Genomic DNA, 288,358 nt, shown 5'->3' with positions numbered 1-288,358 from the left:
ACAAGTTCAGACACAAGCACGCACACACCTTCTTGTTCTTGCTTGCTAGCGTTCTTGTTTTTCACGATTGCAGAATTTAACAGAACAATGTTGGAGCACAGGCCCTCATTGTTTCTGCAGGGAGGGCCTGGTCGAGGTGGATAAGGCAAAATAACAGATCAGGAACATTTTGGACAGAAGACAGATGGAAGGAAGAAAGAACAGAGATAATGAGCTAGATAGAGGAGAGAGAGCAAAAGCAGAGAGAAAGCTCTTCAGCCTTTGCTGGATGTAACTGGAAATGAAGAGCAGGACGGGAAGCATCAAGTGTTTATCAGCGCTCGGCATTGTTTGTTTGTCTCCAAATACCCACCTGAACTTGGTTAAGGGCTTGAAAGCACACAGGATTGTTTGAAAGTGGGTTTTTTTGTGTTTGTGTCATACCTGAAATAAATACCACAGAAACCCTTCAAGATTCATTGTTTATAGAAACTCTAATAAAGCAGAAAAATACTTTAGTACAAACTTTTCCAACAATATACATCAACCATTCAAACTTTATACATCCATCTGAGTCTGAAATATTTACACACGCTTACACGGCTATGCAAAGGAAAGCTAATGCTGTGTCACAGGCGCTGTTTAAATTGACATCTTATAACACATTTTTTCCTTTGACATCAAACATGATTCTACAGTAAACATAGCTTTTCTTGTTCAAACTGTTACATGAAATATATAATTTAATAAGTGCTCTGTATAACAATAGAACATTTTTCATCTCCAAAATGAAACCAGGGTACACGATGCGACTAAAATGTTGCTGCACGGCGCCGGTGGGTCTAGCCAGCGGTGTCAGAGCGACTGCTGCGTGTCACAGCCCAGCACCTCCAGACGCAGGGCGATGTCATTGATCCAACCCAGCGGGTGGATGCGGAGGTAGCGGCCGAACAGAGGGGGATCAAAAACGGTGAGAGCCTCTTCATCTGAATCATCGTTTCCCGTGAAGATCTGAGGAAGGAAGAACGTGGAGTGCAGGTAATGAATATGCAGAGCTATCAACGGTTGAGGTTTTCAGGGTTTTTCTTATGAGTCATACGAACATTCAGTCCGCTGCGTGTCACTAAAACGTGAAAGCACACTTTCATAGGATTCTTGTGGTGTGTCGTAAGCTCCATGTTAGACAGTGACTCATCCACCTGTGTAACAGGGAAACTGTGAGATAGATTAGGACTCCCGCATGAATGATTAAATGAAGGAATAAGTGAAATGAGTAAAGAATGGTAGTCATTGCACTTTTATAGACTCCTTTTATGAAGCTGTATTCAGGCAGAAGTCTGGATCATATTTGCAGCAACTCGGAAACTGCCCTGGTTTTACTGGAAAAGCGGTGAAACCCTCACTGCGTACGACCAACTTGTTCTTACTTCCAGATCGCCAAATACCGACAACGCTTTGTCTCATCCATCAGCTTCTCATCAAGATGCACAAGGTATCCTTTAGTGTTTGGTTAGGTTTAGGCACCAAAGCTGCTTGGTTAGGCTCAGGGCTAGGGGGCAGGTTCAGGGTTAGGGTTAGATTTAGGGTACAGCCACTAAAGCGTACCTTCACTGAGGGGCCTGACTAAACGCTGGTATGTGATGACCTGGGAATGGGAACGGTCTGGCACTGCAGCAAGCGTACCTTTTCTCTTTGGGAGTTCTCCTCTAACACGCTGCTCCAGGACTGTTCATCATGGCTGATGGTGACCGAGAACTCTGTCACCATCATCTGGGTCAACAGTGATCGTGCTCCTTGGGTCACGACGCCTGTGATGCGCTTTACTTTTCCCAAGTCAACCTGCAGCCACTCATGGGGGTTATTGTTCTGGGGTGAAAAGGGCAGAGGAAACATTTTTAGAGCTCAGAAGAGAGAGAAAATATTAATATAAAAGAACCAACACACAGTCACAACCTAATGTATCAGATACAATGAGGGGAGGTTTATGAAACTGCTTCTGAATGAAATAGAAGTCACCAGAGCAAAGGAAAAGAACACAAAACAGATTTAAGGAAGGCCAAACTGAACAACAAACCGCTTACTCTGCCACATTGGACCACTAGGAAAGTTATAAACAGGCAAAATGTTTCTGGCAGAGCCTCTTTTTTTCCACTGGCATGATGTGGCTGAACACAGCAAAGCCAGATGAGCTGCAAACGAGGGGATTTTCTACATTTTATTTCTTTATCTAGCATTCATGAAAAACTTGAGGTTTTAACTGATTAGCAAAGGGTTGCTCCGCTACCGGAACAGCCCCAACAAACAAAAATGACTCAAAGCTGAAATTCTGGGTGAGGAGAGTCAAACATTTTCTTATTTTAAAGAAAATCGAGGTCATCACATTTTGTTCTGTATCCTGGACTGCAAGAAGTAAGTTTTCCTGTTTAGACTAATGTTGAGAACAATGAGAAACTGTATGCTGGCTGCAGCTACTGTGACAGGATACGCGCTTCTAAGCCTCAAAGGGAATGCAGAAACAGAGAAATCTCTGTTCCAGAAAATAACCGGTCCACAGCGGCTGACCTCTGTCCACAGATCACAAGTGCTACTCTTTGGCGTGTGACCTGTAATAACAGCTCAACAGTTTGACAGAAGGACAAATCACACCTCTGCAGTTTAGAGTTGCAAAGTGTGAAAATGATAAGCCGAGGAGGAGGAGGAGGAGGAGGAGGAGGAGGAGGGACGACAGAGAAATCTTATCGGATGGGAATAAAGGCAGACAGGATTGAGGGAAGAGACTGTCGCTGCCCAAGTGAAAATGAATCTGCTTTACAAGAATACAGGTAGCATATTTGTATCTGTGTACTTGGATTCACCTTTGGCCTCCAGGCGTTGGCCCTGCCCTCCTGATGGAGGCGGGCGAGGTTGGGGGTCCAGCTACGCAGCAGGGAGGAATAAAATGAGGAGGCACTAAAGCTGCTGTCAGGAATCAAAGGAATCAGCCCCTTCTGGAGCCCAAGCCCAAGAGGGAGCGAGCAGCCTGGTCACACACACACACACACACACACACACACACACACACACACACACACACACACACACACACACACACACACACACACACACACACACACACACACACACACACCAGAGTCATTCTCAGCACTTTCATGCAGTAAAATGAACATAGATTGTGCTGCTGTGGGTGAAACTCACTGTTCAGATCGCAGCCCAGCAGCTCCAGGCGGAGAGCAGGCTTCAGCTTAAAGTCCACTGGATGAATCCTGACGTAGCGAGCCACAAATGGTGGAGCAAAGCGGTTGTCTTTCACCTTGGAGCTGTCCATGTTGCCATAAAATACCTTAAACAGAGCCACACAAACAGTTCAGCTGCCAAATCTTTCTCCATATCATACCAAAACACATGCCTGTAGGCTGATTTCCAGCATCGCAGGAAGCAACTGGTTTCCTTCTTTGTTAACATGCAGAAACTTGAAACTTGCATGAAATAGGAAACCAGGAGAGCGAGGAAAACAGGAAAGCACACAATCAAGAACCACTTACAAACTTTTCCTTACCTGCTCACAACTGGTACAAACGGTAACCATAATTCGAACTGCAACAGATGTATGTGAATGTGTGCACTACAGTGGAGGACATACTTTGGCCTTGCTGGTGCTGTTTCCCCTGTAAGTGGTCCAGGTCTCCTGGTCCAGGCTGTAGGAGATGGTGAAGAATCTGATGTAGTTGTCCCTCAGCTTTGCTCTGACTCCCTGCGTCTGCACACCATGCAGCAGGGTGGGCCTCTGAAGGTCAACCTAATACCACATGTGAACGTTAACTACAAAGAATCCTTCATTCAGATCTTGCATTAGGCATACTGGACACTGCGTAATGTAGCATGTACGCTGTGCTGTAAATGCTGTACACAGGAGAAAGGATGGACGTCTAACCTGTATCCATGACATCTTGTTTCTGCCCATCCAGGCATTGATATAACCGGACTGATCCAGCCTCGCCAGCTGCGGCTGCCAGTTGTCTGGACACACGAGTGTAGACGCAGTTAGAACTCAATGGAGGTCATGGCATATGCAGTAAGCAACTTGATTTGTTTGTTCACCTTGTTAAAGCTAAAACACGTCCTTACCTATGTGATCTGATGCTGTGATCTGGGAATCCTCAATCCTTCCTGATTTCATCCCCAGAGGCGAGATACATCCTGCATGTCCATACGAGGAAATTCCAGCTCAATAACATGTTAAATTTCCAGGTGTGCATAATCACCAGTTCAAAAATTCCTCAACTCAATTTACATGTGCTTAATACATCTGGACAGTGCAGACAGTTTTGAGATTTCTGGATATGATGATACGTGAGACTGTACAGGTTTGCCTAAAATATTTGGCCTTGCATTATAGGAAGTCCTCATCAATTCAAAAGCCCCATATATTACAAAATAACAAAATACTTTACAGTAGAGGAAATGTGGGAAAAGCCTCTGACATACTTCACACAATGTGAGGAAATGAAACTGATGATGAAACTTCAAAATGCAGCGACAAAAAGAGTTTAATACAACCGTAAGTGCTCGAGCTCCTGGTGTTGCAAAATCCCTTTCATTTCCTGAATAAGCCAGTGCTCACGGCTATCTACTTGTCCCTTCCTGTCTTGTGTCCTCTCCTTGTGTTTATCCCTGTTTGTTTGTGTGTGTGTGTGTGTGTGTGTGTGTGTGTGTGTGTGTGTGTGTGTGTGTGTGTGTCTGGACCGGGCAGTTCTTCCTCACTCATGGCTCACCTACACCTGATCCTCGTGCCAATCAGCCGCCACAGCTGCAAATACCTGGTTCTCCTCACTAGCTAGGTAACAAGTCTCAGCCGGTTCGCTGTTCTAGCGGCTTGTTCTTTGCTCTAGCTTTTGCTTTTGCACAGATCGTCTCCCAGTGATCATTATTATAATGATTTGTTATTCAAACCATCTGAATCTGAGTCTTGCATTTTGGAGACCAGCCATTGACTCAGTCTTAACACAAACTATGATTACAACTGATCTTTTTACATCACTGTTGCTTGGCCAGAGACATTTGTTTAGCATGGTAACACGCTTTAACCTATTAATATGCTAAAGTTTAGGAAGTTAGCATGCTAATTGCAGAACCTCAGAATACACCTGAGGCTGAGAGCAATTAAGTTTTAGAGGTATCTTTTCATGACTGGCAGTGTTGGGAAAGTGGAGCCACAAAATCCAGCCACCAAAATCCACTATTACAGCTCTGTCTGTCTATTAGATTATATAGCATATTACTGTAAATATTAGTAATATATACATATTTTTGACACAGCGTGTACTTACGTGGATTATATACCAGCAGTTTAGCCCTCATGCCGGCCAGCTGGTAGTCTCCTATAGTGCACTCCACCAGCCATGTGCCGACTGTGGGGGGTCCCATCTCCACCGTGCCAAACACTCCTGGGTGACAGAGAACAAATGCAAAACATGAAATCACAGTCAAGAATAAGGTTCTCAGAGTGCAAAAACAGAGATAAGTAAAACACTGCCAAGGTTCATAATATCCACCCAGGAAACTGCTCTTACAGCTGGTCTATTTCAGCTGTATGATGTAACTCAGCCACAAAAACCTTCAGTCTCATTTGTATTAAATGAGGAGTGTGGTTCACTGAAATGTGCTGTTATAAATGGAACTGTATGGATTCAATGAAACTCAAAAGGTTTGTGCAAACACAGGGCTAAACATTACAAGAGTGAGTGATAGAGGCTGCGTGAATGAAAACATGAATGTATGAATGTGTGTTTACCAGGGAAGAGGTTGTAGACCCCCATACGGTGCTCCTCTTTGGTGTGAACCGTGAAAGGCAGACCGTGGAAGTGCACAGCGTGGTACTCTCCGTCACTTCCTACATTCAGCAGGTGCCACCTGACTTGCTGGTACTGGCCCACCAACAGACCAGGAAGCGTCTCCGCCACATAACCATTTATTGCTAAGGAAGAACGTGGGTATTATTTCAGAGAAATTACAAAAAATTATTTCAAGATGACACAAACAATCCATCTTCTTGTCTCCACCTGCAAACTTATTGCTGATGTGGTACCAGGGGTCCTCAGTGTTGGCCTGACAGGGTGGAGTACAGTGCTGACGCAGGTTCTCCTCCAGGTACCAGCTTTTTGTTTCATCAAAGGTGTGGAAGAGGAGGGAGAAGTCCTGGACGCCTGGCTGTGTGTACTGACGAGTCTGCAGGGTGCCGGACTTACAGATCACCAGTGGACCAATCAGACCTGAATGAAGGTCCCTCTCCTGGAACACATATTTAAAAAGTTACAAACAACTAATGAACAGTGCTAAAATTACAAACATAACTAAGTGAAAACAAAATAAACTCTAATAATTTTCATACACAGAGGGGCAAAACAGAAAGATAACAGAGGTTCATTCACTGCAAACACACAAACTGGACAGACATTACAGAGTACAGTGCAAGCTGTGCATCCATGAGAGGTAAAGACAGACCTTGTCCACAGTGGAGTAGTAAGCCCCAGTCTTGCAGTCAAATTCTGTGTCGGTTGGTCCTTGTTTCCTGGTTATTCTCCAGTTGTACGTCCGCGCCTCCCCAGGAGGCACAGGCTCTCCTGGGACCCCAGGTGGAGCAGAGGAGGTGTGGGTTTGGGCAAAGCCAGCTCCCTGGCTGCGGTCGTAGACTCCCTGAAGGTGAAAGGAGTATGGCCTGGATGCCTTGTTCTTAAAGATCACCTTGAATAAGACGGAGAGGGAAAAGATGGGTCAACAAACACATCAAAATCATCTGCTTATGTTTCATCATTCAGTTGTTTCATGACTTCATGTGTTTCCATGTTTTATGAAATGGTGACGTTTGGCAAAGTGGAAGCTACAGAATACAGAAAAACATTATTTATTATTTTATTTAGTTACAGGATGACTCACAGTGAGGAGATCATTAATCTCTGTTCTGATGAAAGGTCCCATGATTCCCAGGTGTTCCTGCAGCTCTCCTTTGCCTACAGGATCTAGAAAGTCTTTATCCCTGTAGGCTCGAAACACCACCTTCTTGTACTCTGGCAGGAACTTCCTCATGCCTCGACGCATCTCTCTAAAGAGAGGAGTTGAGTCAATACTGCTGCTTTAGGTGTTGAGCGTTGGGTTTTAAAATGCATATCGGTGTTAGTAGGCAGACTTTTGAACACTGCAGCCAGGCTAGCCTCTACCTGCTTCCAGTATTTGTGCTGATACTCATCCCCAAACTGTCTCTCCACACTTAACGCACATACAGTATATGAGAATTGTTCAGCTTTTCACCTCTGTTTGCAAAGAAACCTGGATGAGCTATTATTCCTACCTGGGTTTGATGAGCTGATATGGTTTTCTGATGCCATAGTCCCAGGTGATCTCCTCTGCAGCAATGTAGTAGTGGCGATATCTGACCTCTCCAGAGCGCAGGTCCATATAATCTGTGCCAAATATATCTGATGTGCTGTTCACCTGTGACAAAACGAACAAAGTGCTTTGATTTGTGGCACTTACTGCCCAACATATGGATTTAAATGCACTTAATAAATGTAGATAACACACACACACACACACACACACACACACACACACACACACACACACACACACACACACACACACACACACACACAGAGGAAATAGTACCTCTTGGCTGTAGTCATCATACTCAAAGGACAGGTCGATCCCTGCTGTATAGTTGCTGTCAGCAGTGTAGTTGTATTCCTGATCCAGCAGATCTGCTTTAAGTCGCTCTGGTTCAGCCTGAATGTAGTTTTGATGCATCGCCTCTGAGCTGGTTAGATCTACATTTGAGGGCTTCTTGTTCAGCAGTGGTTTGCTGTTCAGTAAGATCTCGTTGCTCTCTTCAGGCTTTCCCTTTGTCCCATTATTCACAGTTGACTTTTCACTCCTTTCCTCAGCTTTCACGTTGGCAACACTGTCGGTCCGATTTTCCATAGCCTGATCTACAATCTCTGTCCCAGTTCCTCCATCTTCTGAGGCTCCAGAAGTGATGTCATCATCCGTCCCATTGCCTTCTGCTTGTCTTCTCTGTCTGATAACTCCCTCTCCTCCAGGTTCAGACCCATTCTGAGACACCCTCCCCTCCCCATCTATCTCTATTTCCTCCAAAATATTCTCTGGGATTTCTTCCTCCATCACCGTTGCTTCTTGTCCTTCCAGAGATGTCACTGCCACTTTCTCCAGCCGACATCCTGACTGTCCATGAGCTCCACTCCCCTCACTTTTATCATCAGTGACATTTTGACTAGATGTGTTTGCTAACTGGGTGCTGTTGTTCTTGCACACTCGAACCAACATTGTGTGATTTTGAACTCTTCTGGTCCTCGGCTGGAAATCTATCTGGTCCATATAGTCAGAGATATCGTCTTCATCCCTATTGCGATCGACCAGTGGGAGTTCTCCGTTGTCGCAAGGACGAACAGTGTAATAGATGCTCATCCCTCGGCTCTTCAGGCTGCCGTCGAAGGCACTGATCTCCCACTCACCTGAGAGATGACTTAGGATTAATATGACTCAACACACACTGGAGGCGCACGGCATGTCGAAACACCTGCAGCCAAGCCCACAAATCAGCTGCTTCTTAGGGAAATAGGACAAAATGTGCAGCATTGTGATGTGCCGATGTTTGTCAGTAAATAAGGACGCATGTCTCAGCTGCTGCACCCTGGCTATTTCCTTCTAGACTGTAATATATAACAAACTTCACATCAATTCCATGAACCCATGTGCACATTGATTATTTCATTAAAGCAGAAATCATTATGATTATGCTTTTTGTTTTTGTAGTTTGTTGTACATGACCGGACCAAGATGTACCCCGCCACTCACCCGTTGACGGCTGGGATAGGCTCCGGCACCCCCCGCAACCCCGAAAGGGATAGGTGGTATAGAAAATGGATGGATGGATGGGTTTGTTGTACAAAAATAAGACAAATGGAAGTTTGAAGCCACCTTATTTTTGTAATACTACCACTGGAGGGCACCAAAGCAAGAAATCCACACACAGTGCCTTTAAGTAGTGCCATAATGTTACTGGATTGATGAAGCTGAAACTGCGTTAGTGGTACTTTTTGAGGTGGTTTGTTTCATGCAATCATTTGCTCAAGTAGGATGAGCGCTGTGGGCCTGCTGTCTGTCAAGGTGCTGAATCCCTAATCCTACCTGGTTTCCAAATACTTTAAAAGATGGGTTATGGTTAGCACCTGCAGACTAGCCATGCAAACATATCTACAGCAGATTAATGTACCTACAATATAGTTATCGTGGCACAACTAGCCAAACCTCTAGCTAAAGGTTACTTGGGTAATTTAGTCTGCGAGAAAAGTTTAAATGACTCAGACTTCAGGCTCACCCATCAGTTCGGGTTCCATGGGCACGGTCACACCAGTCATGGGGAACAGGGTGAGGACGGACTGGTGGAGGCCTTGGTACTGAAAGAGGTTTCCCGTGAAGTAAACAGACAGGAAGTCACTCTGAGTGCCCACATTGGCCACATGCCAGAAGGTGACGTCAGTTTCACATATCACAAACTGACGCCCGCTGAACATGATGCCATTTACACCTGCAGGTAGAGGGAAATACACAGCTTTTAAAGTTGACGATTTGCTGGCTCAATATACAATGGGAAGAAATACAATAATAGCTGTTAGGGAAAGCAGCTAATAATCAATATTTTTATTGTAATAGAAATTTTTTATTGTATTGTAGAGTGAATAATGGACTAACTGGTGATCAGAAACACAACTCCAAATGAATGCTAATGCTGCTTCGTAACTGCTAGCAAGTGTTTGCTAAAAAGTTCATCATATGAACTTTAAAAGTGAGGTAAAAAAAAACAACATATTGCAGATTTAAATGAAACAAACTGAAGCTCAGAGCATGTCTCTTGTTTTATTTCACATTATTAATCATGTACATATTTTACCCTATTGAAAAGTGACTATTATTCTTCTTATATTGCTTAAGAAGAAGTAAACATACAAATGTAGCTCTGAGGTGAACTTACTGTAAATGACATTGGAGTTGTAGAATTCAGGGTCGGTGGCATTTGAGGAGCTTTGGCTCGACTTCTGCATGTTTTCGTTGAAGTACCAACTTCTGTTTTCATCAAACACCGCAAATATCACGCTCCACTCTTTATCTGGGCCAAACTGCATGCAACAATGGATTCATTATTATGTTCAATGCTATATTACATTCATGCAGGTGAGAGACAACATTGCGGTTTGGATCTTAAAAGGATTTTTTCAAACGACCCCTGTTGGGTGATTAGTCTGTAGTCTCTCATATTCATTATCAAATAACTGTTCTCACCAGGCGTCCTCTGGTGTCAATGGCATCATTCTTGCAGATCAGTAGGGTGCCCACCAACCCAGAGGCCAAGTCCCTCTCTGGGGAGACGGTGCTCTGGTACAGCTGGGTCAGACACTGGGGGTCTCCGTTCAAGGGCCCATCATCTGGTGTCAGCCTCCAAACGTAGGTAAACGTCCCGTTTGGGGGCACTCCCATGGAGCGCAAGTCCTTCTCTGCAGCTGTTTAATTAGATGAGATTACATGAAACTCTGATGTTTCTAAGATATGGGAATTACAGAAAATAAGCTCTAAAGACAACACACCACGAGCAAATGTCATACCCTGAAAACATTGTACATTCATTTTCTTTTTTGGCAGAATTATAGGCTTAGAGTATATCTGACATTACAAAGACAAGTGACGACAGTGTCACATTATCAAACCATATTCAGCTGTTATCAATATCATGAGCTGGAGGTGTGTGTTTGGACACCAGTAGACAGAAATAATTTATTAATTAATCCCTCATCCTTTGCTGATCTAACACGGGGAGGTGTGTTTGACGCACATGAATCCTCCTGTGATGCTGTGGCTCTCCCTTTTCTAGTGAAAGGATATCATCTTCTGAGAAAAGCAAGCAAATTAGAAAGACGTGTGTTTGGTCTGTGGCTTACCATTTGTGGATCTCTGCAGTGGATAGATTTTGGTGAGGCCATTAGGGTAGATATTGAAAGGGCGACTGGCCAGGTTTCTCAGAGTGATCTGAGGACACAGTTCAAACCAATGGGTGATCAGCAAGAAGCCATACAAAGAGCTGTTTACTTAATTTGTTGTTTTAGCTCAAATTCGACTATGAACAGAAGGACATTTTGCATGTGTTCTGTCCTCAAACCCACCTGGATTTGATCATTGACTTTTCCTTTCAGAAGTGGACCTAGCAGCGACTTTACAGGGTTCTTCCTCTCAGTGAAAGTACCGTCTGTGTATTCCACATACGCAACCTTCTTATACCTGTAGCCAAGGTGATGGGGAGCTGCAGGCAAATATTCAGACTGGAACTCGCTGAGATGTCAAGGAAAAAAGAAACAACCAATTTGAACCAATTCAATGATTTTCTGTTATTCTCCTCTTCCTCCTGCCTTCTTACCTGTCTGTGAGCTTGAGGTGAGGAGCGTAGTCCCAGGTGACCTCTTCAACAGCGATGTAATACTCCCAGGTTTTGACCTGCTCGCCCCTGCTGGCTCTGACTTGCATCTGTGGTTTCCTGGGCTCAAAGCTTATGGTGTTGAACAAATCCTCATCGTCTTCGTCACTGTCCTCTTCGCTGTAGTCGTCATTATCTGTGTGTTTAACGTTATGCAGGTCGGGCCCCGGCAGATTGACCTTGTCGGGGCATTTCTCCACCATGAACAAAGCGTTCATACCATCTGGGTAGAGATGTAGTGCACAATAACAACCTCAGTTACCATTTAAGTAGAGGGGATGAAAAATGTAGCTGGGGAAACAGATTGTGATAGGAAAAGACTTATTGGGCCTTTCTTACCATGGCGGTGAGCATGTATCTGACAGCTGATAAGGAAGCGGCCTAAAGTGGCGGGTCTCATTTCTGCAGCGATGAATGTCATAGGTGTCACCTCCATAGTGACTTTACGATGGGTCAACACCTTAAAAAAAGCATGTGTGCTAGATTAGAAGGCAGACAATGCTAAACAGGGCTGTGACATGGACAGTCAAATTTGGGGAAATACTTTTATTTGCTTTGTTGTTAGATGAGAAGATCGATACATGTGGGTGCTGGAGCCAAAGGGCAGTTAGCTTAGGTTAGCAAAGACTGGAAGCAGGAGGAAACAGTTTGTCATGTTTACATCACTGTCTGTGAATGGTTTACATACAAGCTTTAATAAGTGACCTTAAAGAAATGCTGGAAGGTTTATATTGGAACTTTGGACAGATAAAGGCAAGCTGTTTCCCCCTACTTCCAGTCTTTATGCTAAGCTAGGCTAATCATCTGCTGGTCCCTGCTCCATTCTTTATGTACATATGTGAGACAGGAATCAATCTTCTCATCGGGCCAATCGATGAGAGGACATAAAAATGCCGGGCTAGTCCTTTAAACAAGTGGCAGCTCTTTCAAAAAAATTGAAAGCAAAGTGTAAGAACTGCAGATAACAAATACAGTTTAATGCAGCTTGTATGTTTAAGCATTTCAACTGCTGCACTGAAATTCAACTGAATTCAATGAGGCACAGTGCCTCCGGGATATACAAATCATCTTTAGGTAGTATTTATTAATTTTCTCTTTTAAAAGAAAAAGACAGGTGAGACAATACACCCAGAGTCTATTTCATTTTTCAAATTTGCATTTATTAGCCAGTAAAGTGATCAATTTAGGAGTTTAATCTCTTTTTAATCTTTAAATCTGTTCTTTAAATTCATCTTTTTTGTGAAAACTTACCTGCAGAGAGTGATCCTGAAACTGAATGGAGTGGATTTCTGGAGCTGTGCCGACGCCAATCAGATGCCAAAACACATGATTACGGCCCTGACACATTTTCAAACCTGCACACACACACACACACACACACACACACACACACACACACACACACACACACACACACACACACACACATGCAGAGAAAATGAGGACAAATTCCAGTGTGGACCCCATACAGCGCAGCCACTGATACACTGAGCACAACGTCAGCAACACTTAACATTTCAACATCTCAGCACGACTTCATGGAACAGACTCTCTAGGACTGTCTGCAGCCAGCCTGGATCATTACCGGGTAACGTGGAGTTGACATATCCATTGATGGTGTGGTATTCCTTCCTGCTGTTGCTCCTCTTAAACTTTTCTCTGCTCTTCCTCTCTCCTACCTCTCCGTACCAGCTCTTGGTTTCATCAAACACAGCAAACAGCAGGACGAACGCAGGATTCCTCCTCTGGCCGTCATCTGTGAAGGCACCTGGGAAACCACACACACACACACACACACACACACACACACACACACACACACACACACACACACACACACACACACACACACACACACACAATACATAATACATATGATGCAGGATATGAGAATATGCTTGCAATGCTATTGTGCAATCTGATATTACAGGAGCATCAAGAACACCTGCAGCTTTCTCTCGTACATATTTCATTTCCTATAAAAGTTCCCTTTTTTTACAGAGTGGGATAAATCCCTGTTCATTCAATAGCATAGCTTTAGGTTGGTTGGTTGGTCTGTCGCTTTTCTTCAGAATGAAATATTTCAACAGCTACTGGATGGATTGTGATTGACTTGTGCAAATGTTTCTGTCCACCTCATAATGAATTTTAATCACTTTGGTAATTCCCTGATTTCTAATCATGACACCATCATCTGGTGAAAATTAATTATTAATGACAAAATATCGGCAAAAGCTGTACATTGTGTCATCATGTCATGCTAACATGCTAAACTGAGATGGTAAACTTTAAACCTATTTAACATGAGCATGTTAGCATTGTCATTGTCAGCATGCCAGCTTATAGCATCTAAGTATAGCCTCAAACAGCTGCTAGCATGGCTGTAACTGTAAGACAAGCATTTCAATACATTTGTTAAAGTCAGAACTGTTTAATGTTGGTAATTTAGCTGATTGTCAAGCTTGAATTAATTAATTTCTGTGGCAGCCATGATGTTGGACAGCACTACCTTGGAAATTCAACACTATAGCAATGAGGCAATATGGCTAGTTTGAGGTTGGAGGAACTGCTAGGCTAACAAGCTATTTTACAGCCTGGCCTTTGTTTTATTTACCACCTCATCTTTTTGTCGTTGCCTCCTTCACTGTACAATATTTCAGCCTAGTGTCAAAAAAACAAACACAACTTCCATTTTGTGTTCCTGCATGCGTACATGTAATAAGTGAGTGAGACAAGGTGTCAGTTATTCATTAATAAAGGTGGCAGGTGAGAGCTTTAAAGGGCCAGAAATGGCATAAAGACAAGATATTGGCTCAACATAGTGCATGTCTGTATATTCAATTAGTGGCTGTGGCTGCGAGAGGTAATAACAGATCATAGCGGCCCTTTGCCTGACCACACACTGACTTGTTTTGCAGATGAGCAGAGCACCGATGAGTCCTGAGTTTACGTCTCGGACCGTGTCCACCTGGGATGAGTAGGAGTAGGTGAGGCACTCGGGGTCGCTGGTGGTGGGACCGTCTTTAGGGCTGATGTCCCACACGTACTCGTAGTAACCTCCAGGAAAGACGGCATCATCCTCCTTCTCCTGGCCCGCCGTGGAGTCATCATACCCGGCTCCTGGAAAGAAAAGGCACAGCATGACTCCTCTGTTTTCATTCAGCAGTGGAGGTGAGTCAAAGCTGGAAATGTGCTGTCATAAGAACGTGTGTAAGCTGGTCTAATCTTAGAAAAGGCATTTACAATTTGAAAGGCATGCTGAAAATTTTTACAATGAACCATCCTGCCACGAATAAAGGTGAAAATAAGACCACAATGCAACACACAACACATCCAGAGGAAGCTCTTGATGATGTGCAATAATGACTTATATCAGTGGACACGCACACCCACAGGCAGCAACCTTTTTGTTCACCGTTAATACTCCATGTTTATGTGATTAGATCTGCTTCATGACAGCTCATTCCTGGACGTGACAGGTTCGGCTTTTCAGATTATGATGAACTCCTTTAAAGGAATCCACCCCGTGGTAAGAAGACATGAGCCGTTTACAGGAACTGGCTACTTCGGATCTACAGCAGCAGCATTAGGACATATGCCAGTGCCTTCTGCGAAGGGTATTAACCTCCAAAAGCTTCTCAAATCAGGGATATTCAATTAATGCCTTTGCAGTCGGGTCTTCTAATTCAAAGGATTTCTGCATTATGTGAAGTATTTGTGCTGTAGGGCTGACCGTTTGGCTCTAATATGCTGCACAAAATCTGCACACACAAGATAGCGATAACCGTTACTCGCTGCTTCTAAAGAATGAGGCGGCAACTTTTTTCTTGATGATTCCAATACAATTTACACTTTTCAAAAAAACATCATGAAAGCATGATTGTTACTACAGCGTTACGACATGAGTCTGCTCAGTAGTAGTTTGACATTTCCAGCCTTTTCCATGACCGCCTTCTCTGCTCTCTTTTCTGGCAAATTTATTCCAGACTTCAGCAAAAAGCATGTGAGTAAAACGATCAGATTTGGATTCATCCTTAATGCTGTTATACTAGGAATTTTTATGTTTTTGCCACTGACTCATCTAAGCTGCATCATGGACTTGAAAGAGTCAAACGCTGAGTCAAAAAATGAACAGGACGCTGCTGTCTAATGTGTTTGTGATGGAGCGCTTGAGAGACAGCAGGAAAAGGTTCTCTACCTTCAGACTGTTTCCAGTAGGTGATCCCCACAGGGCTGATACTGTAGGGCTGAGAGGCCAGGTTTTTGAAGTGGACCACTACCCTGTCTCCAGCCTGGGCCACAATCACTGGACCCTGAATACCTGCAAACAGAGGACACAATGTTCAGAGAGGAGTCACGAATAGGACCACCTCATTTAGAACTAATCTGCAGATGCGTGCTCTGAAACAGAACTGACGACTGTCAAGAAAACACAACTTCATCTTTACAGAGCAGCTTCTGGTTATTCTGATTTAAAAAAAACAAAAACAAAACAACAACAAAAAAAACAGTTATTAACATTGATAGCAATGTGAGATGATTACACGTACCTCATGAACTACTTGTGAAAACTCAGAGTATTAAAAGAGGAGACCTACCTGTCCACGGGGGCCTTGGCTTGGGGACAGTGTATGTGGAGTCTGTGTACTCCCTGTAAACTGCCTTGATGTATTTTTGAGGAATATCTTTGTATCTCCTAAAACAACAAAATGCAGGCCATCAGCGAAACTAATGCAATTAAATAATAAGTACACTGCCAAGGAAACACTTAACAAGACCCCTTAATCAATCCCACCCATCTTAAGATCATGTTTTGGGGTGGAATTTATTAGAAATAACAGCAAATGTACATTTAATTTCTCTGATTTTGGACTTTCAGCTTTTACATTAACATCCTAAAGCTATCAAATACATTACCAGAAAGATATTTCAACAGGTCACAGACAACGGACTACAACATGTTTCTTACTTAAATATAACGTCAAATTTTGATTGTAAATTGTCATTATTTAAACCAGTTTCTAATATCCCATAAACAAACAAACACACAAAAAACATCAACTTATCCTGGGAGCAAAACAAGCCGAATTGTGCTCAATACCAGATTATTTGAAGCGACTGAACCAAACATCCTCTGGAAACCGGCAGTGAGATCTAGCAGTCCTATCAAAATGGGTCGCTTAGATTAAACAAATCCATACAAACCTTTGGTCGGACGCTGGGTCAACATCATCCAGGTAGACGTAGTCCCAGCCTATTTCCACCGCTGCTATATAATACTCTCTTACAGTAGCGGCAGGCCGCTGCGCCTGTCCGCCGGAGGAGCGGAGCAGCAGCAGCAGCGGCAGCAGCAGCAGCGGGAGTGTCGCTGTCATAGCGGAGTGCGCACCTGTGTGTCCGGTCAAAAGCTGGCCGGCTCTGCTGCTCCTCCAGCGGGCTGGAGCATTTAAAGTACCCGGTGGGTGGAGGGAGGACAGGAACTGCGAAGCTTCACGTGGCGGTTAGAGTTTATGAGTGGGTGTGACCGCGCGCGCAGCTGTGATAACCCCAGATGAGACTTAATTTGGGGAGAAATTTGCCTCGGACGCACTGTGCGGCTGCGCCATAAAATACACGAAACACACAAGACAAGCAGAAATACCTGCGATGATGTCACAATATACATACAAATAAAACAGAAGCCTAATCTTTAGCACTTTTTAATAAGGCGTTGTTTGTTGTAACAATGGCTGACTAATAACAACAGATTTTCGGTCGCCAGGTTGTGAATAATTCCTCTCTCTGACGCTGGATCATCCGGACCCACATCCATTTAACTACGTCACTTTTATTTATTTATTTATTTATTTATTTAAAATTAAAGCATAAAACAGAGCAAACACTGTTGTTATTAAGGGGTTATGTCTGAATTTTTAAACAGCTGTTTAAAATTAAACAGATTGAATGTGACATTGGTTGACTGCGTGATGTGCTCTTAATGTTATAAAACATAAGTGAATACAATGACAAACCACATCACATTAAACAAAAAATTGAATTTCAATTGAATTTCAAGCCCTTCACTTGATTTAGGATTCAATTAAGTGATGGGTGATTGTTGCTTGAGTGAAAGAGGACAGAGAAACATGTTTTTCATCACAAGGCTTCACGGCCATCTTGTGGCAAATAAGTGGTACTGCACGATGTGTGAATTTTTGAGTTCGGCACAGTGATAATCAACCTTTCTAAATTAAGAGGCAGCATACAATGAACGGTTTCAGTGTTTTAATGCGAACATAAAAAGGCTTGTTTGTAAAGGACATGTGAGCAAATCTAGAAACAAGATTTCCTCCATGACTCTAATGCCACATGTGTATAAAACAAACTTAAATAGTCAATAAAAACAGAAGCAATACATCATACATTTCTTTAAAATGAAGAGATCATGTCAGATTAAATTGCTCATATTTGTACAGCAGTTGAGCAGGCAGACAACAAAGTTTGTTCAAATAGACGAGCACCAGACAGATTGCATTCAAAGTGACAAAAAACTGCCACCAAATAGTAATATGTGTGTGCAACCAATGGAAACTTCATAATTGAATTCTGAACACTAAGATGTTAAATTCCTCCAATTTTCAGAGCGTTGCCTTTTCCAACAAACTGAAGCAATACTGTTCTTTTCTTTGTTCAATGCAAAAAAAACAATGTTATTTATATCTTGGTTGCAAACTGATAAACGTGTGCAGATAAAAAAATAATACATTATAGAGTTCATCCACGAGCACCACCAGTAATAGAGGAATAATGTGAGAATGATATATATGTCATAAAGTTTGCATAAGAATATAGGAAAAAGACATCAATCTGTAACCGATCATAGTTTCAGTGAATTGACCTCGATGATCTGCTGCAGGATGTTGTCTACGTCGGTGGTCTCCATGCTGATGCCGGTCAGGTCCAGTTGGGGAAGGAGGGCCGTGAGAAGCACCACCACGTTGCTGCGGATGCCATGCAGACTCTCCTGTGACAGTCTGATTGGAGAACAGCTTGTTACTAAAGTGATTAAACATTTTAGTCACACAGCTGAAACTCTGTCTCGCGGAAATCCCGGGTAATCTCACATCAACAAAAATGGGAACGTCTAAATAAGTACAAAAAGGGCATGTTTTTTAGAGGGAGAGCAGAAGAAAGCAGGAGAATATTGGTATAGATAATGTTCACACTGAGATGGTTTGGAAGACTTTCCACTGTAGGTACAGAGACAGATGTTGATATCTGAACGGCAGCTGCTTGTCATGTGTCACGTCTGTCTGGAATACACACCTGCTGTTTTCACAGGCCTCGCTGTCACTGGCTCTCATCCCGCCCTGAGTTTCGGTCTTCTCCTTCCTGGGTCTGTTCTGCTCAGGCTGCTCCTTTGGCCCACATACAGCCTTCTGACCCTGGAGCACCACCGCCTGAAGCCCTGGAGCCTTGGCCAGGCTGCTGGATGAAGTAGAGCTCTGATGCAGACGAAGGGCAGAAAAGGTTTGCTGTTAGAAGTCTGAGCAAAATAAAGCATTTTATGTCACTTCTTCATCAAATCACACGTCGTACAAGTTCTGTCAGGACACTGACCCTTACACAGCTCATAATGGAGATAATCAAGTATCTAAAACTGAGTTAAGCACTGATTTCATCTCTCCAAACAGAACATGCTGACCTCTGTTAGAGTCAGCTTTTCCACATTTACATTTATACAAACATACAGCAGCATGACACCACTGATTTTTCACTGAATCTGTATTACTTGGGCTGTATTTTAACAGCTAAATTCAGTCTAATTTTCCTTAAAGTGAAGTGATGCGAGCATGATGATGCCATTTCCAGTTTTTATGCAAATTTTATGTAAAATATTAATTTCCTTCAGGGTTAGTAACAATTTGAATGAAAACTGACTCACACAATATCATGTCCTTGACATTATTACAATGCATCAACTAAAAGATAGAACAGGGAGTACAAAGCAACATATGTGTGACTAAACTGCCTCAAAGACAATAAATGAGATTTCCTTTACGATTTCCACGCAGCTTTCTATTTTGTCACTATCATAATGAACCTAAAATATTGTGTATAAACTCTGCTGACCTCAGCCACGTCCGTCTGACTTCCCACCTCTCTGCTGGTTGCGGATGCTGCTGGCGTCACCGGCTCTCCTTCTGGCTTTTTAGCGCTGGTGTCAGCAGTCGTCATCGTGCCTTGAGTTGTCTTCGTGACTTCCAGACCTAGAAGCTTCCGTAGCCTCTGGGCCTCTTTCTCCAATGCCGCCAGCTTCTGCACATTAGCTTCCCGGTCACCCCCGTCTGGAGAGAGCTGTCTGCTCCGGAGTGGAGCTGTTCGACTCAGCGGAGGCACCATCACAGTCTGGGTGGAGGGGAGTGAGTGTGTAAAGGTGAGGTTGGTGAGGATCCGCTGTGCCGTGTCACCTAGTTTCTCTACTGGACTCCCGCTGTCCTTCTCTGACAACAGTGTCTCGGATGTGTTTGTCTGCTTCTCAAGATTTGTCTCTTCTGCCATATTTTCTGGCTGTTGTTCTTTCCGAAGACACGCCTTCTTGCTCTCAGAGTAAATTAAAGATTCTGATTTCCTTTTGTGGCTGCGGAGAACAAAAGGCTCAATCAGTTTGTTTGAAGACCAGAAATGTGTGAAAAAAATGGAATCAGTAACTGTATAGTTGGAAAAACAACATTTTTTTTCTGTACTGTGTTTACAAGAATTAACAGCATGTTCATCATAGAGCTCTAATCAGCCAGCCTATCACCTGCCACACTGTCTCCATACTGGACCACCCTGTGGTTATTTGTAACATACTCCACCTTAATGCATCTGTGCTCTCCTCCTCTCCTCCCAACGACTCCACGTCTGTGTCTTTCTTTTCGTCTTTCTCGTCATCTTCGAGCTTGTGATCATTTGTGTCATCTTCCACATGCGCTTGTGTCTCGTCTCCTCCAGCAAGCTTCTGTTGTGTGTGAGTGGCTTCAGCTGTGATCGTAGTTTGTGTCTTTGCATCGTCGGTTGTTTGTGTGTCTGTGTGACAATTTGCCAGGTTGTCTGTGCTTGTCTCATCTGGTTTTAGTGTGTTTTCTTCTGCTGTTCTCATGTGATGAGTCGTGTGTGTGGACTGGAAGGTTTGCTGGACCGGCTCTGACAAACAACGCGAGATGATTTGATGTTTAGGCACTTTGTCCTGGAATGGATACACCTGCAACACACACGAGCACACTCACAATATTCATGGTGTATCAAGACGTGGTGCAGCAAAACTGTACTTTTATCAAAAGGAAAATTGCCTTAAGTGTCAAACTTTCACAAACCTCCAATGATTTTTCCCGTTTTCTGATTTTGGGTTGTTCTCTGCAGGAAAAAAACAAACAAAACAGATTTAAGAGGTGAGAGGGGCAGATACTCCAAGAGGTTTATCTCTGAGTAAGAAAATGTTTCGGCAGCTTGCCTTGAGAAACGTCAACGTTCATCTCTTTGATTATTCTGAGGCAAAAGAACATCATTTATTTTTAAGATTTTACTACAAAGTGTTGGCTGAAGTGATTGTGAAATGAAGAATGGGAGATTAAAGGACCACTGTGTAGGATCTAGTGGCATCTAGTGGTGAGGCTGCAGACTACAACCAACTGAATATCCCTCACCTCACGTGTTCTGCTAGCCAATCAAACTTTGTACGGAGTTATATTATATAGTGCCTCTTGAACGTGCAATGGGACATCTGGGGCACAGAAAATATATATTTTTCACAAGCAAATAAATATAGAAGTCATTATCATGCAAATGATGAATTACTGTAGTTTGAGCAAACAAAAATCTATTCTGAGTAAAAATAGTAGGTAGGCACACTGCAGCCACACATACTGTATGTAGTTCATACAATTCTAGTTACATTTGAATATTTCAAAAATAACACGCAGCTTGTTAGTTACTATGTACTTTATTAACTTGCAGCCTGACTAACTTCCAACTCATAAGCAGCAGCTATATAAGCTGTTAGCTATTTGCTAATTTTATTTTAGATGTTTTAAAATGTTTTTGGTTTAAGTGACAAACAAAAAGTAAATATTTAAATCCCTTTGCATTTATGAATATCATGTCACCATGTTTTGAACATTGGACTGACATGTAATTTCAGTTCCTCTGTGTCGATCATTATCAGGCAGCATACAGCAAAACTAGGCTTTTCTCTACCTTAACACAGTCACGTGGACAACCACCGGAAATAAGAGCATGAAACTGACAGATGGAAACCACAGAACGTCATGTGAGCCCACAGACACACACACAGGCATGCAGGAAGAGTAGTGTGAAAAGAGTAGTGTGAAACCTATATCCAATTACAAGTTCACACACACACACACACACACACACACACACACACACACACACACACACACACACACACACACACACACACACACACACACACACAACACAGATAGAGTTTGAGAGGTCAAGAAAAATGGGAATTTACTGCTTCTTGTGGTTCTTCTGGTAGCTCGCTGTTAATAGCTCCTCACTGTCTTCCGCTTCCTCTGGGGAGGAGCAGCTTCTGAAAGACAAAGATCTGGTGGCTTAGCTACTCAAGTACTGCTAAAGTTAGGCCCAGGGCCACACACACACACACACACACACACACACACACACACACACACACACACACACACACACACACACACACAGTAACCTCTGTTGGTTAAAGCACAGATGTCTTCAGTCTTATGTGACAGATTCAAGCAGTCCAATTTTGCACCTTGCAAATGAATCAGACCTATAAGCATGCCATCATTTTAGCATTTAAAGCTCATTATATCCCCAGCTGAACTCAACTGGAGTTACCCCTAAGTCTTGGGGGTAACCAAACATGTGACAACTAAAAATGTCACTCCAGGGGGACAAATTAAAAAAAGGAATGGCTAAAAATTGATGCGACAGAAGCTGAGATATTCAGACTTTTAGGTCGTTTTCACACCTGACCAAGCGGACTCGGTTCAATTGGGGAGCTGAAAGTCGCAACACTGTTGCATTTATCACTTGTTTTGCTTCTGCTTTCACACTGTGATTTCTAAAGCACATCGAACTTTCTGAGCAGCATCACGTGGTTGAAAGGGGCGCTAGTCTATTGACAAAGTAGGAGGGGAAATCCCTCCCTCCCGGCCCGGAAAAACAACAGTGAATGCAACCGTTCCTATAATGCTATCGTAGCTTGTCAGGGATTGATTCCGTTATTTTTCTAACTTTGACGATCTAACGTGACAACGTATGAGCTCAGAGTTTAAGGACTGTGACTGTTGGCAGTTGTGATTTGATTTTGTTTAAATATGGCAAATTGTAAATTTATGGGTTATTGTTGTTCAGGTGATTGAGCTAAGCTAGCTAGCAACTGCTAATGTCAGCGGTCACTTGTTGCCATAGCAACAGTGAACATTCACGTAGGGACTAATGAGCTGTAAATAGAGATACAGAATCAAGCTATATTATAAATACAGATGAGATACGTTGTATTTTAGCACAGAATACATGATTTTAGTAAACCTATAACTGTGTATGCACTGCGTACAGCGTCACTATATACATTTGGTCCTGTGTTTGGTCCAGTGAGCTTTCACACTGTATACGAATTGAACCAGGTTTCACTTGCAAGCAAACCAAGACCCATGTTTTCAGGCAGACCAGAGTTCGCTTGTTTGGTCTGCACAAGCTTTCACACCTGCCCAAACGAAGCGGACTATCCGAGGAAACGAACTCTGGTCCGTTTAAAGCAGACCAAACAGCTCTGGTGTGAAAGCGACCTTAGTTTCTGGGTTAAGATCCAAACATACTCCATTTTCCATAAGCAGTCATTAGAAAGACACACCTGTATCGTGGATTGGGGTTCTGGCTGCAGTTCCAGCTTTCAGGAATCGTGCTGTAATGATTGGCAGGGATACTTCGCCACTTCAGGCACTCCTCACACTGTAACCACACGGGAGCTCTGTAGATACAGACAGATGTGAGAGCGTCACTGAGCAGGAGGCCATTCACCAAAAAGGACTAATGTTAGATATATATTTTCAAATGATCTCAGTGGGTTTACGTTTGAGTACAAAACTACATACAGATAAAAATATTTTCTGTATATTCTCTAGTTCAGTACACCATTTAAATGAAGCTCTCTGCTGCCTCGACATGTTTACTCATCTTTGTAAGGGTCAAGAGCCGCTCTAGAAGCAGCGTCCCAATTCTCTGGTTTCAAGCTTTGGGAAAAAAATGCCTATTTTCACTTTCAGTTGGATTGACAAGTTCCTGCATGAGGGGGCTATCAGCTGACCTGCATCTTCCTGAATATTCACAGTCATTATTCAGAAAAGGCCTAGAGAACATGGACTTGTTAATCGCTAATAATAATAAATTAAAATTTAAGCAATGTTCACGTATTTTGGATCCATGTTATGAAGACACACTCACTTATCATCTTCATGCTCGTATTCATTTTCACCTCTGTCTAGAGCCTGAAACTCTCGCTCTCTGGCCCTCTTCGCTGTCACCTCTTTCCAGTAGTCGTTGAGTTTTAGGCCCAGAGCACCAAGGGTGAGTCTTGGGGGAAGAAAGAGGAGAAAGAGAGTGAATTTCTTTCACTGTTTTTCCAAACATCATCAACACAACAGGACAGGGAAGAGTATGTTGGATGAGACATGTATGGAAAGATAAAAGTAAATCCTGTATAACCTGTATTCTTTGGTGTATTCAAAGTCTTGCTTGTTGTGAGCAGGTTTGAGAAAGTTACACTCGATGATGCCGATGACCCCGACTCCTGCCCTTTGACCTGAAGTCTGTCGAACATTAGTAAGCAAGATTTAATCAGTGACAGATATCCATTACTTTTATATTTGGAGGAGAGCACTGCGCTTCTCATGCATTAAGCCACACAGTAAAAAAAATGCTTTTCCTCTACCTTCAGCTGGCAGCCCACTTTTTCATAGGCTTTAATGAGCCGGTTCTTGTGGTACATCATGATGCCATAGTGGTCTTTGTTTTTCGGGTCCAGCCCAAAGGTCACCTTCACCTTCTCTTTCTGACAGACACCAGTTAAGGTTACCAGCACTGGACATTAGTACATCGATGCAAGTAAATGATAAAATAAATTTCACTTCACTGTAAGTTTTTCACTGTAACCGCATGAAATTGAACCATATGGGAAATGTTTGAGACTGCAAATTCTTACAAGAATTAGCTTCATGCAGGCAAGCAACAGCTGACAAGCAATGGAGACACTAAGTGAAGAACTGGATCAGCCCTGATGCTGTTAATAAAATGTCTGTGTGTTGTTGAAAAGTCTTCAACACGAGCGCCGATACGTCAGTTTGTCATGACAATACCTTTTTTTGTTGATGTGAATGAAGTTCCCAAATATCATGGATATAAAATACAGCATCATTCTGCATTTGGATGCCTTTCATCTTGCCTCAGGTTTATTTTAGTGGATTTGGTATTAATACTTTTGATGGATGCTGTTTTGTTTTGTGGTGCGTTTACATGGTGTACAAAAGAGTCATGTAAATGCCTCACTTAGGCTCAATCAATAAAGGTTAGTCACATTCAAAAGGCTCACATATTCACCATTAACTAGTTCCTTTTTAGCATGCATATTAATAGCTTATTGGCAGTTTATTAGTTGTTATAAAGCACTAGGTTTAGGGTTAATTTATTAATAATGTAATTAACGTACAACAACTTTTTCTTTCTATCAAAAAGCAGTAATTAGGAGGTTATTGAGGGAAAACTTTTGCAGAATATGGTCATGCAGAATAAGGCATTAATAAGTGATTTATAATGACTCATAAAGCGCCAACATGCTACTAATATGCATTTTATCAGGCACCTAGTTAATGGTGAATATTTGCACCCTCATATAACGTATTCCTAAAACTTTCAGTCTTGTATTGTGTAACATGTTTGGTCATGTCAAACCAAAGCTGTGAAAACAAGCTGCTTGCTTCCCTTCTCAAATGTCTGTTCGTTACTGTATTTTTTCTTTCTCAGATCCCAAAAAGTCACTCAAGTTCCACTTCCTGTCTGCATCTGAGCACGTGCACAAGAACAGACGATGACCATTCACACAAATGAGCAAACATACATATAGTGTAAGGATACACTGAAGTGGGGTTTGTACACGTCATGCTCAATGTGTGTCAGCCTCTTCGACATCAGTTTCGCTATGTTCTTCTTCCCCCGCAGAATAATCTGTGTCCTGGGCTTCAGGTACAAGATACTGAGGTAGGCCTGAGGCGAACAGAGGAACAAAGAGTGTAAAAAGTGAGAGATGGGATTTAAAAAAGCACAGAAAATATTTGAACCTGGCTTTTAAATGAAACTGGGGCAGTATTACCGTAAAACCACAAGCTGCATGTCGGGTGGGACTCTGGTTTGCAGTGCTGGGCAAGTTACTTGGAAAGTGTGGTGAGCTAAGCTACCTGTTACTTAAATTAAATGAAGCTTCACCACACCGAATTCAGCAAGCCGAGCAACAGCAACATGGCAAAACTAGTAAACTACATTGAAGATATTTTTTTTCTTTACATTGACCCAACTTCACTCCGAGTCAGTGCTTCCTCAGCGATCAACCAAACTGTCAGTGAAACGGGTACAAAAAAACATGTGCTCCACATTATAACAAAAAGCAGCTGTCACGAATGTATGTGCATCTATGTTTGTACGTGTGTGTGCATGTGCACCTGTGCTTGCATGGGTATGTTCAGTTTAGACTCAGTTGCACTTGCAGCAGAGAGCTACATTTGAGATTCAGAAATGTTTGGGAAACTATGTGGATGCTACTTTAGCTAAGAGCTAAGCTACTGAAAAACTGTTTGATTCAGAAAATGGCAACGCTACAAGAACGATACTTAGAAATGGAGTTAAACTTGTAATGCCGGTCCTTGTAGTGCCGTTACTGGCCAGCATTTCTGGTTTATGCTTGAAACTGGCACACACACAGCTACACTCAGCCGCACACACACATTGGGACTTACATTTGCTATGTACTGTTGGGGCGTCACCAAACCTTAACCACAACCACGACATCTATTCACCCTGAATTCTATTTTAACCTTCATCCCAACCATTAACCAGAAAAACATGCAGAACGGTGTTCAAGTGTCCAAACAAGCCCAAATTTCAATGAAAAGCATAAAAATCTCGAATTTCTTGAACACTTGTGAAAACACGGCGACACAACGGCATTTTGGACACATAAGGCAGCAAAAATGTGTTTCTGATGAACATTTTCAGCTGCATTTTATGTAAATAAAAATGCTATATTACGTTAACAATGCAAAATGCAAGCTATGAAGAAGTGAGACAACCTCCTGTTGAACAATTTCTACATCTCCATCAGCTGAGGAAGATCATGTGATACAACTGAAAGCTCAAGAAAAGCTACTAAACGGACTTTGTGGTACACGCAGTATTGCTTTGATAACTGCGGTTTTCAAAGAAGGGCTCAGAAAAATGGAAATATAAACATCTATCGCTCCATGACAATAGGACACACTCCATCTGCTGATAAAGGTCCTGTGACATGACTGAAAGCTACTGATACACTGCTGGTGTGATTTGGCTTCACAGCATTGGACGACAGAAATATTCTTTGAGAGCGCAGTAGCATGATAATACCAAAACAGCCCCACAATCATTTACTATAATCACATCCTGCTGTACTAGTGCTGCCGACAGTATCAAAGGTCGGCCTTTCCATTGGACAGATGTGATTTACTGGGTGGAAGTAACAGGGAGGAGGTGCTGTTTTGTCAGTAGACCCAGAGCTAAAGATGTCGATGAGTGTTTTGTAATAGCAGGTTGAGCAGCACCATGAAGAATAAAGAGGGAAATGAATGTTTGCACAGGAGGAATGTCAGGGGAGAAGGAACACACAGCGGCATCCTCTCTGAGTGATTGGAATTTCAGAAACTCCATCACTATTAAAAAGGCTCCATTGTTTGATCTGTTTATAGGGACATACTTTTTCTCCACTCACCCTGAGACTGTAGTGCATGTCTGGGATGTTCTCCTCAGCTCTCAGAGCGCCACTGCTCTTCAGACCCTTCTTCAGCTCCTCAATCTGAATCGAGGGCAAGCGGAAGTCATACACATCGGTCTCAAAGTCGATCTCCGGCTTGCCATCTTTGGTCCTAAAGGATAGTGTCAAAGGAGCCATTGTATCACTGAGGGACAGGAATGGCAGATTTCTTTCAGTTTTAAAGCTGTGCAAATGGGTTTTGAATAGGTTTTGCCGTACTTAGTATAGGACGATAATGATCGTAGTGATGCCAGCATGGAAGTGAAACCGAAGGAAGTGTGAGAAACACCTGAACTGTTTCTCTTAGCAGAAATTAGACTCTAGAGATCGTTGCTTGAGAAAACCAGGAGGAAAAGAGACGTCACATCTTTCAATCTAAACGTTCTCTGCTCTTCATTCGATGATGATACGAGGGCATGTTTTTGAATGTGCATTGTTTTGCATGGATTTGTCTAAAAGCATGCTTAAACAAACATGCTACGTGTGTGCTCATCTTCATTTGCCTCTCTGTTTGAGTCAGTGTTTGCATACTCACCAGTCTCCCATTAGACCAACCCTCAATACATGTAGCTACAAACTGACACCTAAAATGTTTCTATGAACTCAAGTTCAATGAATAGTTATTTAGGGAAATTTAGGGAAATATGCAGATAAAGCATAAAACACCTATAAAGCTCACTAAATTACGTACTTTATTTTGGTTGTTTCCTCCAACAAAAAGTGTAAAAATGCTCATTTGTGAGATAAAACATGTTCGCAAATGAGCTTTAAAAGTCCTGGGAGCTTTTTTTAACCTGTGGACAGAGCCAGGCCAGCTTCTTTCAGTCTTTATGTCAAGCTAACAGTCTCTTGGTGGTAATTCATCTTTAATGGACATATATGACAGACGTATTAGTCTTAACATCTAGCAAGAAAGCTGATGGCTGATGGCTGATGGATTTTTTACAGAATTTAGAATTACTAAACTAAATTCAGCATTACAAAATCTATGATTCTGACCTGCGGATGTTCCAGATCACTATCTTGGTGCCTTTTTTGGAGAGAATGGAGTCAAAGTGTGCATGAATCTGCTCCAGAGAGGAGATGAGGGAGTTCTGGAGGATGGCTGCCAGGCTGGCCTCCGAGTCCTCAGTCATCACCAGAGACTGTACTGCTGAGTTAAGGTCAGGACGTTACGGAGCTTGCAAGGTGACAAACATAACAGTTTTATGGCTTTATACTCATTTACTGTTTCAATGCTCTTCAGTTCAATCTATTCGTATTTAAGTCAGTCACAAACATCTTGTGAGCAATTATGCTGATGCTGAACAGCAAACACACACCACATACACGCACATCTCTAGATTTTTTCCTTCCCACACCCTGTTGTTCATGAAGGATATTAGTTTGTTGGTTGAAGGGGACAATGGGGACAATGACAGCCTGGGCCTTGATGTTTTCCAGGTAGGTCTGAGAGAGCATTCCCACAGTCTGGCAGCCGCCGTTCTTGGTGAAGATGAGCGCATCACGGCCCAGACGCATGGAGCCAGACTTGAAACCGTTCCCGTACACGCCGATGGCGTTCTGGCTGGCCTTTCCTGAACCCTTCTCTGTAAAACCAAAGCTGGACATAACGGTAAAGGGGAGAGTGAGTAAATAAGGATGTGTATTTGTGTGCATGTTAGAAATATAGCTAATAATCATTTCATTCTAGCATAATAGCACTACAGCATCGTTTAGACTATCAAATGTCAGAGAAAGTGAAATTTTCCAGAGCCAAAGAGGCCTTCATATTGCTGCTGGGCTACTCTTTGCATAGGATATGCATATGTGTGTCCTACCTGAGCATCTTGTGCAGTTTGTTGGGGGTCATGCCGTTGCCATTGTCAGTGAAAGTTAGACAGAGGTGACCAGCTTCTTCAACTACATCTATCCAGAACTGTTTAGCGGAGACACCAGGATCTGATGCATTGTCTAGGACACAAGGCAAAGAAATCATTTGACAGGGAAAGGCCTGATGATTCATATTGATTCAGTGTTTCTGCAGGTCCACAAGAGGAGGACATGCATCGAGGCATTCAAGCAGGAATCAGCATTTTGAAAACTGTGATGACAGTTATTCTCAGATGTAAGATAAACTTACAGTAGAAGTCTTTCCAAGAAAAACATATGGTTTGCAAACTGAACTTGTAGAGTGTGTTTGACTATGATTTTATCACCTCAAAGTAACTACTGAGATCTGTAAATGATTAGCTGAGTGTTGAGCCAAACCATCAAAACACATGAGGCAATCCCTCATTACACAGCAACAATTAGTTTAGTAGACAAAGTTCAGCTATAGAAAGACATTTCTGACTACACAAAGGTCTAATTAGCATGAATTAGATTTAAAAGTTGAGTAAAACCTATCATGTATGAAGGTTTGAATGGAGTTTCTGGCTGAGTGTATGACTGAGCAGATAAAAGCTGAAAGAGTATGAATAGTTGGAAAAGTGGGAGAGGGATGAGGGACGTAAAGTGTAAGCTGGGAGCTAAGCGGCATTGCTGGCTTTAATTTGTATGAAGGAACAGCTGAAGGAGTAGAGTTAGAAAATGGGAAAGGAGTATAATCACCATGAATGGCACTGAAAAGTTGAATAAATCTCCTAAGGTATGAAAGATGTAGAATTATCATTATCACACACATTACCAGGTGTGAATTGAGTTTTTAGCTCAGGTGCACCTCTCATACTCCTGCTTCTACCTCAGTATCTTCCTCAGTACACTACAAATGCTTATTCCTGCAGGGATAGTAAAAGAATGAAGAGTGCTGCTCTTTTTTGTCCAATGCTGTATGTGCAAGGACAAAATATTCAAAACATCTGATAAACACAGCCGCTACGACATGAAAAGCTACAGTGTTTACATGTATATAGTGTGTAGAGTAACTCTATTACTGCTTCAACATCTCATTTTGTTTTGCCGCCGCTGTAACCTTTACTTCCCCTACTTGACACCAATATGGTTCACCTTATTGCTTATCTCATACCTTACAACTCTCCCACACTTTCAACAAACCACAGCAAACACCAGCAGGTAAAGCAGTGACATGACACACAAGACCACATCAGCATTTCTGCAGTACACTCCCACTGCTTCACCTGCTGAAGCTCAGCAGCCAACAGACTGTGGGCACGTCTGCACCAATGAGAGCGCACACAGTGGAGGAATGGCAGTGTTGACAGCCCACAAACGGGCGCTTTGTATCACGTGGACGAACAAAACATGGAATAATTCGTGTTATTCTGGTCCCGACTATATGTCCTTATATGACAAAGAGCTATTGTTATTTTAAACTGATTACAGTGTCAAAGTGTTTACAAGCTCTTTTAGGGTTATCTTTACCATTTGTACGCGATAGCTGACAACGTAAAGTGCAATAAACTCGCTTATCTTTGCTGTTTAACAACATTTTTTACTGCCTTTGCACCCTCAAATACAGTCAATGCGCATTATGTGAAGCGCGCAGCAGTAATGAAATAGCCGAGAGTGAGAAAGAGGTCGGTCCATTTTAGCGCCGACACAAACGCCTGCTGAACACGCAGTCCACTTCGAGCGCGACAGCGGAAGAGCGCATGAAACGACACCATGAAAAGTGGCGAGAAGTGGCGCAGGTGAACCGCGGCGGCAGGTGCGCCGCGCCCCGCCGAGCTTCAGCGCGAACCTGCGTCCTACCTATCAACTCAGCCACCGCGCTGAAGGGCCAGGTGTGACTTGTAGAGTTGCTGTTCAGGAAGGAAGGACTCATCTTGAAGAGAGAGAAAAAGAGAAGCATCAGTTGTTATTAAGTTGCAGCGACAATCATGTTGCAAGTCAGTGTAACACAGAACGAACACCCTGCTGAGATGCGACAAAGCGTGAGATACGTACGGAACTCAGACGAATCCCGTGTTCGCTTAACCTCGCCATGTTCCGCGACTGCTTATTTTGCCTGCTGTGGTGTCTGTCCTCAGCGCAAAGGCACGCAACGAGACATAAGCACTGGGCGTAGCGTCCTCTGAGCGAAAGGAAGTCAAGTGAGAGATGAAAGAAGAATTCACAGCTCACTGGAACGCAGTAAAAAAGACGATTCAAGCCCCCCCACCCCCCCCAGCTTTTTATATTTCAATCTGAGGAAGTCGTTTCTCTTAATAACCTATCATGACATTGCCCGTGATTGATATAGTTTTCAAACACTCTTACTTTTCATATAGTCTTATCAGTATTCATCTGGAAGCCCTGCATGATAAGACAGGTGCCTTTATTCTGTTGTCAGTCTATCTGCCTGGAAAACCTTGATAAGGTGTGAAACTGATGAGAAGATGAATTTAAAGCAGTGGCTTTTTTCATTGTGGTGGCCCATGTTGGACACTGTCTTATGCAGGGGTGGCATGACGTATGTGCATTTCTCATATCGACTTTGGTTACTAACATTACAGCAGCTTACTGTTTCTTACATTCTTTTTTCCCCCACATTACACTCATCTGGCTGATGCTTAAATCCAACAAGTGCATTCAAAAGATTTAAAAGATACATAGTCCACTAGTCCAGCATACAAACATGAAATAAAGCTTCTACACTTTATTCTTTGAGTCCTCAAAAAGAAACTACCTCCAAAAGTGGGCTACATGCAAAAGAAACCAATGCATGTTCAAAAATACTTGCAGGCACTTGGTTGGATCTAAGGTCCCACCTCTCACTGGACAGATATCCAATCATACTTTTGATAATAAGGTGGCCAATGAGATTTCAGGTGTGGCCAGCACAACCCCGCAAAGAAAGAGTAGTTGTGGGAAAAAGAGTAAATGGAGGCACAAATTAACACAATCTGCTGTCAAAAGAAACAGTCACCACCACTGAGCATGCCTCAAGCTGAAAACCAGACTTTCAGCTGAGCTGTGACATAGTTCCCATCCATGAGGAGGTTATTATGTAAGCAAGTACACTAAGATACTTCAGAGAGTTTCCACCATGCAGTCATCAGAAACCTCTGGTGGATTAACAGTTAGACTACATGCAGTGGTGGAATATAATTAAATACATTTACTCAAGTTTTCACTTCTATCTTGGAAGCAAATATTGTACTCCACTACATTTATTTGCTAACTTTGTTTAGTAGTTACTTTGCAGATTCAGATGAATGATACAGAATAAGTATCAGCTAAGAAATTGATGTATTAGCACTGATTAAGCGCCCACCTGTATCTGAAGTCATTAAAATGAGCACCACCTTTACCAGCTGCAACATTAATATGAAGAACACATTAATGCATCAGTCATTATAATCCAGCATTGTTGTATACATTATTCTGAAATGAGATATTCTGCACTTTTACTTTTGCCACTTTACATTTTGATGGTAATACTTTTGTACTTTTACTTTATTAAGATATTAACAGTATTCTTACACTGTGGTACTGCTACTTTTCCTCTACCGATACTATCATATGTCTGAATCATTACTGGAAAGCTGCACAGACAGGAATCTCTGGGTAATTACGTTCAACGACTTACCTGCATTTTATACTGTGACAGTGTGACAAAAAAATGACCCGCTTGGTAAGTAGTATCAAATTTCAGAATATATTATAAGTCTTCTCATGTTTCAATAACTGTTTCCCCTGAGGGAGGAGCTGCTAATCGTGCTGAGGGCTTTCACACAGCGGGTCGCCTGAGGGCATCTGTACATACGCCAAGTATGAAAGTAAAGAAAAAGGTACAAGAGAAACCAGCAGAGCCAACTGTTTAAACCAGTTTAACTCCTGTCTGCTAACTTTTGATGTTGTTTTGTTTCCCTTGGTGCCCCCCTAGCTTCTGTTTCCTGAACCTCACCGCTGGGACGCACTGATTGGAGGCTCCTTTCAGACCCAAAGGCATCCCCCGCAATGCATCTCAAATACAGCAGATAATCTACATGCATTATATGATGCTTACATTATATTGTACTATAAAATGTGGCACATTATAGCTTTAAATCACATTTTATGTGTTAGTTGTTTTCCTAAAGCCTTATCATTGGAAAGCTCATGTCATAGCTTGGTGGCCCTGCGTTTCAAACGCCTGTCTGTTATAATAAACTGTGTAACTTTAACAGCAGCTGCTCTCACAAGTGGCAATTACAGTACGATGGTAAATGTTAAGCGTAGCAGTGGCACGAGAGGAAACGAGTCAGGTAATGACTGGGTAATGTCATTTATACAGGCATATCTCTCAAAAGTTTGCCAACATTAGCTGACCTTAGCCACCATCAGCAACTGGTCACACTACACCAAGTGTCATGGTACTTCTAAGTGCATCACAGAGGCAACCTCAGCGAGTCCTTTGTAAAGCACTTAGAACATACCTGACCGAGTAAGACTTGCAGTTTTTGAAATAGTTTGAAGAAGAATGTCTGAATTATGGGTTACAGAGGAGATTTATGCAGACAGGCAGACACATTTCATAAGTATATGTGGTTTGTACTCACTGGCATTACGAGTCTGACAAGATTTGAACCTTATGAGTCTGCTGGCAGACGACTGCAGGCTATGGGAATATTACTGCTGGCTAATTCTTATTCTGTTCTTTGTCTCTCCAAATAAACAAAGTTGTGACACCTCTCATCCTCATACATAAATAGGCAATAACAAATTTGATTTTCTGCAGTTACAGTACAGATTATATGTATGTATGTATTGTATATGTGTTTTCTAACTGCTCACTTGACACATGGACATTCCTTCACTTGTAATAAAATGCCGCTGTAACTTGTAGGTTTAACAAACTGCATGTTGCAAGTAAGGAAAGAAGCATCATTTTTTTATTGTTATTATCTTCGTCATTCTTGGTACAATCACTCAGTTCCTTGTTGCATAAAAGAGTCCCCATCGTTGGTCCCCGCTGTTGGATCGTCCCAGTTTTTCTCTCCATCCATTCACTATTGCAAAGTAATCCTCTTCAGAGAATTCCTGCAGGGGTCAGAGGCAGGTATGATGAGCAGTGACCCCCCAGAATAGGAAGGAATTTAGACTTCAGTTGTTTTTGACATCATTGCAATTTTGACTTAATTTTAGCGAGTGTGCATGCTAACCTCAATAAATTCATCCTTGATGGCCTCTGCTCTCTGCAGCTCTGTCTCAATCACCTGGATGAACTGTGCTGTCCGGTCTTCTGCCCGAACATTGCAGAAACCAGCTTCTTCGAGGAACTACAGGAGAGGAGACAGAGGAGGTGAAGCAGAGTGGGAACTGCACCACCAGCTGATGGCCAGTAATGATACATGAGCAACACGTCTGCAAAGAGCACAGTGACACCATCTGTGCATTTATACTTTCTGTACCAGAGACGACTCTGACTCTTTATGTGTTACCCAATATGCATATCTGTTTGCTTCACAAAATCTCCACTCCACCTTTGGCCACTACAAAACAGCAAACTATTAAAATACCTGTCTGGTGTAATTTCACTTGAAAATGAAGCATTTGTACAGCTTTGAGGATAATGGTAAGTTAATTTCAATGACACCCATCTAATGTAGTGTAATTTTTCCCACGCAGACATGTGATGACAGATGTAGAATTTTTTTCTTGACAGATATGTGACGACTTGAGAAGAAAACACTGTAACCAATAGTGGCGGATAGTAGATGATTAGTGACACTGTAGTAGAAATGGAGAAATCATGAAATCATAGAGCACTCTTATCAGCTGCTTTCTGGGACTTCCCCATGACCTTGCAGGTGTCTTGGGAGCTGCTTCTTCTTTGTGTAGTGAACAGTATATAAGACAGAACACAGACCACTGTAGGTCAGAATCCTTCAGACTTGCAGGCTGTACATTTCTGAACAAATCACCCTTTATTGTCGACAGTAAAGTATTTTGCTCCTCGGACTTCTGACTCCTGCAGATCTTTACTGAGTACCTTCAAGAGGATTTTTCCTGAACAATTGGACAGCTGAATTTTTTGGCCCTTTGTGGTTTGTAAATTCGGTTTCAACATTCCACAACACCAAACATATATATTTTTGGTATATCTCGACGTACGGTTCTTGTAACTTATCAGCCACCATACTGACATATCTGTGTTGAGCTAATTCCAGTGGTTATTGTGGCTTGGTTGATATCTTGCCACAGAATTAAAAGCAATTATAATCAGAAGGGTTACCTTTTTATTTTGGCTATAAAATGCATGGACATCAGTTAGTTTACATTTTGGTTGGTTAAGAGGGAGACCAGGCACTGCAGCGTACCAGAGACTCAGCAATAAACTGTGTGCCAGTCCTTTTGTCACACATTGGGAAGGAGGATCAAGCGGCTCCCCATAGTCTTTTCACAAACTGTTCCATACTCTACTGTACGTTTACCTTGCCATACTGTGAGGGTGTATAAAGGATGTAGCCTCTCTGTTTGACGTAGGCTTCAAACACTGGTGTCCAGGGCTTCTCCCCACAGCAGTAGTCACTGATAAGCAACTGGCCACCTGGCTTTAACCATGACTAGACACAAAGATGAAGAAGGAGAATGAATAAAAGCAGAAGTCAGTTAAGTTAGACTGGATAAAATCACATAAGAGAAACTAATTCCCCAGAGAAATAAGTATATGACGCAAAAAATAGTTCCTTGATTTTGTATGTGTTTTGTATTGCAACCTACAAATTCAAAGAGAGATTTAAATCAATGAAATGAAAATTGCAGACTTAATGCTATGTGCTAATGCTAAGTATGAGAAAATGCTCACATGGAAGCGCTTGAAGAGGGCCAATTTGTCATCTATGTGCAGGATTGTGTCTCTGCTGTAGATCACATCGAAGGAAGCTTCAGGGAATATCCTCTTGGTGGCATCAGCCACCTCAAACTGGACCTGAGGTAGAGCACATGTCATGACTGATGTTTTTAAGCCAGTATCTGTGGTGTGAGATTCAATACGAAGAGGGGACATTTAGACATACCGATTGCACCTTCTCAGTGAGCGCTCTCTCCATGGCGATGTCCACCATGTTGTCTGACAGGTCCAGGCCAAGCACATCCACTCCAAAGGTCTGAAATGTTGCAGAATCACCTGCATCATTAGAGTCCTTTAAATCATTAGAAATCCCTCTGTCATCATTATGCTAACTATGCCGAATGGCTCTTACCTTTGCCATGTAGAAGTCTCCTCCACCAATGCCACAGCCAACATCCAGCACCTTCTGTCCTGGCTTCAGGTTCAGCAGGTCCACAAACTCCTGTCACCACAAAAAAGGTTCATTTGTTAATTTCATTAAAATCATAAACTGAAATACTGGACAAGCTGACATCTGTGTGATGTGACGTGATTACAATTCTTGTCGTACCCTTTCCATGAAGCACCTATTGATTGCTTCCAGCCAATTTCTTCTTTATTCTTACCTTGGTGGTGCTGGGCCCGCCTGTGCTGACGTAGCCAGCCCCGAACATCTTCTCGTAGCGCAGGATACCACGGCTGGTGTACTGCTGGTTGTCCAGGAACTGCTGGAAGGTGTCGAAACCGTTCTGGGAGTTGGAGGAGCGAGGAACCTTCTCCAGCATCCAGCAGATCTGATTTGGGTTGTTTTTCATCTAGAAAAGGAGGAGGAAGAGGACATGACAGACAGGATGGAGATGGGTGCGTGGAGCAGAGAGTGTTAACCACACATGCTCTTATCTCCAGAAGCACAGTTATGTCCTTCTGTTTTATACTCAAAGAAGACATAAATGACTCTACCTCAATATAGGCCTGAACTTTCCTTTTCAACACAATGTCAAAACCGAACGTTTGGCCCCCCTGTGACCCCGCCGCTTGTACTGATGACACCATGTGGCTGTATTGTTTGTCGGTGCGGTAGCAGGTGGGGTTGAAGTCCCTCTTGGAGTCACCTTGGCAGAAAGTTACAAGTTAAAACGAATCCTTCTCCGTATCATATTTGTTAAGAGAAAGATATTGGCTGCCGTTGCTGAGCATGTTAAGAGCAGAAACTGAATCTTAACTACAAAACTGCTCTTATTTCAATTCAACGTTTAAATCATTATTAGAATAAAAAAGAGATGTGAAAGTGTCATTGTTGGCGCTGTACCTGACCGGTGGTTGCAGGACTCTCTGAAGAAAAGGAAGCCACCGGGCCGCAGCCAGCCCAGCATCTTCTCTAGGAAGGACTGCAGCTCCTCGTCACTCAGGTACATCAGCAGCCAGTTGGAGAAGATGAAGTCAATGCTGAGGACAACATTGAATGGATACTTTAAAATACAATGTATACTTTTATAGTTTTTTCTTGCACCAGGAACATTAACAGTATTTATTTTACTGTCATCTATCTGTGTTTTTAAGTCACATTATTCAGTATTTTGACCTGATTATGGCACGATATTAGAACTTAAGGGATCACCAAAATATCTGTAACAAATTTCAAATCCAACATCCAACAATTGTTGAGACATTTAAGTAAAAACAGCACTAAAGGAAAAGTGATGGGATCACCAAAATTAGGCTTCATCATCTGCAGACCATCGATGTCTGTATCAAACTGCAGTACGTCCAGTGATGTTTCACTCTGGCTGAAAATTCAAAATACAAAGTGTAAGTAAGCCACAGATATCTTAACACACACCTGTTTTCGGGGACATCCAGCTTTGTGACGTCAGCTTGGATGAAGGTAGCGTTGTTATGATGACCATTGTCCCTCCTGTTCCTCTCCACAAAGCTTTCCATGAAGTCCACCGCCGTCACATGGCTGGCCTTGGTCAGCAAGTGGCTCGTGTAACGACTGTAGAGAGGGAATAATATGTCTTCATTTGGTCAAAAAAACAAAAAAAAACCTGGTGTTAAGTGCAGGCAGAACCTAATTTAAAGTTCTTTTTTTAATGTCCGAACACAATCATGTGATCACCTGACTTTGAAAACTGCCACGCTTCATCAAGCGTAATCCTGAACAACTCTTTCAAAGCACTGCCCGATAAACCAGCCTGGATTCTTTTGTAGAAATGAGGGCTTATTTTCCAGGATTCTCAGATATAGTCTGCTAGAAACAGACTTCGCCTCAGTACTAGACTGTTATGATACAATCCTTTGTGAAACCTCTACATGCCGTCTTTCAGTCTGCTTTACCGTCATAACTGGTGACTACTGCTGTAACAAAACTTTGGCTGGATTTCTGTATTTGTGTTGTTTACAAAGTTTTTCTTAAGAACCTTTCACTTCTTGCATAGAAATCTGGAGCTTATCAGGCTCATGAGTTCTGCTGCAGGCCCCTAAATGTAACAGAGACCTTACAAACCCTGCTCTCACACCCACTACAGACAACCTAAGGCAGCAGTATGCTCACCCGATGCCAGCTCCCAGCTCCAGCACTCTGTATCCAGTCAGGCAGGGCAGCATGGAGAGGATCTCAGGCAGCTCCTGCTGGGTCAGCTCCTTGGCACGAGAGTCCAGCATCATCTCCTCCACTGTGGCGGCCTTGGAGTGCTCCTTCCAAAACTCTGTCATGTTGCTACGAGCTGTGAGGAAAGCAGGTGCCCAGATTAGGTTGGCAAAAAGGCATTGGACTTCTTACTTTCTTGTATGTAATCTTCTTACAGCTTGGTCAAAAAAAAGGGAACGAGCCCACATAGTAACACAATAATAACGATGTATACACAGGAAATACATGAAAGTAATCCTGTTGTGAGCTGAACTGCTGAAGCACAAATGTATTGTCGGCTGATATCTGAAATCACACTAAAATCACATGAAGCTCTATATATCGCAGTGGGATCATGTATATTCTTATGATGAATTATTCAGAGTTGTGTCTTAAATGCAGGCATGGAAGTAGTTTTCTAAATCATATTTCCTCTGGAATATGTGGCAAAGTTCAAGGACCAGCGCCTGTGGGTCCTTGACCCATCTATCAACTAGTACAGAAAATAAAAATCAAATCTGACCTAAAATGTGCAAAACAGACATGTTTTTTTTTTTTTTTAAGAAGTTTGTCTTAAGCTCACTTAGTTTAAAAGTGACATTTTACAGAAATGTATGTCAATGCACAACTTCTTTAAACAAATATTTGGCACACAGATTAACCATTAGTCAAACTGGATTACAGCAAGTAATCTTAAAACAATACATGTGGCACATCCACTGTGTGGATTTCACCCAGAATTCAACAGTTTCACATTACACTTGTTGTCTATCACAGTTTGGGGTATTTTGTATGCTTTCATCAGAAGCGAAGGCAGTATTTCATACTTCAGTGACACAGCAGGTTTTACTTGCTTTGTCAAAAAGCAAACTAGTGCAAAACATGGTAAACCTGAAACCATCAATGACAAATTCTCCGACAATGAAGATTCCAGTCATTTATCAACTTCGCAGAAAAACAAGAAAGCCATTGCTCCGTAATGTGTACAAGCAGATAATGCAATAAGCTTCAGGACATGATGCAATGATGTGCCGGTTAATAATAAAAAAAAGGTGGTGTCTTCTATGACTATAATAAATCCTACAGCAACATTCGATCAAGGACACACACACACACACACACACACACACACACACACACACACACACACACACACACACACACACACATATATATATAAAAAACATTTTTGGCCTCTTAAATTTCCCAAATCTGCTGTCGCCTTACATCCTCACATACTCCATGAATCAGGCTTTGTTAAGCTGCCAGAAGCACAGCAAAGTGGGCACTAACCTCTGATCTCCCAGTAAAAAGATGATATCTGAGGTAAATGAATCCCTTCATAGTCCTCTACCTGACTACACACGCAGCACTGGAATAACTGCAGACTAACATTCACGCAGACTCAGCTCCAGGATCATCTGACAGCTCAGTCAAATCACTGACACATTCCAGCAGAGTTCACAATAGGATTATTTCCACCAGCTGAGTGAACATTTACCACAAAACAACGTGGCAGCTCCCACAGAGCGGAGTCCACGCATCGGTAGACTTTTTTCCACGTGTCAAGAAAGCAAGCAGTAAAACAACTCTGCTCATACCTTTTTTCATGGTGATCTTTGGTTGATTTGAACTAATAGAAAAATCTACAATGCCCTTGCAGTGTGGCAATTAAGGTCTTAATTATAGGAAGGTCACTACGAGCAGCCCCTCTCTGACAGAGTGCGGGTGTCACCCTGCGTGGAAGCTCTTTAAATAACAGCACGACCATGCAGGAGATGGTCGCCAGGTAAAAACTGGCCATTAGGACGCGTCCAATATGAGAGAAGGGGAGGGGAGGGGGCACATGAATAATAATATGGGGACAAGGGTCCGCGGACGAGCAGCGACGCGCTTGTGGACGGGGTTCCCCTGACAGCTTGCGCACATGATAGACCTCCCCACAAGACGTCAGAGCGCTGCCAACCACAGATAAGACAGTGTGTCGGTGAAGTTCACTCACATCTCTGAGGACAATGCTGAGTGGATGTTGAATGGTGAAGCGGCGTGTGTCCCAGCGGCAGACTCCCTCACCGGCTCCCGGTTCACCTCGCCTCGGTTGTGCTGACGAGCAGGAAATGTCCCATTGCATGCGCTCATTACGCAACATTGCCTCATAGTGCAGCTGAAACCTGTGTTAAGGCGGAGAGCAGTGACTGCTGAACACCCTCTCCCCCGGACCCGAAAGACTGATGTTAAACTACCCAACTTCTCCTTTTTTTTTTTTTTTTTGACATTGTGCAGCTGTCAGGAGCAGCGACGCAAAACGACTGATTTCATTCAATGAAAATGTTATTTTTTGAGAATGAAACGATTCTCGCTTTTTATCCACTCTGTTTAACCTGTTGCCTGCAACATGCCTGCTTGCCATTGCATAGCGTTTCAGGAGGGGAAAAGCAAGTGGGGGAGAAAACACAGCAAAGGCAAAGACTACTTAGGTGCCACTGACTCTCTCATAAAGCACACTGTAAAAGCTGTAATATTATTAATAGTTAATACTTAACTTAGTTATTCTTTTTAGATCAGTTATATAACGTGAATAAGACCAACCTTTGGTTTGCCAGATTGTGAAAACTCTCTAATGCTGATGAGTCACTAATTGCCAGTAAATACCAATAAATCCATATACACCAGGCCAGTAAATATTAGCCTAAAACACCCGTCCAAGGCAAAGCCAACAGAAATTGCTAGCTGTTCATGAACTGTTTGGAGTACATGTATGGTTTTGGTCGCTTTTGGTCACAGTGATATAGTATTTTTTTTTTTTTTTCTGCTTGAATATTTTTTCACCAAGTAGATGTTTGCAAATGACTGGAATCTGGGACTTATTAGCTCGAAAACACAATGGGACCACACTATGAAACCTCACTCTGTCCAAGTTCAATCACAACTGATAAGAATACCACAGAAAGTGAATATTATCATATGTTTTCTCTAATGGTATATCTAGATGTTATCCAAAAAGGTATTTTATTATATTTATCTACATAAATATCTAGATTCAAGTGTCAAGTCAATCTATATTCAAAAATTTGCCAATCTATATTCATATTTAATCTATCCATTCTTATATTTTTGCTATCTGTCTTGATATTGAGGCCAGATTGTAGGTGATTTTTGTTGTAAATTAACCACTGAAGTTTCATATCTACAAATTCATTCAGAAATTCAGAATTTAACTGGCTGCGAGATGGGTTGCGATTGGCTGGATCTCCACAAAGAACCAGGCCCTTTTACTCAACTCCGACTGTTATTGGCTCTGGTTGCTAGGCTTCGTATAGCTGATCATGATTGGTCAAGTAAGGTGTCACTCAAATCTGAGGCCACAGAGTCACTCGAGACGAGTTCCGGAAGTTGTGACCGGTGAAATTGCGCCAGAACATCATGCTAATTTAAAAGGATAAGACATCTTTTTTCATGTTTTGGACTCGATATTTATACTGCCGTGGATCGTCTGGACCTTTGTTGATGTTACCAGACCGTTTTTGTGGGAGTATAAGCGATCTTTGGATCAGGGAGAGACTTAAGCGGTGAGTCGCTATAGTGTTGCCCTTTTTAAAAATGTTTGTTTGACTGCTGTCGGCGTTTATTGTACCTCCTTTTGTGATTGTATGGTTAGTTTGCATCAGTTGATTCACGATAATCGTTAGCTTGCTAACAACATATCTCAAAAGTGTAAAAGCAAACTTAACGTTAGCGTTTTTGTCAGTTTACTGGAAGCGCAATAAACACTACAAAGCCCACGCGTGGGCTGTTTGAATGGCTGCGCGTTTTTAATCAGCCTTAAAAGTATTATTGTGTAATGAATTAAAGTTATTAGACCATCAGCTGTATAGTCGCAAGCGTTAATAACGTGAACGTGAAAAAACGCCACACGTTTCTCATATTCTAGTAATAAACTATGAAGAAAAGCAGCAGCATACTAAAGAGGAACTCTGGATGGAGATGGAGTCTGAAGGCTCCTTGTGGTACACGTGTAACTCCTCTTATTTCCTTAGTCAGTGTTTATCCTCGCTTCTGCAGGCCTCTACCTTAACCCAGTGCTGCTGAACTTTGATTAGTTCTGGTTGCACCTCAGCCGGGTTTTGATGACACATAGATGCCTCAAAAACACTGCAGAGGCCTCCTGAAAAGGAGTGTTGCTCCGCTTCCAAGTAACCTTTGATTTTTGGTGAGCCAACCACAACATTTCTGTGAGAGTACATGTGGTGCAAGAAGGCATCATGTTTTTCTTTGGTAAACTACAGATGTGAAAATGACCTGAAGGTATAATGAGGAGAGTTTTTTTTTTTTTTCTTCTCCTATGAGCTTTGCTTGTACGAGTGATTCACGTCAGAGTCACCAAACTCAACTGTCTGGATGACTAAATATGAAAGTGACACACTGAAAAAATTAAAATAGACAAACTGCACTGTATAATAATTAGCGTTGTGGCAAAAAGTTAAATCCACACTGTATATATGTATTAATGTGTGCCTGATGAGTTCCACCTGTTCATGAGGAGGTTAGATTTCATCATTGCCATTGAAGGCCACCTATAGTAATACGCCAGTAGCATAAGATCTAAAATAAATTCCTCTCAGTACATTGACGAGCCATGGCGATGACGCATCGTGCAGAATAGGAGTTTTGCATTTTGTTCTCAATCCATTTTGATTAAGGTGGTATGATTTCAGCTAGGATGAGGGCTTTTTTTCTTGTGGAGAAAGAGTGACTTTCTGTGCACGACTTGTGCATCATGTCTGGCCTGCTCGTGAATTTCTTTCACGCCTGAGAGGAAGTTGTAAGAAAACTGATGAATGCCACAAATTGTCTTCAGTCACTTGTATGTGCCACATAAGAAGGAAGCTGTTTGTGTGACTGGTTCTTGCATGAAGCCCAGTGCGTTTTGGCTACCTTCAGGAAATGCAGCCTGATCTAAAGATGCAGTTACTGAAGTCAGTTGAGGTCGCACACTGAGGTGCAAAGGTGACACAGGTTTTTTCCACCATCTGGATTAACTCAGTGTCCCATGAACAGAGTGCAGTGAGAGATCACATCCCTCTCACAGCACCAGCAAATCCTTCTGGTTGGTCTTTGCCTCGGTCTGTATACAAGCACAAACCCCAAACCCAAAATGAGAATAGAAAATAGAATATTGGCTTTTGGCTCCAGTATGGATTTTTTTTAGGTCACTCCTGGATTCACCTCCTCTTTCAGTTATATAACAAGGTTATTGTAGTGAGGGATTTGTTGATGTAAGATCATGTGCATGAATGTGTTCTTCTGAACACACTGTGTGAAATATAAACCGCATGCTTAAAATGCTCAAATTTTTAACCCTCACCCACAGGGTTGGCTTGACTGTGCAGTAGCCATATCCCGGTGCTGTTATATTGGCATATTCTCTGAAGGAGAAACAAGGTGGATTTTTAGTTTGTGTACTTTTTGTACCAATGCAGTTTAATGGAGATGGGAAATAACACCTTGGTCAAACTGTAGCTGTCTGTCTGTGCGTGTCTTGTGTTGGATCACGCATTAATTTCTCTTTGGACCTTAGAGCAATGAACGAGATGAATGAGAGAGAGATGCTAAATCTGTGTGACGCTTGTGCATATCTGTGCTTGTGGGTGTGCGCTTGTGTGTGATTTATTGTGGGTGCTTGACTTTTTGCACAGTTCCAACGTAACCACTTCCAAAGTTCATTGTAACCAGACTGAGCTGGATGAGGTCAGCAGATGGCAGTGCTTTTCCGAGACTTTTAGCTGGAGATAGTAGCTCAGAAAGTCCCAGTATGCGGCCATAGGTAGTAAACATCAAGGAAAAGTATGAGTTTAAGGCATGTTAATGTGAGCGCTGATAAACATATTGACCAAAATGACAGGTCATGGATGTGTAACTCACATATGAAACTGAAACTGAATGGATTTTAAACGTCATGTGTTTTTATATGTATTTGCTGTCCTTTTAGTTTCCGGTGGCTGTTTTCTCAGTTGTGTTTTCCCTGTATGGAAGTGAATCAGAGCTCAGGCTGTCAATCAGTACTCTATATAAATGAATTCATTGGCAAATTGTAAAAAAATCCATACATTTGATTGTGAAAATTGATATTTAATATTGGTGAAAAAAAGCACTGACAACAGACAGGAGTTCCATAACCTGAGTTTGTTGCGCAGTCATTGCTGTTTTTTGTTTGCTGCTTCCACTGCTGCATCTCTGATGTCCGCCCTCTCTCCTTCTCCTGTCACAATTGAATTAAGAGTTTATTTCAGCCAAACCACAGTCAGTGATGATTGTTGGACCAGTGGAGACATGAACCAGAAAGGTTTTGGTGACAGTCTGGTAGCTTTGGCGAGAGTGATGTAACAGCGGGTCTCACTCTTAAACATGAAGGTGTCTTTGTCGGGATCCTTTCCATAATGTTGTCAGACACTTATTATAACAATCTGAGCCTGTCAGTGGCAAAAACAAGCACTTTTCATGGAAGCTGAACAATGTCTAACTGAGACAAGTTGTTTGTTTGAATAAAGTGAGTTGGAGGAGGAGGAAGATCATGAATCTGCGACTGCAGTGAAGAGGCTGTAAATGATTACTCGCAGTGATAATATTGACATAGGTGTTGTGAATATGTCTGCAACTTTATTGGCGACATGTTCTGGAAGCAGCAGCGACGTTCAGAGTGACTGCTTGCTGTCACAGTGCTGCTGTGTTTGCAGCTGTGCGGGCGAGAGGCTCACTTCCTTTTGGCATCCCCACTTCTCTTTATTCTACCTTTATTTTCTTGTATCCACTTTGACGCATCTCTTGGTCTCAAGGAGAGAGAAGATTGGACATTTTGGAGGCCTTCATGCAGAAAAGAACCAGACGTCATTGGTTTGAAAAGAGAAGTGTTTTTTGTAAAATGAATGGATGACTCAGAAAATTCCAGAAATGACTCAGTGTTAATGCTGTACTGCTTCAAAATGTAAGAATATTTAAAAAGTCTTTTCATGCATTTCATTTGTAAAATACGTTCATAGAAGACGCTGTGGTTAAAAATGATGAATGTAACCTTCGTCCCGTCAATGACATACGGTTTCTTAGTGTTTTTAAACACTCTGTATGTATTAATGCAAACTTTAAAAGGTCAATATATTATATGTCTTTGAATGATTGTCCTGTGCAGCTACGAGAACTGGCAGTTAGTCAATTGTCACTCTGGTGATGCTTACTGAGGTGAAATACTCTGAAATACTGTCCAAAATCACCTGTCCAGACTTACAGAAGCGTTATGAAAAGGAATGTGAAACCTTCATCCGTTGTAAACATCAGAGGTGTCTGGAATCATTTGGTTCCCTCACGAAGAGCTGGAGCTGTGGTCGGCCTGTAGTCGGTCACTTACAACACATTCTGATGGTTCTTTGGTGACGTGTTAGGTCCAGCTGGAGATCTTTGCATAATATGGCACATACTGTCAATGCATATGGACAGTAGAAGACTGGGTAGTGCCACAGGAGTAGTTTGATGTTTCATGAATGAAACCTTTTGTTACTCCTCCTTTTCACAAAGAGCACAAAAGAATATTAAAAAACATCAACAACCATACATGACAGCACATAAAATAGCCTTTGATCAGAGCTTGTTCAGCAGCTAAATGCTGCATGGGACAAAGGATGTGATGCCCCTTCTAGTCTGCATCCTTGGGATGCTATATAGAGGTGCACATTCAGACCGTGGCTGCAGTGGGTCTGCTCTGGTCTTGTGAGCTAAATTCATGCTGTACTGGTTTGTCATTTAAGTAATACTGTGCATTGGTTTGCTGTTGTTTTATAAAGACATGGCTTTTCAAGGCCAGGATGAGCTTTTGATACACGGTTTCAGGAGTAGAGCATATTTATTGCAAGACAAGATTGAGTTTCAACTCTCCAAAGCAAAAAACACACTCACTCTTGTCCACTAGATGTCAGCAAAGGCCCTCAAAAGACTTCAGCGGTACATTCAATGGCTGTGGGTTGTGAAGAGGGAATGGGAAGTTCATGGACTGGAGAAGTCCCACAGCAAAGTGAATGAGTGACTGATGGAGCAAGTCCAGACGCAGCTATTCATTTCTTTCACTATCTTTTATAACACATCACAATTTCATAACAAAAGAGAATAGAAGTGACAGTCAAGGCAGATTTTGAACATCTAAAGTTTGGCAAGCAGCAAAGCAGGATGCTCATTACATCATAATGTTCAAGTTAGCGGAACAAAGCTTCATCAAAGCTTACATAATCCTCAAGAAACAGTGTCTGTGTACCCAGCTTAGTATTCAATACAGAAGAGGCAATAATGGACGTGGACTATATATACTGTATTCCTATAGATGCAGCTGATCCAATCACCATGTTTTATATGTATATATTTAACAACGGCTTCTACCATTTGATAGAGTTTGATATGTTGTGATCACATTAAGCTCTCTGCTTTGAGGGCATTTCTCAAAATCCTCACTCAGACGCGTCAGAAATGATGATGAAACATGCTGCAAAACAGCCGGCATCTGAACAACTGTTATATATAAAGAAAAGAACCATTATCATGCTTATTTACCTAAAAAAAAAAACATGAAATCACCCATCAATGAAGAGCTTTGAGACGTCTGTTCATTTGGAGCTCTGCATGTGTGCAGGCTTTACATTTCCTGCATGAAGAGAGGTGTAATGATAATAATAGTCCACTGTGATCAGCGCTTGTAAATATTCATGAGGCCTTTCATGTGGAGACGGTTTTGTTTTGTTTTCTGTTCTACGCTCCAAAATTAGCAGCTTCCCCTGAGACTGGAGAGTATCTCTGTCCATTTTACAAACAGGTTCTCCTAACAGAGCGAAGCATCTCCCACTGCATAAGTGCTGCTGCTGCTGCTGCTATTGTACAGCAGGTGGAGGAAAAAACAAATGTGTTTGTGTCAGTATGATAAGGGGGATGAACAACGACGTGCTGGATGTGCTTGGTCCCAGGGAGAAAATAAAGTAATTGCGCTTCACTTGAACTTGAGTGAAGCGCAGATGAGTCGTCGCTGGAGGGAAAAAAAAAAAACGTCTTAGCACATGAAAGATTCATTGGAAATCTCACAGACCACATCTTCCAGGTTTTCCTCTTTCCATGAGAGAAGGTGGAAGGTGGAGTGAAGCATCAGGAGAGAGAGAGAGAGAGAGAGAGAGAGAGAGAGAGAGAGAGAGAGAGAGAGAGAGAGAAGAATGATGCATGTCAAATGTATTTATTTATTGATTTTACTACACGGCTGCATTTCTGAATTATCGAACATATAGACGCAGCACTGCTCTTACTCTGTACGCTGTGCTCGCCTGTCCTCGTCCGTCCTCCCGTCCGTCCAGCCATCCCTTCCATTTTCTATATGCATCTCCCTCAGGGAGAAGTTCCCTGTGATATCGACCAATCTCTGTGTGAACCCTCTGTGCCGTCCATCCTTCTTTAAACCCCCCGTTTCTCTCATCTGTCAAGGACAAATGGAGACAGAAGGAAGTTGTCAATATCCTCTTGTGCTTCCAGGAGAATGCCTCCTCAGTCGAAGGCACGGATGAATCATGAAAGTCTACTTGAAAGCAGAAGTGACGGAACTGATTTTTAGCTTATTTTTCTTTCTCTGCGTTGATCATGGAGACTAATGAGGCCTAACAAAGTAGACAGGGACACTGGATCTGTGCCTCCATCCACATGGGAGTTGATGGCAGCAGGCAGGACATGGCAAAGACTCCTGGCTCAGGGCAAACATGTTAGAAGTGCAGTTGTGTCATTGGACTCTACTTTGAATCATGCTTTTTATCGTAGGATAAAGAGGTTTTCATGGTACATCTGCTGCTGTTGGAGTGAGGTGATCCACAGCCAGTATGTGAGAAGAGAGTGTGACGCTGACCCCTTTCACTTAGATTTGCGAAACAGTGATTGCGAAGTCAAGAAGTTTCAGAAGCACGTGTCGGATCATAAACCCTGACTGTCAATCACTTGTACTTTATTCATGATGTCTCACACCCTCATCAGGTTAAATTTAAACAAGGAAACATGATCAGTTATGTAAACACAACCCAGAGAGAACCCACCAATCAGAGGGCGCCAAAGGCACCTCCACGTAAATCAAGGTCAGTAAGCTCTTCCAATTGAAAACAGAATCGTACTAAGCTCTTCCAGCTGTAAGCAAGGATAATATGTTTACAGATGTGAGAAGATAAACCACATGGAGGATATTTTACAAGGCTGAAATAAAATCCAGTTTCAGAGGAAGAATCACACGAGTGTATATACTATAAGGAATTTAAATGGCTTACGTAGATTCAGTTCAATTCATTTTTATTTATATAGTGCAAAATCCCAACAGGACGCCTTCCATATAGAGCTGGTACAGACCTGTATGAAGTGAAATGTTAGTCAGAATGTCAAGTGAAGCTAAAGCTGGTTAGTTAATTCTTTTGATACACAGATAAATAAACAGCTCTGTTAAAGGCCACAATCATACAAACACATGCAATGATTGGATGGCCTTATTACAGGCTGACAGACTGTTTTTTTTTTTTTTTTTTTCAATCAGAGTTTTGATTTGTTAATTGCTGTTGGGATCTAAAGAAAATTCAACAAATATAACATAAATGCCTCTAAAATCCACTAGCTCCCCGAGCTTTAAGATATAAACCAAGCAAGTCCTGGAGTTCTGTATGTCTGTGCAGTAATTTAGACTCATTAAGGGACGAGCTCAGATTTTCACATGCTCCCATTACTGTCCCTGTGCTGCAGCTCTGCATGGAAACTGTGTCTGCTGAAAGGCAGTGAGTGAATGTTGCATTTAAAAGACAGTAACTTTGCAAGATTCTCCCTTAATTGGCTGTCTCAGACTGCTAAAGTCTTGTATTGGCTTGGGTTGATGTGTTTGTAAGTACTGTGTTAGGATAGACTTAAATCGTAACCTCTGTAAATGTTTCCTTGCAAATGTGTGTGTGAGTTTGTGGATGCTGAGAGGTCTCGTCATAGGGTGATCACCACAAGGCACACAGTGTCAGGTGTTTCCCTGCTGAATAAACGGTCAGGACTGTGGAACCTCCCCCAGAGGGCTGCTGTGCTCTCTGATGTGATGTGATGCATGGAATAAGTCTACCTGTTGAGGCAAATCCTCACCTGACTAATCCTTCGCTGGGGGACTTAAACCATAGCCAGTGAGGGGCTGTGACTGGAAAATTGTTGGGAAAGTGATGAAGAACAGTGGAGGGGAACAATGAATAGGTAATACTTACTCATTCCTCAATAACAACTGTCAAGGTCCCCTTGAAAAAAAAGTTTACCACAAAGGAGCCTTGTTGAGTTTTTCACTTAGACTTAGCTCCCAGGTGTAAAACTGTAGCTTTGCATTGACAGGGAAAGGCTAAAGATCCCCTCCAGTTTCCCCTTTTATGAATTATTTAAAGGGTCTCAAAATGACGGTACTCCTCCCCCTTTAATTGACGAATGGAGAATCTATGAATATGCATGCAAATATACTGGACACAACATCCACATTCTGGATCCGGATCACAAAATCCTGCTTGTACGTCCACGTCTTTAACTCCGATTTGAGGCGAGCCCACAGAGGAGCTTTAAACTCGGCACATAGTTCGTGTGAAGTAACGATAAGCACACGTGTTTTTGAGTGGCAGGGGGCTTTAGAGTAACAGAGGCAAGGAGGTGCGCATGGAAGAGTGGAGATTTGAGGGAGCAGTGTGATGAAATCTCCATCTTTTATTTTACTTCCCAATGCACAAGGAGAAAAAATTAAAAATATAATAACTCATGAAAACCCAACATTATCACTGTGAGGCTCCGTGTTATTTCATTTGCTCCCTGCACAGCGGCTTCACAGTATCAAAATAGCACAGACTTCACGAGAAAACACTGCAAACCGCCCATTTTGGATGGATTTTTACTGATGCATTTTCAACGTACGTTCATTCAGCGATCATAATTTCGCAGATTAAAGGGGGTGGCTGTGGCTCAGGAGGTGGAGCGGGTCGTTCTCTGATCACAGGGTGAGCAGTTCGCTGCATTCCTGATTGCCAGTCCAAAGCTCGGATAAACGGTGGGGGGGTGGGGGTGGGGGGTTGCGTCAGGCAGCCTGTGCCAAATCAAATATGTGGATCGTGAAAAAAGAAAAGAAAGATCAGATCTTCATGCTGGGTGAGGCGGAGCCCTGGAAACCGATGATAATCTCATGAAATATGATTTCATCATGTTAGTGTGGATTACCCAAACAGGAAGTGGCTTCAGCAGCACCCTTTGAATGGACTTTTCTCTCTGTTGAATAGTTCTACTGTCAAAGTTAAGCAGCATGAAAACACGCACATTAGGTGGCAGTATTCACCTTGATGTTCACATCTGTGTGCAAGGAGCATGGAGGGCAGAGTAAGTGCTGCTTTATTACGTCTGTTCACTAATTGACTTACTGCTTCTGATAAATCAATTTGCAACTGTGCATCCTGTTTGGTACTGTCAACTTTAAAGATGTCTCCCTTTTTCTCTTTCTCACTTTCTCATTTCTCTTCTCAAACATGATCATGCCACCAACGCCTCCGGCTTACTCTAACGAGACTGCACCATCTCACGCTTCTGAAACGAGGTTCATCTTTGCTTCCACTCCAGAGTTTCTCGCTGAACTGATGCTGAAAGCAGACTTCAGATTATTGACAGGGAGCTAATTTCATTTTGTACAAGTGAGTCATTATCATCATTAGGAGGGCCAGTATGAGGACTGAACTCGCATTAAAAGTGCAAGATGGAAATAAGCTGCGTCTGAGGAATGATGAGGCAGATGCATAAATCAACAAATTATAAATATAAGATTGAGGATAGAGTTTTTCCTCAGTTGTTCACCTTTAATGGTGCCACGGCTCCGACTCAGCTCACCTGAGATGCTTAACTATGTTTGCCAGAGGAGCGCTCTGTAACTACAGTTAAACACTAATTAAAAAGTGGCTGAACTGTTGCGTAAAGAGTCCCATTTTCCCTCAATTAAACACAAAAAAACGACATAATGACTCCTTTATTAAGATTCCTTTTGCTCTCCTTCTATTTAGCAGGTGAGAACAAAATATGATATTTTTGTCCTGCGGTGCCTGAAGGCAGCATGCGCCTGAAGCTACAGCGAATGAGCAAATTAAAAACGAGTGTGTTATTTAAGCGTGTCAGGAAGAATTTAGACCAGCAGGCCCCGTAGTGTCCAACACCTCCCTGTCGGTCCTTTTATAGGCCGACTTCACCACCTTGTCAGGGCTCTGCTGTTTATATTCTTGAGCAGGGCATGATGTTTAACATGAATTCAAAGCTTCAGGGAGCAAAAGTCCTGAGAGAAAAAAAGATGACCTTTGGCTGCCGGCTTTCAATAGAAGAAATGAGGCAGAGCGCAGGAGGGGTCACAGTGTGTGTGTGTGTGTGTGTGTGTGTGTGTGTGTGTGTGTGTGTGTGTGTGTGTGTGTGTGTGTGTGTGTGTGTGTGTGTGTGTGTGTGTGTGTGTGTGTGTGTGTGTGTGTGTGTGTGTGTGTGTGTGTGTGTGTGCGCAGGCTACACTCAGAGCCAGACTTTCATCATCGCCTCTGCAGTCTTACATGCAATCTTTAACCCTGTCACACCTGTTGTATTTTGTTACCCCGAGGCAGAATTCGAACTTGCATGTACGTTGCAGCACATCATAAATATCAGCTGCACGCGAACACGCACAAACAGTAAAGTTCTGGATTGGTAATAACCTGCTTTAGGACTTGGAAATCTCTGTTGCAGGCCAGGGCCACCAGGGCAAAAGTAATTACACAATCTGTTTAGGTGTCATCAGCACATAATTTCTGCGGTCGCTCAAACATGAAGGAGACCTTGAGGTGCTTATTTGTGTGGTTTTGTGTGCGCGCGCGTGTGTGTTTGTGCTCCTCATCAGACCTGGCGAGCTGCTGTCAAGGTGTGGAAATGTAATAAGTAATAAGAGACGCTCTTCCAACTGTTATTGATTTCAGATGCCCTTGCAAACAATCAGGGTCAACAATGATCTTTATGAGAGGGAATGATGGTGGATGAGAGATGACTGTTTACTAAAGTTTTCTTATGGACTCAGGAAGTCTACAACTACATATGGAAAAAAGTTGGGAAAGACATTGGAAGAGGTTGTGCTACTACTGCTAGTTCTCATAGTGGAGGGGATGGCTGATCGGTGTATAAATTTAACAACATCCAAATATGTTTTTGATGACTCTTCTGCATTTATTTAAAACATGAAATATCTGGCAGTATAGGTCGACTATGAGGCAGATTAACATAAATCATATTCACACTTTTTGTTAGGCAGCAGCCTCTAGTGGCAAAGGAGGAAGTCAGGTGACGTAGTATGAAGAGCGAGACAGTTGTTTACTCACCTGTTCATAAGTATAGAACATGGGGGTAATATAATGACAGCAGTAAGGCCCCACAGTGCTGTGACTTGGAGTATTTGCCTAGAAAATGACTCACACGAGGCTCAATCTGTCTGCTTAAAGATGCTAAAAATGCACAGCTCTGTTTTGAAGGTTCCAAAGTGGAGAAAGACAAAGATTGACAGATCTTAATTGATTATAAAGCGTAAAGCTATATAAACACTGTGAAAGCATCAAAACACTGAAAATAGAAGTATGTACCTGAAAATGAGCACGATGCAGGACCTTTAATGGAGCTCTTCATAATAATGTGATGAACCAGTTTGAACCTTAAATTAAGCTCACCCATGTAAAAGCACTCCATAAATTTGATCGAGTGCAAGCACGAAGTCCAAAAATTCTCATACTCAAAAATGTAGCACTGAAGCATTTGATTGATTTCCTGCCGTTGGACCAGCAGTGGACCACAAGCAATCTCTTCTTTTATGTGAAAATCAATTTTTTTTGGAGAGTGTGTATGAAATCTTCCATGATTTATTAGACTCCTTTTTTTTTTTTAATCACCTTTTCTCCCATCAGGCTTATGAATTAGTGGGTCTTATGACGATACATCGCTGCTGAGAAACCTTTGTCCTGACATGCAGTAGCTGCTCGCTCAGAAGTGTCAGCGCTCTCACTGATCCATAACTTAACAATTATTACAAACAGCAAATAGCGGCATTGAAAAATGAAGCGCTCGCTCCGTCTTGCTCCCTGACACGCACACTTATGCAGCTTAATAGCTACTACATATAGGGATCACTGGGCCAAAATTTAATTTGGGACTGAAACAGAAACTGCAAACATCTTGATATCAGGAACCAAAGGCTGTTCTACGGCCAAGCCACTGGACTGCAGCGCCTCATTAAGCTCAGGGTAAAGAGGCAGTTTGAGGTCAAGCTCAATTTCCATGCAGCTAACTATTAAAACGAAAGGGGAATTACAGTTGTGCTGCAGGAAAAGAGGTGATCTGCAAACCACTACAGCAGAGTGATCTTTGTTGGCCAACACACTGGTTCAGCAGTTCTGAACTCTGTGATATTTCTATGTAACCTTTTTATGATTCACTTTGGATTAAAAAGCAAAGACGGGCCGCGCAGGTCTGACATTTAAAAGCTGTTGCAGATTTCCAGTGTCTGCAAAGCTGCTGCCTCTCGTGCTTCTCCTCTCTAACAGCACGAGGCAGAGCTTTTCCTCACGCTTAAACTGACACCTGCAGACTCAGGCAGGGGATAACGACGCACTGAATCAGACAGCGAAGTGGCGTAAAGGCGCTCTCCTGAGCCTGCATGACAGCATAAATCAGAAAACCCAAGTAATTATTTTTATTTCTCCATCAGCTCGGGGATCAGTACCCTTGAGGTGGTTTCCTGCCCGCCGCCCCTCCACCTCCAACATCCCTAACATCCAGCATCCTTCTCGCCCTGACAGTTCAAGCATCTAATCCCATCGAAGGCCCCCCAAGGTTGGTGGAGATGACTGTTTTATGTATATCAGAAAAAGGCTGGATGAGAGCAGGATGAGAGGAAAAGGGGATTGAGAGCGCAGGGAGGAGACAGAGAGGAAGAGAGAAAAGGAGGGAAACAAAACCATGTCAAAACAAATCAGGGAAAAGCCTCCTCGAGGATCAAACCCCTGCTTGCACTGAGGTCAATAAGTCAGCTTAAGCAGGATTTGAGCTGCAGCGCGGGGTGATCTCAGAGCATCTTAGAAAGTTTAGGAGAACAGCTGCATCGTGCTCGTGTGTCTATATATGCAGTAATGTTGTGTGAGCGTCCTTGTGAGCATCCACGTTTATGTGTGTCGCTGTGTGGGGTGTGCTCGTCTTTCTTAAAGCACGTACACTAGACCGTTTGTACATTTGGGTGGATACGGGATAAAGAGATAAAGCAATGTAAAGTCTGTTTGGTCTGTCTGGAATGTTCCCAGTGGTCTCGAGGTTGCAGCTTTACAAGCAACAGCATTCCAGTAAACAGAATGCACAGAAAGGCGTTCAGTGCTGTACAGAAAGGTTGTTTCACGAGCCGTCTTGGCTGCTGCCCAGGTGATAAACCCAGTCGAAGATGTTCATTCCATCTAAAGCTCAACCTGAGGCGCGTAGTAGTTTTGTGCACAGTGTTGCAACATTTCTGCAAGGTCTCTGTGAGTGAGCTTTGCCTCCTGTAAGATAAACATTAATTGGACAACACCCTGAAAAGCTTTGCCACAACCATCAACATTTCATCTGAAGTCCTTTAGGATTTCTTTCCAGCACCGAATACAATCTATGAACGTACATCCAAACCTCTGCAACCCTGTTAAACCCCTCTGTACGTCTGAGATTGAACAGGAGAATGATGCTGCCTTTTTGGCGTCTTCGTCTTCACAGGAGTAGAAATTTGAGAAATCCGTTAAAAGAAATGTTTCTCCTGGTTGAAGACGTGTGCGGAGCAGGCAAACAAACCATGAGAAGGTGTTTTCCTGTTACTTTAGAGACTGTTGTCTGTGTGCTTTCACTGATTAAAGTGAAAGATTAACAGAGGATACAGGTGTACCGTGCACTGTTGACCTCTTGAGAGCAGGCTGGTGGTGGGTGACACAGAACATGGGTTGCCTCGACACCAAAACCCCAGTGACACTAACTCGCCGCACGGCAAGTCACCCAAACTCACCCGCAGATGAACCAAAACTCCTTGCGTGTCAGGAAACACGTTCACGCTGACACTACCCAGAGGATATCTAAAAGATGCTATTTGATGTAATAGAAAAGCCATAAAAATGGCATCTTGGGTATCTTGTTCATTTCTAAGTTGTCAGGGAGATACGAACACAAGATCAGAGTTCATGCTGAACGGGTTTCTTGGTCAGCTCATAACAAAAAAAAAAGGCTTTATGGGGAAAATCAGTGTTTGCCTGGCGATGTGGGTTCAGCGTCCGAACACTAGACACGCTGACACGTCTCTTGCCTGAATAGCATGTTAATGACTGAGAGTGTTCTCTCAAGGGTGTCGTGTCTGTAAGGCGGGCTGTCTTTATAACCTCTGTGAGACTGTCTGTCGGCGTGGAGGGCTTCACTGTGGGAGATGTGAGCAGCCTGAAAGCCTCGCTATGGGAAGGAGACGTGAAACAAACAACGTGACCTTTACATCCTTCATCTGAGCAAACTGAGTACCCATAACTCAATTAGCTTATTATGGAAGCATGCGGTTGGCTGATGATGATGGTGATGAACATAATGCATGGAATAGAAACGTAGAGTAAAGACGCCACTTCAGTTTGGGAAAATGACCTCTGACTCTCCAGTCTCACGGCTGCGATGTGTGAGGTGGAGCTGTTTGACCATGATTTGTTATTGTGCATGATGGAGAAAAGAAATCCATGCTTCTAACCGTGTAACCATGGCCATTGTTTGGATTCACTCTGTTGCGCTTTAATTCAGCTTTGATGAATGTTGAGGACCAAACACTGGCATGTACTGAAGTTTCTATAACACCACACCATCTCAAGGCCACACCAGCGTGTCCAAGTGTAAGATTCTTATTGGTGGAACATTATTATGTTGGTTGGAGTTTGTTTTAAGGTCCAAAATGGCCGTGTCGTGATGATAATTGTATTTTAGTTGTTTGGTAAGAGAGCGCTTCGGAGCTTTCTTGCTGATTTTTGTGTCTGCATGCATCTTTATGCAAAAAGCACCTGAAGCACCCCAATCTGAGTCCAGGAAGTGCTCCTACCTAAACATTTCTTGAGATCTAGTTTGTTGACTTTGTGTTTTACGCAGTTTTGCTTTTTTTTTTTTTTTTTTTTTTTTTCAATTTTGGAAGTCTTTTTTCATATTGCCTTTCCACTTAAGGTTGAAAGGTTTTTCCAATTGTGCCATCTAGAACATCTAGATGTTTAGAAACTCCAAAATCTTTTTGCCAAGTGCGTTTTGGAAGAAGTGTAGAGAGTGCACACATACAGCTTTTGGCTGCTGCCACGACAAAACTAAACGGTCTGGTCATTTTAATCTTGCGGTCTTTGCTTCATGAAGCACGGCATAATAATATGGACACAGTAGAGATGACATATTCCATATTCAAACCCTAAATGTTGGCTTGGCAGGCTGAGCTGTAAGGATTGTGTGTGTCACTCTTTCCTCATTTTTCAGCCTCTCCCTGCCTTTAAGCCCTGGAAACATTTTGCGTCAAAGTAATTCCCTTTATTACTCTCTCTCTCTCTCTCTCTCTCTCTCTCTCTCTCTCTCTCTCTCTCTCCCTCCACTGACATTTGTAACCATCATCGTTTTTGTACCTTCCTTTTGAGACACACTTTTCCATATTGCGCTATTATATGTCCTGAACTGCATTAATCATCAGCGCTGGCTCATTGGTGATGCTGTACGCATCGTCTGGCCTGTGGCAAATTCCACGGCCCAACAACAGTAGTTAGAAAACTCTTCTTCCCGGCTGACACGTGCTGGTCGGAGGCAAGGACGAGCAAAGATAGACCTGTGGTGATGACACACACACAGGCATAGACACACAAACCATTGCATGGTTTGTTGAGGGGCTGCTTTAAAAATCGTCTCATAAATTACACATCAGTAAATGCTCAGAACAAACAATGTGGAGTATTTGTAGCTTATTACAGGACATGATAACTGCTTGACTGCATGACAAACAACCCCCATTAAAAGGAGAGAAAACAATTTCTTGTGAATCAAATGAAGGAATAAATGTTATCCTGGATCTTCAGCCGTGCTTGCAGACGTCTACGGAGCGTTTCAATAAATCATTATTCGAGGAGCAATGTAAACAGTTACGCTCTGGGCTAATGTTGCGTGGTGTCTGTGATTGCCAGACTCATTTATCAGTCTCATCGTTGTTTGTTTTGCATACAGGTGGGTCAGTGCTGAAGTTTGGGGAAGAGTTTGCCCCATATAGCTAAAGTTACTCACAAACGTAACGTGCAGAACAACAGGTGCAGCATTTCCAGTTCAGTTTATAGTCGGCAGCCAACCTGTAAAATAAAAGTTGTCACACTTTTTGCAGGTATCCAGTAGCTTTAACCCACAACTAATTGGATTGAGGGTTTCATCTCACAGGCGTTCTTGTTAACCTCTTGCAATATATTCTTAATGAACACACACGTAGTTAAGTTTACATATAGGTTTCTCTGCGGCTTTCATGCAAAAGTCAGAGGAAGGAAAAAGAGCCACGCACTAATAACTACCGCACTAGCTCTCAGTAAAGCAGGAAATTAAACTACAGCAAATAAATCAAATCCACATCATCTCGGCGCAAGTTTGCCTCTGTCTATACCGGATAATAACAAATATTCTTGTTTTATGTGACTTGGTTTTAAATGCATGTGAGATTGATGTATGCTGCTTGACAGAGATGGATTCATGGAGACATATTTTATCTACTTTTACACTACATGTGCACACATATGTGATTCTATTGTAGTGATTGCTTTGCATTCCTCTATATTGTACATTTCTGTTTATATTAAGGTATTTTCTTACCAGCCTCTTTCAGTGAACCTTTGCACCTTTTGACTGTGGTTTTAGTCCTAAAATGTGTTGATTGGTTGGTGGGGAGTCTGTGTCAGCTCTTGATTGACCTCTCTATGGAAGCTACTCCTCAGTCCATGATGATTGCCCTGAGAGCTCACTCTACACTCTGTCTATCTATATCACTCAGATGATCACTAGGCTCTGTCCCAAGCTTATCCTGATGTGCTGAATCTTGATTCACTGAATCAAAAGTAAAAAGATTGCATTCTCTTTTCTGTGATGTTGACCTGAAAGATGGCACTTTGCATTTTTCTTCAGTTCTTGAAGAAAACAATCTGCCACTAGATGCAGAAATATGCCCTTAAAAATAGAGCTTGGTACAAGAAACACATGAAGATGTCATGGTGTGTGATTTACTGTGAAAGGAAGGTAGAGGAGATGGGAGACAATTTTTTTTGATTTAGACATAATATAGTGCAGGGAGCTCTCCTGACAGTGGAGCTAAAAGTCATTCCACCTTCGACTGTGTTGCCTCTGGGAACAGGGAGCTAAACCCAAAGTAGCAGCTGAGTTCAGGTCATGAGCTAGACATGTAAGACTGGACCATGACCTCAAGGCAGCAGGCTGTGAGTCACTTTACAACCTTCAGTGTCTATAGCTGCACGTTGAATATGATGCACAGAGGAGAGAAGATGTATGTGTGTACATGTAACTGACAGTACCTCTGAGTAGGCCTTTCTCCTCAGGCTTCTGCACAGGCTAACATCTTCTTAGCTTATTGGATTGTTATATAAACAGGTACATGCATTCATGGATACATGCGTACACACAATAACAGCACTAAAGACCCCACCCCAAGCTCAACACATGCTGCCTTCATGAATGCCATAGTAGAGCTAATTTTCCCTGACTGGCCATGAATTACATTATATTACATTAATGTGAATTATAGTCTGCAAAGATGATTCATTTACAGCCATTTCAATTATTATTATTATTTTTTTAAAAATCCGTGAATAACTGTTTTGCTTCTGCTGTAAACTTTAATGTTGCCATTAGTATCACTTCTCTGTATTCTTATTGAGAAATGAAAATTTCATATTTTCCTTCTGTAACGTCTGGTGTTGATTTACAACAATAGTAAAAATTTGGATTAAAGAGTCTGGAGGACAGTGACAGTTTCACACCTCTGTTTTTCATCTTCACTAAGTTTTCAGTTTATTTATTATCCCTTAAAAACAAAGTGTTTCTCCACCACATATCTTCTGGAAGCTTCCTTGTTTCGTGCAGTCAGGAGCAGATATTTCCCCTCTCTTCAGCTTTCATGTATGCGTGATGTTCACATTTCCGTACATGAAATTTGTGTCCTTGGGGGCTCGCCTTTAACCCGACCCCTCTCTTAAAATAGCCTGCGTGCCCTGTGGGAATTGATTGATGCACGTGCCAGAAAGCTGCATGGAAAACTGTGTTTTGCTCAGCTGTGTGGAGGCTCTATGGAGAAAATGTACAGTTGCATTATGCATTGTGTAAATCAGAATATTGTCAGCTGTGTCAGGGCTGTTTTACTTTTCTTTGCCTGAAGGAATGCAAAAGTGAAAGTGGCTCAGAAAGTCATACTCATGCACACATGGGTGCACTTACCACACAAGACATGAACATGCACATATAGGCATACTGTGACAAGCTTAGTCACTTGCACATCATCCACTGACTCACCCACTAACAGTCAATTTGCACCATGCTTAAGTAAGCAGGGCTGAAATGAAATGTAATTATCTGGTAGATTAACAAAACTGTGTCCCAAAACAATCACTAGCGTAGTTGTGTAATTTTATAATTACTTAATATCTTTTTAGAAAACTTTAGTGGGTCAAAACAGAAAAGCCTTCTCTTCCACTGATCTGATGAGCTCCAATTTGCCTGATATACACCCATTCCCCAACATGTGGAGCCAATAAATGATTGCAACTGATGGATTATAATAATCATTTCATCCTACAAGAAGTGGATCCCACAGCATCACCAGTTCAATGTCAGCCTCTGGTATAGTGGTATAGTGTTTATAGGTAGAATGAGGAGGATTATTTTATGAACTTATCCTTGTCCATTTAAACCTCCGCACATCTGCCACATATGAACATCTGCATTCATCTGCATCATTCTGAAAAAAACTAATGCCACACCAAACCTTTTTCATTTCTGTCTGAAACACAACAATTCATGGTTTCCTCATGCTGGCCAACTATTTATTGGTGTACATGTCGATCAAATCAGTCATCATGTGGAGAGGTTGTTAACTGAGGCAGACAAACAATGTACATATATCACATGATCCCAATAAAAACACAAGTAAAGAACCATGTTGCAATAAAAGATTAATATGATAGTGATAAAATGATGTGTATGTGTGTATCCATAGTGTGCATATTTGAAGTGGATGCTTGTCCAGTTTGAAAATGTGCAGTGTTTCTTTTGACTGCATGCGGTATTTTATACCGCCTCTGCCAGCTGCTGTGGACAATCAGATAGTACCAGTTACAAAATTCTCAATCAACCATCTGCAGATGGGCTGGAACAAAGGAGAATAGAAGAGCTCCAAAGTGCTGAGCGAGGGGGGAAAAGGTCTGACAAGACAAGCAAACAGTGCAGCGACCTGATGGGAGGCAGCTGGGCTTAACGGCCAGAATTTGGAGAACAAAACCAAACGCTAAACCCTCGGGCCACCCAAGACAAGCAGGAAAGTGAGAATCAGTGCTGAGGCAAGACCCCACTTTACAGTGTTTCAGTGTTGAGTTAGTGCTGTGAGACGTCGAGATTTCTTCACATAGAAAAGGACAGAGAGAGTGCATGTGGTCCCAGTGGCATAGTATTTTGGCAATGTCATGCACAACCTGAGATTTCACTAGAAAAATGTCCACGATTAGCTTAAGAGAGAAAGAGTAAACCTTTTTTCCAGAGACCTTCCACTTGAGCTTCCCACGGCAGCATGCAGAGGACTGATCTAATCGTGTGCACAGTTTTGCCAGACCAAGAGCGATATTAGATACGTGACACACTCAGATGCCTCATATGGCGACATTTTAATGTTGGCGGTGGTGAAATGTCAGGTTACTGATGAAAGAGGCCGGTTCTCCACCCTGTGGAGGTGTTTGCAAGTGGAGAGGACAGCAGATTTAGAACTGGTTGAAAGCCAGCTGAACCATATGTGACCTGCTGGCCTTTTGTCCACACCTAGTGTACATTACACTGTGATATTATATCATCATAGCGGTACTTTGTGTGCGGCTGGGGAGGTGACAGAGCTGTCCACAAGCTACTGTGCACGGCTGTGAGAAATCTTTATTCAAGCTCCATTTAACTCAGAGTCAGAAGCGCAGCCGGCAGGAAGAGTCTTTAAGACCAGGTTCATTATGATCAGAATGAGAGGCTTCGCTATTTATAGGACATCAAAGGTAGATGGGGGGGGGGGGGGGGGGGTATTGATGTGAAGTTGTGTGAGGCGCTGCAGCCTGAGGATAACAACAACGTCTCCTCTCCGCGGGACCCTGCTGTTCATGTCTTGGAAGAAAGAGAGAGAAAGAAACAGTGAGGGCATCCTATTAATGCAAAAGAAGGACTGTTTGTCCATTCATATGATCACCGATTCACATAATGTCAACAGCACTGGCAGACAATGTATGTATGTATGAATGTTACTGTCATGTGTTTGTTGTTTGCAGCCCAGGCTGGGCGGAAATCCACACACTGTGTGGAAAGCTGGTCAGACATTTCCTTTGCTGAAACGCTTTCCTCTGTAAATATGAAACAGACACATATATAAAAAGGCCTGTCAAATTTTGCATTCTGTTACTAAAAGCTGTCAAAACATCTCATAAACAGAAAATCCACATGTAATATTTGAGTTTTGCAGCATTGTACAAGTTCCTCTCCGCTTCTGTGACAAATTTGCAAACTCCTGCCTGTCGTGGATCAAACAAAGCTGTCCACTAAGTTGGTTTAATCTTTGCATCAGATTCTAATTTGCACACATGTGGTATGTAGGACAGCACTGCAGACCGTAAAGATAAGACACACAAAACAAGAAATAACTACTTTTTGCAATGTGCAGTATGTAACCTTCATGCATCAGTGGATAAATAATGGTCGAATTGCCATTTCTGAGCACAAAATACCTAATTCAATATTCTCTCAACCTAGTTTCTCAAAACATGACATATTCAATAACTCCTGTATTACTTAGTTTTTGTAAGCTGGAGTGTATTTGCTGAATTTGCTGACATGCATGAAGAACAGTAGCAAAAACAGTTGACATTGAGTCTTTTTGGCCACTTGGGGGCAGCAGAAACAAACTTTATTGTCATATTAGCATAATGGTAATTTGGAGTTGAATTTGTGTCCACCTGATGAATTGAAGTCCAGCATTCACTCTTCTTTTAGCTTTGATTGATCTCTGCTAACTCCTGAGGGAAATATCTGACTGTTTAGCAGCTAAATCCTCCACTATGCTCGGGAGGTGCTAAGTCTGGTGCTCTCTGATTTTCTGCTGTTGGTTGCCGGGCTGGTAGAGTAGTGCTTCCGGAAACAACGCTGATGAGATGAGCAAAAACAGTGAGCTGAAAAATGGACTCTGCAGTGTTGGGTGTTACTTCTCTGATGGTTCATCCCTACGAGCAACATGAGATGAGATCTTGTTTCAGATCAGCCAGCTGTTGCATGGTGAGCTGCTGTCAAAGGTTTCAAAATCTGGATTCTAGATGCAAGTAAAGGGCAAACTTTTCACAGGCAGATGACATTTTCTGAAACCATGAGGATTGGTTGTTAAATAAATTTTATTCTGGTGGCATCAGTGTATGCCTGTAGTGTTTTATTATTCATCTGCCCTCACAGCACATCCCTATTAGTGAACATCTCTAACCAAGACAAGGCAGACACGTGGGTCAAGGACAGTTATTTATATCGTGAGCTGTATCCAATTAAGTCAACATGTCATCCTGAAACCCTCTACAGCTAATGGGCTTCCATCTGCATGAAAGATAGCTTGATGAATATCAAATGTGAAGACATACAAGGGAGGAGACAGCTTGATATAAACGATAATACAGAGGATGATTCAGATGGAGATGGCTGTTTTGGTGCCTGGATCAGATATGCATAGATCAAAAAGTCAACATGGTTCACTTAATAAAATTATCAAGCTGCGTTTTATTTGATTGTGATCTCATTCCAGAGAATGAATTATGTCGAGAGTTTAGATAACCAATCACAGTGCAGTCAGTTAATGCTGTGTTGATGAGCTCATACAGTAGGCCTCACCAGCCCAAAAAGACACCGGCTTCTCTTCTAGGTATACTGCTGTAAAAACAGCTTCAACACTGCTCACTCCTTTGTACTAAACCTCTGATGTCAGTCCGCATTTGCTCTCTGCACCACGGTGGCTCAGGGGGAATTTATTCTTCAAAAACAGATTGTTCACATTCTGTCTTTGAAGTTGTGACATTTTCATTTGGTGATCTACATTTTCATTTGGTGATCTACATAAGCTATTTCAACAAAGTTTATCCCATTTTCTGTCACTGTCTGACTGCAGTGATGTATGGGAACATGTGCACAGATACCAATCTCACCAATCTTTATCTCCAGCCATAAGTTTTAAAATGTGCTGTAAACTGCAACTCCCCAGTAAAAAAGTCCTGCGTGTATTTTCTTAATCCATTAACCTGTGAAAGTGGCTGTAGGGGATGATGAAGAGCTCCTGTGAGACAATCCCTCTGGCAAAACCTCTTCTGGATTGTTTCATCCAAATAGAAGCACTCAATCTTGAGGACAGCTCGGGTAAAAGTGATGCGGCACACTGACTGCAAGCGTGGGTCAACAATAAGTGCTTTAGATACACTTTTACCGAGCAGAGTTGTCAAAATGATGTGGAACTGATGCTTGAATCATTTTATCTTCTTCAGACATCATATATAAACCAATAGAGCCATAAGAAATATCAGTCAGGTTGTACGGCATCTCAGGAAATTTAAGAGTTTTATATACAGAGAAAAACACAACAGAGAAATGCAGGAATAAAGCAGGTTAAAAGAAAGGTGGATGTGCAGCTTAATGGACCACTTGTGAAGTCCAACCCCCCCAGTTACTTTTACTATGCCTTGACATTTACTATGTCAAGCTTTTTATTGTCACTCATCACTTTATGAAGTTTACAGTCATGGGTGCCGAATTTATGGTCAAAATTCTTAGTAACTGTTTTGAACAGTGAGCTCATTAAAACCATTTTTGTCGAAAGTAGGCCTCTCATGTCGCCACCACTGATCTTGTCACAGGTTTTGTCAGGGGTCATTCCTGGTTTCCATGGTCCTATGTTTCCTATTGTTATATGGCACATAATGGGAACATGTCAAAGGGTCCTATGTTCCCAGGGCCCCATGTTCCCAAGGTTCCATATTCACAGGGTCCTATGTTCCCCAGCTCTAAATGGCACTTGATTGGAACATGAAAAAGAGGATAAGAACCCTATCTCAAAATGAGATGAACTGAGAACCATTGGTTTTGTCTTTATATAGCTGTTTTCAGACCTTATTCAATTAAAAAGGACAATATTTCTGAAATATTTTAAACTTTAAACAGGTTGACCACAACAGAAGGGCTAACAGAATATTGAATTGGGGAACATAGGACCCTGAGAAATAAGGACCCCAAGAACTTATATGCCAAGAAGCGATATGCTCGCTTTTTGGCAGTTATCTCTGATTTGGGTGAAACTCTTGTCTTGTTTTAAATGTTTCCAGCTGACTTAATCTTGCAACAGTTGTCTTGAATATTCACTTGATAGCTAATATTACATACACAATATCATGCTAATAGACTGAAGCTAAGCTACAAATCCCAGACAAAGGTCACTGTCCTCACCAGTGGATGGTCTATTGGTAATATATATGACTGATTAGACTGCTATTCTAAAAAATTAATATTATAATATTAAATTTAATATCAGAATATCAGACTGTTATTTTGCTGTAAAGTCTTTAGCAAACATAACGCTGTCTGTTGCTGCAGGTGTGTAAACTTCCTCAAATCCCTAAAGTAGGACAAAGATGCTAACAGCTGCATGTGCTGGTCATGAACAGTAACCTGCAACCCCAGAAACTACCTTGTTAGCGATGGATTTGCCAACTGTTGATCTTGAAAGCAGTCGGTTACTGCTGTAGATGCAGTACGCTAGTTAGCGAGACATGCTAATGACAGGCCCGTTCCTGCACCTTTTCTCTTGTGTTTTTGGTTGTGGAAAGAGTGAAAGAAGACACAATCGTCCAACCATGAAGTACGGTGTTAATCTATGATTGAATAATTGCTGTGGAGAGGATGGAGTTTAGCTAATGTTCAAGATGATAGAGAATGAACCCATTGACACCATTCCTGCCCTCCCAAAACTGTTCATCAATATGTCAGCGATGATAACAATATCTCGATGAAGCTAACATCCTGTCATCTCCATAGGGAAAGATGGAAAGGTAGAGATTTCTGATGAAATCTCTCTGAAGCACCTGGACATATCGCTCTCTTTCAGCAGAACCATCAAGCCCCCAGGGCTCTCTGAGACGCCATCGGGCTGGTTGATTGATTCCCTCCTCAGAGATTAATCTAGATATTGACTGTGTGCGGTGTGAGCGTTGGTGTGTGTCTGTGTGTTTGACTCAGAGAGAGACAGTGTCTGATAGAGACAGAGCCAGTGGGCTCGGTGATCTATGGCCTGTTTAGATCCTCATTTCCCAGAGTTCATAGCTCTCTTCCATCAACCCGCAGGCAGGAAGCCAAGCCTTTCCTCTCTCCTCCATGGTGGTCTAATTCATCCTCACTAAGGAAAGGTAAAGGCTGCCTCTGTCTGCCTCAACAGGTCCAAAGGCAACTCATTTTTATCACTTCACTTTGATCTGCGTTCTCTGTATTTCTCATCTTTGATTTATTGCATGGATTATGGTGTGTTGATTTTTTTTTTTGTTTCCATGCTTCGTGTACTCAGCATAAAAGGAAAATGGAGCCTCAGTCTCGGAAGAATTTCCTCAAGCAAAGGTTAAATAGGTGAAAATGTAGCCAAGGGAAGAATATAACCTTATTACAAGATGTGCAACCACCCACATGCGAGCAGGCATAAATATGCACTGACAACACATGCAGTATTGTGCACACTTGCACTCCTACTCACACTGTCAAACTCTCCCATTTGAAAGCAGATCAGTCTTTAATTCTACCAGATTTAAATGACTTCCTCCAAAGCAGATGGTAATAAAATGAGGCTATTTTGAAGGGGTATCACTCTACTCTGGGCAGGTACGTGCAGCTGGAGCAGGTGTGTGCTGGTGAAACAGGGCCAGGAGCTTGATGCAGATTTGCAGTTCATTATATCCAGCTGTGCATTTGTAGCTGCAGTGACACCTCATTGATGCACACAGATGGCCATCCACAGCTGATGACAAATCTGGGTGGATTTTGTGCACAGTATTACTGTGAGGTGAATAGTAATGATGCATTTTAATGTTGGAGAAAAAACTTGAAGGATTGACCTCAGACTTGCATTAACTTCTTTCTCACATAAGAAGTTCAAAATGTATCGGAAAACCGAGGAAGTAATAAAATATGCTAATGGGCTGGTGGCCCTGCCAATAATTGTTTGCACAATTTATTAGGTTATTGATGAGTTCGGAGGAGATGCTATTAAACTTAATGTTGTGGGCAGCAGTTTGCGTGCACTTACTGATTCATGTATGAATGTTATTTGTTGAGGTGTCAAATTTTCTGCTTTGAATGAGCCACCAAAAGTAATTTCGTACCAACAACAAAATGACCAAATGAAATGACTGAGAAACTGCAGCAGCAACAGCAACATCAAGGATGCTAATTTCATTTTTCATTGTACTGAACAATGAAATGAAGTAAAAATCAGCATAAAGTCCCGTCACACCAGAAAGTGCCTGAGGGACTTGTTTCAATTCAAGCCGTAAAACAGAGGGTGCTTGGTGATGAGATTTTGAAAAAGTGAAGCGATTCAGTAACAGTGTAAGGGATTACAAGGTTTAATTCGTTTGTAACTCAGACCTTGTTTACACCTGACATTAACAAGCATCTTGGGTGATCCAATCACAGGACAGACCTAAACACAAGTGTAAATGATCACCGAGATGCATTGTGATCCGATCGCTCAAACCTCTTGTCGAGGTGGTCTGGGACAGGTGTGACCACATAAGTTTTTTAGCGTAAATGTCTCTGGCTAGTCAAAGGAGTCATCAGAGGACTCTGTCCTGGATATTTCTTGAACATGTTGAAGTTCATATGGTGAGAAGATTTCTTTAAAATCAACAGTATTCTGAGTTGCAAAGTTGCCGCTACTTTCTCTTTTGGGAGACCCGTGGGGAATACGTTGCATTTATCTATGGCCTGCTGGTGATAAAAGCATGCAGTCTTTCACTGTTCCAGGAGACAGAAATTATCTGACCTTGAAGGTGAAAGAAGGCAGTTTGACCACATCTCTAATGCGCCGAGCAAATTTAAGCTGAGACCACACACCCTTACACAGTATTTTGTGATTAGATGGTTCTGATTTAAGCCTGCTTGGCATCTGCAGCTGACAAAGTAACAACCCATTTAGTAAGTTGCTAATAATAATAATAATAATAATTAATATAATTATTATTATGATAATAATAATAACAAATCAATCAAGATGCGCATTGATGAAACATGCTTTATCAGGCAAAACTCAGGCCAATGGTGAAATGCTCCCCACCATGTAGACTTTTCATTCAATGTAATTAGAGAGTTGTTGTACCCCACATTAGAGGCTTCGGTGACAAATGACTTAACGAGCTACACAGGGAGTCCTAATTATTCTGCAATTAGAAATGTAATTATGGGTTGCTCCAATGGCTTGCTTGCTAGCTGGCTAGCAGTGTGAGGGAGCAGAGACAGAATGAGCATCACATACAACCGCCAGCTAATCTGTCACGCATGGAAAGGTAAATAGGTCTCCAATTACAGCCACATGATTAAAGACCCCCTCCGATGAAAATCAAGTTTTTAACCTTGTTAGCGTGTTCGCATGGTGGTTTTTATACGCTGCAAGACATATCAGTGAAATAAGCAGTCGACACCATGGCTGAGCATTTCCAGCTTGGACCTGCAGTGGACCAATGACAGTCTCACACACACAGATGCAGACAGCCTGGGTTTCATATGTCACATAGCGAAGGAACCAATCCCGTGAAGTTGCTGGGTGGGGCTGTGGTGAAACAGAAAGTAGTTTCATTGTTTTCAAAATGATGGCAGAGACAGTTCTGTTTCCTGTTGCAGTGATGAAAAGGAGAAATGGTGAGCCTTCATGTGTTACCAAAGGATCTGAAAATCTGAGAGCCAAACTGTAGCCTGCCTTAGCCTTTTTCCCCACCTGACTCTGTTCCATCATCACTCTGTGGGACACAGTGAGTGCGAGCCAACCAGTATTTTTCTCATGTTTTACCTGTTGACTGCGTTCAAACTAATCTGCAGTGCGCTAGATGATTTTAGCCACCGTTAGCCTGCCAAGTGGCATGATGAGTCATATGAAATGCTGACAGGGCATTTTATATGGCTTGTGGGGGTGCTGACAAGAAACTGCACTCTCATGCTAATTTAAGGAAAGGACAGTTATTTTAATTGATTTAGGTTGTTGTGTTGAGTTTAAAATTATTTGCTTATTTTCAGTTGAATTCCCCTGAAAGAACTGCTTCATTTTAACCCAAGTAAATATGAATTTTCATGTTCACTTTCACTTTCATTTTCAGCTGACTTGCTGTGCAATGATTAAAAGGGTTTTGCTGTCTTTTCATTCATTTGAATGACTGAAAGTGTTCAAGAACTTAGAAATTATTTGGAATTAACACCTGTAAAATAAAGGATTATCATCTTTTCCCTGTCTTACAGAGTGGATCTCTGTAACCTTTAAAATTCTTTACATGCTGTCTGTGCCATCTACTTTGAATTTCGGTATAAGTCATACACAAACTTGTAACAGGCAGAATCATCTTGCGCTATGTTGACATTTATCTTGCGCAGCAATGCCAAGATGAACCTGAGAGAACTGCAGTCACAGGCAGCATCAAAGTTTACTGGGTGTAGTTTGGTTCTTGTTTGTTTTTGGACCAACAATTTGTTTTCTAGCACTTTTTAGCTTTAGCTTAGACATTTACACAAATTTGGTCCAAACTATCTGAGGTCATTGGGTATGTTGTATGCGTGTGTTGCCATATTGATCCCTGAGGGAGATAATTCATCTTTTCAGCAGGCGTAGCAGCGTAGGGTCAGGTGCACCATAGTAACCTTGGTGATGTAACAGTGTCACCTCCTTGCTATGGGATATTGCAGGGCAGACACAGGGTGAGACATATCATTTGACATTCCCCTGTTTCCATCATGACTTTGTGAGAACAGTCTCTCCACACAGGAAGCAATCTACAAAACAAGTGAGCATATTGTTTGTCGTTTCAGGGTCTGTGTGTGTGTATGTGCCATGCTCGCAGGCAGTGTTTGGACCCATGCACTACAATACTGTGTTGTAGTTATGAGGCACTTGTGCCAGTGATGACAGATGAGGGCTAAAAGGGTGTAGTTCTACTAACCCCACCCTGAGCTCTGGTTGACCTGCCAACCTGGTCGTCTTACTCTGCCTTTAACTGTGCCGAGGCTCACTCCTTTTGGAGGCTTTGGCTGCATTTTTAATTGGTGTTCAAACTGCATACTGGTTCAGATGCACTGTGAGCAATATAACATGCCTCCCAAGAGGAGATTTATTATATTATCATGAACCAGGTTGCAAGATTAGAGGCTTTAAAACAGAAATATCTTTAAGGATTAGTTTAGCGTTTTGGAAATTAAACAAATGATAGAAGTTATAAAATGTTAATGTCATTTTTCAGTTTTTCCTCTTTCTTTATTTCGCAGTAGATAAACAAAATAAATAAAATAAAACTGTATGAAGGCAGATAAATAATCATGACTCGAACACATTTGGGATCAGACTTTTAATTGGACTTAAATTCACATAAATAACATTGGTTCATATATATTTTGTATATTATACAACTTTATATAATATATATTTCCCCCTATGATTTACATTCCTCTCTGGCTAAAATTATGTCTCATATCTATGCAAACAGAAAGCCTTGCATGAATGCAATGCTGCTCTTTTTGTGCTGTTTATCAAGGTCCAAATGCCAAAAGGAGAGGAGCGTGTTTCTCATGAGTTGTAAAAAATAATTTCCCAAGTAACACAAACAGAAAAGCAAAGAGGAGAATCTATTGCATTGTCTCTAGGGTATTACACTGCACTACAAGGAGTGGGTAGCTATTGAAAATCATTCACTGTATATATTTTACTGTATTGACTTGTGACACAAAGAAAGAAAGAGCACTGCAAACTATCTGATATGCATGGCAATGAACATTTCGTGTCTGAGTGTTCTTGTCATGGTTTATTTTTTTTTTTGCAAAAGAGAAAAAAAAATATGTTTGACACAAGAAACCCCATCATGAAGATAAGGAAAGAGTTACGAACCTGCAGCAAGGTCACATAATCATGCAGTGACCCAGCCAAGCACACTTGCACAGATGAGTTGAGCTTGTCAGTCTGGATCACAAATCAACACAGGGCCGTCTCGAGCCTGTGACTGACATTATTCAACAAGATGGGTGGATATCTGGAAGTCAGGTAACATTCACTAATCTCCCTGACGGAAAGAAATGTTCCCCCTCCCCCAATACCGGAGCTCCTCCTGTGTTACCTGTGACAATCAAGCAATCATGGCTGACCAATCACACAGATGAACACCGCAGGTTGAAAGGTACACGTGGAGGCCACGACACGTATGAGTTTCACTACCTTCCCATAGCTGAAAGTTTTACATCACTGCATCTTTGCTTTAACTCATCAGTAAGTAACCACGATTCGGAGAAAATGATAGAGATCGATGTCTGTAAGCAAATCATAGCCTGTCAGTACAAATGTTACATGACATTCAACATTAACTACATACTGGGTGATGTGTAAAAAGAGTGGAAGTGGCCATGAGGTGTCAGATTATTGATGTCAAATTGAACAAGACGGTACGTAAAACATCTGCTTTTTTAACACAGCCTCAAGTGTCACTTTGTCGCAGTCCCTCACTTCTCTTTCCTGCCCCAGAACCTCCTAAATCTGCATAAACTATGTTACATATTTGATTGTCTGAATCAGAGCTGCTACCTGAAACTGTCACCCACACTACAATTTCGAATCCAAATAAAAAAAAAAACCCCAATGCATCCAGCTACAGCTGTTATTTGAATAGTGATGGGAGACCAAAGGAGTTCGAGGTCAGTTCTGTTGTAAGCAAATGTGTCGGTGAGTCAGTATCTGATGAAAAACAAGGTTTGCTGAGCTACTTAAAATCAGTGAACTGGGGTGGTACCCTACAATGTTTCATGCATTTATCACGACAAGGCCAACTTAAACAAAACATGGCGTGTTTTGCGTCGGTTGTGTGTGTGTGTGTGTGTATGTGTGTGTGTGTGTGTGTGTGTGTGTGTGTGTGTGTGTGTGTGTGTGTGTGTGTGTGTGTGTGTGTGTGTGTGTGTTAACAAATCACAGAGGAAAACACAATCATGCCATGACATTGTGACAGACAGCAAGTTTAAGTGTTAACTCCCTCCTTCCCTGAATAGTCAACAACAGAGTGAACTTTTTTTTTTAAACAGCTATTAGTTTATCATTTCATCATGATAAAAATCGCATAAACATCATCATAATCACATCCCTTTTCTAAACAAGATAAAGTTACTGTATGCTATCGAAAAAGAGCCATGAGGAGGGAAAGTCACTGGCTGTGTTCAAAGCACGGTGAAAACACATTCTCAGCTTTACAGCAGGGGCTTTTGTTGTATTGCAAAGTGCTCTGAGTGACCAGATAAGTGTTAGCAAAATGAAAAAAAAAACCAAAAAACTTTTAACAGTGTTTTATTGCAATAAACTTTATTATGGTTAATATCCTGTAACCATTTCTAAATATGAGTAGAAAATAAGGTGATGATTTTCAGAGGAGTGAACACAACCAGCAGTAGTGCCAGTTGTCGCTTTCCCTCCCCATTGCATCCCTGCCACCTGGCTTCATCTACTTTCATACTCATAGAGGGGAAATAGTGTTAATTAAAAAGTGCATCATGAATATGATGAGATTAATAATAAAAGTAAACCATCTTTTTTTCTCATAAATAACACTTTTCCTCTAATAATCAATAAACCTCTTATTATACAAGTCGAGTAGTCACATGATGCAAATCTACCGTCTCTGATCTTGTTAATATCTGGGACCAACGCTGAGACCTCCTGAAACTTGGAAGCAATACAAACAGGACTGCTGCGTCAAAAATTTAAGCAAAGACCACTTACAGCTGCTGAGGGTACAACACATGAACAGTGACACCGGAAGATTTGTAACGCACACTGTAGTAATGCCTGACACAATGCCCACAGCTAGCATGTATTTGCACTAGCAAGGTGGTAGTGTCTAGCTAGCTCATGCAGTAAAGTGGACTCAAAATCAACACATCCACATTTAAAGGAAGAAAAGAGACATTGCTGCAAACTCCTTTGTTTTCTTGTTGAAAGTTAGATGAGAAGCTCAGTGCCACTCTCATGTTTGTGGCCAGTAGGCAGTTAGCTTAGACACAAAGACTGCAAACAGGGGGAAACAGCTAGCCTTGCTCTGCTCAAACATAAGAAAACATCTCTAAAGATCACAGATTTTCACATTATACCAAGTTTATTCAATCAGAGAAATGTGCTGGAACTTTCAGCCTGGAGACCTTCCAGTCTTTATGCTATGCTAAGCTAACCCGGTGATATTGATCTTCTCATCTAACTCTCAGTAAGAAGGCAAATAACTTAAGTGTGAGTCACTATTTTGTGTCAAATTTGTTTTTTGTCAAATTTAGACCACTTGACATATCACTTAACCTTGATCAGACAAAAGTATGCCTCAGGTGAGACATTATGTAATCTCATTGTTCACATGTTGTAACTTCAAACTGTAAATGAGTGACAACAGCATTCCCTCCTTGGTCTTCTGCCTGGGATCAAATCACAAGGAAAATAAATCAGAAAGGAAGACCTTAAATGGTCAAGAAAACCAGATGTCCAGCCCTGCCCTCAGAGACTCTAGGGCATCCAATGAATTTTAGGTCCCCTGACGTTTGCAGTCAGCAGACCTTGTTTCCATTCACTGATGGACTTGCAAAGCTTTAGGTGGCTACAAACTAACAGGACTGACATTTTTCCAGACTGGTGTGCATATTTCCAACACTTTCTAAATCCATAAGAAAGTAACTGGTCCACTCTTAATGCAGAGGAGAGAGCAGAACTCAGTCAAACTGTCAATGCCTTTCAGTTCCCAATAAACCTTTCAGCCCCTGGGCCTGAGTGGACTCTGCTTGGCCATCGATGGGCCTTTCTCAGTGGCAGGTCTTCATCCCCGTCAAGTATGGTGACTCTTGTCGGCACAGGCCCATCTGCTGCTGATGCTCTTGGAGATCAGAGGCCACACCATCGACAAAGTCGGGGACGGGTAGCCCTGAGAGTATCATGACCGACTTGTTCCAGATCATGAAAGTGGGTACAACAGGCAGGAGGAAGGAGATTTCAAAGGTGTGAATGTGCTGGGAGTTCATGGCATCATAGAAGGACAGTGAATTGTTGTCATAGTCCAGCAGGACACCCAACCGCCTCAGCTGCAGGCTCGCTTCCACCAGCATCTCCTTGCCATCGTGGCGCACCATAAAGTTGTTGTTGCAGCGTGAGAACACCCATGAGGACGAGTTCTTGCCGCTCCATTCGTTTTTTGGGGCTGATTTGTAAGCCACGCCGATGGCATACCTGCAGGGAAGGAACATTTTGGAATGCATTAGTGATCTGAAACTACTGTCCTCCTTAACAACTTGCCTTGCACAGTCAAGCTACCTCATGCTGAGGACACACAAGATAGGCATGGGCCCTTTGGGTCTTTCCTGCATGAAGAGGTCTACTTCAGAGCCAATTAGTGAAAAGAATATAAATAGGGTAAGAGTATACTCTGTGTGTGGTGAGTGTGTGTGTGTGTGTGTTTGCATAACAGCCTAGATTTAAACTCCCTAAAGAAAGATATTTCGGTTTATTAGCTTCCTTGCAGGCTTACATAAAGCAGTCTTGTGCATGTGTGCTTCTTACCATGTGGACGCTCCCAGCAGAACCTCCCAGTAGTGGCAACCGCTGTCAATGAAGACATTACCAGCTGCACCATAGGAGCCCGTTCCGCTGAACCGCTCCGGGGTGTGGCTCTTCTTCAGCGAGCTCTCGTCCTTTTCCATTGTCAGACAGTCGTTGGACAGACGCAGCTTCTTGTGGGCCGTCTTTGGGTCCAGCTTGAAGGGCTGACCTGGAAAGAGATAGAATTTTGTATCTTAAAGGGTATCTTGCTGGGTTTTTGCAGCTAATGTTGCTAATAATGCTAATACTAATAATTAATTAAATAAATAATTAATTAATTTTTCCTGTATTTATTTTTGCACAAACAAAGTTGATATAGCAAACATGTTAGCAGACTGTTGCCTATTAACACTTCCAGTGGAGTAACATAGCATTCATGTTAATGTTTTTGAACTCATTCTCCCTCTGGCTCTGTTTTGGTCTCCACCATCTCCTGAGGGAAATTTCAGACTTTTGAGTAGCTAAATGCTTGACTGTATTCATCAGCTAGTTGCAAACTTTGTCTGTCTGTGGTTTGGTGCTGGGCAGGTAGTGTACAGTGAGTTTATCAGAGCTTCGTCAATTAAAAGAGCCGGCCATTGTGGCTGTAAGTTGTGTTCATGAAAGTGAATCAAAACAATAAAGTTGTTGGCCGTAAAACCACAAGAACGAGCTGAAAGACACTAAAAAGCACGGTGATAATTCTCTCTGAATTACCTTGCACACCTTTCTCAGTAGGCATTATTTGATTGATTGTTAGAACCCCAAATCCTAAAATGGTTTGGTGTTGTGTGTTTCACAAAGTGTTGAACCTCACTCCATCCTTGCTTATGAACAACTGAGCCTTTCGAGGATGCGTCTTTGATAGCCAATCACGACACTATCACCTGTTACCAGTGAACCTGATGAGGTAAAACATTAAATATGTTTCCTATGTGCTGTTTTCAACTGAGTATGTCAAAAACGCTGAGCAAATTATCACATTTTTACACAGTGTCCCAACTTCTTTGGAACTAGGGTTATAAAAATGATCAGTGCAGCTTTAAGCAACACTCGTTTGAAACTGTCTATTTCTAACTGTGTTTTCTTGCTATGTTGCGTTTGGAAAAAGACAGAATATCGCACAAGATCTGAAGGTGAAAGAGCTGCGAGTAAGAGTAAAAATTAGAGCAAGATTTTAACTCAGAGCAGCAACAAAAGAAGAAAATAAATAGAAAGCGGGGTTGAGAAGCACTCACAGAGAACTCACGGGGAGAAACAGAAGAGGAGAATGTTTGAGATACAAGGGTGAGAGTCTAAACTTCAAAGCGTCTCACAGCCTTTGGTGAAAACGTTTCATAACAGAGGAGGAAGCCACCCGGCATTCTCCTCTTTGCCTCCCATCACACAGACTTGAAAATTAGCTGAAGGAAATAGCCTTCACTTCCACTGCAGTAGGTAGCGGTCAGGGCTATTCAGTGGAAATGCTGCTATCCGGTTGCAACAATTCAATTTGCGGTGACACCAGTAATTTGGGTGTAATGGGTGGAAAATTGAGAGGGTAAAACTAGGTGAGTGGCAGAGAGAGAGGAGTTAAGAAGTGAGGAGGAGAGGAGAAGTTGAGGGGATAATATGAGGCACAAAAATCAGCAGAGGATCCCCTCTCTACCTCTCCATGTCTGTGTATGTGTGTGTGGAGGCTTCATGGAGGTCAGCCACGTCCCTTCCAGACCTGACATTTAACTCTGACACCTCTCATCTCATCTCTCAGCCTCCCTGAGCCTCCCACGGCTTAATGAGCGACACAATGAGGACCTCCTCCCGTCTCTCTATCTGTCCTTTCCTTCATCTCTCTTCCCCCATTCTCTCATTCTCATCCCCTCTATCCTCTCTCCTCTCTCACACACTCCCCTCCAATAATCCGCGTGGTGAGTGTGTGTTACCGCGTGTGGATAGGAGACGACGAGGCCAATGTGCTGCTGGCAGCCAATTACATTAATGCGCTCTCTTCTTTGAACTGCTTATCGCTGCCAGCGCAGCCATTTCCAAACACTGGGGCTCTGTCATGCCTTTCCAGGGGATGACTCCTGAGAGCCCGGGCTGGGCCTGAGGTTGGGGGAGGGGATGACACACGTGATGGTAGAGGACAAGAAGACACACACGGAGCATCAGCTCTGGCCTCCACACAAGCAGACATACAGTAAGTGGCCAAGTGGAAATGTTTTGAACCGGCGCCAGCAGGATTCTTGTAAATGGAAAAGTCATGCATAATAAGCTTGGGTTTAAGTGGATGAAGGAATTCTTCGTATGCGAGAATAAATGTGTAGGTCACTCCAAATGAAAGTGAATTTGGAGGTTTGCACACGCGAACTGGCAGGTGTGCCACTAAAAGAACTGTTGCACTCGGTTGGCAGGCTGGCAAAGAGAACCACTTTTCCCACAACCTCCAATGCATCATTGTCTGCATCTGCTCACTGCTGTCATGTGATGTCGTGAACTCGCATTGACTTCCTGATTTGAGGAACGTGCAAGCTGTGTACACCCAAGATGAGTCACAAACTCATCAGCGGTCGAAAGTGTTGAACTGAAAAGTCCAGAGTGAAGGATTTAGGGGGATTTATGGAAAGAAATGGAATATATATTCATAAGTATGTTTTCATTCGTGTATAATCACCTGAAAATAAGCACAGTTGTGTTTTTGATACCTTGGAATGAGGTCGTTATATCTGTAGAGGGAGAGTGTCCTCTTCCTCAGCTGGAGCTACTAGCTACTTTACAGATTCAGATTTTACAAACAAAACATATGGTCAGCCAGTCCAGTATGATTTTAGGATAAACCCAATTCCAAAACAGTTGGGATGCAGAGTAAAACACAAATACATTTTAACCTGTATTTTAAATAAAGTTTTATTTCTGTCTTACACAGCATCCTAGCTTTTTTGGAATTGGGATTGTTTAAAGAGTGAGAGGGTCGACATTGGGAGGAGGCCGGGCTGGTTGGATGGGTTGAACAGGACTTTCAAACCAATAATCAACGTTTGATGGTTTTAAGGAAGTCATTATTTTAAACAATACCAGCCTGACCAAATAGTTTTGGTGCCTAAACCGAACCAAACTGCCACCTGAAATGTTTCTCAGTAAGCTTTATTTTGAAAGTCTGACAGGACATTGCGTATTTAGCATTGCTAACATGTCTGCAGAATGAGAATATTTGTGAATATGCTGCAACTGATATACTTAAGTTTGAAAGCCACAAAAATTAGGAAAATTAGTGTCCATGTACACGACTTCATTTGATGAACTTTTGTGAGACTGTGTTGGATCAGCTGCAGCATGGAAATACTGCTCTCATGTAAAAGCATCAAGAATATTAAAACATTATATTATACAGTACATAATACTATGGAAGAGGTAATTCTGCATTCATTTTGATAGTTCAGTACACTTTGCTGCTAATTCATCTGCACCGAAGTCTGATGCAGGCTTTTCACTTGTAATTATATGTAAAGTTTATTCTCCATTATCTTGTTTTTAGTGAGGAATCTGATTACTTCCTCCACCATTGAATATCATTCATGTTGCAGAGTTGCCATGAAATTCACAGACCTGTCGCAGTTAGTACAGTAGTATTGCTAGTGCCACTCAGAACATGCCTAAATTAGTTTTATTCTGGAGTGCTACACTGCCGGCCTCGAGGCTTAAAAGAACCAGCGTGTGGTGTAAAATATCAGCAAGAACACCAATTCAAAATCTCTCTCTCACACACACATATTAAATGCATGTTAAATAAAAAAAAAAACAACAACACGCACATACATGTGCAATCTCACAACAGGTCAGAATAATGGAGTAATGGAGTTTATCCCACAGACTGGATTTCTCAGCAGTGTCTGTGATTAGTCTGCTCCCACTTTGTGATACAGACGTAATTAAAGATGTTTCCAACTGTCTGCTGCGGTGATATCTGCGCTCTGTTTGACTGCCTTGGAGCCGTGCATTGTTACGAACTGGGAAGACTTTAATGGAAACTTGTCGAACACACAGAAAAGAAGCAGTATCAAGGGAATAAAAGAGGAGAGGAATAAAAGGAGCTACTGTTGGGAGAGCATTTATAAAAAGCAATTTCATTCCAACTTCATTTGGCCGGGTCCTTGTTGAAATAGTGGGATAGCATCTGGGTAATCGACTTTATTTCAATTCAGTCAATTTCACTCACGCTTCTTTTTTTTTTTTCTTTAACCCCCCTGGCTCACATTTTTGCTAAAGGATAGATTGAACTGCCTCCGTAATGAGGGAGATTAAAAAAAAAAAACCCATTTTACTGCATAACTAAACAATTACTGCAGTATAAACAGCAGCATCGGGGACACGGAGAGCTCTCCAGACACACCAGAGGTCCAACACAACCTTATATCTTTTCACATCATTCCTTGTCTTTAAAATGCATGGCTGTACCTGGTTTCTAATTGACAGATCCATGTGTAATGTCGTATGCAATCCAACAACCCAACTACGCTCATGAGCCCGCTAAAACACTAGATTTACACTGGTGAGATTAAAGTTGCATCAATCGTGTAACATGGCTGGGGACGCCCGGTCGCACAGCAGTCGTGTGGGGCGCATAGCAGGTATTCCTGGCAATGCTAGTTCATGTGTATCGCATCTCATCTTCTCATCTCTTGCTGGGCAGTTTTTGGCTCTTTGCGCTCGACTTTTACAAAAACCGTCTTGGTGTAGTGAAGAGCAAAGACTAGCAGACGTCACTGATGTTCTCCAGCTTCACCCTTTAATGAACTTGGCGGAGTCTTCAGAGACAAGTGCTGGAAAAATATTTTTCAGCCGAGCTTCTGGTTCTGCATAGAATATCGTGATTAAGAGGACATTTTTTGAATAGAACGTTTCTGTGATGGTGGTCTGGAGTAAAAACATGGGAAATAGTCACTTGGTTGTGTGTGTAACATGGAATCATTCATTAAAACTCAGGTCTCTTAACGATACAAGTCTTCTTTACTTCTGCATCAGAGCACACGCACTTCCTGTGCTGCAGAAGTGTTAATGTTTTAATGTTAAATATCGGCTCTAATTGGCTTGTTCTCTGCTCTCCATCGCGAAAATATGACTTCATTTTTGCATTAATGAGCACAGAGCAACATTAGAACAGGGTGTTGCTGCCTCATATTCTGCTAATGAGAAAAACTGATTAGATTGTGGGATTGCACATGTGCTGGGTGGCAGTTCTAATAAAGCAAACATATTTATAGCACAGTCAGGTCCAAAAATACAATACGTTCCTGATACCCTAACCTGGCTGGTGCACACAGCCCCAAGCCTCCTGGTTCCTAAAGACGAGTAAACCTATAAAAACAACTGCCAAAGACTCTTAAAATTCATTTAAAAACTGACACTCATAGAGACCAGGAGTAAATAATGCATTTGTTGGGGACAACAGTGGAGGTGCATGGGGCAGAGGAATAAGACTGATATTCCCTGCATGGGCGAAACTTTTTAGTAAGGTACATTAATTCATGTTTTTAGTATTTTCATATGATTTGTTGATTAAAATGAAAAATATAGAATGTTGCCGACCTCATCCTTCAAGAGAGATTGTATTTTATAGCAATTCCCGCTGCTTGCTGATTACTCAATGTGCATTTATTCTGATATCAAAAAGGTGCTGCTCCACCCAATTTTACACGAATCTACTGCAACCTTTCTGTCCTTGAAACAGATGTATTTAAGACCAGTTTGTCTTCAGTTTTTATTTCTTGGATACTTCTTCCATCATTTTTTGGCCTTAATTTGACAAAGACAGACAGACAGAGACAGACAGGAAATATGGGAGAGAACAAAGACAGTGATGTTTAACAAAGGTCTCCCCGCTGGAATCAAACCTAGGACATTGTAATCACACAGCAGGCATCATATACCACTGTTCCCCTTGTCTCCTTCCCTTCCCCTCTTTCTCTTCTTCTACTCCCAACACTCCTCTCTCCTCTCATCCCCTCCTCCCTCATCTCCTCTCCACCTCCTTCTGTTTACTTAAGGGGCTGTGTGGCAGCTTGAGGCCTGTCATCAGAGATGCATCCTGGGTAAATATTATTGCAGGTTCTTTAAGAGACAGTAAAGAGGTACACGTACCCTGCGGCACCTTGACATGTGATATTTTCAGCCTTGATTTTAACGGCTGACTGAAGGCATGGATGTACTGTACACACACACACACACACACACACACACACACACACACACACACACACACACACACACACACACACACTGTGGGGTGTTTGCTGACTTCACACACACAATATGGACGCCCAGAATAATCTACCAGCAGGATGACGAACATCATAAAGTCAACAGTCCAGTGTTTGACTGTCAGCACAGTAGCTGCCTAAAGGAAGGCCAGTATGCATTCAGATTAGCTTTTGTTTTCACACAAACGCTATGCTCACTCACAATGGAGCCCGGTCTTCACTTGTAAACAAAGAGCTGCGGCATAAAGACGCATTTAAGCCTGGATTTACGCCCTTCTTCACACCTCCCAGCAGCTCTGTACTACAAAATGACAGAAGTGGATGTTGATGTTTGGAGGCTTTGCTCGATGGGATGAGTGCAGATGTCAAAGCAGGAGGCTGGACTCTCACTGCAGCTTGCCAGTGGAAGTACAAATCTGAAGTCTTTTCTTTTTCTTGCCTTTTTCTGCTTCTCCTCCACCACATTTCAGAGGGAAATATCGTACTTTTCCATACAAAACATGAAAAAATATGTTACATTATAAATGAGACTAGCCAACAGTATATGCTGTACAGCTGTAACTATTAGTTGTTTACTTGTAACAGAATATTCTTACAGTGTGGTATTGCCACTGCAGCTGGTCATACGCACACAATCGAACCTCAGCCGTGCAGCTTCTCGCCTGTCAGCGAGGAGTGGGGGAATATAATGGGGAAACTAAGGTTTAACCAGAGCTGGCTCCTTTCCAAATGCACCATTTCACATTAATAAAATCAGGTAGATTAATCATGTTTTACTTTCCTATAAAATGCCATTTTATAACCTTTCAGGAAAGGAAATATCAGTGCACACGAGAATGCAACAAGTTAAAAAAAAATTCCACATCAGCAGCCTTAAAAAAAAAAAAAAAAACAAGTTAAAAAAGGTTGTTCTTGGCGCGGGTACAGGCTGAATTTTTAGCTGAGGAAATCACATCTTGCAGTTGACCTCCACCTGCGCATGCAATCAAATCAGACACCATGAACAGTACAGACTGCTTTCTCTGACAGACTCCCTGCAGTCTGGAATACTAAGCTTAGAGAACACCGGTACAGAAACACACTGCATGATAATACTAAGACCGCTGTAACAATCTGTGGCCTACATATAGTAAGCAGCTGATAGCATTCAAGTCTATATCTGAACCCTTTCCTCTGTCCTAAATTAACAAACTGCTTTCCTCCTCTACCGCAACTTTGTTTCTGGTTGGTGTGAATTCATTACTGAGACAGACAGCCAATTAAAAAGCATAAACAGAGCACAGTCTAATAAAAGCTGTCTGAATTAATGTGGGTTCTTGTTCTGTCAGCCGACACTCTAATAAGTTGTGACCAAACTCAGATGCAACCTTAATACAATTTCATGCTTATGAATGCCTAAAAATATGGTGCTTTAAACACAAATATAATGATTATTATGTTGTCAGCCAGAAGATGCGGCTTTGACTTTTTAATGTTAAAATGACTGGATACATGCTTGGATTTGAATTAATTAGATAGGCTTCATTATTTTTGTTTTTCATACGAGGAAAATGTAGGAATATTTAAAAGGGGTGGAAAACTGATGTCAGTGAGAGAAAAAAAAAACTGCTTTTATTCTGCATTTTATAGCAATATCTCGCCCATTGACTTAAAATTTAGAAACTGTAACTGGTCAGGCAAAATGCAATTTAGCCCATCTGTGTGCATCGCCCAGGCCTGAACTGTATTAATGGGTAAAAAGCAGTGGATTGAGGGCACTCATGTCTGCAGACACTCATCCCTGCAAAGAGCTATTTGGTGTCTTCTATTCACTCAACACTCTGCCTCTCTCACTCTCAATCTGTCACTTTTCATCTACTTTCATACTCTCTCTCTCTCTCAGCAGAAGACAGTTGTGTAGAAACCTGGTCGCAGTTGCAAATGCAGAGGTACGGTCATAGCAGTAAAAACACACATACGCATGCATGCACACTCTCTTCTTAACTGCCATCCTCTTTGTCATACTTAATTCATACCTGTTTCAAGAGGCTGTGAGTTACTTCGCATGTTAGCCGTGAGCATCTAACAGTGATACGTCTACACTATACACTGAAGCATTAGTGCCACTGTTCACTCTGAGCCACTCAGGGTTCGATGAGTGGTTTCATTGGAGTGAGATCGGAGTGACCTAAAAAGCCCGTAAAAGCTTTAAGACTTCACAACATGATTTTAAATGTTGTTTCCATCAAGTCAACTGAATTGCACAAGAAAGGACTTCAGCAGAGGTGTGAAGCTATTAAAAGGGCAATCCACCGACTTAGCATTAGCACCCAATAGCACTGCTGCACCCAGAGTGGACAAAAAGAATCAAAATCGATGCCACAGGATCAGAGAGATGATTTCTACACATTCGTCTTCCTTGTAAAACCTGGTGCCTGCATTACCCATAATGCACAATTAAGTCCAAGATGTGGATGTGTTATGCTGTAGTCGCTAACGTAGCCTCAAGCCGTTAGCCGGGAGCAGAGATGATGAGTAGGCTGCAGAGGTCTGGTAAGCTCACTAATTTTAACTCTACACCCACAGATTTTGTTCAGTTTCGAACTTGTAGTCTTCAGCTGTGACACGGACTCATGTGACATCGCTTGAGGCGATTTGGTACTGTATTGCATTTTTCACATATGCAGTAGTTCTCCCCAAGGCCTGTAAAATCCCCTTTAATGCCATGATATGTTCATCATATACCTTCATTTTTCATGATTTCTTAAATAGACTGCATGTTATTTGGACACTGATTGATAAAAAGAAAATATTTAAACCACTTCTCAAGGTCCTCTGGGTTAATTTGGCTCTCTCTTCTGCTTTGAAATTTAATAAACTCCACATGACTGGCTGCATTTGACCTTTTCTCACACATTTGAACAAATAGCTTCAAGCTAAAGCTATTCCAGGTGTCTTCAAGGCGATGAAGAGTGGGGTCCTTGAAGGCAAAAGCTATAGCAGCAAAACATTGCCTTGTTTCTTCTTTTCTTCCCTCTAGCAGACAAACATACACATGTACATACCCACAAATATGTATACAAACTCTGAGGCTTGTACATCTGCGTGGGGTTACAGTAAGTATGTCTGGCCAGTCCTTTGCCATGAGACCAAACGTTGTGACATCTTGAGATGAAAAGCGTTACCTCTGGGATGAATCGACAGATGGCATAAAGATTGAAGAAAGGGCACCAGAAGACAAGATCATATGCCATAGCCAGGGGTAACAGAGGACGGCGTGCCAAGAGAGGGGTTATAGAGGGACATGGAGGAGGAAAACAGCGAGTCTGAGGCCCAGAAAAGGCATTGCGTAAGAGAACAGACTTTAACAATGCTTCTTGAAGTCCCAGAGAAAAAAAAAACAAGCCAGTGTTGAAATTGCTTCATTTCTTTCCATCATGCAGTTCCTGCAAACTTTCTCTCAGTATTTCTTAAGCAGAGCTGGACCTGCGTGTTGTGATTCAGGTGTATGTCATGCATGGCGTTTTGGAAGCTGTTGGCAGTCGATTCAGTCGTTTAGGTACGTGGACGTGTTGGATTTATACTGTGAAATCGCCGCACTGTATGTTCTCAAGTTCCAGTGCAGAAATTTACATTACACATTTGAAAAAACGACTGACGCTGTTTACGGCATTCAAATTTGTTTTACATACATACAGTACAGCATTTTGGCTGTACTTAGGAGTTACTCCTTTGAACAGACAGGGTTGTGATGCATGACTTTCCAGTATCTGTGCAACTTGTCACTGCGTTCCTTGCTTTGCAAGCCTCTGCCTGAAATATGATGAGCTTAGGCTAAAAGCCTCCAGAGCCTCTCATCTTAAAAAATGTGACAGCTAAACCCTCCAATCTAGCCACAGACAGAAAGAGAGACTTCAAGTGCGAGGAAAGAACTTGTGGTTCCCAGCTCAAAAGCTTGCTGCTGCTCGTACGGCAGCGGAGTCGGGAGAGAAAACTAATAAGCCTGTCAAAGTGAGATATTTGTGATCAGTTTTGTTGCGACCCATTTTAATCCAACAACACTGCTCGGCGTCACACGAACAGATGAGTGAGGCGCTTCAGTCTGAATACCCATTCCTCTGAGCGGGAGGGGAGTGTGGGAGATAAGAGAAAGAAAGGGGGACAAAGACGTATGAGCAGACTGACAGACACATGCACAAACACACACGATGCAGGTGCCATGATGAAAACCACAAAACCTCAATCACGGATTAAAAAAATCCGTATTGTTTTTTGTTATTTTGATGGCTTGTCTACACCATTACAGCAGAGAGAAACGCTGGTTGCCAATCACAAGCTCAGAATCTCAACCAAACTTAGCTGTGGGTGGACAAGCTCTCCCCCATGATGGCGCTGGGTGCCAGAGAAGAGGAGGAAAGACAGACAAGTGGGAGTGGAAGAGGAGGGGGATTATCTTAAAGAACTGTAGTACACCAACACTGGATGTTACTTACTGTGCTAATATACTATACTGACTAACATGCATGGTCTTAGGTAGAAGACAGGCGAATTTCAGGTTGCTGTGGACTTATGTTGAGATTCTGCTGACCAACCATGACCTAGAGATCACAGTTAACTATTACTAACTGATTTTTACCAAAGGCATCATGTTGGGAAATGTAACCACTGTTTTTCCACTTAGTTACCTTTGGTTTTTCTTTTCTCCTTTATACACTATTTCCTTCCTCTGTATGCTTTGCAAACACAAATGTACTTACATGTCTTCCTAATAAAGCAAATATTTCTCAAATTCTAGAGGTCAGTAAAGCCGATAAAGCCTCAATCAACTGAACCAAAGCAACAGACAGAGACCGAGGGAGACAGAAGTGAGATGGACGATGAAAAAATGACACCTATACACACTCATCCCACTTATCTGTGTCGAGGGAGGACATTATAAATTGAAGTGCTACTGAGTGTTATTTATATTGTGCCCAGTACGAGTCATGAGCATCAGTGACAGCGAGCTGACTGCCGGCTCCAGATACGCTGCGCTTCACCTCCAAACGCTCTGCAGCTGCATGTCGCTGCCACGTCGCACCGAGGCAGCAATCCACTCTACTGCCATAAGAAAAGAGTTTAAGTACTTACATGCTTCATGTCCCACAGGCAGACTATGTCTAGAAAATAGATTTTGAATTGGGAGGGGTGCAGAGATTCAGATGCGAGGGCCCGGTGATATTTGATGGATAAAGGTTTCATTTCAAAGAGCCAGATGGTGCCAAATGTATTTGGCAGTATCAATACAGTGGAGAAGAGGGGCAGAGCTCTCTTTAGAGGCCCCCTAATGCTATTAACTATAAAATACTTTAATTGGTAATATGAACACATAAAGGGGACAAACGCCTAAGTGTGCCTCCTGTGTCCTTTTAGCGTGGAACATTCTGCTTCAGGTCATTTAAGGAGGGAACATATTCCCTCCAGGTAGCAACACTTTTAAGAACAACTGGTTGCTACAATCTTGCTGTCACCTCTCAAAATTAAATAGAGAAAATAGACTGAGACTAACAATATGGACTCTATTACATACGCATTAGAGCAGGAAACGTCACTTCAAGAGAGTGAAGGCTACAAACAATTTGATCCTTTAACGGCTTAATATCAGCTCTGGAACTCCAGCAGGTACTAGGGTTTAATCAAACTTTGTCTCATTGAACATTAAGCACATCAGCAGCTGTGCAGGCTGCAAAAACTGATGTTTTTTTGGCCACTTGAGGGAAAGGGAAGTTCATAGGTAGCAAACAGTTGCAACATCCCAGCAGTAATGGAGCGACATTATCAGTCATTTGGAGTCATGTTTGTGTCCATCTGGCTGATGTTTAATCCAATGTTCCCTCTCTTTTAGCTCTGGCTTTGGTCTCTACCAGCTCATGAACTCAAATATCGGACTCTTTAGCTGCTAAATGCTCCACTGTGTTTGGTGCTGTAGATGCTTTAAGCAACACGGAACACTTTTCCAGCCACAAATAGGTGGCTGGGACAACTGTGAAGTCTTATTTCTCTTATCTGAACTGAAAACTCGTAAAAAACGTCTTAATATTTTGCACTCACAGAGTTCATGTTCGGACAGTGACTGGTTCAAATGTGGGATCGTCTGTGCTCTGTCATTAGTCCTGAAGCTGGAGCTGACAGCTCGAGGTTATTATTGTTTAGATGAGGACACCCACAGGGCTTTTATAAGGAAATGCATGCTAAAATAGTAACATATAGGGACGCCCTGGTGTGTGTGGGTCTAGGTTGGTCGTTCCACTTGTCCCACATCTGCTAATAAGTTGCATTATTATAAGATTCTGGTAAGGTGGCAAATCAGATGCTGTCAGGAAGCGGTGCCTCCGCCCGGACCTGCCTCCTGCTCAACAGCGCAGTGAGAGAGAGGCTGTATGTTTGTGTGAGCGACAGATCATCCCCTGACGACTGCAGTTTCCCCTCACACCTATTTCGCCCAGCAGTGTATCCAGATTACAGTTAATCCTAAACGCCACAGCCAGACTCCTGACAGCAGCTAAGAGCAGTTGGCATATCAACTCCATTTTAGCTTCACTGCACTACTGCTGCAATTTAAGACTGATTTTAAAATTTTATTGGGCACCCTCGAGGCATATCCTAAATTAGCTATATCGCTGAGGATTTAACCCTTTCTGCGCCTCAGCCTGAGATCCTGCTGAGGAATATTCAGGCACATTAAAAAACACCTCCTCTTTTACACGAACAAGGATCTGTTTGTTATGCTCTGCGTCTGTACCTTTTCTTTGTTAATATGCATATTGGGTTCACTGTAACGTGACATGCACCAAGCAGCTTCAGTGTTTATTTACTTATATTTGTTCACATTTGCTTTATTTAGTTGCTTTCTTTCTTATTTGTATTGACTGCGTATGGTTCCAGGGAAGGAGAGGCATATGAAAGAAAAACTGAGTTCAAGGACAGGAGAGGACTCCGCAGCAGAGACAAGGCAAAGAAAGAAAGAAAAAGAGACAGAAACGGGGCACAGAAAGTGTCAATTAAACAGCTACTTAAAGAGCAGTACTGTATATGCGCCGGGAACAAGGCGAGTGTGACTATCGAAGAAGAAAAGAGGCCAAAAACTCACTGCTAAACAAGAAACTGAGTAACCTAGCTGAGACAGATAGAGAGAGAGGCGAAAACAAACAGAAAAGAGAAGTAAGCGATAAATGGGGAATGTAAAACTGCCTATTAATATTCTCCACTTGTTCTCGTGCAACATACCACAAAAACTAAGTCTCTTCAGTCTGAGGCAAACAGACTGGATTCTTCTAAAAGCCAAGCAGCAGAGGTGCTGGCGTTTGAAGAGGTGCAGGTTTAATCCCTGTAACATCTGCAGTGGTACGAGCGGATCCAGAAGTGAAGCTTTTCTACAACACTGTACAAGCTGGCCGGTGTGCAGGAGAAGGAAATTAAGGGGAAGCTCGTATGTGCACTGTTCATTGAACTCTGTCACGAGCGCATCATGAGCTCGAGCGCACTTTTGGCACTGACGCTTTTTCACATCATTTGATTTAAGTCAATGCGGCCTTTTGGTCAAAGCTCCCACATTAGGCTCATTCTCAGGCTCATTCTTGTGTTTTAGGTGTCTACTGGAAAATGTTTACATGCATTCATGTTCAAAAAGCATTATTTTTCTCATGCTGTTCAATGTTGCAACACCTCTATTCACCCTCTGTCAGAAACACACCGTCTTTCTTTCAGGCCCCCTCCTGAAAAGTAGTATCAAGAGTTTCAAAAGTAAGTAAGTAAGTAAGTAAGTACTCACTGTGCAGTAAAATGGTCCCTGTTAGCGTTTTACTAATATATATGATGTATTTGGATTCATGCTGCTGCTGCAGTAATGTGTATGTTACATTTTACTGCTGTAGATGTATGAAGCTGAGCTCTTTTTAACCACTTTATTTACTGCTGGGTAGTTCCATCTACGGGCTGCACTTGCTTCACAGCAAGGTCGCCAGTTCGATCCCCCGGGTCAGGCAAACTGTGTGAAGTTTGCATGTTCTTCCCATGCATGCGTGGGTTCTCTCCGGGAACTCTGGCTTCCTCCCACAGACCAAAAACATGCTCATTAGGTTAATTGGTGACTCTAAATTGTCCTCAGGTGTGAGTGTGAGCGTGATGGTTGTTTGTTTGTATATGTTGCCCTGCGATCGACTGGCGACTGGTCCAGGGTCGCCTGTTGACAGCTGGGATAGGCTCCAGCCCCCCCGCAAACCCGGAAAGGGATAGTCGGGTATAGACAATGGATGGATGGATAGTTCCATCTACAGCAGCGTCGCTGTCCTGTGAGAAGCACGTATCTCTGCAGAGTCGACTTTCAGCTCAGAGAAAACAGCCTGCTTTCAGCTTTGTGACAATGTGTTTTCCAGCTAATCCAAGAGGGTTTAGATAGTTTATTTAGCTTAAGAAGTATAATTTGTGTCCTCAAGCAATGAAGGAACACTTGATCCTTCAGTTTATCAGAAAAATTAAAAATCTAAATGTAGAAACACAAGGTTTTCATTGGGCAGGGAGGGTACGAAAAAGTGTGATGTGAAAAACAACCAAAGCTGTCAGACAAATGTAGTGGTTTGTCTCTGAGTTGTGCTGCGTAATATAGAAATACACAAGTCCAAGTACCTTGAATTTGTACTTTAGTGCACATATTTATTATTTGTATTCCACCACTGCTGACTGGAAACAACTCACATCTGAGAAAGAAAGTTTCTATCTAGACCCTCTGCTGTCATTGTGGACGATGCAAATGCCGAACTGGCAGCTTCCTGACTCAAAGACATCGAACACTGGACAACAGCACACCTTCTGTGAAGCATGACGCGACTAAACAGACACGGCTAAAAGTCATACGTATCACAGACTAGAAGCTCTCATGGAACACGCAGTGAAATGTTTCTGAGTGTCTGTGACAGAATCTGTCGAGCTCTCCTGCCGCTTACGTCTGGTTCCTCCCGTTCACACCTTGTCGCCTTCGGACGGAAACGTAAACAGTCATTGCTGGAAACTAAAAGCAATGCATAAATATTTCCTTTCCTGATCACAAAACTCATCTAAATGAGTTCCAAATCTGCTACTTATCCCCCCGAGACGCTTTGAACAATGACATTCTGTAACCGATGCTGCACAGACGATACAGAAAGAAGAACACGTTTAAGTCATATTAAATATCAACAACGAAGTTAACAAGGCTTGTAAATATTCATAGAAAAGCAGGCGGAAGTGTCACACGAGCCTTCACTTACTGTTGGTTTTCAGGCGAGCTGGCTCACTGTTGCGGCTTCCTGCCTGGTTGATAGCCTTGACAAAGAAGATGTAACGGGTGCCACTCTGCAAGCCGTGCACTGTGTAGTGGTTCTGCTTGATGTTCGGTACGATCATCCAACTGTCTGCCGAGTTGTACAAACCTGGCAGATCCACAGAAACACACACACACACAGAGACACACACACACATAGCATGAGTAACCAAGTTCTGTTGATGTTTTCAGGGCTACAGTGAGTCCTGCTGAGACTCTTCAAGAGAGCAAAAACAATTCTCCCCTCAAATCTGACCAGAGCAGTATGTTATTTTTTTCTCCAAACCTCGGGTGAGTCATCGCACAGGGAGAAACTCCAGAGATCATACAGTACTCTGTGTTATGCAACATTTATGTGCACATACCGATCCATCCCATTACCTTTCCGACAGGTTATCGTGGCATGCTGCCCTTAGGCGATGCTGTGTGTTCACTAAGCTGAATCTATAACCCATTAAGAGCGAGGTGCTCACACAATATGGCAGGTGAATGTGTGTAGTGAGCGCCTGAGGGCGAAAGAGTGTGATAGCCTTTTATGTTCAAATGTATGGAAACGTGGGCAATACCAACATGACCCCACTTGGTGGTTGCTTTGATTGGAAGCGGCTTGCGGTGGAGGGTTAGTAATGGCTGGGTTAGCTCTGCAGTTACCTGCCTCTAAACACACTCTTTTCAGCCTCTCAGCTGCAGCCGGCTGTGGAGGATGAAAAGGAAATCTCAGCTCAGGGTTGAGGCGAACCTCGGCTACGGGGGGGGGGGGGGGGGTTGTCCTTTCGCGTGAAATAACGGTGATGAATTAACACGTTAACATGACTGCAGCTCATGCCCTGACATATGTTTTTAATGAGAGGGTGAAGCGTGTTTCCCTGATTTTAGCGCACATGCTTCAGCGCAAGGTCAGAGGTGTGAATTAAAGATGTCAGCAGAAGGACAGCTGTTTACTTGAATCAGGTATTGCAAAATTTGACAGTTAGCTACAGGAAGTGTGCAGCTACTGCACTTATGCTTCTGGCTGATGTGTGAAAAAAACAAACATGGTGTGAAATTGGCCACTTCGAGTACACTGGCTGCGTTTTGCACACTTTATTGACATTGTCATTGAGGACTGCTGAAGAGAACTGATGAATATTTCTTAGAAGCAGTGTATGTAGCACCTCTAACCATAGCAAATATGCTAGTTTGCGTAACAACAGATGAAATGATTGAGTATTACTTGCACTACTAGTTAAACCTTTAACTCCAGGTCACAGTATGAGTAAAACCGCCATGACGTTCAAAGAGCCACTGACCGCCAGGCTTTACATTTCTCTCACCTGTCTACAAAATTCTGAACACATTCCAGTGAGCCCTCTCCAAAACAAACAAAGCATCTTGTTTAGCGGCACTAGAGCTGAGGTTAATGTTTGTGGAGTTGAAGGTAGAATAACAATCGTTTTCATTGTCTTGCCTTCCCTCCCGCTGCAGGATTGCAGGGAAATAAAACTCCTGAACGGCACAGAGCTCTCGGGGCATGCCTGCCTTGTCCCTTCTGGTGAGGATGCGTCGTGAATTATTGAACAAGATGGCAACAGCATGCATAAGTAATAGCCGGGAGTCTGCTTGTAAATATAAATACTTCACAGGACGCAAATAAGGCCTTTAAAAGTGAGGCGGCTTTAAGAATGAATGAGGGGAGGGGACTCTTAAAGTTAGAGTGAAGGCTGCGTCTTGACATATCTGCCGACTTCCACAAGCTTTTCTCAGACAAAGAAAACACTGTGGAGGGCTTTCATCTGCCGTTAAGATGAGAGAGACCCAAAAAATGAGGGAGTTCTTCTTTATACCTCGCATGGGCACGATCCATTTTGTATGCAGACAGCCAGCACATTCATCTGCATTTTGTTTCAGCCCGGTCTTACAAATACGCATCTACTGTCAACAATGAAATCCTGTCGCTGTTTTCCTCGCAAAAAGCAAGTGCGATGTTCGACTGAGACAGCTGTCCCTTGTCGCGCTGGAAATTATGCCTCCCACCTGTCGTTTCAGCCGCATCCTGTAGAAATTAGGGAGGCTTCAGTGTTATGTGGGCTTTCAAAAAGAGATACAGGGGAAAGACGAGGGAGAAGGACCTCACGCTGCTTTCCATTTTTAAAGCTTTTGATCTCCGTAGCACCTCTCCCTTTTCGCTAAATCAAATTAGGTCAGTACACGGCAGTACGCTATCGCTACTTTTGCCGTTGTAAAGGGGCTTTCTGACACTAGCCAAGCTGCTTTGGAGAGCACTGCGACTTCAAAGTGCGGAGCAGTAACTGAATGTGCCATCGTAAGAAAGGGAGAGGAAAAGGAAACGGGGAGGAAATAGATTGGCTTGTGTCTTGTATCCAGACATCAAGTGTGTGTGTGTGTGTGTGTGTGCGTGCGTGTGTGTGTGCGCATCTTGCTCAGACTCAGAAGCAAACAGGTGAAAGTGGAAAGGGAAAAACAAAGTATCCTGGAAATGGAGGAAGGTCTTTGATGATGCAATATAGAGTTAATGGTGAGTGTGTGTGTGTGTGCGCGTTTGCATGTTTCTACGTGTTCATTTCTTCCATCAATAAAACACATCGAGCTCACCTGCTTCTACCTCTCAGTGCCTCTACATGACTTTAACAAGTGTATTGTTGTCAGACCAGTTTCCTGCAATGACTGAAACCTCGTTAACATTTCATCAAACGCTGATCAAAGACTCATCCTGCTGATGCTCTGAAAGATCAGAAAAAAGGGGGATTTTATCAAAACTCTGGGCTGTCCTGACGCCCACTGCGATACGGCTTTTCACCTGTGATAATAATATTAATACACCACCACAGGCCAGTGCTCATGAATTCACATGAAAGACAGATGATGAAGCTGTCAGCTGGCGTCGACAGGTAGAGGTCTGGCTAGTGCGGTTAACACGCAGACCTCCCAGGAAACTGCACAAATTGGCTATAGAGATCGGAGAAAAGTGGTTGAAGTCCTGTGGAGTGGGATCAGGGTATAGACTTCTATTAGTCCGGACAGATACGGTAAATTAGCTTCAGCTGAGCAATGCAGGAAAACTGATGTGTGTGGAACTTTTATGAGTTTTCTAAGCTAATAAGTTATCACTGTGCTAGCCACGGGCCGCGAGGAGAGGCTCTTACATTTTGAGTGAGTCTCTTGTTTCATCCATTCCAATCAAAATGTCTGAAATGATCTATTAGTCACATGAGAATGAGAGGTGAACGGTCGCGTTTGTGTGCATGCAGCAAACCTAGACATGAATATGAAGCTAGAGCCGAGCGATGTTAGCTTATCGTAGCATAACGAGTGGAAACAGAGGGAAGCAGCCAGCCTGGCAACCCTGGAAACTCCAGCATATTTCCCAAAATGTTGAACTATTCCTTTAAAATGACAGTTTTTTTTGAATGCATATGCATTAAGACCATCAAAGTGGAAAAGCATGTGCTGAAAAGTTCACCTTAGATCAACTCCAGCATTGCATTCAATCTGCATCAGCAAAAAGGACGCACAATTTACATCCATCATTCTCTCTAAGTATTGTGTTATTGATGAAACCATTAAGGTGTAGCACTTAATTAACAAAGATATACAGTATAAAGGCATAGTGTTTACATCAGCGTTACTGACTGACATAAAAGCACAACCTCGAGAGAGTGTGAATCAAACTGACGGCTCAAATGGAAATCCTATACTGTTTTATTTCCAGATCAATTAATCAGCAATTACACACAGCTTTTCTGTTTTGATTCCTCCCTCGTTTCGATCCCTGCCGTCATTCTTGATCTTCATCGCAGGAGTGAACGTCACAGAGTAAAAGCGGACTGATGAAAGGCTGTATGTGATTACCAAGGAGAGAGGAAAAACAAATATTTACAGAGGAGTGGACGCACGGTGTCAGTGGATTAGTTGGGGCTGTCTGTTGGCAGGTAAACAAATGGGTCAACAACACTAGAGACTCGCTAAGGGCCCACAGGTAGCGGCTCCACATCCACAGCGCAGACATCTGTCATTTCTGGCCTTTTGACAGCGCTTACATTTATAGGTATTCGGTTTCACTTGCTGACAGTATTTTCTGCTGCTGTGCTTGGATGATCCTGCAGAGGCAGGACCCCACAAACCCCCCACCCCCACCCCCGCCTCCCGTTCCTCTCCTCGTGGGAAGGCCAAGGCTGAGGAGGAGGCCAGGCGAGAGAAGAAAGAGAGAGACAGGATGGCGCTCAAGTGGGAGCATTTAGCCACTTGGAAAGTTAGAGGAAAATGCTATGGTAAAAACTCAAGTGGCGTGGCAGGCTAAATGGGTTTCTCTCTTTCTCCGTTTCTCCTGTGAATCTCGGAGGACTCTGTGGCAGCACACGGCTGAATATCTGAGTCACTCAGTCTATCGCTGCTGAAATGTATCCTGATGTTTCAAATGGCTGGGCCACTCGAGCTGCACGGCTAGATGGAGAAATGTCAGGCTGCACGGAGGAGAGGAGATGATGAAAGGATCAAAGAGGGGAGGGAAAGTGGAGAGAGGCACAGGTGTGTGCGCACATGCTTGAATGTGCACGATTATGTGCATTAATCATATCCTCCTCAGATCAGTGAGTGCTAATTTTCACCTCCCCTGTGTAACCATTATCCACTCTGATATTCACCTGTTCTCCCTTTCCCCTCCTCCACAGTGGTCTTTCTTTCCCTTTATTTATGTGGTGATACACGGTCAGCCATCATGCTGACTAGCTAATGGCGGCCAGATATTTGGCAAACGTGTAAATCCTGTCCAGAATATTAGAACTTTGAATAAGTGAGTAAAACTAACGAATACTGAGGTCATTGAAATGTAAAGTATGATAATGTTATAACTCAAACTGTGGTCAAAATCATGGACATTTGTGCAGCATTGTTCAGATGGAATATGTGCGTGTGTCATCTAAACGTGGTTACAATTATGGGAAAACAAATATGGCTCATTCACCCTATGAGGAAAATGAGGTTACATTTTCAAGGAGTGATGGAAAAACTGTGATTTTGAGACTTTGAACAGGTAGTTTAGGGCAAACTGTGAGCCTCATGTTCTGGGGTTAAAGGCTGCACAGACTGATGAAACTGGATCTGAAATCTGGCCAAAATTCTAAGCACTTGCTCCTAAAAACTGCAATATGGTCTGAGCTCTTTATGGTGCAAATGTAACAAGGTGACCAATGGCGACAAAGAGGAACTGGTCCCCGGGCGCCGCCGTCGGCTGGCAGCCCACTGCTCCTGGTCTGCCGCGGAGGAAGACTTACAAGGATGGGTTAAATGCGGAGAAAATAATTTCATGAAGCATGGCGTGTCTGCAGTCTCCTCCCTGTAGCATGTGTGTGCAGTGATTAATAAAGTGAAATCTTAATCTTAAAACTTGAGGGAGAAAAGGAGAATTTGAAAGAGGGCGGCATGTGATTTTCCATTCTCATCCCTTGTTTCAGCCGCTTCCATCCTGCTCGAACAAAAACAGACAGGAAGTAATGAATCTTTTCAAAGGACCCCCTCTTGATTTCTACTGTATGTCCTATTTTTATAGCAGTAGTTTTTGATAACTCAGCTCTGTCTCTATAAATATGAGCACGGAGGACAGCACAGACCGAAGCTGGACAGAAAATCTGGGTTATGCAACGCAGTTTGGATGAAATATTGAACATGTGAAACTAAGACTGAGCAATAATGAAAGTATTGTGGTGCTCCAGTTTGTCGCTCTTTGTAACTGCAGAGAGGTCAGTGTGCATGGTGTGTTTCTTTGGGCCTGTATGTATCTTCATTGTGGTTAATCCTAGTAGTAAAACTGCCCCCTCACATAATTGTGCTTTTTATATACTGTATTTGTGTGCGCTGGTTTCAAGTGACTTAAAGTGAGGCTATGCAACCACGAGTCGCAGTTACAGGATACTGGTGAATGCTAAAGTGTTGCATAAATGATGCACAAGTAGGGAAGAGTCATTAAGGCAGAGAATTGACTCAGTAATGCCAGTTATACAACAGCATCTCATTAAATCAGCAAACATGAGCCACCATAAGACGCCGGTCAACTGAAGCTGTAGCAGCGAAACCTCTGAGTATCTTGAACTGAGCAGAAAAGTGTTTTACTGTTTATGAATTCAACTTTTCATCTGTGAGAGGAAGACTGCGTTACTTCTTCTACACAGACTTTAAAAGCTCTTTAAATTTGACAACGTTTGATAAAACCACTCATGATGATTAAAGCATTATTGATGCCACACAGATCCCATTGATCTCTAGTCTCTGAAGGGAACCATGCAGGTATTTTACTCTAATGATGAGCAGGAGCCTCCACGTTCGCAGCCTTGAAGGAAGCAGTTTGGGTGTGTTAGTCAGCTGGCCTTGGCTCTTTGAAAACATGATACTTATTATGTGAGGAATTACGTCCTTCACAATCCACTTCAAAAAGAAATAAAATATTTCGGCTTTTTTTTTTTTTTTTTTAATCAAATTAAACTTTTAAAATATTCAAGCACAGGTCAATAAAGTATTTGATCCCTCTTGGCCAAACGCTGATTGAAACAATCCCAGTTTCGCCTCTGGCTATTGCTGAAATGCAATTTTGTGAACATGAACTTCCTTCTAGGCTCTTACAATGAGTGCTTTCTAATCTAATTTCATTCTTAGTTTCTGTATTGCTCTGTGTGTGTGTGTGTGTGTGTGTGTGTGTGTGTGTGTGTGTGTGTGTGTGTGTGTGTGTGTGTTTCAGACCTACTACTTTCAGGGACAAATTTCAGACTCTAAGACCAGTTAATTGGCGACAGCTCATCTGAATGCGAACAAGGCATTTTGTCCCCAAATGGGAAACGGCTGATTTTCAGGTCAGTGGTTCACTTCAAGGTTTGGTTTAGGTTCAGATAAGCAGTGGTTAGTGTTATGGTTAGGTCAAAGCTCCAGTGCGTGTGTGCGTGTGTGACTCACTGATGAAATTTGTCTGGCCGGTGTAGATGGTGTACTGCAGCTCGTAGGAGGTGACGCTGAACTCATCCTCTGACGTCCAGTGGACAGTGATGGTGTCATGGGAGGCGGTGCACAGCTCGTCTCTTATGGATGGCGGGTTGGGAGCTACATGAGGGGGACACAATGACATGACTCATAGTCAAATATAAAAGTTATTAATGGAGGTTTGCAGAAAGTAAAGCAAGAGTAAAGTAGCAGAGAAGAACTGACAAATACTGCCAAGTAAAGGTTGCATGATGTTTATCAGCTGGTATACATTTAGAAACCTGGATATAGTATTGGGTCACATTGTCTCATATACACTATAATGCCACTGTATGGAAACTCTTGTACAGCATGTCCACAGTGACAGCTGAGAAAACACCAGTATTACCTGTAAATACGACACATACATACCCGTTAAATAATCTAGCCCCTCCAAAATCTTCTTCTCCCGGGAAAAGTCCAGAGCAAAGTTGTCGAAGGCCTCATTCAGGTTGACGTCAGGGATGAGTACCTGGGAGGAGGCTGTCGCCATGGCAACCCTTTCAGAGCGGACAGGACACGGGAGCGAGGGAAAAAGGAAATGTCAGGAGAAGGGTAGCGAGGTGAGGGAGCAGACGAGGGCCGAGATGAGGTGACAAAGAGGTGGAAAAATGTGAGGAGAGAAGTGAAGGAAGTGAGGTGCCAACAGGGGAGAGGTGGTGGAGGGTGGCAGTTTGCACGACATGAAAAAGACGAGAGAGAGAGAGAGAGAGAAAGCAGAGAAAACAGAATATAGAATTCAAACAAATACAGAAATATCGACAGCATCTAACAGAAGTATCTGCAACCTGCACAGACACACAGTGAAGTCTGTCGAGCTTTGTGGAAACTTGTTCTTCTGCTTTGGGCATCAGTGGCTTACAGAGCCGTGCAGAGCTGATCACTTTTGTTCCTCAGTGAAGAGAAACCAGCCGATCGATAAAGCGCCCGGGCCAAATGCTGGAAAAAAGCTGCATAAAAGGTGCTACGCTCGCTGCATATTTTGCACAGAGCTGCCAGCCGGCGGAGGGAAGACGGCAGGAAGGGATGAAGGGAGAACAGAAGTGTGCAGGTGTGAAGAGAAACTGGCCCTTAAATGATGACAGAGGCCTGACGTGGATCACAGGAGCTGGAGCTGTTCGCTGTAATGCTGATTTACACTAAGACTGGATTTCATAGGAGGACAAAATGTGTCAAATTTCCAAAAGTTTGGTGTGTGTCATGACAGGAGACAAAGAGATGAAAACCACGGTCAGATCGATTTCATACACTTTCTTCTGTGCGTCTAATGAATTCAATCCAGTGAAATCAGTTTTTTCTGCAGCACACAGGTTCAGAGTACGTGTTACATTGTTAATAGAAAGAACCACTACAACATAAAAATAGTAATGGACAAAACTACAACATAACCTCCAAACGACATCACTTTTTCTGTCTCTGCTCACCTTTCTGCTACGTTTCGGGCGGTCTGGAGGAAGCGAGCGTGGTCGTTCTCCTTCAGGCTCTGCTCAGCTTGCGTGATGAGGGCGCTGGAGCGCTCCAGACACTGGCGACAGTTTGCGATCTGCTGAGCCAACTTACGCAGTTTCATCACCTGGAACACACACACACACACACACACACACGTAGGACGGGACATGTTACAACCCACTGATTCATATTCCTTCGTCTCAGCTATGACAGCCTGTACCAACTTAACATCACCTGGTCGAGTCAAATGCTCGGTGCACGAATTCTTAGCCAGACACAGTTTTTCATCACCATTTCCAAAACTCAGAAGTCAGTCTCTGGTGTTATTGATCTTTTGTGCTCGTCTCCTGTGGCTGAAAATAACTTTGCTCATGGCAACTCACGTTCCCTCCGCTGCACAGATTCGGGAAAAAAAGTGCCTCAGAGCTCAATACACCTCAAAAAATGCATCTCAAATACAGTCCAATGATTTCGGTATGAGGTATTCATCATTGTGACAGTCACTGATCCACAGATATGCTCAACACTTCCAGTAAACATAATTAAACTTTGCTGCCAAATTGCTCTAAAATAGTCAGCGTTGGTAGCGTCCCCTGAGATGATTCCTGCTAGGTGAAACCAACAAGTCACCATATGGCAGGCTATCAATACAGAAGTAATATTACTGTCAGCCATGTTCACAACCAGTGAAACAAACACAAGTCCTCTGCAGGAAACCTGGACAGACGCTGAATGCATTGGACACTGATCAGATATTAACCCGTCAGAGGAATCTTTGAATCATGTGAAGTTAATTTAACTTGTAGAAACAGTGAGCAGGGGAACGTCATGCAGCTTGTGTGAGGAACTGATGAAAGGATGAAAAATAACATGCAGTCACAAGTCAGTCTACACTCACAGAAATGTGTCCCATGCACCAAAAAAAAACATCTTTCCTCTCACTTTTTGCCTGATGGCTGCCGCACACTCAACAATAAACCTCTAGATTGCACGCATAAGCACAGTGATGCAGATGCATGCGCAGACAGGAAAACACAGAGACAGGAAGACCCCAAGAATGCAGCAGAGAGGACACAGTCCTGGTAATGGGGTCAGAGTTGAAGCGAAACCACTGGCTTGTTATTCTCACACTGACCTTATGATCACGCTGCATAACAGAAGGGCAGAGGCGAAGAGCGTAATGCGTCGTTTTCCGATATGATAACAGTCAGAGTTCAGTCGCTTCAGCCTTGTAAACACTTATTTATCTCCATGCTCTTGTATGTTTCAGATGTGGCAGCAAACGGCCCAGAAATGCCTGCATTAACCTCCTTCATCTTCATCGCAAACAACCCTGCTGTGTGCATCAAGAGGCAGGTCAGGTACACACACACACACACACAGACGGGACTTTGTAATGTAGTCCGTTTTGACTCTAATTTCTCAGCGGGTGTACTGTAATGCAATTTCCGACTGACCATAAGGAAGCCATTCAATGCTAATTTGAAATTAAAGTAATCCGTTTATCGTCATTACAGCTCACATCCTGATTCCTCCAACCAACTTAGCCTGATGAAGCTCTCCACGGGAAATAAATAACACGGGCTGCTCGTGAGCTTCGAGGCCGTCAGCCAAAGGTGAGCCGCGGAACAGAATAGCGTCTCGGCGATGATGCTGAAACGAAAACGGAGTGAACTTTTGAATGGCGAGCGGCGAAGTCACCTCTTTGTCTGAAAACAGCACATTTTCAGTGACGGCTGGCAACTTGAGTCTCTAAACACAAACTAAAAAGAGCAGAATCATTTATTTGAGTGCCCTTAAAGGATTAGTCATCTATATTTTCACAACACGTTTTTCTCCGCTCGCGGGGCTTGAATTATGCAAATAGGAATTCAGGAAGGAAAAAAAAGCCCACACTGGGTGGCAATCGGTTAAGAGCTTGTCATCAAAAGCTCTCAAAGTATGAAAACAGTATCTAGTGTGCACTCACTGTCTACTGCTGGGGAAGCTGCTCCTGCTTAGAAAAGCTCTCTAAGCTGGCGACTTAATGGAGTTTCCAAATGGCGTCTTAGCTGCTCTTCCACCAAGTCCACCATAATCTGTTGTCACTGTAAATGACATTTGAGCAGGTTGTTGACCGCACAGAGAGGACAAGCGAGACGGGCTTAATGGATGGGTTATTATTTGGCAACATATGCCGCAAACAACATTTTTAGAAGATGATTACTCCCTCTCTCTCTCAGAGTAATGGACAATAAGGCAGAGTCTGTGCGTGTGCGTCTCACCTCGCGCAAAGAGCCACTTCATCTGAGGCTGAAATATAACTATTTAATCAAAGCTTGAACATAGTAATGCCGGCCCCTCAGTGTGTTTCTCGGTGGTCTGTGAGGTCATGAAACAAAGCTGAAACCCTCTGCTGAGGCTGGACCTGATGCTCGGCTAAATGAGGAAAAAATATGGAATTATTTTTGTGGATTGTTTCTGAATGTGCAATGAGACACTGCAGTGAGCACAGAAAACCTTTTTTCTTTGCAGGAGGAAAAGCAGACCAACATTCTCAGCTGCCCTCAGGTCCTCGGTGAGGCTGGCACAGAGGTGTCATGGTAATAAAAGGATGCCTCACCATGGGCTTTTGTTCTGACGATGGGGATAATTAAAAAGGCACTACCAGACAATATGAGGCTTCGTAGGCTAAAAGTTAATCTGATAAACAGGCAGAGCTTTATCAACCAAAGGAAGGATATTAAAATCAATTCTGAAGCAGACACGCAGCCAGTGCAGAGGTTTTAAAATCTGTGTCACGTGTGCCATCTCTCTGGGTTTTAAAAGAACAGTAATTGAGCTATATTCTTTTCAGGGAGACCAGAAAGCAGAGCATTACAATCGTCAATCCTGCAGGTAATAAAAGCATGCATTAGTGTCTCTGTTGGCTTTAAAGAGAAACTGTTGCACTCTGGTAATTTTTTTTATAATGATAAAACAACCTCACAACCAAACAGCCTCGTGTAAGACAGCAATCGTTCCTAAGCTTCAGTTTCTGGACTAAATAAACAAGATATAAGGTGTTAATTAGTGAGATGTTTTGTTACCTTTGAACAGAACCAGACTCACTGTTTCCCTGTTTCCAGTCTTTATGCTAAGCTAGGCTAATCAGCTGCTGGCTCCAGCTACATATTACTCTATTGAGTGTGGTGTCAATCCCCTCATCCGACTCTCAGTAACAAAGCAAACAAAATGTTTATTCCTTTCAGTAAGTTTACAGAAACCAGCTCTGACTTTGAGTACGAAACTGGACGTAAACAGCAGTCCTGTGTGTCTGAGTCACATATTATACACCCAATCATCTGCTCCAACCTCCACCCGTAGAGGTTTACGGTGGCGTGACAGTGACACGTACTTTTGCCATTCCTCCTGACAGACCACAGTAATTATCATAGCCACAAGAGGTCATCGTCAGGTGAACGTACACAGATGTTTTAGACGTGCACAGTGCTGTTGTTTTTCTGCTGAGGACAGTCCTTACCAGCCATAACCAGAAAAGACACAACGGCTCTTTTTACTCCTTGATTTTCTACAAAGAGTTCAAATCATTTCCGGAGCGAGGGAAGGATGAGAGACAAACAGAGTCACATGATCGAGACACTTTCTTGCACATAGCACCAGAACGTGTGGGAATAGTGTGTGTTTTGTTTGGGCAGGGAGAGATTAGGCATGACTGCAGAGTCTCCTCAGAGAGCGCCAGAGCTCGTTAAGAGGAGGTGTGAGGGAGAGAGAATGGGAGCACCTTGCACAGCTCTGCTAACCACGATCACGCCTGCGTAATCCTGTTATTCTGTTGCGGAGTCACCTCTGAGTCCTTAACACGACAGGCACAGCACGAGTTGTTTGTTGAAAAGCCTAAACCGACCAGCGCTTACCTGACCTTTCAGGCTCTCCTCTCCTCTCGGGCATACATCCATTTCAACACACTCATGATTATTTGAATTACTCAAGGTGCATTTCATTAATCTTTCTTGACCCGTAAACAGCCTCAGATATTAACACATCACCCGCAGGCTGACATCAATCAAGCTCTCCTCTGGTGTTTTCTGTGTTCTTTCCCCTTTACTTCCCCCTCCTGCGTTTCACTCCTCCAGCCTCTGCTAGACAGCCTTTTACAGACCCAGACTCTCAGGAGAACAAGCCTTGCTCTTTGTCTGCAATCACTGCGGACACACTCTCACACACACCTGCTTCAGTCCTTGTGTTCAGCGTTTGGAAATCTTTTATCTCTCGACAAAGCTCTTTTGCTGCCTCAGAGGATCTTCCACAAGCACTTAAAATTTCACCTCGGGGAGGGTGAGATTCAGAGTTTGCCACTGTCCTGAAACCCCGGGTGGGGAGACAACCACCCATAGACAAATGGGCACGCGTCTCCACACACACACACGCAGATGTCTGTACAGTAAGTCCTGGACTCTCTTTAAAATGGCAGGTTCACAGCAGTCTTTGCTGCCATCTCTGATTCTTCCCACACATGTTCAGGCTCTCTTCTCTTTTTCCTCGACTGTCTTTTCCATTTCTCCTGAAGCGTCCATGTGATGTGTGTTTAGGTAAACAAGCGGGCAACTGCAGCGACAGCCGTATGAAATCCATCGCTGAAAGACCTGTGCAAATATATTCTGTCCACGCCGCTGCTGCTCCCACATTCATTCTCACAATGTGCAAAACTGCCATTTCTCTAGCGGTGGACTGTGAGCTGAGTTTGCTAAAGATGTTTTTGGTGATTAGAAGTGCAGAAATCAATATTGTGGATATAAACAAAGAATCAAATGTGTTTTAGCCACATTTACTGCAGCTCATTGCTTTGTTGTTGTTTTGTTCTGCACAAAAGCTCTGACAAACCCATCGCACATCACCTGCCCACCAGCAAACCACAGGCAGACAAAGTTAGAGCGTAGCTGGTGAAAGAAATCACACACCCAGCAAGCTAATGACCTACGTATTCTTCTCAGGAGCTGCTGGAAACAAAACCAGAGCGAAAAGGTCATAAAACGAGCTGATTTACATTCATCAGGTGACTATGGTCAGAACTCCAACAACATGGTAATGCTGCTCCATGTCTGCTGGATCTATTAACAGGCAACTAGTTGCTAATGCTAGCTAACCCTCTGCTAACTATAACAACTTTTCTGATAGCTTAATTCTGTGTTTTGTCTCGATGCCCGTTAATGGCCAAAAATCCGTCAGTGTACTTCAACTTGGTCAAACTTCAAGACTTCATAGTTTCAGCTGAATGCAAATGCTCTTGTATTCAAATCTCTCCTCCATCCTGAAAATGAAACGGTAGAAAGGGAATACTTTACCTTGGACTCTTTGATCTTCACAGCGATGACCTGTTTTCTCTGGCGGATGATCTCCACCAGCTCATCACACTCCTCCACCAGCTTGGCTTCATGCATGGCTGTGTTCACCTGGAGACAGAAGCAGATCCACACATGAACATGAGTGGGAGATCCCACTATGCGGCTGTCCTGAATCAGGCCGAAACACTGTCGGCTTGCTGACACACATGGATGCGCACACACTGACATTTGCACGAGTACACAGTAAATCACACTAATCCGGCCATATGTTACATTTTATTTTGTCACTGCGTGAAAACAAAAACAATATCTGCCAGTTGTTCTCCCTCTCTGTTTGTTTGTAGGGAGCTTTGTAAGATTTCTGGACTGGCTGCCTCGATGAATCATATCATCACTTACACACGGAGCGCGTCATTTGTTTTTCCATTTCACTGCGCGTGCCGCACACAAAGAAAAGCCCCCTCCAACAAACCGTGCACCTGGATTAGAATTAACTTGCAATAAACGGAGATAATGATTTTCAACTCTTTAATTACGTGACTGGGAAGACCAGAAATCATTTCATTTTACAAAGCATACATTGATCCAGAGGGAAAAACTGATTAGATACAGCAATAGGTCAACAGACAGCCATTTAATAGGCATTATGGGTGATAAGAAAAGAGCAAAAGAAGTAGTAGGAGTTTCATTTTTCTTACTCTGAAATGCTGGAGGGAAAAACTATCACAGCTCATAGAAATTGGTACATTGCTTTTAGATTCAAACCACCTCTTGATCTTGTATGTAACACTAATAATCTTATTATACAGGAGAAGCCGTAATGTGCTAAAAAATCCTGCATGAAATTCATAGTTACACCTTTTTCTAAAACATGTTTATTTCACTCATAATGAACAAGAAATGGGCTGAAGATTGTTGGAATATTCAAGTTTTCATTAAAAAAGCTCCCAAAAAGAGCCTGTGTAGACACTCATTAATTCAGCGACAGAATTTGCTTACACCATGCGATTTAATAGATTCTGTGATTATTTTAGGACCAAAGTTGCCAAGGCAACTCATCATCAGTTCACCATCTCAAGCCAACTTCAAACTTGTGTGGGTGAACGGTTGTTAGTCAGGCACTCGGTGTTTGATGAACTGGAAAGCTGGTTCGCCAGCTGTAAAATACAATTGTGATTACGCTCACACCTATGAGGCGAGGGGCTCAAACGAGTAAAGTTCAGACGTACTGCTCCGACTTCACTGCTGAGGGCAAGAGGATTCATTAAGGGACGGATGTTTTACCACTGAGTCGGCTGTTTTTCAAGTACCTAATTTTGCAGATAGTATGCATTATCAACAAATACTGAATGTAAACATTTCAGTTGGAGGACTTGCTCTGGGTGAAGCAAAGGCTGAGGCATGTAGGGAGAGAGGAGGAACCAGCCGGTCTGTGTGAGTTTGCGAAGTTTTTTGGGGGAGGAAACATCTCGGTGAGTCCCATTGTTCGGTTCAAGAGGTGAAGCCGGATGGAGCCTCGTTCAAAGGGTTCTTTTGTGCGAGCGGGACACAGTTTGAGCTGTTCCCCTGTTTGTCCTGCCCCCTGCTCGCCTGTGACTGGAAGGCTGGGTAACAAGTGACAATGACAAATGCAGCATTTTACCTGAAGTTGAACATTTTTCAAGACTTGGCAACCAGAAAAACAGCAGATGTCCAGTTTGAATAGACACTTGTGTTGTAGTGTACTGTAAATACACGGTGCTCCCATTGCAAACTCAGGAAAAAAAGGCTGCGGTGGACACAGCACCCTGTAAAAACCTCCAATATAACATCTCAGATAAAGTTGCCATACAGAGATGTACTCTGAGTGCAGCTCCTCTACAGTGATGATGACAGGAGTCACCGCTATTTTGGCTGCAGGAGCCAATTCAGACTAAATCAAAGAAATTACACATTACTCAGAAAGGAAACAACCCAGCGTGATGGCTGTGGGAAGCTTTCATTCAAACTGGCAGCTTCAGAACAATCCAGAAAAGCCACACTAGAGAGGAGGAATTCCACTCACACATCAGGCAGAGGCTTTCTATCAAGGAGGGCCTTTAAGGCCTCCAGAGCTCACAAACAGCACCGCTGCTTTAACTGCCTCACTGGATGCTCCGATGTTTGTTGTCACGAAAGCGCTGGTGAGTGTTTCCTGCAGGGCACCTGCTGAGTTCTGCTGAGCTGGCAGCCCTCACGCAGTAATGCACCAGAGAATGCATTGTGAGGAAAGACCCTTTCACTGCTCTGACTGGGTGTGTCGACGTTTAGATCAAAGCGTTGTGAAAGAATATTCAGGGGAATTCTTCAAGTACAAAGGCGAACACCTGTACGTTCAATTGAGAGTGAACCAATTCAGTGTTGTTGTTACTCGTCAGTAGTAGTATTACTACCAGTAGTAATGTTAGTAGTAGTTATAGTAACTTTTTATTCATTGTAACTATAAATATAAGACTTCTCTCAGAGTTAGAGCAGAGGGAGAATCTTAACAAAATCCACTGAACTTTGGGTATTTCGGTAGCTTTACCAGCTGTGGATTTTGTCCTTTCACCAATGAAAATATGCTCATTTGATACCTTTAAAATATTAGAGTGTATTCTCATGCTGGCTCCAATGTGAAGCCGTAAATCAAAGGACAGATTTATCTCCTTTTGATTAGTTCCCCATCCCTAAATTTTACAGGGTTGTGACTTTCTCTCATGCTGCAGCCTATCAAACTAACCAACAACCAAGTTCCACTCATCTCTCCACAAAGCTCATTACAACCCGCAGATCCACTTAAGCCTCATTATTCACACTCACACACGCGCACGCACGCAAGCGCACGCACACACAAAGAGCCATCTCATGACTGCAGGTTAGTAATTAAGCAGGATAAATGCAGCCGCCCAGGATCACTGTGAATTACAGCTACAACTTGGCAGCTTAGAGTTATGGAAACAATCTTCATCTCCGTCCTCCTCCTCTTTCACCTCACTCAAAACCTCCTCCTCCTCCTTCTCTGCCAGCTCCTGACATTATTACCCACTCCCTGCTACACAAACACTGTCACCTGCTGCGCATCTCCCTATTCATCAGACTCCTCTGCAGGTGCACTGAAATCACAGCGCTAACTCAATGTTAAAGTATAGGTCTATTATTGGAATATGAGAAGAACAACTATAGCTACAATGACAGTGTCAAAGACTTTCTAGCTGCTCCTGCTGTCTAAAAGGTTAGAAAACCAGTGAAAACACTGAGATGGAAAGAAGGAAATAAGCTACAAACTGCCTTTATGCAAATTTAAGAGCCCAGGAAGTTTAATAGAGGGATCTTATTCCCATTTTCCTCAAGAATAATGGTTGATAATATTTATGGTTACGAAATGAATTTGGGTTATACTATGTAATGCAGCAGAAGTGCACCTCCATTCAGTAGCTTCTACTCATTATCCCATGAGACAAAATAAAAACATATCACAGCCACATGTTGGCATCAGGAGTCATAATTACACTCTGTCAGGTAAGAAGATGAAATGCAGACATAATTAGCTGCTGAATACTATTGAATAAGCCCATCTAGGGCATTATGATGAATATGTCGCCCACAGAGTGCCATCTGACGGCAGAATCATTCAATCAAAAAGAATTGTCCATTACTAACCTGAATCAGGAAGAATAGCTCCCACCTCTGCTTCTCTCGCTGGAGGGTTAAATTGAGCGCACATGCTCTCATACATCATTAGGTTGAGTTCAGCTCAACCTGGATTATGTCAAGATTAAATTTATTCGCCCATATTTTTATACTGTGGAAGTGAGCGCTGTATTACTTACACGCAAAAATGAAATAAAAATAAGCCGTGCTTCTTTTCTGGCTCCAAGTGACTGACAGTCACCATTCACCGCCCACTCCGTGCTGTTTCAGCAAATGACGGCGGGGCTGATGTGTTTGGCCAAACCGAGTGCCACTCATTCAGACGCTGTCAGTCACACTGAGGTGAGCGAAACTCAAAATGAGGAGGAAGGTCTTAAATTCCCCTGATATTGTATTTAACATTGCAACATAATCTCTCACTGTGGTGTGTTTGAGAAAATCTGTTGACTCCAGATAAATGAGCTGTGTATGTGTGTGTGTGTGTGTTTGTGTGTGAGAGAGTCTTAATGATGTTGCAATGCTCGCTCGGTCTTGATAATGCTGTGTGTGTTCGTCACAAGGACTGTCGGAGCCGCAACGCCATAATAGCATCACAAAACCTGGCAAACGCTGATAAATTACCCGCCCACCCTGACATAACAAATCTCAGTTTATTTCCTCAAACTGTGAATCTTGTGTGGAAAGCACTCACAAACCCACACAGCTTTTTTTTTTGAATATCAAACATGCCAATTATGACAGGTGTATAAAGTGATTCACAAATTACTTTGACTTAAGTTTGACCTCACGGTGAACTGAGGAGAAAAGCCTTCGCTTTGAATAATACATTCAATGTATGCACTATAAGGGTCCAAGCAGGTGTTACTAGGCGTTAGAAGATACAGAACATTTACGGAATATTTTCATACAGTTTACATTTTCTAAAGCTGAGGAGACCAAACAGGAAATTATCTTGTCCCCTGAAGAGTTTAAGATTAATGACTGCCTAAAATTCTACGATCACACAAGATGAGACATCCACTCAGCTGTGGTTTAGTTATTGTTTCCGAACGTTATTGCTATTGTTTCTGAAACTCAACAAATTTGAACCCCTGTTAGAAATGGTAAATTAATCTTTCAAAGCAAACTACAGTGAAAACACTGTGCAGTGTTGGGAAAGTTCACTTTCTACATGAACTAGTTCAAAGTTCAGTACACAAATTTTAAAATGAACTAGTTCAGTTCATAATTCAAAATTTTGAACTAAGTTCACTGTTCCAAAAATGAACTAGTTCATAGTTCTTTTTTCCCATTTGTTGCTGCGAGCTATTATTTTTCAAAATTATTGACACAGCCCATATAGAACCACAGACAGCAATTATTTTAGCAGTTTTAACACTGTAACTATGCGTCAGATTTCATCTTCATATCCAATTTTGAATCCTTATCCAATCAGCGTTTACATTAGCTGACCGGTCTAGGGTGTACCCTGCCTCTCGCCCATTGACAGCTGGGATAGGCTCCAACCCCCCCACAACCCCGAAAGGGATAGGCGGTATAGAAAATAGATGGATGGATGGATGGTTTACATTAGCATTGAGGGGACAGCATTTCCTCATTGCTGCTTTAACGCTTTGTTGCTGTCCATTCAGTCCACACTAGTAGCAGCTGCAGCTTTCACCCCATGTGACTGAAGTGCGGATTTTCTTTTTGAAAGCCGGCAAAGTTTGCACAGAGATGTAAGATTTTTCCCATCCTCACCGACCTTGTCATAAAACTCGTTTAAATGATCATACGATGCCTCCATGCTGCTTTGTCGCCTCCATGCTGGTTTTTGTTTTGATGATGCATGCGGCGATGCAACACTGGTGGCTGGCGTTGCCAGATTGGGTGTTTTTCCGCTACATATTAAGGCCTGTTTACAGTGTGTTTAAGTTGGGTTTTTGCCTGGAAGTCTCTATAGAAATCCGGCACTCTATTGAACGAAGTTAAACTGAGAGCGTGCCGTTCACAGACACCAGAATGAACGAGTTCACAGTAACATTCATCAGGCAGTAATACAGTACGTTCAGTTCACGTTCACCCAAAATATGAACGAGTTCATGAACTATCGTTCAATGCATCGTTTTGCGCACATCTTGGCCTGTCTTGCAGCACACACACCAACTCTAGGATGTGGACATCAGAGGTTCAAATTCAAACAAAATCACACGATTGAACAATACGTGACTCCCAAAATGACCTTCTGCTGCAAAGTGACTGCCATTCAAACTCTGTGAGCACTGGTCCGGGTTCAGGACAGCTGTTAACCTTTTGCCGACACCAAAACCCTCACATCTTGAATCAATTCTGCGCTCATTCCGCGCCCATCAGCCTCTCCTGCCTCCTGTCCTGTTTTACTTTTTCCCTCTTCTTTCTAGTGCACCTCTGCCTGACTGGTCCCCATTCTGTCTGCCTGTCACTGCACCCCCCCCCCCCCCCCCCCCCCCCCCCTCTCAGACATGATCTTCTGAAACAGATGCAAGGATTCAGTCTGACAGCTTTATCTCTGATGCTGTCCACAGATTCTGGGATAGTTCCTGGAGATTTATGACACCCGAGCGGCACCTAGCTCTAAAACAGGGAAGAATGGCTTTAAGGATGCAGTAGAGTGAAAGAAAATGCAACTGGGGAACATTTATCATGGATGATATGTCAGACAGAGGGGATCATTGGAAATGCTTCACTGATAATGAACTGGAAGACTGCCTTTTTAAGCCAACAAAGTGTTCATTTGAACTTTTATATGCTAACCAGACTGACTTACATAACACTGAATAATCACCTTGGGTATTATCAGAGATGATCCAAGGATGGTAAATGTCAGTCTGTCCACCACTTTGTTCTGACTGAAATATCTCAACAGCTATTAGGTGGATTGCCATGAAATTTTGCACAGATATTCATGGTGCCCTGACTCATGACTTTTCATCTAGCGCCATCATCAGGTCCAAATTTCAGTCTGTCCAATACTGGTTTATGAACAAATGTAGGCAAGTTTAATGACAATCCTCATTAGCATCACTTGAACTGTGTGTATAGTACGAATTATCAATTGTTAGCATGCTAAAATACTAAACTAACAAGGTCAACATGGTAAACATTGTTCCTGCTAACCTTGACCTTTATAGCATCTGGCTTAAAGCACCACTCTGCCTCAGCAGAGCCTCACCGAGCTGCTACCATAGCTGTAGACTCTTGTTGATGTTTCTTGATCATCTGCCCTTTTGTTAAAATGTTGTAAACATAAAAAAATGGACTCAACAGATGGAGGGAGTAATGCTGTCATAAAAACTATACATCATCCGGCGATGGTGGAGGCAATAATTTTATACCATTATATGCCATTATCCCACTGCATTGATGTCCTCATCTTTGCCTGTAAGTGGACCCACAAATAACTTCAGAAATATTTCAAAGACAAACAACAGCAGCGGACTGTTCGATCTCACCGCTGCTCCAGTCAAAAGGTAAAGAGAGGCGAGATGAGACCTGATACACAGGATTAGGCAGCATTACAGCCATCTCCACGCAGCTGATTCATATTCTGCACACAGTGGGATCAGCTTCAGTGTGTACATAAACCTTGACAGGTCCTGGCTAATGACATAAAGCCCATTGTTTAATCAGCAGACATACATGTCTGAAGATTAAAACCCTCTAGGCTTCTGTCTGATGTGATTCTTTCCTTTTTCCATCAGTCCTAATACACACACGCTCACAACCTTAACAGCGAGCTGATTTAGTTTCCTCACACCTGGCAACACAATTCTAAGGGTCGGAAAACTGGCTGCAGCTTCTTCCACATTAGCTCTGTCTGCATGATCTGTTCCCTACTGTGAGATACAGTGTGAGAGCTCAGCAGCATAAGCCTTATTAGGGAGTGGCGTCGTTAAAAAGCCGCCAGCGAACATGCCTCGTCACAACCCCATCTGAACCACCGCTGGAGTGAGCACAAACTTAAGTGAGTGATAGTGAGATAAAGTGGGACGGCGCAAGATGGAAAGAGTGAAAAATCTGATCAACTGTCAAGTAGCGAGATGAATTCAGAGGAGAGCGGTGTTAAACGCCAAATCAAGAACTTCACAACACTGACAAAGCTCCAAGTCTCAAGTGCACAAGCCTTTAAGGGGGTATTATGTAAGTATGAAAAGAGGAGGCTCCTGGGAATGACATGAAAATCAGCTCAAAACTTGTACAATGGCAACAACGAGAAAAGAAAGCGTGTGCGTCCTTGGAGATGTCCATGTGAACAAGAGGGTAAAAACTTCTGCCGAAACAAACGGTGGCTGGCGTCAGTCTGGAACACATTATCAGACTGTTCATAACACAGCAGGCTTTTTTTGCTAATAAAGTGGTAGCACACACGAATAAAGGCTAGCTGATTGTTGTGCGAGAGGAAGGAAAGAAAAGGGAAGATTTTGTAGACGAGCAGAAGGCTCGAACAGCACAAACGATTTTAATGCAAAACGGCTTAAAACTATTTTTGTGTAACAGTTTTTGTGCCGTTGAATGGATAATAGTGATGTGCATTAGCTCCCAAGTAATCATGGCAATCTTCCCAAATACTCCAAAATCACGCCGTTCGCTCGTTTTCAAGAACATTATTCTGAACATCATTAAGCACGGCTACAGATTTAACAGTCCTACGCCAAATATTGCGATAAGGAGAGAGGCCTCCCAAGAAAGAAACGTCCTCCACATCATCAAGTTGGCGCGTCTTTTCTAAAACTGAAGAGAAGATAACTCCCTGAAGAGAACCCCAGGAGAACAGAGGCTGCATCGCTGCTGTGTGCGCTGACACACTGAAAGCTGATTCACACTGTGTTTGATCATATCTTTGGCACCGATACAATATGATGCAAACAAGGAGGAGAGGAATCCAGGTCACGCTCAAAACCCTTCAGAGATTTCTTACTTTGCACAAACTTCTCTCCCTTTTCTCTTATTCCTTGTCTGTGTTGTAGCCTATTGCATTATTGCTGAGCGCTTTCTTCCGCACAGTGCCTGTGTCTGTTTTGGTCAAAAGATCATTGGTTGTCACGCTAACGCTCACATCCTCTCTTCCTCTTCCCTCTGCCCTTTCAACCCCGCTCCTTCTCTTCTCCTTTGCTCTTTCCCTTTCCTTTGCTGCTCACTGCCTCCTCTTGTTTCCTAACATTTCCATCTTCCTTCTGCTCACTTGTCCTCCTCTCCTCTCCTCTCCTCTCCTCTCCTCTCCTCTCCTCTCCTCTCCTCTCCTCTCCTCTCCTCTCCTCTCCTCTCCTCTCCTCTCCTCAACATAAACTGCACATTAACGTGAACCCACTTAAAACATTACACTCCCCTCATCCATCACGTCAATAATTAAACTCGGCTTTTGACACTGACATCACACAGGAGAGTAGCCCTGAATGGATGCGAACAGGGCGGGAAAACATATAGGTTTTTTTTTTTCTAATTTGCTTAAGAGTCAGTAGAGCATGTTTTCTCCCCCATGCTATTGCTCCTCATTTCATTTTGATGAATAAGTGATGAGATTCTGCTGTTGTTGTTTGGCGGTGGCACAACATTGGTATGCAGACGGAGACAAAAGAAGACAGACTTTTTTTTCCCTCTGCGCGCTGTTGACGAACAATTTGTCTATACTTAATGAATCACGCAGCGATCATTTAATTTTGATTGGGTGAGCGGCGGCAGGAGTTGTGTTTCATGGACCTCGGAGTGACTCAGAGAAAATGGAGTCAGGCCCGGCGAAAAAGAAATGAACTGCAAAACAGAGTGATGGCGGCACCAAAGTGCATTTATCCTCTGTGGCCATTAATGTCAAATCTCGCGAAGAAATGATGGCGCTTATTAAGACTGAGTGCGTTAAGACAGAAAGTATGTGTGTGTTTGTGCATGCGCGAACGACGCAGGCAACACTAAGCATTAGTACTCGTTGGCTGGATTCACACACTACCTCCATTAAATCACAGCAGGAGCCCAAATGGAAGAGGTCAACAGTGATAAGACTGGCTGAGGTAGAATCTGCAGACAGGTAGGGGTTCACGCTATGGGACTCCAAGGTTGTCACTAAATTGAACCAGCTGAGCTGTGAGAAATTACCAGCTTGTGACAAGTCAAATAAAGTTTCCACTCTGAAGATATACGGCATGTGACAGATAATCTCATGTGCTTTGACTTGGGAGCATATATTTGCTGTATGGGTGGCACCAGTGTGAATTAAACTCTGGAGTGTTGAGAGAGCAATTCATCCTAAAAATTAGATTTGACACAGCGAAATACATGAGAGGCAAACCTAAATTTATCACAAAGCAAAGTGGAGACAATGACCTTGGAGAGGCACAAAATCTCAACTTCTGACACAATAAAAGCATTACATTAAGCTGTTAGCACCTTGAGAGGAGGGGATATTGTACAAGTGCTTTCGCAGTAGCTTTGCTCACAGTAGAGTGCTCATTCCAGTGTTTGAAGGTGTCTGAATTACATAACATTAAATGGCTTGAAAGTGGACGGTAGCTGAGAGCTACTCCAGCTCATCCTTTGTTCTTGAGTCAGATCGTCTGGGGGGGGGCGAGCATCAGCAAAGTGCGAGAGATCGCCGAGGCCCCAACTGGTGTTTTCATTCACAAAGCAGTGTTTTGCGCAACTCACCGGATCAAATGACGAGATCATTCGGCGCAACCTCATTTTATATACAGAGATTAAATATGAAATCAATTTTAAAGATTCATCGCAGCCATCATTATTGAATTCTGTCTTGTTTTTTGGCTTCTTCAATATTAACAGTCTGAAAACAGTGCTCCGACGCCGACCTTTGGTGAACCCACCATCTTGAGCTGAAATTCACTTTCAATGCTGAGATTAATCAATATTTGATATAGCTGGTGGAGCAACTTAAGGCATAGAGGGCTGATTTTATTCCGAGCACAACCGCAACCATGATCCAGCAGGAGTGAGGAGCATTTAGAAAAAAATGAAAGGCAGAAAGAAAGTGATGAGGGTTTGGTTTCTATCACCGTCCTCTTTCAGTCAGATATGTTAGGAGCGCGCCGTCAGAGCAGCCACCTATAGCAGAGGCAGCAAGCTGTACACAATCAATAAGAGTGACACACTTGGGTGTTAATGTGTCTCTCAGAGACAGAAAATTCATGCAGGCTAAGGCCTTAACCTAACCCTGAAAACCTTCTGTGCTGCCAGTTGTTCATAGGCCTGGAACCTGAAAGTGAAAGCATGGCTTCTTATGAGATTGTTTCTCAAGCTTGATGCATTGACAGTGCTGGATGAGGGACTGCAGCGGCTTTAACCACAATCCAGGGTAGCTTTAGTAGTGTGGCAGGGGAGCTAAGTTATGTCGAGCAGTCACCTTGGGCTCCAATCTGAAGCCAGTTTCCACCCAGTTGAAGCTCTACTCATTGAGAATCTATAGCAGCTCCCAGGCTGCCGTCCTGCAGCTGACCCTGACCTCTGACTACCACGATGATCAATCAGCAACAAACAAGACAACTTAATCTTATAGCTTTCACACTCATCGGACAACACACGGACACGTGACATACCTCCACCTGCTGACAGATCTGGATCAGCTTGGCCATTTGGTTCTCCAGTTCACTGTTCCTCTTCACAAGGTTGGTCAGGTTGTTCTCCAGGGTTTGCTGTTGGGAAGGAGAGGTGCGGGGACAAAGGGTGGAGGAGGAAGACCAGGAACAAGGACAGAAGACTGGACATTAGCATATTGTGTATAGCTGTCAGAGTGTTCATTAGTTATTATAATTTTGTGATGTGAAATTATGTTTTTTCATTGAACAGAAAGTGAAAAAGGATATCAATCCTTCTCTGAAGATAGAGGAACGGCTTCTGATGTATGCCATGTTCCATGTGGCTTTAGCATAACATTTTTGGAGACGTCTCATGCCCACTGAGTCCTGCCTCATACGTTCATATTCATACATTTTTACATTTATACCAAATGATTTTCAGTGTTAAAGACCTGCACTGTAAGGTTACGCCCAATCCTTGGTGCTATTCTAGTGTTTCCTCTCGTATATCTTACTGATGGTATCAACTAAAGCCATTTTATTACTTCACATGCATCTTTTTGGTTCGGCTGCAACAGAAATTATATATAGTTTGTGTGGACTGGATATATTACCACACTGTTTTACTTTTGCCTTCTGTTCTATATTGATGCCCGACTCAGTTCATTCTTTCTGTGATCGTGGCCTGAGGGTCACTTTATAACATCTGACAGTCATGCAAAAGAAGTTTCTTTATAAATCTGTGTCGTTAAGCATCCAGTTATTTAAAACAGTTCAGTAAATGGGTCCAAATGGTACGAAGGTCTGTGAGACAGAGGTTTCCTTCGTCCTGGTAAAAGAATGTTTCAGGGTGGAGAGCTTCAGCCAGAGTAGTCATGAAATTGTGCTAAAATATGTTAAAATAAGTATTTTTCTGACATGGAAGCTTCTTCGAATGCAGACACTTTCTGCACAATGTCACATACAGTATTGATGAAGCAATGATGAAAAAGAAAGAGACAGTACGACTGTTTAAAAGCAGTTTCAATGGTTTTCTGTGTTGACTTGCTCTTGAAAATTGTCAAAAATATCACCAGGTGCTAAAAATCTTCCAGTTATTTATAAAGCGGAGTAAATATCAGCATTACAAAGGCATGTCAAAACCTTGAAATCAGCATTTAAAACAAAATATATTATTTATTGCTGCCAGCAAGAAAAAAAATTAAAAAGTCAATCATAATGCAATTCATTGCTTAAAGGATGCTTATGAAGCAGTTTTATTTGTGCAATATGATGATTTTACTGCCTGACCCTGTCATACTTTAAGGCCACAAAAACAACCATATCATCCATGCAAAAATTAAGCCAATCAACCTCCACTGGCAATTTAATGATCAAACGCTCAATTACTATCCCTTAACTGTAACTGTTTGTCAAACGCAAAACAAAAGACACGCACACACACGTAAATAAACTCACTCAAACACATATACAGTACAAAAGATGGAAATGGAAAAAAGCAAATAGTGAGCTAGAAATAGAACTGCCGTTCAAAGGAAGCAAATCAACGATGGCGGCGACGACGACGAGCATCAAAACAACAGCAACAACAACCACAGCTGCAAAGTGAACAGCAGAACAAAGCAGCAGACAAGCGGCGGGTGTTTGAAGTTGCTCGACTCATGCAAGTGAAAGGGAGGTGGGCTGGACGAGCACCTGGCCACAACTCTGACTGTCTGACTGCACCTGTCTTCCTGCATGTCTGTCTGTCTGTCTGTCTGTCAGGCAGCCTGCCTTCTTTCCAATATCTCCTCTGCCTGTCGCTCAGCCTGATTCACTCTGTCTGCCTTTTGTCTCTTTGACTCTGCACCCTTTTAATTATTTATCTGCCTGCTTATCTCCCTCCTTGCATCCCTTCCTTATCCATCCAGGTGTCTACCTGTGTGCCCGTCTGCCTCTCTGCGTCCAAGCAGCAGGGATAGGGGAGGATGGGGGAGGAGGGGTGGGGGAGTTGGTAAAAGGCAGCCAGGGAACTCACCGCAGCGCTTGTCTTTGAAGCCTCCATTACCGCATCTGACACTCTGCCCGGGCTCACCTGATAAGCCTACGAACACACACATACACCCACATAAGTGCACACATAAACGCACACACAGACAGGCCTGGTCGCACAACGTCTGCCACCTAAACGCACACTGAAGAGTCACTGAAGAGTCACTGATAAAGTTGCCACACACACACTCTTCTTATGGTCTTATGCACATGGTCTTGAATGCATATGAGACAATGTGCGCTCATAGTTGTGTCCCTCAAGCCGGTGCTGGACTTGCATCACGGGAACCAGCTTTTGGTTGTGGTGTCGCAGCCCTGTGCGAGTGTGTTTTTGTATGAGGGAGTTTGAAGTGGAACATCAGTGAGAGGGGACAGATGGGTCATTAATTAGCAAGCTGGAGACGAGGATGATTAATACATCAGAACACAGCTGCGTCCCATGAGACTGCAGTGAAACAAACTCCGCTGTCCTCTACATACATGCATGCATGCATGCGACTGTGTGTGTGTTTCTGCCCGTCTTTGTGACTCAGTAGGTGTGTCTGCATAGAATATACGCTTCAGGACACATCTGAGCATGCATGTTGTCAGAGACGCACGCATGTCTCTATGTATGTCCATGACATCTGCTAACACTTCCTGTATGCCCTCCATATGTGACCACAAAAAGTCTGTCGTGTGTGTGTGCAGACAGGGTGCTGCCTGACTTGTGTCGGCACTCCTGTGGCTTCAGCCCAGCAGGCAGGATGAGGGGCAGAAAGAGAGAGAGAGAGAGAGAGGGAAGCAGAGGAACTGTCAACAACAAACTCATTTAAACACACAACAGACATCAAAGCCGGCGAGAGCCACTCAGAGATGGAGGGAGGGAGCGGCAGAGAAAAACATGGATAAAGGGAGGAATGGAGGCAGAAAAGGATGTGATGGGTGGGAGAAGGTGCCAGCAAGTGCTGGTGACATCCTGAGAGGCAAAACTAAATGTCAACCCAAACATAGATAACATTTCTATCATATGATGACTGTTGATGACCACTATCAGAGCGGCTACGGCAAATGTTTGGAACTCGCAGAGACATCAGTGTTTGTTTGCACCAGCTCGTAAATCCATCTCCATTTGTCCCTCCTTAGTACTTTGTAACTACAGGCTAGTTTCAAACTAGTGCTTTACTGAACCAGGTTGCACCATTAAAATTTCATGTCTAATAAAGATTATTGTTGGCAAGCTAATGATGCTATGATAACTAACTGTGGCGGCATCCAATCTCAAGCAATCAAACTATGTAAATAGAAAGTCAGTGTAGCATCATGAGCTTTTAGGGGGCCAAACACCGTATTAAACTAAACCTCCATTCCTTTGCAAATGCAGCTGATACACAAATACATGGACATACACGTGTTTCAGGATTAGTTTTATTCATGCAGTTTTAAATGAGTGGGGAATATCTGATCATGCTAACTGACACCATAATGTTTTGTCATTTGGGGTACAGAGGGTTATTTTTGTGAAATGTCATTTGAAATCTGCTATCACTGCTATAAAACAAACAGGGGCAGATATGACGACTATACTCTTATTTTAGTAATATACAAACATATGCCTACATATTACATCTTTCATGCATCAGTATAAATGTATAATTAGCAAGCTATTTATTAGTATTATCCATTGGTTATTTAATTATGCAACAGTTACACCTAGAAGTTAATGGCTGTAACAACTAACCTATATCTAAGAACTAGTTTGTGTGTGCAGCTTGCATAAATCTCCATTTAGTAAACACTTTATGTGTTATAAAGAAAGAGCTTACTGCTACCTGCAACCAAAAGTGTTACCTCCACTTTAGTGTTTTAACTTATTTTCAAGAATCTATTGATCGTTTCACCGACTGTAGGGCTTTTTGTTTACTGACATGGAAAGTAGAAATTCCTGAGATAAATACAAAAGGGACAATTATAAACAAAATAAACAGAGACGAGCGAAAGAAAGGTGGAAGACATGTTAGAGTGGATGGTGGAGGAAATAAAAGCCGAGGAGAAAGGAATGACGAATTGCATTTCAGTTGCTTGAGGCACACGACGGGGCTCACTGGGGTAGGCAGGGTTATTAGCATAAGGTAATATCATTCATTCACTGATTCAGCTTTGGACGTGGCATGTCATGAGAGTGAACAGAGAGAGTGTGACAGAGATGAAGGGGGTTGATGGGATGGAAATAGGCATGAGTCCCGTGCTGAGAGGGGCAGCTTGGCAGAGTCGCTCCAGTCTGGCCTGCCCTCTAATTCAGACTTCTGTCTCTTCTGCAGCTCTCTTCTCTCTTGTTATCTGTCTTTCTGTCATTCTCTACCTTTCTCTCTTTTCTACAGTGTGTCTCCTCTCCCTCTGTCCTGACTTTCTGTCTCCTCCTTTGCTCTGTGTCTCACTACTTCAGTCCTTATTCTGTCCGTCTCGGCACAGTTACAATTGCAGCTGCTGACAGCCCATCATCTCGGGTTAGATCAACACCCCCTCATATGACTTCATCGTGTTGAGGGACTCCTGGGTCTCATTCCTTTACAGATGATCCCATTTCTCTTTGAAACAAAAAAGGACAGATCCCTATTTATATTACAGTAGCTACAGAGACTGGAGAGAGGGATTGTGGGAGAAAAAAAAGATACCTTTCTTACAGGAGACTTGCGTATGATAAAAGCTTGACTCAATGCACATTCGACTTAAGTTTGAGACTGCTGTCACAGTTTAATCTCCAGCCAGCACTGTTCAGAGTCTGCAGCTGTAGTTCAATTCACATTACCTCTAAACCATGAAATTACGCAGAATTACATCACAAAAAAGAAGAAATAAAGTGATTTGTGTCTGAGGTGGCAATCCAAATACTCATGTTTCTGAGAAATCCAACAAGCTACTCGCTAATTTCTGTTGTGCTTCAGTACTAACTGTGACAGTAACTGTGACAAATTAACAGTTGGCAATTTCTGAAATCATATTACGGTAATCCAATTACAGTGTAATGTGTTACTCCCCAACCTGAGGCCTTGGCTGAGCTTATTGTTTCTTTGCTGCAGGAACATTAAAGGACCTTTGTCTGAGGTCAAATTCAAGTTCAAGAAAGTCCCCCCAAAAAAAAGGTAAGAGACGGTGACAGCAGAGAACTCGAGTGTTATGAAACTCCACATATCAGATGGAGCAGACCAGCTCCTGAACATTAAGAAGCGCTTGGCTATGGCGAGAAAATGCACACAGGGTTTTTATGCTGCACTGCATCAAATGCCTAATTAGATGACATTGTCCAGTAGCTGAATCTCTGGGTCGTTACGACGACGTAACAACAAAAATTCAACTGCCACCACAACAAAAATGGAACAGACTGCCCCGAGGCGAAGTATCCAACTTCAAAGTCTTTTTCTTTTAATTAATTCGGGATCCTCCCCCATGCACAAGAGAAACACAGAGACAGTAAGAGAAACAGAAATGAAAGTAAGAGAAAGAGGGGGAGATTAAACTCGAGAAACAGCAATAGAATAGAACAAGCTCACTTTACAGCTGTTGTTAACAAGAGGCTTTTCAGAGTCTGGACGTGTCAGTAACACAAGCCTTCTGGGAAACCGGGTTTTTGTCTGAGGATAATATTCCATAGGGCAGAGCTCTCGAGGCCAAAGAATTGTAGCGGGCTATAACAAATGAGGAGTCACGCTTGTCTCATAACCTGCTGGCTGGGGCCCAATAAATGAGACCAATAGGGATGCTTAACACCAGCTAAAATGTTAACTCCTTTGGTTTGTATCTCACTACCAAAAGCAGCCCGTTCATTTGACACACCACTCTGGGTCATTCAAGGCAAGAGTGTTCCACCGCTGCCAATTCAGAATAAAGTAATAAATATACGACAGAAATTTCAGCTGTGAATGAACCCCTGTGACCTTCAAACTATAAGCAACCACGTGAGCGTTCAAAGGATCTCCAAACAGTGGGGGTGCGGCGATAAACGGGGGCAGACAGCTGGAAGACGCCTGCTTTACAAGTCTTGTGGGGGAATTTAAATAATGTTGCTGGGAGAAAGCAGGAGAAGGAAGCAGGGAAGGGTACGGAAGGACACTTCTACCGCCAGTCAAACACTTTTAGGACTCGGCTTTATGAATCCCAACTGCCTTTTTCCCTTAAGGCTTATTATGAGAAAAAGCCATCTTAAATGGACAAAAATCCAACAGTAATTCAAGTTTTTAGCCACATGAGGGGATTAGGATCAAGACATATCTCTGTAGGTTTGAAAGGGAATAATGAATCGTCATGACTGCTGAACAGCAGCGAGGAGGCCAGACACAAGCTGGCATTTGATTTTGTTTATGAGACTCTTGGATATCCCTTGGGCCCATGTGTGCTTTTAGCTTCCCAATTATTTGTTTGGGTCAGGGACTGAGTGACCCAGGACTACTGAAAAAAAGACAAAAACACAGAGAGTAAGAGTGAATAAGAAAAGGCAAACAGAAATAGATGCTACATGAAGCAAAGCCAGATTACAGACACTTTCTACAGGCCTTTATTAGACAATTTCATATCAGATTACAGACGGATACTGTGATATTTGAATGTAAAGAGATGGAAACTTAATGCGGCGGATTAAGGGGGCCTGGACTGAGATGAAGTGGGGTTAGTAGAAAACAGTGATATGGTTGAATGGGCTTAAAGGATCTTTCTGTTTCATTTCAATCGGCCTACACTGGATTCTTGTCTGAACAGTGCAATTCAGTTCCATGGATTAACACTGAGACGCTTAAATAACACATATACCAGACGTCTGGCTGTTATCCAGTGTGACCAATATCTCTGCTTAATAGAGAGAGCAACTGTTTGTTCGCAGTTTTTCGAGCCAGCAGTGATCCACTAATTGCGTTGTCGTAATTGAGTACATCTTACAAATGAGCACGGAGAAACAGCAGACCAGTAAACAAAATTGGGGCTGAGAAATTAGGAAAACAAAAGTTCCTTTAATCAAATAAAATCATTTGTAGTTCTGAAAGAAACACTGCTGCTGCAAGTGTCACATCTGTTAACATTAATATACAGCAGTAAAATCATTAGCTTGGGTACATTAATTAATCTGTTCAGAGTCTGAGTTCTGCAACCGGAGAACTTTCTTTGTGTTTTGTTTTAAACACACTGTGCTACATTCACACTGGATGACAGATGTATTTTGTTGGTCCGACAAAAAAAACAATTACCTGTCACTTGATAATTATTCAAATCACAGTATCCAAGTGCACCACCCACTGCTTCTCTTGACAAACAGCCTCTAATAATCACATAATGTTAGTGGACGGAAACAAGCATTCACTTGTGTTTTCTTTTGCCGATTTCCTTGAAATTCGGTTAAAATTTGCATTACATCTGGATGGAACCTCGCTACAGTATAGTCATTTCTATCTGAGACTCATGGTTGTAGTGCCATAGCACATATATACAGTGTACAAACCCAGTGAAATCCGTTCAGAAAAGTAGTATGTTTGCGGCTAAAAACACACGTGACTGCTGTTATTGTGGCTTAAGACCACATTTAACTCTCTCTTTGGAAATTTCAAATCATTAGGAGATGGACAGCATTGAGGTCATACTCACACTTCATTATGAAATCTATGTGTATTGTGATCAACAAACAATCTGACACTGACACTTTTAAATTATGATCTATTAACCATTCTTCTAAGTGTTAATGATGACATAAATTCTGAAGACTTTAAGGAATCTTATACCGTATACATTTTCCAATTTATCCTTGTACACTGCACACACTTAAATTTGTTGACAATCTCATTTCTTACTGTAATTGAGCCAGTTTCATAATTCATGTGGTACTGATTTCAAATACCCTATGCAGTATACTGCATTTCCCATAGGAGCTCAATTAAGTCAAATGAAATGATAAAAAAAAGACTTGCTGTATGTGTTAATGCAAAAAATGCTTCGCAGTATGTTCAGTAACTTGTGTTCAAGAGCTACGATGTACAACGTGCATCAACAGCTCGTCAGACATGAAATGGAGAAGACGTAAAAGCCTAAATTTGATCCTACTGATGCAATAGATATCGTTTCTTTCCTATCTGTTTGAAGACCTTATTTGAGCTCTGTATCTGCCTTCAGTCCTCATCTCTTCATATTTGTTAAGTATTTGCATCCCACAGACACAAGAGCCAACAATATATTATGAACAGGTACTGTAAAATAGTTTCATCATCTGCGTTGTACGCCGTGCAGCTCCTAATACATCCTTGTCATCCACGTCCAGCCTTATCCACTGGAGATGACATCATTAGGTTGGTGCAAGGAATATTACTGCCTTCAAGACTCGAGCTGTAGCCAACCACTGTGACTCCTGACTATAGACATCATCATCATAGCGGCTTGGTTTGGCTGCTTTGTGCAGATAGAGGGATATGGCAGAGCATTGATAGAATAGCAACAGGGTACTGAATAAAACATCAGTATGTAGAGTTATTTATAGTGTGTTTATGTGCAGTACGGATAGTAAAGGCCAGACAAACAGAGAGTAGAGCTCTGTAGCTAACCTAAATCAGCTGAGGCAAGATGTTTCTGTTAATCTGAGAATGACATTTGATGTGCACAGCCTGTGGATCTGGAAAGATTGTAGGATACAAGTAAAATGAACATGGTCACAAACAACTGCTCACGATGCATCTTGCGTGTCTGGGCCTGATTTATTACTTGGTATGCTTTACATACAGATAACTGTCCAAACAATGACAGTGATGAATGAAATCAAGATATTTGCAGCAGAGGTACAATGTAGAAAGTCTGATACCACATCTGTGTTCATATTCAAAGGCTACACTTTGGTGCTCCTGATAATGTCTGGACTCACAATGAAACAGATGTGAACAAAACACAAGAAGAAGAAGAAACAGAGGCAGCAGATGCCTGCAGCGAGGGATGCAAGTAATGGTTATTTTTATTGTCTGATTATGATTATTTTCCTGATTACTTCATTAGTCCTTTAGTCTATAAAATGTCAGAAAATGGTCAATCAGTGTTTCCCAAAGCCCAAGATGATCCTCAAATGTCTTGTTTTGTCTACAAGCCAAATATATTCAGTTTACTCTCACAGATGAGCACAGAAACCAGCAAAAAAGTTGGAATCAGATTTTGACTTACCATCTAAAAAACCGAGGTGATTCATTTAATAGTTGACAACCAATTGATTAATCAACTAATCTTTACAGCCCTTAGCCCCACTGATTCTGGTCTTTGTGTTAAGATAGGCCTAACAAATCTCAGTGCTTCCTCCGCATTTAACTCACTGGTGTGAAATTTGCATTGATCTAATCTGCTAACTCTGGAGTAAAGTTGCAGATAAGTGAATTCGGAGAATTTGTTGCACATCTTAAAATGTGGGCTTTGATTCACGGCAGAGGAGCTGAATCAGTAGAGGGGCTGCCCGCCAAACAGATAATCCGGAGGACATCATCTGATGATGATGAAGATGGCGCCAGTGTTTCAGGCGTGCCGTCAGCCGCTCCGTATGCTGTGTGTATTTTTACTGTTTGTAACACTTGCTGCACTTAAAGTCAACTCTCTGCTGGTGTATGATCGCCAAACGTTGCTAGATCTGAGAACCTTCACTACAGGTCTGGTCAACTTAGATCATAATGGACACCGAACTCTACCTCCGTTCCTCTCGGATATACCGGCACACCCTTGCTGCACGTCAGCGCCACTCCCTCGGCGAAAACGCCACCGCAGGCGCGGTAAGCGTGGCGGCCGTTTGGTAAGGCTGAGGGTCGCGCTGATGCGTCCCGATCGTGTCGGATTTGGAGCGGTGCCTCGCCTCTGTATCTCCCGACGTTGGCTGGATCCTGTCGCGGCCTGTTTGGTACCGGTGGCCGGCCTGGATGACCTGTTCCTCCCCCGCGGCCCCTGCCCTCCTCATCCACGCTGGCGTGGAGCCGACCCAGGGAACCTGCAGCTTCTCCGCGGGGAGCGTCTGTCAGTGGCTCGCTCTGACCCACCGGCTCTAGCCAGGTTTGGCCTGGTTAATGCAAGATCGCTTGCTAATAAAACATTCATCCTGAAGGATTTCTTCACATCGCGTGATCTGGACTTCCTTTTTGTCACAGAGACGTGGCTGAGCCTTGGTGAGTCCAGTGTTTTCACAGAACTTTTACCTGCCGACTGTTGCTATTTTAATTCTCCACGGACATCTGGTCGAGGAGGAGGAATTGCAAGTGTCTTTAAAAGCCACTTCAAATGCAAACAAATATCGCTGTCATCGGCTCCCGCCAGCTTTGAATTAAGCCTGTTTGAGCTGGGATGTCCTCACACGGTGCTGTGTGCTGTCCTCTATCGACCTCCAAAATACAACAGGGATTTTATAACTGACTTTTCTGCGTTCCTGGCTGATATCATGCCGAAATATGACAGAGTTTTGATCGCTGGTGACTGCAATATTCATGTGTGCTGCCCGGAAAACCCCCTGGCGAGGGATTTCTTAAATCTCATTGACTCTTTTAATCTCGTACAAACTGTATTGGGCCCTACACATGTACAGGGACACACACTTGATCTTGTTTTGTCATTTGGTTTGCCTGTCTATAATCTGGAAGTCTGTGAAGCGTATTTCTCTGATCATATGCCTGTACTTTTTGAAGCCGCAGTGTGTTTTAACTCTGTTAAACCTCCCGCTGCTGTTCGCAGCTGCCGGGTTATTAACCCTTCCACTGCCGCTCACTTCTCGTCTGCTTTCAGTCAGATCTGCGCCACTACTGATCCTGGACACCTTGACACAGAGGCTCTTTGCTCTCAGTTTTTTCACTCTTGCCAGTCTGCCATCGACTCTGCCGCCCCATTAAAGAGCAGGCAGCGTAAAGTTAAACCTGAGCCGTGGTTGAATGAAACAACCCGCAGTGTCAGACAGGAGTGTCGCAGAGCTGAGCGTAAATGGAAAAAAGATAAACTAGAGGTGTCTTTTCAAATATTGAGGGATTGTTGGCGTCGTTATCAATCCTCTGTGAAAGAGGCAAAAAGGAAATATTTTTCTGACATTATTGTCTCTAACTGTCACAAACCTCGTGTGTTGTTCAAAGTAATCAACTCTACCCTGAATGCATCACAGACTGTGGGAGCTGAGCCCTCTTCCCCTGTGTGTGAAAACTTTCTGCGATTTTTTATTCATAAAGTCTCTTCTACCAGAGCACTTATTTCACCTTCAGCCTCTGACCCCTCAGTGTTTCTCCCCTGTTCTGCTGTCTTTGACTCATTTGAGCCTGTGACCCTGACGTTTGTGCAAGAGATTGTGGGGGGTTTAAAACCATCGGGTTCGCCCAATGATCCTGTTCCTCCTCAACTTTTTAAAGAGGTTTTCCCCACTCTCGGGCCTTACTTACTCAGTATTATTAACAGCAGTCTGTCATCAGGGGTGGTTCCTGTTCAGTTTAAACATGCAGTTGTGCAGCCACTGATTAAAAAACCTGGACTGGATCCCACTGTTATGGCTAACTTTAGGCCCATTTCCAAACTGCCTTTCATATCAAAGATCTTAGAGAAGATTGTCTATTCTCAGCTTTTTGACTTTTTTAATGACCACAACATTCTTGAAATTTTCCAATCTGGTTTTAAAACATTGCACAGCACAGAATCAGCACTCTTAAGGGTTTTTAATGACATCTTTTTAGCTACTGATTCTGGTCACTCAGTTATTCTTGTCCTTTTAGATTTAACTGCTGCTTTCGACACAGTGGACCATGATATCCTAATTGCTCGCCTGGAGCAGTGGGTGGGCATCAGGGGTCAGGCGCTGGCTTGGTTCAGGTCCTACCTATCACACCGGTCATTCTGTGTCGGCCTTGGTGACTCTGTGTCCTCCACTGCTCTTCTCTCTTGCGGGGTTCCACAAGGCTCAGTGTTGGGCCCACTTTTATTTTCTTTATACCTTCTTCCACTTGGGTCCATTCTCAGGAAGCACGGCATTTTATTTCATTGTTATGCGGATGACAGCCAGATTTATGTCCCCCTTAAAAAGACTGACTCTTCTGCACTTAAGCCACTTCTAAATTGTCTGGATGACGTCAAAGCTTGGATGGCTCGAAACTTTTTAAATTTTAATGAGAACAAGACGGAAGTGATTGTCTTTGGTGGCACTTCCGTGACCTCCCCAGTCGACCTGGGTTCCCTGGCGCAGTTCGCCAAACCCACTGTTAATAATCTGGGGGTAAAAGTGGACGCGGAACTAAAGTTCGACAGCCAGATTAAAGCTGTGGTAAAAACCAGCTTCTTCCAGCTAAGACAACTTGCTAAAATTAAACCCTTTCTGCACAGACAGCACTTTGAAACAGTAATACATGCCTTTGTAACCACTCGGCTTGATTACTGCAATGCACTTTACATGGGGGTCAGCGGGTCCTCCATTGCACGTCTGCAACTAGTGCAGAATGCAGCTGCACGTCTCTTAACTGGCACTCGAAAGTCTGAGCACATTACACCGATTTTAGCTTCACTTCACTGGCTACCCGTCCATTTTAGAATTCATTTTAAAATTCTTTTATTTGCTTTTAAAGCCCAAAATGGCCTTGCCCCAGTGTACCTCTCTGAGCTTCTGCACCCTTACGCACCTACTCGATTCCTCAGGTCAGCTGACCAGCTGCTCCTGAGGGTTCCCAAAACAAGGCGGAAGCTCAGAGGGGACCGAGCGTTTGCTACTGCTGCCCCTAAGCTTTGGAATGAACTGCCGTTGCACATCAGGCAGTCCTCTTCCGTGGCCACTTTTAAATCTCTTCTTAAAACGCACCTCTTTTCCTTGGCTTTTAACACCACCTAGACTGTTTATTTTATGTGCACAGGTTTTTTACCCTTTATTTATTACGTTTTCTGTTTCAATGTCTATTTTATTGTTTATTTTATTGTTTGTTTGTTTTTTAATGTACAGCACTTTGGAAACCTTGAGTTTATTTAAACTGTGCTTTATAAATAAAGATGGATTGGATTGGATTGGAAATCTCTAGAGTCAACGAGCATCTCCACTATAGAGTCCTTCAGTGACACAGTCCTGCTGCCTCCAAAGACACGCACCTTTACCTCTGACCTCCCCATGAAACTGAAGAGTGAATATCCTATGGAGGTTTTCTTTCTTTCTGTCTTTCTAACAGAAGTAAACAGTCTTGGCACTACATGTGCAGTGGAGCTCAGCTCCCAGAGCATTACCTACAAAAACCTGGCTTGTTACGTCTGCAAAGCCAAACAGTATTTGACAGAACATTGTTATGCTTTTGACAATCTCACATACCCCACATGATTCCGACATTTCCATTTTTTAATGTTTTTTTTTTTTTAGGACATGGAAACAAGCCTTTGGGAAAAATTTTGCTAATTTGTAATATGTTTTATTAATGTGCACAGCTTCCTATCAAATAAATAAATAAGCCATGCACTGTAGATATTTTGGAAATACACTATTTGGAGTTAGAATAGATGCCATGTGTGACAGTAAGGACACAGCCCAGCTCATTAGGCAGGATTTCCAGGGCTCGTTACGAACCACCTGTCCTCTGCGTTCACCTCCCACGGCACAAGCTCCGAATGGCAGCCTGCAGCATGATGGGCTTCGCTCTCCTGTCCTCCTGCTGATTGGTTTCTGCTGCAAATGAATTCTACATTCACAAACTAATTTGGCCAAAACGCCAGCTCCGGCATTAAAAAAAACAGACGATGTACAGGAAGAAACAAAGAAAGACAGAAAGAGGGCCCAACAGAAGGTGAGAGACACACAGACAGACAGACAGACAGACAGACAGACAGACAGACAGACAGACAGACAGACAGACAGACAGACAGACAGACAGTGCACAGCCACATTTCATTGGCTGTAATACAATTATCTAGCTGGCGGCTCGTTGGTATATTCATATGACATGGTTATTCATTTTGCCTTATTTTCTAAAATGCAATAACACAGAGAGAGCAGTGTGGTGGGTCTGAGTCATTCTGACTGATGGAAACCCAGAGGCCATTGCTTGGCTCTGTGTTTCTAAAACCCTCTGAGTCACGGCTACAATGAAAAATATTCAGCAAAATACCAACATCTTTTCAGCAAAGTACTGCTATGAATTCCTACCAATTATGTCACCAGAAGAGTGGACATACACGGTGGACATACAGAGCAGAGAAGACCTCATGCATTCATTTAGACAATTTTCAATCCTTTGCCCTGCAATGAGTTCCTTAGACACATGTTGAGCTGCAAACATGGTACGAACTAAAATCAAATGAGATGCCTGATGCACGCAATAGGCACCCTGATTGGGTGCAGAGACTGCAGAAAATCCCAAGATGAAATATGAAGGTTTTGTATGTTTTGTATTTGTACATAATACGGATGTGTGTGCAAGCATAAGACGACCTCACGTTGGCTTTTGCTCACTGGGATCAGAAATTTCAATGGCAACTTCAGCTTTTGCCGTTCTACACTGGCTGCATGAATCACACACCGACATCTTTTACTTTAATAGCTACCATCAGGACGTGCTTCGGATTAAATACTATAATCCTATTTGATTTCCACTCAGCGTTGTGCAAGTTACCACAGAGGTGAGATAAGCACGGCCGTCGGTGGTGCCAGGTTCAGCTGATCCAGAAGGAATGCTTTGCTGAAACCTAGGTGTTGTTCTCACTTAAACCTCCCCTTAAGCCCTTAAGCATCACCCGACAAGACGAAGAGAGAAAAAAAAGAAGTCACATTTATGTGGAGGTGACAAATGTCGACTGGAGGCTTTGTCTTGTTCCAAGGTGACACGAATCTGTGGCCAATGATAGAGGCAAGGTGTGGATTTTTACCATCTCAGACTCAGTTTTTATTAACAAACATAAGTTCATTATCACCCTCGCTTAGTTCAGAATTTTAAAGTGGAGAGATGTTGAAAAGATGCCACAAAAAGCCATTGGCACATTTTGGGAAACCTGAACTGAAACATATTAAAGCTTTTAATACCAAAGCTGTTATAATATTTATCACATACTGTGAACAGTTTGTGTCACCTTGGGTTAACAGCTAGCTTGGCGCTCTCTGGTTTGTCACCTTCACATTATGTTTGCCGTCTCTCATCAGATTTTATCTTTGAGGAAAACAAAGTTATTGACAGCCATTGGGAAAGACTGATAGAGAACAGTTGGTGTTTTATTCCCTAAAGATACTGATTCAGAGCTGCGTACAGTTTGCCTGTGAAAACCCAATGAAGAACTGACATGACAGTTGTGAAGTTTTCATCGCAGCCCCACAGCTTTGAGAGTCCTTGATGGTGTTTTGCCACATCACTCGTGGTGCACCAGCAACACAGCGGATAATCTCACTTCCAACAAATGGACCGCAGCACATTTGCGCTTGTGGAAAATTCATGTGCACTCTACAAACACTGGATATGCAGGTCTTTCTGGTTGACCTGGTCTGTGCTCCTCAAATCCACTTTCCCCTCTGATAGAAGGCTCCCAGAAGGAGGCCACTAATTCAGGCTCAAGATGTGATTTTCTAGGAATCGTATCACCATCCTCATCATCATAATCTTGCATCTCACACCGTGACTGTCACCTTCTCTCTCTGTTTCACTGTTTCCCCTGCCCTTTCCATATTGCAATTTAATTAGCGGGAACTTGACTTGTTATTGTTCCTCGTAGGCACGTTCCTCTTGGTTATATCCCATAATCCTCCAAAACATTTGATGCTGATAATGACCTAAAATAGCTTGTCCGAAATCCAACATGTCCTCATACCTAAACGACTGAATCGGTTGATTCCCAATGACATGACCCAAAATGACATATATGATCGTACCGGAGATAGGTGTACCGCATCTTTGCAATCACATGGTTAATGCTTTGAAAAGGCCACGATTTCCTTAGGTTTATGCACCAAAACCAATGGTTAGGTTTACGAAAAGATCATGATTTGGAGTATAAACACTGCTGTTACGTATGTTGTGTAACTTAAGTATGTTACCCAAGTTTAAAAAAAATCAACGCTGACACAGTTTCACACAGTTTCGGTTTCACACGGGACACGTTCTGCAGTCTCCTGAGTCCTGTTTGAAAATACAATTCACTGATTATTTCTTGGACGTCCTTTTAACACTTAAGTTTTTGTATGGATCGAACAAAACAAAATATAACCTGTTATTACACTATGTAGGTATTTGCAATCAGATTTTGTTACTTATGAGCAAAGGTAGGCTAGCTGTTTCCCCATGTTTCATCATTATGCTAAGCTATGCTAACTGTCTGCTAGCTCCAGAAACATATTTACCACAGCGGCGTGAGAGCGATATTCTCGCCTAACCCTCAGTGAGTGAATAAGCATATTTCCCAAAAATGTAAAACTGCTGCTTTAAATGGCGTCCTGCTGATTAAATCTCTGCTTTTCTCACCTTTGTTTGCCTCATTGTTACTCTAGATATGAATATCAAGTAAATATCTCAAAGGTGGAACACACAAGCAACAACAACAACAAACGAATGAAGTACCAAAGTACATCTCCCATAGTAAAAAAGCAAAAACAAACCAACAATATGAAGTCCACCTTTTTCCTGTTAAATTGACTGTGTTGACAGCGGAGCCTCACCTGTGGGTTTGCTGGAGGCAGGTTTGGTAGAAGCGACGGCTTGTCATTCAAACCTTCAGCAATGATGAGTGAATCACTCAGAATGTCGACATCATGGAATCCCAATAGCTTCTCTTTCTCTTTCTCACCTCCACTATTTGCTTCTATTTCCCTGCCACTTGTGATCTCTCGTTCCTGCTCTACTTCGGTGTCAGCTGTCGCCCCTACTTGTTTCTTCCTCAACCCTGACCTTCATCTTCTTGTCCTCCACTTCGTCGTTCTGACTGTAAAAACTAAACAGCTGTGACAATAAGGGTCCTGTCTTTTAGATTCCCTGTCAGTTTGGATTTAACATGCTGGGACAGTTGCCTAAAAGTACAGAGTAGACGTAACAGAACAGCTCTGGCTACCGTTGCAAATACCAGCTCCACATGAAGTGACGTGCTTTATCTTATCTTTAAAAATTGAAGGTCTAGAAATGAATCTCCTCTCTCTTTGGACTCTCATCATCTTGAAGCCTGATGCTGCTGTACACATCATCTTTTAAAACCTTCCGCCACATAACAGGAACAATAATCTGGTGTGATTGACACTTTCCAGGCTAAAAGCTTTACACTTGTCAGCTTCAACTAAAACCTCCAGAGAAGTTCATCTGAGCTCATGGACTACGGAAATGGAGGTTGGCTCTGCGAGAGTGTGATAAGGTTATGAGCAACACGGTTAGTTGAATTCTTTTGGGGTGAGAGGGTTGAGAGGCAGCAAACGGCTCTTTTTTGCAAGCATATGAGACTGATGCTAGCAGCAGGAGGGCAAACGCGCTTAAAAAAAACAGAGGTGCACATGTCATCATGTGTCAAAATTTCACTTGAGGCGCTGCCGCCTGCTCACGGGCATCTCAATGCAAAATAATGTAATGTTAACTGACTCATGACTTGTGGAAAGGAGGCGGCACAGAAGGCTCTGACGTAAAGCAAGTGTGATTCCAAGCTGCTTTTACTGCAGTCTCAAATTTAGCTCCCAAAAAAACAAAAACGCCCTCTCTAAGACTTTTGCTTATCTCGACAGATCTCAGCCTGGCTTTAACTCAATCTGCCACAAATACACTTGTCCATTTCCATGCCTTTCAGATTAAAAACCTTGCTTTTGCACAAACCTGAGTTAGCAGTTAATAGCGTGATTTGATTGCTGTGTAATTTACTGAACGGGTTCCCCGAGCTCTGTGCTTCAGGGAATAAATGTTTGAAATTTACTTGCAGTACATAGTGGAAAAAAAAACCCCGGCAGATTTGGAGGTATAAAGAGAAACAACAGCTTTATGTTTGCTGCTGTCTCAGCGGTATTGAATGTGATAGTAGATAATACCGAACAGAGACCCATTTCAGAGGAACAGTGAGATTTCCACCCTGCAGCATTTTATCTTGCCCACCCCAGTGTGACCTCCTACTGGGCCCTGCAGGCATTCAGATGTAGAACACAAAGCGCTCAGACTGCATCAGGCAACATGCACACAACAAATCATACAAACGCATACACACAAGAAAACACTCCTCTCCTCCCTTTCACACATGGTGGCAGTGGTCAGTGACAAGACAGAGTGTCTCTATTAGTATCAAAGTGGCTCTGTCCACTATAACAGATGGGTCTGCTTCCTCCAAGGTGGGTGAAGTGATTTACTCTATCTCTACTGTACTTTGACTTATCTAATTGGACTGAGCGTGCACAGGAAGCAGGCCAGTAAATCATGTCACTATCATGTATTTATAGATGAGGTCATGTAACGCTAGTGCTGATGGCAGCTACATAACATCTATATACGACACCTGTTACCATGCCAGCTGCAGGCAGGATGCCAAAAAAACGAGATGGATACTGCAAGCCAGAGGAGCATGAGCAGAAAACGAGGAAGCAAGCTAATGTGGGAGGCAGAGACAATGATAACAGGAAACAGAACTGTGATTACAGCTGTATAGAGAAATCCTCAGACATATTGCTTTAACATACTACAACTCTATGGAATCACATGCTGATGCTACTTATGGAAATTAAAAATCTCAGCCCAGGTTGCAGAATCACACAAACCTAGCTGAGGCTCAGCTTCACGACACCACAGTTCCAGTGCAGAGAACCTGTGGACCGTGTCTCTATGATGGTAACGGGGCTCGCCTCAAATAGGAAGGATGCATTCCCTGCGTTCCTGCGATTCTACATGGTTAGCTTTCTGGCGTCGATATCTGGAGCAGACATTCCTCACTGTATGACTCCCTGGGGAGCTGAACTTCCTCTGCGTAACCCGAGCTAAACAGAAACTTCCAGGGATGCTTTTGCAGGTCAGTAAGAGTTGAGAGTCTGAAGTTCAGTATACACACGGTAAATTAAAAGTTGTTGTTTTTTTATTCCAAAAGCTGTCACGCCTACACCTGCCATCCTCGTGAACAGAATGTAATTTTCAGCGGATCCTATGTAATTAAAATTAAGCAGCCACCTGCAGAATTGGAGAAACAGACCCACACAAAAGGTGTTTTCTCTCTGATTCTTCTTCTTGCTGAAGTTGGGTGATAGAACAACAAAGGATTCAGTAATAAAAAAAAAAAAAGGAAAAGCATTAGCTTGATGGCTTTCATGAGTGCTGTTGGATGTAGTATTCTAAAGGGAAATCTCTGAAGAAGGTGGGCAGACCTGTCTGGAAATGCCCATTTTTGTCAAATACAGAGAAGGCTTACGTATGCTTCTGTTTGCATGTATGCAAAGACTGTATGTTGATGGACCATTAGAGCTTTTTCTGTCATCAACAGGAAATTTGAAGGAATGGGCTGTGATCTGTATCTGATATGTGTTTGCGACCATTTCATGCATGAGAAAGTCACCTTTATGCCATAGATTGTATATGACTGTTCAGATAGCGTCTCCACATTTGCACTGCATGCATGGTCTCATATGTACACGTGGCTGTGAGTCTCTCTGTGGAGCTTTAGTGGACAGGGTGCTGGCTGCTGCTGTCACCACCATGCTGGCCAGAGACAGAATAGGTGATGTGTCCCATTTTTAGAAACCATAAAAGAGACCCCGCATGCTATTAAGCATGCATCAGTGCACCCCTTTCTCGTCGGCTTTAAGAGGGGGACATCGGAGCACAGCGCCGTTAACCTGTGTTCTCAATCTCTCTGTCACATGAAATGAACAAGCTCCCAGGTAGCTCAAGTTTGCAAAGTCGGTTCACGGTCATACTGTCCTGCTGCTCCTCTCTATTCGGCTCCTGAGGGAGAATTCTGTCCAAAATCTTGTAAACCTAAATAACTTCCTGGACTAACACTCGAGCTCAGGCTGACTGCTGGATGTCTGGTGCCCCTCTGAGGAGATGCAGGTTCACATGTGGTCAAGAGTTCACGCTGTGGAGAAACACAGCCTTTAACTGCTCGACGCAAGAGAAGCAGAGACTATTTTAAATGTATGAGCTAAACGCACACAAGTCCATTTTGATAATTGTGCCAAAAATAATGGTTGCATTTTATAGACAGATTGATTTTTAGTTTCTGGTTCAGCTTCAATATGGACCTTTCTGGAACATAATAATTGTCGAAGAGGGGTAATTAGAATTGGAAATTGACATTCAGAAAATAAACTATTCTCATGGTTCTTAAATGAATGCTTAATGACACAAACAAAGCAAATATAACAGCTTAAAATACACATCAATTCAAAATATATTTAAAAGTTTAGTTTACTCTGGTCCATGCTATCAGAGCATCAACATTGCAGGCGGTCTGTGTTTTAGGTCTGCATGCGTGTTATACGCAGCACTTCCTCGCTTCTTACGCTACATGTGTGTCAGTGTCACTGTGTTAATGGTGCTCATGGTGAGAGCGCGCGTGCATGTTTCAGGAGGCGAGAGGTTCATGGGAAAGGAATGCACTGAGGAACGTCTCTGTCCAGGACAGCTGTGTCTGAGACAGGGCGGGATGCTTGAGAACAGTGTGGGAGACTGAAATTCTCCCAAGAAGCCAAAACAACACATGCAAGCTTAGAAATCCATTTCTAGGACTTTGCCCTTCCCTAAAGATGAGCAAAGGAGTTAAGTCTCTTTCTCATTAGGGCTATAGTAGTGAAAAAAGGATGGGAATAACATTATGTCATAGAGATATGTTACATTACATATACAGGATGAGGCATAATGCTTTAATTAAAGAACAATTTGGATTGCCTAATGTGCCTTTAGTTGACCACTTTCTTCACCATGTCTGCCTTTTTCAGCATTTTATCCATTTGTCTGGTGCTGTTATACAGCTGGAATGAGATCAAACTATCAAACAATGAATCCCACGGAGAGATCCACAGATAACAATGAAAACAGTTGAGGCTTTTTCAAAGAACTTCATCAGTTTACCTGCCAATATTCCTTTTTGATCAACTCCTCTCCCATATTTCACTTGTTTTTTCTCTCCTACCACTTGTGATTTTTGAACTAAGCCAACTGATTCCTGATTGACTGGCCTTCACAGAGAAGTTATTTTTTGCTGTATCTCCAGTGGGACTGCTTAAGTGGTTGAAATCTGTAGTCTTCCGGAAGTGGAAGAAATGCAGCTCCAGTGACACCAAAGGCAAAATTACAAAAACATATGAGAATTTATGAGATGACGCTCAGTTGAGTGTGACTGTAACCAGATAGGCATGATTGTTTTCTCACTAACTTAAGCAGCTGTGCATATTATGGACTACATCCAGGTTTGGTCGTTGGCTACTCATCACACCCAGTGTCACTGATTTCCTCAGTTCTGTACTGAAAGGGAGTTGATGTGTGTTACATTTTCCACAGTGAAACCTGCTAAAAAGGAAACTGTCTTGAAGCCAAAGCTGAAGAGGACAGAGTCACTGCCTTCAAAAAAGGAAAAGCAGCCTAGAATGGGAATGTACGATAAGAGGTGACTCTCAAAAAGTAAAATGATGTATTTCTGAGTCAAAAACCTTGTTGCAAACGAGGCTCATTTTGCTACTGGTTATCAGCTGCAGTCTACCTAGCTCACCCCTGTACCTACATTGAATCCAAAACACCAAGAAACCCAAAAATTTTAGAGTTTATGACCTAATTTGAGAGTTCCTCTCAATGAATGTCAAGATGAGCAAGCAAAAGCGTAAGAGTAAGCTAGCTTCTATTGTAACCAAATCATTAAACCTTCTTAATGGACGATGTAAACACAACACTGATATATTACCAGCTTATAAAGTTCGAATGGTGGCCGTGTAGCAAACAGTTGCCCATTTTTGCATCTAGCAGACACAGACAGCTTGACATCAATCCTCTGTTTTGGTCTCCACCCACTCCCGAGGCAAATATCTTGCTCTTTAGCTGCTTAATACCCAACTGTGTTCACCAGCTAGTCGCTACCGTGATGAGAGCAGTGAGAATCAACCAAAACAGTGAGCTGAAAGACACTCCACAGAGCTGAGGGGAGCTGCAGACTCAGGCAGTAGCGCTCTGTGGATTTGTATGTGACGCCTTTCACATTATACAGTCATTTTATCTATGGTTAATGTAAAAATATTAATTAAAGCAATGTTAAATGTACACTTAAACAGCCAAGCAGTGCATATTCAATTTAGGCACTTTGGCAAAAAGGACATTACGGATGAATAATTCTTTTATTAAAATGACTGTGGTTATAGGCTGAATATCTAGGAAAATAATACAGATGATTCAAGGCTCAAAACTGTTATTAAGCTATGGTTATTATTCCCTGGGTGCAGCTCAGAGAACACTAAACACTCAGCTATTTTAAGTTTGTGGATGAAGCTCAGGTCCCTGTTGTCCTCAGGCCAGTGAAGACGTGCTGTTCATCTCACACTGGTGTCATTAGTTCAAACTAAGTATCTTCCCAGTGGCGACACACTGTTCCTGCCTGGCAGCCTCACAGCAGAACGAAGAATCCATCACGCACACAGCACCCACGAAAAGGAAGCGTGTGCACAAACATGCTACGAAGGAGACAACAGTCACTCAGTGTGCCTTCAGCCTTTGCGCGTAGACATGCACATGCACACACTCATACTTCTGTGTATGTGTGTGTGCATGGGATCAAGGAATTCGGAACTTGGACACTGACTGACATTCCAGACTCAGTATAAATTTTCCTGTTGTGCTTCATTGTCTTGACCACTGTCGCTGAGCCACAAACCAAAACAGCTTCTGCAGGCCCAGGCACCTGTGATTTATCCTTCTGACCGAAAAGTTTGATTAAAATGTGTAGATTTTATAGAGCCTTTACAATTTTTACAAATCCCCCAGAGAGACACTGAAATATAATTTCTTAAATCAAGCCTCATGCTCATAGACTGCATGTGTCATCAGTTTCCTCAAACTGAGCCCTCCCTTCCCCTCATATAAATGTGATCTGTGCCACGGATTGTTGCAGATTAATACGAGGAAGTGCTTACTCATCAGATATTGCAGGCACTAATGTGGCTCTATATGAAAGGTTGGAATCAAAATGCTTGGAAGCCAGTGGAAAATAACATCAGCATAGTGAGATGAGTTTCCACTGTTGATTAATGTGCAAATCCTCTTATGTTGTGGTGTGTAGCTGCCAGCCATCTTACTAAAATACATAAATAGTAATGAGTTTATGATCTGCCATGCATTGTGACACGTTGTATATAAGCAAATGCAGCTACTGTAAAGAAAAAAACACACAGAACAGACAACATACACAGTACTCTTTCTTTCACACATGAAATGCATTGTAAGCATACATATTTCTATGTGAAGAGATCCCAAAAATTATTTATCAGCTGCTTAGTTAAAATGATTCGCCTTGAGTGTCCAAAGTGTCAGGGCTCAGCAAAGCTTTGCTATGTTGGCAGCTTCTTACAGCTTTACGCAAAAATACACACAGCACAAGCCTTCAAGTGCCTGAATTCTAGTTTTAAGCCTTGTAAAAAAAAAAAAAAAAAAAAAGAGGTGGCAAAAAAGCAGATGAAAGAGAAAGACGGGATGGAAAATCGAGCAGGGTTCAACCAGCATGGATTTAGAAGGCAAATACTGGGATACAGGCTGAGGATGAACGTCCTTAGTATTTTCTGTTGATATTCAAGTTGACCAATTTCATGCTACAGAAAAAAATCAAGCACAGTTTTCACAGGAGCTTTATCTTTGGACGCATAAGAAATCTCCTAAGACAATATTTAGAGCACTGGACTCTAAAACTCCAGAGATAAGGAAATTCCTGAAGCTTTGGGGAGAAAGGACATTTATTTCATGATAGGAAGGCCTGTGGGAAAAAAATGTAATTTTAAATAAACAAGATATTCAAAATAGGTGTACATTACAGAGAAAACTGCGTAATTGTGGACTTTACAGATAGTTTAGCTGAACCATGAACCACGATGAGCAGCACTGATTGGCTGATATACCCCTCAGGAGTATCCTGTACTGCCTGCACTGAGAATAACAAGGATCAAGTTACACAAGTGAGCCCTGGTCTCAGTGTATGGAGGGAAAGTGAGGAGACGCGTCATTGGATAATGGATAAATGGGAATACACTTGTACATCACTCTCCAACATACACACAAAACTCAGAGATGTCTAATATCGGTTATATCCCTCTTTCTGCATTGCATTGTATCACCGCTGACACCAAAGCTCTTAAAAGCTTTCCATTTCCTTTCAGCATAAATTGTGCATATGCTTAATGCAGAGGCTGGCAGTGATTTGATAAGCTTTCTTTTTTTCATGACCCACTAAATTCTGTGATGGACTGGCATGACATATTTTCACAACACATGCATGATGCATTGACAGGGCAGGTATAATATGCACTTGCTCATGCGCAAACACGCACGTTCATGCTTTCTACATCTTTGGTGGTTCCGTCAGCATGACTAAGTGTGCTCCATCTCACACTGTTCTCCAGATAGAGCCATGATTTCCCCTGGCATCACACACTCAGCTCCCAATCACTCCACACATGTCAGACCTAATAGCATCTGCTTCGGCTCACATGCACACCCACATCAGCTCGCAGCCACACACACCTGTAAATACCGCACACGGGCACACATATTTGAAGGCAATCATATACCCTCCTACACGCAAACACACTGGAGGGCTGTGGGGCTCCTCTCACCAGCAATATGCTGCTGCAGTGCATGTGGGTTTGTGGGCGACTGCGGGCGGAGAGGAGTGGTGTTACCTAAAAACTAGACAGACTGGCCAGGGGCCAAATGAGGTAGAGGGAGGAGAGAGAGAAACGGAGTGACAGAAAGCAGGTGGGAAGGATGATGTTTGTGTGCTTGCATGCAGAACAGAGACAGTGAGAGGAATATAGTGTCAGAGAGGGAGGACAGCAGCCGAGAGTGGGAGTCCATGTACCAGAGAAGAAGTATGAGAACATTACGAGTGTATGACAAAGTAAGAGTTGGGAGTGCATGAAGAATTCAGCCTGGTTGAGTGCTTGACACTGCAGCCTTTTAATTTCCTCTTAAAATCACTGCTGTCAGTGTTTGGTGTGGAATCAGATTAGGTGAACTGAACTCCATTTTGTATATCAGCCTGTGTGAAAAGAGAGTCGGTGAGTACAAGTGTGTTCGTGGGCGTGGATGCGATTAAATGCGCATGAATTTGTGTGTCTGTGCGTGTGCTGCCCGAGTGCACGTGCACAAGCTCGCCTCTGGATTGAGCAAATCAAATGGGTGTAAATACAGCAGGAGTGGAGTCAGCAGCAGGAGCAGACGTGATGCACACATCGTGCAGAAAAGAGTTAGACAGTGCCTTAAGGAGCTTAGATGAGGGAAAAGTAGAAGATATGTGGGGTGAGGGGGGTGAAGGAAGAAATCGGTGGGGATAAAGGGAAAGAAGCAGGGCTGGAGGGAGTGAAGGAAATGAAGAGGGGGAGAGTTTCAGAGCAAAAAGGCGGAGAGGAGAGGGGAGCAGACGGTGGTGTCAGTATGCTATGACTTGCCTCTTCCAAAACAGGAATTAATCCAATAATCGCTTGGAAATGCTTTGCATATTTCTTCATTCTTCTCATGCACATAACAGACCATCATCTAGTACAAGCATGCGTGAGACCTGTCAAGACCTCGGGGACACACAAGCACATGCGAAGACAAATCCCGTTGCCGTAGGGTTGGTGCACGTGTGACGCCACCAAGAGTTGGAGATCCGGAGTCTTTAAGTTTATCTGCTGCTTATTTCAAGTGTCGCTCTGAGTGTCACAAATGTCAGCAGCTCTGCTATAGGCTTTGCCTCCATGTCAGCTCATTAGCAGTTGACGCTAAAGCACACACACACTTCAAACCCTCCAGAGCCTTAGAGTCAGTAAATTAACTGCCAGTAATGCAAGAGGAGAACAGAAAATGGATCACATCACAAATCTTTGTGATGTGATCCATTTATCAGTCCATTTGTCCTTCAGCCTTTGTCCTTGCTGTCTCTTTCCTCTTCTTTTGACTTCTCCGTTATGACTTATTTCTATTCAGGAGTCTTCCTTTAATCAAACATTGACCACTGTGTGTTCTTTAGGTGCCAGCCAGCAAGTGAGTTAAACACAGACACATTCACGTACACGCAAACATGTCGGCACAAGGGCTGCAAGGTCACTATACAAAGTCTCTTGAAAGAGCAGACTGAAGGAAAACACAGAGAGACGCATAGCAAACAACAAAATTAAGTAAAATTGCGAGTGTGACGTAAATGATCAAGAAAAGGGCAGATAAGCCCTTAATCGCCAAAAGAATGAATGAATGAGTCATTTCCTTTCTTATCAAGAGTTAGATAAGATAAATGATATCTGTACAGTAAAAATGAAGCTGGAGCCAGCAGCCGGTTAGCTTAGCTTAGCAGACTGGAAACAGGGGACAACAGCTAGCCTACCTCTAAAGCAGGGGTGGGCAAACTGTTCCACAAAGGGCCGCTGTGGCTGCAGGTCTTCTTTCCAACCAAGCAGCAGCACACCAGACTTGACTCATTCAATCAACTGATCTCACTCTTCAGACAGCTGATTGGTCAAACTGTGAGCTCTTGATTGGTTGGAAAGAAAACCTGCAGCCACAGCGGCCCTTTGTGGAACAGTTTGCCCACCCCCGCTCTAAAGGATATCTCATTTGTTTAATCTGCACAAAAACCAAAGTGTAAAATGGTTAATTTGCTGTTTTATGGTAAGCTTTGTGTAGGACTACTTCTTTGCCCGCAACTTTCTGGTGTGGCCACTGGTTGCCTGCCAACTGCTTCCAGCCACGTCTAAAGCTAAATAAGCTAAGCTAACTGGCTGCTGGCTGCAGCTACATTTTTACCACACAGATAAGAGAAATATTCTCATTCAACTCTGGGCAAGAATAAACACATTTCCTCAAATTCCTTCATCACATAGATGCAGACATAGATGGAGACACCTAAAGGACTTCTGAAAACACTGTGTGTAGTGCTCAGTTCCAGGATTGACAGTTCTCTCTGTCCTCTTTGCAACAGTCACCTGTTTTAATTCTTTAAGACAGCAGCTACATAATTCCCCCCTCTTGTGGTGTCAGGATACCTGCATACTCTGTCAAAGCAAGCCCATTCACCTCGCCAAGTCAGCCATGATTGGGTTTAAAATTTTCCCTCTCCAGTGTTACATCACTCATGGCAGACTAAAATACTCTGCTGAGAGCACACAACATCAGCTTCTTAACTCTGTCTACCCTGCCCGTGCAAGAGGATGTTAGGCTGCTGCAAAATTTGCCTAAATTACACTCTAATGAGCCTGCAATACACACTTCCAAAGAAGCAGGTGATGAAACATTCACTGCTCCAACAGACTGTATCCCAGCTGAAAGTGTTCTTTTTAGTGAATCTTGATTGTGTAAAAACAAATACAAATCTAGAGTGGAGTACCTTTAAACTGCAGTCTTTCAAGACTGTCAAAGTAAAACACTATAACCAAGGTCTGCCGATTATAAGACACAAATGTCTCTGCTTCTGTGCAAAGAGCTCTGCTTAACAGCTGCCCGGGGAATTAACTCACTTCCCTGCAGTTTCAGCTGTGCCACGTTCTGTCTTTTACAGCGCTGGCACTTGTTGGCATTTTCTCTCCTGAAATATCCACCCTCCTTGCCCAGGGGAAGCTTACCTTTCCCTCAGTGTGAGAGACATCATTTCGTGACAGAATCGCTCCCAGCATACACAGCAGACAGAGGAAATAATGTGACGGGGAATCGAGAGGTCAGAGATCATACAGAGGGAGGAAGGGGCCAAACTGAGAATACTGAGTGCAATTATTTAGTGGTATTGACTAGCTGCCAATAAAAGCTGAGTGGGCATTGCAGAAAACCAGAATATCAGTCTTTCACTGACAGAGAAACAGAGGTGAAGGCAGTGCAGCACACAAACCCCTTATTGACCTACATCTTCCATGATTAGCTATGCACAAATAGGACTTCCTCCCCTCTGCCTCACCACGAGTGAGAAGAAGATTATAAGTTAGCTGCCACTGCCACTGCCACTGGTGAGCTGAGCTGGAGCTTGGACTGGGGCTGGTCTCCTCCCAGATTTAGGGTAGATGGAGGATTTCAAAGTCAAGAAAGTTCAAAGCCTTGGCTGGGAAACGTTCAAAAGAACCACAGCCAGCCATGAAGTGGAGAGGAAAGGAGGGGGAGAGCTAGCTACTTACAGTAAACTCTCCTTCAGTCTGCAGAGAATGTGGTGGCAGAAAGAGGAGGAGTGTGTGTAGAAAAAAGGGTATGTGCTCGTGAAAGTAAACTGTGGGTTAACACGTTGAGAGGTGCTGAGCAGGTGGAATTTCGCTGACATGTTGGCGCAAAGCTGAAAGTAAGAGCCACAGTTTTGGTAGCACAAATCATCAATAATACAGCATGTGAGACTGCATTTTAACTGAAATAAAACCGGTGTTTTATGCTGCTGAGAACATCACTGCTGTTGTTGTTGTCCACCTTCAGACCCAATGAAATGGATTTTTGTTGCACTTGGAATGTTAACAATGTCTCTAGAAACGTTGCAAGTGTATTTTTTTACAACTGCACTTTTGTAATGTTGAGTGACAAAATGTGGGGACATTAAAATGCACTTTCTTTGAGAACACAATCCAACAAACATGCCCCTTACTACAGATAAATACTCCTGGTGTAGTGCTTTCCTCATTTCTCTCCTTGGGCTACACAGTGCCATTCACCTGACACAATCAGACCACTGCAATGCACCCTGAGGTCAGAAAACATCAATGGAACCTAAATCTAGATGACTTTGGAGATTTACATTATGCCTCCACATAGGAGATTCGTTCTTAAAATGAACATAATTTACATAATGTTAGAGTAAATCAAGGAGCCTCTGCAGTGCTTCCTCTTGCACAAAACGCAGAGCATCTGTAGCTTTCACCCATCACATCTTCAGATAGTGGCCGTGAAGCTATCTCTACCAGGCTACAGGGCAAATACCAGAGGCTGGAGAATGCCATTTAAAATTCATGTCTGGGCAAAATGTGAATTTCAGTCTCTTGACAAGCACAGATTAAGCTTTTGCTTTTGGTTTCACTATCTGTACAGGCACATATTTACACACTATTACAGAAAACAAAGAGAATCAAGCCGTATTTGCTATTATCACTGTTGTATTATGCCCCAGTACACAAACTTTGCTTGAGCATTGTGTCAGTGCAGGGACCACCTCTGGTACACAGAATTATTCTGTTAATTGGTTTATTGTAGCAATTAGGATGCTCATTCGCAGAGGCCTAAGGAGGCATGAGGCCTTTGCAGAGTACAGTCATAACTCGGTTCTTCTGGGCCAGTAAACAACAAGTTAGGGGGAACAGATGGAATGAGATGATAATCCAACACTAATATCCTATAAATTTTACTTATGCTCGTGTAAAGTCAGTTACGCTGCAAACTTCTATGATAATGTCTCTTTTTTTGGACAACGCCCCATTAAGAGGCACATACAAAAGACAGACACACTCATGGTCAAAGTTTTTAGGCCAGCAGATGCGGCCAGTTGCTTTCGGTCTTTAGTGGTGGAATTAGCTCCAGCTAGTGCCTCTCTCTGTTGTTTTTCACCCTGATTCAGCAGTCCTGGACTTTCACGCAGAGCCAATGAAAGCTCACTGGCCACGGGGAATGCCAGCTCATCGACTATTATAATGACGGCCTCCCTATTGCTCTCCGCCTCTCTCTGCCCTTCTCCCCAGCACAACATCCCAATTGTCTCTTTCTCTCTCACTCTTTCTGTTTGCAATCTGTCTTTCTGTCCTTCTTGCTGAACAAAGGCTGGTGTGAGAGTGTATGATGCAACTGCGGCAGCACCGAAAGTTCATAGTCAACAGAATTACACAGAATGAACATCCCCATGGTAGGAATGGATGGATTAAAGATTTTGCTGTTTGGCAAACTGCAAACAAAGAAATAATGAATGTTGCAGGCTTTAATATGAGAACCGCTTTGTGAGAATGGCAATAGCTTGAAAGCTCAACAGTAAATCATCAGTTTTTTTCAATCAAATCTTCCAGATGGTGACTTACCTTGCTTCAGTCACCCAGAAGTCAAACAGCATTAAAAAAGGAGCAGTGCGCAGAAATCGTTGCTGATATGACCTTATCGCATGCTTAGTAAACTGAAAAGGACAGGGAGGACTAACCTTGAGTTTATCAAAGCGTTCAGTGAGTGAGGACACCTGGTGCTCTCGGTGGCGCCCCACCAGCTTGCAGAGGGCGCAAATGAGCTGATCATCCACCATGCAGTACATGTTGACCTTCTCATTCTCGTGCTCCAGGCAGGTCAGCCCGCGGATGTGAGTGTCTGGCACCGGCTCCACCAGTCGGTGACTGGTGAACGGCTTCTTGTTGGGGTGTGTGGCGCGCAGGCAGCGGTCGCAGTACGATACCTCGCACGTCACACACGTCTTGACGGCCTCACGTGGCGGATCCTGCTCGCAGAACTGGCAGCTGATGCGCGGATCCATTTTAGCAACAACAGCCGGGCTGTGGTTGGCGTTGGTGTGATTGGCGTGATTGGTGTGGTTGGCGTGCGGGTGGGAGTGGCTGGAAGTGGCCGGGCTGCCGCGGGCGCTGCTTCCACTCGTGCCACCTCCTCCGCCGCCAATAGTTCCAGCTATTGTTCCGCTAATGGTGGCGGTGTAGGGCCGCTGCGGCTGCAGGCGCCGGCTCTCAGTGGGGGAGTTAGGGCCGCTAAGGGAGGCCTTTTGAAAGCGGTCAATGATGTTCTGCAGCGTCACATTGCGCTTGAGGCCCTCCAGGCCGCGGTGATTCAGCGTGATGACGTAACGACAAGTGGGGCACTGAAAGGCCGAGATGGATTCGAGGGGCTTGCTGGTGGAGCAGTGAGACACCAGGATGCGGTGGGCGCAGTTAAAGCACAGGCTGTGGGCACAGGGCAAGAGCAGGGGGTCTTCAAACAACTCCAGGCAGATCGGGCAGGTCAGCTCAGACTCCAGTGTTTCCATCTTCAGTTGAACCAATCTAAAGGTGACATCAAATCCCACGGAAGCTGGCCAATTACCTGCATGAAGAAGAAAAACTGTATCAGTATTTCCAGTTACAAAATAAGTAGGCCTCTAATTAGCAACCTCCACTTTAAGTTTTCTTATTAAATAGAACAGCAACCGCCCATTCACCCATTACTGATCTGAAGTGAATCAGTCATGAACTATTGGCTTCAGGTTAGAAGGACTGGCCTGTGAAGATTCAGCAGAAACATCACCCACATACATATTTTCTTGTGCTATTACACGTCAGCCGCTCAGCGTGCACAATGGTGAACTGGGCCCCCTTGTTGCAGCCTCTAACGCATGATTCCTCCTGCGGAGCCATTTGAGAAGAAGAGGAACGATAAACAGGGAGGAAAGAGACGTTGGCTGACTGCTTGGGAAGAAGTAAAAATCAATGAAGTGAAGAGAATAACGCAGACAGATGCACAGCAGCAGAGGAGGACAGAGAAGGAGGAACTTGTAAAACAGAGGACTTGTGCATTTCTGTAACACCCTGACAGACATGGTTCAGCTCTTCATTCATCCTCTGTACCTTTACTTCCATCTTTCCTTCTCCGGCTCGCCACTCACTTTGCCTACTTTTTATGGCTTTTGTGATCATCAGCTTGACTTATCAAGCAATACAAACTTAGCTCCAAGGACATTTCAACTTTTAAAGCATGATGCCAACAACAATTTCAAGTGGCACAGTGAGAACAGGGCCTGAGCTAAACAAGAAAATTGATTTCAGATCCTCCCCCGTGTTCTCCAAGTCCTCCAAATCTCGGCACCTCACAGCCTGCATATCAAGCTGTCTCCCCTGGGTGGCCTTAAAAACCACTGACATGAGAAATCGCCAATAACCCTCCCCCACACGTGCTGATTCAGTGGCATAGGAGTGCAGCTCGCAGAGGCCCCCTATCCTTTAAAAGAAACAAAGCAGACAGCGTGAAACTACAGTATTAAACTGGACGACCCGCAATAGCTGACAGTGACAATTTCATTAGGTGAACTTGTTCCTGAAAGACCGCCCTCGTCTCCCTCTGTGGAAGTCAGGCCGCATTTACTGATGACTGGGTTTTACACATTATGACTGCTTTCCACCTTTGGGAGAGGGTTTAAACTCCTGTGAGTGACCTCTCCGAAGCTGAGATCGTTGTGTACAAAAAGACGACTGCGTTCAGACAATAAAAAGACATGAAAACATGTTTTCAAGAGAAAGGTACAGGAGAGTCACTTAGTCTCACTCAGACACTGAGGCTTCCTCCAAGGTTGAAGGTACAATTTCAAAGAGAAGAAGAGCTGAGCATGAAATGAGTGAGCACAATTGACCACAATGGGTGCTTATCAGTAAGTTCATACAGTAATCGAGCATTCAGCCTCCTGGTTTTCTGACTGAATTCCAGGTTTAACACCTATTTCTGAACATATTGCAACTTTAAATGCAGCCTAACTGCTATTTCATTTTTTGTTCAGCGTCCCAGGATTTCGGCCTGGCCGGCTCTTTCTACAGACACCAAAGACTGTGTTGTCTTAATTATTTTTTGATTGTTTATTCAGTAAAATCCTGAAAGATCTGTAAAAAATGGCATTCACAATTTCTCAGAGGTGATGCCTTCATCTCATGATGATATCCTCAGTCAACCTGACAGCAGTCCAGAAGTTTAAGATTTAGAGACAGGTGCTTAAGAATCACATTTGAGAAGGTAAACAGAATGTTTGACCTTTTTGCTTGAAAAAAGAAAGAAAGGATTGAGTATCAAGACAGTTAATGATCTGTCACTCAACGAATTGATTCATTTAACTGCAGCACCACTAACTGTGCGTATTATACCTTTAGCAGGCGAATGTGCTGAAGCTATGACCTTACTCAGTTAAGCCTGCCTCCAGATGGAAAATAAAATTCACAGCTTGTTGTCAAAACATGCTGAAGCATCTCATTGTCCTTCTGTTGAATCTATTTAATTGCTCATATTAAGGTAAATTGACTTAGCTCTGCCATCCACAGCCCATGTATAATCACTTGATTGTTTTGTGCCACTACCCTGACTTGCTAGTGTGAATTCAGTTGCACTGACAAGTCGGCATTACACAACCAGCCATGATCTCAGCACAAGCTGAAGAAAGGACTATATAAAGACAGAAACAGAGCTCAAAGGCTCAAACTCATTTACACTAACAAAAGTCTCCTCCCTTCTGCCGCACCAGAATCCATGCCTAGACACTGGGCTGGTTCAAAGCAAACATGATTTGAGCAGCGGCTAAGTGCTTGGGAAAGGCACTCAGCTGAAGAAAGTAGTTATATGCATGCAGCAGCTTTGCTACAAAATTCATTATCTGGAAAAGAAATAAATAACCGCTCGCAGCCAATCATGCAGATATTACGCTGATAAAAGGCAATGGGCATTGTGTGCAAATAAGTTAGTGTGTGTGCGTGTGTGAAGCTGTATATGAGTATACGTTTTAGGTATTGTGCGTGTGCACATGCACATAATGTCCTCCTGCAATATTCACCTTGGCTGCTATTTATCAGATGCTTTATGTGGTTGTTATCACACTGCCTGGCTGTGTAAGGGATAAAGGGGGGGGGGGGGGGGGGGGGAGTTCAAGCAAGCAACCACAGAGCGAGCAAGCATGAGGTTCTGCTTCATCACACCAACAATGGGCCTAATTTATCTCCACTGTATCAGATAGTTGGAAGCCAAAGGGTAGAGGGATGGAAACAGGATGTGGGGAGAGGTGATGAGTGGAGGCAGGACAACCTTCAAGACCTTTGGATGACGAGCAAGGCCACCCCCCCACTCCCACTTTCACTCAAGGTAAAGATATATCGAGATTCTCCACACAACACTTTCACACTATATGTAACCACGGGTCTGTAATTTTCATTTATTTCAACATTTTTCAGTGGCAGCTAGAAAAAAAATATGTTAATTGATTCACCAAGACAGATGTGGGTAAGAGAAACGGCTGTTTAAAACTTTGAAATATTAAAATTTAACTACTCTCAATCAAGACAATCAAAAAAAGGACATTGATTAAGTTCTTTCTCAGCAGCTTTAGGTTGAGCCAACAGTTCGGCTCCATGTGACCGCTGTTTCAGAGGTAAAACATGTCAACAACAGGAAACAAGGCACACATTCTTTAAGCTTCTCAGGATACACATTGATTCAAGATCATCGGGTCATTGTACGGCCGTGTGAACTTTGCTCTGGATTCAGGTGAAACCGAAGCAGCAAAGAACAACCATGTCTTTTCATCACAGCGCCGTAAATGATCGCCAAGCAGAAGATATCAGTCAATCAATATTTTGTTATTGCACTCCAGAAAAGGATTTTCAACAACTCCTGCCTCTCTGTTCATCAGTATTTGACAAATAAAACACAGGGAGTCACACAAATCCCTCAGTTCCCTCACAGATACAAACCATATGTCATCACAGCAAATACGCTGAGAGACTGTACATCTGTCAAGACAACAGTATCATAACAGGAGAGCAATAAACAGACACAGAGACTGAAACAGAATCAAAACTTTCAGTTATTAAATCCATCATATCAACTGAGTTGAGTGCATCCATATCCTGGATTTGTGCAACTGTCCCAATTCAAATGTTGACTGACTCAGCAGTCGCACGTTATTCCCCAGGACAGAGCTCAACAGTGCTGCTTATGCTGATGTTAATGTGACTGTGTTTAATGGAGCGTGGCGTTATAATTAACACCAAGCTTTAACACACCATCACCAGGCCCATTAAGCTTTAGCTATGTCACTCTTGGGAAACAGTGCCGGCTATGATGGGAGCCACTTAGGGACTGAATCGCTAGCTTCATGGTAAAGGCGTTTGTTCTGGAGACACACGCGCACACACACACGCACACACACACACACACACACACACAGCCAGAGCTGCACATTTACATGTGCAAACTCTTTCTGGCTCGTTGTCTCTCTTCATCTGCCATTCTTGTTAAGGTGAAGTGTCCCATCTGGACGGGGAACAGCTTGAGCTGGTGCTTGAAGAAAAACACACACACACAGTCACACACGGTCTCTCTCTCTCCCTCACACACACACACACACACACACACACACACACACACACACACACACACACACACACACACACACACACACAGAACAGATGAAAATAAACAAAAACAAAAAAACAGGGACATCATTGATGATTCATAGTCTTTCTGAAGTGGGGATGGATAAATAATTTTCTTTTCTACACACGCTCAAACACTGTGAATTCTAATCTGGTTATACTATCGCTGCCGACATCCTCTGAACAGGTGCAAGGACACATCCATAAGCAGAGAGCTATGTCAGCCCTGTTGCTGCTATGAATGGCTTTGATAAGTTAGATGTAGACTTAGACAGAATACTGATGTGCTTTGTCTCACAGAATAAGCTCCTTTATTTGATAAGTCAAAATCCTTTGTGCCGTTTGCTTTGTCCTGGACCTGTATGAGCTTTATGGAGAGGCACAGCATGCAATCATGTATCTGAAAAGTTTAAAGAAGATTTTATAAACTGGAAATATTCATAATTATTGCGGGAAGAGCTGTATGTAAATAAAAAATATGAGCCCATTGCAACCCCAATGCACGTACCCAGTGACTGACTGCATTTGTATCTAGTGTCTCTGTGTATGGTGGTACTTTTATGCCTCAATTAGATCCAATAAATGTGGCTGCAGTAATAATTTCCAGCACCAGTTTATGACACTTGACCTTGGGGAATCCCCCAAAATAGAAAACAGCGAAGTCACGGTCTCTGTCATTTCATAATGCTGCAAACATCAAACCAATAAAAGAGGGTGTTTATTTAAAAGGCGAGTCACAGTCCTCTGGGTGCACTGTACGGCTGTAAGTGTATAAATTCACTTTGTTGGCGCTTCCATCAGGAAAAAAGAAAAGGCATTTGTGGAACAAAGATGATTATCCTCGTATAAACAATCCACTTGTAAAAACCAAATTGCTCCCCCCTGAATTGTAGAGGCACAGCTGCAGAGGCAGAATGGGAGCTTAATGGACACTTGATGATGTTGGGATGATGGTACAACGAATCACCACCTCTAGACCTCTGAACCAAAGACATATGAGTGTTTTCACTGCGGCAGTTACATTTATTTTTCCAAAGCAGCATTGTCAAGTTCACAGTGCTTGTATCCCTGTCAGTCATGTTGGTGTTCCTGCATTTGCACATTTTTTTCAGTGTTCAAAATCTTGGATTACATTTATTGAATATTGTTTTGTCTATGCATGTATTTTATAGATGTACATTTTCAATAATGAGATGTATTTCTTACTATCTTGAAGGGCATTTCCTCGACTGGGATCTAATGTAATCTAACATAGAACATCTGTTCAAACCTTGACGCTTTGATGAATTGAAAATACAGAATGTGTAATGTGCTAACATTGACTGGACGCAAGCACTGAATCCTACTTTCTTTTCTGGAAGCATTTCACTTCAAAGATACGAAGGACTTGCTGAGGTGCAACCAGAGCCAGATGTTAGACATCTATCACATAGACTTGTTCCCTGGGTGGAAAGCAGAATAAAAGATTACTTCCAGGAAGGGCTATGCTTCAATGCAAGGCAGATCATAGGGGTGCATGCATGCATTCACTTCCACATGTGCATCCCTAACCTGAACACACACACACACACACACACACACACACACACACACACACACACACACACACACACACACACACACACAAAAACAGAGCGTGAGGCCTTGGTCACTACTCTATTGACAACCCAATCTCTGAGAATCTACAGTGAATCACCGGTTTTCATTGTCACATCTACAGTGTATCTGCCACCTCTCATCCCCCCATGCTCCTACCCAATCCCTCGACCCGCACTCCCACTACTCAATCTTCCCTAAGTGTACCTGGTATCTATCCATCTCGCTCGAAGCTGTCAATCATGGACTTATCACAGTGAAGGAAGAAGCGTGGAAAATCACATAGTTGAGGTTTAAAGGCTGCAGAGATCAAAATGACAGTAAACAACAGCAGCAGGGGGGTTGGAGATCTTCCTTTTTCAGGGGCTTTGGAAAACACACCCTGAGACGTTGCCATGTTTATACCTGTGGGGTGTCAAAGCGGGGGGGGGCATTTGTATTTTCATTATGGGAAAATGCCACTTGTCACAACTGAAATTTGTTTTTTGTGCAGAGAAGCACTTTTTGGTATAAGCGAGTGCGTTAAAAATAATTGAGACATTACTTGCAAAACAAACTATTAAAGAATAGGAAATTGAAGCCCAAAGCAGAAAGGTCATTTATTAGGTATTCTAATATACTGATGGAAAAATTCAAATGAGTGCAAAACTTTCCTAAAGGTTGAAGGACTGGACAGAACTCTAAGAAGGCATTAGCCAAACACTTTTGACGAGACAAAGGAGCTTTTGCTTCTTGCGTGTCATGGCACACAAACGTCAGTGATGTTTCTGCTTATACAGATTGACAGATGGAGTACTTTTTGGAAAGAATGGTTGGACATTTTGGAAAATACTGTCACTCATATCACCAAATATGAAGCTAGGGCCAGGTGACTGTTAGCTTCGACTCAACCATTTGTTGTTTTCACACCACAGTTTTTGTACGTTTTTGATAATTAAAGAAAACTACATATGAGTAAATCAGTGAGCTTTGGTGGGGCAGGTTGGTGGATTTTGCTGTCTTCAGACACTGCGAGAAAAATGGGTGGGAAGGTGGGTCAAACACAAGACTGTCACCCAGTGGATGGCTGTTTGTGTCCCATACAAAATCCTAAGTCAACACTGACCAATTTTAAATAACATACTTTCATTAGATCACATACGTAACTTATTTTAACTCCAGTCGTGATCTTTACCTAAACCTAATCAAGTAGTTTAGGTGTCTGAACCTAGGCAAACTGTTTAACAATGTGACCAAAAGGACTGGTATGATGAAGGTCCGGTATGACAAAGGTCTGGTACACCTGTCACTGGTAATCAACGGTCATATGTCATTCTGGGAATGCTCACTGGCAGTCATTGGCAGTCAACCTATTCAGTTGTTTAGGTATGATGATGTGTTGGAACTAGAAAGACAGTTGCCTGCTAGAGGCCACCTGCATTCATAGTCGCCATCAGCTACTATCAACCCCAAATCACTGTGCTGATGGCACAGGCTGAACAAAGACAGATGCTTTTCAACTGACAAGGCCAGTCTGTAGTCTGTGACCTCAATCTGCTGTGGAGCTGTTGTTATGCAGTGAGCATTCCACAAATATCTCCGAACAGGCAAAAGGTTAAAGCTGCTAATAACAAATTAAAGGCTTTCTCCACCAGCTTGCTCATGTGAAACAGTAACACATTACTAATTAAAAAGGTGCCTGCAAGAAAACAGAAAAAATTAAGCTTAAAATTTTTATGGGGCAAGAAAACTGTTCAAACACAGCAAGATAAGATGGCGGTTGCTCTCTCTAACTCGCACTCTGTCTTTCCAAAACAAGGAGTTTTCTTTCCCCCTTTATGAGGTAACCAAATGCCATACCTGGAGCCAACACGTGTCTTTCCCCAGAGAAAGGCTGGCCTGTTTGTGTGGTGTTGCAAAGTCACAGACCTTCGACACATTTTGGCGAGGCACAGGGACTAATCAATGGTGCACACATTAAAATGACTAATAAAAACAACCTAACACGGCCCTGCTGTATGGATGCTTTCATTAGTGACCTTGTTAGCAAACATAACTCTAAAGCTCCGGCCCTAAACATGCCATTTACCCTAATCACCTCAGCTGAGCATTTAAACCAGAAAGAAACGGGACACTGTCTGAGTAGATTCAGTGGAATTTGGTTGCATTAGTGGATTGAAATGCTGGCATTTTTTGAGGGGCAATTTATTTTAGCAATTAGGGTTAAAAATACCCACAAGCATAAGACACATGTCAGGACCAGGCACTGCTGAGTTTTGCCAGACATCAAGAGTTATACGGCCATTCACCGCTATGGTTTTGGAAAAGGGAAATGGGGCAGCCCCAAAAATGAGAGCCCTCCGGTTGACCAGAACACACCAAACTGTACATATGATTATATAAGTGGGATCAAGCGGCACATTAAACTTGCTGTGTTACATTTCCGTGCAGTCTTTGACAGGGGCCATGTGTCTCAGCTGCTCGTGGGATAAAAAGGAATTTCAGCATATGAGAAACAGGCCAGGGTTCCTCTGGCCACCCCCTTCATTCTCACCGTTTTCCCCTTCATCTTTTCCTCTCTTCTTCCTCTTCTCTCACTCTTTTTCCTGCCTCCACTTGCCCAGTCTTTCCTTTCTCTCTCTCTTTTCCTGTCTTTCACTCTCTCTCTCTCTCCGGCAGCCCTCAGACCGGGCTGGTTTCACCAAACATGTGATTCCTATTCATAGAATGTAAACAGTAATGCAGCCAAGCCGGTGTTTCCATTTCACATTCAGTGCAGTTGAGCAGGCTGGCTTACGTTTAACCCTCTCACTGCCTCACTGGAGAAAGCTCTTATTACAAAACCAACTTCAGAATGAATCCAGAACGATGCGCTGCATCAGCAGATCTGCAAACACTGCACATTGATTGCACAATTAATTTTTAGTTTATATATCTGCTCCAAATTATTTAGTCTCAAGCTGTCTGTGAGAGTCCTTGTAAGAGAAATATTTCACATCTTTTAAAAGATTTTCAGCAAAAAACACTTTTTCGAGTGCCTGGCAGGCATCTGACAGGCTTCAAGGTCAGTCCGCTCAACATCAGTGGAGTATGACTGAGGCAGCAGGCAGAGCTGTGACTCACTGTACCAGTTAGCTTTCTCATTCCCTGGTTGCCAGTGTTAGCTCTTGATGGGGAAAACACAGGCTGGCACTCCGGGGACAAGTTATCTCAGTTCACCTCTTTGTACCTCAGTTGATCTTTCAGACACACCCATTATTATGTAACACATAACAGTGCAAGACATCCTGCATGGGTGATGCTGACAGAGCAGGGAGCTGCTGTTTTGGTGCAGTTATTGACGTATTGGCATTGTAGTGATGGATAGTTTTGGCATTGATATGATTTATTGTCAGCAAATGTATTTAAATAGAGATACTTTACTTGCATGATTCATAATGAACAGTACATGTCTTAGGCTAAATATATTTAAAAATCGTTCATATCACTCAGTTATGAGAGGAGTCTGTATGTGTCTCGCTGAATCTTGTGTTTCTGAATGTGTGTTTTTCTTGCACAGGTTTTCTCTATACGTTTGCATGCACGAGTCTTGCAGTATTACAGCCTCATATGGCTCCCCAGGCTTGTCGCTGTGGGTGCAGCAGGGTGTGTGTGGTTGGAATCACCCACACTCGTTTTCACAGCCCTATTTGTTTCCTATATTCAGAGCCTGTCAGCAGTGCTGATGAGGGCTCTATTGTGTGAAGGACATTTGCTGATGCAAGACACTGAAAATAAAGTAAACAATCAATTCTTGTCTAGCGCAAGGCCAAGCCAGACTTGTTAATTGGTTTAATACATTTATACATGAAAGCAGAATGAAATGAGATTTTCACAGGGTTGTGACAGTGAGTAGTGCACACCTCGTCTCTTTTACCCCTTACCACTTAATACTTCTGCCTGTTACAGCTTGGCAGCCTGTGGGTAATAAAGTTAATACTGTCAGACGTCGTCTCATCAGCTCTCTCAGGCTCTTTTGCTGCAGTGGAGAGTCTTATCAGGTCTCAACACAACACTGAGTAGCAACCATACCCCTGCCTCACTTCATGCTGCTTCCATTATTCATGTGCATTTGCCCAGGTGAGAACAAACCCGGGATCAGAAGTTGGCAGAACGGCTTATTAGATATTTAGACGCGGCTGAGCATGCTGGAGGATGGAAGGGATGAAGAACGAGTCTCACTGTCAACAAAAAATGTCATCGGTAAGCAGACTTCCAGCCTGGTGGCTCGTGTTGTGGCTGTGAACTGCTGACCCTGGAAATCAGACGTGGAGATAGACTGAGGTCAAGCGGGCAGTAACATGTAATTCCTCTCTTCAAATATTCCCTTTTCTGGAGCAAACTTACAGCACTTGGATACACTCTTGGATACTTGGATCCAGAGTCATTGGTTTGTTCTTAAGAACAAATATGATTTACTTCATGTTCAATCTCTCCTTCAATCTCCAGACTGCCCCTCTGTCTCCCTTCCTTTGAAGCCTCAATTTGGCTGCTGAAGCCAATTAATAAGTGTACTCTGATACACAAAGAATATTGACGAACATTTTCAAAGCTAGTCCACCTTGAACAGTGTCCAGAGCTACAACACTGACTCTGCTGTATTTTCTTTGGCTACTGGCTCAGCAGAACTCGCCAATAACTAAAATTCTGCAGCAAAACTAAAACACAAACCAAAATGACATAAAATAAGATGATGGAGAGAAAAATCTATTGTCTCGCCTTGCAGGAAACAAACTCGCTTGTATTGACACCAATTCAGCTTCATTTTTTCCTATATTCTCTTCTGACTGTGTGTATGTGTACAAGAGCATGGCGCCAAGTTAATGGCTTACCTTTTACTGTTATTTTCTATATATATGCAAATTTACTCCACATCGTGTGAAAAAGCAATCTACGCACCACATAAACGGCACTTTCAGCTTCCGAAAAGAGGTTCTTTTCAGTGGGAAATTGCATTTCTGGCCCATGTACACCTATATTAGCCTGCAAAGACCGTCAACAAAACAATAGCCCTCCGTATGAAGACTGACGATATGTTCCTGTAAAGTTAAACAGCTGACAACTTCAAATGCATTGTATCTGTGCTCTAAATGAGCAGGTTAACTGACCCGTAAGTTGCCGGCCACTTCATCAGCAGCTTGCCAAACTGTATTAGCAAATGATGTCGTCCAAGCTGGTGTTATTGATTCTCGAGGAGGCAGAACGTGTGTCAATAAGGTCTCCAAAGCACCAACAGTCCCGGCTGCTTGTATGACGGCTGTCCTAATTAAGAAACATCTCTGAGGGAAAAAAAAAAAAAAAACCCACCTCGGATTTGTCTACTTTTCCTCCTCGTTTTGTTAGATAAAAACAAAATGTTTCAGGAAGAGAAAAACCTACACTCAGCAGCTCCAGATTCTCCTCGTGTGTGGTGATAACATCGAGATAAAGGAAGACAAAGAGTCAAGCGGGAGAAATGTCTTGGTGGCAAATGTGTGCGTTCTTGTGTAGTTATGTGTGCGTGCTACCTCCTGTGCATGCTGTTTCCTAAATACCCCCGGCAGCTGGGGTTCAATCCACCAAAATGTCTGCACAGCCTGCCAGCCGAGGGAAATACATTTATACGCCTGATACAAAAGATAGTACAGATGAAAGACTTGTTGGAGTTGTCTCGGCTGAATCATCCGTAACCTCATTACACACAGTCGGAGCAACTAACCTCGTTATGGGGACGAGTCTCCCTCCCTCCCTCCTTTCCTCAATAGAGGTGCAGAAAAAAACTGTGTAAAATGACAAAATGAAATCGACGATTCAATACTTAAAATCCTGGATGGATTTTCCGTTCCAGCGCCGGTGCCCTCAGAGCACAAGGCCTTACCGCCACACCTCATGCTGCACGTTGTAGGACCACGTGTGCCTGGATGTACAAGGGCTGCATTTATCCAGATGCAATGGGAAATTTCTCCTAACCGTTACATTAAACTAAACTGCACTGAGCTGTGAGCAGTGAGAATGGGCTTCTTGACCAAAAGCCATTAAACACAAGCTCTCCTGCTCTTAGTACAGCATTCACCTTGGGTCAAAGTCTGTATGCTCGCCGCCGACATAATACATTCAGGAGGGCCATTTGCCACTTCAGCTGTTGTAGATGGTTCCATTAATAAAGCAGGAGGTGTTTGTGATGTCCTACTAGGCTTTTCAGCTATTCATTATGAGCCGGTGTCAGGGAAAGTGTGAGGGAGACATAGAAACATACACAGGTAATCCAAAGGAGATGAAAAAACACAGGGAGGTCGAGAGAAATCAACTCAAAAATAGATTACACACCCCGAGAGAGAAAAACAAAAAGAGCAATAAAATGGAGAGGTGGGGGACCTTGCCACCGGTGTGACCCCAGGGAGGGGGTTCCTGTCCTCTATCTCACGCTCTTGCTCTACAAAGTCAGAGCCTTCTATTTATACAGCACTGTAATGTTTGGCATTTCCTTCGAGGGGGGAGAGTGTGAGCCATTGTTTTCCTTGGCCGCTGTTCGATTGGCTCAGCAGGCTCCGCGCATTCAAATGTCAGCGGCTTACAGCTCTATTTGTTCGATTAGTTTTATTTATCACCGATAAACAATCATTCGTTCCATCTTGAGATGGGAGATCTTGTCAGTGGTGAAAAGACGTGATGGATGAGCTCAGACTGGATGGATTTTTTTTCCTCCACCCTTTCAAAAATGTCGTTATGAGTTCTACGTTGTATCCAGTCTAAACACAGATCTGAGCTTTCTGACAATGTTGCAAAGAATCACACACATAATTGTTGGAAACAAAGTCACTTGCAGGGCCGAGCAATCCCTTGAAACTTCACTGCTAAAGAGGAGCACAGGCAATGTAATATTACAGGAATAATATTACTGTAATATATTACAGTGTATGCATCCAAAATTCTTCAAAAGGGACAATGTTTGCTTGGGCTTAGATGGAGTTTGTGCTTTCATACTCTCTGAAACATTCTGAATAATGTGTTTGTGCATTGAGAAAATGAGAAAAACAGTCAACCCCCTCCACCCCTTGCTGCAGCCCTGCAACTGAAGCCGACACAAATCAATAGGTTGTTAGTTAAACAATAGCTACCCAACATTGCCGGCATTTTAAAAATAGCCATTCCCCAGTGCACAGCAAAACCAAAGAGAGTAATTGTGAAGGTTAACAATGCCGACTGCTATATCAATATTGAACTGAACCAATGGCCTGGAGGGCTCAGGTCCACAAGAACTCATATTCACGGTAATGATAGGTTGGACAAAATGGTCAACTTCAGTGGAAAAAGGTCATAGTTTAAGGAACTAATAGTGTCTCAGTATAGCCTCCTGCAGGCAGTGAGAGGTGCTCTGTGTTTAGCACAGGGTCTTCTAGGGGAAAATATCTGATTCTTAGAGATCGCTGAAACTAAGAGAGGAAAAGAGCTGCTTTTAGAGAGAACGTGTTCCTCAAAAAATGCCTGCTGGGTGGATGAGGGTGTATGATGAAAGTATGTAACGTGTCTGTATGTGAGTGCATGAGTAAGTCGAGGAATGAGCCATGCTTTTATTTTTTTGTTTTTGCTCCTCTACCCCTGTGACTTCTTCTCTTTGTGCTCTGCTCTGCGTGGCTATTAACCTTCCCCAGAATCCTCCAAACATCCTTGAAGCTCAAAAATCTTCTTTCACGCCTCCTCCTGTTTACACCTACCCTCTCGATCTGTCTCTTTATAGTTATTTTGCTCTCTCTGCCACTGTTTTCCGTGCCCAATCCTACTATTTTTGTCACGAATGCCTCCCTGCCTGTGCTGGCATTAGTATAGAGGCGTTCATTATAGCAAGATACTCTCTGTGAAATGGCCCAGAAAAAAAAGAGAGTGAGAGCTAGTAACAGGTTTCCACTATAGTTCGAAGTCTTTATGAAAACAATCTTCTAATGCAGCGACGTGTGAAGCAAGTTGGAAATGTTATTCTTGTACACTGCTCTGTGTTAAGCATTATGTAGAATCGGCCAAGATATCCTGAGATAATCCATTAAATGTTGAAAATCAATAACAGCTACACCCCTGGGTCACACCATCAGTCCCTGGGCAGAGCTCCCCACCTCCACCACTTCCATGGCTCCTGCATCCCAGACAGAGGAGGTGTGGTACACTCTGCCCAACAGTGAGGCTTCTGGGGTGGGCAGCATGACGGCAGAACCGGGCCTGATCCCAAGCTTCTGGTGCCAGCAGGTGAGATCATGGGAAACACGTGCGTCGCTGCAGGAGTATAGACAGGCAGCTGGCTGTTAACTAGCGTGTTGGGAGGTTGGGCACCTCCTCAGCTCAGCTGCTGCTGGGCTGGGGTGGAAAAGCCCCCTCTCTCTTCCTGTCTGGGTGGATTCTTTTTGGATTTGGACCTCAGCGTTTTTTATATGTTTTGCACACGTCAGAGCAACAGGACAAGCTAAGGCTGCAATCACACCCACACTGCAATGTTTTTCAGCTCAAAAAATAACCCAAATGTTACTTCAGTTTTTTTGTATTTGGTCATTTAGGCTCAAGCCAATTACTGCTGGGCAATGCTTTGCAAACGCAAGGCTCTGAAGTTGCTGATCATTAGACATCTTGCAAGGTTAGACTTAATGGCAGTTGGAAAGCTGAAGTAAATCTCTGCATTTACATAAAATAATACACAGTTCAACAAAGAAGATGTTTTCCTTCATATTTGCTGTTTTTCATATTCTACTGATAAATTTCAACTCATCATTCATACCTGCTTGCGCATGATTTCAAAACTTTCAAAACTCTCATCCTCACCTTCCCTGTGTAACCACACAGTATGTCACCAAATGACTGAATAAAGCTGACATCTGTTAATGGAGAATTAATATTCACTTCAAATTGATGTCTCATTATTGAATTAAGCATCCGTATTCCTTTCCAAAATGTGCCCTCCTGCTAGGATAGAGTACTTTATTGATCCACTGAGGGAAAATGCAGTGTTGCAGCAGCAATTCACATGTCACAAAACACACGTAGCTTACACTAAACTGACATGAGGTTACTAAAGAAAAAACTGAACTATCTTGCACTCAAGATGTCACCTGAGTTCAAATGAGATTTTCTCACCTCCGAAAACAAACTGAGACAGTGGGGGAAACACCTCAGAATCAACATCTTCAAGCACTCTTTGTGTGAACGCAGCTTTGAAATGAGAGCCTGTTATTGTGGCCAATGTGTCTGTCCAATAAGGTGTGATCTTGAGAGCTCCCTGGCTAATTAGGTTTCAAATGGCACCACTCTCATGCTAACTGAAGCCGCAGCAGGAGCAACAATTCGATTTTAGCCTCATGGGATTCCAGTGTAAAGTGATGCTGTGTTAATGTTATCCAAAGTCTCTGGACATTCAGCGTTGACCTCAGGGGACTGCAGCCAGTACGCCCTTAATGAAGTAAAAATGTGGGAACTCTTCACCTGCTATTGTGACAGATCTCTGCGACAGAGTAAAGCTTGTAGTCTGCTGCAGATACCCTCCACAAGATCATTTCTTTAGTACTAACACTTATGCATACCACACTGTCATTAATGCCAGCTGAGAAGGTCTGCACTTGCATTAGAAGACACTGAGAGACAGAGAGGTGGAAAAAAGAAAGGAAAGAAACTGTCAGCCGAGGAAAAAAGCAAGAGTTATAGTAATACGTGTCCTTCTTCACTCTTTGAGTACATTTGAGTCTTCATGTGGTTCAGATAATTGCTTTCCAAACTTCTCTTTCTCAGGTAAGTGGGCTGTTGAATCTGGCATCAGTGGAGCCTGCAGCCTTGAACTAAAGCCTGCAGCTTATTGGCTTTCACTGGTTTACCTCTAGAGACTGGACCATGACATGTTCTCTGCCACCACCCGTTTGTCAGCTGAGCTACCCACTCATGTAAAATTAAAGCCTATGATGCAGCGGTTCATATCATGTGATCTGTTCCTGGCACAGCATATAGAATTTAGACTAAAATATGTTTTGCATAAAGCAACATGAGGTCTGTATCTTCCTAGGGGTGAGGAGTGGTATTGCAGTGAGTCTGTTAACTTCTGGTCCCAAGCTTCTTTCCAAAATAGGCCCACAATCCATTTTTGTTCCTAACCTATTTGCTTAGTTGTGTACTTGAAAGCTCAGTTTATGCTCTGAGACATCCGCCTGGAAAAGATCCTCTAAGGATCAATTGAGAGAAACAGCTGGAAGCTGGACCAATCAGTAAATTATGTGGATTACATGATGATGGGAATGAGCACCGCATTTAGTTTGCAGCTGACTGGATAAATACCAGCCAAATTGAATGCAAAGTAATTTAGGTCTATGATGCCTCCAGCCAAAGCGACTGTCTATTGATCCTTGCCAGACCACAGTAAGCAAAGTGAACGATATAGGCTGGCTTTAGTAAGCTATTCGCTTAGTTTACAAGCCTTTACATTTGAGGACAACTCTAAAAGTTTCAGGAATCCCAAACATACAGCCAGATTTGGTTTACGAGCGGAGAGCAAAAGCTTTTCTCCTCCCAAATGTATTCTCATTCCTGTGTGCTCTGTTCTGCTCAGATAGCATGGCGTGCCAGATGACCAGCCAGGTGCAACTGCTCAGGCCCGCTCTGAACAGCAGCAAGGTAGATATTTAAGGCCCAACCAGCATAACCATAAAATCAGGTTAATATTTTGGCCCAAAGGAGAAAGTTAAGCAACATGGTGCCGTGCATGACAACTCCTTGCTGATCTCCATGCAGCGCAAAATGTATTTGGGAGAAGCAATGCTTCTCTTGGCAGGGACCGTCATAGCACTCAGAGCAATGAAGAGATCAAAGGAGTGTGGAGACAAAAACAGGAGGCAATCTGTCACACCATACATCCATCCATGCTGGCTCTACTTTGACTCCTGCATTCATTCCCTTGATCAACTCTATATCTCCATCTCTTGCCCTAGAACTGCCTCAGCCTCACTGGCTGCTGGCTCCCACTCACTTGACACTGCCACACTACTGCACATACACTCACATGCACTATTTATGCTCTCACATACCAATACATATTTTAACACTATCCATACTTCAGTTATCTCAGCATATGGTCCTCACTGTTATTCATACATCACTGTACATATATACATTAATCTGTGCTTTGTTCTCTCAGCCTAATGACAATAAGGTTGAATGTACTATAAATCACACACAAACCATTTCCTCCATTAAGGAACGCTCCCCAGCGAGACTTGGCCATCTGGGAGCTGTTTTTGTAAATTCTATAACTAATCACTAACACATACATTTCATTCATTATCACACAAATCATAACTGTGGCTATAAAAGTGAGTTATTTTTTCCTTGTAAACAAGATTAATCTAAGTTGCCAATTACGTCCAACTACTTCTGAGGCACCCTAGTCTGTTGCAAGATAAATCTTAGAGTCCATCCATCCATCCATCCATCCATCCATCCATCCATCCATCCATCCATCCATCCATTTTCTATACCTGACTATCCCTTTCGGGGGTTGCAGGGGAGCTGGAGCCTATCCCAGCTGTCAACGGGCCAGAGGCGGGGTACACCCTGGACCGGTCGCCAGTTGATCGAGGGGCAACATATAGAGACAGACAACCATTCACGCTCACACTCACACTGAGGGGCAATTTTAGAGTCACCAATTAACCTGATGAGCATGTTTTTGGTTTGTGGGAGGAAGCCGGAGTGCCCGGAGAGAACCCACGCAAGCACGGGAAGAACATGCAAACTTCACACAGCAGGGCCCTGCCCGACCTGGGGATCAAACCGGCGACCTTCTTGCTGTGAGGCACGCGCACTACCTGCTGCGACACTGTGCCGCCTAAATCTTAGAGTGGAAGAGATATTTTGTTCTTTGGTATATGATTTTTAACAGGATGTACATGCAGCTGGCTAGAGCCAAAGACTGCTGTTCCACCTGCTCTGACACTTCCCATTTAACATAAGCAGCCAAGCTTTCTTCTTTTCTGTGCCAACTCGTGTGGCCAGCATGAAGCTTGCTGCAAATCCCTGTGGTTTTGTTGCTTTTTTTTTATAGACTTTCTTTTGAAAAGGAGCTTTCTATCAGTACACATGCATTGGTTTACTGCTTTACACAACTCAGGACAACACGAGGAGTATTCGATACCGTGATTATGCTTACTTCAATGCTCCCAACACATCACTTTTGTGGCAACCATGAAAGCATGTCCTCTTGGGTATTATTGCTGTTATAAAAGAGACAAATAACAGCATTTCATCCTACCACAATGACACAAACACTGAAACCTAACAGCATATTTAAACCAAAGCCTGCTTCCACTGATTTAAGCCCAACATTTGTTAATACAGAAGGGTTTCCTCCCCTCATTTACTATCCGTGTATGCACAAACAATATGGCCGTGGGTAGAAATTCAGGAGCACGCATTTTATCAAAGGGACTGTGTCTGCTCCTTGCGATGATTTATTTGCATTGTTTAGTAGAATTTGTGGAATTGCTGTGGTCTAGAGTCGTTGCAGAAAGCTGGGACACCATGACGAATTGTAAGTGGTGGAGCAGAGGGCAGGGATTTTAAAACATCAGGGTGCAGATTCATGGCTTCTCTTGGTATGTGCGTCAGCTGCTTGAAACTGACCACCTCAATAAACACACACCACGTTTCTCTCTGGTCTTTGGAGGTCCCCGCTGTCATGAGGGTCAGATGATATTATGTACTGAGACGAATATTACTGGCTGCATTTCAGTTCGTCTGTTTCAAAGTTGCATCAAGATACATGGAAGACTTTCAAGACCTTTTAATGCCACTAGGAATTAAATGTATGACTTATGACATCTCTGAAATGAAGATGAAAAAAAAAAGTCCTCTCGGAGTGCAGGTCTGTCTGACTGGGCTTACTTCTGAGCTGCTGAACACTAGACTTTATTTAAAAGTCTTCAAGGACTTTTGAGAACTCGAGTAAAGGTGAGGAACACAACATAATTTATGATCTGATAAGTACTTGCAGAGACCTTGATAAATCAGCTAAATGTCACAAGTCCCTTTATGTAAAAATGGCCGGAGTGCAATCAGAGATATTTTCTAGACAATCAGCACTGTGGGAAGTAAGGCAAAAATGAGGCCAATTACATTACTGCTGCTGTTTTCTTCAGTTTACTGATATAGTGTGCTGTGTTATTCAAGTTCCCATAAAACAGCTGGTGTACTGCTATTTACTTTAGCATATTTTTGTATTTCCTGTAAAAACGGGCAGCTATAGAAAGGGACTTGTCGCAGGTATTGATTGATGTTTACAGTAGCCGGCCCCTGCGAAGTGGCTAACATTAGCGATTCTTTTTAGCTGACTCTGCCCAGACTGGGAGCTCCCAGTGAACATGGCCGACCCAGTACTGAACACAGCCTTTGAGACTGGCGGAGGCCAGTTTGATGACAGGGAAAATAGCCTACCGAGGTGGTTTTCTTACCTGACACCCAGCTAAAAGGACCACTCGCTGCAAAGCTGAGTTAAGTAGCTAATGGTGGCTACACTTAGCAGCAGTTAGCAACAAGGAAAGCTATCTGTCCATTGGGAAACTGTAAATCACTGTTATTCTCTGTCCTCACACAGGCTTCTAGTGGTCTTGGAGGCCCTGTTCAACAGGATGATGCTAGTTAGCAGCTGTTAGCAGTTTTTAACATTTTTACATTTTTTATAATTTCCAGGAAATTACAAATTAAATTATCATTAATAATACCAACAAAATGGCCATTGTTGCCACTGTCGGGCCAGATACTGCTGCACAGGTGACATATAGCACGAGATGTGAGTAAAAACATTGATTTAGACTTCATGGGAACTTTAACACCCTCTTATGGCCAGACTGTTGCACTCACTGCACAAAAAGTCAAATGATTCAAAGTAGTAATGCACACACCCAAAACTGCATTGTGTGACACTAATAACATTACGTCTTCTGCAATCCAAACCATGACTGTTAAAAGGCGTCAAGAATTAAAATGTTTAACTTTGTTTTGATTCATTAGATGCAATCAGACACCATACATTGGGCAACAATGTTTCTTTAATGCTACCACTTTGCCCTTAATCCCCTTGCCACCCTCTGTGAATGGACTTAACTTTATGCAAAAAAAACCACCAAGAAAAACAGGATAATCGCAGGTAAAGCAGACACATCAGTGAGCTTTGCAATGCGCCCACAAGAGAGCTGGATGGAAGGAGAGAGGACAGAGACTGATGATTGATGCATGGATAAACCAAGAGAGAGAAAAAAGAGAGAGGCTTTAAGGAGAGGGAGGATGAGAGAGAGACCACAGGAAAACAACCCTAAAGTTAGACAGACAGGAAAGAGAATGTATGGCTTTTGAAGGTATAAGTGGCAGCCTAGAGCAGTGACTCTGTTCTTGTCTATTTGAAATGGAAGCATACATGAGTGTGCCGATGTGTAATCGGCTTGATGAGCCATGTTGTGTAATGGTACGAGACAGGGCAGCTCTGAGGCTTTATGGCAAAAAAAAAAACAAAAACAGAATTGGGTAAACTACTACTACAGTGCACTCACAGGACGTGTACAGGGCTGATTGGGTTTGTGCTCTTATCATGGTTTTGCTTTGCTCAAACAGATGGCACACACACACACACACACAGAAAGAGAGAGAGGCGGTGTATAAATCTGGAAACAGATTTTAAGATTCAGCAAAGAGCCACTGATTTAAGTACAGGTTCGAGTTGAATAGAAAGCAGCAAACTACTCAAGATGCACTTCCTGACAGGCTTACATCTCGTAACAACCGCGGTGACCTTCCCTGTTCATGCCACCCAACACTTCAGCATACAGAGGCAGTCAAAGCAGCCTAACAACAGGCACTTTCCCTCATGCTGTCAGCTGAGCTCAGCAGGATCATCAGAACATAGATGGGTTCAGTGTCTGGCATTCAGCACCGCATGAGCTGAATTATGCGCGGTGACACTTCAACACTCTCCTGACAACTTTGCGCATTTCATCATAATTTGACAGGGTATTAATTTCTGGGGCACCGGCTCACTTCAACGCTACCCGGTGGCAGATTTGTTTTTGATTTTCCAGTCAGTGTTCATTGCTTTGAATCAGCTGGAATCAGAAGGGAAAGACTGGCTTAAAAAGTGACATATACACATCTGTCAAACTATAATTATTGAGCGGTCATCAGCGACTGTCATCTCTTCAGCTGTCGGAAAATGTGAAAAATCAAACATGAATTAGCATTTAATTAATGTTAAAAAAATGCTGCAATCACATTAAAACTCCCGATGTTACAGTGATACTATAGAAAGAAAATTAAGACAATATCGCAACCTCATACCCTCAAATTCTACAGAAACGTTACAAGAACAGTTCAGGTTACTGCTTTTCTGTTGGAAGAATGCAGAAAAAGCCGGACAGGAAGAGGATGCCATAAGGACGCTTGTGTCACTCCTATCAAAAATGAGATGAAATGTAAATAACCAACGCGTCTGCTTCGTGTCAGAAAGCGTGCAGCTCTCCAAATGAGCCTACAAAGACCCCGAAATAAGCAGTGGGACGCACATGCTTGTTTAAACTGTTCCACATGCTTTGCATGACAGCAGCACATGAATCTCTGTGCTGAATCATTCTAATAACAAGAGTCTGCCATCCTGTGCTCAGCAGGACTGCCCAAAGTAAAGACGGGTGCTGCTTAATGGTCTTATGGGGGTTACAGGGCACATCAAGGCAAAAATGTACAATGTAAGAAAAACATACTGTCTTTATCTTATGATTCACTCTCAGCACAAGCATCCACACACATTACTGTTGTCCAATTTGGCAGCCCGCTAAACCAACAACACAGATCTGTCCATATATGGCCGAACATCAGATTGGATCCGCACGTCTCTAGACATGACAACACAGGGGAGACCCTGTCCATAACGCACCAAGTGTCTCAAGTTGGACCATTCTGCCAGCAGCCTACTTCAGACGTGCGCGTCTGAATCTGCTCCATTCAGCAGAAAGCTTACGGAGAACACATCAAGAAAATCCCCAATAGATGGTGGAAAAAATAACCACCGGTTCCCGTTTCTATTCCCGGGCGCCTCTCTCACCCCGGCGTGTCTGTGCGCTGACACAAACCTGAACCCCACGCAGCAGCCAGACCGAGCCAGACACCTCTCCGCGCCGAGGGGAGGGGTTTCAGACACCTACCAGCCGTACATGCCGAACACTCTTTTCTTCTGTCATCTTGAAAGTAGCCCGAAATGAAGTTGGAAGAAACACGGGCGCGGGTGGACAGAGGAGGGGGCTGAGCCGAGCCGAGCCGAGCCGGGATACTGCTGATGACTCCTTCTCCCCGAGTCTGTTCCACAAACGGCGCAACGGCGCGCGACGCAAAACAGCAGCCCGGTGCAGCGCTCCGCTGGCGACAGCTCCCAGGCAAGCGGAATATTCAACTTTGGAAAAATGAGAGAGGGAAGAGAAACGCTGAGAGGGAGAGGGAGAGTGAGAGAGCGAGAGAGAGAGAGAGCAGCCAGACAATCACAGGAAAGCGGCTCCTCCTACCCATACAATGCAAAAAGCCAGCAGATAGAGCGGCTTCAGTGCGTTCAGCTGAGCGGAGCCCGGCGCGTTACTCCAAACTGTAACGCGCGCTTACTGTTGCCAAATGGCTAATTTAATGCGCGCGCTGGCAGCAGACAACACGTCACACTGATTCATTGATCTTATTTGGATCCTCACGTTTAAGTCTGAGGCCAAAGCGGGTGGTAACAACTATGAAGTTACCTCGGTACTGTTGCAACCTGCTGCCCTTTAACAGGGGTCAGGCAGTGAGGTCACAGCCGCTTTAATTCACCTTAACAGAGGCGGTTAAGAGTGGATGACAGCAGTTTTCCAGCCAGGATGACGAATGAATTAAAGGCCACAATCGCTCCTCATTTTCTTATCCTGGAAAATGATGCAAGCCTGGGTAATAAAGCAGGCTTCAGATATTAAAAGTCCTGCGCTGTTCATTAGTATCAATAAGTTAAAACAGGGAGGTAATATCATGTTCAATTGCAAAAAAAAAAAGGGCCCAAAGGCGGCAATTAGAATATTCATAGATTTAAACTTGGGCAAAAGTGGTTTATAATAATGGCGATATCACACTTTAATTTCCTGGATTAATTACTTGATTCTGAGCGTGTGTGCGCAAAGTAATCCCTGTGTGTTTTATTGTGTGTGTAATGCTCCTATATGGCACATTTTATTACTAAATGGTGATTTATATGTCTCCCGTTGTGTTTCTGCACAATATCACACACACACACACACACACACACACACACACACACACACACACACACACACACACACACACACACACACACACACACACACTGGAGATATATGCTGGAAAAAAAAATGTCAGAGGAACCAGAAGTTTGTTGGAAGGGGATCTGGGTGCTGTCTCTTTCTGTACGTGTGTGTTCTGCTGCTTTGATGTGTGTTGGAAACAGTGCAGAGGTTCGGGTGTTTTGCAGAGCTTTCCCTCCAGACTGCACCTGTCTGACTGAACTCTGCCTGTAATACCATCTCCTCCCCGTGCATTGCTCTCTGCATTAGGGCCACATGCCTCATAATAAAAGACAGATGCAAGTCTACTTTCGTTTTTTCATTGTTCTTCAGTGGGTTTTATTTTCCGTCTTATGTTACGCATTCTACATATTTATTTCCAACCTTATTGTTATCTTATTTTTACACTTATTATCAAGTGGGTTTTATTCTCCATCTTATTTTCTGTCCTTGTTTTTATGTTTATTCTGTCGTATTTATGTCAAGCACTTGATGCATGTAATTTCTCTGTTGTAAAGCTCCTTGAGCTGCATTCCTCGTACAGAAGATGCTGTACAAATAAAGTTTAATAGAAATACTCTGTTATTAAATCGTCAGAGTAATGCAGTATTGAGGCAAATGTTACCCAGAACTGATCATACACCCCTTTAGGCTCCTACAGATTAAGAAAAAGTGTATTTGACATATCAACAACTGCTACTGTACGAACAGCGTTTAAAAGCCAAGTTCAAAGGATGCTTTGAAGAGTTATTTCTGACTGTTGCCCTCAAAAATCACTGGTCATGTCAAATGAATACTCTTCTGCAGGCAGCAGCCTCCATACATACTGTACAGTATTTGTACAGCCTTTTTAGATGTCACTGTTGAGGTGTCATTGATAGTTTTATGGGATTAGGATTACTGGCTGAATATCATTCATACCATGAAACATGTGTTTGATAGTTTACCACACAGTCAAATGAACCTAGAGTGTAGAAAGAAGCAGTGGCACGAAGGCGTAACACGGTGGATAAACAGTACCAGACAAGGTGCGGCCTGACAAGCAGGTGTGCTCAATGACTGTCAACAAGTCACCACAAATCGTCTGACAGCCTGTCTGTTTCATTAAGCCTTCTGTTTACTATATTTACCTGTTTGTCTACATTGAAGACAACTACAAAAGCAGTCATGCCTTCTCTTGTCCTGATAACTGTTTGTGGACCTCCTCGTGGCCAAACCCTGTCTTCCTGTCTGCAGCAGTGTCGGCCTCCCACTGTGCAAATCGTCCTGCTGACCTGCCCTGCACCCTACGGTAGATTCCATCTGTTCTGCTTTTCCCACCAAAATCTTGTCACTGTGATGCTGCCGTGGGGTTACCAGACCAACAGGTAGAATGGTATTTCAGTCCAATTGCAAGAATAACATAGATTGCGAATTGTGTGCAAACGAAGTGTGGATCTTAATTATAGTTTTCCAAAAAGTTGACTGTACTCAGTAATTTGGTGCAGTTGGATTTGGTTGGTCAACACAAAAGATGAATTTTTCTAATATGTTACAGATTAATGGACAACTGTTTTCTCATCTACACTACAGCAAATCCCTGCATATTTTCCATATGTGATCAGATCTTATTAAGGGAGCACATTTTCTTTAGTGCATGCTACAGCAAGAAATATTAAACTTTAATTCACAGGGGGCATATTTTGGATTTTAATAGGTCTTTTACCCTTTGAGTCTGACAGAATGGTTGCGCTGATTGACTGCAAAGACCTAGCCTGGATCCAGCCCCAGGCATCCATCAGTGCTGTCTTCACTTAGATATCCCCGCTGACCACGTGGACATCTGATTATTGTGACTGGCAGTCGTCTCCTCTGAAGGCAGCTTCAGCATCCAGCCCTCTAAATGAACTCAGCAATTTGTGGGCTGGATAGCACTAATGTATGTCTGCTCGCAGTGCGGAGCAGCCACTTGCTGCTGTGCTGTGATTGGTCCGAGGACTGCTGTTGACATTTTGACAGAAGCCCGTGTCTTTTTTTTTTTTCCCCAGTCTCTCACCCTAAGCTACTGAGACATACTGTAGTACTAGCTGGCTATCACACCACTCCCATGAGATTACAGCAACATAAGCAAATACAACTGATAACACCTGATAACACTTGCAGCCTTTCATTAATAAAGCAAAGCCTGCGGGCGAGACAAGCTCATTCAGGTAGTCAGCTTGAGTCTGCTGCTACACTCACATGACACACTCTTCTTATGGCGTACATATATCCAAGGCATCCTTGTGATTATCGAGAAGTGCTTCGGCTGTCAGTGCATACAGTCTGATAGCTATATGCTCTCACTTGCTGCCACCACTGCTGCTCCTGTTCATAAAACATTTTTAAGCTCCACATCATCTGTTGACACCATGTTTCTCTTTGTGGGGGAAGTTATAATCTTTACTCCCCGCTCTGGGCTGTGCCAATTTTGGCACTTGACGAGGTCAGAGCCTAGAAACCAAATATTAATGCTATATATTATCAACTTTTATATTGTAATTCCTCCTGAGGCAATAATACTGTGTATGACTTCACTGTTTGAATGGAATCAGAGTTGGACTTCAGTTGGGAATATCAGTTTGCTCCCATGCTTCTTGAATAAAAAGTTACTGTAAAGCTTATTTTGGCCCATGTTGTAGGGACACTTCTAGCAAACAGAGATGCTAATGTGTAATAATTCCATGTCAGCCTGGAGGACAATCACAACGCCAGTGATATCACTGTACGTGTGCAATAAGATAGTAAAGAAGCAGCACTTGTTTGACTGTTTTGGAATGAAAAAGGTTGCCTTAGAAAACAGAAGACATGATGGAAAGTGTGATGAATACATGTGAAAGACAAAGAGCCTGTGACAGAATGAGGACAGGCTGGAGGACTGAGGCTGCTGTGGACAGTAAACACACTGGCCACTGGAGACTTGGCCTCACTATTGTGTTACTGTAGCCCAGGCATGGGGCATATTCAGTATCAAATTACCATCAGCGCCAATACTTAACAATGTCTGTGTGTGTGTGTGTGTGTGTGTGTGTGTATGTGTGTGTGTGTGTGTGTGCGTGTGTGCATGCACTTACATGACAAATCACCAACACCACCAAACAGTGTGTATCCAGAGGAAACGCATCAGCTCCCGTCTTCCTCTTTCCTCTCCCAGCCCTGAGCCCACAGCTCATCAGGGACTTATTGTACAGCAGCAGTCTGTCTGAGTGCTGCAGCAACATGAAGTGATTGGGAAAACCACTCATTGCAGAGACATAAAAAAACCTTTGTTCCCTTCAGAACATAAGAATTTCTGTCGGAGTGCGGAGACCTCCGGAGAGTGATCCGGTTCTGTTAATATTCTGTGCCTGCATGTGTTTCCTGCTATTGTGGTGATCATTTCATTTCACTCTCATTTTACTGAACTGTTATCTTCATTTCTTTGATTACAATCACCCATTGTTAACCTAGCGAGATAGCTGGGAGATGTAATATGGTACTGTGAACATTTTCATTCACTTTCATTCGGCAACAAATGCACCAGTAATTTAACAGCGCTTCACCGAGCAGAACAGTAATAGCCTTGTAACTCAAATAACGTATGTGTATTTCGCCGTTATTTCACCGCGATAAAATGCCACAGGTTGGTAGTAATAAACATTTTTTAATGTAGTTAAAGGTGACATCCTCTAAGCCATCTTCTTCATTTAAAAATTGATGCCCCCATAAACAGATCAATAAAACACTCAGAGGGCATAAAGTCGCTGGGTGTGGCGTCGCTCCATCAGCTTTCCATTAGTCTCGCCACCTCTAAGCTGATATTTTTTGCCAATAGTGAGAAGATTATTGTTTGTTTGGGTTTTTTTTTTTTTTTTTGCTTTAAAATAAACAAAGGACTGGTTCAGGTTTTCAAAACTGTTTCAGGTGGAGAACCGAGGGCGCTGTGTGTTGTCGAATGCTGTCGTGTTCACCTTTATGCAGCTGAGCAGGTGTGTTTTCCCTTCTGAAATCCTCAGTCTCACTTAAACAAATCTAACTGGACACTGATGCAAACTAGCCACTGTAGCTACAAGAGCCCAAAGTGTCAGCTCTGTTACTGCAGACATGCTGCTTTAAGTAGAAATGCTGAATCCGTGAATTTTTGCTTCCTCCAGGACTTAGTTTGACAGCGATATCGAAGGGAGGCTTAACTGTGTAGTGGTGCATATATTTAGACGGTGAGCAGGTCAGATCGGTGTCACGTTGGTGACAGGATCGGATGTATAGTTGGTAAGAGAAAACTATATTGGTGCTGGCAGTGTAAACCAAACTGAAGACGTGATGACCCCTGTCGGATGAAATAACCCTGTGTTCTTTGACTGGCAATGGCTGTGTGTGTGTGTGTGTGTGTGTGTGTGTGTGTGTGTGTGTGTGTGTGTGTGTGTGTGTGTGTGTGTGTGTGTGTGTGTGTGTGTGTGTGCATGTGTTTGCATGTGTGTGCTCAGCAGAGGGAAGGCCCAGTGTTTCTTATCATAGTCACGTTGCCTTCTTCACCCTCTGGCTCCACACCAAGACCGGCTGGAGCCGAACGCAGGCTGTCCACAGACACAGAGCCAAATCAAAGGACTGACGACTACTGTGCTCGTTTGTATCACAGTGTGTGAGAGAGAGAGAGAGAGAGAGAGAGAAAAACATAAAACATTTTGAAAAGAAAATGTCCACTTTCCACCTGTTCACACATTCTTATATGGTCATTCGAATGGACAGTGATCCACGTGCGTGTTTGTCATCCAGAGAGTCAGAGTACTGTGCAATGCTAAGACAACAAATATATGTGGTCAAAATGATCCCTCTAACTGCACTGACCTTTGCAGCTGAACTTTACAGCACACCTCGACTGGTCCAGACTTTGAGACTTTTCGCTTTGATCCAAACTGTGCCAAACAGCCGACCCTCCTGCTGAAATGAGGTGATCCCGATGCACATCGAATTAGTTCGGCTCGTTTCTCGTGTGAAATCTTTTTGGATGAACGATGCAACAAAACAAAATGAGCCGCAGTAGCACACCGGGAGAGGAGACAGTTAGTGCGATGACTTCATAAAGAGTCAGCTGGAAAAAAAAGTATTGTTCTCTATTATTTTCAGACAAGATGAGAGCGAGACGTCAGACACGTGCTCGTCGACAAACCAATCAACTGCAAGTACAGGGGGACGCAGGTGATGACAACAAATCTGCCACGTGTAGCTCTTTAGTGAAAAACTGACCCAATATAATGCACTTTACAATGTAAAAAACACCCATGAACCTTTGTTTTGACCGTCTGGTGTGAAAAGGCCCATTGACAGATACTATAAACAGAGATTTTAATAGCTTTTATAGCTCCTTAACACTGTTTGTTATAATTACAGTGCTTATCTAGCCAGTAGTGTATCTACACCATAATTCATAATATTAGATAATATTTGGACATTATAGAACTCAGATGCAATTAGGAGCTTTGGGGCAACTCATTAGGATTAGCAGACTAAAACCACGCGCAACCAATTTGAAAGCTGGATGTCTGATGGAGACTCGAGCTTGAACATAAAGTTAATCTGTATATTTTGGGAGGAACTTTCCACACAGCACAACTGATACAGAAAAAAGGTCATCGGAGCCATAAATGGGAAGTTAGAACAATTCAAATGAAAAGGAGCAGATGGGACGTTACTTGTTAAAAGAATCAAGTAAAAATCAATACAGCCAACGCATAACAGCAACACCACCCAACAGCGAGCGAAACCAACGTTTCATGACAACACTGTAATACTTATGTAACTTCCTCTGATAGGCTTCCATATAAACATGGCCGTCTGAAACCTCTAAAAAGGAACGCGGAGTCAAATGCAGCTCGTTTCCATAATGTCACGTTTGTGTTTTCTGCTCGAGTGGCCACCCGGCTGGGGAACATGCCGCTCGTTGTCAGCTGTCAGAGTCTGTAGGATCATGGGAGCTGCTTCTTGTTTTTTTTTTTTTTTTCCGATGATGATGCAACAAGTTGAGCTTTGGTTTACTGGTTTACTGGTAGCCCCGCACTGTATCACAGATAGAGAGATTTGTTTCCAGAGGCAAGAGGGTGACTTGTGTGTTAGAGCTTTTTTAAATACATTCTGACTGGGACACATACAGCAAATATTAATTCTGCTGCTGGTGTCTGTCACAACACCATTAAAGTCATGTTTTTTACTTCACAGTGACCTAATGAACTGCAGAGACAGACTTAAAATGACGCACTGAAACAGTTCAGACAGCCGTTATCATAAATTCAGATATACTCACTTTTATAATTGAAGAGTTTAAGTGAACATCATCACAATTTTAGCTTCACTTCTGCGCTTGGAAATATTACAGAAACAAAGTAAACAAACATGCATGAGAAAACTGGAAAAATGGATGAATAGTACAGTCAATTTGAGAGCGATAGCAGGATTCAGTGTTTTGATGTGCAGCGTTTGCGCTTCACTTTTGATTACATCTGGATCACGGATCAAGCCTTTAAAAGACATTCCAAATTAGAGCACTGCTTAGTATTGCTCAATGACGCAGATATGGTCAATTATGTAAAATGAGTATCCCACATCCCCTGGGCACCACGGAAGTCGTTTAGGATTACAGGCATCTGGAATTGGCTCACTCACCTTATCGCTGTCACAGTGGATCAATAGGGCCCTCCTGCTAAGCACTTATAATTTCATTTCCCCTATTGCAAAGACTTTACGCTTCCTCTCAAGGGTTGGCGGCTAAAACTCAGGATCCTGCATGGTGCATAAATTACAGAAGCCCTGAGAGGTCAGTGAGGAAAAAAAAAAAAAAATCTGCTGATTCAGCCTAATCTAGCTTGTTTTCTCTCCTGTGTTTATCGCTCAAGAGCAGATGAAATAAATAGTTCTGCCAAAATAATCTTTCCAAGGTTCTCACATAAAGGTTGAAAAAAGTTTTGCCAGGTGGGGGAAAAAAAAAAAAAGTGTTTGTGGTTGTAATACTCCTTTTGGCCACAAGAGGCTGAAGTGCACCACACACTGTGACAGTACCACCCCCGACTTGTAGGACTGCAATATGTGCAAATGTAGCATCAAGCAGCATATTTCCTGTACTATTCCTGACTTGCGTACAAATTCCAAACTGTATATGTAACATAACATGGCATATTTTATTATTCTCAACGGTATATAATTCTTGTACTTTCTTTTACATTTTAACTTAGCGTTTTCATTTTGAAAGTTCTGCGCTGTGCTGTGTTACCAAGTCAAATTCCTGTGTCAACTAAGTCTAAAAATAAGTCAATGTTGACTTTTGGATTCACACTGAAGACGAACCATGGTGTCCTGGGAGAAAGCTTATACACCAACTGCCTCGGTATGTGTGCTTTGTCACTACGTCACCTGACTTCCTTAGGCCTTTCTGCTAGAAAGCTTTCTGCCAGGAAGGACTTCCTGGCCATGTGTGGCGCACTTCGGCCTCTTGTGACTGAAATGAGTATTACAACAGCAAAAATGATCCTGACAAAACAAACAAACAATTTCACCTGCCAAAACCTTTTTTTTTCCACATGTCCTGAAGTCATAAACACAGGAGAGAAAACAATTTAGATGAGACAGATCACCCAGAATTTTTATTTTCACTTGCCTCTCAGGGCTTCCGTAATTAGCTGTAGCCTCAACAACAATTTTCCCCTGGATGGATAGCTCCACTGTGTAAAACATGGTTGGTTCTCAGACTCAGGTGGCCTGAAGGGAGGAGGCTGCACTAAGGACAGTTTTAATGACAGATGACCGGAGGAGAAGTGCTAAACATGCTGATCAGTCACTGTGAGTGTCACACAAACACTCACACGCACCCTTCTAACAGCTCCATTATAAAAGAAGTCGCCTAGTGAATGTTTATTACATAAGCCACAACACAACTGCCGTCTCATGAAAAACAAGTGAAACAATGAGAATGACAGATTAAGCATCAGGCCATCAGCTGAGCTGAAATAATGAGATCTGACTCTGCAGTGATGGAATTAAAACCTCACTGGTGTAGGGTGGATGACATTACCGGTTGTTGTTGCAACAAAGCGTGTGTATCTGTGCTGCTGCTGCAGCAAAAGGCAAGCAACAGAAGTGGGAAAGACAGAGGGAGCCTGAGAAGAGGACATAAAAAGCAAAAAGACGGAGGAGGCATATAGAGAAAATATGGGTCAGGCAGAGAAAGACAGGGAAAGCTCAATGTAAATCAGAACGTGTAAACACGTACAGGCCTAATCTAATTATCCCTCGTCCTCCTGGGCCTGTGATCAGATGCTTGATTAAAGCAGGAGCTAAAAGAACTGAGGTAGAGGACAGAGATGGAGGTAGGAGGCAGGGATTGGGAGATACAGGGTGCCTCAAAAGATGAATCGAGCATCCCGTAGAGAAGGAATAAATAGAGATTGAGAGATAGTATGGAGCAGGCAGTGTGTGCAGCAAAGACTCTACACAGTGCATTGTACGCTAGGAGCTGTGCAGCACTTATTAGCATAAACTGAGGGATGGCAAAAAGAAAAAGTATCAGTAGCATATTACAACAAATGGAGAGCTTAAGTCAAATTGCACAGCACATGAGGATAGCGTGATCATATGCGAGACCATTGAAAGCACATGGCTACTGTATGTGCATGTGAGCACTAATCATGTGTATGTAATCTAATTTCTTCTTTAAGAAACTGAAAGAACGTCATGTTAATATTGTCAGAATGATTTCTGAAAGACGCCACTGTGACTGCACATCGGGAACAAATGGTGGAAATCAATTTAAGCAAACCATGACCAAATATAATTGGTAGAGTCTTTCATTGTGACTGAGCATGTGCCAGAAATACAATGGTTACATCCAAATCAGAGTGAAACCTGCATTTCATCCATCCCCTCCCACTCCTGCCTCTTCTGTCCTCCACTCAAGTACGGACTGTCTAGTCACTGCTACGCGTTCATAGTTGAAAACCGCTGATCAGAACATGACAGGTGAAGTTTTACATGTAATAAGAAGAGCACTGCCAATAGGAAAGTATCAGCTGTAGAGTACAGTAGCAGTATAGTAGAGGGATGATTTATGCAGGAATAAGCAGCTGAAAACCCCCATGATTTATTATTCATATTCTGCACTGATTGCACATCCCACTCACTTTCTTTACACTGCATAATTCTTGGTTCGGCAGCAAATGACCTCATGACTTTTTAAACAGACGTCAGGCAACTCGGGGCTTTGGTGTGTGAGAAGCCAACAATAATTCTGCTTGACTCTAATATTTACCTTCTGGCTGTCCTGAGTTCCTACCGGGTTTGGGTGTGGTTTTACCTCGTCGCTTGAGGTTAAGGAGCTTTGCAAAGAGGGCGTGAACAAAGACTGTCAAAACAAATTTTTCTGCAAATGAACTTCTTATCGGAGTTCCTTGGCACGCATAGAGCCAGCTCTGAAATATGCAGAAAAACAAGATGTCGGGCCTGCTTGGTTGCAGAATGGTGTTTCAGGAGAACAGCGCCAAGAGTTCAGGAGTAGCAAAGCTTAGCTAAGCCCTTTTCTGTTCTACCTTGACAGCCCAGCCACTAATCTGAAACTTGTTGTTTGCTCATATGTTGTCCGCTGGTCTTGCTGTGAAATCCTTAGGCTGACATTGATGCGATGGATAAGTACACTTAATGCTCTGTAAACATGCGACAGGGTTGCTGCGACACATCATTTCCCTCCATTTGCCGCAGTTACATTTCATTGTGCTAAAGAAAAGGAAGGAGGTCCCACACAGATAAGAGCTCAACAATGCATTCTGCATGTTATAAAGATTCTCAATCTGATGGGACAGATTGCAACAGAGGATATTAGCATCAGCAAGGATGTGTTTTGTATTGTGCTACCTAGACTCACAGGCATGGAGGTTAATATGACAGGAAGACTGGAAAAACAGGTGAATGCACCCACTTGCTGACCCCTTCATTTCACACATAAACCATAAAGTAGTCAGACTAAGCTGTATGTATGATACAATAAATGCCTTTTGGTTCCACTTAATTCTCCCTAAATTAACTCGAAACTGTTGCAGCTGCAGAGCTCGTTTGAAATGAATCTCACTGGACTTTGGCCAACCTTTAAAACTACATTTACAACCCAGACGTAATCCCGAAGTCGGAAATTTCCCTTGATATATGCATTTTTCAAATGAGTAGAAAACTGACAGGAAAACAAATAAATAAATAAGTTAAATCAAGTGCTCCCAGATATTGAGCGTGGGCCAATAATGCAGTGACATTTCACACTTGAGATACTTTCTCATACAGTTTGAGCAGACACCATGAAATAGCCTATAAAGGTGTTGTCAAAACATGGACTCTGTCCCAGCTCTCAAACCTGCACGCTGTGTTGTTAAAGTGCTGTTACGCTAACTGTGGCCACTTCAAATGACAGCTTGACATCAGGTGTTGGCAAAAATGTCTCAGGCCTTGTTCTCCTGGCCTGCCCTTCCCTTCCTAATCTTTTCCACCCCCTTCGTCTTGATCTCCTCTTCCCTCGACTCTATGAAATGCTGGCCTCCTCCTGTTTCTTCAACTTCTCCCCTGTTTCTTTTCATTAACATACGCAGCACCTGCACCCTTTTGCTTCTTTCCTGCTGATTCTCTGATTCAGTGGTTCATTACTTCCTTCACACCTCTTCCTCTGCAGCTCTTCCTCCATGCCTCTTGCTTATCGTCCGACTCATCCTAATTCCCTTGCCCCTCTTTCCCCTTTCATTTCCCTCTCCTCCTCCTCCTCCTCCTCCTCCTCCTCCTCCTCCTCCTCCTCCTCCTCACCATCATCATCATCATCACTCAGTGGAACAGGAGAGCTCTTCATCAAGCAGATGTCAGGCATCTGTCAGAGTCCAGGCCGGTCTTGGCGTGATTGATTTTTTTGCCCACCTGCGTCTTTCGTAATGACCAACTGTCAGTTGTTTTACTGCCCGCACTGCCTCCCCTCAGTATCTCCTGTCACTGCAGCATCCAGAGGCTAAATCTCTCTGCGCAGACCTACAGTGCATTATCTCGCTTGTCTTCAGATAAGATTTATGTTGGTATACCATAGAGCCTGCACGCCCTCTCTCCAATCACAGAGGAGAATGCCATCGAGGACGGTTGTTTTAAAGAAAGGAACCCTTTGCAAGTTTTCAATTATTCCCAGGCAATGACTCTTCTGACGGCAGCTAATAAATGTCTGTTTGGACTTGCAAGCACAATGCTGTGTTTTGATTTGGTTTAGTAACGGCTTGTAAGGCAGTTTGGGAGCTGAGGCAGCAGACTATTTTGGGAATGAAATAGTACCTCTGGTCTCTATTTCCAGTGTGGCAACGCATTTTAAGAGTGACTCAGCACGTCCTATTGATTACTTTGAAAAGGCGGAATTTAGAATTGATCCCAAAACAACGTGCTATAGCAAGTCTACGTCATCTCCACAAGTCTTTTTCTGTAAAGAAGTTGTTTTTCTCAAGATCAAACTTCTCTTTGACAGACAAAAATGTTAGGTGTGATCCATGTGAGAGAGAGCAGCTTGCTTACATTACTGATGAAACAAAAATCCAGGCTAAATATATGAAGAGGTCAGTCCTGACATGAATGGGCACTGAGGCTGAACAAGCCATTTCAATTTCACCAGAGGAGATAAAGTTCAATGGATTTTATTGAAGGCGTGAGACGTTACTTCTTCAACTGAACTCAGACCTCAGTGTGACTCCAAGACATCGGATGATGAAAACATGTCAGGAATACTTTCAGAAATTCCCTCATGTCCCTTGGCGGCCTCCGGACTTAGTCAGGATGTATAAGAGGAGCTTCAAACTGGAAGCGAAGCGAAAGCAGGGGTGCAACACTTCCCCAGCTGCACTCACCTGGATGCTGAGCTTCTTTGATCATGTACAGAGGCCAGGTGCAACTTCTGTATCTGGAGTAAGACGCGCATCAAGATTTCGCTCCCTCTTTCTCTACTTTCTGTAGCTGTTTGTCTCTACTAATCTTTCCTTTGCTATTTTGCTTATTTCCCTCCTTAGTCTCCTTATCTTGCCCTTGTTCTCTCCATCTGCCTGGCAGGGACAACCGAGTGCCCATGGAGAGCAGGGATGCAGCAGAAGGCATCTTTGAAAGAGAACTCTGGCTGCAAACCTTTCATCTAGTGCTATACCTGGGCAAGGCAGGCTGCAGGGCAGCCCGGCTGTCAGACGGCACGCACCAGAGGAGGGAGGAGGGACGAGACAAGAGGAGAGGAAGGGAAAAGAAATTCGATGAGCGGGAAAGAGAAAAGCGCAAAAAACCCCCCAACAATTAACGTCTCTCTAGTGTTAATCTATTTATGCTTTTGCCAGGCTTGAAAAAGAGGGAATGAATGAAGATGAGTGAGAAACAGACATCAGAGGGAAAAGATAGAGAGCAGAGAAGGGGGGATGCAGAAGTGGAGCAGAAAGATGAGAAACAGTGAGACCCTTGTGGCTCATAGAGGAGAACCAGTTTACAAAGCTCCTGCTAATGCAGCTTCTTGGGTCTCCTGCTTTCGCCAAAAATATGTCCAAGACGAAATCAGTCAAGAAAATGACTGACTTAATGCTTATGGCTGCTGAAAAGTGAGCGTTTCTGCTGTACCGATCAGTAAGCAGCAAACAGAAAAGAGAGGTGGTTGACATGCTAAAAACATCCTACGCTGCATTATTGAGAGGCATGTTTATGCGACATGCTCCAACTGAGCAATTTTAAAAAATTGAAAGGGCTGTAAACACTACGCCAAAGCATGGGAGCGCAGTGAAATGATTGCTGTTCATTCAAAGCCGAGACTGCACAGAACATCGCAACTTTGGCAGCGTTCGTGTGTACATTATCTCAGCATGCCACTGCTTGGCCTATTGCATCTGCTGCAGAGTGTGCCTGCTTGACAGGCAAAGACTGAGCGTTTGGAGAGTGTGTGATGTGTCTCGACAGGAGGCAGGCGAGAAGAGGGGAAAGTTAGTGTGTGTGTGTGTGTGTGTGTGTGTGTGTGTGTGTGTGTGTGTGTGTGTGTGTGTGTGTTTCCTCTGAAACCACTCTCTAAAAACAGGCTGCATGCTTCTTTTGGTAAGGCACATAATAACTCAAAAGCCTTCCATTGACAACGGTTGTCTATAGGCGTGAAGGACTGTGAGTTTGACAAATGGACTCTCTCATAGCCGTCTACCTGTGTATGCTCTGCTTGGGAAAATCAGGGAGGAATGCTGCAAGGCAGGTCTGTCCTTAGTCCTAAATACCACGTCTGCGAACACAGACGAGGATAATTACCGAGTCACATCGAGCGGTTTAGGCTGACAAAATGTTGTTTATCTCAGTCATGGCTGGCCCTCTCAATTGTCTGTATAACACAACAGAAAAATGGAAATTCATGGTTTAAGTCAGCAGGTATTTAAAGTGCAATCTGTTCCAGAGATGCCATCATTAAAAGCAAACAATGCTTGCCAATAGGCGAACGACTGGCTTCAATGACTTTTAAATGAGCCGCAATCGAGCTTTTTTAATGCTCTTTTTTCTTTCTCTGTCCCTCCTCCCTTTTGTATCAAAGACAACCTTGATCAAGTTCATATTAGATGTAAATGCTTCACATCAAAGGCAAACCGTGTGACCATGGGAACCAAACCCTTTGTTCATGAGAAAAATAGATTATTTTTTTTTGTCTTTAGTCCTCCATTATGCCTCACAAGCCTCAGGGTGGCAATCACTAAACAGAAAGTACATCGCTCAGAATCAATGTCGCATGAATTGTCTTAGATTATGTCCATTACAGCGTCCCCTCTGATGGGATGAGACACAAGTCGAACCACCTGTGCCATGTGGAAACCTACAGAGCTGCTTCTGCAAGCTGCATCACAGAGGAGACATTTTCTTTGCTGGGAATAAGTGATTCTCTTGAATAAAGATCTTCTGACCCACTTTTGCAAAAAAGAAATCAGCTTTTTAAAAAAAAATAAATCATGTACAAAAGCCTCTACAATCACTACAGAAACGTCTACGCGAACAGTTCAATCCATTTAAAGCTCCTCTTTACCTTCACAGGAGCGTAAATAACAATTGTTTACATGAGAGAACTGCACACCCACTCAGCTTGTATATAATAAAGTCAACGTGCTTTTCCCACACAAACACAGCGAGCTTTGAGAGCGTCGGTGCTCAGCTGCTGGAGGAGGTTATGTGCTGTAAGCTGTTGTCAGGAGGATATATGTGGGGAAAAGCCAGTCGAGCAGTCTTAAAAGGCTAGAGACTGACAAGGCCCAGGACTTCAGCCATACAGTTCAACAAGTACATTATGTTTCCACTCAGCATGGGGGTGACATGGCTGCCAGGCTCCATGCGAGGCAAGGTGGCAGCTTAACAAAGCAAACCATTTTAAATGTGAATGTGAACACATCCATGTCGGTGTTAGTCGGTCGTTTAAGTCAGTTTGGCTCTCAGCGGTACATGTACTTTAACCATTGTGGGTTTGAGTCCTAATCATGATCCTTGACCATATCCTCCATCCCAATTCATCCCTCCTATCCTGTACCACAACTTTACCTACTAATCCCTCCTATCTAAAGACATATTTTTTATCTAACATGCTTAATTTGTAATATGATGTAAAAAAAAAAGCCAAAAGGAGCGTTTCATGTTGTTATGGAAACAAAGAGTGAGCCGTGCCACTCACTTCTCATAGATGGTCAAAATGATGTTGACGCAGCGCTTCCTCCACCAATAAAGAGAAAAAAAAAGAAAAGCAAACAAGCAGGGGCATGAATTAATAAAGAGGTATTGGTCTACAGGATCCGACCACTTGGCTGGAATGGTAGAGAGGTGCTGATGGAGAGGCGAGTTGGGGTTGGAGAGGGAGAATCGTGGGGAAAGATCCTGCAGAGTGGAGTTAAAAATAGAGCATGAAGTGGAGGAGGGGGAGGAAGAGGTGGGGGGGGGAGGGGAGGGGAGGGGATGTACCTGTAGGCTTGGAGGCAGCCTAGTTAGCAATGAGCAGCACCGCTGTGGACGACGGGCAGGCAGACAGAGAGAGAGAAATGGTGGGAGAGAGAGAGAGAGAGAGAGAGAGCAATGGAGACAAATGAGAGAAAAGGACGAGGATAAAGTGAGGCAAAAACCAACCAGACGACATATAATGAGCCAAAAGAGAGAGAAGGGGAAGGGCTGGGGGAGAAGATAATGAGAAAACAAGTCAGATTACCATGAAACCCCATGTTCGAGTCCAAAACAGACAATAATTTCACAGGAGGCTGCGGATGGCAGCAATGACTAGCAATAGTCTGCGACAGATGCACATGCTGAATATACAAATGTCACACAGACACATAAACACACACACTGGGTGTTACATTGTAGGTGCTAGAGGTGGGTATTCCATAAATAATCCCTCCAAAAGCTAAGCCTAGAGACAATACAGCCATATGGAATAACGTAATATGCCATGTCACGTTACTATCTGAGAACCAGTCATTCCTAAATAGAGCAGCAATCTGTGTTCTACCTTTGCTCTAATTTAACATAAAAAATGCACTTTCACAGTCAGCCGCTTCCTTGTCTATATGTTCTGATTCTTGATATTCAAAGTCAACACTCAAACATATACACCCCACCCTTTGATGGTCCTTCAGCAGCTACATCGCCCAAATTCACGGACGTGCAGCAAACAGAGAAGACAAGTTGATTGGATTAGAATGGCAAACTCCACATTTAAATCTTGTCACATGCAGGCCGCCGTACAGAGGCAACAGGAGGCAGTCAGCAGACGAAGTCCCACCATGGACAGTCAGTGCATTGTTTACTCGAGGGCCAGCCAGGTGCAGCTACTGTTTTGTCGCCATGAAATAATCTGAGAAAACAGAGCACGTGGCCCATCATTTGGTTCCTAATAAGATATTGTTCCAAACCGGTTCAGGAGGGATTCTGGTGAGTCATCCACGACCGTCAGAGAGGAAGACTTGGCAAGAGAGATCGTGCCAAGAAGCTGTATTGAAAATTCGTCCAGATTCTAAAGCTTAATACCTGGAGGGTGGGGATTTTGTAGTATTCACTACAAATCAAGAAAATGTTTGCAAATATTTGGTTGCTTTCATTACTTGGATGTTGTGAAGTGTCTCAAAAATAACTCAATGGTCCGAATTCAGTTAAACACACAAAGGAAACAAGATAAAACCAATAAAAGTCCACTGAATCTCTTGAACCTTCTGTTGTTTTTGTTTCTCTCTCCCTCTCTCTCTCTCTCTCTCTCTCTCTCTCTCTGGCTTTCTCCTCCTTCACCTCTCTTTTCACTCAATCTCCTCTCTGCTGGACCTCCTCTCCGCTGGACCATCGGCCGTACGGGAACCTTTCCCGGCTCTCTGTGCCTCACCCAGACCTTTGGATCTGGATCACTGTCCTCCAGGGGACTCAGCTTCGTCTGACCCTCTGTCCCCAGTCTGCATGCTGTCATGTCTCTCTGCTTCTATGTGTTTGTCTGTCTGTTCTGTCAGTGTGAATGCTGGACTGCCTCTTCTCTGTTTGAGCGCCCTGAACTCCCTCCAGGTCTCCATGCTTGAGAGGAGGTTGTTTGGTGGCTTTTCCTTATCCTATCGAGGGTCTAAGGACGGAGTTTATTGTATGCTGCAGTGTACTGTTGAGGCCAAATTTGAATAGTCACCTGCATGGTTTATTAAAAGATATCTGCTTTGGTAAACCATATTATTAACTGTAATTTATGATTTGAATTTCATGCTAGGGTTTGAAGTGATTTCATGGCCCTAAAATAATGAGAGACAGAGTTACAAGCTATTCCAACAATAAACTGGGTACATTTGTGTGACCACTTAATTCACATTTTTCAATTAGAGGTTTATTTGCTGCACACTGAATAATGAATTGTGCTTATAAAGCAGTCAGAAAGCATTCATTAATTTTCAATACAGCTCATTATTTAGCATATTAAGTAATTCACATGAGGTGTGCTAACAAAGCCATGGTTAATTATGGACAAAGTGGCTGCATGCTGCCAATCTCTCCTCCTTCTGTTGGCCACCATCACTGTGTCTAAATCACTGGTGCACATCTATGTGCTACAATTCAGCACAATGGCTGCCTAATAAAAGGCAATAAGAGGAGAAGAGGCCTGTTGGTGGATGACAAAGAGATGCAACAAGTTTTCATCTCCTGAATGCCAAACAAGTCACCTTATCACACTCAAAAGAGACCTTTCATTCAAATCCATCTAAGCACTAGTTTACTTAACCACCTAAAGACTGTGACATCAAGTCATTTTCAATATAGGAGCACTCAAACTTCAGCATGTAGCAAATATGAAAAATGCATGTTTTTCAGTTGGTAAGGGAAATCTTTATTTATTGTAACAATATTCAAACTGTACAGAGTCAATGGCTTTTTTCTCTTTTACATTTATTTTGTTTCCAGAGTTCTGATAAACAGTAATCACTTGCACTGCACTCAGTTTCACTCACTGTTGATGTGTCGGTAAATGTCTATTATCCAAATTTAACTGTGAGATTAGAGTCTATACCAGCAGAAATTAACCATCTCCTACTGCTACATAATAACCACTGCGTATGGTCTAGCCATTCCCCAGCCAATAGAGCACAATGTGTTATTTTGCCATAGACATCACATTGCTAAAACTCAAAGGTAAAAGTCGAGTTTCAGGGTCTTTGCAGAGCAGCCAATTTGCGCCTGTGCTGATGAAAGGAAATCTCATCATCACCTCCATCAATAGACCAGAATGAAATCCAACCAGAAGGTACGTTTTAAAAGGCGAATGCTTCTGATCACTGACACAACAGAATGTTCACTGATATGGCTGAGGAAATACATCAAGACCTATCACTTATGAAAGTGACGAGTTTACACTCATTCTGCAGGAGCTGTTGAAAGGCACTTTGGGTGATGCAGAAACTTACTAACTAAAACAGACAAGGTTGACAAGAAGAGAATTGAAAAAAGATATAAGCACAATCACTTCACCATGTACCAATTTGATCAAAGGCTGCCATCACAGCAACGTCAGACCTGGACCCAGGTTAAATGGGTTGGTTCTGTCACCGGATACAAATTATTTATGAGAAACCCTCTCCACTATACAATCTATATGATAATTTATATCATTACAAAGTAACTCCTGGAATGCATTACTGATGGATGACTTCCATCCATCCATCCATCCATCCATTTTCCAAATATTATTTGGAGCTGGATTGTGATGGCAGCAGGCTAAACATAAGAGTGCAGATGTTCGTCTCCCCAGCAACGTCTTCCAGCTACTGACTTAGGATTCTGAGGCGTTCCTAAGTCAGATGAGATATATAATTCCTCTAGAGAGTTGGAGGCTCCAGGAAAGCCTCCAAAGGGTGCCCAGGCATCATCCTAATCTGAGGCCTGAGCCACTTCAATTAGAGCCTTTGATGCAAAGTGGCGGCGGCTTTACTCCGAGCTCCCTCCGGACATTTGAACTTATTAAGCTATCTCTCGGGGTGAGCCCAGACACTCTGCGGAGGAAAATCATTTCACCTGCTTGTTTCCGCAGTCTTGTTCTTTTGGTTGCTACCCAAAGCTCATGACCATAGGTGAGGCTTGGAACGTAGAGCGACTACGAGCTATGCCTTCCGGCTCAGCTCCCTCTACACCGCAATGGTCCGGTAAAAATATCCACAATTCTCGTGACGGTACACCAACTCTATCTTACCCTCACTCATGAACAAGACGACAAGATACCTGAACTCCCTCACCTGGGGTGGTAGTAATAATCTGAAGGGCAATCCACTACTAGACAACCATGGCCTAAGACTCAGAGAAACAGACTCTCATCCCAGCTGTGTCATCCTTGGCTGCAAACTGGCCCAGTGAGTGCTGCAGGCAACAGTTTGATAAAACCAAGAAACCACATCATCTGCAAAGAGCAAAGTGCAGAGAGTCTGAAATCCCCAACCAGACACTCCCTTCCTCCCAGCTATGCCTTCAGATCTTGTCCATGAGGATCACAAAAACAACCAGGGATAATTCTGGTGAAGTCCAACACCCACTCAAAACGTGCCTGACATCCTGATGAGAATACAGACAGAGTTCTGACTCCACATAAGGACCAAATGGTTTATAGCAATGCACCAGAGCTCCATACTCCCACAGCAACCCCCCACAAGACACAAGCCCGAGGGACAAGGTTGAAGGCCTTTTCCAAGTCCGCAAAACACACGTAGAATGGATGGTTTGGTGACATCAAGCCAACAATGTAAAAGGTGGATGTATCCTTTAATCTTCACAAAGCTTTTACAAGAGGAAACTCTTTACGCCGAGTGGAACATTTGGATCCTCTGAATAGAAACAGGTGTGGCACTGAAAACATGGGGTCAGCACATTCATGCATTATAGCGCTGGTGATGCCAAAGAGGTCTCTCTCTTTTCATTGGAAAATCCTGCCCGTAACTAGGAAACAGGTTTGTCATCAACCTGTGAAGAAAATAACAACATGGTTTCCTCACTTGTTCACCTCTCCCTTCTTCTACTAGATTTTCTTTTGTCTTTCACTTTAATTTTCAGCTGCTGCAAAATTTATGGCATCAGTCTGCAATTCTCTTCCTGTGGGAGTCAGGAAAGGAAACGGACTCGAGAAAAATATCCAACCTGTGAATATAAATAACTCGGGAATTATGTCCCTCTCTCACGGATCCTGAATACGTTCCAGTAAGAGACAGAGATTTTACTTTGATGAGAGCAACCTGTCAGAGCCCAGACATTACATTTCAGTCTGTTGATTGATTTGCTTCTATCACCTTCCCTGCTGAAAAATGGACAAAAGTGGTTGATTGGGATCATTCAGAGCATAGCAAAAGTTAAGGGACTCATGCAGATGTAATTCAAATGGAACAACTGAAATTCTCCGACTACCTGCAATCTGACACTGCTTTAAAAGGAAAACACCAGATTGGTGTCAGAAAAATTAATGTTTTTTTGCTTTTTGTAATATTCTGTGATTATTACTAAAGCTAACCTTGCGTTAATGGGCAGCAGCAAACCTTTGATGTGGCTAAAAGGGCTTTTCATGACCACAAACTGGTTTGGCAAACAGAAAGCAAACAGATGTGAACCATAAAATTTCAACTGTCTTTGTGAACCAGATTTCTTTGACCCTGACACTGTGAGCATGTCAACATCTTTATCAAGTCAAGTTAGGTTTATTCATAAAGCCCATTTTGAAATGATGTCTCACGGTACATAGCAAAGACAACATTTTTATTGATTTCTAGCCCTTATTGTGATATATCTTAATTTTTATCTTGACTTATTCAAGAAAAGTCAGCTGAGTCCTCTTTCCAGTACTCACAACCACAGTTTCCTGCTGGCGGCCACTGGGATCCGCCCAGTACAACCACAGTCCTCTACTGTTAGCTCCTCAGCAGTAGCAGCACAAATCTCTCAAATGCACCTTGACATTAGCCATCCTTCACTTTTCCTGCTCACTATCTTCTAGCTGCTCTACTGGCTGGAGGTGACCACTCTCTGGTTGCAAAACCCACTTAATATCTGACAAATACCATCCAATATTCCACCAACACCCTATCTATCTCCATCAAATTAAAATGGCTCCCTTTTCTCGGCCATCACAAATCGGCTATTAATATGCCAAAAGGGAGTATCGCATGGAGATAAATGTCAGCAGTGCAAGGTACACAGGCTAATGAGTTTTGAACACCACTGATACAGTTTGGCTCAAATAAAACACAAAGGACAGGAGTGATGACTAGTTCACTATATTCAATTATCCTGGCTGCACAGAGCCTGTCGCTGTGCTCAGTCAACTCATTCATTTTCAAATGAAGAGAGTAAATTAACTGTCAAGGCTTTGATGCAACAGAACTGACCAAAAGTTACAAACATTATCAATATTCCTCAACATAAGCACTTATGGGAATAATTTTCTTTAGTTCACCACCAACCTAGTACACTATGTTGCACATGCACATGTTGCACAACTCACAAAAGACCCGTCTTTGTTTTGGGTGAGACGCTGTCAAAAGAGTGTAGCTGGAAATAGTTCTGGTGGGAACTTTTTCGGGAGCACAAAACTTTTCATGTTCGGGGCGACCACTTTATGAGAAAGGGCGTTGCCTCTACCAGAATAGGCTCAGCGCACACACACACACACACACACAGTCACACATCTATGCTCATTATCAGCCACGCCACAACGCACAGGAGCCGCTTTGTATCGGCAGGGAAACTCACACATCCTCATGACGCTTCCTGCTATGACCTCACTCGCAACTGAATACAAACATTGTGCGTCAACCATCAGCATTTTTCCCAGCATGAGGAGAGCAGTAACACGTCTCTTTAAAAGCCCACTAAGCTATTTAAAAACACATGACCAGCGCTGCTATGGTCTATTATGTTTTCATTAATTCATTTTGCTCATTTACTGTTTTATAACACTTTCTGGAATTGCAGACTGCATCAGAATAAATGTTATATCCAGTGGACATACTTAGATATTTTATGTCAGTTAAGGTTAAATGTACAAGCAGAAGTACTGCATTTACAAGGTTATTCAAGTAAAAGTACACGTAAGTATTACCATCAAATATACTTAAATGACCAAAAGTAAAAGTAAACATTGTGCTAAATGGATAATTTCATGGATTATAATCAGTAATGCATCACTGTGGAAGCATCACAAATACTGCATACAGTGCTGGGTAGATCAATCTATAACAATATATCATAATTTATTAATCTGCAAAGTAAGTAGTAAATAAAGCTGTCCAGTAAATGTAGTGGATCCAAATATAGAGTATTGGAAGCCTAAAGTAGCAGAGAATGAAAGCACTGAATAACAAGTACCTTGAAATAATACTAAAGTGCAGTAATTCAGTAAATGTACTTAGCTACACTCTACCACTTGTTATATCTTCAATAGCATGTGGAATGGTCCTGTATTTACTGTGCTGGTGTGAGTACATTATGACTGACATTAGGTGGGTCCCATTTTAATCACAGAGAAAATGCTTAAAAGCAACGCATTCCCTCCTGTCCTCTCTCAACCCTACAATGCTCTCTAATACATTTTAAAATCAGCAATATTGACTGAATTTTTGGGCCTATACTAATATGATGCAATGCTGTGAAATCAGATTGTTGGGCACTCATGAACTACCTTTGTGGACTGCATTGAAAGCCTACATGGTCTTAATTTCTTTGGAACTGAACAGAGCGAGATTTTGCAAAAGTTGGTCCTAACTGTCTGAGCATGCATGAAAAAAATGCCTGTTGCTGATGGTTAGCATCTCACCCGGTGTATTTCTGAAAACGTGGCATTGTGTGTACGCCAGAGTGAGCTGCTGTCACATGCGACACTTGAGGTTGACATTTGCACTAAATTACATTACAAGTTCAGCATTGTGAAATTAATGAGAGGGACTCAGTGATTTAATGAAGTTGGACTGTGGTGTGCACTCGTGGCTCATAACCAACCTTCTCTGTAATGGGGCGCCAGCTACGGCCAGGTCTCCGTCCCTATGTAGACTGTTCAATAAAGCTGAACCTCTCACCTTAATGACTGTCGACTTTTTGCCTCAGTCGGATGCACTTTTAATTATCAGCTCCAAGGCTCTCTGTAGCATCTGCACTCAGAGGACAGCTAGCTTGCCTTTTAACTAAGAACCTCCAACTTTACAGAGTTGGCCCAAAGTCAGGCTCAAAATCTGTGAGCACTGCTGAATTCAGCCACACAGCAGCAGAAGTGAAGTAACCCCTTCATGGCGGTGTCATCTTTAGCCTGGCTGTTAAACTAATAACAAGCACAGCTGCTGAGCCGTTTTTTTTACTTTATTAGCAGAAGAGCGCCCTGACAAAGGCAACATCTGTGACATATGACTTATGACAAGTAAGGGCAGCCTAAATTTGTGGTGATTTATTCCCAGTTTAGGTTCCTATACACATATTTTCACTGATGAGAAAATCCTCTGTTATATTTGCTATTCTGTGTTAGAGCTGTGTGACCTTGAGCTGTCAGTTGGGAGAGCAACTTTAATGCTAAATTGGGTCTAAAAATTATAAATCATGTCAGCATCGGCCTCTCGACACACACTGCACCTGCATCACCGATTTTCCTGGAATCTGGAAATGTACTGCAAGCGTGCTGCTGTCCTTTGGTCAAAAATGAGATAACAAAGTGCGACAGATCTTATCAGAATTTGATGCATCGGTCATGTGCAGAGGACTTCCTTGAGACAAACATGAGGCTAATCAGGTGGCACAGAGTGTTGCTGTTATCCTTCCTGCTGCGGACTGTGCCTATTTCTGCGGTCCAGCCAAACAGCCAGCAACAATGGCCCTCTACCAAGCAGCTGAAGCTCTCAATGCAGCATTTTTATTGCACATTTTCTTTCATCCTTAATAAATAGTATGCTCATACTCATGCTCATGACTCCAAGCCCAACATTTCCTTCAGTCTGTTCTCAAAGCCAGTGCAGCCACGGTGGGAGGTTGCTCTCCGTGGTCTCCTCAGAAATGTCATCTCATGTCTCTTTTGCACATTGGAAAAACAAACCTCAGAAAATTCACCTGCAGTCTCACGTAGAAACTCAACTTTAGGAACTGGGTCATAGGTTTGGGGGAGACAGTGAACCAGGATGGTTCAACTGGCAGTGCAACAAGTGTTTGGCTTTTTTTAATCTTGCTGGGTCGGTCGATGTTTTATTTAGCAGGTAAGCCAGCTGGATCGGCATCTTTGAGCCACTGGCTGTTCTTCCTTATACTGCTGTGTCAGATAATTATCATAGCTCAGTCTTGTTAGCTGCTGGGCTGTAGAACTAGCTTGCTTTCATACTCTATAGCATCTTTTCTCAAAGGAAATGCCATCAGCTAGCCCACAACTGCTGGATTATCTTTTAAATTAAACACATGTTCTTGTAGTGCTCCAATTCATCATTACATCTTGATACTTTGTTTAGAGCTCAGAGAGTTTCTCTTCTTCTAATGAGGTTCAAGCAGATGAGATGCTACAAAAATAGGTTTCACAGACCTCTACTCAACACATGCTGGGATATCAACAGGTAATGTTCAGGATTTGACTATGTAATATTAATTTCATGTAAATTTAGTATGATTGAAATGATTCATCATTGTTCATTTCCTCAGCATGGGAGCAAAGAGCTGTGGTGAACAGTATCTCATCACAGATGAAAGCATAGCCTGAATGCAACATGCTAACATTGGCTCAGCTCTATTACATTATTAATAAGCTTCTTATTTGTAAAGAACATCTAATAGCCCTCCTTTTTTGATGTGCAAACCAGACTTTGTGGAGTAGCAAAATAAATCACTAGTTTATCGTCTTCTGAAAAACTCCAATGTGAGTGTGTGTGCTATTTTAAAAAATAGCACAGGACTAGACCCAAAAAAAGGAAGGAAGGGAGAGAACACATGGATTCGTGAGCCATCACACTGAGCATGAGAGTCATATTTGGGCCAAGATGACTTATGGGATGGACAGATGTCTAACATTAGTGAAAGAAGATGAAGAGCATAAGAGGATGGAAATATGCTCAGAAGAAGGGGAGAAAAGTGGAACATAGAAGATGGCAAAAAAAAAAAAAAACTATTTAAACAGCATATATGAGCCCACATCAAATCCAGCTTCAGGAGGGGAAGGTTGCTGAGTGGGAGTGATCTCGTTCCTCTCCCTCTACGTTCCTTCTGCAGTGCTTCCTGCGGCTCCCGTTTTGCTCTGTTCTCGCTCTACTGTCTTCCTCTGCGCCATCTAAATATTTTATACATAGCCTGATGTTGTGTTAGAGATGTGTCCCACTCTTTGATCAGGCAGACTGTCATTGATTTGTTGCTGGAGCAGGGTAAGGCATTGACTGTTTCATCACAAAGGAAGAGGCAATGGAGGCAGGCTCAGTGAACAAAGACAAATCAATATATAATGCATCATCAGCTTGTCTTCAACTGTTTTATCAATCATTAAAGGCCCAATGCAGTGCAGTCCCACCATTACATTTTGCAGTAAAATGAATGTTGCTCCAATTTGTGTATACATGTCATTGTAACTGGTGTTCCAGTCTCAAACCAGCTTGAAAGCTCAGTTGCTGCAAGTGGCTTCTTTTATGCATCTGCACTGTACTGAATATACAAATATGCTTTTACATTTAAGTTCAACATGCTGCATTGTGCATCTTCACAGAGCTCTTTGGAAACGCTAAAAATCAAATAGCAGCAGTAATTACAGAAGGACAGTTTTCTGAGTCATGGAAGATGAGCTGTATACTACAAAATCATATCAGCTCTTGTTGCATTACTGAGCCAAAATCCACTGTCGCTCTGGCTTTGATGTTGAAACTGCGGTCCTGCACAGCCAGGAAAAAAAGTGTTCTAAAAACGGGGCCTAAAATCTGGCAGTGAGAGGAAATGTTTCTGCCGCCATAATCCTATGGGTAATCGTTTACATTTGATCACCATGCATGAATACGAATGCTGCTCTGCGTGTCCTTGAAAAATCCCCCAATTTACAGCCACTCACTGGGGTAGAGGGTCTGATGTGAACATTTTCTGCACTTCTTCCGGAACATGACAGCTATTCAAACGACTTACTCCAACCTCCAGCGAAAACAACTCGTGTGAAAGAGAGTCACGAGTGGCACACATTTAAATTTACTCAGTGTGCTGTTGCAAAAAAAAACAGCACGAGGGAGATTAAAAGAAAGAGCGATGAAAAAGAGAGGGCGCTACAGTGCCGAACAATGCCAAGTAGAAGATTACAGATGGCTGGCTTTGTGTAGGGGTGCTTGAACATGTTTTCAGGCTCATTTCAGTGTAATTTTCTCCCTTTATCCATGGGCACGCAGCCTGTGAAGGGTCAGAATGAGGCATAGAGCCTCGTGGTGGATGGAGAGAGGGAGGCCAAGCAGTGTGGACATGTAGGCAGAAAGAAGATGTGACAGGGTTCTGGAAAGGCTGCTGATAATCCCTGGCACAAAGAGACAGAGAGAGAGTCAGTGTGTTTGCTTGGGGCACGAATGCATGCACAAACAATGATGCATGTCACAATGCCTTGGATAATTTGATCTAAATTGTGAATGCAACCTGAACTTCTCCACTAGATTGAAAAGTATTGTATTTTTAAATTAGCTGTAATGAGTCACGGTTTTAGGATTTATCATATAAATTCAGAGCAAGCTTAAATTTCAATTCTGCCACAGCACAGATAAAGAGGGACTGCCAAATACCAAAGACCATACCAAAATTAGATTTTAAAAAAAAAGGGGGAAAAAGGATGGGATTCAGTAAATGGACTGAGAAATTGGAAAGCGGTGGTGTCATTTCGCCTTCAAAATGAGCATAAATTGTTGGGACAAGCTATTTTTAACTAGTGTCCCATTTCTTTAAATGTGTTAACAGAAGCTCAGCTGAAACTGGCCCAGCAGAGTTGGGATCCCAGCAGGGAAGTATTAAGTTAGATAGAAAGTTTAAGGATAAAATCTTCCCTTTAAACACATTTCATGTTTTCACTGGAATCCCAGATTCAGTCTGGGTTTTGAAACATGAACATGCCTCTTAAGAAGTCACAAGTAGACTGTAAATTTTTTTTTTCTGTTATGTCCCCGAGCCCAGAATTGTTTTATTAACAATAGATGGAGACAGGCTTTTCAGGTAATGTCATAGAGCCAAGGTTGATTCTCCTGGGATAAAAGCTCAATTTATGCTCCTAAATCAAGGCGCATAAAGGTCAAACCAAAGATGCCTCCAGCACTGATCTATAGTTCAGTTTAAGATTTCACCTGTCGATTGTTATAACATCAAAGTTACACATTTTTTGGGGCTTGGCAGGATCCCCGCTGATTCTACCAAGCCCATTTCCTTGGCTGTGGTTTTCTAGATAGTGGATAGGGAAAGTGGGGTTCTTGATCATCCATTCATGCGCATCACTAATTAGATGACGAGGCATTTGGGTTCCTTCAGGGAGTTGTGATGTGATGGTTTGACTTATTATAATTAACAGCAGAAATAATCAGGTCAGCGTTATTTCATTCACTTTGCGATAGAAACAACTGAACCAAAGAGCTTTGCCAGATCACAACATGTCTTCTCAGTCTTTCTTCTATTTGCTTTAAGTTGTCTTCACTATCAACTTTACGTTCTGCATGTCTCTGCACGCTATCATCATATGTAGCTGCTGCGGCACCTAGGTTTGGTCGACAGACAGATAATCAATCGGTAAGTATTTGCTGGTTGTCTTTGTTTTCTATGATACTAAACTGAATATCTTTGGGTTTTGGATTGTTAGTCAAACACAAAGTACTAAATAACTTTTTTCTGACCTTCTTTGGACAAATCAGTTAATCACTGAAATGAAAAAAATAAGTAGCAGATAAATATTGAAATATTACTGAATATAATAATTTGCTAATCCTTTTTGACATACACTCAATTGAAAACAGTACAAAGACAATGTATTTAATGTCTGACCTCCTCAGCTTCATTGATTTCTGTAAATATCTGCTTATTCTGAATTTGATGTAGCAACACATTTCAAACAAGCTGAGTCAGGAGCAACAAAAGACTGGGAAAGTTGTGGGACGCTCCAAAAACACCTGTTCGGAACATTCCACAGGTAAACAGGTTCAGTCGTTCACAAGCAAGGACGGAGCGAGGTTCACCACTTTATGTTTTACAGAGAGTCCGAACTTGAATCGTGGTGGTAGTACATGTGCACTCCTGTTGCTCCTTTATTGAGAACTTAATGTTGTAGGACTGCTTCGACACTTAAATGTAGTTGTTTAACAAGGTGGTCTTGGACTATGTCAAAGTATCTACTGAGTGAGAAAGAGATTCACTACGGTTGCAGCTGACAGATATCTCCCCCTTTGGGACATGAATCAATCAAGGCTGATGCTAAAATGACCTGCAATGACTTCACACATATGTTGTCTGTTCATAATGCGGGATTTTACACTATGACATGACTGACACCAGAAACATGAGACTCACAAGTCACAGCAGAACCTGGTTCCCATGAGTCAAACCAAGGACAAAAAGCCCCAAGCGAATCTGTCACAATGCAACGCGTTACCCACCCAGTCGCATTTTTGATGTACAAGTTTCTAAAGAGTCGAGCATGAAACGGGTCCTTTGTGAAGAACAAAGTTTTACAGAGAACAGCGGCAGAATATCTGGTGGGTAATCCCCTTGAGCCGGGGGATGCCACATATGCACATGACACGCACACACACACACACACACACACACACACACACACACACACACACACACACACACACACACACACACACACACACACAGATGGACAAAAATTTGCCAACACTCAAGGGCCATTCAAATGAATGCATGCACAGAGGTTTAATGTACTCTTACTCACACACATGCACACACACTTTCCTCTCCCCTCCACTCTCTTGTGACAGAATATACCCTTTGTTAATGTTCTTTGAGGGAGCGCTGGGGAGCCGGGCTGCTGGGGCTCTGGGATCGGACATGAATAAATGGACTGTCCTTCATAGCAGCATGAGGAGAGAAGCCAAACAGCCAAAGCAGGAGATCTTACTTCCATTATCAAAGGCCTTTTAAAAAAAGGCCACGGCTACAACTGTGGTTGCTTTGAAGTGGCGGTTACACACATGCATGTCTAAGCCCACATACAACACAAGCATGTGCATGCACAGAAATGCATGGACCAGTACTAAACACACAGTCAGACTCAACAAAAAAAAGTCTCTTCTGTCTACTACCGCAAACCAAACGGACAGTGCCAAAGACCTGGACCATGGAGACACATTGAAGAGAGAACAGGGAATTAATATTTGATTGAAACATGGCTGGTTTTTAGAAAGTGCTGTCTTGTAAGCTTGGAAATGAATATATCACAAGAACCTTCTGTCCACTTTGAGTTAAATGCTTAAAGTGAGAGACTAAATTGTGTATAGGCTTCACAATGGATGAAAGAATATACGAGCATGTTCTCATCCATTTCCCCAGAAGGCCCATTTTTCCACAGCGGTGGCTTCAATTGGGCTGTTAGACTTGACATGCCAACATCGCTGACTAGCGTATTGGAGATGTTGAAGCCATTATTCCCCATTAACACATGACATGTCTCGGCTTCACAGAGGCTGACCAGGCTTCCACATCACGCAATAGGATGATGAAACTCCTCTGCAGGTACGATGGTTTTGGCTTACTTCAGTTTGCAGTCAACGTGGGAGGATTTTCTGTAACACAGTGCCTCCAGGGTGCCATGCAACCATGATTATGTTAGTGTAACCAAGGATGCTACACACAGGTCTCACAGGCACTAACGAGGCTATACTTTGCAAAGAAAGAGCACTCAAATATATTCTTTTAATTAAAAGCTACAACTAAAACAAAAAAAAATCAAATTCATAGCTCCTGCAAACAAAATAACACTAGCTTGAATTACCTCTTCAAGAACACGAATATCTCCATCTCAAAGACAGAATGATTGGATCACAGGGTCTAATCTTGGTACTCTAGTATGTGGATTTGGGAGAGATTTGTTCATGATCACGACTATTGATCGGACTGTCCGAGACCATCAGAGGATCAACGTGAATTCTTGATGCTGAGTCAGGATTCGAACATGAGTAAACTGCAAACTCCTTGAACCTGCTCCCGGAGAGGATGAATGTGCTGAGAGGGTTCAGCCGTTATTGCTGGTGAGCATTCTCTGCTTTTTAAAATTCACTGCATTAAAAATCACGCCTAGTGAAGCCTTACATTAGGTGCAATTTTCATTCCTTGTTCGGAGAGGAGAAGCTGCCATGTCATAGTTTTTCTCCAAGGCCTTTCCCCGGTAGTCTCATCTTTAAAATATTGCTGTGCTCGCAACTTTTAGTCAAGACACCTTGAAACGTGTCGCTGCCTCAAGCACATTTCTAATAGCCATCTGTAGGAGACTTTATAAATCACTTACTAACAAGCCTCTCTGTTACTAATCGGAGTATAAACTTCCTTGTAGTGAGTCATCATTGACAGAAATAAAATCAATTACAGATTTTTCTTCTTTCTGTGGAGAGCGGATAAGCTGCGTCTCTGTTGCTGTGTCAGTTCTCGTGGCCTTGTTGTGGGCTTAACGGGCATCATCAGTTTACACACACATGCAGGCACAGACATACACACTGCCAGACAACTCTCTTGACTATGAAGTGCTCTAATTAGTGTGGATAAACATTGGAGTTGATAACAGCGTGCTTGTTAAAGCTAGTAGAGCTTCCTCTGCTATTGATCTATGAGCTTTGTTAGAGAAAAGGTCACCCAGAGGCAAAAACCAGCAGTTCTGGCAAGTGCAGTGTGGATGAGCAGTACAGATGCTGAGATGACTCAAAAAGTAAATAACAGATGATGTATATACATGATACAGTTTTGCAATTTTTGTGCGATGGAGGGCGAGGGTGATGTTGTTGTATCTATTTGACTCAAATGCTGCAGACTCAAATGTTGCTCCTTTCAGTTTGAATGTGCACTGATCAGGAACCTCACCCATATTATTCACTATACAGACAATTCTATGGAGACTATAGAGCTGTATGCACGCTACACGCTGCAAACCAATGCTTGATCCTAGTGGACACATGGCAGGTGATCAGTACTTATGTTGCATTGTGAAACACAGCCTTGTTATATTTACAGCCGAAATGAAATACATACATGGCAATGCATTCAACGGTTGCACTAGAATGCAGCCCAGAAAAGGAGAGCGGATCAGCAGTCAGTAGGCCTCCTCCTTTGGGGATCACTGAACCCATCTTGCACCCAGCACCAAGCGGTGTGCAGTGCAAGTTTCATTATAGCTAATACGATGCAGACTCCATGCCAGGTGCCCATGCTGTATACAGTAAGCAGCAAATGTCCTTGTGTCCATCTGTGCACCCATGGGTGTGTTGGTTTTGGAGTGAGGTGTGGTCAGGTGCATTATTGGCCCACTGTTACCTTAACGCAAGAGAAAGCAATCATTGACCGACAAAGACCTGATCTAAAGTCTATGGCGCAGTATTTTCCTGTTATTTAAATGGTGTGTTGTTCAGATTGAGATAGTAAGATCCTCCCACACCTCAGGGAGTTTTTGGTGGATTCCTGCTCACGTGTTTTCACTTCACCCACGAGCAGATCTGTTTTCTCAGCAGAAAACCATTTGCTTCTCCAAATTTCCATTTAAATGCAATGTGCCAGGTGAGACACATCTGACTTAAAGGGAATGGGTGATGAAACTGAATGTTTCATTTTTATATTATGCCCAAAATGCACTTATGATTGATAAAGAGACTAAATACAACCTATTGGCAACCAGATTATGTGCTGTTTAACCAGCAAAAGTGGAGTTGGACACACCCTAAATAAACTTGTGCCATGCTCTTCAAACCATGTGCCATATCTTTTAAACAGGGAGGCGTGAGAGTCTGTACAAACTGTCATAGCGGGCTGTCCAATAGCTCCTGAGAAATTTGAGTCTGGACCAAAGTGACTGGCCTGCCAACAGACACTGCCACACTGCTGGCTAAAAATTACAGACAATTGAAAAGTTAAATGCAAAACATATTTAGCCAGGATGGTCGCTTACTGCAATACACAGGCAGGATGCTGTCAGACATAGTAATGTCACAGGAAGCATGCTTGAGATCCATATGTCAGATGTTAAATTCACCAACATTTTCCAAGTGTTTTGAAAGGAATCCATTAACTAGAGCGAACAGATGTGAGCCAGCCGTTCCCTGTTGGTTTGGCAGTGTGAAGCGAGGCTTGAGATGTTCAATTAAGAGTTGAAACACAACATTTTCAACCATGGAAAAGGTTTGGTCATCCATAATAAATTCCACAATTTCTTCTGTTATCAGTTTTGTTGCCGTCTGGAGGAAATTTCTAACGCTCCTTCAGACAATGTTGGTCCTGCATAAATACGTTTGTCACGTCCCTTTGCATGATATTGAAGTGTTTTATCAAGTTTGCAGGGTTGAAGCTTCCAACGCTCCTAACTTCCAACAATGCCAACAAACAATTTGGCTTTATTACTTATTTAACAGAAAGTACAGCCATGCAGCCGAATAGTTTGAAGCTTTGAAACTTCAGTCACAGCGTTGACATTTGAATTCTGAATTCGACAGAACACAAGATTGTGGTGTTTTTGTAACTTCAGCTATATCTATATATCTGCCGCCTTACCTATGAAACACAGCTGGGCTCGCTCACCGGAGCAGCTCCAGTCTGCAAACGCGTTCCTTTGTCTGTCTGTAGTACATTAACCTTCAGTGTTGATAGGCTGTTACGCGTGATGTGTAACCAATCAGATAGCACTATGGGCAGGACATTCAGCAAGAATATAGAGTGGTGCAGTACAGAGAATCAGCGGTATCAGAGCTCTAAATGCTGTACAGGCATACAAGAACTATATATTTACATGTATCTATAGGCATTTATTTCATTACAGTTGATTGATTGAAAAAGGACTGACTCATTTAGTCCGATGAATCACTTTTTTTTAGGGTTTCTAATATTTTTTTTGTGTGATGATGCCATAAAACAGACATTCAAAGCTTCATTTGAAAACCTCAATATAAGCATTGCATGTAAAAAAAAAAACATTTGGTACAGCCCTACCCACAGCTGACACGATATCTTATCGATATAATCATATGTTGCCACTGCCATGATATTTCAATGCATATTTGTCAATAGGTCATATCAAATTACACACTTTTCTGATAGCTGATGGCATTTTTGGCTAGACTGATGCAGACACTAGTTTACTAGCACGATTACCGGACTGGTTATAGATATCATGATGATCTCTTAGGGGGAAAACAGACCACACTACATTACCCGTATCTCATCGACTCCACCAAACATGTAGTCTCTGCACACGTCATCAAGAGGATACAACAGGACAGCAGTCGGATCATTAGCAAAAGGATAGCATGCTTCTTGTCGTGGCCTTGATTGATGGTCCTTCGGCTTTGGCTTTTGCTGTCTGAAGAAAAACTCTGATTGCTCAAACAGAAGGTGAAGGTTACACTGTTTGAAATTTGACTGAAACACACTGCAGGTGGTGCAATTTTCATGCAATCAAATCTTGTATAGTACCAAAGCCAAGCTTGCTGAGGAAATGCTTGTAGCCATGAGTCAGTGTTTAGTATTGGAAAAATACCCCATGAGCTTCTCAAAGATTCGCTTTTTATCATATTCTAGCAGAACTGATTTTTCAGTGCATTTAACAGCTTGGCCGGACACCTTTTTTTCTTTTAATATATTGAAGCTCAGAATGCTTACAGCTGCATTGAGGCAGGGCCTGCTGAATTGCATTGATTATTACTGAGGGGAACCATATGGGAGAGAGAGCAGAGGAGAGCAGGAGGGAACAGAGGCAAAATAGAGGAGGAGAGGGGGTAATAGATGAGGACAGTGCTGGGGAAGAAAGTGAGATTTATATGTAAAAGAAGAGAAGAAAACACAGGGGAGGCAGAGACATGAGACACGTGGAGAGGAAATAGGATGAGGAGAGGAGAGGAGAGGAAATAGGATGAGGAGAGGAGAGGAGAGGAGAGGGCATCCTCTCTGTGGATGGGAAGGCTAATCCCAAACATGAAGCAGATTAAGTGCATGACACAAAATGCATGTTTATGAGGCAGAGCCCTTAGCTGAGGAACAATCTGCTTAAAGGGATCGAGAGCAGGCAAACACAAGCACACAGATTTTGTCCCCACAGTGTCATGAAGACCTTGCACACACACACACACACACACACACACACACACACACACACACACACACACACACACACACACACACACACACACACACACAGGTAAAACATTCATTTGTAAAATGTGCAAAGCTGCTGAACTCACACGTTTAATAAAAGAGCAGGTGTTTCTGAGAGAATGAATAATTAAAGCATCACATGATGACTTCTTACAGAGCTAAACCTGCAATCTGCAGTTACATTCAGTACATTAGAGAGTAAATCAAATACAGAAATCAGGTGCCAGATTGGAAACAAAAACATGGACATAAATACGCGACCACACAAACACCCGCAAACACCCGCAAACACAGACAGATGGTTACAGATTCTAATTTCCCTCTATAAAACACATGAGAAAATGCTTTCTAATTGTCCTCTTTATACATGACTAAACAAAATCATTGTGATTTTGTGTGTCTGAGTGAGAGAGAGGGTGAGAGAGACGCTCAGATTTCTCAGGGATTACATATCCATAGTGCCATCTAGTGTCTCGTGGAAAAACACACACAAACACACATGAGATTCTGGCTGCGATTATGCTGCAGACAGGAGGCCGTTTCCAAAGTGAAGCCTTTTCATGCAACACATTCCAGAAACGGACTTAAAATACGGCCATTTATTTTTAATAGGAGCTATTCCTGTTAAAAGTCTGCAGAGGGTGTTCTTCTATATTTTCCCGTTCCTACACAAGAACTCTCCGGCTTTGTGAGGGCAGACAAATGCATGAAGAACGGACCAGTATAAACATTATGTGATAAAATAATGACTGGAGAACAGATTGGGGTTAGAGCCGCTGTAATGACTTTAAAGAGAGAGCGCCATCGACGGCTCTCCCAATAGATTAACTTCACATTCACACAAATAATTAACAACAACATATTAGTAAAGTGATTCATTACATAATGACTTATCAAGTCATAAACTGACTCATTATGACAGCAATTATGTCTCATCATTTGATCTGTGTGTGATAATTACACTGATAATTTATTGCGATTAGTTCTGGGCATCGGTTAAATGGAATCCTAGAAAAAGTAGGAAGATGTGTAATCGCATTAGTTGTACTTCATCTCATAAAATACAGATGCCTTCACAGGTTTAGAGAGCAGCAGAAACTTTCAGAAAGCAGACGCATGCAAGATGATGGAATCAACGGGCAATAGAAAACAGCTGACCAACAGTCTATGTCTCTCACAGGTTAATACTCTTTTCTTATGGATGCTGTTTAGCCATTATAAAAGGAGCGTTTCACACATACAGAAATAAATTCAACTCCCCCCCCCCCCAATTAAATCATCATGAGGCTGAGGAAAGGTTCCTAACCACCATGAACACTTCATTTCCAGTGACATTTGGACATGCCGGTGTCAGATTTTCCTAATCGTTAAAAGATTTCCCCCATAATGACAAGAGTGTTCCCGTCGGCCGCGCATCAAAATAGAGCCTCTGATGCTGCAATCACACATGCATGCCCACACAGGTTTGTTGCAGTCTGTCGTGCACAGTAAACAGCAGAGTGCCATAAACGTGTCACCCAAAAGAAAACACATTGTCCTGATAGAGTGGAGAAACTGGTAAAATGGGCCACCTTCTGCTCTATTCCACTGCAGCGCTGAGTGGCAGCGCTGCAGGAGCTGCTGAAATTCAATACACTCCGGCAGGCAGGAGCCACGTCCTGCCAGATCCATTATGAACCAGGCCTCTACTTCAGAGGACAAAGGCCACAGCTTTGCATGCGTGTGTGTGTGTGTGTGCGTACACAGTGTAATTGCTGCTGAGGACATTAGGCTTATGGGGGTCACCCACTGCGTACCAAACTGTCCCTTACTCAACCCCCTCGCCCCTCTTATCAGTGTCGTCCCTCGTCTGCTCCATCTGTTTCATCTCGCCGCTGTCCTCCAGGCTGCGTCACTCTCCAGTGTCTACTCCACTCCACTTCATCAGTCCCTTCAGGATTTAAATGACTTTGATGGCTGGACTGTTTTCAGCTAAATTAAAGGCGCTCTGTCTGTGACCTGCACTGTCTCTTTTCTGGTAGAAAACCTCTCACCTCTTTATAGACTTGTTTTTAATAACTGTCCTTGAATGCTTAAAGATATTGTGGCTATCCAATGGCCATCTATTAATTCCGATATCGGCTGTAACATAAGCCTCATCGTATTTGAGGGTTCGGTGAGGTTCCTGGTTTTCACTACAAAAAAAGCTAATTTGTCTGCTTTGCTTTTGAGTGAGAATTATTTCAATCAGATTTTGTCACTACCTTTTCATGTAATAACATCTTTCATGGATTTCTTTTTTCGACACAAAGCCCCTTTTCATACTGGTGTCTCTTCAATCATGAGCCAGAACCCAAAATGGGTCACAGAGATGTTTTTAATGGAATAAACCCTCCAATTTGATTCTCCAGCAATAAACCCTCCCATTTGATTCTCTGGCTGAATTTGTGTTTTTGCTGCAAGCTCCGAGCCATTTCATGTTCTTCCTTTTCCCCCGTTGTTCAGTTTCCTAGAGCATCTTGAAAGAGATTTCAAAAAATGTCATTAATTATTAGCATCCCCCTTGTCAGCAGACTTCAGTGTGAGAGATAGAGAATAGGTCTGCATCTCTCGTGGGTTGGCAGTGATTGGTAAACATAAAAACTGTACCCTAATTCAAGAAGAAAAGCAACTCGGCACACCAGGGGATATTTCATTCTGCCACTGCAAGAAACTGAGGCAAACACACGCTTCAAAAAGAGGCTGGTGTGGACATGTGCGAAAACATTATCCGAATATTACTTTGAAATTTCACACGCCAAGGGAGGCTGCGAACAACTGTGGGCTATTACAGGAGAGGCAAACACCAGGAGGGGAATCTGCTGTGATCCATTCAGGTCGATTCACCTTGATAAGTACTGAAAGTTCAAACTCTGTTAAGCCCTTCGCAATAATGGACTCATTTCACCAGTTTGTTCCCAGGAAAGACACGCTGTCCGTTTTATAATAAAAGCACCCAAATGCACGTAATAAGCACTGTCGAGACCTCATTCTCTCTCACTAGATAAGTCAAGTCAGCTTCATTTATATGGCCAGAATCAGAAATCTGCCTCGGGGAGCTTCACAATCTGTACAGCGTATGAGGCCCCTGTCCTTCAGCCTTTGTGTAGATTATACATACTTATACCATGGTCTGGGTGAATACTCGATTCTGATTGGCTGCAGGATGTCCGTTAAAAAGTGTTGTAGGACACCTATGAAAAAGTTCCGGTCAAATAGCCTGATTGTTCTAAATTATTGCGCTGGCTCAAACGCTAGTTGGTAACCGTGGCAACAGAAACTCAGAACATGCGTTAACGTACGTTATTTCACAGTTTTCACTTCCCTCCACTGATTAGGCCTAATATAACAGCTGCGGCCAACCAAGCTGCAGGTTCTGTGGCCAGAGCCGGTTACCTTGGCAACGCGTCACAACGAGAGATATTAAATAGTCCACTTCTTGTGAAAAACTTACGATTTTAACTGTAAAAAACAACATTAACGTATTAATAATTGATTTAATATTTATTTCTTTCGTAAGTGACCATGGTCTATGGTACGCTTCACGTCGGACGGTTCACGCCTCCGCGTCGTCCATTCATTTCTGATAATGGACACCTCGTCGGGCATTATCCCTTACATAAGCTTTGTTTTTTACACATTCTGTTGGAGAAAATCAGTGTTGTTGAGTTTTTCATATTCAGTCTATTGTTACCTGGGCAGCTTTTGGCTGGTGAAGTAGCGACTGCACACTCCTACAAGGTCACGCACAGATACACACAAAATGAGGCGTAAGATTAATTGAGCAATTCTAGTTTGAGCTACACAGAGTATGTGACTTTGTGAAAGAGCTCCCCATCCTCTTCCTCAGGAGCAGAAAAGCTGCTTATTCTCTCCTTTCCCCTCCTTTTTTCCCCCAGCAGTGTTATCCCCATTGTTACCTATTAGCTATCTAAAGCTATTGGACAGTTGCCTAGCAAAGGGAATTAACCATGCCCCCTTTGAGGTCCTGTTCTCTTTGATGTGAGCAGTTTTAGTTAATTATTTTTTCCTAATTAATTCATTTAGGCAAATTTCAGGCCCTGACATGGTCACTGTAACGAATCCTCCTCCGTGGCAGATTAGTTTAACCTTAAGATCAAAATCCAAATGTCTCCTCTACCCAGAAAAAGCGTGATTCTCTATAGATGGCCAATCCTCTAAAAGGACTAATTAGACAAGATGTGTCAATTCACTTTCTTGCTGAGGGTAAGATGTGATAAAGATAAGATAAAGCTATCAAATATGTATGATACATATGAAACTACAGCCAGGAGAGGGTTAGCTTAGCGTAGCATAAAGAATAGAAACAGGGGGACACAGTTAGCCTGGTTCTGTCCAAAGATTACAAAACCCACCTTCCAGCATCTGGAAAACTTTTGTCCTCATCTGAACAAAAAACCAAAGCATTAAGTCAAAGAAACATTCAGGCACACAACTCCCAATAAAACTGACATTTGTTGCTGTTTTTACATGTAAGTTTTTGCACAGATTACACAAACGAGATATATTAGTTGAGCTTTCTTAGCAAGCTGTCTCTCCCTCTTCCCAGTCTTGCTAAGACAAGCAAAGCGACTGCTGTCAGTAGCTTCATATTTGGCAAACAGTTAAAAGTGGTATCAATATTTTCATCAAGCTCTTGACAAGATAGATATATATGAACAGTGGGAAAAGACAGGGAGCATGTCTTTGAAGACAAAGCCTCTGTGAGAAATGTACCAGCAGCACTCGCTGAGGGGACAGATAGATCGTGCCGCCTCTGGACCACAGTTTAATTCAAAGCAGTGAGGATCTGATTACAAGGCAGTGCGGGCTAGATACTGTATGCCAGGCTCCAGAGGCACAGACAAGATCCCATGGGAAAGACCAGAGAAGCTCAGGCTCGATATGCTGTCCGCTCCTCTTCCCCGTCCAGAGGAGCTGATGGCTTGATCCAGTGATAGAGGAACGCTTGCTGATGCACACCTGTTTAAATTCTGTATGGAACTTGAATATTGTTTGGTGTCTTTGGGCTGTTCTTATTTATGGTGCTCCGTAAGTGATGATAAAAGAAAAATTGGGTTTCTCACAAATGAAACAGGAAAAAGCACAAATTATGTTACGAGAAGAGATCAGTACAAACTAGCACGGTAAGTACTTCCTTTTAGTATTTGTTCAATATATTTATGAGAAAAAGCTGCACCTGTGCTGAAACACTGAGTTAACAAAAGCGATAACTGATTAATCATTGAAGTGATTCCTCAAGCAATAATGGCAAACATACGCTGGTTCCAGCTACTCATATGCTAATCTGGCATTAATGAACATATTAATCAATAATGAAAACAGTTATTTGTTGCAGCGCTATTCATGAACCATATTTTTTAGTGCAAATGACAAAGAGCTGAAGAGCTGCTCCAGGCGTACAGTATGTGAACACTGTGCTTGTAAGAGCGTGTGTGTCGTTTGGACTACCCAATCCAATATTCTGTGACTGCTCCCGAGGATTTATAAGGTTTTATTCCCTTTTTAGTTGACAATTAGGAATGTATGGATAAATACATTACAACAATACCAAGATTAACATCAAGTATCAGAGTAATGTGGCAGTCAAAGAAGCACAAATGTGTCAGATGCTGATGCAATGTTTCATCGAAAATGTCTTTGTCCACAAAATAAAAGCGTCTTAGAAAAATGCAGTTCAAACCGCTTGAAGCAAAAAAATAAGGAGCTTTTTCATCCCGTTGCCTGCAGGAGATGAGATGAACGAGAATGCGTAAAATCTATATGGATATCAAAGAGTATCACAAGGAAAATAGCCTTTAACCAATCCGCCCGGGTCTCTCAGCTCAGACGAGAATGTGTAAAGGGTGAGATTATGTAGTCACACAGGCAGCGGTGCCGTGATAAAATTTGAACATAAAGGCTCCGCTTCATTATCTCGACCCATTCAAACACAATCACCGTCGCCATAGATTTGTATTTCAGCACATATGAAAGACAGACAACACCCTGCCACATTCAGACGGGTGTATGGCATTTTTAAGATAACCAAACACACAAACAAACAGCAAGAATGAAAGTGTTTTTCTTTATCTTAGATCACATCCTCGACCCTGCTGCAGAATTTCGGGGGGGGGGGGTGATGAGGTGGTGGGGGTCTGGGCTGCCTGCATTTTCCCAGGATGCTTAGCTGGGTTATGCGAGTTTGCTTTTGCAAGGGTTTTCTGAGGATATGTTTCCTCTCTCATCAGTCGAGGAATTTAACCATGGGAGCTGAAAAAGCAATGATGCAACAGTCTTTATTTTGTGTGCGAAAAACCCAAATGGTGGTGGTGGTGGAGGAAGAGAATGCTGGAGCTCGTCCAGCCTCTGAGAGCAGGAGAGCTGATTCAAAGCCTGCTTGTATGATCACAGCTGACCCGGGCTGTGAATCCACAAGAGCCTCTCTTTCTAAAGCACTGTCACCTTTGATTTAGAACAGTCAATCAGACTTTGAAAGCTTTAAACACGGATCAAACTTTCATATCCAGTACTGAGCAAGAAACTTTTTTTCCATCTGGACTTTTCACCTGCTTCTCCACAACTTATTTTTGATCAACTCCTTAATCTCAGGGTCACAGCAGTCTTAAAATAAAAGCGATAATCTGATTTACAGCACTTGAGTCCTATTGAGTTTTATGGAGTTACTGTATCTGACTTGATCATACGATCCCACAGCTCAGCATTAAAGCTTTCAGCACTCTCAGGTTTGGCTTGGCAATCACGGTGATAAGATGTCACATCAGGTTAGGCAGGGAGGCTCCAGTAAAAGTTATTTCTGTCAGTAAGTCACGCCATGCCAAATGGTCTACGTGAAGTAATATTCCTCAATAGTTTCACTCACTATTGCCTTAAAATCTGTGAATACAATGTGCGGGAACCGTGGAAGAATATAACACACACTGATTTATGAAGTCGATGACACGACTTCACTAACCAGGCATCTTTACATCTCAAAATTACAAAGCGGTGAATGTGGAATGTGAAATTAGAGTCCCTCCAAATGCATCCATGCAGCTATAATTATGCGAGTGATTTGATTACGTGGAATGCAGGCAGAGAACTCAGATAGCGGATTGCAATTATATGGCACATAACAGCCCCGTTTATCACCTTACGTACGGCTCAATTTTCGGTGAAACCATAGAACGCCGGCCATTATTCATTAATGTAAATTTACAAGACGTGTTGATTAGGGCCGCCTTCGCCTCCGGAGACTCAGAAGAGTGCCAGCTAAATGAGATGGATGATTGGTCGGTCGGTCAGCTGTTCTGGCAGCTGAACTGGCCGACGATGAGGTGAAGCAATTAGCGTGGGTCACTGGAAAAAACATATGTGACCTTCTCATTTAGCACCGTATGCTTGTGACAAATTGTTTCTTCTCTTCATAAACCTAATAATTAACATTCCTATCAACACAGCAGAGGACACGTAACAGATAATCTGGCTACAGACTGGCAGCGGTGCGTGGAGAAAGGATAGGGGCTGCTGGGGAGATGATTAGAAACTACAAAGGGAAGATTTAGATCATGTTTGTGTGCATGTGTGTGTGTGTGTGTGTGTGTGTGTGGAATGAATCTGAATAAGAAAGAGAGGTACACAGTAAGCGGGAGAGGCAGAGGGGAGGAGGAGGAAGGGGAATTGAGTGTGCTTATGCATGTATGTGGAAATCCTTACATTGCAGTTTGGTAGCAGAGGTCAGCCAGACAGTGAGAGGTCAAGAGTAATTTATCACAGCGAATTAAGCAAAGAAGATCTCACGTTTGCTCTGCCTCCTCCTCCCCTGCTGTGACAGAACAAGTGGTGACAGAGGACAACCGGAGGTCACTGTCATCTTCGATTCGGCTCTCACCTCAACTACTACAACCTCTGCAGAAAGCCGCTATCAGAGCATGTGATCATCCGGCGCTTATGTATCGCTGCATATCAAGAGAAGAGAGGACTGCTCTCATGGGACACTTTAAATAAATAACTCTGGAGACAATGATCATCGCGTCTCCACTGATGCAGGACAAATACACAGTTCAAGCCTTACGCATATCTTAAAATACATCTCTGGACAGGCTTAAGCACAGGCAGGGTGTAAAAATTGGATTAAGATTAATCCAAGCAGGGTGCACTGGAGGTTTGTTTTATGTTCCGTGTCAGACGAAAAATGCCTAAACTCACTCTGGAACATTACAATCTAAAGCTATGAAAGGATATTCGGCTGAAAAAACCACAGCATTTCTCAAGAGTGGATAAGCTGCATATCTTAGAATTAAGTCAAAGCAACCACCAGGTACAGAAGCCACTGAGAATGAAACCTTTTCATTTCTTTAATACACAGCTAAAGGCCACAGGGTGTTAATGGTAAGAATGGCCGGAGGCTGTTTTCCTCTTGTGAATAAACGCAGTTTAGTTCAGGATTATTTCGAGTGGGTCCTCGCTGAGCATCACGGCGTCAGTCAACATGTCTGCCCCCTGCTTTGGATCCATCCCAGAATAAGGGCAGTTTGTGAAAGAGTCACAAAATTCAACATGCAGATTCCAGATTCAAGCACATGGACATGGATGGTTCATTTTTTTCAATACACCCAGCACAACCTTCAAACTGATAAGGAGGAATGTAGCATAAAGAGCTAGACATTGAATGGATGGGTCAAACACAGGACTTTCACACAGGAAACGTCTTTTTTCAAGGAAGTAATTATTTTAACCAAAACCATGATGTTTTCTAAGCCTAACCTTTTGGTGCCCAAGCTAACCAAACTGCCACCGTCACCTGAAATGTTTCAAGGCAAGCTTTATTTTGAAAGTCTAATGAGGTGTTGCTTATTCATCATTGCTAACTTGACCACAGAATGAGAACAACGGTGCATGTGGTGCAAAAGATGCTTCCAACTGAAATATATGAGTTTGAAAGTGGGGCTGAGTCTCACACTCACACACACAAAAAAGGAAAATTCATGTCCATGTGCACAAATCACACAGATTACATTTTTCACGCGCTGCTGTGAACTGTGTTGTTGGATCACTCAGTTACTCGGAGCGTCACCCTCCCTGCTCTAAATGCAGGACATGTCGCCTCGGTCATGCAATCTGCCCCTAATAAAATTACTCCAGGGGAGTGAGGGCGATAATATCATGGGGCTTGACCGTGTGTCATTCAGCTGGTTCTGTGAGCGGAGACAACAGAAACCAATACAAGAAGAACAGCCACCACCATGAAATTTCACATACTGTTGATAATTGTAAATAATACAAATATATATGAAAACATTTCTACATTTAGACATATATGGTAAATGTGTGGAGCATATGAAAAGATGCAGATTCAAAATAAGTCAAATATTTCATCTCAAATATGCCACTATGTATTAGAATAAATTATCAAATGCTTGTCAATACATCAGATCTAGAAATGCAGAAATCTAATTTTATGACATACGGGTAGGATAACGTTTTTGGACCACATATTCACATGTATTGTTAATACCGTAGGGTTAGGGTTAGGGGTTAGGGGTTAGGAGGTGAGAGGTTAGCATTTAGCAAAGATCAGATAATTGAAAATACAGACTTGTTTGTGGTGTGTTCATGAACATCATCAAGACTGATGAATGAAGATTTTGTCATTGGTTGTTGTTGGGCTGCAAATTTGAATGGAAGTAGTGCGATCTGGAGCTGACTGAACTGAAAATAATTCGGTACCTATTTTGATGTTCAATTAATAGTTTTATTTCTTAAAGAAGACAAATGATGACATCACCTCTGGCTCTAAGAAATTCATCGATTATAAAGAGACTCATCAGTTGCAGCCTGAGTATGGCTCCACTGCTGTGTTTTGTATGTTTTGTTGTTGGGGATGCACATTGTAACTTTTGATATGAATTATATAGCAACAGCATTAACAGCTCATATTGCGCTGTAATCTATTTTTCTATAGACGCAGAAACACACTGCTGTACACACCAACTGCAGTTAGAATCAATGACCCATAAACACTGGACAGCCAACCATTTGTCAATGTTTTTGCTGTCCCTCTTTGGAGGAGGGGACAGGATGTCTGAGTGTGTGGGTGTGTGTGTGTGTGCGCGTTCGAGGGTAAATGCACGCACGTGTGCATGAAGGGCACGGAGGAGGCAGCGGTCTTCTGAAGGAGGAATTCATTTGAAAAGCGCCTCCCGTGACCTGGCTTGATCTCGTCCCTTCATTCTTTGGTGGGGGTTGCGCGTGCATACTGTATGTGTGTGTCTGTGTGTGCATGCTCAGTGTTGGGGGATTTGTAGATCTTTCTAACGGCTGTCCCCCCCGGAGGATAGGACTGCACTCCCACCCACCAATGGCTCATAGCACTAATCTGACTGACAGCTTGGTCCAGCTTTCAGCCAAGAAGCAGCCCACCAGCGAGGTCCAAATACCTGCTGAAGAATCTTATCTGCCACGATGACAGAGGCGAATCAGCTCTCCCCACACTGTTCCCGAGCAAATGCTGAACTGCCTGTCTCACTCTGCGCCGCTATGTCTGTCTGCTTGCTGTTTGTCAGCACAACACTGTAAGACCTGCACTTCTCTGGACTCAGCTGGATGTGACAGCTTGACAGACTGTCACAGCAGCAAACTAAAAGGCAGAGGAATGACTCTGTCTTATTAGACTGCTGCGGGCATTTTGAAAGGACACATTTGGCCCCTTTAATTCCTACACAAACTGTACATACATTTACATTTTTTTAATTACTTCAAAGGGAACAACGAGGGGAAAAAGGTTCATGATTTTGGAAAAAAATCACATGCTCATATAAAAAAATATTAAAAGTGTTGAATTCTAATCCTTTTCACTTAAAGCTTGATCTGACTTAAGGCGGATTCACTGTCATGCTCCTGTTACTGTGTATACCATTAATAAGGCAAAAACACAAGAAACTCGTGCCACGTCAGTTAAAACACCCCCACAAGCCATCTGCCTCGTTTCTTCCTCCTTAAGGGGCAAACTGTGAGCCTGTTTAGCTAAGATGCCCACTCATCAATCAGCAGGGCTCTTCCACAAGCCATCCAACGCAGCTTGATCTGGAGGACCCTCATAATTGAATATTAAACCCCCGATGAGTGGCGAGGCAAACTACTGCGATGCCGACTGGAGGCTGTGATGTGTTGCTGCCGTCGTGCTGGCACGGATACGTGTGGAGCTGTTCAATGCGGAGTCAGTCGCATTGAGCCTACCCCGAGGTTATTCTGTCACACTGTCATAATTTCCATCTTTTGGATCAGAAACCTATCTACAGACACACACGCACACTCGCACAGGGGTCCACAGATGTGAGCAGGCATCAATGCAGTTGGCACATGCATGCATAAACACAGCCGGGTTGACATAAGCGGTGGCGGTGCAGGACAGCTGTTGAAATGTGTCTTTTGTTTGGTAAAGACAACAACTAAATTTGGCTTTTGGTGTTTTTATTTTCATCCATGTTGTAATGCAGCATGGTCAAAATAGGTCACCTATGAGATTTATGCAGGAGGAGAAATGTTTTTTTTAAAATGGGGGGTTCAGAGGGCTAGCTAGTTTGTGTTATGTAGCTTATTACCTCGGTAGCGAGCTATCTAACTAGCACAGTGACTTTCTACAATGACACAGTGGAGAAGGTGGAAATTACAACTCCGGATGTGTTGTGTTCAGTGGCAAAAAGCCGGCTGGAGCATGTGATTGCAAGTTGCGCACATCCCACATTCTAGATTTCATGCTTCAAGGTGTGTTTTCGAACATCCCCAGCATCATTTTAATGTCAGAAGTAGACATATTGGTAAATACTCAGCATCAGCGTTCCCACTGTGGTCAGTGATGGATGCGCAGGACCCCTCATGCATGTTGATGCTTTCATTTTAATGTTTGTGATGCGTTTATGTTCAATCAAGTAAAAACTATTAAACTCTGTCTCAGTTTGGCTAACTGGAAACGCTACAATAGGAGAGGTAATGCTACATGTTACACTGTAATGCATCTCCCAAAATGCAATGGAAGACTACAATAATAGATGATAAATAAGTGACTATAAGGTGATTTTCCAGCATACTTTTTGTCTTATTGTTTTGTTTTGTACAGGCTTAAGGGAAGAAGTGATCTTTTGTGCAGTTTCTATAAGCCTACTCTATTAGTTGCTTTATGTATTTTTAAGATAGACAAACATATTTCTCTTCAGCGTTGACACATATGATTGTCAAAACTGACTAAAAAGATTTTGCATCCAGTTTCCACTTTTCTATATGCACACAATGTTCTCACCTCTTTTACCTCTAAACTGTTTGCACGCTTGAAATGTATGTTTCTCATGCACATAACAGCAAAATGGTAAGAGGAGACATAAGATGTTAAGAAGAAATCTGTATTTTCCTGGCGTCTTGCCTACTTAATCTGATGTAAGAAGTGCATGTTGAGGCGCAACATGAAGCAGGGGGTTAGTCTTGAAAAGTTCAAAGGATGCTTTGTGTACTGTTACTAACTTGCATTCTTCAAAAGTAAAAACGCATTCAGCGATAGAGATGCACGCAACCACAATGTCTGTGGAGACAAAGTGGGTTTTCACACCTGCACATACTGATATGGTGACAACCAAGATTCTGCTGAGAAGAACCATAACTTTTTGGCCGCTTTCCTTAACGATTTGACACAATCCTTCTGCCACTTTTCAGTTAACATTACCTGCCAATACATCATGTTTGCACTGCCACTGCGCCTGTCTAAACAAAACCAATCAGACCCAAACATCCAAGTTTCACAACAGGCTTTTTTTTCCTCACAGGAAGCTGGAGATTTATTCTTCACCCAACTTTAGCAAAGCTGAAACAACATGCCAAGCCTCCCTGCTGTTTCAAGAGGCTCCCTGTGAAAGCCAAGAGGCTGGCTCTTAGAGAAATCCCTCATTCAGACTCACACTGGCATCAAATGTTGACAGACAGCCCTGAATAAAAACATCCCAGTGATGGGTGTCCTTTCTGGCTAACTGATCTGCGAGGGTAAAGCCGCTGAAATGAACAGAGCGCCTCCTCGAGCAAAACAAAGAACATGACCAATATGTTTTTAGGATTAATTTTGTTGTGCAAGGCAGTCGAAGCAAAACCGGGATTAAGATATTTCATGTTTTCATCAGACAGCAAATCATCTCTACAACTTACCCATCAATGTTTAATAGAGTAGATCTAAAAGGAGGCAAAGGGATATTGTAATATTATGACCAAGCTGGCACATACTAATCAAGAGTGCACTAATTATGCATGGGTTTTAAGTTTCACTGTTTGTGGGTCACCCAATAACTTTTTAATACTGCACGCTGGCTTTGCTATGGCATGCCAGCAGTGAGATTTATACTTTTGGCACAATCCTAATGAGAGTTAGTGCTTCAGGTAAGATACTTAAGAGAAGCCACCGCATCAAGAGAGTATCCAGCTTGATTAGTTTTAATTTGATTTTATGGTTTTAAATGTGTGAAAAACAGCTAAACATAAATGCACACTTGAAATTGCTCCAAAGTAAAGTCTTCAGTTCCTCCTTAAAAACACTTGGTTGGCCTGTTTTTGGTTTGCAGGAGCAGCAAATCCACAATCTGCTGGCAGAGATATAAACACCTGCTTCAGGCTGCAGTCAACCAGGTGTACAGTACCACTGTACAGTAGGTGTTTACATCGATTCCTGGAAATCATCACAGCTGCGACATCAAAACAGAATGCCAACCCCTCTGTCCCAGCTATAATCATTCCGACACATAGAAGCTGACGCCCCGTCTTTTCCCAAGAAAAAGCCACTGCTCTTGTCATTATAATGTCTTAATAATTACCATCGAGGGGTGCGAGTGGGGGGAGGGGGAGAGAGAGAGAGAGAGAGAGAGAGGGGCAGCATGGGTAGACTGTGAGTGCAGGCAGCACCCTGTAGATGCATGATGAATGAGGGTGTCAGCTGTATTCACCCAACTAGCAGCGCTGTCTCCGAGAGGGTCGGGCCCCATGCGCTGAGACCTGTCTCATTAACCACAGTGATCGTGCATTAACAAGAGCATGAGAGAGAGAGGGTGAGCGGGAAAATAAATCATTGTCTACAAGATGGAAGAACCACCAGGTTTTCAAAGTATAGTAGTGCATCGAACGTGGTATTATACTGATAGAATATCACTGCGCATCAGCACGTCGTACATTAGGATTAATGTAGGATTATGGTTATTCAGTAGAGTCAGAAGGCACATTTGGAGGCAGGAACAGGCAGGGGCCAACGCTGGACCCCACTTTCTTGCTCCCTTTTGTTTTGGTATCCTGCATTATTGATGTGGAACTGACATTTTACACTCCACAGCCACAGTGCCTCACCTGCAGCACTGTCTCCACAATAACATTACTGACACTCTTTCAGAGACACAGAATGGTGTGACATCTCTGTGTAGACTGTGTGGGAGCCTATTCTGTTTGTTAATGAGTTTAAGGTGCTTCACTCTATTGTGTCTCCTTCAGCACTACTAAAACATTGATGTTCTATTTTTTTGTACATCATATCCTTAGAATAAATAAATAAATGTCTTTGTAGTCTTCAAGCAAAATGCTCTGCACCTACAGGCTGGCATCAGGGGAGTGGTTGGCATGGAGTCAGGTCAGGTCAATATCTATCATCCATATAGTACAACACCATGATGGAATTGATGGTTGCAGGAAACGTGAAAATACTTTCAGCAAGCCTCAACATCACCCACATGCCATGAAAAGATCCCACTCAGAAAAACCCCCTTTTCCACACAGCAGATAAGAGAAGCTAAACTGTCAATCTCATAGTTAGTTTCAGCACTCTTCAACAGCTCTGATGGTGCATTTATTGGCTCCTCTGAATTGAAGATAAATGCGTAAATATTAAGTCCATGATGTAATGCTGACGCACCACATAACAGATTTGAGAGGGCACCTTTGCTCTCCCGCTTTTCCAAATCGCCAGATCAGTCACACGCTGATTGTTTTCATGTTTCTGTGCAAGGAGAAAAGCTTCCATGCACTCGTCAACAGCTGACACGGTTGATTATCTCATGGCAGCCCAGCATCCCGTGCCTCCTCGCGCCGAGCAGCCTCGCACAGCGCGCAAACTAGCAGTATTTTTATGTAGCCAATCGTGTGCGCGTTAATCTGTCTATTCCTTGAAAAACCACAGGAAAGAAGCACAGCCTACCTCGGTCCGCCGTGACAGCTCCTTGTGTATCTCGACTTGTAGCAGTGGCTGCAACAACGTGACGCTCGCAGTAAAGATCACAGTTGGTAAGCGCAGAAGTTTTACGAGTCAGTGGCTGAGGGATCACACACACACTGTCAGCGCCTGACAGATCTGTGGATCACACACCGTTGTGGAGTGTGTATGACAACGCCCCAAAACAAAACTGATCTGCTTGACTTCGCCGCCGGATCATTAACGCGTGTTTAAGATGTTGCTGTCCAACTCGGCTGTGCGCTCCGGTGCGCTCCCACTCTCTCCCGACGCGGTCCCCAATCTGAACGCTCCCCAAGGACACGTGACCAACCCACGGGGGACGGGAATAGCTCTCATTCCCCCACGGCAGCAGCTGGGATCGGTTACACCGCTGCTCCAGTGCCCGCGCAACAAACCCGAGCTGTGCGCACCCATACTCCTCCTCCACCCGCCCTCCATCCCCTGTGGCCTCGCGGTGTCGCTGTCCTGAAGATGCACTACAGGCAGGATCTCAATGTGAAAATACCATTTTATTAAAGGATAATAAATGAAATTTGCTAAATCTGTTGGTGGTGATAAAACTACACTAACCCCAGCATTTGAGACAATTCTTACACAAAGTAGGAAACTGACACACTCTTTGCCAAAATTCAAATAAAATCACAATTAACTTTACATAGAAAAACAATCACACTTCTCATATATCAATTTTAGCATCTTTTAAGGGCCCCCCAAGCACCTCTGCCTCTTACTATGAGTGACAGGCTCCCGCATGAACAGAGAGCATTAAACATATTAATACACTGAATATGTAGAAAGGTGTAAAAGGGCTGAAAGGTCATATCACATATGTCCATGCACCAATCAGAATGCATCTGATGGATCCGCATGTGCATCTGTCCTGGTAAAACACAAAAACTGATTTTTCCTGTTAAACTCTTTAAAAATAAAGCCTGAATGCAGCTTGGATGAATTTTCCTAACTCTAACTTTGATTGCTGTTCATTTAGCCATAAATATTTGATGTTCCAGAGAAATAGGAGCTTTAAAAACAATCAGTTGAAATAAAAGCTGTGTTGATTCCCAGCTACCATCCGGCTTACTGTGGCTGTGCGTCTCCATTTAAACACTGAAAATACTTTGAAAACAGAAAAAAAAAAAAATACTGTGGCTTGAATGCTATTTCTTAATTTTGCTTTTCAGTCACAAAGCCTCACGCTCTTCTGTTGGGAGCAGACACTGACAGTTTTGGTCGCTACAAAGAGACATTTTAAGCTGGTGTTTTGGGGGCACATGACCCCCAACATGGCATTTACCTATAGGTAACCTCCTATTAATTATTAACCTCCTATTATAACCACCTCCTCTTCTGTCCTCCTCCTCCTTGATGTAACTCTGTTACATTAGGAGTTCTATTCTCTGCTTTCCACCTGTGTTTTTCTCTGTGACAGCAAAACATAAGTCAGCAGAAATCCCCTGCAGGTTAAACGGCTCTTATTAGACGTGTTTGTGGCTGACTACCTCTAACAGACATGCTGTAGACCAGCAGACAGACAGAGAGAAACTTGCTTGCTGAGCACCATTAAGACTAACAACCCATAATTGCAACTCTCTCTTAATGTAACAGGCTCTGCAAAACATGAGCCTGTTTTTCAGCATTTCAGGAACATTCTCATAATTGCCCTCCACTAAGTCTGTATTCTGTTTGTTGCAACTCTCTTCTTGTAATGTTATTTTATGTTTTTAGAATAACTATGCAAAGTACAACTGTAAACTCTTTTAAGTATATCTGTAAACAGGATATTGCTATAAAAAGCATGCATGCTCAGCTAAACTACCCTGCAACAATATAGAACAAATGCTGGATGTTGTTGTAGTTGGGGTTGATGCTTAATTGTCCACACTCTGATCTCACGTTCAGTATCGAACCATCAAAAGTAAACTGGTGCGGCAGCCAGCGAGAGAACACTGGACACGCAAATGCCTCATAACAGGTGACCATAATCAGCATAATATCTCATGTGTCGGCATTCAGAAGCTGAAGCATGACACAGTCTTGAAAGATAAGCAGTATGTAAGCACCCGTGAGAACGAGGATGTGAAGTTTAGGTTTCTCAGTAAGCATGGCATGTTTCCAGAGGAGCTAATGTGAACTAAATCCCCATGGTCCTTCACATCAAACAAATGCTGATTGGTTTAGAGCAAGGAAGGACACCAGTAGTGCTGCAGTTGGGCTGACACCAAGAAAAAAAACCTCTAACATGGCACAGAGTATCCTTTTCTGTTCTTCCCCTTCAGTTTCCGTCTAATGTTCTGTGGCAGTTTGCAGACGCTGAAGGCTTCAGTCACGACCTCGAGGATATTCTGACCGTATGCAGTGATGGAACTGTCTCAGCCAAAACAAACAAAAATAAACTGAGTCAAAATTGAAGATTCTTATATGACATATTCAGAATTAAATGCATGGAAAAGTAATGTCTCAAACAATTTGATCTCAATGTCGAAGTCATGTGTATACATCTATGAAAAACAAAAGTTAATCTGCTCAGCGTTTGTGATGAGGTGCGTGTGTTGTTGCTTTCTTCTCTGCTTTCTTCTCACCAATTAGCAAAGCAGGCTCTCAACTCAGCACAAGTTGCTGTCAAATTGCTGAACATTCACCACTCTTAGTCGTTTTTTGATTTTTTTTTTTCTGTGCTCGACAGTGTATGACAGGCACCAAGTTTTCTCTCTGATATCAAACATGATGCAAGTTAATGCAAAAGAAGCAGAGCAGCAACTTGAGACCTTTCAGGCTAAACCCACCTCCTCAATCACCTGGGGTCACATTATGGAGGTGGGCGGATGGAAACGGCATTGCTTGTGCGATCGTTAGCCCGCTGTGCACACGGGAACGTCTGTCGCACCATTACTCCTGCTGGCTGCTCTGCATTCACAATGGAAAGACCTTACCTCTGCATTGGAAACCTTTGATCTGTGGCTGAATAAGATAATAGCTGTCAAGTCCAGCAAATGTTGAAGGTGGAGGGCCTGGAGTAGATGCTTGAAACCTGTAGTCCAGTCAAAAAAGTGACATTTAGCATTTCCCTTCATGATGACCACATGCTATTTGCATGGTAATAAAGTGATTACTGTTCCAGGCAGCGCTGATCGGACAGATCAATGCACAAGTGCAACATGAAGTCAAAATGAAGGGGCTGGAAAATGCGTGCATACTAAATTGTTTCTGTCACTTGACTCAGATCCAGTGCAGGCACTTTGGAAGTGAGGTTGTGGGCCTGAAGATGAAGATGAGAGGAGCTGTCTTTTCCAGGCCCGTAGGTGAGCTAACGTGGGCGTACTGCTGAGAAACAAGGATTTGTCTGTCGAATTACTGCCTTCAAACAGCTCTCAGATGCAAATGTGACAGATGTTAAATAGCAGCTGAGCTGTACAGTCGTACAAGTTGCCGTCTTAATTAGTTCCTCTGTGACAAGGTGCCCATTCAGCGGAGACGAGAGGGACAACTTAATGCTGGAGGGGGAACTGATTGGTGGTCTTTGTCTCTCTGTCTGTCTCGCTCTCTGTCACATCCCACACATACTGCCAGTCGCCATTTCCCTAACACACATCACTATTGATTGGATTTTGTTATAAGCTGAATGTGCCCAGTTCAGGCACATTGCCGTGTTTCCCAACATGCCTTTTCAATTTGGCCTATTGAAGGATCAATCTCCATTTGGCCTGTAAAAGCACACCCTAGAAGAAAGATGGTGTACAAAGTAAATCGACTCTGTGGAAACAGCACTGAGGGGCTAAAGGGAAGCCAGCAATCTTCCTCACAGCTTGCCCGGAGAGCATGTATGAATATTAGCATATGATCTGTGAAATGGGATCGCTCTGGATTAGGTGTGGCAAAGCAGATGATGAGGGCATAGGGGTGCTGTGACTGCTTCCCACCTTGCATTAATATCCATGCAGGAAGTTGATAAACTGGATCCCAAGGCTTCAGCGTGTCCGCAGGCCTGAATATCAAAGCTGCCAGGTGCATCTTTGCTCTGGCATGTGAAGACTGCAGAAGTGGTCGTTCCCCGGAGGACATGTCATTGCTAGCAAAGCGAGTTCCATCTCTCAGCGTGTGAGTCATGTCAGGACACAATGACAGGCAGAAACCATCCCTGACCTGATGGCTTTATTTGTTATTTGGAGTCCAATTTAGTGATCTCGTCGTCTCAAATGTCTAAGCAATCCATGCATGCAAGGAAAAACATTGTAGATGTATCCTTTCAAGAAGAAACGTTTTAAATTTCTGAGGTCACGTTGCCTCACAATGTCGCCCTCTTCTTTTTAGCTGCTAGCTGGCATCCTTCAGTAACATTTCCCACAGCTGAAAGACTGTTAAAGAAATGAATCCGTCCTTTCAAACGATTCAAAATGAGGTGTCCTTGTCGTTCCTTATCTGGCTCACGTGAAGGTAGAAATGGATAACATTTGATGTTGTTCCTTTATTATGAATGTCATCCGGCCCAAACAGAGAATTGAGACATTTTATCCTCCTGATCCACAACAACAAAAAACAATGAGCCTGATTAGTGCTTACATTTGGATTATTCACTCTCTCTTACATGTGTCTCTCCAGTGGTTCACTCAGTTTGTGTCATAATGAAAGCCTGAATGTAAAGCTGATCAATGCTGGCTCTTTGTGTTTAACATGGAGTCATCATTCTAGTACTGAGGGTTTTGTCAAAGTCAAGGCCACATTTATGGAGAATGCAGTGCTGTCCTTTCTTCCACGGTGACAAAGCTATGGTCATCACATTGTGTAGCACAGCTGTCGGTCTCCTGCCTTCCTTCTCTTGTGATCTCCTGCTGCTCATTGTTTCAAAAGGAATTAAGAGTTTTATCCCAGATAACAACACCAAAATGACAATGCCCAAAATCCTTTATTGATATGTCCACAGCATCTTTTTTGATATCAGTGCTGGGTGTCAAACGTTCAGGACTTAGACTTATTTACCCACAAAAGAAGCCTTAAATGCGATACACTTCCTGACTTAATTATCAGCTATTGCACTGATCAATAGTTAGCAGCAGTAAGTTACAGGAGCAAAGCTATGAGCCTGCAAACACAAAGAAGAAGCAAGCAAACATGGATGTTAACAATGCAGGGCTTAATACAGTCAGAAAATCAGCTCGGCAACTCGGCAGGAAATGCATTCGGCACGCTTGTTTGAGCAATGTTTTGGTGAGAAACACTGAGCGTAAACATGACTTTTGTTTGCGCTGTGAAGTGTGGAGATGCATGTTTTGTGCCTTGCCTCAGGAAACTTGTAAGCAATGCTGGAGGCAGCAGAAGGGATTACAATACCTTTAAGCACAGGTCTACCTCTCTGTCACTCAGGCTATCGCTGACTGTTGTCATTATCGTCTTATACTGAACACTGAAAGGAAAAACAGATGTAGTTCTCCCAATTAAACATCCGCCCTCACCAACACTGAACCCTTTTATAAAGAGTATTTAGTAATGTGTGCAGATAAGTAGCAAATTGCACTATCTCTTACAAAGCTTGCTTCATTTACATAGAGATTAGCCCAAAACATATTGTTAATCATGACGGGGCTTATGAATAGTTAATTGCAGAGGGGTAACTGAGGCTGGGGAAAAGTAATAATTAATGAGGCTGGTGCAGATGGGACAATAAGGGATACTTGATTAAGTTTTGGCACTAGAAATGACCCATTTTTGAAGTTGTATGGCTAAATTTAAAGACATTTCAAAGAATTAAACTTTTACAAAAGACAAAACAACAGCAAAAAGCATGTTTGGTCCATGAAGTTACACAGACATATATGTGGTAGATAATAAGCTTTTTCAACTGACAAAATGTTTTTGTGTAAAAAAGCATGAGCGTTTCTCTCACTTGATCTTTTTTTTGGATCTTGTGAATTGTTAACATGTTTTTATTCAAAATAAGGAGAGTCGTTAGCTTACAGCTTCAAAAAAAATGAAACCAAGAGACAGAAAAGCTACAACATCATGCAAAGTGGAAGCTTCCAAGGACTGCATAATACTGTACATTATACATTATGTAAATATGTCAGTGGCTGAATCTCTGCTCTCCAACTGTGCATGTTTTTTGCATTTGAAGTTTTAAAAACATTCCTTTGTTAAGCAGCTCTGAGGATTTGGCTGTGTTTGTTATCTGTCTGTCTGCCTGGGGTTTCTGAGGATCAGTGTTGATGTAAGTAGCCGCCAGCTGCTGTGTTCAGCTCACTGTCCAGTCGGTTCTCTAAGACACTGAGCTAGCCGCAAATAAAATCCTGCAATCACACCAGCTCATCAATGCCCGAACAGGAAGTCGTCCGCTTGCAGGTGGCTGTAGGCTGAGCTGTTGCACTGCAGGGACTGTTTGTACCTGTTTGTATTCCTCAGCTGTGAAACTCTGCAGGTCAGATAAAGAAGCACGAAAAGTTTTATATATATATGTATGTGTGTGTGTGTGTGTGTGTGTGTGTGTGTGTGTGTGTGTGTGTGTGTGTGTGTACACAATTACTCATTTTTGAAATCAAGTTTTACGAACCTGACCTCCCGCCACTCTTTCAGTAAGTTTTCACTTTTTTCTCCTCTATAAAACTAATTCAGTAAAAAAGGTTCGGGCTGAATTGCAGGGCTCGTACAATAGACGTGGTAACTGTTTAGAGAGAGTGCTGAAAAGCCCAAGGCCAGTGCAAAAAGACCTGCGAATGAAGTCTGTAAGAGTATTTTATGGCTCAGAAAATCATCTTGTAGGCTGCAGGAGCTGCGGTTTGTATCTGTACTCGATTAAAAACGTGTGACTTGTACTGTCTATATTATGCAAGGTCTATGTCTGTTTGTGTCTGTTTGTACTTTGACATTTAAGATAAAGAAAAGTGATCAATTCAGATCATTTATTTCACATCCAAAGTACATCCCAGGGTTGTGTTTATTGCGAATCTCAGGTCTGAAATTGTCTCCCTTTGCCAGCAGATGTGGTGTCACTGTCTTATAATGTGCAATCCTGGAAATTCAAAATCACAAAATCAGAAAAACAGTGAAGTTAGAAAAGTGGATTGTTCAATCGCAGATTGCAATCAGATTAGGGGTTCGTCTAGTGGGAAAAGTCTTTCTGTCGACGTCGATTACTATTCCACTGCAAACTGAGACATATAGTTGATGCAGCACAGGCAGGAATTGGGATATGTCTGACAGCTCAGAGAGGTACAGTATGAAGTGAGGCAGATAAAGGTAGTGCTCAGCGGGTGGCGCTGTGCTCTAAAACTGTGAACGCCGTGGCATCGTTAACATAGCTCAGGGGAGACATTACCTGTTACCTCTAAAAGCTGAAGCTGGAAAAAAATAAGAAAAAGTGAAAGAAGGAAATCTTCACGTGAGCGTGGATGGAACGCGCTGGTGAGAGTGATCAGCCCACTAGCTTGTGGTTCTGAGAAGATTTGGCATTTATTTCTCTGAACTTGGAAGCGAACATAGAAAACTGTGAAATAATTGATTTTTTTTTGATCCTCGGAAGGAATGCATGAGCAGGGATAGCATTTCTGGCGAATATAAAGTCTTGTGGTAGAATCCATTTTAAGTTATAAATATTTGTCCTCCATAGATTTGGAAGCTTTTGAGTGCCTCCTTCAAAAAACTCTCCCATGTTTTAGCCACAGCAGTGGATTCCTCAGCAAACCTTGTGCAGATGGTGGATGTATTTCAGGTCTGCCGGCTGTTAAGTGTCTCTATACTAAGCAATTTTATGTTAAGAGCAAGTAAGCAATCAAGGTATAAAGGGTGTGAAAGTGCTGTTGTGTTTTCTTATTTTCATATTAGCATACAAACATCTAGCAAAATGGTGTTTGCACTTTTTGGAGTATGTGATTATGTAGTGCGCCATATCTGCATGAGTACTTTCAAATCTTCTGTATCCCAAATGGCTAATTAAAATAAAAAAATAAACACTGGCATGTTTTACCTGCAGCGGAGGATTCCATCCCTGTTAGGGTTTATTTCGGGATTTCGAGGAGCCAAATTTCTTCCAAGTTCCAAAAGAAAGCAAGCAAGTGTTTTGTTTACATCTGAAGAATGAAAGCCAGCTGGATATGGCAGCAGTATGGACTAGCATGTCCCATTTAATTCTCAGGCTGATTAAATATCCCAGTGCACCGCTCCATAACGGCACCTGACAGCAGCCTCGTATGGGAAAGATAAAACTTTGTCCATCTGCAGAGGCCTGAGGGGGTGGTCTCATGTCACAGCAGAGTTGAACAGAATATCCAAGCATCTGCTCCTGCCTGCCCAGGAAGCATCGCCAGATTAGGAAACCTGGAGGGGAGTGTGATTATCTTGGGGCCCTGTCTACAACAGAGTCCTGGTTGGCGGCGGCCCACAAGGCAGCGTCGCCATCCTGAAATTGAATTGGGAAGGATTTAATGGGTTTAAAGGCTTTGGCTCTCGGTGTGATGGAATCAGATAGGGGTGAAAATGCCAGGAAGTTGTGACAGACAGAAGGCTGGACGCTGGAGCACTAAGTGGGAGAGACAGAGAGATAGAGAGAAAGAATTGGATGCAGTTAAGACAAACTGATGGGGAGAAAGTGATTTCCCTGATTAAGTAAAGGCCATTTTAGGTTAGTGCCTCTGTGGGTTTAATTCTGTAAACAACGATTACATTCACGAACCTTTTAAACTGATATTAAAACATCTGCCACACTGTGGATGCAACATGCTGCCTCACAGCAGATAGAAGAGTCTGAAACTATTCATGCTGTTTCCATTATCACTGACAATGAGACTATAAGAAGCTCCAGTGACTCTGCGGGCTGTTAATAGGAAAATTTGATCCTATCTTTCTTGTGTAGGTATGAAATTCAACTTTTAATGCAGAATTTCAACATGAGGGCCAACTAATATAAAAATACATTCTTTTTTGTCCAATAAATCCTCTGCTGGGGGGAATTTAATCAACGCGGATAATTTCAGCCACTGAACATGCGTTTGTGCCACGTGTCTGACTCAGAGAAGAAGAATAGTTAATCCACATGAAAACCTGCGGCCTAGAGGAAGGGAATATGAGTGACTGCTAATTTGTGAGACGATGATGGCGCTTGTGTACAAATGACTTTAAGGGAAAGTGTGACCGAAGCATTGTCTTAAAATTAAGGAGGAAAAAAAATGTCAGCTTCAGAAATATAATACATCAGAGCTGATAGAAAACGAGGCAGTGGCAGTGCAGAAAACAGTCATATCCAGTCCCATGTGACTCCAGACTATTGATTTCAAATTGCGTTTGCATTTTAAATGCCACACTCACCGCTTCCTGCAACCTAATCTGAAAAGAAAAGCATATATTGCAGTATTGTGCTGCTTGATTCTGGATCAGCTTTGGCATCTTCTGTATGTGTCTCTTTGATTTTGCTCTCTCTTCTCAAACAAACCCAGTCTCCTCTCCGATGAAACCGTGTTTGTCTGACAAAACGCTGAAAATTCAATAGAGCTGCCTGCTTCTCATTTCGTGCAAAAATGCCATTTCACATGCATGTCCGGTTTGTGAGTGTATGGCAGCTCTGCAAGCATTAGAGTGGTGATCAATAGAGAGAAAACGCTCGCCAATGTGACATCTGTGCCTTTGTGTGATAGCTGATAGAGTGTGTGGAAAGGAAATGGACAAAAGTGGCAAAATGTACTCAATTGTGCTGTACGCTTCTTTCCAGTGAAGCATAGAGCTCATAGGGTATCAATACATCCAGATAGCACTGCTAGTGATAAGGGGCTTGTGTGTATGTCCTTAAACAGTCACTGCTGCAGCAGGATGTTTAGCTCAGCACCTGCAAAGAGCCGCGGTCGTCAGCGGTTTGGTTGTCAGACCTCAGATAGGCAGGTACAAAGTGACAGAGCATTAACTTGAATTCCTTGGCGGCTTAACTCCTCTGCTCTGGGCTTCTCCCCCCTTCTTTTTCCCACACCGTTCCCACTTTGCGGACCCATGGGATCTTAATGACGCCCTCCTGAGGAGATCGTCTCTCACTGCCCAAACCTGAGGGTCATGACCGCTTGTTGTCATGGCTCCCAAACAATCTTCCAAACTGTCAGTCCTCCAGGAGGGACAACCTGCCTTCAGCTGGGGACGGGATCATCGGGCCTGGGACATGACTAGAAGACCTGGCTCAGGGGGAGCTATGAAGGCAAGAGGGACAGGAGAGAAGAGTGACACTGTAAAGCACATGAGCACAAGCGGGTGTTTTGGTTTCATTAGCAGTTCATGCAAGAATGCTTTTAATTCTTTCTCAAAGATCACTACTACTCTGTCAGAAGAGACAGTTACATTTTCAGGAGCATATTCGGCTTTTGAAGGTTTCTCATCAATACTCATTAAATGAAGTGGGACTTAAATGAGCATTCTTCTTGAGTGGAGGCAACTGACTGGCAGAGAAAAGGAAACAAAGAGAGCAGAAATTGGTCGCCAGCTTGAGTTTTTCAGTTCAGCGTCAGTTCTCGAATGTGATGGGAAATGAGCAGGGCTGCACAGAAATGTTGTTTGCCACCACACCACCCGCAACCCGACAGCCCACAGAAGAGGATCATGCTGTGTTGTTGGACAGACATCAAAGGCAAAGGCCTCAAATAGTTTCTCTGTCACACTGGGTGACCCAGCAGCACATCACTTCCTCCATATGTACACACACAGGCCCATATCCATAAAACCCATGCGCGCATTCTAACACACATACACAGACACATACAAATGCACTAATCATGCACCCTCATTTGCCACCTATCTGTTATCACCCTGCGCTAGAAGAAATGGCATTTTATCCGCCTCCGAAGTGAACTAACCCAGCACCCACACACAGTGTCACATTTAGGAATCTGTCACAGTTGTCTTGACCTTTGATCTCTCAGTCACCCTATCCCACCTGCACCTCCAAACCCCAAGCAGCCCCCTCCCCAATGTGACATCTGCGGACATGTACACCAGCGCGGTCTGTTGCTAAAGTTAGCGCGGTAGAAGTCGAGCCGCACAGGGAGAGAGGTGAGAGGTGAGGATGTCTTCGTGTTTTTACAGCCTTGGGATATTGTGCTCTCTCTTTCAAAGAGACTCTGGTTCCTCTGAGGACATATAACATTTCAGTGGTATGTTTAACTCACAGCATATGGCAATCATAGAAAAGTCTTCTGTAATATTATTTGAAGGGTGAAACCAGTTGTCACAAGAAAATGAAAGCTGAGAATTTTGAAAAACGTACTGCATAATGCATTCAGACCCAGAGAAGTGTATAATGTGCTTCTGACACCTATCAGGATGCATATCTACTCTGATATTGATGTATGACTTTACTGAAAAACTCACTACTGAACCGTTGATTGAATACGAGGCTCCTCTGTCTTTCGTCTTTAGGAGAATCTCACTCAGGCATTTTGATTACAAGTTCTGATGAATAAACGTATTTGTTGCGCTTCAGGCACCAAAACCAACAGCTACTGTATAAACTAGATTACCCCAGAGAGCATTTTAAGTCTTTCCTATCATAATATTTCTTCTCCAAATCCACTTACTGAATTGCAAATTGAAGTAAATTATCCAGGGCAGGATTTGACTGGAGGAACTGGTCATTTTAACAATCAGACTCAAGGTAGACCTGCACAGCGGAGTGGTGACGAATCAGGAACGACCTCACAATTCATGAATCTCCTGTAACGAGTCATTCATTATCATAATTATCATTATTGTCAGGCTGTTCCTGATTTGGTCTTCACTCGTTCTTAGTAACCGCTCACATTTTTGTGAATCATATTGTTAAGTGAACCCAAATTATATCCTCTTTCGTTAGAGACAACAAAGCAGAGAGACATTTAGAAATGAAGTTATTTCACTGTGAAGACTTCCTTTGAAAATGCAGTGTGACTGTGCGAGTGGATGGACTTCAGGCCACCTGCTGTTGCCTGTTCGCTTGGTCTAATGGTGTTTTTCCAAAGAAGATAAGGACCTCTCCGTGGAACAACCGATGGGATTTAATTAACACTGAGTGACAGGGCCCAGTAGCTGCAGCATGGTGTTATCCAGCATTTTTTTTTCTGATCCTGTAACACAAGATACAATTTGGCCACATAGTACAGGTTATGTTTCTGTTGTGGGTTTGAGGGAATTACTCCAGGCAGAATTTCACTTTATTTTTTTCTTATAATGGGTATGCAAGGCACAACCTTGTCTTAATTGCTCAAGTGTCTCTCTGTCAGAGAGTTGACATAGCTGCAAACCCTCAATTAGTACTTCCACTGCGAGGGGCTTAGTCAGTGGCACCAAATATCTCATGCCTTAATGACTCTTAAATGTTGATGCGTCACCATCTTAATGACCTAGAAAGTAAGGGTGAGCCTGGTTTTGACTGTGCTATGGATGTGGATCACTGACATGTTCAACGTCAACCTGCCACTGTGGACACACATCCTGTCTGACTGACCAAACAAACGCTGAGTGCCACAATTAGCCTCAGGAGCAAGCGATCATGCATCCATCAGCAGCATCAATCAGTCACTAAACTGTCACAACACAGCAGCATTGTTTTTAAAATCTGTTTTTACCCACATCTCCCTCATCACTTACACAGAAAACAAATGAAATTGTTGTCGTAAATGAACATATCCGTTGTTCTAACGCCTTAGTGAGGGCTATGCTGTAATTAACCAAGAAGAGGCGGACTTTAAAATCTAGACAAGGCCAATCAATGCTGATACGCATGGAGGACAGTGAGCTCCAGAAGCCTCCTCCTAAACACAGACCACAGCAGCTGGTCAATCAGGCAGAGTGCTCTGAATGCAGTCATACATAAATGAGTGGGAGTGGGTTGGTGCTCAAATCTGGTGATTTAATAATCTGAGTGGGTGTTTTTTGTGTGAACATTCTTCTTTATTTAACCACGACTAAAACTTTAAGCCTAATTATTATTACTATTTCAGTGGAGAAAACATGACGAAATACCCTCTCGCGGGTTGTTGTATTTTTTGCATCCCTGCCCCTCAGACAGTGTGAGTCCACCACTGGTTTAAGGGTTGTGTCTCCGGTGTCTATATTAACCGGTATCTGTGTGTATAAACAGCAGATGATGAAATAGATTAGATGTCAGGCCTGAAACACCGTCGCCGTGGTTTGGAACTGAACTCTCTAAACTGTGCGTGATGAGACAAATTCAAAATAAGGCAGATTTCATCGCATGCTTTTAGCTGCTGCATTTATTTGGCCTCCATTAAAGATAATCAATACTTCATTGATTGCCATTCCATTTAACTCCATTACGTGATGTGTTCCTGCATCATACTGGCAGTGCAGGCGCAGCTGGGTGATTATGTGCATTTGCCAATATGAATGTGGTTAAACCGTTTTCACATAAATCAACACCTCAAATTTTATTTGCAGAAACGCCTAAAGCCCTACGATCATGGTTTCATGCATATTAATAAAACTTTCGTAATTGGAATTACAGGCAGTTTTCAGTAAAAGGGGTGTTACGGGGACAAGGTGAGAGGAGTGCTTGGCATACAGAGCTCTGACGTTAAGGAGCTCCACTGGCACAGAAAATACACTTTACACAAATATAAATTCAGCATCAGCAACGAGATTAGTCTTCATTAATTTCTTTCTTCCCACATACTTCTGAGCTCATTTCCAGTTTCCAAACAAAAATATCTGCCTCAAGTTGAGACCGTGTCAGAAAAACACGTCCTCTTTTAATGTCAAGCACATTACCAAGTACCATTACGCTGGCTGCAACACAAATTCTCATTTTTAATGTTTCTCAAAATAACAAGAGAGTCTGAAAAAATGCCTTCAGTAGCCTGCGATATCTAAACGCTGCTGTGGAAAGCACATCGGCTACTAAGTACTGATCCGTTTGAACTTCAAATAAGCTGGAGACAAACGTGGTGGAGAGATCAAGCATATAAATCAAAGTAGCAGCACTTCAAACACTGACTGCAGGGACAAGTGAATCATAAATGGGAACACTTAAATACTTGATACTTGATGTTTTTTTTTTTTTTTCCTTTGGGGTCAGAATTGTGATTAGCTTCTCTATTTTTTTTGGCTACTCAATATTTTATTCATGCTAGGGTCTGAATATAAAATACATTCCATGCCTATATAATGGATTTATGGAGATCATGGTTCATTCGTGGCAATCAATCAGTTACATAAGCAATTCTCGTTGTGTCTTTTTCAATACGAAACTCCCACACATATTTGGTATTTATCCCAAGCTCAAAGGTTTATCCAGCATCTGTCAGTGAGACGAATAGAAAGGCTTTTTCTAAATCGAGAGCTTTGCGAAATAGCATCATCAAAGGATGTGCCATTACATTTTTGACTTTAATCACTTTTGGTCTAACAAGGGGGCAGCAGCAGATAAAGCTCTGCAAATTCTTCGCAACCATTTCCTCTGAATTTTTATGAAAATGAAATGATAGAACGCTGTCCTGAATGTTTGCAAGTCTTTCCGCTGAGAGCAAATGGGAGATGTGTGAGTAAAGCCTGGAGTCTGATAGAAAGTAAGCTAAAACAAAGCCGAGGGCAAACAGCGGTGGGTACTGACATTGAGTCAATACAGGTTTCCTTAGCCAGGAAGACAGACTGAGGCAGAGCGGAAGACATGTTAAAGGAAAAGAGGAAAAGAGGGAGAGCGTAGAATTAAAGTTGAATAGCGAGAGAGATGGTACGGGAAAGCACTGGAGAGCATGAGACCGAGCCTTGACAGTCCAGACCTCTGTTTCCTGACAACGGTAATTACTTCCCTGGCTTAACTCGTGGCCTGAATCTCCTTCACAGCCAACTAATGCTCACCACTTGGGCTCGGCGCTGTATGTTCCTGTGACGAGAGATTGCCTGTAAAGAGTCCGTGCTTTACTTTTCCACAATCCAAGCCCAACCAGTGGAGCAAACTTCTTAAAGATGACTGGACAGAAAAAATTAATCCCCAGAGGGTGAGAGAGGCTTAGGATTATGTGCCATATCTCAGCAACCAATGGGAGGATTTGAGTCTGTCTGGCCCCGATGTCTTGGCCAATCACAGCCTGAGGCAGGGGATCAAATGCACATGGGAGAGAGTGGCCGTGAAAAAATGATGCACCATGATAGCCATGTGTGAAAGAGTGGCTCTTTACTGATCTGCAGAGCATTCAAATACAAAATGCATCTGAGGAAAAAATAATGTTGATTTTGTTCCTTGGCCCGTCTCATTTTAAAATGATCCATGTGCTTTTGTTCTATTGGAACACCCAGCAATGATTTTGATGTAGATGGTTATACCACAGTCTGCTAAACAGTCAACGTGTCAAATTTTCAAAGCTATTAATATGAATTTTGATCAAATATTTACATCATAATGAGAACATTTTGTGCTTGTTTGGATTTAGTTCCCCAGCATGACAGCATCTGTCAAATCAGTGCTGGGCATGAATGCATAATGCTTTCATCTGTTAGGCTTGTTCTAACGCCCGAAAGACAAATGTCAATTAATAAAACACAAAATGAAAACTGCAAAATATTTTTCTTTCTATCGCATCTTCTTTATCTGCACCCACATGGCTCTAATTTGCACCGAAACAGCCAAAAGTTGTGAACAGAAATTCTGAGGCTGACTGAACACGATGATGGCCACAAATTGTGTCTGGCCACCAGAATGAGACGGGTAGAGGAAAAATAATTGGGGACCCTCTCACCCAAACACTGTGTTCACACATACCAGTACAAATGAGGCAGTGTCCGGACTCAATGTAGCCGAGGCTCTGCGATGGTGATGCTGAGGTTTAACGATCTTCTGTTTGCTTTCACTGCCCTCTAGTGCTGGTGCACCAGTGTTACTCAAACGCGGCAAAAAAACACTGAACATGGATCATTGGCACATTATTGTAGTTTTTACTGGTTGTATGTTGTTGCCACTGAAAACCATATTGAGACCCAGCAACAAAAGGCTTGAAATTTGCTCTTTGGTATTCCATTTATACACAGATAATGTTTTTGTCTGTTGTATGTTCTGAATTGATTAATGCCCCGTCACGTGGCAGACTTATATATATAAGCTTATATACCAATGTCAACAATATACACATCTCCACTGTATTCCATGCTGACCTACATAACCTACATGTATGGACCGCTGTGTTCTTTCTCCTCACTCAGATCGCAGGTGTTGTTTCAGTGGCTTGCCAAAACGGGGCAGCATGAGAGAGATTTTCAGCAACTCTGGCTTGGAGATTGGGTTGTAATTCAAATTACTCTACAGCTGAACTGCTCCATAAAATCAAATGGGTCTGTATTGCCTGTGATAAGATAACACTAATGCGACGGAATCAAAGTTCATTTCATAAGTAATTTGAGGATATTCTGTTCTGTGAACTTGGACACACATAGACGTTGTCCTCGCCTGTGAACTGAGTCAGCTTTCTGGCTGCCAGCCAGCAAAGCAAGCAAACTTTAAGGAATCCATATATTTTGTGTCGCATATGGATATCTGGATTGCGCACAGACAACCGAAAGATCGAAAATCCAGCTAAATTAGAGAGTTTATTTTGATTATGTGTTCAGGAACAGCTTTAAAATTTCCAACAGGAGAAACCAGTTTTTAAAAAATGTCTATTTTGCAGCGTTGCTTTGCATTGGCTGAGGAAAATGAATGAGTCGCTCCAGGATATCGTCTCAGGTTTTTTAGATGAACTCTGGGAGCTTTAAAGGCAGGTGACCCAGTTAGCACTGGCTTCACGATGTTCTCACCTGTTTCCTACTCACACAACTTCTCCACTGACCTTTCTATAAGTGATGTGAGTAGCTCACACAGGCAAGTTGAATATATATTTACCTCACAACAATATGAGAGAATTTAAATCCACACACTGCACATAGCAGCATGCACCTGCTGCTGGACGTGACAACCTATTGTTGATACCGTCATCTTGTTCAGTCATATAACACAAAGGGGCTTCATTCTCTGAAATAATGAGCCTTTTCTCTGCAAATCTCAGTATAATCCACTGCATGTTTGTCTGTTTAATGAAACCTTTGGGTGATTCTCCTCAGCTTGTGGGGCCATATTCAATACTGTATCAGTATCAAGTTTTTTGTTAAGTATTAACCTGCAATATATCAAGATAAGTGTGTTAACTAAACAAATCAAAACTCAGCAGCAGGATGTACATAATGGTTGGCAGACATAAACTCTGATATCTGTTGCTAGTTGTCTATAATGTGTCTTATACTCTGAACTCGAGCATCAGCTAAACTTGCCCCAGTTTCTCACAGGTTACTTGCACTTTGTCAGCTGTTTGAGGGCAACGGTCTGGTGTCAAGCTAGGAAATGTTTGATGTTGGTTCAAGTGCTGAGCTGGTTCAGTCTGTCTGTGAGACTCACCTTTGCTATCACTTAAACTAGGACACAACTTGTGAGCTCTGTGGGAATGTTATGCTACGACTTTCTTTCCCCCCAGACTGGTTTAGAAATGAGGGCGCAATTTTTGTCTTGATGTCTGAAGACAGCAGTTATGCCAGGAAAGTCTTGCATAAAACAGCAAAGTCTGGACTAATGCTTTTTGTACAGCACACGTTGCGACACAAGGATGAAGAAAAATCCATCATATTCAGCGAAAATTATAGGAAGGGATATAAATCAGATTTGTTTTGACTGACTCTGATGTCAGACTCGGTAACTGGCTGCCTATAAACACTCCTTTCCAATAAACAAGCCAACAATAATTCCACTTCTCATAAATTACTGGGCACTGGGAAATTAATTCAACTTTGCTCCAGTCCTGAGGGTGTGAGGTTGCCTGCACCACTTCAGTGCCAACCCATACACACACATGGGGTTCCTGTGACCAAGCAGAGGAAACAATGCCCTGAAGTCTGGCATGGCAGTGTAAAAGGGCTTTAACATCATCAGTACACAGATTTTCAGTAAATCTCCAACATTTTCAGTGCATTAAAATGACCTACAGTACAAGAGTGTTTCATTACCTTTGTTAATTATACCCTTGGGAATAAATTGTAGCCTCTTTTCAATGTTTAGATACTTCAAGGAACCCATAATATTTTAGCCAAGATTAGACTTTAAAATATGGAGGTAAATGTTGACTAAAACAAGACTTATTAAACTTGATTTATTGATCGATGCGATTCATGTTAATGTTCAGGAATTCCTAAAAACGCCCAAGCTTCCTGATAACAAACTCTCCCTCGTAAGAATGAGACTGCACAATTGACTTCTCGTGTAGCTGAAAGAAAAAAATTATGGTGATATGCAATGTGCATGACACTATGTTGCAGCCATTGATTATTAACATATTTGTTCAACATTATTCATTCATTTGTGAGAATAAATTAACATTATTACAACATCAGCAACACGTGTCCCTTATCACTTGTTTGCTTGCTAACTGCACATGAGAACTGAATATGGTAATGTGTGTCGTGGCCCGACTGAACTCACCGGGGTTATTTGGACAGATTTTAGGAATGTGCTACTGATAGCAAGGAGCTTTCACTATCCTAGTTTCACTGACCTAGATTAGACAGCTGTGGGAGTCGGTCTGTATGAGGCAATCCTCCTCAGAATTAATAATTTATATTGACTGTCCACATCATTTAGCTTAGCGCAGGCTGCATTTCAGCAGACAAAAAATATCACCCAAAACTAGCTGCCAGGGAAGCAAGAGCAATATGTATTACACATATGCAGCTGCCAGTAAGTTTGAATCTGAATACATATATGTCAAATCTGATAGAATCAATTTCCACACCTTTTAAAGTTAAAATGAAGAATGCACACAGAATTACACAGAAATATCTATAGTGTGAGAGCTTCAAGCATTTTGTACCTCCACTCAGTGATGTGAAAGCAGGAGCTTTCTATCACCTGTCAAAGGCAACTCACCTGGTGTGACATCACTGATTGGGTGCGGCAAAAATGCAAGAGATTGAGGTCAATGGGGGAAGTGCAAGTAGAAGATTTCAGTTTATTCGGGGCAGACGATTAGGCAAATAATTAAATTACTCTCTGTATTGTCTCTTGCAAACTCCTATTCCATTTCTTGCAAGTTCAGCTTAGTTTTACATTTTTACATTTTTTACAGTTTTACATTTTTTCTATACGATGGATGATTGCATCTGACATTTCAGGGACACTGACCTTTGGTTTCAATATCAAATAAGTGGTGAAGATAATATGTCTAAATCTGGAATTTGTTTACAACCTGCGTGATTAGCTGGCTCATTCGTCTTCCTGCACTGGACTCCGTCCCAGTAATGCTGACGTGTCCTCACTACTGTTACTGTCTTGCCACCAGCAGCTGGTTTTAGAGTGTCTGTGGCAGTAGCCACGACTGGCACAGTTCCAGTGTGGTTACAGTTTAACTGACTTTGTGGCATCCAGCCTGTTATCGAGCATCTAAATGTCCTTGTTGAACCTTTATGTGTTGATACTATTTTCATTGCAGCCATTTTGTGATTATTGATTTGTAAGTTTGTTGAAAATGTGACCAGTTTTCTGCCAAGTTAGCCATTATATGCTAGCTGTCTGAGGCTAAGGTGCTGCTAAAGCTACATTTGATGTAGCACTGGCTGTTAATTTAGTGTTGGGCCGACATGTTCTGTATTTTATTCTTTGTACCTTTGTTCTTGTGGATGCAACATGTATGTTTGCTTGATTAATTACTTTGTTATGCTTCTGTCATATCTGTCTGTTAAAATATGAAGTTACAGCCAGGAGCTGTTAGCATAGCTTAGCACAAGCACTGGGAAGGGGTAAATAGCTAGCTTGGCCCTCTGAGTTCACTTATTAACACTTTATATCTTGTTTGTTTAATATGTGCAAAGGCTGAAGTGTAAAAACAACAATTTGCAGTTTAACAAGGGATTATTTCTTGGCTGTAGCAGTAATTGCCTGGAGTCTCCACTAACCGGCTGTTGGCTCTATCCATATATTTAACACAAGTGTGAGAGTGGTATTGATCTTCTCATCTAACTTTTGGCAAGACAGCAAATAAGCATATTTCCCAAATGTCAAACTGTTGCTCTAATGCTGATCTTTCACTGGTGAAACTGGCATCCAGACCATGTAATTAATTTGACAGAGTGTATACTTGCAGGAATTTAGCTTCATTATTACTGTGCTAATACAGCAACAAACCTCTTTTTTTCCTGATTTGTAAACTCTGTTACTGAATTCGTTGTTCAATATTGTTTTCACAGTTTCACATGTGCTCTAGGAAAAGGCCAGCTCCTGTCTTCAACCTTTGCCGGGCGTGTGTTCAGCTCCGGCTCTGGCTACATGCCTGTGCGCCTACACTCACAGTAAGGGCAGAGGATTTACTTATGTGAGTAAAGGCCATATTCATCCACAACAATGGTGCCCAAAATCGCAAAAATACAACCAAAGTTAGATAACAATTCTTGAATTCAGAATTAAAGCATGTGAATGCAGTCAGTAATTATGTACAGCTTGGTTACCTTTGTACTTTTGGACTGCAGAGACTATTTTCTTCCTCATTTCCATCAGGTATAGTAAACCCAGAAAAGCTTATTGTATCTCACAGGTTTATTGTATATAATTTATCATTACTTGAGTTCAGAGTATACAGTCCAGTGATATTTCAGATCAGTTTCAGTTAAGTTTCAGTTTCACTTTAAGGAAAAAGTTTTAAATTGTGACATTTCAGGAAGAGGAATGGAAGTTATTGTTTGTCTTTGTAGAAAGTTTTTGCCTTAAAATGCTCACAGACGATGATTTCTACATCAGTGACTATACTAACAGTTTGCCACTAGAGGGCAGCCTCCACTCAAATCAGCCCTCAATCCCATCCTTTCACGAACCAAACTACAGCAGCCCTGCTGCCGGAGGACATCATTACACACTCAATAAAGCAATAGTCAGTCATTTTCTCTGCTTAATTGATCCCACTGCTACCCAACAATGCGTGGTGTGACATTTTTTACTGCAGCAGAAACAGCAGCATGCCTCAGAGTAAGACATGCTATTTGTAATGATCTTGTTGTTGTGTGCTTGCATGACCGGCCATCTGTAGACAGCATGCAGTACACTTGTTGGTCAGCAGCCGAGGTCAGCGGCTCAGCAGTGCATTCCTCCTGGAGCCGTCTGTATGGCTCTAATGACATTGTCCCGGTATTTGCCAGGGCTTGTGAAACTCTCGTCTGGAGGACAGGAACACAGCATGCTCTTACCCAATCGAAAAATGTTTGGGAACAGATATGGAAATTGACAAAATCATAAACAAACACAGACGAGGCCTGATAAGATGATGTTTGTGTTTACTGTGCAAGTTGAGAGCACACAGACAATGTCTCTCTCACCTTTACACTCACATCACACACACACAGATCCGCATGCATAGTAACACAAACTACATCAATGTGCATTATATATTACAGGATATTCATCCTGACATTCACTTTTCTTTAATAAAAATCATTGTACAGCATTACTGTCTGTATGTATTGCCATCCATTAACCTATCTGTACCCTTTTAACTGTGAAGGGTTGCAGGGGGCAGCTTATCTTAGCTCACACTGGGAAAGAGGCAGGTACACCAAGGACAGGTCACCAGTCTAACTCAGGGCAAATACATATGTATAACCATTTGCATTCACAAAAAACTCCTACAAATTAAAGTTTCCAACTTCACTAAGCAGAGCAGCCAGTGGAAACCCAAGCAAACACGAGGAGAACATGCATGCCTCACAGACAAAAAGGCCCCTGCTGGTTGGTGAATCCAAACCCATGGCTTTCTTATTGTAAGGTAAGGTAAGGTTTCTAAGGTAACTTTATTTTTATACACTGTTTTTATATAATGTACACAAACAATTCCAGTGACTGTTCAGACCTATTAACATTCCTGAACAAGGAAACCTTGAACTACACAATGGAAAAGCCAACGCTAGTGTTGAATATATAAACACTTATTAAATAAAGGCGAAAAAGCACACAGGCAATACTTCCCTTAATCTGAAAGGCAAGCGAAACACCGTGCTGGCAACCTACATCTACTGGAAACATTAATTTGTTTGTTCTTCTTTTCACAAATTAGCAACACAGACATGCTATCTTGTCTTTGTGTGTGTTCCTGCAGCCTCCCTCACTCAGCCACTCCTTGTGCTGTCAGCATAGCAGGGTGGAGCTGGCAGAAATGCACATGTTTCAAGCATGCTCTGATGCTTCACTCCCTCTCTGTCTATTTCCCTTCCCCTTAATGCGTGCTAAGCTGAAAATGAAAAGAGGAGGGCCTATGTGTGTGCAACCAGCAATGGTTTTTACCAATCACAGGGTTTCCCCACCCTCTCCGTCTCCCTCCCGCCTCCCTTTTAGCTCCCTCCCACTGTCTCTAGGCGCACAGACCAAAGAAAAAAAGTGCAGGGGGAAAAAAAAGTGATAAGCAGCGAGCAGCTTCTGGGTTTTGCTTTCAAGCGCACTCCTGCTGAATCGGTATGAGTGAGTGTTTATGCGTGTGTATGTGTGTGGGGCGTTCACTCTCTCTCCTGCCACAGTAGCAACACATTGCAGCAGCGTCGGCCCTGAACAAAAGGCTAAACGCAGCAGAGCCACAGGAGGAGAAACTCAGGGATAGAAGCAGGCTGAGTGGCCCAGCGTGACTGCACTTCTCAGGGAGGAACTCAACCTGCCATTTAGCCCTCCTGGCCCCGGAGTGGAGACCAGCCCAGGCTGCCTGTCTGTGTCTCAGCTGAGGAAAACACCGTGTTGCTGACTGTTTTGTCTTTCACTTTGTCTTTCATTCATACACTTCAGTCTCCCTCATCCTTTACTGAGATTCCTGCACCTGCCCTTCTTTACCTGGGCGCCGTTCCTTTTCATACACCTGTCCTTCGAGATGTCAGACGATGACTGCCGCTCGCCCATCGGCCTGGACTGTTGCAGCTGCTGCCTGGACCTGGCCAATGGCTGTGATGACTCCATGCCCACCAGTCCGGCTCAGGGCCTCGGTACTAATGGGGGCCTACCAGCAAGCCCCACCAGCCCCAGTGTCAGTCACTTCCGCCAGCTCCGCAATCAGCTGATGTACCAGAACCTGAACACAGACAAGCTGAACAACATCATGAGGCAGGACTCCCTGGAATCGGTGGTGAGGGACCCCTGCTTCCTGCTCAATGAGGGGATCTGCAACAGCAACATTGACCAGACCATGCTGTCTATACTGCTCTTCTTTCACAGGTATGTCCGCTGTTCACTTATCGGATAAGTGCATTCTTATCTGACAAGTTAACGCCTGAATATAAAAGGTCTTTCATTATGACATAAATCTTGATCTTGAAATGAAAGTAACTCTTTACTCTTCTTGTAGACATTCAGGACAAAGTCCATCTCTTTCTAGATCCGCATGTATCAAATCTGAGTATGAGCGCAGCTTAGGAGACATATTTTGCTTAAATGAACCAGATGGCTAATGTTGACTAATCAGGTTTCTTGGATCAGCACTTCTTCTAAAAAGGCTGACATAAGTGCTTACAGTCGTGGATTAAGTATAGGCTGGGATGAGGGAGTTCCTTTTGATCGTGTTCCAGAAAAGCACATTATTACTGACTTCACATGAAAGTGTGGGCCTGATTGTCACAATGAATTTGACTGTCTTTCTGTATACCTGATAAACACTGATAAACTTTGTATTACTTTACACCCAAAGTCATTTGAATATGGATCGAAAACATGAAACAATGTCCTAATATTTATGCAGCTCACAGTGTCTATTCACGTCTACGCCATCCTTGTTTCATGCATCATATAATATGATATGTTACATAACCTGACACTAACATTGATATGTGCATGTGCTGTACAGTATTAGCACCATAATCCCTTTAAGGACAGTCATTATAATTTGTAAGACATATTTTAACTCTGAAACAGAAATTTGTCAAACTAAATCCCACTGCTAAAGAGAGCTTTAGTTCAAAACAACAAAACATGACATGGAGGGGGGAAAAAGCCAGAGATCAGAGGTAAACAACATCAAACCTAAAAAAAGAGCTCATTAGAAAAGCACAAGATTACTCTAAAACAAATTTCTCCTGTCATATTGATTCAATTAAAATGATCTTTTATTGCTAGAGGTCAATTAAAACTGGCCCTACACCTTCTCCACTGCTGCCAAACACTGTTTTCTAAACAGTGTTTGGCAGCTCACCCTGCAGTGTTTGTGAGAAGGCGAATGTCCTGCTACAAAGTTGCTGCCAGTTGGAGAGTTTGTTTGGCAGCTACTGTCAAATGACTTCAGCCTCAAATTAACAGTTTCCATCCTTTCCACTCGGCTGCAGTTTTGACCGTCGCTGAACTCCTGAACCCGAGCCAGCAGTTACTGTACAGTGCTTACTTGGAAAAAACTGTAATCGCATATGATCTGTCTGGTTACTGGAGCAGTAAAATATGGAGACCTATAGGCAGTATAGCTATCAACATACATGAAAACAAGACAAATGCGTTATCACTGTAGGAGCCACCTTTGAGTGTCATATAATCTGAAGTTGTCGTCATTGGTGTCAGTAAAACAGAGATATGTGTTAAAGGATCATGATATGTATGTCAGACATATTACCATTAATCTGATGGTTTGGCTTCCAGTTCTTGTCTACGGGCTGTTTTCTATACTCAAACCTACACACTGACTCTTATACTCAAGATGATGCTGTTCTGAGTTCATTTTCTGAAATACATCAACTGCTAAGTTCTTTTTTCATTAACATTTTCTGGGAAATTTTCGCTGTTAAGTTCGTGGTTAAAAAACTCTCAAGTGAAAAATTACAAAGGCTGGTGAATTACATTAAGACTTTTGATTTAAGTTATTTGAGAGAGTAGCTTATGTACAACTTTCCGCCACAAGTTGCGCAATTTCATGTAAAATCCTGGAAAAATAATCCTTATTTTCAATTAATGCAAGCCAGGTAAAACCAGATTCCCTATTTAGTCAAATAAATGATCTGTGATTGAGTTTATCCTGATAAAGGTTACCTGGAATGAACATAGCTGTGGCATTTGTTATCATTAATTCGGTTGTTTGCAGATGTTATCATATCTGTAATGTTCTCTGGAAGCATTATCAGTATTTTATCACATTTCTCCACAAGCTGAGCTGCCACAGCATATCCAGAGAAGTTAAAATTTAACCTGCCTTAACTTTACTATATGCCATGGCTATTAAAGTCTGTTCTTATCTGCTGTGGAGATGGTTGATACTGCGTGAGCACAGACAGTACAATTGAAGTAAAACCTTTACTGTGCAGTAACACTGCAATGATTAGACCTTACAGCCAAAAACTGTCACTTTTGGTTGTCATTTCTTATCAGTGCCAAACTCCAAGACAGTTGGAAAAAGTAACAGCTTATATATATATATGTTGGTTTTTAATTCCTGACAACCCACAATAGACAGCAGGGGGTGATTTATGTCTGAATAAAACATCCCATATAGGCACTTTGGAGGACTTCCACATCCTGGCTCCATTTTTCCACCTGTTAAGTTGCATAACAGCTGTTTAAATGCTCATTAATTTGACACCATTTTAGGCAATATTGTTCTTGCTGTAGTGCTGCATTATTCAATGAAGGAACAATCTGTTCTTGATTTATTTATGACAGCGAGGGTGTGTCATTATCATACTGTAGGATGAAGAACAAGGGATGAAGAAAGTTTGGGGTGAGGACTGCTGCTCCAGACAGACAGTATTCTCCCTTTTGGCAGTTAGAGCTGATGAGCAAACAGAGCTTTTTTAAACAGCTTTTTATTTCAGGACAATACTTTCAACTTGTCTTTTGACTTGATGTTGTACTTGCAAATACTCAGGTGAGGTATTTTTCACTGCGTTCAGTGTTTGCAGTACGATACCTTGAATAATGCCTGCTGGCAGGGCTTTGTTAAAAATGTTGCACAAAGTTTTTTTTTTCTGCTCTAGTTTTCAGACTTAGTCATGATGCCATATACTCTTTCAGGGTCTTGCAAATCTTCACTCACCAAAGATTAATTCAATCAATTAAACATCAATTATGACATTTGATTCAGTATTGAAATCTTGATCATTATTAAGAAAACTGTGTCTACAGTGTAGATGACTGAATTACCCACAGGACTGGCTGACTAAATGCCAATATGTTTGACTTTTCTGGCTCAGAGGCAATGTGTTCACCCATGTCTTTGGCCAGTGTGTGTCCATGCATCTATCTATGCCAGCTCAGCTGTTTGCCAGACAAACAGAGTCTTAAGCCAGAACACGTTGTTCCTGAACCTCTCCGTCTCAAAAAGGAATCACGGACTTGGATCATGTGGCTTTTGTGGGCAGCCTGAGATTAAAACACTGACTTCACGTGTGCCCCCTTTTGGTTTTTCATGCAGAAACACAAACGCTCTCATTCATTCCCACATGTACTCGCAATCTAATCCTGCCAGTTGAAACAAGAAAGCTGTGGGCTGAGCTGAAGTTTGCAGAGGTTCATGCATTTTTTAAGTACTGGCTTGAGGAGGGCCCAGCTTCTGATCAAAGTCTGGCCGTGGTTTATACCGTGACCTCACCCTGGGTGGTCAATCTGCCAAGCAGCCATCATTCACATTCGCCATTTGTTAACTGGAAAAATGTTCAGCATAGCTCAAGGACGCATGCCAGGGCATCTTTTGGACTGAATATCAGTATGAGGCAGCGGCAGTGGCCAGCAAACTTGTTATGTAAATGTTTCAAGGGTCGCAGAAATGTGCTGAGTGGAGCATTTGAGCTCTAACTTTGGTGTGAGAACGAGAGAGCCCTGACGGGTACAGGATCAGTGATTTCTCCAGGATAAAACCAGAGGAGATGTGTTGATGTACTTTAAGGCTTAGAGAGCTGCACTTGGCTAGAATCAGAGGGGTACTCTTGCACAGCTTCACCCCAGGCAGTCAGTTGATACTTAACAGCCACTAAACACCATCACATATCGAGGTGAAGAGAGGTGAAGAGCCTGCAGCGATGACACGATCGTTTATCACAGTCAAAATTCAAAGGTAAAGAACTTAGCAACAGCACCAAAGATGTCACAAAGTGTCATAGACCCTATAAAATAGGTTTTCTCTGGAGAAACCACTGATGTGACCACTGGACCGGCCTTAAGAGGAGTTTCCACCCTTCAGCCCACAGAGCTCCAATCCAGGTTTATAGACAGTAAAACAAACTGATGTGATCTGTCTCTTAAATGTTAGAAAATGTTGCGGTGTGGCCGATAGCTGCAAAAGAGAAAGAGTTTTAAAACCAGTCGAGAAAGTTTGCAAGTAAAGTGTTTAAAAGGGCAATAAGCTGCTAAACAAGTGTAGGTGAGACGTTGCCTGGTGTTTGTATGGATGAAATACATTTCTTGGTTCAGGTCTGTTGAGTGAAAAAGACACTGAATTTTCCATTGAAAGACAAGAAATGTCTGTCTGGAGGTGAGGTTCACTTCATGTACACATACTCCAGGTTTGTGGCTTGTATGATACACTTACCTCTGACTCTGATTTTATGCTCTGACAGAAGTATTTATCAGTCTAACCTTCAAAGCCGTGCGTCATTACAGTGGTAAAAGTTCCTCTCGTTGCCCTGAGGTGATCACTGGCCTTTGGCTTTTGGTCCAGTTGACTACTGAACATAACCCAGCCCTCCCACAGTGGAGTGGAGACGGGAGACCCCTCCCTGCGCTTTAGAGCTCCACTCTGTGATCAAAATATAAAACACAAAATCACTTTGCTACAAGAAGTCCAAGAACTGCACTTAGTGATCCACTGTGAAGGCTTTGGAAGTGCCATGTTTAACAACTCTAAATATTATGACAGTTTGACAGTGAATCAATTCTGCTTTGTGTTCACTTCCTATATTCTAATAAAAGGTAATACCTTCTTTATCTTGAACATAAACCTAGAGTGACCTGGTCAGTTCATTTACATACAGGTCACCCCTGCAAAATTATCTCCTATCAGTCAAAGTAGTACAGGGCAGCTCTGCCTGCTGAGTGTTTGACGCCAAACCATTTGCATAGAAGACCTGTTGCATAAGTGATACACATTTTTGGGAGAAGTCAAACAGGGATCATAGTGCACCCTTTTGTTGTGTCTAATTGCTTTTTAGCGTTTCTATTGAAACATGAAAATAAACAACATGTAGAAGAGAGAGAGGAGAACTTGAATGCTGAGACAATTCTAAACTTGTGACATTGTGAGTGAGTGACCTGTTTCCACCCACTGTATTCAGGCTTGTTCTGCAGATAACATTATGGTGGTGTGGTGGCACACAAATCAGTCAGTAATGTAAAGATGTCAGGATACGGTGAACAGAACAGTGCTTCCTCTGTATTCTCTCCTGCTGTAAAATTGGCCCCATTTCCCAGACGCGCTGGTTGAGGTGTAATGAGGACACACTCATTACGACCATGCAGCACAGTTACAGCAATGCCGCCTGTGAATTATTATATGTTAGCTACTACAAGTTGCAACAGGCATAGGGATCAGAGTGAAACTGCTGCCAAGTGTTGAAATTCAAATTTCACATCCTTTCCACTGCTACAACCCAATTCTCAGGGGAGAGCTGTATAATCTGAAGTTCAGTGTAGATGCAGTACCACATGAGGGAGGTGAAACATGCAGAGTTTGAAATTAGGCTTTTCGCCGCTGTTGTCTGTCATAGTTTTGCGCACATAAAAGACTTATGCATGTCAAATACACTCTTTGTGACAATGGATCCTGCATCCAATAACATTTTATAAAAAGATCCAAGCTCTTTTTCCCATCAGAACTAAACAGTGTGATGTGTGCAGGAAAAGCTACGTGTCCTACACCAGTTTGAAGTGAGTTATGTAACTTCATAGGTTGCAGGTGGCAGGGTTGAAGGGTGTAAACAAAAAACAGGGATTAGTGACGAGAAGGCGGCGAAGGGAAGGACGTCAGGGTGGAAGAACAGATTCATGGCCAGGCAAGTCTTTGGAGCCAATCCCTAACAAACAAAGGCCGTAAAGGCGAGGTCTGAGCAATGTCAGGGGAGGAAGAGGGACCGCTACGGCTGGAGAAAGAGGTGGACAAACAGCCAGACAGGAGGCCGGCGCAAAGACAAAACATAGACAGGCTAAAAATAGTGTGCTGTTGACAGTGGAACTCTAAGATATAGGTAAACTGCAGATGTCTGAGTCACAACTTTTTTCTGTAGCGAAAGGAAGCCATTCTTCAGAGGCAGGAGGAAGTAAAAAGTCATGACAAGTATTTGTTTTACTGCTGTTTTTATGAGTTTCCTCAATAACACAGGCTTCTGCGATGGAAAAGAGGCATTCAGGGAGAATGAGATTTATTCATAATATTAGAACTCAATGGATTTCCAAACTCATGTTGGTATATATTCAATGTGTTTGCACCACAAATTAGCTCTGTGCTTGATTTTATCACTGGGGGACCAATTTAAAGAGGGATGTACAATAATGGCTTTTTAATGGACCTCTTGAGTTACTGCCTTGTTGTGTTGTGACTGTGTGAATGGGCTGCTCTTGGTGCCGTGCCAGTGGATGCCTGGAACTCCTATTGAATGGTTAATGTGCAAGTGTATATGTGTGTGTGTCTGTTTAGTACTTTTCAGTGCAGGAGAAGACACTGTCTGATGTCTATAAAGTGGTGATCAAGTTGTTGTTGGTCTTTAGGGAGAATGCACACAGTTTATCATGCATACATTTACCTCTCAAACACACCATCCACTTCAGCAGAGATCAGTGTGTGCCAACAGAGGAATCCACAGACACACCCTCACCCATAGGTTGATGTAACCTCCTGTGCACAGCCCCTTTCTTGACCAACACTGCTGTGGTTCCGCACTCAGTTGAGCCTAGCAACAAGAGCAACATAGCATGCTCATCGCTACCGTTATGATTCTCTCTGATTTACTCTCAGTGCACTTTGTTTGCTGCAAACGTTTCGTTCCATGCAAAGATACTTCTTGTTTGTATGACTCAGAGAATCTGACATCTTCCTTCCTCATGATCAGAGTTACTTTGTTTTAAAACAACAGCACCCTCAGATTTAGACCAAGTTATAGTAACAGTGTCAATAATAGATATATTTTTTTAAGAATCTGCATTTTTTAAAACAATGTGTTTGGTTTGAGGTCTTATTCAAGTTTTTTTTTTTTTTTTATTGTCAACAAAACCCATGAATGAACTGATCCTGCTTACAAGGACTGGTGTTGACTCCGCCACTAAAGCCTGATATTCATCATCCTCTGGACCATAGAGCTCCATTGTTGTCACACTATTAAGACACAATGAGCTACAGAGTTCCTTAATTAAAGTGAACATGGGCGCTGTAGTTTATTCTGAGATGACTGCATGCCAGGTCCATTTCTGAAAACTTGTCTTAGTGGAACATTTGGGGAGGTGAGCCCTGGCATTAAAATGGCTAGACTCCATCAGCAGAAAAGGTAACAGCTTCCAGCTTCTGCCTACCCACCCAAGCTAACTCTTCAGCCAGGTTAGCGTTAGCCTAACTTCCCATATTTATCATAGATCAGCGTATAGGTTGCTAGCTCGGAGGCTGTTGTTTCCTGTAGCGACAGGGATTTTAAAAACAATAACCTGCAAATAGATTGAAGGGCCATCTGGTCTTTCAGACTCAAACATGAAAATGGGGTGTCCTACTTTTATCCAAATAGGGCAACAATACCACCAAAACCCCACTGGTGGCCAAAAAATAAATTGCATCCGTAGTGATGAGAACTATCAGAGAATGAATGGGAAAAAATTAAGGCAGTTAAGATCGACTGTTTGCTCGTGTGGGCCACTTCCAGTATCTAGGCCCCAGTGCTGCGGCAGCCGTTGAACCGTTAATATTTACGTCAGTGGATGGGCCTGAGGCTGACAGCGCAGACAGGTTGGGAAAGTCTGAACATCTTGAAAGATGGACAAATAGATTGTTGGTCTTCTCGTGGGAATCACTGACAATAACATATAACCAGCCTAATTCTTTAGGGATGGGTTAGAAAAAGTCCATAATGACCCTAATAGCAAAAATCTTTTTCATAATTAAGCCCGATAATCTTTAAATCGACCAATCCTGTTCTCCTCAGTGACAGCTGCAAGGGTCAGGAATGAGTGATTCATCTGACTGTCTGGGAAACATAAGACGCACTCCTTGGCAACACAAACACACACAAATATGAACACACTTACACTACTCATACAGCATAGAGTACTCAAAGGTGACCCACAGCATTATGTCTTTCGTGACGCATCACCACAGCAGAATCCAGCTAAGCTCTTTTGTCCTCAGTGACAGAGAGAGGAGCTACAGCATGTACCAGAGCTGGATTAGAAATCTATAAGTAACACATCAAGTTGGCCATCGGAGTCAAATCCTCAACATCAGAACATGCTGGAGAACCCTTGAAGAAGAGGCTGAACCCATCCATCTCCTAAAATTATTTGTCACTATCTAATCATGGAAAATGAGTCATTGAATGCGTGAAAGAGAGAAAAGAAGCGTTTGAACCACCAGAATTGACTTATTTTGCAGTTACTGCATAAAAAACGCAAAATATATTTTTAATAGATCTTGAAAGCCTAATTTATTTTGCAGTTAAAAGGAAGCTTGAGACAAAACCAATTAAATGAAAGTGAAAACAAGATTTGCAGGTTGTGAAATGGGAGTTTTCTGATTGCTTAATGCTTGTTTTATGATTGCTATCATGCTGTCATTATAAATCATAAATACCCAACATCCAAGTGTCAAGGAAATACTGGCTTCTTTGTGTTGTGGTCATGGAGCAGAATTTGTCTTGAGAAGCGTTGTGGTTTCCGTTAGAGACTCTTTGTACTGAAGCCCATGAGGCTCAGCTTTGCCACACAAACATGAAGGTTCCTGAAGCAAGTCCATGAAAAATAAGCTTGAAGTCAAAATGAGTGCAAGCTTCAGCCCAGCTGAGAGCAGACACCTGTAAGATGACTTTGGAAAGTGCAAACTGGGTCATATTTCATAACAATGAAGAGAGGGAAGCATTCTTAAAAAAAAATTATCCCACAGATACTTCAAAAGAGGAAAGCAGTACCACCCATCCATTAAAATCCTTTCGTCGTTCATGCTTCATGTTTGCGCAATTATCTTTGTCCTTCCCTCTTTTATTTGCCACATCTCTCCCCTCTGTTCCTACCCTCATTTTCTCCTCCTTCGCTCTCTCTTCTTCCTTTTCTTTCTCCATCTCAGTTGTTCTAGATGGGAGCCGCTGGACTTATACAAGTCTGAAGGAAAGGGGGGGGGGGGTCAGAGTGGCCATGGCTTGCACTCTCTGCCTTATCTGTTTGGACCATGGCTATGGCGTCTATTTAGATAATAAGGCAGCCTGTCAACACTTGCCCTCGCACACACACTCTCGCACAGGCACACACAACCCTGTGCTTGAGAGTGAGTAATAGTATCTCAAACAGTCAATATGTTATAATTACGCTCTTTAAATAGGCATTAGACTGTAATTCCTCTTACATAACGCTTGATATTAGGGGTTAGTACACTATGATTTGCTGTCTTTATCAAGCTGCTGCTCGCACACGACAACCTGCCGTATGAGAGCTTTAGTCAGGCTGGAAAATATTTGTATTGTCTCCAGTATAGTTCATAGCGTAGAGGCAGCGGAGCTGAAACGATGGAGTTTTTAGCCCTGTAGTCTCCATACCACCCAAGCTGCTGTCTGGAGGGCAGTAAAAATTTCATTCTGTGCTGTTTTCATTTGCATGGGATTCCCACTCTGGCTTTTTCTAACTCTGCATGAGAGGTGAGAATGTGGTAACCCATGCTGCGACTAAGAGCCAAGTTCAAGCTTGGCTGAGGTGAGAAACAGTAGATCAGGAGTGGAAACAAATGCTTTTCATGAGCATACTGTGTCCTCCTCCAAATCCACGAGAAAGGAGTAATTCAGCCACCAGGATGTGGAAACGCACAACTGGTTTTTTATATGTACCCACAGTGAGAGAGATAGTACTTCACAGTGCAAATTTTCTGCGGTGTCCCTTAAAAGCAGTGGCATACGACGACTTCATTTCAAATTAATTCTGATGCTTCTTTCTTCTGTTTCTCTCTGGACACCTGTGTCATAATCCCAAAGTGTTGTTGTCTCACTCTGGCTCGTTTTTTTCCCCAACCATAATAGCCTGCCGCACAATGCAGCCAGACAGTGCTTTTGTCGAGCGGGCCTGCGCCGGACCTATCATTAGCCTATCTTATTCCTCTCTGGGCACAATTCACACGCAGGTTGGGTACATGATGTACCCTGGGTGCACACACGCATGCACAGTGAAGGGAAAAAGACTTAAATGCAGGGAAATTAGGATGCAGATCAGAGCTCACCTTTTCTCAGCTCAAAGCATACACAAATGTGTACAGCCTTCTCAAAAATCCATGAGCACACACAGCCGCACACGCACTTTCACAAAACACTCTTACGATATATTCTCCCCCACGGGGTAGTATTAGACATAGTTTAGCAATGGTGTTGCCACAGCTGATTACTGACAAATGCTCCTAGAGACTCTGGGAAAAAATACAGTTACTTCTCCGTACTTGTACAGGTCATGAAGACATGCGTTCCAGACCACAGGAAAGGTTACAGCACCAGGACCAATCACACGTTCTAATTTTGGAGTTACTGGACATATGCAGTTTGGCAACATACCGTGTTTTTCTTTCCTGACTGCAGTTCTCTGTTCTCTAGTAAACAATTTTGAGCCCTTGAGGGTGGAAGTGTAATTTTAAAAGCCAAATGTTTTCCCCCTACATGACTCTCCTGTCATGCAATGGGCAAAATGTTAATGAGCTCGGTAATAAGAAGCATGAAAGAACACACTCTTGGTCAGGGAGCACATGTCAAACTCAGCTAAGCACCATTAGGTTGTTTTGGCCCATTAAACAATTATGTAGTGTGGGTGTTTGAAAATAAATGTGTAATTGGATTTATACCGGAGTCTCCAACATCTGCTTCTCTTCACACAATCATATCCTTAATTAAATCTACAGTACCTGAGAGCCGTTTTAACATTTAGTCCAATTAAAGCTTTCCGAAGTGTTTACCTCATTTTGAAAGATGTGTCACCTCACCCCACCAGCCACATCCCCCCTACCCCCCAGTTGGGGAACTCCTGTGTTGTACTGCCATCCATAATTACATCATTAAATTGGGCCTTTGCAAAACACTGAGAGGATGAGAAAAATAAACACGCGAGACTTCAAACAGCTGTCAAGGTAGGAAAATGGGTTGAGAACATGTTGAGTAACCTGCTCATACCTTGGTGCAATGAGTTTGTTTCATCAGATGTATCTAATTATGCAATAAACTTCTCTGCTAAATAAAGAAAACATATTTTTCTGTGAGCGCAGGAGCAGAGCTTGGCAGAAACTGAGTGTAATATAACTGCCACTCTGAATTGCAGTTTACAGAATACATGCTCGAAAAAGGCCAAATGACTGGCAAATCCCCATGAACCACAATCAAACTCTGACTTTAGTGTAATGAATATGGCTTCCTGTTTGTTACTGGTGAGTCCAAATTTCCAAACTCTCACTGGCCTCGAGTGTTCCTGCGCAGTTGGCTCTGTGAGAAAGAAAAGGAGGAACGAAAGAAAGAATCTGGACAAAGGAAAAAACAAAAACGGAAAGATGGAACCAAACAAACCAATAAAGAAAAAACCTCCAGACGTACCATTTTTCTTCTGTGATGACAATGCAGTTTTTTACGGTGAGTCACAGGCCAGCAAAAACAGAGCTGACTATGTCCACATTTTATTGCATGCAACTGTGGCCCTTAAAATCAAGCCAGTCCTCCTCTTCAGCAGAAGAAAGGGGAAGCTCGCAGGACTGAGGACCAGTTTGGTCCCTCTGGCAGAGAGTAGAGGCGGAATGAAAAGGTTGACCTGTTCTGCCAAGCTCTTTTTTCCCCTCTCTGGATGCCTTTCTGGCAGACAAGAGCCTGCGAGAGAGAAAGGAGAAAAATGAACATACGGATTCCTGCCAAGTTTCAGTGAGTCTGTGATTTTTTTCTGGCCGTTCCCCAGCAGAGAGGAAGATAGAGAGCGAGGCCCTGGCAGACTCAAATGAGCGAAAATAACAAGATGCATCCTGTCCAAGACCTCACTTCTGCCTTTGTGTCAGTGTGTTTAAAAGAGGCAGCCGTGCCATGGAGCGGCCGGGCTGCTCGTATCTGACGGGGCATTGTGCCTCACGCCCATGCCATCTTATTTTACCATCATGAGGAGCAATTAGCAGCAGTGACATTAAATGTCCTCTTTCTGCATTCCTTCCAGTATGGTGTCATGGAGCAGGAATGTGGTCACACATCGTCATTATGTTTGCATGCCGCTGTGTTTACACACTGGGATTAGGCTAAACAAGCATCCTCTGAATACATGTAGATGCTTCTAGAGCAAAGTAATAGAGGTCTGATGCTGGGCTCAGGCGAGGCCAATGCCAAGAAAGTGTGGGACTCTGGGAGGAATGTTGACAAATGCTGAAACTCTCCTCCCCCCCTTTTCTTCATCCATTGCTCTAAATGTCTCCCTCTCTTGTGCATACACTCCTGCACACTGCACACACTCACAGAGATTCCATCCAGGCTGCCATCCACGTCCCTCACACAAGTCTTTCAGGGACCTGCAATGCACACAAAGACCTATTTATTGCAAGCCTGAATGCAAGGTGTCATATAAGGGGAAGTGGAGCCCGCACCTCACTGACAGAGGGAGAAAAGAGGACTTTATGTAACACTTGAGGTCACAACCTTTTTGTACTTGTGAGCCAACGGGGTGGAAGTTAGTCCGGGTCAGGAGGTTTTTCTTGCATCAGTCGAGACGTCTTTTGCTTTGGAGGATCTTGAGCTGAGCAGGAAGACTGACAGTTGGCCCCTTCTTCACCTCTAAAGTCACAGCTAAAGGTCCCTCTAAACAAGTCAAGGGAATAGCAGTTTCTGAGTTTCTGGCAGTCCAGATTAGATGAATTCCAAAGAATGTAACATAGGTTATGTGTCATTTGCAAAAAAAAAAAGGAACCACCATTTTTTAAGCACCTTTTAGTCCATGCTGGCTCACAACAACAGGAATTTGACAGGAAATCATAGTCATCTGTGAGGTGTATGACTCTTTTCTCTTCTACACATTTCCATCTGTGAGTTCCACATGCTGGCTCTGTTAGACCCCGGTGTTTGTACTAATACATCACCCTCGGGCTTGTTTAGCATAATTTTAATCATTGCATTGCTATAGGCTCATGCGGCAGGTCACGGTGTGTGTAGGAGGGAAACGGCGGCGCACATATAGAACATAACAAAGTAATCATGTCGTGAGATGTTGGTTTTCGTTTGAATGTTGATGAGCTGGAAGGATTCTTGGGCCAGAACGTAAAGTTAAAACAACTGTTGTCGCTGATTGAACATATAACGGCTTTCAGGTTCAATGTATGGATCTGAAACAAATTGCTGAACTGCACGCAAGAAAGAAAAGAAAGACATATTTAACCGAGTCGAGCCAATTTTTGATTTGACATGAAATGGAACAAACCACACCACCGTCTCACACCTATGTGCATGAGGGTAAATCCAGTTAACATGCAGGTGATGGAGGTCATCTTGGGCTGGTGCAGTCAGTAGGTGAATGTTCTGACCCTCCAACCATGATAATCTGCGATGGCTGAGCACTCCTTCTGATTCCTAGACCTGTTCTCACCAGTGGTTACATAACAAACAGACAGACACAACAGAGTGGAAATGTTGGCAAAACACTGGCAATCCTTCCATACTTTTTTCCAGGATTTTACTAGTAGGCTCATCAGTTTTGAATTGGACTTAATGGGCTTTTATCTGATCCATTTAGTGGTTTGCGGGAGCGGTTTGTCGCATTTCTAGGGCTCTTTTTGTTCACGGGCCCACGTCCCAGCCCTCGGGAGGGAAAGGATGCTATTGTAGCTCATATCAGTGGGAAATTCAGAGAAACACCCAGATAAAAAACAAAGTCCCTTGCTGTTATTCTATGACAGCCAGCAAGGGGTGGATCTAAAAAAAAGAAAAAAAAAGAAAGACAAGCAGAATACTTCCTCCAATTCATATTCAAATAAGCTTTCTAGAAGGAGATATCAGATTCAGACAAGGCAGTACATGTCCCCCTGTGTGTTTTCTGCAGTAATATCTAGGCCATTGCATTGAAAGCAGCATTGCTAGGCACCTCTCCTGAGGCCTGTCTTTTTGTCTCATTGTCTGTCTCATGCTGGCATCATAACTGCCATTTGCATTTTATTGAAACAGATGGCAACAAATACCAATTATCCAAATTGGATGGTCAACATGCAGCGAGCATTCGAGTTGCTCCAAGTTTTGGAATTGCCATGTTAAGATCTGCGACAGGATAATGTTGAACTGCTCATTATATAACTGCCATGATTATCAAATCATTTCTTTTGAGTTGTTCCTGTGAGTGTGGAACCAAAATCATCAGTACTTAAGCCAGTACCTTCACATCTTGGTTACTTGACATGTTCTTGTATTTGATCTGTGGTAAACTCCTTTCTTTAAAACTGGTTTGCCTTTAAAACTGGTTTCCACATTGTCCAAAGCCACAATGGTAACAACAACAGAGTACATTAATCCTAAAAACTGTTACCCTGCAGTGACAAAACTAAACAGTTCACGGCACCTGCTGTCACGAACACAATGCGACGTGCAGTAGGACAGATTTACGACTTAGGTTCTGCTTATCGTCTTGATCCCGTGATAAGAGGCTAACGCGTTTTGCAGATGTCTGCACTGTTACTTCTGCACAACATCCTACTGAACAAGCTCTCAGATGTGTCATCTTATAAACACAGGTGAGGGTTTGATCTGGCATACCCAGCTATTACTTTCTGGAGTTATAATACAATGCTTAGTGATGGTGGCATTATCATCCTGCACATTTTTGCTATCACATTTAATATCATACTTTCAAAAACTGGTGTTTAAGCCTGACAGTGGTGTATGTCTGAGGTTCTGCACTGGATGTGTGGCATCATTTTCTTGAAGAACTGGTCAAATAAAACTTGCTGATAATCACTTCGGCATTTAGATTTAATGTCTTTGTTACATTAATCTCTCTTTCTCGAGTGCAAACACGCCAGCGTGCCCCCCTCATATCTCAAGGTAACCATGTTTTTTTGACAGTTTATCTAAAGAACTGGGAGTACAGCCAAAGCCTCCTATCAGAGGAAACACTGCCTAACAACAGCTGTGAAAGCCCTCTCCTCCCTCCCTCTTTCTCCTCCTCTCCTTTTCTCTTCCTCATTTTTGCATTTTCCTGTTTTGGTGTTTGGTAGCTCTCTGCTCAGTCTTTGATACAAAGCGAGGGGCTGTCCTCAGGCTGCAGAGCGCAGACACACAGTATCTGGTGAACTGATGAAAGCCGATAGCATGGATTCTTGTTATTGTGCTAATTTGCGTGTCTGTCTGCTCCACCGTTCTGCACGTTTGTCCCGGCTGTTATTTTTTTATATTGTACAGTTTTGATAGAAGAGAAACCTTACGGATAATATTCTGTAGTCACACAGTTACACAGTGTCCTTTAAGCCAAATGGAGGAAATACTGCCTCAAAGTGTGCTTTGCTTTGTTGTCATGTCACCACTTCCTTGACTTTCACTGGTGTCTCAAGAAGTGTCTCAGAACATAGCTCTTTCATGTGATGTGTATTTCTCATGATATATGGTCATTCACACTCCATTCGTATAAATGTATGTGTTTAAACACGGGCTATGCCACACAAAGCTAATCATCTACAGTCTTTTCTAAGCAGTCTCAATAACAAAACACCTTTAATACTGCAAAGTGTGTATTTCAGGATAGAAGGGCATGGCCAGGCAGAGACCCTGTGTGTCCACCTTTTATTTTGGAATAAACCTCGGACAAGGTACACATGCAGAGTAAACACATGAGACCTCACTGTTACCCCTCCCACCTTGCATCCGCCTGAACTTTGCATATACATATTCAGCAACACCTGGGCCAGAAATAGGTAAGCATGTACCAGACAACTAGGAATATGACGGGACAGGTCAGAGACAGGATAATTACCTCAAGTCAGGGTTAGGCTGTCTTGAAGCATGACAGTCAGATAGGATTTATTCCTTGGAGACAGCGTGAAAGAACAAGGGCAACAATAGCTGTTAGAGGAGGAGGCGTCGGAGCACAGACAGAGATGAGGAGAGAGGGAGTGAGAGAAACCAACCAGAGGAGAGAATGACACAGACAGCAGGACTAACGACTGTGCACAAGGTGGCAGACAAGATACAGAAGTTACATTAAGCCAAATCAACCCGTCGCTTGCTACTCAGTGTGTAATCTAAAAAAAAATTCAAAAAGTCACATATATGGTGCACATACTGTTACTGTAATGATTTGTTGAGGGGTGTTCATGTTGTAAAGGTTGGCAGTTACCTTGCAGGCGCCACACTGTGCTCCTTCCTTTGCGGTCGGACCATAATTACAGTCGAACCAAGAGAGAACACCACAGTCATTAAACTGGTGTGAAGAAGACAATCAGTCACACAGGCTGGAAAATAAAGATAATGACTTGCTGTTTTTGACTGTGTGCTTTGTGTGTGTGTGTGTGAGTGTGTGTGTGTGTGTGTGTGTGTGTGTGTGTGTGTGTGTGTGTGTGTGTGTGTGTATAAGTCAGGAGTTATCCCATGGGTGTGGGAACCTGTGAAACACCCGATTTTGTTTCAGTTCTGCAAGTCCTGAAATAGTTCCTCAAAATAACTCATATAGCTCAACTGACATTAGCAAGTCATAGCTTAATTTACCACAATAGCAAAGAAGGCCAGATGCTTAAAATAGTTTTTAAAAGATCTCTTGTTTTCATGAGCAACACCTTGAAAGGCCACAAGATCTGTGATGATATGGATCACCAGCAATCCCAGAAATGTAATTAAAATTTAACTGGCTGCATACTTTAACTATATTACAACAGTTGGATGGACTCAGTCCTAGATAGATGCTTTGATTGCAGGCAGAAGATAAATGAAGTCGTAACTCTAGCTGTCTCTGACAAAAATGCTGGCACATACCTGCTTTTGTGTGTAATAATTCTGCAAGCTGGCCCTGGCATATTTTCTCACATTTCATGATGCGCTGCAGCGTGCGCTTGTGCTATTGCAGGGTTGAAGCCAAAGACAACCCTGGAACAGTACACGGCTCTGGAGTACGCTGCCTGAGTGTTTGACCTCCCTGACCTCTCCCAGTCTCTTCCTCTCTCTGAGATCTTTTCTGGACAGTTTTAACCTTCAAGGAACCACATATGAGTGCATTGTGTCGAACAGTACATAAGCCAGCCTTAATATCAAGCAACTGCATTTAAAACCTGCACTCTCAACTTCACCTTGCTGTGCTGAGGCACTGTCATAATGATGGGAACCTTGATCCTCAGTACCTGAACTCTGTGATTTGAGTGTGAAGATGCAGTGATAAGTTACTGGCTCCCAAATGCTGCTTATGTTGGCAAATCTGTTCATCTACAAAACCAGAAAGGGCTATTACGCACTTCTGCTTGCCCATAGGCCAGATCTGATTAGAGTATTTACGTCAACCTCAGATTTCATTCCAGAGGATCTCAAGGAAAGTCATCATCTTCTTTTTGTTCTTTTATTAAGCACTTTCAAAATATTTAATGCCAGAGGATGACATTTTCAGAATTGAGTTTGCCATTTTCACTCAGTCTCAGCTCCTTGCAGTGTTAATCCTTAAATCTCCAAGAACATTTATTTCAAAGTGTATCCACTCCTGCGTAAAAAAGAGCTCAGTCCTACAAAAGGTGTCAAGTAAAGGTAAAGAATCTCTGTAGAGTCGGAGGAATGCGAGCGGCCGCCTGCCAAACACTGTAAATCTACACGTCCAGACAGAGACAAAAACAAGTGTGTAGTGCTTGTGCATGCTTGCTTGTATGGATTTCTGTGCTTTGTCTGCAGACGACAGTGACCTCGAATTTGTGCGTAAATGCATGTCCATGTCTGCGCGTGTGTCTACGTGTTGCACATTTGTTCTTTCTGCACGTTTACCTGGGTACGAATATCTCAGTGTTGTTAGCGTCCATGCTTGAATGCACACCTTCACTGGCATGGAAGTGTGACTGTGTACCTGGTGTGTGGTGCGTGCGTGCAAAACAGATAGTGTTCATAAGTGAACTTTGGACCTGTTGGGTACACGCTGGAGGCCGGCCAATTTAGCCTACATTGTTTACTGAGCCTTTATGCAACAACTGGGACGGCAGAATGTGTTTGCTCACTGTTCCGTGCAGCTTCTACCCACGAAAATGACATCTCAAAAAGACAATTTGTCCTGTGTACTCTGACCGACTCCAAGTTCAAGAGTCACTTCAAGTGGAAGTATTTCCTGTTTGTTTCCTGGAGGAGAGTTTGAACCTTAACTTTGCAGCCAGCCAATCATCAGCTGTGAAATCCTCAAATTTAAAGAGAATGTTTTGTTTGTCGGACTCAAACTGAGGTGAAATAGATGCTAAATTTAATGCGATTTAATGCATCACAGTTACATGTGTTTGTATTTTAAAGCAGTAAATAAAATGTTCCCAGTGAAACTTGTCCCACCCTCTCAACTGTTTTGCAATTATTCCAAACAGTTTTGTCTCTGCAAAGTAGTGACACCATTAGTGGGATTTCTCAGCAACAACAGCATAACCATCTGTCTTAATTCAAACATTTGCATTCATTACAAAGCAGCATGCTCAATGAGATGAGTTTTTCGAAGAGAATCCCATTACAAAACAATACGCTCCTCTCATTTGTTCTGTCACAGAAACACTTACTGCTCAAAGTGGCCTGAAAACTAAACTGATGGAAATGTCACTCAGTGAATGCAATGTGTCATCTTTAATTTATTCACATTATTTTAATATCAATACAAGGTGGACATGAAATTTTGTCTGTTCTCCTCTGCTCGACTGTGCTGCACATCTACAAATGGGCCGTGACCAAATGAAGAAAAAAACAAACTCAAATGACCAATCAGTGAAGCTAACAAGACTTGCGTCTTTGTCTGGGGGGCGGGCCTTTGGGCTTTTTGAAGGCAGGATAGGCTGGGGTTCCTGTAAACTCCCAAACAACCTCTCAGCTCAGCACTACACAGTACTGGATATCACTATGTTCCAGGTTTATTTGGATCACACAGGAGCGTTTTGATGCTGGTCCTTCCGCTGGCTGAGTCACATCCTGAAAAAAGTACTCTTGTGTTACGATATGAATCCTGCTGAATTTATATCACTCATAAGCAAGAAACATCAGCTGAATATTTTAGGTCTGGAGAATTCAAAAAGCCTTAAAAATGTCGACATCAGTGGGTCAGTGGGTGTGTTAGCTACATGCTTTTCAGATGGTGAGCGATAATAGACACATATGCTCCAGCCACAGTAAAATGTATGTATACATTTAGAACATATGACTTAAATATCATCAAACTGTCAGTCAGAGCATAATATTACAAGGACGTGTCATTGACATGATACAGTTCAACAGCACAGCAGAGATGAGGCGAGTGAATGATTCTTAGTTAATCAATAGCCATGTAAGAGTCTCCACAGCTCTACTAGACTTATATATGTCTGCACATCTGTCTGTTACTCATATACTGTTACATACCATTCATAGTATGTAACACTACAATTTGCTGTATAACTGCATGTCATCATTTCTAGATGATTTTTTTTTCAAGTGCATAGATTCAGGATAGATGTAGGAATGAAGCATTAAAAACTGTGAATGCACCAGGGACAGCCATGCAGCGTTAAAACATGTATGAAGATAGTTTAGATAGATACAATGATGTCCAAACTGATGGAGCATGCCAAAGGGATGAGACTGAATTCATTTATTGGAAATTATAAGAGAAGAAAAGTTCATGGTGGCAGCTGTGGGGAAAAAAGATGGTGATGTTCTTTGATCACTCAGACTCATCCTTCATAAATTAGTATGTAAATACAAGCATACATGTGCATAAAATGTTATTACATTAAGCAGTTATTACGGCTTCATAAGAAACATGATATGATCATAACATAAATGAATTTATAATTAATGAATACCTGTAAACAGCATTTAAGGAGCGTTTTAGCATTGTTTACAGCCTGAACCTACTTGTTTTACAGTCTTCATGCGGGTGGCCAACATCTGGATATACATTTCAGTGTTTCTCCTTCAGGAGATGTGGCTGCCTTAATTGCATTTTTCTCATTAACGTTTCTTGAAGCGTTCTTCTATTAAACTGCAACATGTTTCTTTTTAAGACTCGGTTGAACGGGGGCCCGCACATCTGGTCCTGCACTCGTCTGTCTCGGCCTGTCCTCTGTCGGTAGGGGATCCCCACCACGCAGGCAGGCTGAGGAAACATCGTGTTCACCGTGTTCTCTCAGTCCTCAGCCCTCCCCTCTGTTTGCCTGAGATCCACACTCCTCTGTGGGACTGTACAGACCTATTGCCCCTGTGGTTTTTCAGACTCCAAAGTTGAATGGTTTTAATTTGTGTTGCTATCTGGAAGGAGAGCGTTATATGAGGTCCTGAATATATGTGAGTTCCCTGTTGCACCACTTCACAGCTGCACTTTGAGTTACATCAGGTTCCCCTTTGAGAGAAAGTAAAAGTGGCATGTGAATGGTTTTAATTCAAGTGTATAGGCTTGGCTAAATTTATGTGCATATTTACATTTGAAAACAGTGTAGCTTGATGTTCAGCTGCACATGCTGTGTCTGCAGCAACCATCCAAGTTCTCAATAGTGACACACAGAGATCCCTGGAGCGAACATGAAAGATCTGGAGAGTACATTCAGGACCAAAGAGAAGTGGTCTGTGTCCTGTTTCTATTCAAATCCCTACCCCTGCTTTGATAGGACTGTTAGGAGGCCTGTATGTGTGCCTATAGATGCATATACTGTATATCCATTGTTCAGTGCCTTTAAAAGAACCGCTGCTTTTGAGGGTGTTATATGGCCTCACCTCGCCTGTGTCTGTAAGCCTTTCAGCCTGGTGTTATAAATGAAGTCGCTGCACATGCACACCATGTGGATCAGTTGCATGTTATTCGATCGTTGCCATTTAGATTTATAGCTCTTTTGCTTGAGTCAGAGCATGTTTTGTGGAAAGCTGACTGAATTATGATCTGATTCATTCCTGTGGTCTTGTTGAAGGAGAACAGTATTATTTGTTTGGCTTGTAGGGATCAGCGGATGGCAGGCTGATGGAACCTCCTCCGGCTAATATGAGAAACTTGGTAGAAATGCAGCCCTGGTCACTGCCATTGAGGACTTGGAAAAAACAAAACAAAACAACAAGACTGGAATTTGGGAAGGAAAGGAGTGACATATTTGAAGTTTTATTATATAACTACTTAAAGTCGATTCATTTTTGTGGTTGACAACAGTTCACCAGTGTGATTCATCATAACACTTGTACAGCATTATGAAGTCTTGGAGATGTCAGGCTCCCCGGGGCAGAAAGGGATTGAAAAATGACATGAAATGAAAAAGTTTTTGGAAATGTATGACTAAATAATAAAAAAAATAGAAGTTAATCCTTAGGTTTTATCAAACAATAGTTACTGCATGGTAAATTTAGACCTCTGCTTGTAGATCTTTGTCTGTTTATGTCACATGAAGGAATATTTAATGCTCACTTGTGTAGCTGTTTAAGCTGCTGGTGCACTTTCCTTCAGCAATGACCGACAATGACTTGTCTCACATTATCCATGGGAAATTAGTCATTGCTCCACCGTCATCTCGCAGGTGACAAAGGATTAGCTTTAATGCTCAGCGGAGGAGCCTGCTGGAGTCTGTGGGAACGATTCGGTGTTTGGATGACACTGACAGCGAGAGCCAGCAGGGTTCCCATCGTCCAGTCCAATCCAGATCATGCTGACGAGGCCAGACGTGCATGAGTGAAGCACGTATGCAAGCGTGTGGCCAACCGCACGCATCAGTGTACACACGCGCAAACCAAAACACAAGCGAACACACAAACACGCACCGGGGGATGGTTTGTCGAGGGCCCAGCTCCCTCCAGTGTCGTCCCAGTTGCTGGTGACTTGGGTCACGCAGCTGCGAGCTCAGCCAGACGCATGGATGGAAAAAGATGAAGAAAATGGGGAGATGGAAAGAGGGAGAGGGGGGATGGGTTGAAAGAAGGAGGTGGCAACGTACGAGTGAGGGATACTTCAGAGAAGAAGAAAAGGGGGATACTGTATGTGGGCGACGGGCAGATCGTGAGAAAGGAGAACTCAATCATCCTCTTAAACCAGAATGAGCAAATCAGTAAAAATACTTCTGATTTGTCAAGAAGATATGGCTGCTACTTGTCACCCAATTAAGTAGAATGCCTATAAATATGTTCAACCATCATTTAGCAGCATCGTTTTGCTTAGAGCACATGCTGCCAGCCTACTCAGTGGCAGCCTTTTTGTGCCAAAACCATTTTGTAATGACTTATTTATGTTAAGATTCCACATTGTACGCCAGCAGATGACACAGTTTGCAGCAAAGCTAAAACCTGCCAATTTAGCATGGTACAGCCCATTGCCGTACCTCGGAGATCAGTTCGATATGTGTATCAGTCAGCTTCAAAGCACATACAGTAGATTTTCATTTCTCAGCGCCCCGGCAGTCATGTGATGGATTTCGGTGCAGCATGTACCCATTGGTCCTATGTCAGCATTCTGCGGTTAAAGGCAACTCAGATTAGACATAGATACACACAACCGCACTGGCTGGGGCATACAGTACACTAGAGCAACATAGGCAGATGAATATAGACAGATGGCACTGAACTCTGTAACCTTTTGTACTGGGACATGATCCAGCCAACTGTGTATCTATCACAGGTGCCATGCAAACTGGCAGCCGTCCAGTCTTTTGAGTATCACTATTCATGCATTGTATCAAGTAAACATGGCACGGTTTATAAGGAGAAGCTTTGCCACAGTTTCTTTTTTTGTTTTTTATTTCAGAAATACACACTCAGGATTTATAGATTAGATACTAAAATAGATTTTTGGTGCTCAGTAAGCAAGACTGAAAAAGTAATGAGCAATCCAGCAGCTCGCACATAAAGGTCTGTGGTAAACGAGGCGACCCGTAACGAGTCAGAGTGCTTTGACACGGCTAATAATGAAGTTCACTGCAATTTAACACTGCATGGCCAATTGAGTCCACAACCTTTGACCTTTCATAGAGCACCCATGAAGCCATTAATCAGACCACTTAGCTGCATCCAAACCCAGACAGTGTAATCCCTTATCTCTCAGAACAGGCAAACACCAAAACACAGACTGGTATCGAATGAACTACGGCCTGTGCTCTTATTCCTTTTTGGAGGCATGAATGTGGCATGACAAGGATTCACCATACTGTATTCCTCCCACACACTCCTGTGAGTCCCGCTTCTATTTTAGTATTTTCACGGTAAATTTAGCCAGGACATTCTCTCTGTTACAGCACGAGGTAAATCTTTACGTTATGGCCTGAAGCTGTCTGACTTCCAGATGCTGCGAGGTCCCCAAGCTTGTTAAATGTAATGTACTGCACACAGCACCATTTGCTACACTACTGCTTGTCCTGTTGTAAACTGCTATTAGTCTCAGCAAAGGCTAATATAAATGAAGTGATTATCATTTTGTGTGAATTGAAATTAAGTGCATTAATTTCTGGGACGCAAAGCAGTAAAGCAGGCCTGTGTATTGTCTGCAGACATTAAATGGAGGCAAGCAGCTCTTGCCTCGCCCTCTCGGTGGTTATGCACACAGTTTGGCATGTCACGGAGGCAGATGTTCCAGCAAAGGGACGGGACTGAATGCAGATCCTCACAGATACTGAAACCAGAAGATGAGCACACACACACACCTGCTTGTGGTGTCCTCTCATTGCGTAACAGCTACATTCAGGGATGTGCAGAGGAAGAAATGGTTCCTATGTTTCCAACCATGCAGATCATCAATAAAGCCTTTCTCTAGCTAAGTACAGCCTATTAAAAAGTTGCTCCTTTGGCGCCTGTAACCAACATTTAGCCAAACCGCTTAACACAGCAAGTCGTGCACATGATAGTGCTGAGTTCATGACATAATGTTGTAACTTTTAAAGCCTTAAACTGATATATAATCAGGCTTGGAACCTGGTTTTACTCTAATTCCATACAGGATGCATGAAATCATTGCCATCACGGAATGCTCTGACAGCAAAGGCTGCATTTATTTTTCTCTTCATTCCCATGCTCCTTTTCCTCCAGATGCAGGGAAATAAATGGCTGTATCTAAACACCACATGATAATACGATGAATCGCCTTGTCAATCACTCTTGCTGTTCCCATAGATGTTTATGTGTATGTGTGCTTTCCTGTGTTTGTACGGACGGTATTGGTCGTGTGTGTGAGAAGATAATCGTCTGTGGACGTGTAATTACATGGTACCACTTGTGTGGCAGCAGAACAAAAACAAGAAGCTCCCTATGGTTTGCAATAGACCGTAAAGAAACACAGCATAGAGTATCTATAATGTCACCCACCGGTTTCATCAGAGGGAACGTTTCAGCTCCTCGTGTCCCTCGCTCAAGCCAAAAACGGTGAAATTACATGCATTCGTTTGGATATCTGAAGATAAGTAACACATTAACAAGAATAAATAATTCATATGTTACGGAAGAAAAAACCTAGATTTCTTTTTGTGTTTTTAGCAGTGTAAAAGCTCATGAAATTGGAGACAGATGGGAAAAGAAGAAAGAGAAAAAACATCCACCTGAGTGACTAAGCTGAACACAAAAGGATTAAATGTTCTTGTTTGAAACGAATTGCTCCTGACATGATGAGTGTAAACATGTCCAATACAAGACAACCATTCCATCTGAAGCGCTGTCTCATGTGTGAGTGTGTGTTTGTTTGTCCATAGCTAATCTCACGTATTGCCCATCAGCCTGTTATTTTTCGTACACATTTACAACCAGGGTGGAGTAGAAACATGTAATCAGGATTATTTAAAAAAACAAAAACCCAGATTACATTTTGAAAGATTTACATGATAGTTATGTGTTTATGACACATTAAGCATATATGTTTATGACTGTATGCTGAAGAACTTCTTGTGGTCCCAATTTCTGAAAACCCCTTTTTCATTGACCACTCTGTTTTATACCTCCACTGACTGCTGACTCATCACTCCTCCTCATCGGCCAGTAGGGGCCACAAGTGATCTGCTTCACCCACATGTCCCCATACACACCTGGCAGAGATCTGCAGCCGTTCGTCTGTAACTGAACTGAGTGAACCTGAAATTCCACCACTACAAGGAAATATAAATGACCTCCTGTTGACTTAGAGGCTGTGTGGCAATATTCACCTTATCTATCCAGCTATCAATCTAACAGTCTTATTCTGTTACCAATGTGTCAATGTGCAAATGTTTCAAACCAATTATACTTTGAAAAGCCAACATGCAGAAACTGGTTTTACTGTCATGTAACACCGGGCTCGTTCGTGCACCCCGATCCGTATCAAATGTCAAAACCCTCAAATGGATTAAATGGAGACAGAGGTGTAAGACATTTATATAACTATCGAACAAGAGAGCAGCTTGCAATTAGTCACGTCAAGAGTGGTTTAGTTTTGCTGTTACACCTTTACCAGCAGCAATGGCTCTCCAAGCATTAATACATTAATTACACCCCTGATGACAAAAGAGGCTTATTTAAACCGACAAACCCACTTAATCTGAATTTTAAAGCGTTTAGGGGATTTGTGAAAACCACACACGTAATCTGAAATGTTATATAAGATAGAATTGAGCTAATTCATCTGTCTCAGCTTGATTTTACCTACAAGTTACAAGCAGTTGTGTAACAATTTCTCTGTGGTGAAGAGCTCCATGAAGGAGACTGTATAAGTGGGCAAACACCATAATGCTGGCTCTTGTCTGGCAGCCTTTAGCGTCTTGGAAAGCCTTGAGCTGAATTTAGGTCATTATGTGGAGAACAAGTTTTGTTTCCCATCCTGGAACAATGGCCCAGCTTTATTGCACATATTACCACCCATTGAATGAGGTATGGAGATCGGCATGATGATTGTTCCCTTCAGGTACATTTAGAAACAGATCTTTTGCTTTGACTGCCTGAAACAGACGCTCACACAGCTGTGCGGAGATGAAACAATTGGCGGCATTTCAGGAAACTGTCATTTTCATTGTGACTCTGGGCCCATTGTGCTGGATTGGAGACGCATCATACAAGTGCCAGTCTGAGCGTGGCACTCGCAGTTATGGCTGCATATCCAGGGGTATCGCCAGTGCTCAATTGCCTCTTTGTGCTTTGAGGACACAGTTGTTGAGAACAAACGACAGCAGAGAATCGAGCACACAGTCAAAGGGCTCCTGCCTCCTTCATTTGGAAGGCAAGATGGGACAGTCTCACACGCGTCCCACTGAAGTTCCCCCTTTCGGGGCCATGCCACCCTCTCCCAGGACGGTGTGCGCCTTTCGCTTGGCCGAACCGCCTCACAGATTCTGCTGTCACTACCAGCACTTCAACTATCCTGAGAGAGCTATGAGCTACTCGCCCCCTTACTCACCGAGTCTGTTCAAGAGGCCAGATCGGCGGTAAGTGGGGGGGGGGGTCATGGAGGACAGTCAGATAGTTTGTCTTGTGTGTGAGAGGGTGTTTGGCATGACAGTGAGATATCAGCGGTGTGCAGGGTTGTGGATGCGGTGTTTGTCATGAAGCTGCTTGGACTACAACTCACATGTATGTTCACATTGAAGCAGTGAACTTTCATAATGTTCAACCTTGCCAAACAGGACAAAAAAGAACAAGAAATGAAGCAACCTATTCTCTCTATCTGCTGTGTTTAAAGAGAGATTATGCCATCGTAACGCATCTTCATTTCTCTGTCTTAAACCTTGAGGATCATGCTGTCGAAAGCGATCCTTTTCAATTTCCAGTCATGGTGAATTTGCTAAACTGATATGTGCATTGTGGGCCATTGTGGATGCAGCACTGAAAGCAGGCGGTGATATCTCTACCAGCCCTTGGATAACAATGTCAGTCCTGTCATCGTCTTCTGCATGCACTGCATGTTTGACACAACCTATCACATAAAGTAATATTACATGCAATCCAAGGGCAGAAATCGTCAGCCTGTAAAATTTATTGAAAAATCTCATGAGCAAATCCAAGGCCATGTGTCTCGTTTCTACTCATGGCTCAGGAGACTTATAGGTGATGTGATAATAATGACTGCCTCTGGGTGTCCTAGTGTACGTAGAGTGTTCAGTATTCATTGGTTGTAACCAGCCGTATTGCCCCCTCACCCGCAGCTTCCTCTGAGATTGCCTCTGGCTGCAGCCCATAGCTGGCCTGTGTGTTCTCAGTCCACACGCTCATACACGCCGTGAATCCCTAATTTCGAGAGTGCAGATTTCACACAGCAAAGAGGAGAAAAGCCATCTTTTTGACCTGATCGATGAATCGTTTTTTTTTTCCTCTGTGGACTTGTCTTGTTATTGGTCTGCATTATGACCATCTTGAAATCGGGGCGTCAAAACCCCAGAATGCTGCTCATAACAAAAGCTGGGAGGTTGGTGGCATGCCTCAACCTCATTCTTCTTAAGCCACTGGTGCAGATGAATCACAGTATTATATAATGCGGTTGGCTCTTGCGCAGGGGACATCTGATGGAAATCGTGGCCCATCGCCTAGTTTTAGAGTGACTCACTAGATTTGGCACACGCCAAACTGTCCAGCAACAAGAGTCCCACAGAAAAATAAGGGATTCTGCTTTTTGAAAAGACAGCATAGGTCAACGTCTGTGGCACTTAAACTGCTTGAAAGCATGCAGACACAAGTTAAACTAGAACAGCTTTTGTTTGTGTAAATCTCTTTTGCTTGTTGAGATTTGCATTGGAGCAGTTAAACTGATTAAAACAGGCCTTGCAGGAAGGTCACAGGCATCATATTTTACACTGTCATCCTCTCCCTGCATGTGGCTCATTAGGTATTTACTTGAACAGCGTATGAAGGTTCCCCACTGCTGGCAGTTTCTATCTGAGCATCTCAACTGAGCCACAGGCAATTGCTGTGACTCGCCCCTCCTAAATGGGACTATCACAGCGGGGCAAGGTAATTCAGCAGCCCCTCATAGCCTGCTATTAAACCTGGCAGCTGTACGCTCACAGCGCCAAATCTGAGACGACAGGCACTATGGGCCCTAATACCCAGTCAATGTGCTTTCTGCTTAGCCTTGTTAGGCCTACCAAAAGTCAGCCCTTCCACTCTAATTGTATCGTTACATAACACTTTTTCTCCTTTTTCTCCAAAAAAAGTGGCAGACTGTAGTTTACTGTGCAGAGACAGAGAGTTGGGGGCCATGGGTCATTTAAAATGCAAGTTTTCTTTTCCTGTGCAGTGTGATCTTGCAGGAAGAAACATTTCCATATGAGTTATTGCGATTAGCTGGGAATGTTCTGCAGGTCCTGGGTGTTTTGGAAGAAAGCTTATGATGCAACAGAGGCTTTCTAATAGAAATCTAATTGGTTTATAATCAGTATTGAATCAGATAATTATAACAACAAAAGGGAACATAATGTGACAGCTGAGAGACACTGGGCAATTACATTGAAGCTATTAAAACCTGCACGAACGCCTCGATGAAAACAAAGTATATTGCTCAATAACAGCCGTAGTCAGTACTCAGAGCAGCAGGTATGTTTTTCTTTTGCGTCTTCTGTGGTCGGCTTCCACCACAAATTGTTTATTGTACTTTGCAGGAGGCTCAGTGCGGTTGCATCACACTTTGTAACTTGCAAGTTCAAAAGACCGTTTGAGGGGCAAGAGGTCATACACGAGCACATGGTTCTTCAGTTCTGGGTCCTGGCTGATTCCTATAGGCCCTGCAGCATGGATATTGATACTACATGGAAGTGGTGATAGGCTATGAGCAACAAATGAACTGCAGTCTGTGTTACCCTAAATTACCTTTGACTGATGTTAATTAGGGTGAACTAGAGTGCGATAAAAAAAGCAAGTAGTACAGCAGGTCAACAGTATTACATAAAGAAATAAACAGATGAATGAATGAGTGAATTTTCCTTGAGTGGCTTTGAGAATTTTCCGTGTTTTTTTCAAGCAGGAAAAAAAAGTGGAATTATAAAATAATAGAGTCAGGAGAAGATATTCGGAAAATTCCAGGGTAAACATTGTGTCCAAGGACAAAGCCTCTGTCATAAATATTGTCCCGGTGTATTTTACGTTTTCACCACCAGAGACTGATAGAGTTCAGACCTAGACTGAGGGGAAATTTACCGGGAGAAGGTGGAAAAGTACCTTTGCAGAGCACATGTGCATATCACCAGATGATAGAGTACATTCCGTTATGCGGCACGCTTACTGCAAGAAAAAACAACAATAACAAAGTGATGGGAACGACATGTTACTGTACTTGTACATAATGCGTATGTCAAGGACGGTTTATTTTAAGATGGGAAACTTTACACTTCACATCAAAATGAATGCTTTTACATATTTGAAGAAAACATACTCTGAAATAATTTTCTAATTAGTTCAGTGAAAAGCAAAAGCAGGTAATCCAAATTCTTTTCTTTGGTCAAATTGAGTTTTTATTCATTAGCAACACCTGTGACTGGTTTGTGCAGAGCTGCGATTGTTCAGTTGCTTGTTATGATGTCCTTTGTTGCAGTGAGCACGGATTTCGGTCTGTGGGTTACATGCAGAAGCCAGCAGCAGCAGAGAAGTTCAGAAGCAGGGCAGACGTAATGTTGCGTTCAAACGCTCCCCTTAAAGTCGTTGTTTCGACTAGCTTTTTTTGTTTACGTCTATCGAGCTATTATGCAACCTGAAATTTATCGTTTTTGTTGACTTTTGTTTTGTAAATTGAGTGATTGAGGGTTTAGGGGTGTACTTTGCACTGCATTGCAGAACGAAAATGACAAATGCATTGTTTTTGCAGACTGATAACACAAAGATGTTTTGTCTTTGTTGATGAGATCTAACTTTCTGATGATAATAATCATGAATAACAATTGGAAATCAGAATGACAATAGATCATGCTGTCAAAAAAAAAGCATTGCTTTAAGAGAGCCCACCTGAGACCTACATCACTTTTATACTTGAAAATGTAATATATGTTTGTGTGGTGGATGTTCTCACCACACAAAGTAAACGTTTTTATATCATTATAGAAAAAAGGTTCTGAATTAAAGTTTCATTTAAAGTAGAAGTAACATAAAATGTCACTATCAAGTAACCGCATAATACATTCTTACATACAATACAAACAAAACGTATTCATTAACCTAGTATGTGGCATTTTATAGTAGTTGTAGTTGTAGAGTAGTTGTAAAGTTGCAGGCTGTATACATCATTGCATCATATTTTATGGCTGCATGTGTTACATTTTAATCTTTATTCTGCACAATACTCAGAGGAAAGAAACATCCCTCTGATACTAACAAATCCGACAAAACAGCAATATACTACGAGAGCCTCCTGAGTCCGTGACCAAACGTGATAATCCCTCTTCCAGGTTTGTTAAGTAAAAAAAACAAAAAAAACAAAACAGCTGAGGTGTTTTTATCAGTCTTACTCGGTCCAGCACTTAGAGTGAATTTTTCCTACTTCTCGGGAAGGCACCAAAAATATGCCCCCCCCCTTCCCAACTCATTTGACTAATTTATGCGCGCGTCATGTGACGTCAGGAGCAGGCCATTGAAATAGCAGCCTGTGGCAGAAATAGCATCAGACAGTCGCTCGTGATAACCGGCGAAGCTCACACACAGACACAGCACCGCAGCTCAGCCAAGCCGCGAGCCAGTGCATCGTTACGAAAAGACGAAACAAATCCGGACACACGGTCGAGTGAAGCAACCAGTCGCAAACGTGGCGAGAAATATAATCCAAACGAGTCTGGTACTCAACATGAGCACGGAGATGTTCGCGAAAACACCCATGGAGGTGGCCGTCTACCAGTTGCACAACTTCTCCATCTCTTTCTTCTCCTCGTTCCTCGGAGGAGACGTCGTATCGGTCAAACTTGACAACAGGTAAATATGCGACACCTTCCCGACATCATATATTTCGTCAATAATGCGTTTGAGTCGTAAAAATGGGGAGCATGCGTCTCTTCTCTTTGTACTGCGGGCCTCCAGAATCGGTGTTTGCACGCAGAGGTTTGAAGTAAATGCGGCCATTTGCACGTCTTGTGTTTGTAATTACCTCCAAACCCCGTGTGTGCTCAGCTGTGTGTCTCTGCTGCTGTTTATTTGGACTTTGAGCACATATCTAGGCTGCTCTCTTCGCCACTTCCTACACTTTGCCCTCTTAACACCATACCCCATATCAGTGCCTAATCCTTCACTGAGAGCAGCAGACTTCAGACCAGTGAACAGTTTTCCTTTCTGTTTGCAAGCTTTTTGTTTCGTTGTCATTGACCAGTGAATCCAGGAAGCACCAAAGCTTGTGTTGTGAATATTTTGGGGCTGAGCTGACTGTGATGTGAGCAGCGGTTGTGGTTTTGAACTGTTCACTTATGGCCTCTTTTTCCTCTCTTCTGCAGTGCCTCTGGTGCTAGCGTTGTGGCCATCGACAACAAGATTGAACAGGCGATGGTAAGCTGAGGAAACAAACACCCACACAAAAACATGGATGTAGGTTGCACCATCATGATGTAGGTTGCACTGTATAGAACAGGCGTGCACAGTCAGCCTTTTAGAGATGAGCTGATGCTATTACTTAAAGCAATTTGACTACCAGTGGATCCACATTGACTAGAACATGCATCAAACGGAGCTTGTAGATGGATTTTTGAGCACAAAGGTTTGTTCTGAAAGAGACATCAGCATGTGTAGAACAGCTGAAACCCTGCGATCTCCCCAAAACGCTGTTCCCCCTATGCATCCTGCACAAATCCAGCTCTCTATCAGTGCTCCTGGATAGCAGAAAACAAGTGCAGGAGGATGGTGGGAAGTCCAAAAAACAGAGGGTGATCATTTTTTTGCAGCAGAGTTTTATTGAAAGCACCCTTGAAAACTTGAAGTTGAAGCATATATGCAGATAGTGGAGAGATCCATGCAAGTAAAAAGACAAAATTGAGTGGAAAATATTCTCTGACAGCGGACTTGCCAGCAAAATTCCATCATCCTTTCAGCGCACGCACCAGCCCTCTGAACTTCTCTCTGTTTTTGTACCGAAACTCATCCGTTTCCTCTTCTTCCTCATGGCAGGATCTTGTCAAGAACCACCTGATGTATGCAGTGCGTGAGGAGGTGGAGATCCTCAAAGAGCAGATCAAGGAGCTGGCGGAGAAGAACAACCAGCTGGAGCGGGAGAACTACCTGCTGAAGAACCTGGCCAGCCCTGAGCAGCTGGAGAAGTTCCAGTCTCGCATCCCGACAGACGTGCTGCTAGACAATCAGAGCGCCCAGGTGACCCCTGACCAGCAGCAGCAGCCGCAGCAGCAGCAGCAGACCTGCATCCACAGCTCTGGCTCTGCTGTGTAAGTGGCTCTGCCTTGGGGCGGGCAGAGCCACTGTCTCCTAACAGTAATGGACCTCCATTTGAATGAAGCGTTACAAAATCGCCGTCGCCGAGAACCCTTCAAAACCGTGAAGGCGAAGCATCGGGGCTGCAAATGATCGATGGGACACAAAAGAACTGTTGACTCTGATAAGCACAAAACAGAACTTGAGACGCTCTGACCGGTGCGGTGTCAGGCCCGTCCTCTGATACCGTCCAACTCTTTGTCGTAGTCTCTGTGTAGACAAAAGCGCTGAGAATAGAGAGGGCTGACTAGATACCGACGAGCGCTTGCTTTCAGACAGGTTGGGGGGGGGCTTTCCCTGACTAGCCAAACCCTTCCAACAAGCACCCTTTGCTCCAGAGACGGGTGTGAGGGAGGCGTTGATGGGGCTGGCCCTTGCAGGTGCTAACTTGGAAAGTGCGGCGCTCCCCGCTCACCCAGGGGATGCCGCCGATCTGAGACGGTCCCCCATGTCTCAACGAGAAGAGCCCCGTCATGTGGATTTGTCCCATCTCTAAATACAAGCATCAAGCCACGCATTTCAGCCACATATTGAGGACTTTTCCTGTACCCACAGTGTATTGCTCATGTGTTCATGTACATTTAAGCATAACAAGAATAATCAACAGGATGAGCTAAGGCAACAGAGGTGGAGGTTAATGCAGAATAGCCTTTTAGAGCTGGTGGACCGCTGCAGTGAACTGATCCATATACTGTCACGATTCATAAAATGTAATCTTGTATTGTCTGCAGATGGGGCTTGCTGCTTATGGGGGAAGTTAATCCTGCTATATCTCCTGTTTTTTGTTTGTGATTCTGAACAAAAATCAGCTGTTTGTAAAATAGGAGTGTTGTACAGTGGTTTTAAAAGATTTTCTCATGTAATCCAGGGTGTCAGGCATGTCTGGCTGCCCTGTTTGCCGAGCTCCTCACAGTCAAGGATAACTACAATGTACATAAATATGGAAACGTCCTGGGGCGAATTTAGCGGCGGTGGTGAGCACGTTGGCGCTGCAGATGCACTCCTGATTTTAGCGGCGCCGTCCAGAATCTGGTCCGTTTCTTGCTTTTAGATATGCCAACTTGAAAACGATGGCATGACAACAGTGCCTGTCTGTAGTAAGAGGAACGCATTTCCACACTGAGCTCTGTTGTTATTGTTGTTTTCTAGCTACCAAAGACTCCCCCCCCACCTTTTTTTTTTTTTTTTTTTACTCTCACAACAACAGAAGCCAAGCCAAACCAGGACCATGTGTAAAACTTCACAGGGAGAAGCTAGTGCTAAAGTTTCTATGTGTTTTTGTAAAGATAACGGTGTTGTTGCTGTAAAGTATCCTGGAAACAGTTGTTCACTATGGTGTTTGGATACGGCTGCACATTTGCAATAAACCTTATGTTTACATAATACAATACGTTGACACACTGTGTTTTGTTCTTGAACTGAGCCCACGTAGCTTGTGTTTGATCCAGAAATGAAAGATTTATGGTTTGATACGTGGCTCCATCACAGACTCTTGGCAGGAAGGTTGAATTCATGATCTAACATTGGGAATGGAAATGGAATCTGTTGCAAATCCTTAAGCTAACAGCAGATGTGTTTTTAAGCAGGTGTAATGAATGCTCTATTTACTACATTACTAATGCATTATGCACTGCTACACTGAAGTAATAGGGGAATACCACTGACGCCAGACCAGCTTTGTTTTATTTTTAGCATTCCCCTTATGGCAGTGTTTTGGAGGTTGCATATTCTGTGCATTGGAGAGATTTATTCACTGGAAATCCAGTCAGAGAGGACAGATGAAGCGGCTGTGACAACACCCAGGATGATTTCATTTTCTGCTGCTCAAAGAGGAGTCTGAGCCTGTGAAATTCATCTCATTTGAATTTCAGAGTAAACAGCATCGTCTGTTCGCAAAACTAACTTTGCATTCCTGGAAGTTGCAGCCACTCCTTCGCAACATCTTTGAAATGTGTGTCTGTCGAGCGTTGGGAGCCATGTTTAGTGTTTACAAGGCCTGTCTGACGAGCAGCATGTGATTTGTTAAATCCAACACAGTGTTACAGTTAGCCACGAGGCTCCTACTTCAGACAAAGGTGCTTTTTAATTTAGCATGTTTACTCCGTGCTCATTGAAGAAAATAGATCAGTATTGGTAAGAACACAAACCTTTTTTGCCCCAAAAGTCAAAAACAGTATGACCACTAATGATAGTGAAGTAATAATAGCTGGTTGCCAGTGGATTGGAATCTGCCAGAGTGAAAAAACAGTTTGTCCTAGTAGCATTTTCCCTCAGACGGATTGGCAGCCAGTCAGCACAGCCTGTGTGTAACTAGATATGTTGTGGCTTCCCTGGTGCGTAGACCAGGCTCTCTTCCATGTACCGCTGAGAACAGACACTCAGCTTGGGCCCAGGATCACCACCACAGATCAAATAGCACCAGAGTAAACACAGTGTCTTCCCCGTTGCTCATTTTAGCACATGAAACTGTGGTCTCTCCCAGTGTTTCATGTCAAAACAGCTGATTCGATGTGAAACCGATGGCGCTGATCAATACGGCTGCTCTGCATTCGATTAGTGTCGGGCGCGATGTGCGGCGTATTGACTGAGGAGGACATTTGTTTAATGTACGGAAGAGGAGAGGGACAGGCGTTTATTGACTCTTTCACACGAGCTAATTGGAGTCACTCTCTCTGCTTCCTATCCAGATGCGTGAAGACCTCGTGCGTGTCACTGCAGGAAGTGGTGCTACAGTTTAATCATACTTGTGCTAATGGCAAAGGCAGCCTGAAACACAGTGGAAAAACTCATCTGGGTGTTCAGCTAGCATGTGCACGCCACAGGCTCTCGAGACTCACAAAAAGCCTGAAGACAATTAGGACTTTGGCTTGATGTGCTATTTTGCTCCAACACTCGTCGTGTCTTTCTATTTTGGGACCGCTTTAGTAACAGTGTGTTCTCGAATCACTTTAGTGCATGCAGCGTTTTATTGGAACCGAATCACCATAAATCTGAAGTCATGGTTCACAACTGAAGCCCAATCAGGACATATTTGTGTCTTTGCCAATGCCATGTTTCCTGTTTAGGCTTTTCCAAAGGTCTTTTGGTTTATTTGTTCCCTTCAGTTACCTCTGAAAGTGGAGTTTTTTTAAGGTCACCCAGTCATGTAGGTCGTGCACATGGATGTACTATTTCTTTCCTGCTTGCGACACATCTGCGTTAATGTGAAAAATGTACGATTGAAGTTATCCATCTCAGGACTTCCAACCAAGATTAAATTGCGTAACCCCATTTTCAACATGGCTCTTCTTTTACTATCCCATATCAAACATTGATCTTGCTCCCCCAGTTAAAAGCTCACTAGCTGATGTGTAGGCCGTGTTCACATTCGTTAATGACTAAAGATTTGCACTCATTTTCTCAAAAGGCACAAACACAGACGATGTGAGCCAAAGCATCACTGATTCCACATCACTTCCCATAAAGTACAGTTAAATATTAAAGTGTGGAAAGAGCCTTAGGTGTGGAATTAGACTTTAGATTGGAACTTGCTTGAAACTAGGCAGCCCAGAGAAGAGTTTGTGTTGGATTACTAGTGTTATGCAATGAAAAAAAAAAAAAAAAGAACATCTGTTTCGGATGGAAATTCAGGGGTTGCGCTGGGATAAGCGAGCCCTGCCTCAGTGTGGTTGGGTTCGCATGCAGAGGCATAATTTGGTCTGACTGCTTTCCACGCAGACATATACAACTTGTGTGTCCCCTGAATGTCAGCGTATTCATCACGTCCACATTAAAGGCAGCGCTAAATGAAACAACTGTCAGATTTCAGTTGTATGTCCTGCATGGCACATTTCCTGTAACTCTGTTTTTTTCCAATAGAAAATCAGCTCAACAGAGATGCAAATTGTTGATGACAGACGGTTATGTAAAACGAATACTGTGCTCTCTCACGGAAGAAAACTGTTTACGAGCGTCACAGACACAACACTTTATGCAACTCAGAAGCATGACTGCACTGATATCTTCCTTCACACCTCTTATTTCATGTGTTGACAGCGCAACGTGACCTCTTTAAAGCGGCTCTGGACATTGAAGGAGAGAGGGTCAAAGAAACAAAAACATGCACGAGTTCACGCAGGAGTTGGTTACAACATGTCTGAGCTGGAGTGCTTTATTGCTGCCTTTGCACCCTGTTAATTTTATTCAGTTTGTGTCTGCATAATGATCATACTTGATGTATGTAGACACAGCTCGTCGCTGTAACCTCCTCAAATGTGCGAAGCCAAAGTCGTTGCAGCACAGATGCAGGTTATGTCTTGAATCATGCATAATCAAATTCATCCACGGCTAAGCTTTGGTGCTTCCTCTTACACATCGCTTTCTACTTGACATGAGTGACATGATGGACCAGATGATAATCCTCTAAGATGTCAGCATTAGGAATGAGGTCAGATGGTTGACGTGAGTGGGTTTTTGGGTCAAAGATGTAAAGTTTTTTTTCATTTTTTTTTTTTTTACCAACAATCATGTCCTTTTGGTAAAAAAAAGGGGAGATTTGCAACACAAACCACTGTAAAGCTCATTCTTGGACAAATATTTGAACTTGCATGCTGAAATGGTGGAAAATTAACAGCTAAAATGTATTTGTTTTGCATTTGAAAGGTCACACCTGACAACCTGCCTGGATGTTAAATCAGTGGCATTGCTAAGGACATCCAAGTTTATGGGGTCTGTCTGTGGGTGAAGTGTTAAGTTTGTCATGTGTCTGGAAACAAGTTATAAAATTGAAAATGGTGGTCACTCCTGAGGATGTTGGAGGGCCTGACCTTAATCCAGGCTGCTGGTTGATTTATAACTAAATCTAGTAAGTCCTTGTCTGTCTCGTGATAAATTAAAACACATAGAAGACATTCCTGAAACTCATTTTACCTTTAACACTTGACTCAAAATGTATTCTGTGGCGTCATTCTACCACAGTCTTATGAAAAAAGCATAATAAATCTGATTAGGTTGTTTTTGTGGAAAAACTGAACAGCTAAATTAAAACAATACAGTTAGCATTCTAGTGGCTTGGGTCTTGTGAGCGATCACTTGAGAGCCTCCTGTTTTTCTTCATGATTGTGTCAGCTGTGTTTGTATCCCAACTGATCAAAGCCACTTTGGGAATGCGGCCAGCTCAGGACATCTTATTCATAAAGACAAAAGGTCAGGAGCCACTGCTTTCGGATTTACGGTGATACTCTGGTTCATGGCACCAGTGCACAGCGAGAGCCTGCACATAATTCAAAGCCCTGCAGACCTCCGTCCGAACATGTGACACACACAGGGTCAGAGGGGAGGTGGTTGCATAACCTGAACAATACTGAAAATGTACATTTCTCATGCTGTGTTTCTTCACAACAGCGGTCACCAATCACAACAGTGTCTTCTTCAGTAAAGAACATACGAAGATACAACTGGAACAAGAGTTTCTCTATAATACTATGAAATTCTATGAAACAGACCATAACTTTCTACTTCTAAAATCTAAAACAGGGCTTTGTGGTTTGGTTTTTGGGGTAGCTGAAATTAAACGCGTAAAATCAATAGAATCCAGTGGAAGATTGTGTCCTTTTATGGGCGCAGGGTGTGGCTCTATGCACACCTACTTTGCAAGTTCCTTTAAAAAGCACAACAGGGCCACATTGCTGTTTTACAGCGCAGTAATGTGCAGCTGTAACCATGGAAAGGCACGTCTCTTGATCTATATTTCACATCTTGTATGTGCGACACGAGCAACGCGAACGCCGGTGAACGTAGCAACAAATGAAAGAAATTTTCTGTGGCGTCGCTTAAAGAGACTGAGACCTCAGTAAATCTCGACAAATGCGCAAAGACAACAAGGCAGTTCGCAGTGTTTATGGAACAGTTCACTGCAGCATGTTTACGGTCATATTACTCTCTACCACAAACACGGGTTTAACAGTTATTTGGTAGAGTTTTGGAGGGATTATGCAACTGCCCCTGATCCATTGTGGTCTCTTTGTGCGACTGTGCCATTTGTGTGGTAAACATCCCTCATCCTCTGCTCTAGTTTGGGCCCATGTGAAGAGAGCGGTGAGTGGGCTGCAGGAAGTTTAAGATGTAAACAGGCTAGGAAATGAACTCCAGACAACCTTGGAAGAAATGTGTGTTACAAAGAGCTGGTAGAGGGTTTCCTTTCAGGCCGATCATTCACAAATGATAAACAATAACTGTTAAGCTTATTAATAACATGTGATGCAACTTTGATTTTCTGTTACAAACAGCAACACAGACCACGATGCTTCGGGTAGTCAGACTGATGGAATAAGAGCACCAGTGGAGAAATTTGATATGTTTCAACGTGGAGGCTGATTGGGACGGCTTCCCTCGCGTATGAGCCATTACGCTGTCTTGACAACAACACAATGTTCCCAAATCCTGGAGAAGTCTCTTTTTATGCTGTGGGGTGGAGTCGACTGGGTGGCCTCAGCAGCAAGTCATGTCAGGACCAAGGCGTGCCTATCTAAACAGAAAAACATTTATTTATTCTGCAGAAGGCAGGAAAAGAAAAGCTTCTTTTGGCGTGACGTGCGTGGCAGGGAAAAGCACAAACAAGTGAAATCATGACGGTTCAATCCAGCACTAGCAGGTGTTACAGATGCTGCTGTGATGAACCCAATTTGAACGGCTACTCTGTTAGCACTGTTGTCGTTTGTTTGCCCAAACCTTTTTCAGGGATGAACCTCTTGTTTTAACCGATTCTTAATTACAAACGTGTGTTGGAAGTCATAAACTTCTCTGTTACAAGTGTCACATCCTACATTTACAAGACAGAAATAAAAGGAAAAAATAGGAGTCTCAGTGCATTGTAAAGCCATGATGGACGCACTTGGTAGCACAAACCGCAGTGTAACAGCTTTGTAATACTGCATGAATGCTACACTTTGGGGAAATATGTGTGCAACAGTAAAGTTTGCTTGAATTAAGAGTAACTTTGTGATATTAAGTGTGTTTTTATAACACTGAAGGGTGTAAATACTGAGCCAGTTCAGTGACTTTTGTTCCTGATATGGAAGAAATGTGGAACATTCAGTACTGATCTTTTGACATGTTTTCTTGCCAGAACAGGAAAAGCACTGGTGTTACTAATACCACTAACCGATGATCCATTCCATTTGGTGCCAGTGATGCATAAACAATAACAGAGCCCTGGAGCTGCTTTGCCGAAAATGTGCTGAAGTGGTTGGTGACGTTATTCGTGAAACCAGCACCTTTCCTGCTATTACATGTCGAATGGCGGCCTGGAAAAAGGTGCAGGCTGACACAGGAGGAAGCTTGTGGTGTCAAAATGGCAGCCCCTCATTAAATACACTACCTGAAGTGAGCAGGCTTCCTCATTGTTCAAATTCGTGTTTGCTGTGGGATTCATGCGGTCTGATTGAATGCGGTGCTGCTGAAGAGAATTTACAGTTATTGATAAGATTTCTATTCTGTCTCCTGAATGTTTGCGCTCTGTCTGGAAAGACAGTTTGTCTCAGGCTCTCTGTTTTTAAGAAACACAATAAACTATCATTGAATTTTGAATTTGATACGGGTCAGAGTAGGAGAGTATTATTGTCATCGCTCTTTGTCACAGTCACACATTCTCCTTGTTGCTGTGTCACATGATCTGCAGGTCGCTTCCTTCTCGTGGTTTAATTGTGTCTGAAAGCGTTCTCTCAATTGGCAGTCTTGTGAGTCCCCACAGTGCCCACATTCATTTGTTGGAAATTCGCAAACGAGATTCAGTTGAAAGAAGAACAGGGCGACTCAGCAGAAGTTCCTTTTCCCAGTGCTTTCTAATTTCTCAACTCATCTTGCTCAAAAACATTTCAAAGCCGCCCGGTCAAACTTTGTAACCTAACACTTGTCGCCCGAGGACAGTGGTGTGAGACAGACGGAGCGGCCCGACAGGCTGAGGACAGACACTATGGAACAAAAACATTTCACTTTCCTCAGGCGTGTCTGACAGGTTGGGTGTCCCAGAAGTGAGCACGAGGCAGCTTGCATGCCAAACAGGTGATGCCAAAAACGTTGAGTTTCAACACACTCACACACTCTTCACAAACAGCACAACAAAACAACAGACGTGATGATTTAGTTCAGTGGAATTAGTTTAGTTGAATGTAGGTCATAGCTATAATATATATTGTATTCCAGTTGCTGCACGAGTGAAATCACTATCTGTTTACACCCTGCACACGGTGAAAATTAGGAACATATAATTGAATCCCACAGTCAAAAACATATAATTAAATCACATAATAGCACAGTGAGTAACAAACAGAGTGAGTGTGAGGCATCCTCAGCGTTCACACCTGTCCCGTCCTGCTTCCACACTGGGAGACTGGCTCTTTCGAGCTCCTTTTGGATTGCAGAACAGCGTGTTCTCTGATGGTTTATTACCTTCCTGTGGTTTTCCGGGGTTGTGAACTTTATGAGGGTTGCTTTACAGCCATTTAACCTGTCTCCAGCTGTGTGGCGCTATTGTGGATCAGAGAGGATTTTGTGCAAGTGGGCCAAATCTTTATGTTCCCATATTGGCAGCAACATTTTAGAAATTACAAATCAGGCCACCCCTGTTTTATTTTATTTTTTTTTAAGCTTGCTTGCATAATGGTTATTCACCCACCTGCTGCTTCTTTGAAATGATGAAGTTTGCAGACTATACCTTTATGGAAAAGTTTCACAAATGATCCAAATAGAAAATGTCTTTATTTCCAGGCCATTCATGAGCTTTCTCTTTATGTTGCACTTCACTCTTCACTTACATCTGAGGAAAATAAATTACAGTACATTTACCTTTATGTGCACAATGCTAAGTCAGTATTTTGCACAATCTATCATTTTATTTTTAAACAGATAATTTACATATTTTATTTATTTCGATTTTATATGTAACTTGCATTGCTCGCTTATTTTTATTTTCTCTTTCTATCTGCATTGTAACACCAAAAGAAAATACCTTGTGTACGAAAACCTACTTTTCAGTAAACCTGATTCTGAATGCAAATTAAATCAAACGAGATCTAAATGAAATCTAATAAAAAGCATCAAAAGCAATATAACTGTGCCTTTGAGGTACTTTTGTCACAGTGAACAGTGGCGCTTCTCACTGCTAAATGTAATTCAGTCCCTCGAGTGCAGTTAATCCCTGCAATGAAAAGTGACAGAGATTAAAGTGAACTGAACTTCTGTCAGTGACAGAATCTGAGACACATGAATGGGGGCTATGTGCATGTGTTAGTAGGTGAATCTGCTTATAAAATGGAATTCATTACAGATAATGCATGTTTTGGGAGAGGTGTGTCACTGCCTGCACTATTTATATGACAGAAAAAAAAGTGGAGAAGAATGAAATAAGGCATGAAGGAAATGACTGTTCCCTGTGGATCAGTACTTTAAGGTCATGATTTATAACTTTTCCTTTAGTAACATTGATGGTTATCTATCCACAGTGACAGCGTTCTAGTCTTCTTTAAGTTTATTTAAATTGATAGTGTAGAACTGACAATTGAAACATGCTGAAGTCTGAGCATAAAGTACGCTGAACCTGTTGTAATTGGTGTTCATACATGTAAAGTCAATGTGTTCCAGCGGAGTGGTTCAGGCTTTGCGTTTATTGCATAACACGTTTTATTGCCAGCCACACAAATTAACGCACGTCCAGAACCTGAAGTGTAAAAGAACGCACATGAAACTATTTGACTCTGTGTTCCACACGATACTTTAGAGCAATTACACTGATTTACTGCAAAACATGAAACCTGCTGAGCGATTACAAGCCAATTAAAATTGACATAGTAAATTTCAGTTGACGAGGTGACAAACGGCATTTTGAAGGTTGAATGGAACGATATAAAAGATGCACGGGTTTGTAGAAATCATATACATGACGTTGCATAAAAAGTGCAAAAATCAACAGATGCAAACATTCAGGAGGAATGGAAAGGACCTTGTGTGTTTTAGTGTTTCTGCAATTGATTTAAAGGATGTTATCTAAAACATAATCAAACAACTTAAAATGATAAAATTGCATGCCAACTACAGCGCAAATTAGTCAATGCCATTAAGAAAAGCATCATTTTAACAGTGAGAACAAGAACAAATATGATCATATTTGTGAAAATAATTCATAAAATTCCCTCAGAGCTTTACTAGAAAGGCTACTGCTTCTAGTGTAAATTGTTAGTCATAAACATGTGAATGTCCACAGCCTCTTTGGTCTGCAAATCATTTGTCAGAAAGTAGAGCCGGTGAGCTTTGAGGCTACGAGGTGTCGATTTGCAGAGAGGCACATCATCAAACAACATTCCCAGCTGCTCCGCTTCAGACGACTGACAGCCTGAGAGAAAGAAGGCCAAACAGATAACAGCCTGTTCGTGAAGCAGAGTGTGGGGTGCTCATAGCGCCGGTATGATGGGTTTGACAGTTTTCTAGGGGGGGAACTCATGCAAGAAGCACACACTGCACAAAATGTTTGAAAGAATGTGTGATTTGATGGAGGAATGCACAGAATGGGCAACAATGTGTCCGATCCAGCAATAATGTCAACATGCTTCATCTCATTTTGCCTCATTTAGTATCATGTCCTATTTAGGTTGTGCCGCGGTTATCCTCCGGTTGAAGAGGTGCTGAACATTGTGATCCGGTTCTTGGCATCAGCGGAGCCACAGTTGCAGACGATAAGGTTAAGAGTATAAACATAATTTGGCTTGGATTCAGGAGTGTGGCCCTGTTGTGTTGCCCTGCAGATAAATGTGAAAGGAGGCGGCATCAATGCCTCAGCATGCGAACACACAGAAAATGCGCACATTAGAAATAAACTGCAAAGTGCTTTTCTACACATGCTTGTTGCTCAGCTGTTCCACCACATGCAAAACCACACATGCAACCAAGCGAACACACAAACAAATACAAATCTGCTGGTGCGCACCCCCTCGTGCACTCACGCTGAGACTTATGTAATGGTTATTCATGCAGAAAGGTCGCCAACATGCAGCTCATTTTCTACAGCATCAAGAGATGACCTCCACGTCTGACGTCTTTGGTTTGATGTTGGATGTTGATGTTGGAAAACAGCAGCACTGTTTTAATGAGGCATTCGTTGAATAGACCTTTTCAGCTCCAGAAAGAATCTGCGTCACTGATAATCTGATAGAAAGCTTTAAAAATCAAAATGTGCTAGCTGAGGTGTGGCTTGACATGCCTCGAAAGACTCATTTATGAAACAAGCGAAAAAAGTGAAAGGTGTCACTCTCTCTCTCTCTCTCTCTCTCTCTCTCTCTCTCTCTCTCACACACACACACAAACACACAGGGTTAATTACATGTGTAAGATTATTCCCCACAGCACATTCCTCGCAGCTTTAGATCACAGGAAGATGCTCCTTGTCTTGACAAGGTGGATGACACCTGGATGTTGCCCATAGTCATGTATGTCACAACATGGCTTCATTAAGAACATTTTGTCTCAACTTCAGTTTCATCTCAAGTAGCAATTATTCACCATGAAGTGCAAAAGTAAGCCGTTTAAACTGACAGGAACATAAAACTTGCAACCTTTTGCAGTCATTGTGTAATTTCTGTTTATAGCCGTTGCAATTCTGTTCATTTATCTCGGATTTGTTTATTTATTTATCTTTGATTCTTTAAATTGCTCTTTGATATTGTTGCTTTTTATATATCTTTTTATCTTGGCATTCTCGTGGATGGTAAAGTAAGAATTTCATTGTACTAGGAAACTTTTTTCTTGCTGTGCATATGACAATAAACACTTTGACTTGACTTGACTTTTAAATGGTGGTGAGTTTGAATCTGAAATTAACATGTTTTATGTTCTGTGGTTTATGGGTCATTGCTTATAATCCCTTTCCTGGAAACAGTTTGCCACTGTTTTTGTTTTTGTTTCTCTTGATAAACTGCTTTAATTCAATTGTTGAGATCTAATTAATATCTGCTCAAAACAGATGCATCCATGATTAGATTAGAAGTTTATGCCGGGAACACAAAATTTATATTGAATAAAACATATCATCCACAAACTACTCAAAGGAACCTAAAATGTTTGTATGAAAGCAAAAAAACTTAAATGACACTGGAATTGTCCTTCATGAAGGCCTAATTTTTTCATTCTAAATGCTGCATTGGGTATTCGTGATCATAATAATTTGTTTATACATTATAAATCATACAATGATGTCGACGCAGTACGTTGTTAGAGTTGAATTTAAGTTCATATATAATACGCCAAATATAACTGAGTTTAGTTGAAAAATAAGAACTTTTTTTTTCTTTCTCTTATTCAAATGATTGAATCTTGGATTGCTGGGATTCCTTGCGTGCACAGTCGCTACAACTGTGACCAAGTGCCATTTCAGTCATGGTTGACTGAACTTAATGCTCAGTGTGTCTGCTGTTGTGCAAGTCAGGCATTTGCAGGTCAGACATTGCTCTCTATATTTAGGTTGTGTGTTCCCAAGGAACCCCCCCCCCAAAAAAAAACAAAAACAAAAAAAACAAGCTGTTCAGAGCAAACAATGCTCATAATGTACACACACACACACGCAAAGCCTCGTGAGCCAATATATGCTGCACAGTGAAAAAAAAAAACAAACCTGCACACACAGGCACATGTAAGCTATCAGCTTGTTGTTTCTCTTCCTTGGTCGCCAATAACTCAATGCAAACCTTATGCATCCTTTGATAACATGCTGTGGAGGGTCATGAATTTGTCTTGCCACCTCATAAATAAATCACACAGATATAATCTCTAGCCTGGCAAATGAATAGGACCATTTTGTCAGGAGGAATGAAAGTGACAGCTCAGTATGTTATATGTTATATATGCTGCCTGAGAGTGTTCGTGCACTCGCTGCACGTAAAGAACAAGTGGGATACAGATGCCTGTTTGTGTGTGCTAGCAGCCAGACAGAGCGTTTGCTTTTTGGCGTAATTGCTCAATCTTTTAACCCAGAACTCTTATTTAACCTCTTTAGGTCTGGCCAAAGTGCCACTTCAGCAGGTTGAACAGCTGGAAAGATTACAGTCATTTCAAAAGAAAAGCAGAGGAAAACAAGTGTCAAAATGAAAAACTCCAGGCCTCAAAAGAAAACCAAAAACCTCTATAAAATATTTAATTTAGCAGTGCTTTTGAACAAATTCTTTCTGTTTTGGTTTTTACTGTCTAAGTACAAAAAAAGTATAACACTAAAACCTGCTATTATGATATTGCTCATTAAAACAAAAAACACAACTATATCATTGAAATAAAACACTATTACGCGTCACATTAATGCTGGCATTAAGACCAGATTTAAATATGCAGCTAAAGAGGCTTTCTCAGCAGTCAAATTGGGCAGAATTCACTGGATGACCCTAGAACTCTTAAGCATTGAAAATCAATACATGATGCAATTTTTAAACGTTTCTAAGAATCTAGCCTCGGAAGCACTGAGCGAGGAGTGATGCCAGGCGGGTTGCTGCCCCCAGAGTTTATCATGTACGGCTGCGTTTGGCATCAAGTATAGATGCCCTGATGACTGGTGATGTGTTTGTTTTAGATGGTGACTCACCTCTGGACCAGAGAGACGGGGAAACTGACAGGGTTTTTATCTGATTCATTGTGCATCTTCACAGGCCAAGGCCGGGTCGTTTGATGCCACGGACTGATACTGACAGGACAGATGGTCAGACGGGACGGAGGGAGAGGTGCTTCTAGGTCACATCTGCTTCCCCTTCTTCTGCTTGTCAGTAGAGCTGATGTCTTTGTTTTGTGGCAATATCACACAAAGCTAAAATATAGTGGAAGTTCAAGGTGAAGTGATCACATAGCTGCTGTTTGCTGATGCAACGCCTGCAGTTGCAG

At 42.7% G+C, this 288,358-nt stretch overlaps 5 protein-coding genes across 8 annotated transcripts; 1 reads left to right on the top strand and 4 right to left on the bottom strand.

Annotated features, from left to right (window-relative positions):
• Positions 1-583: 583 nt before the first annotated feature.
• On the bottom strand, positions 584-16,920 carry f8 (coagulation factor VIII, procoagulant component). Its single transcript, XM_070963415.1, has 27 exons — positions 16,721-16,920; positions 16,114-16,211; positions 15,714-15,836; positions 14,423-14,635; positions 13,101-13,283; positions 12,767-12,870; positions 11,855-11,975; positions 11,459-11,738; positions 11,208-11,373; positions 10,986-11,073; positions 10,333-10,550; positions 10,025-10,169; positions 9,371-9,580; positions 7,642-8,504; positions 7,325-7,467; positions 6,913-7,078; positions 6,481-6,720; positions 6,039-6,267; positions 5,771-5,953; positions 5,307-5,423; positions 4,105-4,176; positions 3,911-3,996; positions 3,620-3,775; positions 3,175-3,319; positions 2,835-2,998; positions 1,663-1,845; positions 584-990 (listed from the first exon to the last, which is right to left on the bottom strand). The coding sequence occupies exons 1-27, from the start codon at positions 16,888-16,890 to the stop codon at positions 835-837; spliced, it is 5,022 nt and encodes a 1,673-aa protein (XP_070819516.1). The 5' UTR covers positions 16,891-16,920; the 3' UTR covers positions 584-834.
• An 845-nt stretch (positions 16,921-17,765) lies between these two features.
• On the bottom strand, positions 17,766-31,545 carry LOC139331190 (MORC family CW-type zinc finger protein 3). The gene is made up of 17 exons (XM_070962559.1): positions 31,485-31,545; positions 31,290-31,362; positions 29,417-29,549; positions 28,979-29,199; positions 28,596-28,743; positions 27,555-27,708; positions 25,676-25,804; positions 24,477-24,596; positions 24,251-24,354; positions 23,990-24,118; positions 23,400-23,516; positions 22,017-22,094; positions 20,854-20,893; positions 20,356-20,741; positions 19,628-20,135; positions 18,821-18,999; positions 17,766-18,528 (listed from the first exon to the last, which is right to left on the bottom strand). The coding sequence occupies exons 1-17, from the start codon at positions 31,521-31,523 to the stop codon at positions 18,372-18,374; spliced, it is 2,715 nt and encodes a 904-aa protein (XP_070818660.1). The 5' UTR covers positions 31,524-31,545; the 3' UTR covers positions 17,766-18,371.
• A 2,830-nt stretch (positions 31,546-34,375) lies between these two features.
• Positions 34,376-39,054, bottom strand: pmt (phosphoethanolamine methyltransferase). Its single transcript, XM_070963062.1, has 11 exons — positions 38,888-39,054; positions 38,174-38,329; positions 37,643-37,779; positions 37,294-37,445; positions 36,960-37,148; positions 36,707-36,796; positions 36,521-36,610; positions 36,310-36,432; positions 35,936-36,067; positions 34,664-34,780; positions 34,376-34,541 (listed from the first exon to the last, which is right to left on the bottom strand). The coding sequence occupies exons 1-11, from the start codon at positions 39,046-39,048 to the stop codon at positions 34,431-34,433; spliced, it is 1,458 nt and encodes a 485-aa protein (XP_070819163.1). The 5' UTR covers positions 39,049-39,054; the 3' UTR covers positions 34,376-34,430.
• Positions 39,055-71,586: 32,532 nt separating this feature from the next.
• Positions 71,587-218,977, bottom strand: mid2 (midline 2). Of its 3 annotated transcripts, none has more exons than XM_070962633.1 (11): positions 218,855-218,977; positions 145,924-146,804; positions 117,710-117,775; positions 115,714-115,809; positions 104,504-104,611; positions 99,155-99,303; positions 98,103-98,230; positions 97,668-97,811; positions 90,676-90,837; positions 75,159-75,366; positions 71,587-74,828 (listed from the first exon to the last, which is right to left on the bottom strand). In XM_070962633.1, exons 2-11 carry the CDS (start codon positions 146,746-146,748, stop codon positions 74,408-74,410), a joined length of 2,307 nt encoding a protein of 768 aa, XP_070818734.1. In that variant the 5' UTR covers positions 146,749-146,804; positions 218,855-218,977; the 3' UTR covers positions 71,587-74,407. The 3 variants fall into 3 exon arrangements, with proteins under 3 accessions (XP_070818734.1, XP_070818733.1, XP_070818735.1); XM_070962632.1 differs by lacking the exon at positions 218,855-218,977 and adding an exon at positions 168,682-168,938; XM_070962634.1 differs by lacking the exons at positions 117,710-117,775; positions 218,855-218,977 and adding an exon at positions 168,682-168,977.
• A 22,300-nt stretch (positions 218,978-241,277) lies between these two features.
• tsc22d3 (TSC22 domain family, member 3) lies at positions 241,278-275,859 on the top strand. Of its 2 annotated transcripts, none has more exons than XM_070962294.1 (3): positions 241,278-242,087; positions 273,487-273,538; positions 274,154-275,859. In XM_070962294.1, the coding sequence occupies exons 1-3, from the start codon at positions 241,747-241,749 to the stop codon at positions 274,427-274,429; spliced, it is 669 nt and encodes a 222-aa protein (XP_070818395.1). In that variant the 5' UTR covers positions 241,278-241,746; the 3' UTR covers positions 274,430-275,859. The 2 variants fall into 2 exon arrangements, with proteins under 2 accessions (XP_070818395.1, XP_070818396.1); XM_070962295.1 differs by lacking the exon at positions 241,278-242,087 and adding an exon at positions 272,647-272,974.
• The last annotated feature ends 12,499 nt before the right edge of the window (positions 275,860-288,358 follow it).

This window comes from Chaetodon trifascialis, chromosome 5, assembly GCF_039877785.1.
Source record: "Chaetodon trifascialis isolate fChaTrf1 chromosome 5, fChaTrf1.hap1, whole genome shotgun sequence".
Taxonomy (NCBI): domain Eukaryota; kingdom Metazoa; phylum Chordata; class Actinopteri; order Chaetodontiformes; family Chaetodontidae; genus Chaetodon; species Chaetodon trifascialis.
This window is presented reverse-complemented; position numbering and strand designations above follow the sequence as displayed.

Coding starts and splice junctions, on each gene's coding strand:
- pmt (XM_070963062.1), bottom strand. CDS start 39,048: ATGACAGAGTTTTGGAAGGAGCACTCCAAGGCCGCCACAGTGGAGGAG. Junction 37,149..37,293: donor AAGTTCAGGCCTATATTGAG/GTAGAGTCATTT, acceptor CTCCTTTTCTAG/ATGAAAAACAACCCAAATCA. Junction 36,068..36,309: donor CCCTCTTCAAGCGCTTCCAT/GTGAGCATTTTC, acceptor CTTTGTGTCTAG/TCATGGTTAAAGCCAGGTGG.
- LOC139331190 (XM_070962559.1), bottom strand. CDS start 31,523: ATGGCGAGGTTAAGCGAACACGGGATTCGTCTGAGTTCC. Junction 24,119..24,250: donor GAATACACCAAAGAATACAG/GTTATACAGGAT, acceptor TCTTCCCCCAAG/ACTCACCCTTGGTGCTCTGG. Junction 20,742..20,853: donor AACGGGAAAAATCATTGGAG/GTTTGTGAAAGT, acceptor TGTGTGTTGCAG/GTGTATCCATTCCAGGACAA.
- tsc22d3 (XM_070962294.1), top strand. CDS start 241,747: ATGTCAGACGATGACTGCCGCTCGCCCATCGGCCTGGACTGTTGCAGC. Junction 242,088..273,486: donor ATACTGCTCTTCTTTCACAG/GTATGTCCGCTG, acceptor TCTCTTCTGCAG/TGCCTCTGGTGCTAGCGTTG. Junction 273,539..274,153: donor ACAAGATTGAACAGGCGATG/GTAAGCTGAGGA, acceptor TCCTCATGGCAG/GATCTTGTCAAGAACCACCT.
- f8 (XM_070963415.1), bottom strand. CDS start 16,890: ATGACAGCGACACTCCCGCTGCTGCTGCTGCCGCTGCTGCTGCTGCTC. Junction 15,837..16,113: donor GCCAAGGCCCCCGTGGACAG/GTAGGTCTCCTC, acceptor CTCTGTTTGCAG/GTATTCAGGGTCCAGTGATT. Junction 11,074..11,207: donor AAGTCAATGATCAAATCCAG/GTGGGTTTGAGG, acceptor CTGTGTCCTCAG/ATCACTCTGAGAAACCTGGC.
- mid2 (XM_070962633.1), bottom strand. CDS start 146,748: ATGGAAACACTGGAGTCTGAGCTGACCTGCCCGATCTGCCTGGAGTTG. Junction 98,231..99,154: donor GCCCGAAACGTAGCAGAAAG/GTGAGCAGAGAC, acceptor CCGCTCTGAAAG/GGTTGCCATGGCGACAGCCT. Junction 75,367..90,675: donor AGCTCGCCTGAAAACCAACA/GTAAGTGAAGGC, acceptor ATCTCTTTCCAG/GTCAGCCCTTCAAGCTGGAC.